At 41.4% G+C, this 267,233-nt stretch overlaps 4 protein-coding genes and 1 long non-coding RNA gene across 10 annotated transcripts; 2 read left to right on the forward strand and 3 right to left on the reverse strand.

Moving 5' to 3' along the window:
• Positions 1-5,463: 5,463 nt before the first annotated feature.
• Positions 5,464-49,339, reverse strand: BMS1 (BMS1 ribosome biogenesis factor). Of its 4 annotated transcripts, none has more exons than XM_064594978.1 (23): positions 49,207-49,339; positions 47,439-47,648; positions 46,276-46,466; positions 44,148-44,227; positions 41,014-41,202; positions 40,214-40,356; positions 39,349-39,470; positions 38,838-39,031; positions 36,732-36,871; positions 34,483-35,228; positions 34,171-34,272; positions 32,749-32,906; positions 27,532-27,613; positions 15,794-15,864; positions 14,963-15,136; positions 11,982-12,170; positions 11,712-11,892; positions 11,463-11,521; positions 10,361-10,483; positions 9,270-9,417; positions 8,750-8,925; positions 6,525-6,686; positions 5,464-6,003 (listed from the first exon to the last, which is right to left on the reverse strand). In XM_064594978.1, the coding sequence occupies exons 2-23, from the start codon at positions 47,612-47,614 to the stop codon at positions 5,773-5,775; spliced, it is 3,837 nt and encodes a 1,278-aa protein (XP_064451048.1). In that variant the 5' UTR covers positions 47,615-47,648; positions 49,207-49,339; the 3' UTR covers positions 5,464-5,772. The 4 variants fall into 4 exon arrangements, with proteins under 4 accessions (XP_064451048.1, XP_064451047.1, XP_064451049.1 ...); XM_064594977.1 differs by having other exon boundaries at positions 15,794-15,867; XM_064594979.1 differs by lacking the exon at positions 49,207-49,339 and adding an exon at positions 48,935-49,093 and having other exon boundaries at positions 15,794-15,867.
• A 158-nt stretch (positions 49,340-49,497) lies between these two features.
• Positions 49,498-52,695, forward strand: LOC135364784 (uncharacterized). Its single transcript, XR_010412509.1, has 2 exons — positions 49,498-49,945; positions 51,744-52,695. It is a non-coding gene; the product is annotated as an uncharacterized LOC135364784 (long non-coding RNA).
• An 18,845-nt stretch (positions 52,696-71,540) lies between these two features.
• Positions 71,541-123,743, reverse strand: LOC123846656 (zinc finger protein 883-like). The gene is made up of 6 exons (XM_064594981.1): positions 123,607-123,743; positions 82,702-82,984; positions 81,781-81,839; positions 76,989-77,165; positions 76,636-76,762; positions 71,541-74,998 (listed from the first exon to the last, which is right to left on the reverse strand). The coding sequence occupies exons 2-6, from the start codon at positions 82,778-82,780 to the stop codon at positions 73,323-73,325; spliced, it is 2,118 nt and encodes a 705-aa protein (XP_064451051.1). The 5' UTR covers positions 82,781-82,984; positions 123,607-123,743; the 3' UTR covers positions 71,541-73,322.
• A 309-nt stretch (positions 123,744-124,052) lies between these two features.
• IFIT5 (interferon induced protein with tetratricopeptide repeats 5) lies at positions 124,053-135,965 on the forward strand. The gene is made up of 2 exons (XM_045878384.3): positions 124,053-124,186; positions 132,937-135,965. The coding sequence occupies exons 1-2, from the start codon at positions 124,182-124,184 to the stop codon at positions 134,378-134,380; spliced, it is 1,449 nt and encodes a 482-aa protein (XP_045734340.1). The 5' UTR covers positions 124,053-124,181; the 3' UTR covers positions 134,381-135,965.
• Positions 135,966-150,865: 14,900 nt separating this feature from the next.
• Positions 150,866-226,180, reverse strand: SLC16A12 (solute carrier family 16 member 12). 3 transcript variants are annotated; one of them, XM_064594984.1, is made up of 7 exons: positions 226,084-226,180; positions 175,085-175,334; positions 164,012-164,115; positions 160,644-160,787; positions 158,470-159,049; positions 156,258-156,517; positions 150,866-153,119 (listed from the first exon to the last, which is right to left on the reverse strand). In XM_064594984.1, the coding sequence occupies exons 2-7, from the start codon at positions 175,192-175,194 to the stop codon at positions 152,845-152,847; spliced, it is 1,473 nt and encodes a 490-aa protein (XP_064451054.1). In that variant the 5' UTR covers positions 175,195-175,334; positions 226,084-226,180; the 3' UTR covers positions 150,866-152,844. The 3 variants fall into 3 exon arrangements, with proteins under 3 accessions (XP_064451054.1, XP_064451052.1, XP_045735161.2); XM_064594982.1 differs by lacking the exon at positions 226,084-226,180 and adding an exon at positions 223,870-223,935; XM_045879205.2 differs by lacking the exon at positions 226,084-226,180 and having other exon boundaries at positions 175,085-176,224.
• Positions 226,181-267,233: the final 41,053 nt, after the last annotated feature.

Consider the following 267,233-nt stretch of genomic DNA (forward strand, 5'->3'; position numbering starts at 1 on the left):
TGGCAAAATTCAACACCCATTCATGATTTAAAAAAAAAAAAAATTCCTAGCTAACTAGACATGGAAAGGAATTTCCTCAAACTGAGAAGAGCATCTACAAAAAAATGGGAACAAAGCAATGATGCCCACACTCATCACTCCAATTCCACATTATACGAGAAGTCCTAGCTAGTCCAATATATCAAGAAAAAAAGGCATACAGCTGGGAAGGAATAAAAACTGTCCCTATTTGCAGACAATATAATGGTCTATGTATAAAATCCTAAGAAATAAGGGGCACCTGGGTGGCTCAGCCATTAAGCATCTGCCTTCAGCTCAGGTCATGATCCCACGGTCCTGGGATCGAGCCCCACATCGGGCTCCCTGCTCCGCGGGAAGCCTGCTTCTCCCTCTCCCACTCCCCCTGCTTGTGTTCCCTCTCTCACTATGTCTCTCTCTGTCAAATAAATAAAATCTTTTAAAAAAATAATAAAATAAAAAATAAAATAAAATCCTAAGAAATAAACCAAAGACAACAATAACAAAAGACCTAGAACTAATAAATGGGTCTAGTAAAGTTGCAGGATATAAGTTCAACACATGAAAATCAATCATTTCTCTAAAAAGTAGCAGTGAACAATTTGAAAGCAAAATTTAAATAATTGGTATTATTTGCAATGACTCAATTATTAAATTATTAAAAACCTAGACATAAACCTAATAAAACTCACACAGGATCTATAGGCTGAAAACTATAAAATGGTGATGAAAGAAACCAAAGAAAACGTAAGTAAATGGAGAGATATGGCAAGTTCACAGACTGGAAGACTCAACAGAGCAAAGTTGTCGACGCTCTCCAAACTGATTCACAGATTTAATGCAATCAAAATCACCACAGGATTTTTTTGTAAACATAGGCAAGCTTATTAAAACGTATACCAGAAATATACCCTCACAAATATGCCCAACTGATTTTTGATAAGGATGCAAAGGTATTTCAATGAAGAAAGGTTAGTCTTTCAACAAATGGCATCAGAAAAATTGGTTGTCTGTAAGTTAAAAAAAAAAAAAAAAAAGTACCCGGAATCTTACACCTTACACAAAACTCGAAATGAAAATCATAAAGCTTTAAAACTTTTAAAAGAAAACAGGAGAAAATCTTCTAACCTAGGGTTAGGAAAAAAGTTCTTAGTCATGACACCAAATACACAATCCATAAAAGAAAAAAAATTAATAAATTAGACTTGATGTTAAAAACTTTGCAAAAGACACTGCTAATGAAACCACAGCTGCAGACCAGGAGAAAATGTTTGCAAATCACGTATCTGACAAAGGACTTATTCCAAAATGTATAAAGAACTCTTTAAATCAACATTAAGAAAACAAACAATCCAAATAAAAAGAAGGCAAAAGGCTTGAACCTAAACTTCACCAAAGAGGTTGCTGTATATGAAAGGCAAGTAAGCATATGAAAGGATGCTCAGTATTGTTGGTCATTAAGGAAATGCGAATTAAAACCACATGAGATACAACTACATACCCATTAGAATGGCTAAAATGAAAAGCACTGGCAGTGTTAAGTGATGATGAAGGGGCAGAGTACTGGAACTCGCTCCTTCTTACTGGTGGTAGGAAAGCAAAAATGGTGCAGCCACTCTGGAAGAGTCTGGCAGTTTTCTTAGGCCATACGACCGACTCCTACGCCTAGGTATTTACCCTGGAGTAATGAAAACTTATGTTCACATAAAAACCTCCACACAAGGGGAAGAATGAAGCGGGAGAAATCGGAGGGGTAGACGAACCATGAGAGACGATGGACTCTGAAAAACAAACTGAGGGTTCTAGAGGGGAGGGGGGTGGGAGGATGGGTTAGCCTGGTGGTGGGTATTGAGGAGGGCACGTTCTGCATGGAGCACGGGGTGTTATGCACAAACAATGAATCATGGAACACTACATCAAAAACTAATGATGTAATGTATGGGGATTAACATAAGAATAATAAAAAAAATGAATCTTAACAAATGACTGGCTATAGTGAATAAAAATGAGAGTACAAAAGAAAAAAAAAAACCTCCACACAAATGTTTATAGCAGTTATGTTCATAATTGCCCAAAGCTGGAAAAAAAAAAAAAACAGTGTCCTTCTGTTAGTGAATAGATAACCAACTGTGGTCTCCCTATACAGTTGGATATTATTTAGTAATCAAATGGAAAGCATCACTGATACACAGAACAATTGGGATAGATTTCAAGGGCACGATGCTTAGAGAAAGTAGCCATCACAAGAGATTACGTGCCTTATGGTTCTACTTACATGACATTCTCAAAACAAAGCTGTGGTGTGGAATAGCATGTCAGTAGTTAGCAGGGTGGGGTGGGGGACGGTTGGGAGGGCTACCTTGCATGAGTTAGTGCTTGGGAGAGAGGATTGTTTGGTATCTTGATTGTGGTAGTGGTTACATGAATCTGTGTATGTGCTAAAATACATAGGCTCACACACCTCTTTAAAATGGGACCAGAGGAGAAAAATAAAAATTTGAAAATCTGTTCTGTACCAGTTACCTTGCATGTAATCTCATTAAATCCTTACATACTGCAAGATTGCTTATTAACCCCATTTTACAGACAAGAAACTTGAAACTCAGAGATACTCAGCAACTTCCCTAGTCACATCACAGTGAATGGCAGACCCTTCCTACACCTCAGCACTGGGATGGTCAAGTCTGCCCAAAGTAGTGTAAGACATTGGCTGGGAAAGACAGGCTGTCCTACCTGTTGATGTCACCTACATGTCTGGCTTCTGTGCACAGCCTTGCTGAGCTGCACCTGCTCAGCTCTAGTCAAGCGAAGTGCAACACAATCAATGGGCTTCTTGGGCTGCACTGCTCTGCTTATATGGGTTGGACTTGGTGATTTTGAGGTATGTGAAAATACTGAACCAATGGGAAGCATGCTAGACTAAGACCCACCTGTGTTCAATTTTGACCCCTCCCTAGGTAACTCAATCCTCTTCCAGGAGGGTGTTGATGTCTCTTCGGAACGCATTTTAAGCCCAGATAGGTCAACCTGAGCTTCAGACAATATTCCTAACTACCTCCTCAGATGTCTACATATGGCTGTCCCAAGGGTACCATCCCCTAAAACTGAGTTCCTCACTACCCAGCAGCCCAGCCAGCAAAATCCTCAGTGCAAGCCAGACACCTAGGAGTCCAGGGATCTTTCCTGAAAACCCCTTGTTCTCACAACTCTCAGATCCAACATACCTCCAATGTTACCTCCTAAAGCTCTAGCATCCTCCACTTCTCCCTCTCTGTACCATCTTCTACCACTCCTGTGTCAGCCTCCTTCCAGGATTTACCTCTGGATTCCCTCTGCATTATTTTCTACCCCACAGTAAAGGGAATTTTTCAAAAATACAAATCTGACCATGTTTTCCCAGCTAAACATTCTCCAAAGGGCTTTCCAGTATCTTGAGATAAAGACAGTATCTTAATGCGGCCTCATCGCCTGCCTCTCCATTTCCTTCTCTATCTTCCTCTGTGGTTTCCTGCAACCCTCTGCCCATCCTGGCTCCAAACACACTGGCTTACAGGTATCGTGCTGCCTTGTGCCACAGGGCCTTTGTACATACATTCCTGCTGGCTGATACTCTTCTTCCCACTCCTACCTTTTGCCAAGTTAACCTGCTTCTTCGGATCATGCATCAGAGGTCACTTGCTTCCTTTAAGGAAGCTTTTCCAGACCTCCCACACTGTAGAGCCACGCTGTCCTCAACATAGTCACTGGCCATGCCGGCTATCAAGTAACTGAAATGTCTGACTACTGCTGAGGAACTGGACATTTAGTTTTGTTTAATTTTAATGAATTTCAATTTAAAAACTGGTACTAAGTTCAGTTATATTTGAAACAACTAGGGTGTGTCAATCTTTTACACTATAAATTTAATGAAATCTAGGTATAAATCAAGTATTTTCCACAAAATTTAGCATCTGAATTGAGAGTTGCTGTAAGAGTAAAGCACACACCCAAATTTCAAAAATGGCAAAAAATAGAAATGTCGACTATCTCATTAGAGATTCTTATATGGACTGTATGTGGTGGTAACATTTTAGATATATTGGCTTAAAAATAAAAAAGTACTAAAATTCATTTCACCTGTTTTCTCTTCCCTTGTATTAATGTGGTAGTACCGTATTTCTGTCAGATTCAGAGGGCATTGTCCAGAGGGGAAACCCTGACCACGCTGGTCCTCCAGATTGGGGTTCTTGCTGCCCCCTTCAGTGGAGGGCAGATGGTTGCATGGGCCGGGATCTGTCTCCTTGAGTTGAGCCAGCCTGGGACACCAGGCCAGTCCTCAGTTCTCTCTCTTCGGTCAGGAGTCCACAGGGGGGGAAAAGACATTTAAGAGGATGGTAAAACAGCTTCACTTAGATAACAACTCCCCTACAAGGATCTCATTACACAGTTAACTTTGCCAGAACCTAGTTTGTAAAGCACACGATCACATTCAAGGCTCTCTGCACCCTGCAAGTGGCAAGCCACCTACTGCATCTGGGGTCTTGGGCAGGGGAAGTGTGTTGAGGAAGGCACAGGGAGGAGACAGAAAGCTCAGCAGCAGCTCCCCTTCTGTCTTCCTGTACACTTGCTGCCAGGCCACGGCATCTTGGCAGCTAGGGAGCAATCACATTTAGTGACAGGGCAGGAATTTAATTAGTTCATCCCCGCCTTTACTGTCCTCCTGTAAGGTGCCTGACACCAAGAGCATTAGGTTCTGGGTACAGAACTGGGAGCTGGCGAGCAGCCCAGGTGTCCACCTCAGGAAGGAGTCGTTCCGGGCAGCGCTTCCCAGGTATTTGGATCTCAAGATCTTTACACTCTTAAATATGAGGACTTCAAAGAGTTTTTCTTCAAGTGGATTGTACCTATCAATTTTTACTATGTAAGAAATGAAAGAAAATGTTAAAAGTATTTTTTACTAATTTGTTTTAAAAGAACACAAACTAGCCCATTACATGGTTAACATAAATAGAAGCAGCTGGATTCCCCCATCTGCAGTCAGGCTACTGTGCTATTGCACATCACATGGCCTCTGGGAAACTCAGCTGTGCACTGGACCATACACTCTTTTCTAAATTTTATTTATTATTATTATTTTTAAGATTTTACTTATTTATCTGACAGAGAGAGAGAGACAGCGAGAGAGGGAACCCAAGCAGGAGGAGTGGGAGAGGGAGAAGCAGGCTTCCCGCCGAGCAGGGAGCCCGATGTGGGGCTCGATCCCAGCACCCTGGGATCATGACCTGAGACGAAGGCAGATGCTTAACCGACTGAGCCACCCAGGCGCGCTCTCTTTTCCAAATTTTAAAGCTGAGTTTTCAAGTCAATATTTTCCCCCCTCTGGAAGACTCATCATGAAGGTGGCAGAATAAGCAATTATCTACAATCATCAAGCACTCATCCCTAATGAAAACTATTAAGCCAAAATTAACAGGAAAGTATTTTAATGATATTTTTGTAGCACAAATAATTAAACTGAGACAGGGAAGAGGAATGTGAAGGAATCTACAAAACCATAAATAATATTCCTTTAAATCTTGACATAACCTAGATGCTGAGAATGAACAGGTGTCCTATCAACAGAGTTTCCACTTCTCCTCTCAAAGGCACAGTCTGGGCGACAAATCCAACAAAGAGGTCTTTCTTGAGCACCAGTGCCCTGTTGTCATTTACAAGTACTGTAATATTGGAAACCATCCATCTCTGCAGATCCAAATGACAGTGTCTGTCTGAAGCTCATTTTGATGGCTCCTCAGGCCCCTTCAGGCTGGACTTCTGATTTCTCCTTTCTTTCTGACCCTGAATTCGGAAGAGCTTCTTCCTGAGGTCCTTCTGTCGCTTCAGTTTCTCTTCTTCCTCCTTCTGCTTCACTTTGAAGTGTTCTTTATTGTGCAGATGTCGTTGCTCCTTGGCCTTCTTCATCTTCTGACTGTGCACTGTACTCAGAGCGTCCAGCAGTGCAAGGATCTGACAAGGACAAAACCCAGTGAGCACCAGAATACTCCTACATCATGCTTTCCTTCTAAGTTTCAGGGGACCTAAACACCTCAGCTGATATATCAAAACTAGAATCAATCCATGATCCAAATGAATATTAACTCAGGGAAAATTTATCCTGAACTAGGAAATCATAATTGCATGGAGGCATAAGTAGGAGCCTATTTACTGAGCAAAATACTTAAAGAATGGCCTTCACCAATAACCACCTTTGTTAATCACTGTGGATACAGTGTACAACTAAGACAGAGTGATTTGCCAGCTGGGTGCCTATTACTCCCCATTAAAATGCATAAGACACAGTATGACTAAACAAAATAAGGGAAATGGACTCTGGCCTTTCCTCTAACTTCCAGTTCTAGTGCCTCAAATAAGTCTGGCTCTTATCCTTTCCTGAAGAAAAATGAGAACGCAACAGAAACACCAACTGTGCTGAGAGCATTACTTTCATATCTAAATGCAACACGCAGGAAGCCATCCGCTGACAGTACCTTCCTCTCATGAGGTTCCCGTATGACGGCTGGTCTCAGCCTGTCCTTCGGCATCTTGCCTGCCTTTGCTTGGGTCTTGGGCTTGTTCTTAAATGGCAGGGCCTTCTGCAAGGCTTTTGGAATGTGCAGTGAATTAAAATGTTTCTTTTGCCTCACAATCGGCTAAAAAGAAAAATAAAAACAGCGATGTATTTAAATTATGATCTATATGCATTTAAAACTTGCCTAAAATCTTCTTAGTGGATTGACTTTTCCACATGATCAGTAACACCAGAGTCTGCTGATCATCAGAAATGAGGATTCAATCATCCATCAAATGTGATTGCCTCAATGGATGTACATTGCTCTAAGCGAAACAGAGAAATACACAGAATATACTTACAGTTCTCCCAAAAAATCAACTGTGTCCATGTCTATGGTATGAACTATGGGGATCTCAACATAGCAGATGAACATATCCAAAGTTTCTTTTAATGGAAAACCCACATCTTATTTTGGGGGCACTGAGGTAGTTTCTTCTAGCCTAATAACAATAATCTAGGTGTCCATCTTCACTATCAACCTCTGTGGATTTAAGGACATAGTTCTTCCTCCAATCAGCAGTAGCTCAAGTGTTCCCATCCCTGATTCTCATTAAAAAGTTGAACTTTATTCTGTTTCTGATGGAAGGCCAGCTGAGAAAAATGAGATTTAAATGACATATAAAGAATAAATACTCTCTACATTCAATTTTTAAGGTAATCTAATTTCTATGCTTAAATTGAGATGACCAAAACTCTTAACTGCCTCAAAAATAGTTAATAAGTGCAAAGTCTTGCCCTAGGTCTTTACCAAGGTCAACATCAACTATATAGAGAATATTGCTGCTATGTCTTTAAATTTATTATTAAAGACATCATCCATGATAATATTCAATATTCTCTGTTTAGGAGGAACCTAAAATGCTTAGAATGAAGGAACTCGGAGAAATCACATTCTGAAAAAAGAGTAAGCACCACAAGCTAGAGGTAGTACTTGTAGGTACCATGTCCTGTAGTATATTTTATTAGAAATTCATGTAACAGGATTAAAAATTGTATTATTAATTATTTTATTAAAAAAGTAATGCCTAGGAAATTTGTTTCTGGCAGAATGGCAGACTGATATCCTGAACATCCCTCTTATTATAAAACAATTTATATTTATCCTGCATTAAAACAAATCTTTTCAAATGCATTGTTAACCTGTGAAGAAAATAATGAAAGTTCTCAAAGACCAAAATCCAAATGAAATGGGATTTTGAAAGGCACTGAGAACTTAAAATTAAAAAAATGCTGATGATGCCAACTACTGGCAACTACTGTTGGTGGGAGTCTAACCTGGTCCACTACACCAGAATATTGTAGGCATCATACAGTGAAGCTGAACACGTGCATACCCCATACCTGGCAATCCCAACCTGGGGGGATCGATGCAAAAGAAATGTGTGCACATGAACACCAAACAAGTCACATGTAAGTGTTCAGGGCAGCATTTATAATGGCCAAAAATTGGAAATAATGTCCATCAATGAATAAACTGACATTATAACATAATAGATTTCTACTCAACAATAACAACAAATGCAATGCCTACAAGAACATGAATGAATCTCATAAAACTGAAAGAAAAGAAACCAGGCAAAACAGTATATGCTATATTTTATAAAACTCAAAAATAGCAGAACTAATTTACATGTCAGGAGTTGAGAGAATGGCTATCTCTGAGGGAGGTGGGGTAGTGACTAGGAGAAGTCACAAGGGGGCTTTTGTCGTGCTGGTAATTCTATTGCTTGATCCAGGTAATGGCAATTTGGGTGTGTTAAATTCATGAGCTATATGCTTATGATCTGTATATTTTTCTGTATTTAACACTTCACTACAAAGTTTATTAAAACTTCCCAAAAGAATCCACTCACATTGCTTCAATAAAGATTAGCACATTAATGTTTTTTAAAGTAATACATGTATCTGATGGGGGAAAAAATAGTTCAAAAGAGTATACAATGAAGAGTTTGTCTCCTTTCCAACCCACGAAAACCCCTATTACCACTTTCCTGCATTCTTTCCAAAATATTCTATGAATATACATATTCATTCAAATTTAATGGTAGGTTTCCTACTTGAAAATTGAAAACATAGAAAACATTATGTACAAAGCATCTGGATGACCCCCATCTATGGAGCACATGTGTGAGTGACTGTTACCTTATACAAAGAATCCTTGTTGGGCTTTAGTTTGACACCATGGGCAAGCCGGAGTTGACCAGTGGTCCGCATTCCTGACCAGGTGTCTTTCTCACCAACTGGTTTCAACAAAGATGTTACTGGGTTATAGAAGGCTGGAATGGAGACAGGATACCAGGTTCTCATGAAGACAATATCTGGAAAAAGAGACAACTTACTTTAACATTTTCAAAAGAAGATTCATCTTGTCAAGCAAAAGAACAAAACATTCACCCCAAACTTCTCTAACTGGCTGCACGGTTTTTGAAGAGAGACTTCACCAAGTAAACTACTCTTGAATATCACAAAACTTGTACTGGGTGTGAATCACATGGCTCCACACACAGCATGACTCAGCACACTGCATAAGATGCTCCAACTGGAGAGCTGGAGCCGATTCCAATTTGCTAAAACCTGAACTACAACCTCTAGTCTACACTGGCTAGAAATCAACAGTGAATAGTAACATGCTGTTATGGTTATACTACAAAGTTATATTTACCACTCATCAGCAACTTATCCTCAAAGCTGGCCCGGAAAGCTCCTTCTGGAGCCCGGAGTGCTTTCTTGATCTGTCCCCTTATGCCACTGACAGTTCGAATCACAGCGCCTTCAAATTTGGCCACTTCCAAGGCAGAATTAAACATTCCCTATAGGTATACGAAAAAAAATACATACACACAAAATCAGACATTTTACTTCTTATTTCATAAATGAATCCTTGGTAAAAAAAAAAACAACTTCTTTAATAGTGCTAAAATAATCAAAATGTTTTTTCCCCACCAAGAGTGGAATTACTAGGTCAAAAGGAATACAATTCTATTTCATCTTCCCCAAAATAACATTAATCAAGATTCTATTGTAGGCTCATTAGCATGCTCATCACCGATATCTTTGTAGAAGAAAAGATCAAAAAGATATCTATCAGACTGAACTGGCCTAGAGAGCCTTTGCTGTCATCGGCCAGGGCTGGGCTGCAGCTCATATCCTACGACTTAGGTGCACATGCTCAGAAAAGAAAGAGAGTTGGATAAATGTTAGTGACTTTATTACCTGATATTACAAGATATTTTATGATCATCTTAACTCAGTACTTTTATGGAAACCCCCACTAATAAGATTTTCAATAAATGTCACTCAAACTACCCTCCCATATTATACTGCATAACAGAGAATCCATTTCTCCATACCCCTGCCAACAAGTATTTTACAAAATACTTTGTCTATTTTTCTACTGAGCTGTTTAATAAACCTATGATTTCCCCCCTTTCTTAACACAAACCAAAAAGGCAGGGAAAAAAAGCCAGTGAATGAGATTACATATTTTCAATATTAGCTCTGTCACAGTCCCACACAGAATAAGGAATAGCCTCGATTAGTAAGTAGCTCTATTAACGTCACCTTGAAATTTTCTGAGCATATTTAAGTAACATAGAGACCAATAGAAAGTAGTAAACCAAAAGTAGCAAAGACCAAGTTTATAAAAGATTTCAAATACTCTTTTGAAAACATCAGACTATATTTTAGAAGTATTTCATTCCTCCTTCAATAAAATATACATTTATAAATATGTGAGTATACAGATATACGGACCTTAATGAATGACGTATTCTTGAAAATTTTGTAAGGAAAACCAGTTAGCTTTAATTTCTTCACAATTTTTATGGATTTATCCAGATCGAGGACAACTCCTGTGGCAGCTATCCGGAAATCAGGCTGGGAAGAACCCCCAAAATTTGAATACAGGAATAATACCAGTAAGAGAAAAACTGTAATTCTAGGATGCAATAAATTCCTAAAGTGCATTTCACTTACAACCAGCTAAGAAAGAACAAAAAAAGAATATCTGAACATACAAAGCAGTATTTTAACAAAATCTAAAGCTATAATATATGTAAGCCAAACTAATGATGATGTCTTGAGTATTCTCTGGAGGGTAATTTCGCAATAACATAATTTTAAAACAATGACCAATTTGGAATGGAAAGGAATATGAACATTTGGTTACAATGTTTAAGAAATTAAATTGTGGACCCCCAGAGCAGATTTCATCTGCTCATTATTCTGTTTTCTGTCAAACAGGGCCAATAAAACCTGCTCTGACTGATCAAATGAAGACTGTATGAACATACTTTGCTAAACCAGCATTACTAGGGCTAGTCTTATGTCTAGCTGGTATCCGAAGTATCCTTAGAACCTAGCATAATGTTTAGCACATGGTGAGCACTACTTAGAATATTTTTAGAAAAATAAGGGGTGCCTGGGTGGCTCAGTAGGTTAAGCAACCAACTCTTGATTTCAGCTTGGGTCATGATCTCAGGGTTGTGGGATTGAGCCCCATGTTGGGCTCCAAGCTCAGCAGGGAGTCTGCTTGAAGATTCTCTCTCTCTCTCTCTCACCCTCTGCCCCCCACTCCACGCATATGTGCACACTCTCTCTAAAATAAATCTTTAAAAAGAAAAAAAGTCCAAAAATGCATAAAAATATAAAATGTCATCAGTACCATAATAATTCTACCTCTCCCTTCATTCCCACATCCTACTTAAAAAGATGTAGAAAAATTAAAAGCAGAGAGAAGTTTGCTATGAATACTAAAAAACGAGCCATTTTCAACTTCAAGTTTCACGTACATATTCCATATTCAAGACATACTTCTCATACACAATCTGGAAAATAAAACATTCAAGGTATTTACCATTATGCCACTGACAGACTGTACTGCCAAGAACCCAGTTCCCTGTGGAGTGATTGGACCTTAAAGAAAATAGGAAGAAAAAAAAGAAAGAAAGAAATACAGTGAATCACAAATTCTGAATTCCATTTTACATATGTACCTCAATCCAAAAAAAAGAGAAAAATCTTATGAATTGGGATTTAATAGAGAAAAGCAAAACTGTAATGGCTTAAATTAACCTACAAGCAAATTATTCCAATCACATATTACCCCAAAAGGTTGCTCCACAATGCATGTGCTGTGGGGTGTATTTTAGAAGCCTTTGTCTTCCATTGTGGTCTTCAATATAATAGAGTGGAATAGTCTGAAACCTCCTCCACCCTACAGAAAAAATGATTGGATCTCGGGACTTGAGGATTTTCTTATACCAACGATGTTTCTTCAGACGCATCTGAGGGGAGAAGAGATTTCAATAAGATTAGTGGTGGAAGTATGTCCCAAGAACCCCAATTGTCAAAGCATGCAGCAAAGGGTACCTACCTGTACATATCCAACATTGCCTTCACTATTGCCCAAACCACCCAAAATAATTGGGTAATGGGGGTCAAAGTTAAGCACAAATTCACAGGGGACATTTTCTATCTCAATTCGAACATACATCCCAGGTCGAAAACCCTCATATTGAACTCTGGTTTCATCATCTTGATCTTCAAATTCTGCTCGGTTAAGCTAGATATGAGAGCAGGGAAAAAAAACAATTAAAAAAAACCCACAATGCTGTTATCTTTAATAAAAGTTAAGATTAACATTTTAAAAAATGAGCACTATCTCATAAAGGAACATGGACATAATCACTTACGCTTTATCCTCTTTAAAAATAACATACATTCTTATCTGTACAGTTTGTTCAGGATATATCCCAACTGTTTTCTCCTTTGTTGCTCCAAGATACAGCAAATGCAAACAACTCTGAAAGCAACCCTTAATGCTGGTCAGCCAACACTCTCAGCTTCCCAGTCCACACTTTCTTTTCTTACTCTCCAATATCCAATATCCAGTATCTCCTCCCTCATCCTCACTCTCAGCTGTTGACTGTTTAATTCACTCAAAAACTAAGCAGTCTAAAAGAATCTCCACAGCAATCTCTTCTACCAGGGTTTATACCCACATCCAGCCTTTTATTTTATCTTGTTATTATTATATTTATTACTTATTATATTACTGAAATTAATTAAAATTAAATAACAATTTTAAATTCAGTCCCCCGGTCACAGTAGTCACATTTCAAGTGATCAGTATCAACACGTGGCTAGTGGCTACAATACAAGACAGCACAGACAGACATTTCCGTTACTACAGAAAATTCATCTGGGCAGCTACTATAGATTTATTTTATGCCAAACTTCACTTGCATACTAGGTGTCATTCACCCTTACTGAACTTTATTCTAACAGGTCTTGCCTGTTATTTCTCCCATCTTAACATCTTCTTTTGACTCTACTTCCTCCAACTACTGCCCCATTTCTCTGCTTCTCTCTGAAGTAAAATGGCTTATAAGTTTTCTATATTCATAGTCTCCAGTTCCTCTGCTCCCGTTCTCTTAAATCCCCCCAACTTGGACTTTAACCCACACTCCATAAAAATGCTTGCCAAAATCACATAGGGCCTCCACATTCCAATCCAGTTGTCAATTTTGTCTTCATTGTAGTTAATACATCATCAGGATTTAAAATAATTTATCCCTCCTTCTATGGTGGCTTCCAGCTTACTTCGGGTTCTCTTCAATTTCTTCTCTCTCCTGAGCACTGCTGAATCCCCACTGCTGCTTCATCCTCTCTGCCCAGCCTCTTACAATGGAGTACCCACTGTCAGTCCTAGTCCTCTCCTCTCCTGACTCCACGCTCACTTCCCAGGGCATCCCATCCACTTCATGGCTTTAAGTAGCATCCAGATGCTGAGGACTGTACATCCAAGTCGCTGGCCCCAATCTCTCTCCAGGGCTCCTCACTGACTACTTGGAGCTCCACTGTCTGAGAGAGATCTCAAACCCAACAGCTCTAAACTTCATCTTCTTAGACAAACCTGCACCAACTAGAGGTTTTCCTATCTTACTGACAACTCAATCCTTCCAGCAAGTCATCCTTATTTCCTCTCACACACCCCACAATCTACCTTTGATCTACCTTTCGAAAGTGCATATCCAGAATTTGACTCTTTCGCCTCCACTGCCACACACGTCCCCACCCCCCTTGGCAAGTCATCTTAATCTTACTGAACTCTTGCCACAGCAATTCTTTCAAAGGTAAGCAGGTCATACATGTCTTTCCTCTGTTCAAAACCCCCCATGGGTCCCCATTTCACTCAGAGTAAAAAATTCAAAGTCCTTTACAAAAGGCCACAAGATTCTAGGTGATTTTATTTATTTATTTATTTATTTTTATTTTATTTTATTTTTTTTAAGATTTTATTTATTTATTTGAGACAGAGAGAATGAGAGAGAGAGAGCACATGAGAGGGGGGAGGGTCAGAGGGAGAAGCAGGCTCCCCGCCGAGCAGGGAGCCCGATGCGGGACTCGATCCCGGGACTCCAGGATCATGACCCGAGCCGAAGGCAGTCGCTTAACCAACTGAACCACTCAGGCGCCCTCTAGGTGATTTTAAGTTATAAATGAACTGAAGCAAAGACTTCAGAACTAGCTTTACACGTCTTAGTTACTAACTTCTATCAAAAGTCAGTATAGACTTAGAACCACTATATTAATGACTAACCAGGAGATACTTTCTTTGAACAGATGAAAGCCTAGGTTGGGCAAAGCCCGCTGACGGCATTTTCAGAAATCATATGCTTAACCTGTTTAAGATGTATTAAGATATGTTCTAGTTTACAGGAATTATTGGTGGTCCCCCTTGTCAAAGTACAACTCAGTAATTCCCATCAACTGCATACACATCTTTGTATCTCCTTCAGAGTGAGTTCATCAAGTCAGTCTGTTCAGCATCCCAGGCAGGGGGGCCAGACTATCTTCTTTTCAGCATTCCACATGTTCCCTTTATCTCCACATCTGACCCGACACTTGAAATATCCTCTGAACTCTGACCAAGGTGAATTTTTAGAAAAGCCTCCCTGGACAGCACTGGTGTATGCAAGAATCACCTACCCATTCAAATTAATTATGATTCCAGGGAGCAGTAGTCAGAATGCTAAGGCAATGCCTGCATTTAAATAAACACTGTCTCAAATCACTACACTGAGAGATCCTCAGCAGTTGCTGCCTGTCTCAGCCATTTTTACTTCCTCAATGCTTGGTATAAAATAGATACTGATATCTTTCTGTTCAATTTCTGATTGAAAAAACAATCAGATGACTGCATGAATAAACACACTTATCTGCATCTTGACCTAACAATCCAAACCTGAGGCAGAGAAGCAGGTCAGGAAGCAGAGACCTAAACGAAATTACATATTCACAACACTGTATTATAGCCTTGAAATAAAGCTGATAGGAACCAAGTTTTCTTACCTGTGCTTGTTTATGCATTTCTCCTTTAAGATCATCAAAATACGTGCTTTCTCCTTCATCATATTCTGCATCAAACATCTCCTTCAATTTTCTCTTCTTATCCAAATGCTTTTTCTTGGCACTTTCCTCTGCACTGGGGTCAATTTCTTCCTTAACTTCTTCTGCATCTTCAATCTTAAATTTCCAGAAGAGAAAATTTTGTAAAAGTTTGTGGATATCTTTTCTTTAAACATTAAAGCAGATTTTTTAAAGTTCTATCTGAGCTGCAAAAGTCTTGGTTATGATCATTAGGAAAACAAAACAAAAACCAAACGAAACCAAACACAGCCTTTGGCTCTAAATAACATGTACTACTACAAGAGACATTTAGACATCTGCATTACAATACACTGTCACTCCTTAATCTGGCTGGGAATGCCAGATATAAATAAAAATAACAGCAAGTGTCCCCACCCAGATGCTCCCCAGACACTGTTCTAAAGAAATACTAGGGAGAATAGGGATTTAGTTTTTTTAAATGGTACTTATATTAAGAGGAGAATGATGGCAAAAGGAATGGTAGAGAGAAAGACAGTGACTTGGGAGCTAAACTTTCAATGACTGAAGAATCATAATGACAACAAGAGGTAGTAGGTATCACCCAAAAGATCAAGAATAACAAACCAACAACTTTGATCTGTTCCCAATCTCCACATTTTTAGGAAAGAATCCATCTACTCTGTAATCTACACAGATAATAAGATCTGCATTTCTTAATATGGGCTTCTCTCAGGACATACTGACCACAGATCAAGGACCAGTGACTGACAGCCAGCCATGACAAAATCATACCTGAGTATCTGCGCCTGGTTTTCCCTTGTGCACGTCCCCCGTTTCCAGGTCTTCAAAGTCACCATAGAGCTCTTCTGGGAAAAGAACACCCAAATGTCCTCTGTGAATAGGGCTTGCATATGACACTGTAGCACCACCAGGTGCACTGCATACTCTGAAGCCCAAATTTCATTTTTACTTATTGCTACACACCCCAGAAGAATCCTGTACTTCCACAGACTTCTTTTTCTTGTTGAATTGTCAGTATTTCACCACCTGTTTGGATAAAGCTCATGGACCCAACCCATATTTCCTTACTTTACTTCGATATCCCACTTAGCCAAGAGCTATTTTTCCAATACAGGTGGTAAACACTTTGCAGCAGAGATGCACACAAAGATATATGCATGGCCCTGCAGGTGAGCCCCCAAGACCAACAGTGACATGAAAAAACCATGGCTTGATTAATAACACATAGGACAAAGAGTCTCAATAGTAAGATCAACACAACACAATGCCTGGCATACCTAGGAAAAATCTTGGATTACATAAAATACAGGACTTAGAGTAAGAGTGGTACCCAAAATAATGCTGAACCACATGAAGAGCTCATTAATTCACTCATCCATTTGTTTTTAGAGCTCTAAGTTTAGCTATGGGTCCTAACCTTAAAACAAAAAGATGCTAAAACTCCTTTGGGAAGCAATATTTAGAAGTAATATTTAGATAAAACATTTTCATATAAGAAAGAGCCAAGGGCGCCTGGGTGGCTCAGTTGGTTAAGCGACTGCCTTCGGCTCAGGTCATGATCCTGGAGTCCCGGGATCGAGTCCCGCATCGGGCTTCCTGCTCGGCAGGGAGTCTGCTTCTCCCTCTCCCACGCCCCCTGCTTGTGTTCCCTCTCTCGCTGTGTCTCTCTCTGTCAAATAAATAAATAAAATCTTTAAAAAAAAAAAAAAAAGAAAGAGCCAAAGAATCAAAGAGCCAAAGAAGATACAGTAGATGGGAAGATTCCATTTGTAATAAAAACAAAAACGGACAAAATACTTAGGACTAAACCTTACAAGAAATGTGCCAAAACTTTATTTTAAAAACTTAAAAAGCTTTAATATGCTACTAAAGAACACATGGAATAGACATTAGCTAACACTTGCAAGTGCTTTACAGACAAGTATTTTATGTGCCTTAACTACATTCTTCAACACAACCTAATGAAGTAGGTGTGGTTAATGTTATCTACTGAACAAAGATTACCATATATTTGAAAAAGAAGACTCAGTATCAGAAAGATGTCAATTCTCCTTTTATCACAGTTATAATAAAAAACACCACCAAGAAAAGACAACCTACTGAATGGGAGAAGATATTTGCAAATGACATATCCAGTAAAGGGTAAGTATCCAAAATATATATACAACTCAATACCAAAAAAACCCAAATAATTCAATTAAAAACGGGCAGAAGACATGAACAGACATTTCTCCACTGACCAAAAGACACATGAAAAGATGCTCAACATCACTCATTGTCAGGGAAATGCAAATCAAAACCACAGTGAGATCCAACTCACACCTGTCAGAATGACTAAAATAAAAAACACAAAAAACAAGTGTTGGCAAGGATATGGAAAAAAAGGAACCCTTGTGCACTGTTGGTGGGAATACAAACTGGTGCAGGAAGACAGTATGGAGGTTCCTCAAAAAATTAAAAATAGAACTATCAGATAATCCAGTAATTGCACTACTGGGTATTTACCCAAAGAATATGAAAATACTAACTTGAAAGGATATATGCATCCTTATGTTTATTATAACACTATTTACAATAGCCAAATTATGGAAGTAGCCCAAGCGTCCATCGATAGATGAATGGATAAAGAAGATGTGTGGGTGTGTTTGTGTGTGTGTGTAAAATGGAATATTATTCAGCCATCAAAAAGAATGAAATCTTGCCATTTGCAACAACATGAATGGAGCTAGAGAGCAAAATAAGTTAGTCAGAGAAAGACAAATACCATATGATTTTACTCACTTGTGGAATATAAGAAACAGAACAAATAAGCAAGGGAAAAAAAAAGAGACAAACCAAAAATCTCTCTTAATTATAAAGAACAAACAGATGGTTACCAGAGGGGAGAAGGCTGGGGGTATGAGTGAAATAAGGGGATTAAGAGTACGCTTGTCATGATGAGCACTGAGTAATATACATAACTGTTAAATTACTATATTGTACATCTGAAACTAATATAACACTATAAGTTAACCATACTGGAATTAAAATTAAAAAAAAAATACCAACATAGATTTCTGGTCTAGAAAAGATAGTGTAGACTTATTTCTTCTGTTCCTCCCAACTAAGTATAACCAACTCCAAAAATAACACAAGAGCCTAAAGAAAATCAAAGAACTCTGAAAGGTGTAAAGAAAAAAAGGGCTGGTGAGGGTCCCCGGGACCAGAGGAATGACATAATGGCCAGTGGCTCACTATACCACAACCCACAGAAAGGCAATTCAGAGCCACTGTTCCCAACCCTCAACCTAGCAACAGAAGGTAGACCAGGTAGACTCAATGTTCCCTCAGATCAAACTCAGTTCTCAGCAGCAACACTGGGTAAACAGGGCAGGCACTGGTAAAGGGGGGGCTTTGAAAGCCCCACTGACAATAAGTGACAAGGGGAAGTGTTTGCCTTCCCCAAAGAGCCTGAATCTCCTTTCCTCCACCAAGATATACCAGGTGGCTAAGGGTTATTGACAAAGGGAGATTCTGCCAGGCATGAGGCTCTCCTCCCTCATCTAAAAACAATGTGTACCCTGGAAGGACCAGCAAAGATATCCCCACAGCAAGCAAACTAGCCCTACAGGCCAAAACAACCTTCCCCCACCTAGCCACAACAGGGGGCCCAGACTAGGGAAGGTCCTCTGTCTCCTCAGGCAGTACCCGCAGAGACCAGTGGCATCAGATAACCTAAGCAGATCAAAATAGTACCACAAAAGCTCTAAAATTAAATTGTCATTGGAACCACAGCCCATAAAGTACACCAGGACCTGCACACTAATCCTAAACAAGAGGACTGCATGCTAAAATAAAAAGATTACATAGGACCCAGTGTCTCCTAACATAAAAACCAAAATGTGTAGGATACAATAGATAATCACCTGTCATACCCCAATCCGGGAAAATTTTAACTGAAATGTGAAAAGACATCTGACACCAACAATAAAATGAATCAGATGTTGAAACTATCTGACTTGTACTTAAAGCAGCCATTACCAAAATGCTTCATCAAGTAACTAAAAATCCTTTGGCAACAACCAAAAAATTGAAAATCTCAGCAAAGAAACTGAAGAACCAAACAGAAATTATAGAACTGAAAAATACAACAGAAGAAATTTTAAAAGCTTGCTAGATGGGCTCAATAGTAAGAGTGGAGATGACAGAGGATAGAATCAGAGAACTTGAGGCCAGATCAACAGAATTTATCCAGTCTGAACACTGTAGAGGAAAAACAGCCAAAAAACAAATGAGCAGAGCCTCATGGACCTGTGGGGCAGAAACAAAAGATCCACCATTTATATGATCTCACAAGGATACCTGGATTGAAAGAAATAATGACTGAAGCTTCCCAAATTTGGTAAAAGACATAAACCTAAAAGATTCAAGAAGCTGAGCAAATTTCAAACAGAGTAAACCCAATGAAATCTTCACCAATCAAACTTCTGAAAACTGAAAACAAAGATAAAAATCTTGAGAGCAGCCAGAAAGAAATGACAGATTCACACCAATTCAAAATGACAGTGCATTTCTCCTCTGAAATCAGAGGTCAGAAGGAAGTGGTACATTTTTCATGTGCTGAAGGAAAGAACTGTCAGCTATGATTCTACATCCAGTGAAACTATGGGTTGGAAATAAAGACATTCTCACATGGATAACAACTACAGGAATCTGTGGCTAGCATACCTACTCTTAAAAAGTGGCTAAAGTGGGGCACCTAGGTGGCTCAGTCAGTTAAATGTCTGACTTTGGCTCAGATCGTTATCTCAGGGTCTTGGGATCGAGCCCCACGTCGGTCTCCCTGCTCAGTGGGGAGGTCTGTTTCTCCCTCTGCCTCTGCCCCCTACTCATGCTCACCCACTCGGCTCTCTCTTTCTCAAATAAAATCTTAAAAAAAAAAAAAAAAGGCTAAAGAAAGTTCTTAAGCAGTAAGTAAATTATAAAAGAAGAAATCTGGGACCTCTGGGAAAAAAGAAAAAACAAACAAAAGACCAAAAGCATGGCTACATACAATAAAAGAGCCTTTTTCTTGTGAGTTTTTAAAATCATATTTGAAGATTGAAAAAAAATTATAGCACTACCTAATACACAAACCAATAATATTTAAAAGTGGGAAAGATAAAGGGACCGAAATGGAAGAAAAGTTTCCACATGTTCCTCAAATGATAAAATGCTGGCACCAGTGAGCTATTATATTACAATGAGCAACAACTACAAAAACTAGAGACACTCAAAAACCATAAACATGTCAAGATAGAAGAAAATGAAAACAGAGGAAAGACAGAAGAATTAGAATCAGAGTAAACAAACAACAAAACAGTAAAATATCAGACTTACACAATTACATATAGTAAGTACCTTAAATGTAAATGGCATAATATACCAATCAAAATACAGATTGACAGAGGATAGAAGCACATAACCTACTACACATGCTGTTTACAAGAAACTCCCCTTAGATTTAACAACTCAAGTAAGTTGAAAGTAAAAGGGGAAAGATATACTGTGCAACTCATCTTTTAAAAAAGCAAGAATGGCTAAATTATTATCTCATAAAATGAACTTCAGAGCAAAGAAAACTATCAGAGCCAGAGAAAGACTTAACTGAACTGTAAGGCCTAAAATTTCATGGGCTGCCTTGACATCCTTGAGCCTCACAGGGTTCCAAAGGTCTAGCTGTGAGTAGGCCTGCCAGATATGTCCCTGCCCTATGGGAAAGGCTCCCCATCCTGATAGTTCTTTTTCAGTTGGACCACCCGCACCCCACCTATCCCTCAACCTAACAGGTTTCACTTCACCTCTCTGCCAGCCCGTTAATTTATTCAAACGCATTAATCACATCCTGTCAAGGGAACCAATGGTCATCCTATGCTCATTTAGGTACAAAGCCTTTCTCTTAAAGCCCCTGGTTGTTCAATCTCTGCATGGCATGCAGTGTTCCCTTCCCTCAGGCTATGAGTGTATGTGACTAATAAACTGCTGTCAATCGCACCTGTCCAGTGTCAGGTGTGTGTTCAGCCATCCCCATAACCCTAGAGCTGGAATCTCTCCTTCACCAATGGGGTGAATAGGAGGTGACCATAATACACAACATCAATCCACCGGAAAGACATAACAATCCTAAACATATGTGCACCAAACAGAGCCTCAAATATAAGCAGCAAAAATTGATAGAGCTGAAAGAGATATTTAAGTCCAAAATAATATATGGTGACTTCAATATCCTCCTCTCAGGAACTGATAAAATTAAGCATGAAAATCAGCAAAGATAGAGAAGATTTTAACAATACAGCCAACCCAACAGAATCTAACTGACATATATAGAACATGATACCCAACAACAGCAGAATAAACAATTTTTAAAGCACCCACAGAACATCTATCAAGACAGGGCACAGTCTGGGTAGTAAAGCAAATCTAAACAAATGTAAAACATCTGAAATCATGAGTATGTTCTTAGACTATAATGTAATTAAACTGAAAATCAATAACAGAAAGACAAGAAAATTCCTAAACATTTCGTAGTTTGTAGGTAAAAAACACTAAATAATGCATGGATCAAAGAGAAGTCTCATAGGAAACAGAAAAATGCATAGAATTGAATGAAAATTTGGGGGGAGCAGCTAAGCAGTGCAGAGAAAGCAATTTACAGCACTAAATGCTCATATTAGAAATGAGAAAAGGTCTCAAACCAATAATCTAAGAAAACTGAAAAGTACAAAATAACCTAAAACAAGCAAAGAACAGAAATAATAAAGATAAAAGCAAAAACCAATAAAATTGAAAACTGAAAAATGGAACACAGAAATCAATGAAACCAAAAGCTAATTATTTGAAAAAAATCAACAAAATTAATAAACCTACTGACAAAGAGAAAAAGGAAGAGGACACAAATCACCAATTATCAAGAATGAAATGGGATTACCACAACAGATCCTGCAGCCATTGAAAGGTTATTAAATGAATACTATGAGTATTATACTCAGAATACCCAAGCTAGTTTCTTGGAGAAGGCACTTAGTGAAACTTCCACTTTGCCAAAAGCCTTTGAAATTCCTTGAAAACCATAAGATAGCAAAATTCAGAAATCCATTCCAAGATGGAATAGATAACCTAAATTATTTAAATTATCCTATAATCATTAAAGAAATAAAACTTGTCATTATAAGCTCCCAAAAAAGAAATCTCCAGGCCCTGACCATTTCACTGGAGATTATATCAAACATTTTAAAAATTAACATTCTAATTCTAACAATCTCTTCCAGTAAACAGAAAAATTGGGAATACTCTGGAATCATTTTATGAAGCCAATATTACTCTGACACCAAAACTAAATGAAGACAGTACCAAAAAAAAAATCCCCCAAAACAAAAAACCAACATTATAGACCAGTATCTCTTATAAACTTAGATACAAAATTCCTTAACAAAATACTATCAAATAAAGTTCAACAACATATAAAAAGAATTATATATCATGACCAAGTGGGATTTATTCCAGGTATGCAAAGTGGTTCAAAATTCAAAAATTAATCAATGTAATCCACTATATCAAAAGGGTAAGGAATAAAAAATTCATATGATCATATCAACTGACACTGAAAGGCATTTTATAAAATTCACCACCCATTCATAATTTAAAAAAAAAATAAAACACCTCTCAGTATACCAGGAATACAGAAGAATGGAGCACATAAAGAGCATCCACAGAGAAACCAAACTAACATCATACATAATACTGAAAAATACTGGGAACAAGGCAAGATTTCCTCTTAGCACTAATCCTAGTCATTATATAAGAAAAAATTTAAATTTAAATATATTTAATATACATATACATATAATTGCACCGCTGGGTATTTACCCCAGAAATACAAAAACACTAACTCAAAGGGATACATGCACCCCCATGTTTATGGCAGCATTATTTTCAATAGCCAAACTACAGATGCAGCCCAAGTGTCCGTTGATAGATAAATGGATAAAGAAGATGTGGGGTGTGTGTGTGTATATATATACATACATATGTATGTATACACACACACACACACACACGGGAATATTATTCAGCCATCAAAGAGAATGAAATCTTGCCATCTGCAACAACATGGATGGATCTAGAGAGTATAACGCTAAGCGAAATAAGCCAGTCAGAGAAAGATAAATACCATATGATCTCACTCATATGTGGAATTTAAAGAACAAAACAAATGAGCAAAGGAAAAAAGAGAGACAAACCAAGAAACAGATTCTTAGCTATAGAGAACAAACTGATGGTTACCAGAGAGGAGGTAGGTGAGGAAATGGGGATTAAAGAGCACACTTATCACTATGAAAAAATAAATAAATAAAATGATTATAAACAAGTAAATAAAAATAAAAGGCCACAGTTTGAAAAGAAATAATACCGTTCCTATGTGCAGATAACACAACTATGTAAAAAATTCCAATCTAGACCAAAAAAATCCCCTTCCAACTAATAAGTGAGTTCAGCAAAATAAAAGATAAACACATAAAAATCAATGAAAATGAAATACTTCAGTATAAACTTATCAAAATATACTCACCATTAGGATGCCAAATATTACAAAATACTGATGAAGGAAATTAAAGACAAATAAATGCTCCTGGATTAGAATACTCAAAATAGTAAAGATTCTCCCCAAATTGACCTATAGGTTTAATGCAACTCCCATCAAAATCCCAGCAGTCTTTTTGTAGATACAGACAAGCTTATTCTAACATTTATATGCAGTCACAGGCCCTAGGATAAAACAACCTTGAAAAAAAAGAATAAAGTGAGAGGAATCACTCTACCTAGTATTAATGTTTACTATGTAACCACAGTAACCAGGATAGTGTGGTATGGGTGGACGGCCTGACACATGAATCAATGCAACACAAGAGAGAACCCAGCAATAAACCCACACAAAGATGCTTAACTGATTTTTGACACAGGTGCAAAAGCAAATCAATGAAACAAAAAGTGCTTGAGGAATATACACCTCAGGCAAAAATATAACCCTTAACCTAAACCTCACACCTTATAAAGAAATCAAAATAGGCGTGCCTGGGTGGCTCAGTCAGTTAAGCAGCCAACTCTTGGTTTCGGCTCAGGTCATGATCTCACGGGTTGTGAGAGCCCCACATGTCAGACTCCACACTCAGCGGAGAGTCTGCTTGAAGATTCTCTCCTTCTGCCCCTACTCGCGTGCATGCACACTCTCTCTCTCTAAAATAAATAAGCCCTAAAAAAAAATCAAAATAGATTGCTGCCATAAACAGAAAATAAGAGTATAAAATTCTTAGAAAACAACATAGGAGAAAATCATCAGGATCTAGGAATAGAAAATAATTCCTAGACTTGACATGATCCCTAAAAATGATAAAATGATAAATTGGACCTCATCAAAACTAAAAGCTTTTGCTCTGTGAAAGGCCCTATTAAGAAATGAAAAGACAAGCTACATACTAGGAGAAAATATCTGCAAACCACATATCCAATAATAGAATAAAATATATAAAGAACTCCCAATACTCAACATTAAAAAAAGAATCCAATAAGAAACATGGCAAAAGACATCCATGAACGTTTTATAAAAGAATACACTGCAAATAATAAAATGTGGCAAAAATGATGAAATGCTCACCATCATTAGTCATCAGGGAAATATAAAATGAAACCACAGTGAAATACCACTATTAGACTGGATAAAATAAATAATAGTGAGGACACCAAATACTGGCAAGGATATGAAGAAACTGGATCATTCATATATTACTGGTGGAAATATAAAAAGGCCCAACTACTTTGGCAGTTTCCTATAAAGCTAAATATGCAATTACCATACAACCCAGCAACTGTATTCTTAGGCATTTATCCCAGAAAAATAGTAAGTTCATATTTATATAAAAACCTGTACATAAATGTTCATAGCAGTTCAATTCTCAATAGCCAAAAACTGGAAACAACCCAGATGTACTTCAGTGGGTGAATGGTTAAACAAACTGCTACATCCATATCAGAGAGTACTACTCACTACTCTGCAATAAAAAGGAATGAACTACAGTCACATGCAACAACTTTCATGGACCTCTCTAGGAAATTATGATGAATGGGGGAAAAAAAATCAATCATAAAGGGTTACATATTGTATGATTCCGTTTATTTAACATTCTTAAAAATTATAACATTATAGAAACGAAAAACAGATAAGTGATTGACAGGTAGGAACTTGGAGATGGGTGACAGCAAGGAGCTAAATGTGTTTAAAAAAGAGCAATATAAAGTATCCTGTGGTGATGGAAATGTTCTGTATTGCAATTGTTTGTAGATACATAAACCTACACATGTGATAAAATAGCATAGAACTAAACACACACAGACAAAACATACAAGCATAAGTAAAACTGGGGAAATCTACGTAAGATCAGTGGATGGTATCAACATTAATATAAAGGTTGTGGTCTTGTACTATATAGGACACAGTACAATATACAAGAGATCTCTCTGTATTAGGTCTTAACACATGCATGTCAATTTAATTCAGTCTACAATTATCTCAAAACAGGAAGTTTATTAGAGAAAAAACACTAAACCTTGGGTCACGACCGGGGCAAAGATTTCTCAGATACATTATCAAAAGCACAGTCCATTAAAAAAAAATTGGCCTTCTTCAAAATTAAAAACTTTTGCTCTGCAAAAGACACTGTTAAAAATATGAAAAGACAAACCACATACTAGGCAAGAATAATTAAAATCACAAGTGATAAAGGACTCCAGTAAACTAAATAGATTAAAATACTGCACAAGAGATTTGACAAACACTTCACCAAAGAAGAAACAGATGGAAAATAAGCACACAAAAATGCTCAATATCATTAGTCATTAGGAAAATACACATGAAAACCATGAGATATCATTCTATACCTAAAGACTATTTAAAACTAAAAAGACTGACTGTATCAAGTATTGGCAAGGACATGGAATAACTGGAAATCTCATAAAGTGCTAATGGCAATACGAAATGGTAAAACCACTTAGGAAAACAATTTGGCTATTTCTTAAAAAATTAAACATACATCTACCACATGATCCATTCAGCCCACTCTGAGGTATGGACCCAAAAGAAATGAAAGCAGTTGTTCATACAAAAACTTGTGCAAGCATGTTCACAGTAGCTTTATTTGCAAGAACCAAAACCCAGAAATAACCTAAATGTCACCAACAGGTGAACAGATAAACAAACTGCAGAGCATCATACAATGGAATACTACTCACTAATAAAAGAAATCAACTATTCAGCAATAAAAAGGGACAAAGATGCAACAGGATGGAATATCTCAAAATAATTATGCTGAGTAGAAGTTAAAAGAGTACATACTGTATGATTCTACTTATATAAAGTTCTAGAGGGTACAAACTACTATATAGTGGCAGAAAGCAGTTGAGTAGCTAAAAGAAGAAAAATATTTACTATCAATGAAAGAGGATAAATATCCTTTAAAGGATAATTTTACAAATCAGTAAAAAAACACATTAATACCCCATTAGAAAAATGAGCAAAAAACACAAAGAATTCAGCAAAGAAATGCCATAGCCAACATATCTTAAATATTCTCACTTACTAGTAATCAAAAGAATGCCAGTTATAAATATAAAAAGAAACAATTTTCTTTATCAAATTGCCAAAAATAACATTTTTTTATGGGTAGTATTCAATATTGAATGAAAGCAGTAAAATGTTAAGTACTAAGATACACTGCTTAAGGGCACATAAATAAGAACGACTTTCTGAAAAACCTTTTGGGAGTTGTGGTTCATAAAATGACTCAACAATTCTAACTTTTATGAATCTAATTTATGAAAATAAAAAATGTGACCCAAGACTTATTTCAAGGTGCTCCAGTGCAGAGTTATTCATAATATGGACAAGGTAAATTGCTTAAATGAGAAACTGTGAACTGAATTAGGATATGAGAGAATTAAATCGTAAACATGAAACCTCTGAAAAAATTTAATGATGCAATTTATATAAAGTAGGATATAACTAGAAATTTTTAAAATTTGTAAATGACTGGAAATAAATAAACTCAAAAAATTAACAAAGGTTTTTTAACAGATGGTGGAGGTTATGGTATGACTTTTTATTCTAGATGTTCTACAATGTATACTACCTTCATTATTAAAAAGAAAAATATGTTATATGAGTTTATTTTTCACACACACAAAAATCCATTTTTAACAAACACATGATAAGATTTATGGAAAGCCTCCCACTTTTCTTTAAGGTCCATTTCTAATAAGTCAGTTAACCAGGGGAAGAAAATAAGATCACCATAAAAAGAGGAACCAGAATATTACCCATAAACTCTTCTGTCAGCGTTCCCCAAAGCATTTCACATTTGCCTATTATTTCCAACTTTTAAAGATATGGAATAAAATATAGAGAAGACAGTCTTCTCTGAAAAATAAGGCCCTTTACTTACCATCTTCTGCTAAAATCTTGGCTGCATCTTTATCCTCTTCCCACTTCCCAGTCACAAAGCAATCTCTGATACTATTCATAACCTTACACAGAAAAGTCAGCACTTAGTTGACACGTTCCAATCACTCAACAAAACAATTGAAATTAAGAAACAGTAGTAGGTGACAACTTACCTTTAAATACTTTTCAAGACACATTTTTTTTGGAAATTCTCATTCCAACTAGACATATGAGATGTGTTAATCTTTGATGTAGATAGTATAACCATAGAGATAAAAACTTAAATGTCGTAACATTAAGCAGTGGATGGGGAGGTACTATTAGCTCACTGACTTTGTAAGTAAACAAACGTATTTACTAAAACAACTGATTTTCAAAGATTATTAGTATTCCTAAGGCAATGCAGTTAGACAGCATTTAGAAAGCTGGTTTTACTATTTGTTAATCCAGACTTATTGTGGCTATTTGAAAATTTAATTACTTGACCAATGATAATTTTCTGACAAAGGCTAAATGTCCTGGATAAGCACGATCGGGCAGAAAGTACTGATGAAGTTCTCAGTCTCAGACCTGCTAGATCATCTAGTATATACATGTAGCAGATGCTGGGTGCCCCCCTTAAATATAGAGTAAAACCTGTACACAACTCTCTGTTTCAGAATCTCTTTCCTGGGGAAACTGACCTATGACAGCTCATGTCATTCACTGCCAAGGCCTTAAAAGCACACTTATAGAAATCTTCAGATAGGTCCTGGCTTACACCTCAATCACATTTTGGTCATGAATCATGTTTTTCATATACAACCTCACTCTCAAAGAGCAGCTTTGAGGCTAGCATGATTACAATGGATGCAAAAGCAAATCTGTTCATTTACTCATTTCTTCATGCCTATAATCACTCACTAAATATTTACTAAACATCTGCTCTATGCCAAGAAGCTTCGTAGGCAACTGAAGGATGGCAGACTGTTAGAAGAAAATCCTTATTTCTTTCTCGAAAATTAACAATTGACTTAGGGGAACCAAAGACCAAAAAATTAAAAAATAGACCCTCTATGATAAAAACACTAAACAAACCAAGAGTAGAAGGGAACTTCCTCAACCTGATAAACAGCATCCATAAAAAACCCACAGCTAGCATCATACTAAATGGTTAAAATAGAGAACTTTCCCCCTAAGATCAGGAGTAAGACAAGGCTGTCTCCTCTCACCACTTCTATTCAACACTGTACTAGACATTCTAGCCAGGACAATTAGGCAAGAAATTGAAATAAAGGCACCTAGTTTAGAAAGGAAAACTACCTCTACTCATAAGTGATATGGTCTTGTATATAGAAAATCCTAGGGATCCACTGAAAAACTTTCAGAATAAATGAGTTTAGCAAGGTTGCAAAATACCAGATCAATATACAACAATAAATTCTATTTCTATACACTAACAATGAACAATCCAAATATAAAATTGAAAAAACAGTTCCTTTTACAATGGCACTGAAAACAATAAAATACTGGAAATAAGTTCAATAAAAGAAGTGCAAAGCTTATACTCTGATAACTACAAAACGTTCTTGAAAGAAATTAAAGATCTAAATAAATGGAAAGGCATCCCATGTTAATGGAACAGAAGACTTAATATTGTTAAGATATCAATACCATCCAAAGTGATCTACAGATTCAACACAATCCCTATTAAAATCCCAATTGGCCTCTTTGGAGAAATGAAAAAGCTGATCCTACAATATAGAAAACCCAAGAGCTCCAGATAGGTAAAACAATCTTAAAAAAGAAGAACAAAGCTGGAGGACTCACATTTTCCAATTTCAAAACTTACTACAAAGCAACAGTAATCAAACAGTAAGGTATTAGCATAAAGAAAGATATAAGTCAGTGAAATATAATTAAGAGTCCATAAATTAACCCATGTATCTATGGTCAAATGATTTTCATTCAGGGTGCCAAGACAAGGCAATGGGGAAAGAACAGTCTTTTCAACAAATGGTGCTAGGACAATTGGATATCTACAGGCAAAAGAATGAAGTTGAATTTATCTCATACCAAATACTAAAATTAACTTGAAATGGATCAATGACCTAAATGTAAGAACTATAAAACTACTAGATGAAAACATAAGAGTGAAGTGTCATGATCTCCGATTTGGCAATGGTTTCTTAGATATGATACCAAACACAGAAACAACAGAAATATAAATAAGTTAAACCTCATTAAAATTTAGAACTTTGCTGGGGTGCCTTGGTGGCTCAGTCAGTTAAACGTTTGCCTTCGGCTCAGGTCATGATGCCAGGGTCCTGGGATCAAGCCCCACACTTGGCTCCCTGCTCAGTGGGGAGACTTCTTATCCCTCTCCCTCTGCCCCTCTAGCTCCCCAACCCCACTCATGCTGTCTCTCACACACTCTCTAATAGATAAATAAAATCTTTTAAAAAAAATTTTAATTTTGCACTTTAAAGACAACATACAGAATGAGAGAAAATATTTGTAAATCATATATCTGACAAATTGAATATATAAACAACTCTTATAACTCGATGACAAAAAAACCACAATTTTTAAAATGGGTAAACCAGGGGCGCCTGGGTGGCTCAGTTGGTTAAGCGACTGCCTTCGGCTCAGGTCATGATCCTGGAGTCCCGGGATCGAGTCCCATATCGGGCTCCTTGCTCAGCAGGGGGTCTGCTTCTCCCTCTGACCCTCCCCCCTCTCATGTGCTCTCTCTCTCTCATTCTCTCTCTCAAATGAATAAATAAAATCTTTAAAAAAAAAAAAAAAGGGCAAACCATATGAATAGACATTTCTTCAAATGGCCAGTAAGCACATGAAAAGATGCCCAATATCTTAGCTATCAGAGAAAAGAAAATCAAAACTACAATGAGATACTACTTCACACCAACAGAATGGCTATAATAATAATAATAATAATAATAATAATAATAGTAATAACAAGTGTTGGTAAGGATGTAGAGAAATCAGAAACCACATACACTGCTGGTGGGAATGTAAACCTGTGTAGCCACTTTTGGAAAGAGAAAATGGGGGAACATATGAGGGGAAAAACTCTGTTTTCAGTAATCATATTAATAGTAACATGCATAATGTTATTCTGACACTATTTTGTACATAAGTGGGGTAAAGCAAATGAGTGATTCTAATTCCATCATCTTGAAAGTCAAACGGAATTAATTCCCCAGTGGAAAAACAGAGATACAAAAGTAAAATAAAAGAGGTTAAATAAGAACTCTGCAGTTCTGAATCTGAATTGGAAATAACTGTATGAATTCTAGCTTTGGTCACTGAAAGGCCTAGAAACAATGACCAATCCATAGCAGTGTGTATTCCTATGCCTAGATTGTGATGCTGAAATACCATTTTGTACTAAAAGAAATCAGAACTTCTTATAGCTGCTTCCTAGTCTGGCATCAGAAATGTAGAAGATGATCCTGGAATACCTCATCATATCAGATGGCAAAGAAGCAATCAAAGACTATTAGGATCATGTCAAAAGAATTTAGGAACCAACTTAAAGAGACTCCCACTGGCCAGAAATGGGATAATAGGAGTATCCATAAGGATGACAAGTTCAGTGGAAGGAAACACTCAATATTAAAGTCTGTGAGTTCAAAATGATACTTAAAAAAGAAAAAGTCACATTTGGAGAATCATTCTGAAAACTAATAAAAAGAATCAAGTATTTATCCTGCTTATATGGAACTAAGTAACCAAATAGTTGATGAAGGGAAGTTTTCTTTATAGAAGTATTCCAGATAATAAATAAAGAGCAATTTGAACAGAATCTCAGCATTTTACATCCTTAATAAGTTAATGGATCTAGGCATTGAGGATCAACAGATTTTAACATCATAAGATGATTTTATGTGCCACCATTTAGGAAGCTGTCTTCCCCCCCTCCCCCAAAAAATCAAACCTAAATCTAATCAAATTTCTAGATGTGCTGTCCATAGGGTAGCTACAACCACATGGTTATTTAAATTCTAATGAATTAAGATTAAATAAAACTAAAATTAAATTAAAAATGTAGTTCTTCTGTCTCACTAGCTACACTTAAAGTACTCAAGAGACACAAGTAGCCACACTGGACTGCTCAATGATCGATAGATCATTTCCATCATCACAGACAGTTCTATTGGTATTGCTCTGCACCATTTTACAGGAAATACAGAAGAGAGGAGCCTGATAAACTGCACAGAAGGATGCAATGCAATCCAGAAAAACCAGAATATGAGAAACTCTACACATCAAACAGTTTCTTAAACAAAATATATGGGAAAAAAAGAGATGGATGGAGGGGACTGTAGATTAAGAGACTGAAAAGGCAGAGTGAAAACTAACCCCCCCAAAATCTGATAAAACTAACCTATAGTACAAACTTGGAGGATGAAATTATGAAAAAAAGTAGGAAATGATTACCATAAGAGTCATGGTTCCTTCTGCAGGGAGGACAGGACTATGACTGGGATGGACACACTGTGGTTACATGGGTCCTCACCTAGTAATCCATTACTTTAAACTGTTGTTTTTATGTGGTTTTCTATAACCTGTATGAAATTTTACTGCAAAAAAAAGTTACCTAAAATCTCATAAAGTGCTTAAGTGCTACTCAGTGAATTAAATTAAGTAATATGATAGTGATCAGGCCTAAGGAGTGATATTTAAGCAAAACTGAATGATCAAAAGAAGCCAGCCTTAAGAACATCAGAACATTCCAGAAGAGAAAACTGAGGGGCAAGAAGTCTAAGATGGGATTAAGCCTGGCAAGTTTGAGAACTCAATGAACTCCAGTGTCTCTGAAGAGTGGTGAGCAGGGGAAGAAAATTTACCAGTATCATGGATTTTTTTGTTTACAAACAGTAGAAATTATAAATGTTAACTCAGGGACATGAGGTATATCCTAGTTATAAAACACAAAATATTTCAAATATATGAAAAATTATGTGCAATGCTTCAAAATAAAGATTAACACTACTATCCATTTTCCATTTCTCCATAACACATGCACAGAGTCTGCCTAAACTCAAAACACATTATTGCTTAGGATGCAGTCCAATATCTGGGGGAATGTCCTATTATCTCACAAAAATGAAAAGCTAGTAACAGGCAGGAAATACTGAAATCACATAATCTTCTTTTAGAACAATTCCCTAATTGCCTCAGAAGTGAAACAGAGATTCATATTCAGCCTTACCTCTTCTAAATCCCAATCATGGGGCGCCTCCACATGAAATCTGGAGCAGTCCAAAGAGTCAAGCTTATGTTTACACTCTCTTGAAGGCTGGCTGACACGAAACAACCCTCCAAGTTCTTCCCTGGTATCACCATCTTCTTCTTCATTATCCTCTATCACTAAAGAGACCACCATGATGAAAAAGTGAGAACAAATCTTCACCCTAAAGGACCTGGGACTATGGGTCCCTGTTTGTGGTAGGTATGGTGGTGTCCCTGAGTGCATCAGCTACAGAAAGAGAAAAGGCCAGGGAACTACTGCTCAATGTGTCTGGAGGACCTAGGCCCTCCTACAAGAAAGCAGCAAAGTGTTCAGGGAGGAGACAGAACGTTGTGGGTTACGGAAAGAAAGGGACATTTAAAGGCAGAGCTTTTAATTAGCATAAAGAGTTCCTCTCGAAGACTGCTGAGTCTCTAATCACTAAGAGTACTTAGGCAAATTTGCAACAATGTGGATGGAACTGGAGGGTGTTATGCTGAGCGAAATAAGTCAATCAGAGAAAGGCATGTATCATATGACCTCACTGATAAGAAGAATTCTTAATATCAGGAAACAAACTGAGGGTTGCTGGAGTGGTGGGGGGTGGGAGGGATGGGGTGGCTGGGTGATAGACATTGGGGAGGGTATGTGCTATGGTGAGCGCTGTGAATTGTGAAAGACTGTTGAATCACAGATCTGCACCTCTGAAACAAATAATACAACATATGTTAACAAAAAAAAAAAGAAGATAGCAGGAGGGGAAGAATGAAGGGGGGGGAATCAGAGGGGGGGACGAACCATGAGAGACGATGGACTCTGAAAAACAAACTGAGGGTTCTAGAGGGGAGGGGGGTGGGAGGATGGGTTAGCCTGGTGATGGGTATTAAAGAGCACTGGGTGTTATATGCAAACAATGAATCATGGAACACTACATCAAAAACTAATGATGTAATGTATGGTGATTAACATAACATAAAAAAAAAAAAAAAGAGTACTTAGGCAAAACCTGAATGGAAATCAGCACACACCAACCTTTCGATTCAATGCTCCTAGCTCCCATATACTCCTTTGGCCTTGTTCTAATCACGTAGTAACTGGGACCACAATATAAAATGCACCACTTTGTTCTTTTCTGGCACTAAATTCTACCCAAAAAAATGTCCTGAAGGACTTTGGATAGAGGATATAAAATGACATAATGGAGAGTATTCTCGTCAAAAGTTTTATGGCAAACCCATGAGCTGATGATTAAAAACATCTGCTACATATAAACTACGACAGCCAACGATATCATATGGATTTCAAAAGTACCACCCAAATCCTCCAACCAATTTCCTCATCTCCCTTCCAGAAAATGGTCTAAGAAACTAAAACGTTTCTAGATGTGAACCAGAGCTCTCTTACCTGTGCCATAAATAAGCTTTCGAAGGTTTGGAGTTGCCTGTTGCTGCCTCAGAAAGGCCTCAGCTGCCTTCCTGGAAAGGTCTTCCTTCCACTTGAGGGCGCCTGGAAGGACCAACGCCAACATGGGTTAAGTGTGTTTATCTGTCCTTTCTGCCTTGAGCTCACTGCTCATTCATCCTCAAATCCTTGAGTGCAATATTTGAAAAGTTAACAAAATCTCCAAAACAGCAGACTCCCAAATGTAGACATTCTATTTGTAGAACATTTCCAGTGCCAAGTTTATAAGAACAGTTACACTAAATTTAAGCATACCTGAAGTTTCTGTGGAATGGTTGTTTTCTTCCTTGTAATCTTCTTCCTCTTTAAGTAAGTCTTCCACATCACTGGTCTCATCAGTTAAGTTCTCTGACCCCAGTCTCTGACCACCGGCCACTTGAAAAGACTCTGGAAACTTTTTTCTAATAACCTCTTCATTTTCTGAATCCTCATCCTCTGTACTGAGACAGGAGCTTTCTTCAGTTTCATCTTCAGATGCAAATGCCTCTTCAGCTGTGCAATGGCCTGAATCTGAAGTGGTGAGGGTTGCTTTCTCCAAATTCAAGCTGTTACTCAAACCCTTAGTTTGTACAAGTCCTGCTTTACTACTGTCTCCAACAACTTTAGATTCTGAAATAACCCTCTCTCCTGAAGGGGAGTCGTCTTCTTCACTGCTTCCACCGGCTTCCTCTGCTTCTCCTTCTTCCTCTGAGCTCCTCTCGAGATCATCATCACTATCAGCAAATGCTGGCAAGTCCACCTCGAGGTCTTCTTCCATCTCCTCGAGTCTCTGCCGTTTGACACGTCTGCCCGTCGCATACACCGTATTCGTCATTTCGGCATCTGCCTCCTCTTCTGTTTCGTCATCACTAGAGCTATCGTCCAACCTGTCACCTTCAGACATTTCTTCATCATCTTCGTTATCACTATCTCCAGACTCATCTTCATCTCCAAAAATGGCTTTCCGACGCACTCGGCCAGTTTTCAAATCCATCTGCTTTTCCTCTTTTGGCATCCACTGCCTATATGACCAAGTAAATGCAAAATAACTCAATTTGTACAGTAACTGGCTACTCTAGACATGGCAAGTCAATACTTAGGCAAACAGAAGATAATATCAAGGAATGGTTTTAAATAACATAGCATAGAAAGAAATGATTTGATAAATACTGGGAGAGATACTGAGCAAACTCAAGCACAGTTCCCTAACACCTTTCTTCAAAATAACTTATAAAGAAGTAACCTTTAAAAAACAAAAAGTCTCGGGGCGCCTGGGTGGCTCAGTCGTTAAGCGTCTGCCTTCGGCTCAGGTCATGATCCCAGGGTCCTGGGATCGAGCCCCACATCGGGCTCCCTGCTCGGCAGGAAGCCTGCTTCTCCCTCTCCCACTCCCCCTGCTTGTGTTCCCTCTCTCGCTGTGTCTCTCTGTCAATTAAATAAATAAAATCTTTTTAAAAAATTAAAACAAAATAAAAAACAAAAAGTCTAACATTAGGGAAAAATTGCTCTAAAGGGAAGTGAGTGTTTGATCAATATTTTAGAAGACTGATCATTTCCAAGCTTGAAATAGATGATCCTTAAATGACTGATTCCAGATCCAAAGCCAGGAAAATACAAAGTTAAGCCTGGAACATCCTGTTGTGTCATAAAGTCAGGAAATGCTCAAAGGCTAATAGGCAAATGCCAAAAGGACACAGGAGACAGAATGAAGGGATAATCTAGGCAACAGAAAGAATGATCGTAATAGGATAATAACAAATGGAATTTTTTTAAAAGTCAATTAGTCAACAGTGATATTAAAATAAAGGGGTGGAAGTAAGAGCTTCCTGTTAAAGAATGCCAGCCACATATTAAGAATACTGTACTTAACTATCATCTATACCATCTGCTAATTAGAGGGCAGCAGATAAATTTTTCCAAAAAATTTTCCTTTGTATACATTTATAATAAATTATAAACTAGATAATTTCAATCATTTTCAGACTGATTTTTATTGGGAGTCACACATAAATCACTAAATAAAACCAAAACACTCATTAAGTATAAGATATACAAATTCCCAACCCAGACTAAAAATAATTCAAATAAGCTACATATTAGTGGATACTGACCCAGGACATACTACAACACAGTCTAAGGAAAACTTTAAGAGATAAGATATGTAGCTTCTTAACAACCACCTGAACAAGCTTCCTTACTCTGCTTATACTAGTATTTGGTCACTAAAAGAAAGCCAAGTGGCCTCAGGGCTCCTAAGAATCAAAAGCAACCTATAGAAAACATTTTGTGATATCTGAGGAATATTCTGGGTTTGCTAAAAACTGAATCCTGTATAATATTTCAAGAATACCTCCATGCAAGGTCACATAACTGAAAAGCCTTCAGAAACATATGTATATACAAAGCAAAGTAAAAAAACCTGGAATGAATCCCACCAAAAGGTGTATTGATGGCAGAATGACAGGTGATATAATCTTCTGTAATATAATATTTTTTTATGAAAAACAAAAAAATGGCAAACTTACCCTTGATTATCTATATCCTCTGACCCCAGTGGTTTGGAATCCGAAAAAAGTGTCACTCTACTTGAAGCCATCTTGGCATCGATAGTGGAATGGGTGGAAATGAGACTTTGTACCAGTTCATGAGTGGGCCTCACCTCGTCCTGTCAAGGCCACCAAGAAAGGGAAAGCGAGGAACACACAAGAATTCGGAAGAGACACATACTGGTTTCAATCAGTTTCTCAAAATTATCCTAAACATAGTTTCTGAAAACATTCCTTATTGCCTCAAAAAAAAAACAACAACAAAAACCTAGTCTAAAATTGACCTCTGTCTTCATTAAACTTTTCCAAAGTTCATGGAGTATACAACCTGATAACCTAAATACTTAGCTAGAAAAACCTTAAGTGCCAATGCTACACAAAACATTTAGTTTGCCCAATAAAATTCCATTGCAGAATAAACAAAATGAAAATCTGGGGTTCATTTAAAAAAAATTCTGCTGCCTTTGATTCAAAATTTTCACTTCAAGGAATTTACTGCATAGAAAGATCCCTCCCAGTGACCAAAACTGCATGCTTGAGAGTGCTAACTGCAGCAATGTTCAAACCAGGGGAAGCTAGGGGTGACCTCCCCACAGATTTCCAAGGGTTGGTTCAATAAATAAGATTTATCCAGACAACAAAATATCACACAGCTGTAAAAAAGACCAAAGCAGCTCTACAAATACTAACAGGGAAAAATGGAATCATGTATTCTTAGGTGTCCCCCAAAAGTTGCAAGAGCATTTAAAGTTGGAGCCCATATAAGAAATATTATGGGGCACCTGGGTGGCTCAGTCAGTTAATCTACCTTCAGCTCAGGACATGATCCTGGGGTCCTGGTATCGAGCCCTGTATCAGGTTCCCTGCTTGCGGGGGAGGCCTGCTTCTCCCTCTGCCCCTCCCCACTGCTTATGCTCTCTCTCTCGTGTTCTCTCTCTAGCCCTCTCTCTCCCTTTCAAATAAATAAATAAAATCTTTAAAAAAAATAAAATAATTACTTCTCTCTCTCTCTCTCACAGACACACAAAGACCATCTATATGTATACAAATACATGGTATTTACATGTAATATGTAATCATCTAATTATACATAATATAATTTAGATAAATATGCATATGTTTAGAGAGAAAAATAAAAAAGAGAGAGAGCAAAGAGAGCTAGAAAACACAGATATTGTATAGGCATACTTCAGAAATATTGTGGGCTCGGTTCTAAAACACCACAACAAAGCGAGTCAAATGAAATTTTTTGGTTTCCCAGTGCATATAAAAGTTATGTTTATACTATACTGTAGTCTATTAAGTGTGCAATAGCATTATGTCTAAAAAATATGTACACACCTTAAGTAAAAAATACTTTATTGCTAAAAATGCTAATCATTATTTGAGCTTTCAGTGATAATAACTTATGACAGATACTGTAACAAATATAATAATAATGAAAACATTTGAAATATTGTGAGAATTAACATAATGTGACACAGAGACACAAAGTGAGCAAATGCTGTTGGAAAAAAGGCACCGACAGACTTGTTCAATATAGGGTTGCCACGAACTTCAATTTGTAAAAAAGGCAATATTGGTGAAATGCAATAAAGCGAAGCACAATAAAATGAGGTATGCTTGTATAAAGAAAGACAGGAAGTACAAGCACCAAACTGCTTGCAATGTTCACACTAGAAGACCTAGGATCCCCTGTGTGTCTTTTTATTTTTTTAAAAAGATTTTATTTATTTTTCAACAGAGAGAGAGACAGCGAGAGAGGGAACACAAGCAGGGGGAGTGGGAGAGGGAGAAGCAGGCTTCCCGCCGAGCAGGGAGCCCAATGTGGGACTCAATTCCAGGACCCTGGGATCATGACGTAAGCTGAAGGGAGACGCTTAACGACTGAGCCACCCAGGTGCCCCTTCCCCGGTGTGTCTTGGCAACAGAATGGAGAACATGTATTTTACTTTCTGCTTAGTGCAATTAAGTATTCTGTATATTTACAATATACATTGTAGCTTTTACCATAAATACAAATAAAGATAAAAAGCTTCAGTATATAAAAGCTGACTACATTATTTCCTGTCACTTTCCTCTTACCGATTCTTGGAAGCCATGGCTGCCACCAAGATCGACATAAACAGCATCTTTGTCGTATAGGACACCACCAACTCCAGAGAGAGGTGCATAAACCAACTTCTCCTTCTCATTTAAGCAGCGCTTCTTTTGTTGTTCAGGAAGGGCACAGGGGTCCGGGAGGAAACTGACATCACTCACAGCAAAATCTCCTACACCTGGAGGACAGATAGAGGAAGATGGCTTCAGCTATAAGTGTATCAACTGTCAACAAAAACAGCCCACAGTTGGAAGGCTTCAACCACAAGGATATCGTTTGTCATGGCACTCTGCCTCTCCAGCTAACCAATGTCATCAGAACAGAGGGGATTTGGTCAACTCAACACCTTCGCTAGCTGAGGAAGAGCTCAGTTAGTCTTAAAACTTCTGGCATTGTGGCTCTATCTTATTTGGCCATTTTTCAGTTTTCCTGAGAAATGAAGTAACTCATCCCAAGAATTCTACAAATTTGGTAAATTTTACAACAAAAGGATACCTGGCATGTGAATTTGGCTTTTATTTTTCAAGTGTGCTCCTCTTAAATAACCATAAAGAGACACCTTTCGGTCACACTTGATATTTGTTCGAATATCTTCTGGGTTTGTCAAATCTTCCATCCTAGAAAAATAAAACCCAATCGTAAGGTAGAAATAAATGTCAAAGTTTTTGTACCTCCCTTCACGTGTCAAAGACTGATCAAATTCCCGAGTTCACTAAATACGTTGTTTAGAAAATTATAGGAAATACAGAAATAAGGAAGTGTAGTTCACCATCTCCCAAAGGAAAAGAGGCAAACACATGATTGCACTGCTCTTAGGCTCTACGTAATATACATTCTGTGAGTAAAATACCAGAAATGGGAAATAACGTGCACCTGGGGTTAAGGAAGAGATGAAAACATATCCAGAAAAACCCTTTATGGAAGAAGATTAAGCTTTGATCTGGGTTTTTTGGTGTGTCCTGGATTCTGGCAAGTAGAGAAAGGGATTCCAGGCTGAGAAAAGAATACGGAAAAAACATAAAGAAAAGAAAGCACAAGGGCACATCTGGGTGACTAGAGCACCATGGTCCAAAGACAGTTATCACTGAAGATTAAGGTTGAAAAAGCAGGACAGGACCATATCGTGTAGCCTTAAATGCTTCAAAATCCTCACATTTTTTCTAAACATTTCATACTTTACTCCTGAAGCCACAGCATCTTTAGGTAATGATACAAAAAAAGGAGATATTTTCCACCAACTACATTTCTCCCTCATTATTCAAAAATAAGAACAAAATAAGCTCTATTACTGTTCTTTTTCTGACCTTTGTAGCTTTGAAATATACCGGCCAGAAAGAAAAACTTTACATGTACTTTTTACCTGTCTGCTAGGATATAAGGATGAGAGGTTTGCCATGTAAGAGGCCTAAACTTCATAACTGTAATAAAACGGCCCAGATTGTGAATTTCTTGGTTTTGATATTCTCCATGTACCATTCCAGAAAGGTAGAACAGCTTGGCACCCTAAACATTAAAAAAGCAAAAAATTAAATTTCAATTAAATTCTTGTCAATACTATATCAAAATAAAGACCTCTAAATAAGAAGCAATTCTAAGGGAGACTTCTAGAAAACCACTTATCAGTGCTTCCCAAACTTCTCTGCCTTCTTTCAGTACTCTTGTTAGGGCTTAGTAGAGGCAGAACTGCAAATACATTTAGCTTCAAGATTGCTCTCCAGTCAAGCAGTGGCATCTGTCTAGAGTACTGCACAGGGAGGACAGTGAGGCTCCTGGGCACAGAAAAACTTCTATGACCAATGGGCCACAGCAGTATGCAGGGGAGAGTGGACTGGCAGTATGTGTGCGCTATAGTTCCTGGGCCTGTAACTACAAGAAACTTCAGACAAACTCTATTAAATAATCACAAATCTAAAACATTTAGAGACAGGTATTGCCTGGTGCTGGGGCGGGGGGGGGGCGCGCTACAGAGACAAATGAGACACACCAAGAGTTCTGAAATACAGACTATTTTGAGGAAATACTGCAGGGAGTATGAACAGATATATAAAAGAAATTCCAAAGGTGAATCCTGAAGGGATGCTTATTAATCTCTCCTACTCAACCTATTTTTTTTTTTTAAAGATTATAGTGTTAGTATTCAATAATTAATTCTCTTCCTACCGGGTAGACTTCTGTCCAGAACCTGTGTTTTAATCGTTTCTTTGTCTTCTTCAGTTGTTTATTATGCTTGAAGGAATCTAAGTGAGTGAGAACGCCCATAATTTTGGGAAAGCCATGTACTTGACAGATGTTTAGAAACTCAAATGTTTCCATTTCAAACCCAAAGCTGGCATCTATAAGCATCAAAACCTAAAACAGAAAACACAATTATTCAAGGAAGCTACTCAAAACAGACCATAAACAAACTATAGTCCGTGGGCCAAATCTGACCCATGACCTGTTTTATAACTAAAGTTTTACTGGAACACAGCCATATTAATTTATTTATGTACTGTCTACACTTGTGTTTGCACTACAACAACAAAGTTAAGCAGGGGCAAAAGAAACTATGACCCGCAAAGCTTAAGATATTTACCATCTGGCCCTTTACAGAAAAAGTTTGCCAACTCCTAATCTGGACTAAATCAAATGATTACTTAGGGATCATCGTGACAGAGAAAATGCCACCCTTTGACTTTCTCTAAAAGGCAACCATAAAACAATATCCACCACAATATAAATTTCCACTTCAAGAATTTGGATGTATTAGAAATAACTCAGAAAAAGCTGGGTCTAATTTGGCCCTCACCTGGAAAGTTCTCACTTCAAGAAATAAAAATTTTTGTAAGGTATTTTTAGGCCAAATAACAGGTCTCTAACAAGAAAACCAAGCAACAGATCTCTGACATCCAAAAAATGGGATGAAGTGGTAATCAGTGAAAAATACCAAAAATGTAAGAAAACTAAACATTTTTGTTTCAGTCTTCTCACAGGGGAAAAAAAAAAAAAGTTTTTTGCTGGGAGGTATATAGTAGGAAAGCTCTATCTTAGATTAATTTATAACATGCATTTGCTCAGAAACTAAAAAAAAAAAGCTATCAGTTTAGAATTGAAAGGAATGCTAATCTATAAGAAAATATAAGCATATAAGACCAATTTTTAAGATTTTTGACTCTTCAAACATGCAAAATAATTTCAGAGTTCATTACTGGATACTTCTAGTTTTAATATATTAAAGACATCTCTGTTCTCATCTTTCTGTAGCTAACTGAAACACACACACACACACAGAAACAGAATCAGAAACACTTATCTTTGGTTAAATTAAGGAACATTCATAATCCTAAACCACAAAATACATGACATGACGGTGGGCCACTGAGCACTGCAAGAAAGTACAGCGGCCAACTGCAGACCACAGGCCAAGCTGGCAGCAGAGTTCTTCCATGCCCCTGAACAGGTTGAAGGTGAGCGGCTGGAAGTGGAATAGCCCTATATCCCATTTGACACCATAGAGTGCCACAGGCCAAGCAATTCATTGTAGGAACAGAAGAATAGGTAGCAACAGCCCCTTAGCTGACAATCTTGTCAACTAAAGATAAATGAAGCCTGTATTATTCCTTCAAAGCACACACGTGCATATACACACAAATTCATGTATGTACATGCCTTTGCTGTGACTTAGGAGGCTTTATGACAACCCAGAGCAGAGCAATCAACATTTTTAAACAAGTTAAAAAATTATGGTACATGCAACAGAATACTTAAAAAGAACGAGGTTGAGCTATAGTACTTATATACTTTTAAGACATACTGAGTGGAAAAAAAAAGCAAAGTACAGAACAGAATGTATAATAAATAGTGTATGCTTTAAAAGCGTTGCATGTGAATTTATATACATATCTAGAATATTGCTTTGAGGGAAACTGAGAGACTAGGGGTCATAGCAGGAAAGAGAAAACATGCATTGTACTCTATAATACAATTTGAATATTTTACCAAATGCATGGGTTCCTTTTTAAATCTTAAAAAGATGTATATGAAAGACATCTTTCTTAATATGTCTATGCTTTTAAAATTAGGGACTTGGTATATTTTACATAAAAAAGGAACCAATGACTCATATGCTAAACTACTGTAATCATTTCAAAACACGAGATTTAATTAGTTTATACTATTTTATGTTGACAATGACACACTTTTTATTAATAGTATAGCATTACATGTTCAAAATTTGAATGGCATTGAGTTTTCTTTTTTTTTTTTTAAAGATTTTATTTATTTACTTGACAGAGACACAGCGAGAGAGGAAACACAAGCAGGGGGAGTGGGAGAGGGAGAAGCAGGCTCCCCGCAGAGCAGGGAGCCCGATGCGGGACTCGATCCCAGGACCCTGGGATCATGACCTGAGCTGAAGGCAGTCGCTTAACCAACTGAGCCACCCAGGCGCCCCGGCATTGAGTTTTCTGATATTAGAATGGCACAGCTATAACATCTATTTTAAATTACTTTTTATTTTATATTTTAGGACACTTCCTGGGCCAAAGGTTAAAATCTGTAGCTCATGTTACCAAACAGCTTTCCAGAAATTGTTGAACCAAAAAAACAAACAAAAAACGGCCTCTGTTACCCCACTCTCCCTAATCAATATGGCTTTATTTTTTTCTTAGATTTATTTTTGTTAACTTAAAATGTAATTAATGAACATTACCATTAAATGCAATCAAAGTTGCACAATTTCCGTATGTTGTGTACTGTCTAGATTTTCTATTATAAACTCTGACAACTTCTCAAAGGCAATTCATGAACTTATTTTGTCATAATCATTAAGAACTGGAGTTTCTGGCACCACCAAGAGCAGAGTTCCTATACTCAGAAACTACTTAACTTCTAGGGACTCAATTTCATCCTATGTAAACTGGAGATAATACCTACTTACCTCTAAGGCATACTGGGGGATTTGATGAACTAAATTTCTAGAAAGCTGTTAGCACAGTGCCTAGTAAGGGTTCAAGAAATGGTCTCACTACTTATATATTTGTATGTCTGTCTGTCTGTATGTATATCTTAATTAACTATGTTAAAGGTTTTTCTGTAATTCGCTTGTAGATTTGAGACATTTCACTGTGCATATTCCATTCTTATTATAACAGTATTATCATAATCATCAATTCAAACACATCTATGGTATCCCTGATTATATTCACCATTCCTTTAATAATCATAAGCCTTTCTTTCTTTCAACATGAGATAAATAATATACCACACTGCTGTTACGTCCTCATCAGAAATTCACACTGCCCCCACTGACTTACCAAATCTGCCACTTTAGCCAGATCAATCATCATGTTAATGTCACACCCACATTCAATAATGGTGAGTCTGCGCTTTTTACCTGTAAGTGAAAAGACAACAATTTCATTTTTTTTTAAAGATTTTATTTAATTATTTTAGAGAAAGAGAGAGCATGCTAGTAGGGGGAGGAGCAGAGGGAGAGGGAAAGAGAGAGAAAATCTCAAGCAGACTTTGCGCCGAGTTCGGAGCCCCACAGAGGGCCCGATCTCATGACCCTGAGATCATGACCTGAGCCTAAATCAAGAGTCGGATGTTTAACTGACTGTGCCACCCAGGAACAACCCCCAAATTCTACTTTAAAAAAAAAATATCCATTTACTCTAATTACCATTTTAAATTCTAACCAGTAAAGCACCATATACCCTTACACAAGTATGCCAGAAGTTCATTTTTATAGGAGAAAACTGATAAAATAAATTCCATCTTGGTTTTCTTGCTAGGTTCCCTAATTTTAAAATAATATCAGAAGTTTACCCACATGAATAAAGTGCTCAAACACGTAAAATTCTGCCTGGAATGGGCAAACAAGCAAGCTTCGCGATGACCATGATCCTGCTGTTCAGCAGCAGGCCAACACCTCTATCTTTATCAAAGTTCCCCACATTCCCACTGTAGCTAAAAACATCCTCAAACATAATGCAAGAGAATCTTCATGGAACAGTCATTACTTCTAACTTAAGTTAAAAGGAATCAGTCTGTGACTCTTGATCTTAAAGTTGAGCTCAAGCCCCACGTTAGGGTAGAGTTTACAATCAATCAATAAATAAATACATAAATACATACATACATAAATACATACACACATAAATACATACATACATAGAAGAATAAATACATAAATACATACATACATACATAAAAGTGGGGTGCTTGGCTATCTCAGTCAGTGGAGCATACAACTCTTGATCTCCAAGCCAGGAGTCCAAGCCCCACAATGGGGGTAAGAGTTTACTTTAAAAAAAAAAAAAATTAATAAGAACTCTGTCAAAATGACAGTAATGCCTTTATGATAAAGAAAAAGCTTTGGGGCACCTGGGTGGCTCAGTGGTTAAGCATCTGGCTCTTGGTTTTGGCTCAGGTCATGATCTCCAGTTCCTGAGATGGAGCCTTGCATGGGGCTCCGGGCTCCATGCTCAGTGGGGAATCTGCTTGAAATATTCTCTCCCTCTACCCCTGTCCCCACTTGCTCTTGCGTGCCCTCTCCCTAAAATAAATAAATAAATCTTAAAATAAAATTTAAAAAAAAAGAAAAAAAGAAAAGCCTCAATCCAACTATATTATTGCTATAATAAGAAATTTCAGGGGCTCAGTAGAGCATGTACCTTTTTTTTTTTTTAAAGATTTTATTTATTTATTTAAGAGAGAGAGAGAGAGCACAAGCAGGGGGAGCAGCAGAGGGAGAGGGAGAAGCAGGCTTCCTGCCAAGCAAGGAGCCCGATGTGGGACTCGATCCCAGGACCCTGAGATCATGACCCGAGCTGAAGACAGACGCTTAACAACTGAGCCACCCAGGCGCCCAAAGCATGCAACTCTTGATCTTGGGGTTGTGAGTTCAAGCCCCACGTTGGGTGGAGAGATTACTTAAAAATAAAATCTTTTAAAAAAAAGGAAAGAAATTTCAGATTCTTTCATTGCCATTTGGGAATTTATTTCATCTTCCCTCAAACAGAAAGGTCACCATCTTCCAGACCAGACAACTTCTCACAGAAAAAGAGAGGAAATCTCCCTCACTTTCCTAACAATGTGGCTTCACGAGGGCAAGCAGGTATGCCTGACACACAGCGGATACTCACTCCCTGTTAAATGAAGGTTGTCACCATGAACAACCCAGGCTGCCCAGGCCTGCCAAACCTCTCAGAGAACACACCTGGCAAATCCATATAGCAGTCAGAATTAGGTATACATCTATATCATTATTATATCAGGGAATCTATCCTTTTTTGAAGCTATAGCCAATTTAGTACAAGAGAGGTAATATGAAGTGAGAACATTACTTTAACATTTACCAGTCCAACAGAATGTTCAACAAAGACATGCCTATCCCTCAGATGACATATGCCCTATCAGCCTGGGGTAGCACCCTCCTACCTGACACGATCGTTACAGGGCCTCTGATCTCTGTCAGCTTCTGCCTGGTGAAGTTCCGAATGAGGCACTGGATCAAAGTGCTCTTTCCAACTTTTGGAGGCCCCATCACCACCACCACTATTGGTGGGGGCTCTAATGGAGTTCGATCAACCACTGGAATGTGATGCTTTTTTGTCTTCAAATCTTGAGTCCTATTTGTAAAAAGAAAGAAAAATTAAATCCACTTTCAAAATATAAAAGGCATCATCCTTATAAGTAAAGATTTTAAAGAGAGCAGAACAGACAATATGGATACCATTAACTTGTTAACTTCTAGACCCAATCCAAATAACCACTTTAGTAAACATAAAACAGATTGACTTCAACAGTATAGAGTATTGAAAACTATACACACCTTAAATCTGATTGCTTTATTAGCTGACTGTACTAGTTTAAAAAAAAAAGATAAACATGCAGGCAGTGTATCATAATGAATAACAGCAGGAGCTGTGGAGTTAAATTTGGCTCTCCTATTAGAATTTAATTCAATAATGTTTAAAGTACAATGGCTGGCATATAATAAGAATGCATTAAATAAAGCTATTTATTACTACATATTATATGAAACATATCCAGAAAAAAACACAAGCACACTTATTACCATAGAAACTGTTTAAATTTTACAAATTCTTTCTTTCTTTCTAGAAGGCTCCAGGCGCAGTGTGGGGTCCAACATGGGGCTTGAACTCACATAAAGAGTTGGATGCTTAACCGACAGAGCTTAACCCCACAAACAAAGAAATTCTATAAAGAAAAACTCTTAAGCTTTTCTCTTGGGCAAAAAAAGCCAATCAGTGGGCAGATACTGGAGGCAAGACAGCTTCCACAGGAAAGACTACTTGCTCACATTTTATTTTTTTATTTTTTTAATGTAGGGTCCATGCCCAGCATGGATCCAATGCAGGGCTTGAACTCACAACCCTGAGATCAAGACCTGAGCAGAGATCAAGAATTGGATGCTTAACCAACTGAGTCACCTAGGCTCACATTTTAGTAAAAGGAATATGGCATGCATCTTCATGTCCTTCAAAGCTGTTAAAGACTCATGAATCCAAACATCTGGGGAGTCTCCTACTGTTTAAAAAGAATAAATGGAATAACAACTAGACTCCAGCTAAACATACCTATGAAAGGATCGAGCCATCCGCACAGCAGACTGGACTGCAAAAGCTTTGGGGTTTCTCTTCCGGGCATCTTCCTCGTCTCCAAGTTGGAGATCCTTCAGATGCCGTTTCTTTTTCTTCTCAGCTTTGGGCCCACTGTTTTTCTTTCTGTGTTTCTTCTGGTCCTTAGTCTCCATAGTGGCTTTTTGCCAATTCACAGGTAACTCTAACCTACATTGATAAGGCAGGGATATGGGAAACATTTTACAATCCAGAAAACACCCAAGGAAAAACAGCAAATTTCATTTATTTCTTTATGAAGAGATAAGGTATTCCTGCAACAAGGATAGAAATTGCTTAATACTATTCCCCATTTCATTTCTCTGTTATGCTATAAATTAGATTTGCTAGTTCCTTCTGCTTATGTTACTTTTTATTCATCTTAAGTGTCTATATTAGCACTATTTCTGCAATAATGGAAATACTCTATACCTATACTTTTCAACACAGTGGCCACTTACCACATGTGGCTTCTGAGAACTTAAAATGGACCCAGTGAAACTGAGAAACTGAAATTGAATATAATTTTAATTAATTCCATTCTAAATTTAAATAGCCATATGTGACTAGTAGTTACCATACTGGACTGCTCAGCCCAAAATATCAGTGGCACTAATGAACTGGTTTCCAAACTTAAACCATCTTTAAGACATTTTAACAAATTAAAGCATTTTAATAATCCTCCAACATGATAACATGTGTTACTTTTAGTACCTGTTGATTCTGTAAAACTTTTAAATTACAATAATCATTTATATGCATTTAAAAAAATAGTAACATCTATATGTGTGAAATATGGTTGACTGTGGATGATGCCTGGAGACCACATGTATTTGCAGAAACCCTCACAAAGATTTCTGAGCGTCCTAGGAATTCATGGCCCATAAATTGAGAAACACTGAATTAGTGAGCTTTTTTAGGAAACCAGGCTGTATACAATCTGAGCACTTGGCTAATTAAAAAAAGAAAAAGAAACTAAGAAAAAAGGGAAAAAAGGTCACTTCACTCAGTTAAGTTACTGAATTAATTTCAGTTCAATAAATGTTTGTGGCTGCCTATGATGTACTAGGCATTTTGCCAAGAGAGGACTACACCTGTGATCCGACTAGCGAAGGAAATCCAAACTAGTATCTTTCATGCCATGCAGTAAAGGGCCACATGAGAAGGCTGCACTTAGGGGATCAGTCAGAGACTTCCCACGGACACACACCAGCGCCAATAGAAGTCCACATACACCAGCATAATGTCAGGAAACACCAGCCAGGAGTTAGGAGAGCCGAGTTCTAGGGAACGCTTTGAAACTAAATAGCTATGTGATTTCAGGACGTTATTTTTCTTCTCTACTACATTTTGTTTCCAAACGTGTACTGACACTTTTCTCCCTCTCTTGGGGGGCGGGGAGAGGGATGGGAAAAGCACAACATGGAATCAACAGATGTGGCCCAGGTCTGAGTCACCTGCTAGGATTATCCCGCCAAGGAACGACCTCTCTCTTCTCCCTGCCACCTCCCCACCCGGTTCCGGCTCTCCGCACGAATTCATTCAGCCATCCCAAGGACCTCGGAGCAAGACTCCGGCACGCACTGTGTGTGACCGGTCCAGCGCCTGAGGCGCTCTTCAGGGGCAAAGACTGTCCTGGCCGACTTTGCCAAGCACGACTCGCAAAACTCTCAGAGCCCCAGTCCCCGGGTGCCCACCACCGCCGCCTCCCCTACCCCGCGGCCGTTACCGGGTTCACAACCGCTACTTCTCAGGCCCGCATGGACAGCGCCGGAAACGGAAATGCACCCTACGCGCGGACTCTATAGGCCGGCAGGAAACAAGGCTGCAGAAGAAAGAGACCGGCCAAAGGACGACTCGCGGGAAAGCCGGAAGGAAGGCTCCTGATTGGCTGAGGACGGGCGCAGGCGACAACTGCGCGGTGCGATCCAACCTGAGGCCGCGCGCCGCCCGGACCCGGCGGGGACGGCGGCCGCACTGCCCACACGGCTTTGCGACTCCGAGCCGGTTCGTCGCGCACGTCTGAGTTCCCCCGGAGGCCGTGGCGACAGTGCGGCCTAGAGCCCGTTCCTTGGTGTAGGACGAAGGACGAAGTAACATATTTAGTCTCGGTCAACCGGAGTCGTGGCCCCCGTCGCCTCCGAATGCCACCGGCATCAGGTCCCTCCATGGCCTATTGGAATAGCCCACGGTTGGGAGTCTGTCTGGCTCATCTGCCTGCTCATCCTTAAAGATGGCAGAGCTGGACATTCTCGCACTTCTTCAGTGCTGTAATTCCCTCTTTTGCCAGCACCGAGACTGAGGGCAGGGACAAACTCTGACTCAGCACGTTCTCTGGTCCTGGAAATGGGCCTTTCCGCGGAAGAACGCAGCCTCTTGCAGTTTCTTCCGGCACGGGTTTGCCCTCCCAGGGCCCTGCCCATTCCCACCTGAGGGACTTCTTGAAGCTCATCTAACCCCCATCTCAGGTGAGCTGGGATGTCCTCGTGGCTACAAAGCTGTGTACATTTTCGGAATTTGTGTCTCCCTCTTGCCTTGGAGGTTTTCTTTTCAGTGTGCTCTCACCAGTGCTCCTGAGACTCGGTTCTACCCCCACAAAACTAGGCGCACTCTAGTAATTGAAACCTCTGTGCTTCATGCTTTTCACAGTGAGCTCGTTCTCTCCCTCGGCATCCCACAGGTATTCACTCTGCAGTGCTAGGGCGGGCTACTCTACAGGGCACCCACTTCTCTCATCTGTCAAGAGTGTGTAATTTAGTAACTCCCTCCAACAGTATCCCTCTCACTTCTTGGAGCTTTCAGTTTACAGGTAGATAATCCCAACATTCTCTTAGCTCCATGAGTCCCATTCTTGTCCTCTGTCTTACATCAGCCCCTCACTCTGCCTGTAATCAGACCCTAGACTTTGTCAGGTCCAAGGATTGCAGTCCCCAAAGCATCCCACACTGACTGCCACCTCGCATCTTGAGGTTTCTCCCTCTAATGCCCTGAAATCAACTGTAATCCAACCAGTACCTCTGACCCAGATCTTCCTCCCTTGATGAATTCTCCTTCCCTAGTAAGCTCGCTTAAATTCCATGGGCAATCATTATCATCAGTCTCTTGTATACTGACTGCCTCACCTCCCTGTCACCTCATCATATCTGCTCGGTAAAATAAGAGCCCTGGGTAGACCCTATTCTCCATCTACGGCATGCTACCACAGATGGCTGGAGGAAACCCTGGAACCAGGCTGACCACCCTCAGCTCAATAATGCTAACTTTGCCTGGTCTATGCCATTCTTCCAAATGAGTATTTCACATCTTCTCTCTTCAGTCCTTCCCACCACCTCTCCCTTCCTTGCTTCTGACTTCACCAAAAAAATGGAAGTGAAGACTCCCACCATCACAGACTTTGACCACCACATCCACTCATGCTCCCCTCTGCTACCTGCCTGTTACTGTAGGTGAACTACCAGTATGTCCCCCTAAAGGAATCCTGCACTCAAGTGCAAGATCCCATCATCTCCAGGGTGTCACTCCCCCCAGTCTATTCTCTCCCCAACATCATCAGTTTTTACTGGACTATTCCCATCACTGTACAACATGCGGTTATTTCTCCCATCTTCAAAACAAACTCCTCTTGGCCCGTTTCCTATAACAGATACTACACCTTTTCTCCGTTCCTCTTTGTAGCAAAATTTCACAAAGGAATTGTCAATATGTTCTCCAGTTCCTCTCCTCCTATTCTCTCTTAGATTCTCTTTGCTCCCAGCACACCACCCACAATCTTGGCTGCTCCTTCTCAGTAGCCTTTGCTAAAGGTTCTTCCACTCCTACCTGACATGTTCAAGTTAGACAGCCCGCAGGACTCGGCCTTTGCTCTTCTCGTCTGTGTCTGTACTTCTTCCCTGGTGATTTCATTCTGTCTTGTAGTTTTATATGTCATCTGTATCCGTTAACAATTTATTGTATCTCTGCCACAAATTCATTCTCAATTGCCTACTCTAAAAATGTTTCCTTTGACACTGGCATATGTATTAAAAGTTTTGTAAGTAGGGGGCGATGGAGAGGCTTTGCAGGAGCAAGCAGTCTTTCTGCCTGGTTTTGCTCTGCTTCTTGGCCAGGCTCCTGCAGGTGGGTCATTTTTCCAGGGCCAGCGCCTCCAGTATGTAGTGCCCAGCAGCATCTGCTGGCCAGCACGCCCCACTCTTTCTTCCCCTACCCCCACCTCCTGGCACTTTTGTCATGGAGGGACTCTCCTGAGACACCTGCCTTTTTCCCCAGCACCCAGACAGGGATTGCCAGCAAGTTCCAGTGGTGCAGCACTGCAGAGACCGCCCTGACACCAGTGGGCCGTGGCCATACCCCTTCAATGAGGTCTGGATCTCAGCTGATAGGGCTTGGAGTTGAGGAGGGGGACTCTTCCCTGTCCTAGGGTACTGGCCGCTCCTCAGATCTGCTATTCTTAATATTCTTTAGAGTTCTCTTCTTACTAGCCCATACCTCATTGCTCCAATTCCCTGTTGTAGTTAATAATGCTTAATGTAAACTTTTCCTTTTCAAATTACAGTGAGTTTCTCTTTCCTGATTGGACCCTTACCAATACACCATCATTTGCCACCAACTCCCAAATTTAATCAATGACTCAGACCTCTTTCTTGAACTCCAGCTGCCTCCCTGACATATCCATTTGTTTTGTTTTGTTTTGTTCAAGATAGAAACTCCCAATTATTAATGCCAAAAAAGAAAATTTTATACATCATTTAAAGATACACAATAAATCAGTTATGTCCTGGTAATGGAACCAAATAGCTTGGGGACAAAAGTATGGGGACCCTTCATGCATGCATTTACAAATCTTTTGAATTTTGAATTATGTGAATATATTATCTACTTTAAATTAGAATAAAAACAAAAATTTTAAAAACTTTACAAAATCTTTTCTGCCAATTATTTTATTCTTCCCCTGTCCAAAAGTGTATGTGTGATGTGATGTGTGTGGGACCTTTAAAACTGAGCTAACGGGGGCACCTGGGTGGCTCACTCGTTAAGCGTCTGCCTTCGGCTCAGGTCATGATCCCAGGGTCCTGGGATAGAGCCCCGCATCGGGCTCTCTGCTCAGCGGGGAGCCTGCTTCTCCCTCTCCCACTCCCCCTGCCTGTGTTCCCTCTCTCACTGTGTCTCTCTCTGTCAAATAAATAAATAAAATCTTAAAAAAAAAAAAAAAAAAAAAAAACTGAGCTGACGTATCTATTTGGATGTATAATAGACATCTCAAATGTAAAATGCCAAATAGATTGGCTGCCAAGTTTTAATCTCAGTTGATGACTGTTCCAGCCATAAAGTTGATTAGGCCAGACACTTCAGACACATCCGTGTCTCCTGTCTTTTTCTATCCTCCATATACAACCTGTCAGGAAATTCCTGTTGACTCTACCTTTAAAATCCAACAACTCTTCACCATCTCTGGTACTACTGTCCTGAGCTGAGCCCCATCTTATCACACATGGATTAATGCAAAACCTCTTGATGATCTTCCTGCTTCCACCATTGCTCTTACAAATTCCCAGTGCAGCAGCCAGAGTGATCCTGTTAAAACATAAGGTGCCATTGGGAATTTAAATTGGTATAAACACTGGAAAATAGTTCAGCATATTATTACTGAGCATACACCTATACTATAAGCCAGTGACATAAATAAATACAGAAAGACATGTACAAGAGTGTTCATAGCATTATCCAAATGGGGAAAACTCCAAAAGTCCATCAATAAAAGCATGAATAAACTAGTATATTGATACAATGGAATAATATGTAATATGTAACAATGAAAATAAACCACCATGAGAGACAACATAGATGACGTTTAGTAAAAGAAGCCACACACAAAGGAGAATATGTTGTTTGTTTCTGTTTAAAGTTTTAAAATTAGGCAAAACTGACATACGGCAATGGAAGTCAGGATAATTGTTACTTTTGTGGAGGAGGGGAATATATGACTGGAAGGGGTCTGTGGACAGCTTCTGGAGTGCCTAGTAATGTTCTCTTTACGCATCTGGTGCTAGTTGATGGCTTGTTGACTTTGTAAGTAATTATTGAGCGATACACTTGAGCTTTGTGTACTTTCTGATTGTATATTCTATCCATGTTTATAAGTCATGTTATAAGTCAATGTATATTCTATTCATGTTTATAAGTCATGTATTTTGTAGTCAATAAATTGCCATGTTATGTTCTTTGCCATTTTCCTTTCCCATTAATACTTAACTATGGATTAAGTTTCCCCATTTATATCTAGGAACCTTCCAGTAATCCAGAGATTACTGAGGGGCTCCTTAGAGAACGTGGTTCTTAGCCTATTTGGGGTAATAGATCCCTTAGAGAATTTGATGCATGTCCAGAAAAATGTACTTTTTTGTTAAAATTTCACACATTTTTGGACCCATGAAAGCCTACAATAGCCCAGGTTAAAGTTTTCCAGAGTCTACTTTTGAAATCCTCAGGAGTTCTCCTGCAGGGAAATGAGCAGGTGTCCAACCCCAGATAGGCTACAGGGGAGAAGGGGCGGTCTCCTCCACATTCTTTGCCTTCTGGGCAGTGGGCCAGGCATGAGGCAGGGTGTCCCTAGCCCACAGGGGTAGGCCTGGGAGAATGGACAGCGGTCAGTGAGGCCCTTATTCAGGTCAGCTGGAGGTGAGACTGTTAACTGTCCCAGAGCCTGCTAGGGTGGTCCATGGCTTCATTGGGTGACTTATGAGCCACTTCTCATCAGTGGGGTCACTATGTCGAAGGTTTATCATGAGCACACTGTGGTCAAGCAGAGGCACCCGGACAGGGTATGTCAGGTTGTGCGGCCACCAGCTCAGTCCCCATGGCAGCATAAAGATGCTCTGCATGAAGGACAGGACCATCTCTACTTCCTAGGTCTTCCACTTTCAAGAAAAGGACCTATGTCCCTGGAAAGGAGAAGTGCGCAGGGTGGTAGAAGATAGTATAGGACAAGCACCACTCTTCTGGGCTCCTCACCTGAGAACTCAAGATAAGCCTCATCAGAGCAATTTCAGAAACAGGCAGGAGGACTTGGGAAGGTGGGGTTGGAAGGGCTAATGGCCACAGGGAGTCAGGGGATGGTCTAGGGCCATGGTCTTCAAACTCTAGCATACACCAGAATCTTTTGTAGGGCTCATTAAAACAGAGATTGACAGTCCCGCCTGAGTTCGATTCAGTAGTGCTTGGGTAGGGGCTGAGGATTTGCATGTCAAGAAGTTCCCAGGTGAAGCTGCTGCTGCTGATCCTGGGACCAGCACTGAGAACCACTGGTCTACAGGATTTGGGATCTCCAGGAGGCCCTGCCTCTATGGAGGTGTTACCTAGCCAGTTGATCTTGGAGACTCAGGTCCTGCCCATAATTGTGGTTTGCCAAATCCCTCTGTAGGGTACAAAGTATGACCAGGAGCCAGTAAAGCTGCTTCCTGGATATAGCAGAAGCCAGCCAAACACTCCTATCTCCACAGTTCATCTCTCAGTAGCCTCAGCCTCCTCTCCTCTCACTTGCACCTTCTGGGGATGAGGTGTGGACCTGGCCTCCAGAATCAGCCCTGGCATTCACCATGGGTAGCAGGTCACTCAGCCTCACTGGCCTCATGTCCTAAATTGTCAGGTAGGTGAAGGCAGGCAAGTGCTCACAAGAGCTGTGAAGCCTCAAACACAGTCAGGGTCAGACACCCAGACACGCCCCATGACTCAGAGGCCATGAGGGCAGGTCCAGCAGCCCTAGGGGTCCAGTTCTCCTCTACCATCCTCACTTAAGCAGCATATGCAGTTTGTAGAGAGGAGAGTGAGACTAAGAGAATCTAAACACTGCTTTGTTCTTCAGTACTCTATAACTCTGAGCTCTCAAGCTCAACCCAAGCCCTTGCTTTCTCCATTGAGCTGCACACCAGGGCTGACTGTGAGAAGTCCTAGGATGGGAGGACACAAGGCAAAGTCACCAGCCCGAGTGTGTCTGAGGTGGCAGTGGGCCTGCTGCTCCTAGGAACCTGGATGGATCTAAAGGAGAGAGCAATGGGCCATGACCAGTCAGGTGGAGCTGTGCATTTTGGTCAGGTCCCTGCTCCCCTCCTTCTTCCCCTCCTACCAGCATCCATGAATGCCCACTTGGTATGAGGCCCTGGCATTCTAGAAGCCATAAGGACAACCCTATGTTCAGTGACCTCACAGCCTAGTTGAAAAAAATCAGACACATGATGGATACCTAGAAAATGAAGTAGAAATAAATCAAGAGAGAAAACCACCACTTATTTGGGGAGCACCCAGGAGTAACATCCAGGTGTGCCCTTCCAGCTACTTCATTCAAGGCTTGCCTAGTAGCAAGCAACCTTCGAAAGGCCCCAGGGACTAAAAATGCTAGTGTGGTTGGGACAGAGATGGAGAATGAGGCTTAAACTAGGCTCTGGAATCAGAGCAAAAACCACATGGGCTAGTGATGTGATAATAATGATAATGACAATCAAAATAATAGCTGCCAGGATTGTACTTTCCATCTGCAAGGAGATCTGCTGAGAACTTTACATTATCCCAAGTAATTCCCACTAATGCCCTATGATTAAGGCATTACCATCTGTCTTTGTAGATGAGAAAATGGAAAATCAGAGAAACTTGCGCCGGTAACATGACTTGGGAGCATCTGAACCCAAAGCCAGTGCTCTTTGCCATCCTGTAGACATGATACTCTCGCAAACTAGATGTTTCAGGAGCAGGCAACCATTGTGGATACATAAGTATGCAGAATCACAGGCATGTAGCACCTAAGTCTGTCCATCCAGACCCAATGACTGCCTCCCAACTTCCCTTTTTACCTTCTTATTGCTATCACCTTGTAACATTGGTTTTAAAATTATATAGACCAAAAATGTAGAAGAATATGACATTCCAATTGTTATTTTCCATATTTAGAAGACCTAGCATTCTGTGGGAATAGAGACTGAGTCTCGCTAGCCCTAGAGGTTTGTGCATGATGGAGGAGGTTTCTCTTGAAGACCAACAAGAAGATGGAGAGGTGGACCGGACCAGCTGGAAACTTGGAATTGTACCACCTGGCACAGGGGCACTTCTGAGCATATTATATCTTAGATACACCATCCATTATACATAACACATTATGTATGCAGTAATTATAACTCACTTTGGAAATCTAATTCTTTCTCTTTTCAAGACATGTGTCTCCTGAAATCTTTAGATGTAATGTCAATAGAAGACAAGAGCCCAGGGTGACCCCTGACTTGTGCAAACATTTGTGGTTGACCTAGAACTTTCTAGAAGGGGCACCCCCTCACTGATCAGATCTCTCACCTCTCAAGCCACCATGGCTCATTCTCTGATCTTATCCCTCACCACATCCTGTGTGTCTGTCCAAAGCCACTTCATCAGCAAGGAGGCCTTTCTTCGGTCCCCAGCATGGTCTACATGGTCTCTGCACCAGGGCTGGAGCAGTGCACAGAGCCTGATTCAGGGGGTCTGGGCACATCTTTCCCTCTTTAGGCCTTGCTTTTCTATTTTAGAGCACAAGAGGAGAAAATGGCTATGCCCTAGGGCCATTCAACTCTGATGTCCTTAAGTTGTGGAGCCATTTCCCCCAGAGTCCTGGATCTCTGTCAGCCTGACTCTGCACACCTCCTACCATTTCCTGGGTGGGAGCCCCAGGGACGGGTGATGCCACCACTGTTGGCAACAGCAGACTTCAGAGAGGGCCAGGCTGAGCTATGACCACAGTGCCATTCTTGTCCCACAGCATCCAGTGACTGCCCAGACAGACCTGTGTGGGAGGTTCTGCATAGGGGTCCCTGCTTGACCCCTGAAGAAGAGAGCACTGGGCCCCCAGCAGCAGCCCCCAGGAAGGGTCTGTCACCACTCTGGCCTTGAAATGTGCCGTAGAGCTCAGCCATTTGACTTACCAGCAGGCCGCTTTGGCAGAGCTGTGCTGTTCTCACGACTATACATACATACTTTCTGGTCTAGGGGGAGCATGGGACAGTGCCCCCTCCTGGCCACATATGCACCCATCACAACCAATGGCTTTCAGGCGTGAATAGTACCCAGGCCTTGACGATGTTCTTGATTTTACTTTTAAATATCCTCTATGTCAGCGGTTTCCAGCCCTCCCTAACCCAGGCAGACAGCCTGAAGGTTATGTATAGAATTTTAACGTGGTCAAGCCTGTCTGCTTTCCATTTGGGGATCTTTATTTATCTTCAACTTTGTACTCAGATCCTTAGAAACCATTAATAAGCTTGTTCCAAAGCTAGGGCCTCCTCACTTCAGCCCTCATACGGGCTGAATTGTGTCCATCTAAAATTTGTATATTGAAGTCCTAACCCCTACTACCTCAGAATATGACTATACTTGGAGATGGGGTTCTTTAAAGAGGCAATTAAGTTGAAATGAAGTCATACAGATGGGCCTAATCCATGATGGTATGACTGGTGTCCTCATAAGAAGAGATCAGGACACAGACACATACAGACGAAAGGCTATGTGAAGACAGGTTGAGAGGACAGCCATCTGGAAGGCAAGAGGAGAGAACTTTCAGGGGAAACCAAACCTGCCAGTGCCTTGATCTCCAACTTCCAGCACTCGGAGCTGTGAGGAAGTAAATTTCTGTTGTTCAAGCCCCCCAGTCTGTGGTATTTGTTACAGCAGCATGAGGTAACTTATATAAGCCCCAAACCACGGAATGGCCAGACCAGGCCTACACTGAGCCATCGCCACCAAGCCCCACACTGGGGGAATCTGGATAGTCTCAAGTTCAGGCTGGTGTCCTCGCCCGGGGCCTGCCCAGGTCATAGCACTCCCCCTAGGCCACACAGCGGGTTCTGACCATGCACAGGCCGGGCTCCACCAAGCGCAGAGGTGGTGGGAGCCAGTGGCCTTCCAATGCAGCATGTGCAGGGAGCTTGCCAGGGGACCATTTCACACACATGACCATGAGCCCATTAGTCCCCTGAGAATTCACAAAAATCTCAGGGTGTGCCTTCATTTCCACAGTTGATGGAAATTTGAGCCAACCTTCTGTTGATCTCCTTGGGCTGATGGCTATAATTAGGACCCAAAAAAATCTAATTAAAAAACTCTTTCTATGATAAAAGGACCAAGTCCAAGGAAAACTTAATATATTTGTCGCCTCGATTTAATGCTTTGTTTCTGTTTGCATCTAGGGCAACCAGTGAGACATAGACAGTGGCGAGATGCTGTGCCAGGTCAGTGAGAGAGCCGAGGTGAGGGGCAGAGGTGCTGTCCCTACCGGGTAGGCAAGACCGTGGTGCAGTGGCCTTGCTGGGGGTGAGGCTTTGGGTCCTGAGAAACAGCAGGGAAGTTTGGACAGATTAGCAGCCGAGGGGAGGGCAGTCGAGTTTCAGCCTAATGCCTTGTTGGCAGAACAGCTGTGTGGGTCAAGTTTGCCTTGGCATCCTAGAACCTGGTGACTGATTTTCTCTCCGCCTTGCTCTGTGTGTTGCCCTGTCCCCCGGTCATCTGGGTCTGCATGTCCTGCAGTAAGGGCCATCACGGAGCACCCCAAAAGGACCCCGCAGATCCGCAGTTCAGATCTCATTCCCCATGGTCTAACCCGAAGGGGTGAGAAAGAACCCACTCCTCGACCTGGGACAAATACAGCAGAAAGCGACAGTCAAAAGTGCCAACTGAAGAACAAAACGTTTCAAGCGCAAACACCGCATGCTCAGCACAGGCTGGGCACTGCCTTCCATCGGCAGCCACTAAGTCGGCAGCTGTGGGGAGTAGGAGCTGACCTCCCAGGGCTACAGAGCTGACAGCTGTAGAGCAGGATTTTGTTACAGATCACTTAGCTTTTTGATAGATAGGCTAACGGTGCTTTTGCTATTAGGCTCCCATTTCAGTTCTGGGGAACGAAGCACTGGTAGAGATCAGAGACATACAGGGGACGCCTCACAGCAGCTAGAGTGCATTCCAGCAGCCTGGGCGGGGCCGCAGCAGGGAATGGATGCCTGCAGGAAGGAGTCCACCCATGTGCTCCATTGGATAGGCCTGCCCTCGAATACTACCAAGAGGACCATGAGTTCTCTCTCTCTCTCTCTCTCTCTCTCGCTGCAGTCTTTCCAAAGCTGAGCCAGCAGACTGGGGAGAGCACAAAAGCCCGAGTTGCTCTGCTCGGATGCCATATTCTCTGGGTAGGGTTTACTGTGCTGAGTTTCCCACCCCTTCCTAGGCTCGGCCTCTCCCCTCTGAAAGCCCAGCATTGTCCTACCCGAGGAAGGGATCACGGGGTCTTGGAGTCCTGGCCTGTAGGAAATCCCGGGTGAAAAGTGAGCATGGACATTTGAGCTTCCTAGTCCCGTATATTCTTCCATTACAAGGAAAGCAGGGAAATAGGAGTGAATGACCTTGAGATAGTTTTTTGACCTCCCTGGACTTACTCTCTTTTTTATAAAAGGAAAATTTGGACTAGATGAAGTCTAAGTTCCCTTTATCCCTTGAAGAGATCTTCCCGTTGCAAAAGGAGGTTGAATGGCAAATAAACCAGGCCATTCCATAAGTCATTTGCCAATAATAAGCAATAGAAGTTTTTTCTACATGGCTACATTTGTTCAACTGTATTCCTAGCAAAAGTAAAGTGGAGAGCCCAGCTTAATCCTGGGCAGGAGCTCTTACCCCTCCCTGATCCCTTGCAGGGATTAGGGAGTACAGACAGGCTTAATGGAGGTGGTTGTGTTGGTTTTGGTTTTAGTTTTACCAGGTCACCTCTCATGGGGTCATAGTATGTTTGTAAAGGAAAATATTTTTAGTTAATTTTATTTTGACAGCTTACCTTGAAATGGGCAATTTGCTAACAGCTTTCCATTTGGCATCTTCTTTAATTCTTTCACCCACCATTTCTGGAAGTTTTACCTCCATCTTACAGCCGAGGGACTGAGGCTTGGCTAAGTGGCAACATGCCCCACCGCATAGCAGAGGTAGATGATCAAGCTGAATTCAAACCAGGGTACTTAAAGCCTGAGATCTCAACTACTGTGCTCATCTCCTCAAATAACAGAAGAACAAAAGCAATCTGTTCCCTTGTTTCATATTAGTAGACATTATGGAATGTGAGCTATTGCCCAGCAATGCTTTGCACAGGGGTTCTCTGAGGGTTTTGGGGTGCCCTATACATAGTAGTCCATCTGAGCCCCGTAAGCTCCAAATGTGTGCACGAGAGAAACACTATGCTTCATGATACCAAAGCAAGTCAACAAACAAATCTCAGATGGATTCAAAGCCCACTTTGAACTGGCCTCTTGCAACAGTGAAGGAGGAGAACCTACATATACGTTGTTCTTTAGCATATGGGACATGTTGGGGGCGGGCAGTAAGATGGTTCTGGGACCCCACACCTTGCACATTCTTACACTCAGAATGATCTGAGGTTGGGCAATGGGCCACATCTGTTGTTGAATCATCAACCACTACCCACTGGAGCATCATCAGGTTCAAATGCACTCTGTGGTCCTCAGAGAAGCAGGCTAGGTCTCCTCAGCATCCGATCAGGTACATGTAGGTTTGAGAAAGGACACAGCTTTTATGCAGAGAAGGCCTACCAGCTTGCTCTTCAATGATAGATTTCACCACCTGAGGAGAGCTCAGGCATCATAGTCCTTGGAGACATGAGCACAGAAGGTTGGATTCCCAAATATATTTTACATATGTATATATAATCTATCAAAAATCAATTAAAATATAAATAAAAATATATTAGTATTATTATGTTAATATTATATATAATAATATTAATATATATTATTATTACTATTTATATTACATTTCACATGTTATCTAACCAGTTTTATATATTCTACTTTTTTTAAAAATGTTTATAGCAGCTGTATTTGTAATAGCTAAAAACGGAAAACAACCCAGATGTCCATCAACAGATGAATGGATAAATGGGAAAAACATAGCAAAGTTCCATGATTATAATAGCTGCGATGACATGATTTGGGGTATAACACATTTGGACATTGGCTTCTGTCTTCTGTTTGATCCATTTTCAGATGGTTTCAGGCAAAAGTCCTTATTATCATCTTCCAGAAAGTGGTCACTTTTCTGTTCAGAGAGTTGTTGCTATTTCTTTTCTTCAATCTCCTGTTGAGTTCATAGGTGTTCAGAATGGTTTGATCCCTATCCAGCTGAATTCCTGGGACCAGATGAAATCCAGGTCTCCTACTCCTCTGCCATCTTGCTCCTCCTCATATTCTACTTTCTTATGCTTTCCTTTTGCCAGGTTGATCTTGACTCTTGATATTTTATTTTTTTAATTATAGTGACTATTTTTTGAATAATAGTACTTAAGCGGGAAGTCATCAAGATTATCTGAGGAGCTTTTTATTTTCTTTTGACAATCTGTGTGTCTCTCTGTCTCATTCTTTTATCTGAAATTCTCATTAAAACAATCTTGGGATGGGATGCCTGGGTGGCTCCGTCAGTTAAGTATCTGCCTTTGGCTCAGGTCATGATCCCAGGGTCCTGGGATTGAGTCCCGCAATGGGCTCCTTACTCAGCGGGGAGCCTGCTTCTCCCTCTGCCTCTGTGCTCTCTCTCTGTCTCTGACATATAAATAAATAGAATCTTTAAAAAAAAACAACAGTCTAGGGTTCACCTCAGGCTTGATTATTTAAATGATATATTCCCCAGATCATTGAGATATGCAATCTAATTTAGAAGAAAAACAATCACATTTTATGTTATCTTTAAATACTTCCTAAACACCCTTATAACTGATTTCACTCATCCATGCAATAAAAATAATCTTTGACAAATTTTTATGAAGAATAATTCTTTGTTCTCTTGTATTTTACAATACTATCCCTCAATTTCCTGTTCTCTCTTAATTTATACTGAGCTGTTATATTCCTTATTTTACTTTTTCTATCCTTCAAAATATTTCTTTTGTATTTTGGCATTGTGAAGCCTTCTAAAATAGCACACTTTACTTAGACTTACTAGCATACACTTTCTCCCATTAATGGTTTTATTGGTTTGCTGCCATAATGTTAGCCCCGGCCCATGTTTACATCATGGGTTTCCAAACATAAGTCTTCTTATTCAATAATTATTCCGTTTATGTGTCATTTCTTTTGAGTCACTGAATTTCTGAGAAAACCTTGCTACTGCCTTGTTTCTCCTATGAGGGACAATCTACTGTGTTAAAAAAAAATATTGACGTCTGATTTATTTGTTCTTCTTCAGAAAAACATTTGGGCTATACTGTAAGTATTGTTACTAAAATTTTTGCTTTATATAAGTAATGCACTTAAAGAAAAAATTGGGAAAACAATGGAAAACTGAAACTGATTTGTTTAGGTATGAAATTCTATGTCGAATATTCTCACCATTGTTATCCTGTTTTCTGAGGTGTGAACAGACATACTGTGATAAAACATTTGGCAATTTTTCACTTATATGAAGTGAATATTAAGTATATGACTTAATATTTAAATTTTTTTCTATTTATCGATGTTGCTGGGTGGAAAAAATAGAATGTATCTAATAAATGACATTTAAATATTGATGTAACTAAAACATTTCTGTTAAATGAATGGATGAAATCTATTCTCAGATTCCATGGGGATTATGTGGCGTAAGCCCTTTCCCCAGACTGTTACAACCAGGATAAGTGGACCCAAGGACTACAGGTATAATGAGGCACTTGTATTATAGCCTGTTTCCAGGGCCCCTTGGAGCCTGAATCACCTAGCAATCCAGGAATATGAATTGTGTCCCATTTTTTGCACGTGAGACAGCATGGGGTCACTTGGAGAAGACTTTGAGGAATTGTTGGAACTTCAGTGATAATGGCTCACAGACCCACTGTAGAGGTTTACAAGGCAGGATAGTTCAGGTGGAATCTAAGTAAAAATGATTTGTATCCGTTTGTATAGCCATCTAGCACTGTGTATGGAGTCTGAATATACCCATGGCCTCTAACTCAGAATTTCCCCTCAAGGAAGTCATCAGGGAAACAGACGTGGGGATGTCCCTCAGTGACTGGAATAGTCCCAGTAACCTGAAACAGCCGCCATCAAGCGCTCACTCCGAGACAGGACTCTGAGAAGCCTATTTCTCAAATACTATCTCACTTCATCTTTACAAGAGTGCCTAGGATGTAGCACTATTATCTCCATTTTACAGATGGGAAGACTGAGGCTCAGAAAAGTTGTATCATTAAAGGTCACCGACTGTGGGGCCGGTGCCACAGTTCAGACAATGGCTGTCTACCTTTACCAGCCCAGGTAGTGCTCACTGTGCCACCTAACTGCAGGTCTGCTCGTGAGTTCTTGAGTGCCCACTGGCCCAAGGCCTGTTTGCATTTGCTCAAGTGGCCAACCATTAAACTGAACCAAATGAGTAATAAAATCAACAGGTAAATATTGTGAGATACCAAACGTGACATGTAAAGATATTTAACACCAAAGTTGCAAAGTGCTTTAAGGATTGAGACAGTATTTAATTAGAGCTATTAGGTAATTGTGTCCTTTCTCTTCCCTAAAAGATTTGAAGCAACTTTAAAAAGTTTCACACTTTTACAGTTCTTTGTGGTTTTTTTTTTAAGATTTTTTTTTTTTTTAATTCATTTGAGAGAGAGAGCACTTGGGTACGAGAGGGAGGAAGAGGCAGGAGAGGGAGAAGCAGGTTCCTCACTGAGCAGGAAGCCTGATGCAGGGCTCCGTCCCAAGACCCTGAGATCATGACCTGAGCCAAAGGCAGACTCCCAACCATCTGAGCCACCCAGGCGCCCCCACACTTTTATAGTTCTTAATAAGAGAGTAAGTTGGCTCCCAAATTCTTTGCCATTCATGTAGGAACATTTGTCAGGCTTTGGGACTATATAGCTTCTTTTGTCCACTCTTCATGTCTGGGAGTTCCTCATACTACATGGTTGTCCATTACTGAGATAAAACTGGAGCCAGCCTTCCCAGATGCCCTTGTGGCTGCTGTGGCTGGACTGTGGGCTGAGGCTGTCAGCCCTGATGCGGGGGTGTCCGCCCCTGGGACTGATGTCGGTGGGGGGGGGGGGGAGAACCACAGGCTGCAGAGAATCTTCTGGCAGTGGTGGCAATGGAAGTGTTGGCCAGACCCGAATCTCTACTTCCCCTAGTGACAAATATTTACATCTGATTTCAAAAACCTTATAAAGATGGATACAGTGGCAACCTTAGTGAATATGGGAATTAAGACTTTTTTTCTGTAGCTAAGAGAAAATGTACAAAGCCAATTTAGTAGACTCCTACATAGACCACACAGAATTATAAACACACACAAGGCACCTACCTTCGTAGCCCTAAATACATGAGTTAAATAGAATCTAATCACCTGGAAAACTTGGAGAACATCTGTCCTTCCCTTCCCTTGGGGTGTTAAAGGGAGAAGTTAGGGCTAGGTGTTGACGGACTCAGGAGTGACAGTCTGGCTCCTTCAATTGAGGGTGATTTTTTTTTTCTCTTCTTCATTTAGTTCACAGCTACATTCTCCTGCTACGGTTTAAGCTAAAACATAGGGTAAGGTGGGTAAGGATAGTGTTATTTTCATCTCTCTATCCCTAACTGCTCTTAGAACATTCATTATACATTAATATTTATGAATAAAGTCTCCACCTTGAGAAAAATCTTTTCACATAGTTATAGATCACACAAAGGGGTGACAACCTTTGTCGTGCCAGTCCTCTCCAGAGCTGGAACCCTAGAACCCCAGGACCCCTGCACAAAACCTTACTTTCCCCCCTAAGATGACCACATAACATTGTGCTTAAAAAAATTATACTTAACAGTTAGGAAATAAACATCAAAGTAAAAACATCAAAGAGGAGATCTCCTAGACATGAAATTACATGTCATCTGCAGTGGAAGTTAAGATCAAGACTTGAATCTACCCTGAGTTACTTGCTTCCCAACACACATTCTCGTCTTCACCAGACACCACTCTTTAGACTTTTCTCCTCAATGCTCCTCTGCTTAGTCAAGGGAGTTTCATAAGACCCGAGCGTATGTTGGGGATAAATATATGTGGATGTGATAAATGATGAGAGGATTTTCAAAAATCAGGGGAGGGAGACAAAGAGATGGTGATGTGTTAATACCCAACCCCCATCTGGAAACTTTCCGACCATCCTAGGATCATGCCTCCCTCAAGCAAGACCATTCTAGGAGACTATATTATAGCAGGGTTCTCCAGAGAGATAGAACCAAGAGTACATAAATACAGAGACAGAGATATATATGATGTATTTTAAGGAATTTGTTCATGTAATTGTGGAGGCTTGGCAAGTCTAAAATCTGATGGAGGTTGGCAGACTGGAGACAGAAAGAGTTGCAGTCTGAGTCTGAGGACTATCTGCTCAACCAAGAAGAGCCAATATTGCAGATGAAGTCTGAAGGCAGTCTTATGGAGAATTCCTTCTTGCTTGGGGAAAGTCAGTCTTTTTTAAATTTAAGGCTTCAACTGATTGGATGAAGCCCATCTAAGAGAGCAATCTACTTTATTCAAAGTCCACCAATTCAAATGTAAATCTCATCCAGAACACTCTCACAGAAACATCTATAATAATATTTGACCAAATATCTGAGTTCTGTGGCCCAGCCAAATTGACACATAAAATGAACCATCACCGGGACCTGCTTATCTAGGGCATGGAAACACGTACCATCACCCTGGTGCTTCTGCCAGGCTTCCCCTCTGGAAGACACCTACCTCCCTTAATTCCACTACATGGCCTTCTCCCCATACTCAGGTGGCTTGGTTTCAGATATAATATGAAAAAAAATCTGTGCGTTTGTTCTATCAGTGAGTACATCTGTTTTCACTCAATAAGCTGTCAATATTTATAAATAACCCGTCTTTTGGATAGCTTAATGATGAGATAAACATTGTATTTAGAGCTTCATTTGAAGGAGACAATTACATAGCAGACCCACAGCAGTCATGTGGGTCTAAACGATGGTACCTAATCTACTGGTGGTGGTCTGTCCTGAAGCAGCCCTGAGATTTTTTTTTAATTTGTCAGAGAGAGAGCACATTTTCCCAATGATTCATGAGTAGGCTTCCTGCTGAAGTCTAGAATGCTGTCAGTAGGAACTGCATCCCTTTTATGCCCTTTGATATTCTCATCTGCATCTTTCCAGATCTCCTCCCTCCCTGCCTCAGAGCTCTACTTTAATACTCTGGGTGATACTGGAGAGATGGGTTTCTTTAGCGCAGCCCACACAGCTGGGGAAGCTGGGCACTCACTTGTTCCTCCCCCTTTTCTCCTGTGGAGGGATCCCCAGCCTCCTCTTTCTCTAAGTTGTGCCACCTCAAGGAAAGGTGTGAGGTAGGCAAGTTCCTCTTACAAACGTGTCCAAATTCATTTGTTTTGTTTTTGGTGCAAGGGAGTACTGGGATTTCTCCTCTAGAGACCTAGGCTTCTACAAAGGCTCTCTCATCAGTGAGTGTCTGCCCAATTCAGTGTTTTCCAGGTGTTCCTGGACTGCAGCCAAGAGGTGTTAGAATCATTTCAGATTCCTGTCAGTTCCACAGACCATATGGGGATCTGTCTGCTTATTACATGATACACAGGTGGGGAAGACTCCTCCTGGGTCCCTTGGAGGATTGTGCTCGATCTCACAGCTCCCACAAAGGTACTTTTGGTCATGGGTAGATGCTGAATTTTAGGTGTTGAAAGGGGGATGATAACAAGGGATGTCTTAGGCTGCCATGATGTTAATGTACGCTCCCCTGTATTTTTTACTTTGAATTATGAAAAAACTTTTAACCTTCAGGAAAGTACAGTACAAAAACTTATGTATATATTTTACTTAAAGACCAAATTCAGGTTTCACCAATTGCTCTGATAATGCCTTTTTAAGAAGGATCCTTCAAGTGTCATGTGGTTTACTCAGGTGTCCCATCTTTTTAGTCTCCCTCAATTTGAAACAGTTCCATTTCCTGAACTTTGATTACCTTGGAATTTTGGATTATAATCTTTGTAGAATGTACTTCCAATTTTGCTTTGCCTGGTATTTTCTAATGACTAGACCCATGTTATCCATTGGCTGAACTGTCACTGAAATGTTGAGTTTTCTCACTGAATCCATTCGGGCAGACATGATGTTGCTTACAGGTGGCCCATGATGTTGATTAAACCATTACTGATAGGGTTAACTTCGATTACTTGATTAAGAGGGTGTCTACCATGTTATCCTCTGAGTTATTTTTTTCACCCTTTATAATTAAATATTTTGTAGGGATATACTTTGAGACCATACGATTCTTCATCCATTTTCATCCACTAGTTTTTTAGTATCCACTGATACTTGCCCAAAGTCATCATTACTGTGATAACCAATGGTAATTTCTCAGTTCTATTATTTCCTTCTACATTTACTGATATTATTCTGTTAAGGAAAAACATGTTCATTTCCCCATTTATCCATTTATATTAGTATAGACTCCTGGATTCCTATTTTGTTCAATGTTGTACAATTATTTCAATTCTTATATTGTCCCAGAATCTGCCAGTGGAAGTCCCTTTGTTTTTAAGCCATGTCCTTTTTTTTTTTTTTTTAAGATTTTATTTATTTTTTTGACAGAGAGAGACATAGAGAGAGCAGGAACACAAGCAGGGGGAGTGGGAGAGGGAGAAGCAGGCTTCCCGCCGAGCAGGGAGCGTGGGACTCGATCCCAGGACCCTGGGATCATGACCTGAGCCGAAGGCAGACGCTTAACGACTGAGCCACCCAGGCGCCCTTAAGCCATGTCCTTTTGATGTGGTCCCATTATTCTTTAGCATTTCTTTCTCACACAAAAAATGTTCCAGGCTCATCTTGTAATTTCCCTGAACTATTCAGGGATTTCAACTATTCAGCTATTTCTCTAAGAACTCTGGTTCCTTTCAGTGAAGAATGGTATTTAGAAACGAAAATGTAGGAACTAGCTATGTCTATTTCTACTGTTTTTTTGCCGCTACTGTGCCATCTCTAGTGGAGAGAGCTAAGAAATGTGGGCTTGTATACTTCCATATGTGCACTTTTGTATATTTACGATCTATTAATATTAGAAACTATGCATATTCATGTTGGTAAAAATGCAACACCACAGTATTTATTCCAATTTCCCCTATCTGTAAACTAAGCTCCTATTCTGCTCAAAGGAGCCTCATGCAACAAAAATCCTGCCTAATACATATTCCTTAGAGTAAATCCTATTCATAAATCATTTAACACTTACATTACAAATATAATGCAATCAGTAGTATCATCCTTTGAAATTTATAATTTTTACTAGATTTTCTCTTGCAATTTCCCCATTAGTGTTTTTGATATAACTTAATTGGGCTCTATATAAGTTTACTCAGAAATTCCCTCTGAAATTTACATTTTTTTAAGGTACACTTTCCAAGTCTTTTCTTTTCCCTTCCCACAGGCACTTTTGAACAGATACTGAGTCATTCACATAGAGTCCATTTCTGTCAAATATCTTTAAATATTGTAATATTCCTACTCATTTTGAAAAAGCAAACAACATCATGATTCATTATTCCTTCTAAGTGATTGACTTTGTTTGGAAACTTCTGATCTTAAAGTTCAAAATTCTCACTAGGATATTCATGTGTGATCTTTTTAATTAATCATAACCAGTACACAGTGCTTCCGTAACTTTTTTTTACCTGAGAGAAACTGGAATGAAATAAGCAAATACTGAACATACATTTATTTATCATATGATCCAATGCCACTACTCATAGGTATTTACACAAGATAAAGGAAAATCTGTGTCCACAAAAAGACTTCTATGGAATGTTCATAAGAGGCTTATTCATAATAGAAGTTGAAAATAAGTCAAATGACCTTCAACAGGTGAATGGGTAAACAGGTTGTGGCAGCCATACAATGGACTATTACTCAGCAACAAAAAGTAAACTACAGATGCATGCAATAACATGAATGAATCTCAAAAGCATTTATACAGACACAAAAGATAACATAACCCATGATTCCATTTACATGACCTTTTAGAAAAGGTAAAACTGTAGGGGCAGAAGCAGATCAGTGGCTGCCAGTGGCTGAGCATGATGGTAGTTACACAATTGCATATATTTGTCAAAACTCAAAACAGTACACTTTTAAAATGGTGAATTTGATTTTACGTAAAATTATACCTCACTAACTCTTACTTCAACAAAGCCTGTCTTTTTCCCATTGCACATTCTTTCCTCCTTTGCTGAAGATTAATTGTATAATTACGGGTGAAAGGACTTGCTCTATAATAAAAAGCATTAAAAAGCCATACTAATTAAAACATCACCTTTGACATGAGCATAAACAAAGAATTTAGCGAAATAGAAATGGATCATGGTATAGAGAGAATGTTAACATTTGTTGGCTTAATAATGAAACCAGAAGAACATGACAGTGTGTATCTATGGAATATATAGAACAAGGGAGTTAAGCCCTGATTGACCTTGTGCAACATCAAGATTCTCTTAAATGTTTCTACATGTTAACTATTTTTCTTCATGCAGAAACCTTCTCATAGCTGCTAGAAGTCCCAGGTCACCAACCACATAACATGATGTTCTACTTCTACAAAAATCCCACGTAGGGCTCTTATTGGCCCATTTGGATCAAATGTCCTTCCCAGGAATAAATGAGAAGCCAAGAGGATGTGGAATCTTCAGGAGATCTACCAGCTCCTATTTCATGAGGGCAAGCTGGTTACTAAAGAAGGACTCAGGGATGGAGTCCTGAGCTATAAAAATACTCCCTACAGGCCGCCTGGGTGGCTCAGTTGGTTAAGCGACTGCCTTCGGCTCAGGTCATGATCCTGGAGTCCCGGGATCGAGTCCCGCATCGGGCTCCCTGCTCAGCAGGGGGTCTGCTTCTCCCTCTGACCCTCTTCCCTCTTGTGCTGTCTCTCATTCTCTCTCTCAAATAAATAAATAAAATCTTAAAAAAAAAATACTCCCTACAAATGATAATTTAGCACCTGATAAAGATGGTACTTCAAACTTCAGTCACACGGTGTTGAGAACTGATTATTCATTTGGGAAAACATTAGATCCTTATCTCACACCTTATCTAATCAAGCAATAACAGAGACAGATCAATGGACAATTAAATTTAACTTAATGTTTATTTCACATATTTTAAATGTAAGGCATACATGAGGTAATGATTTTCTAAGTGCTTTTCTTGTATAGATGCAACAAAAGCTCAGAGTTAAACACTTGTTTCATATGCTAAAGTAACAAATAGCTCTATTTCTAATGGTTAGGCTCACTATATGGAGATTTACAGGGCTGAAAAACAGCCACCCCTGAATCAGTTTCTCATGAGAAAATGTCCTCTCCGGAGGCTTATAAATGTTAGTATATCTGAATTAATACCTCTTCAAAAAGGTGTATCTGTAAGTTGGTTAAACCACTTTTAGCTCTAAGAAACAGAAAATCCCAACTCAACTAGTATAATTAGACAAAAATATATCTCATATAAAGAAGCTCCAGGGTTGGCTGATTCACCTGCTCAAAAGACACTGTTGACTAAACCTCTTCCCAGGTTAGTGTTCTGCCAAACTCAGATACTACTTTAGGATTAAAAACTACAATCAGGTATCACATCCAAACATAAAAATATCCAGCAAAATCAAAGGGCTTTTTTTTTTTTTTTTAAATCAAATGTTTGTTAACCACTGGGAAATCCTGTTTTCCCGTATTTCACTGAATATTCTTTAGAGTTTTTCACTGGCCAGAGCTGAGTCAGATGCTTATTTCAAATGAATCATTAATCGGGATACATTTTTCAAAATTAGGTTAGACCATGAGGATCTAATGTGTAACATGGTTAACTGGAGTTAGTAACACTGTATTATATAACTGAAATTTGCTGAGAGTGGAAATGTTCTCACCAAAAAATAATGTTCTCACCAAATAAATGTTCTCACCAAAAAGGAGGGCTGGGGCTGGTAAATATATGAGGTGACAGTTGCCTTAATTAACTTGATGGGGGAATCCTTTTACAATATATAAATGACCACATTATACACTTTAAATATTTTACAATTGTATTTGTCAATTATGCCTCAATAAGCTGGAAAAAATTAGGTTAGATCAATCATCATTCATTTCCTGAATCCTCTACTGGCATGGAGTGAGGAACAGCTGCTGAGTAGGTAATCAAAAGCCTGTAAAAGCTCCAACAAATCTGTTGCCAGTCATACAACAGCTAACACTTGTAGCATTCTATACAGTGGTTTAGTACTTTACATTCATGAACTTACCTAGTCCTTACGAGAACTCCATGTGCTGGCGTAATGTCAGTACCATCATTTTGCAAAAAAGGAAACCGAGGAACAAATGTTAAGGGATTTGCCCCAGGCCACACAGCTAATGTGCAGCAGAACTGGGACCTGAGCCTCGCAAGTATAGTTCCAGAGTCCATGCTTTTAACCACTATATCAGGGGTCCACAGACTATGCTCCACAAGCTAAATGTGGCCAAGCCTGTTTTTCAATGGCCCATGAGCTAAGAATGATTTTTTTTTTTTACATTTTTAACAGGTTGTAAAGAAAGTGAGAAAAAGCACGGGTAGCCTGTAAGGTTAAAGTATTCACTGTACGGCCTTTTACAGAAAAGGTTTGCCAACACTTGCACTGCACCACGGTTGCCAATCAATACTAGAAGTAAAGGTAAAGAACGTTACTACACACACAGTTCCCGGGTTATATCTAAGTTGGGTTTGGCACATTCAAACCTACTTAGGTTCCCCAAGTAAACATTTGAGGATATTCAGAGATGGGGCTGTTTTCTTAATGAACACATTTCATGGTGGTAAGTACAATGAACTTACTGTTCAGAGCAGCTTTCTTAAAATCAGAGTTGTGCTAAATGTGAAAAATACATACTTGGCCTCTGTATTTCCTGTTACAACTTAAAACTTTTTTCTAAAGAAAAAAATTTCTGTATTTTCTAAATTCAGTTTCCCTCAGTAATAATTCTCTGAAATACAATAAAGTATGTTTTGTTGAAAGCTTTCAGAAACCATGTGCTTATACGGTTTTAGTCTATTAGTTTACCTGAGGTTCAATGAGATAATGCCTTTTTGTAAAGGCTTTTTTAAATTTGTTGCAATCTCAAGATTTCTTAACTCTGATTTCTTCAGTTACAGCCAGTTTCATCTGTGGGTTAGGTTTCTCAACATCAAGATGTTGACAGAGGGGCGCCTGGGTGGCTCCATCGTTAAGCGTCTGCCTTCGGCTCAGGTCATGATCCCAGGGTCCTGGGATCAAGCCCCACATTGGGCTTCCTGCTCAGTGGGGAGCCTGCTTCTCCCTCTCCCACTCCCCCTGCTTGTCCCTCTCCTGCTCTCTCTGTCAAATAAATAAATAAAATCTTAAAAAAAAAAAAAGATGTTGACAGAGATTTCTACTCTTGTGAGTTCATCAACACACAGTGAGTGCTGACCTCTCAACAGAAGGCATTCTACATCCTACTCCATAGAGAACAGAGAATACAAAGAATTGCCATGGAGGCCATTATGTGTCAGACCAGAAGTGAATTACATCATTATACTCACAGCCCATTGGCCAGCTCTCATGCACATCATCCCACCTGAATGCAAGAGCTGCAGAGAAATAAAGACTTGCTCTGTGCCCAGTTTGGTAAAAACACTGCCAGGGATGTCCCCTGTGTGAGTTCTATGATGTAAATTGAAGGCTGACTTCTGGTTGGACTTCCCACATTCATTACAACCATAGGGTTACTTCCTTGGATATACTTTGTCAGGCCAACAGTTCTGAGTTACAGCAAGACGGTTTCACCATCCATCTTTACAGTGTTTCTCTCCTGTGTATTTTCTGATGTGTGGTGAGAGTTGCTTTGTGGCTGAAGGTCTTCCCACATTCATTACATTTATAGGGTTTCTCCCCTGAATGAATCCTCTTATGTTTAGTGAGGGTCGAACTATCATAAAAACATTTTCCACATTCATTACATTCATAGGGCCTCTCTCCTGTGTGTGTTCTCTGATGTACATTGAGGGATGCCCTCTGGCAAAATGTTCTCCTACATTCTTTACATTCAAAGGGCTTCTCCCCTGTATGAATTCTCTGATGTTCAACGAGTTGTGACTTTTGGCAGAATGACTTCCCGCATTTGTTACATTCAAAGGGTTTCTCCCCGGTATGAATTCTCTGATGTTTACTGAGGGTTGACTTCTCAGAAAAGGTTTTCCTACATTCTACACATTCATAAGGTTTCTCCCCTGTATGAGTTCTCTGATGTTTAAGGAGAACTGACTTCCCACAGAAGGTCTTCTTACATTCACTGCATTCATATATCTTCTGCCCTGTGTGAAGTCTTTGATGTTTAATGAGGGTTGACTTCATATGATACATTTTCCCACAGTTGCTACATTCATAGGGCTTCTCCCCTGAGTGTATTCTCTGGTGTACAGTGAGTTTTGACTTTATACTAAAGGACTTGTCACATTTGTTACATTTATAAGGTTTTTCGCCTGTGTGAGAGCTCTGATGCACAGTCAGGTCTGACTTTTGGGAGAAAGATTTTCCACATTCACTACATTTGTAAGGCTTCTCCCCTGTGTGTGTTCTTTGATGCTGATGGAGGGCTGAGTTCTGGTAGAATTTTTTCCCACATTTAGCACATTCATAGGGTCTCTCTCCTGTATGAGTTCTTTGATGTACAGTGAGGGTTGACTTCTGGTAAAAGGATTTCCCACATTCATTACATTTATAGGGTTTTTCTCCTGTGTGTATTCTGTGATGTATTGTGAGGTTTGACTTCCGGAGGAAGGTTTTCCCACATACATCACACTCGTGGTATTTCTCACACTCTTCACCCATGTGAATTCTAGGATGTTTCTTCCAAAGGACTGACTTATCACAGCTTTCCCCACATTCATTAAATTTATAGTGATTCTTCCTTGAGTAAATTATCTGACGTAGCATGTGGTTTGACTCACCCCTGAAAGTTTTCTCACATTTATTATAATCACATGATCTCTCTCCTGTGTGAGTTCTGTTATGTGTAATGAAGAGAGCATTATTGTGGAAGGTTTTAATGCATTCATTATATTCAGGCAGTTGCTCCACAGTGTGAATCTTTTGTTGCTGAATAAAATCCTCATTATGATAGAAGATGCTCTCATTTTTATTAAATTCATTAAACTTCTCTCTAGTATGAATTTTCTCATGATTAATATCAGGAAGCAATTTCTTGTACCCATTGGCATCATCGGATTTCTTTCCTGAGTAGTTTTTATTATTAGTGGTTAACTTCGACGTATTTTCTAAACTGACTCCATCTAGATTATATTTACTGGACATTTTTCTGGAAGGAACAGAGTCTATATACAGATTAAATGTTTTTCTTAATACATTCTCTTTCTCCATAATCACTTTTTTGTTATTGATAAATGCATCTTGCCATAAATGTCTGTCTTGGTTTTCTTTGCTCTCTATTATGCCATCAACTTTCAATTCTTCTAGAAATAAGAAAAACATACCTTATGAATCTGAAACTACTTCTAATAAAATTGGGCTAATACACAAATACCCCTTATACACCCAGCTCTTTGGTTTCAGAGACTGTCTTTTGAGATAAAAGTAATACCAAATCAGCATTTTCCATTCCCTCTACTTTTCTGAGGAGTTGGGGGAAAGAGGTGACAACAAACCAACCAATCAAACAAAGTGATGGTGGTGGAAGAGAGGAAAGTAAAATTGGCAATGAACGCACATATTTATTTGGTCCTTCACGAATATATATTTCAAAATGGACAGAAGGGGTAAAATAAACACAAAGAATAGAAAATAAAGGATTCAGTAAGAGTGGATGAATCACAATGAGTGGAATTCACAGTAAGATGTACTCAATTAAAAAATTATATAGTAAATGTGACATGGAGAACAGGTAGACAAGATTGTTCTTCCAAAAAACTACCCGAGGAATGAAAGAGTTCAGAGAGAATGAATTAGAATCTAGGTGCTGATTTTGTTAATCCTACCTTCGAGAGATAGCCCGAATTCCATCACTATGCACACTCTATTACCTCAAACCTAGTCTACGGGGTGTCATTTTTCCTAATTGGTCTCCTTGCTTCTACTCTCAATTCTCATGGCAATCAGCTTCCTGCATCTCTCTCCTGCTAATACAAATTCCATGAGATCAAGGGATTTATTTCATCACTGCTCTATCTCTTTCACTTAAAACATGACTGGCATGGAGCAAATGCTCAATTAATACTGGTTAAACTAATTTATTAATTCCTAAAAACAAAAGAAGTCCTTGAAAATGAAGGGAATACGAAGCTGAGAATGCTAGAGGAAGGAGACTAACCAACATAAAATATTAATATGACATGGGAATGAATTTCAAGGTACAAATAAAAGGGAATAAACTCTTAAAAAGCCAATCGAAAAAGAGAACATATATGTGTGAGAGTGTATCTTTGGTGAATTTAGGTATGCAGGCTAAGCATCCTTAGTCGCTTCCAAACAGAGCTTCTTAAAAACACTCCAAAGATGCACATACTTGAAACAACCACCTGGGATCTAATTTCCCCTGGATTACTCATCAGGGTAATACTGGCTTGCAAATTCTTTCTCTAACACCCATGGTGCCTTCTTGCTCTAACTTCAAGGTCTCCTCTGGTTTGGTAATGCAATGTCCTGATAATGAAAAATGATAAAGGACATAGGAAAAGCTGCTTGGCTTTAGGAACTCAGAAGAAAAACCAAGGTCCAACTTCAGGAGCTGCACAGTGAAGGAATCCACTGGCATCTTTCAGTTGGGAAGTGAGAAAACAATATTCCTGGCTGTCCAAACCTAAGTATCATTAAACTCTACAAAAGATCTACATGCTTTGGGGCACCTGGGTGGCTCAGTCGTTAAGTGTCTGCCTTCAGCTCAGGTCATGATCCCAGGGTCCTGGGATCGAACCCCACATGGAGCTCCCTGCTTGGCGGGAAGCCGGCTTTGCCCTCTCCCACTCCCTCTGCTGTGTTCCCTCTCTCGCTGTCTCTTTCTCTGGCAAATAAATTAAAAAAAAAAAAAAAAGATCCACATGCTTTGATAACAACAAAAGGACATGCTGATATTACTCAGGAAAGTTTTGCTTACCCAATGAGATGAAGATGCTATAGTTCTCCAACATCACATCCCTGTACAAGGTCCTCTGATCAGGGTCCAGTTGACCCCACTCCTCCTGGGTAAAGTTCACAGTCACATCCTCAAATGAAATTGATCCCTGTAACACACATATCTGATCAATCAGAAGTGCTCAAAACTATATGACAGAGTAAATATATCTAGGAAGCAATCCTTCACTATGTTTACTATTGAGGTTATTAGAAAAAGTTTATACAGGAGACTTAGCATAGTCCCTGTTTGGTTTTATATGTGGAAGGAAAAAGAGAAATATAAAATAATAATAGATAATGATAATAATAATAATAATAATAAAAACCACATACAGGGATGCCTGGGTGGCTCAGTCGGTTAAGCGTCTGCCTTCGGCTCAGGTCATGATCCCAGGGTCCTAGGATCAAGTCCCACAGAAGGCTCCTTGCTCGGTGGGGAGCCTGCTTCTCCCTCTGCCTGTTGCTCCCCCTGTTTGTGCACTCTCTCTTTCTCTGACAAATAAATAAAATCTTAAAAAAAAACAACACACACAAATACACACAAGCATAAGATACGTTATATACATGAAAGTGTCCTAGTTTCTGTGGATATTAGAAGACATAAAACACTGTTTCTACTTTCAGGAAGCTTACAATCTAGTATGGATGCAAACTGGATTAAATAATAGCATAAGATCAAGAGAGAACTGAATTTGGAGCTTTAAAGATATAAAATGCCCTAATCTGGTTATTTTGGCATTGTTCATTTAGGCAAGAGTTCTCCAAAGTATTTGATGACTCGCCCTTTTAAGAGAGGAAAACTTTTAAGCATCAAATTGGCACAAATCTGTGGCAATATATATATATGTCTGAATGTCTGTCTCTACAGGTAGTCCATACTTTGTATGGTCCTGACATGCACAAATTTCAGTTACCACAATTTATTTAGTTAAGTAACAACAGTCCCCCAACAACACTGTCAGATTTCAGTTACTATGGTAACTCTGAGTAATCACATAAAGTACAAACTTTGCTGCTTGCTCTTCAATCTACAAATCACTACATAAATAACAAACACCATGAATAATTATCAGCCATGTCATTTTTTTTTCAAAGTCCACCAGCGACTGATCACTGCACATCTGTTACTTAGTCCACACACAAACAACAAAACACATGTTCCCTCCTTGTCTCCTGGCAATACGGCATTTTGCAAAAATAGTTGAATGGTTTGCAAAAGGGAACTGGCCAACAAAGATGAAAGAGCAGCAAAGAAATGAGACGTGATTACATTAGAAGTGAAATTCAAGTCAAATATAAATGGGGTTTTAGAAGAAATACCTGACTGTAGGAATGTTAATACTGCCTCCATTTGAGACACTCTAGATCTACACCCAAAGGATCTTAATGAAGAGGTACTTAGTACTAAATATTATAGTATTTTTTCATTTTTATACACATTTTTAATGTTTTGACAAATATTTTTAAAGATATTTAAACATCACAGAACAACTACCACTTTCCCCCATGATTAAGATTGCTTTGCATGGTTTCAGTGTATGTGCCCATTTTTATAGCCCCACACGACAGTGCAAAGTGAGAACTGCCTATGGGTGGCACGTATGTGTCTGCATACATTCAGTATATAGTATATATGGCCATCATCTAAGCTCAAAGTGGATAGTGTGCTGATTGATTGGCTGAGGAATAAACTGAAGGAGTGTCAGACCACTCTGGCATTTGTCACTCTGTATAAACACAGCTGATAGTTTAAGGATAAATCAGATTAAAAAAAATGTTTTAGGTAAATGCTTCAGGGGCTCTAGCAATGGCCAAGTCAGCCAGAAAGAAAATGGATACTGGTTTTGTTTTAAGGCAGGTCTTTGATGAGATAGATCATGATGGTCTAAATCCACAGTATGGGAAATGTCCACTTCAAAAATCAATAGTCTCTTGAAGTTGCCTATATACTCCCTGCTGATAACCTGAAAGGAAATTCACCAGGTTATATCCTTCCAACAATTCCCTTTATAAATCCTTGAAGTCAGTTCTTTCCCTGAGGAGAGAAAACAGATAAAGGAACAGCATTCTGTATTTCTGAATAAACTCACAATAGCTACCTACATGAATCAAACCAAATCTTCACATATAAATATAGATGGACAATGAAGGTTCACTAGAAATTTAAGAACAGGTAACACAAAAGACATGCACCAGATGAAGTGAAAAAGTGAGTAAGAAGAAAACAAAACTATGTAATTATTATGATTCCAAAAATAGGAAACGACTGTTTTTAAAGACACTGGAGATTAACAGTACTCAAAAGAACGTCACTTCACCTCACACCCATTAGCAAACAAAATAAAAGCGTTGGTGAAGCTGTGGAAAAACTGGAACTCTTGTGCATGTTGGTGGGAACATAAAATGGTACAGCCACTATGGAAAACAGTATGGTGTGTTCTCAAAGAATTAAAAATATAATTACCATATGTTATTAGTTTGCTAAGGCTCCCATAACAAACTACCACACACCGGATGGCTTAAACAAAAGAAATTTATTTTCCCACAGTTCTGGAGGCTGGAAGTCCAAGATCAAGGTGCTAGCTCACTGACCTCCTCTTATCTATAGACATTTTAATCCAACTACCTTGGAAATTACAGAGAATAACCAGATAACTTAGTCATGTCTAAATACTGCACCTGTTAATAAAGGATTTTAAAAAATTTATATTAAAAAACAATTCTGGGGCGCCTGGGTGGCTCAGCTGGTTAAGTGTCCGCCTTCAGCTCAGGTCACGTTCCCAGGATCCTGGGATGGAGCCCTACATCGGGCGCCCTGCTCAGCAGCAAGTCTGCTTCTCCCTCTCCCTCTGTGATCTCTCTCGTTCTCACTCCCTCTCAAGTAAATAAAAATCTTTAAAAAAATAATTAAAAAAATTAAAATTTTAACGATTCTGATCACTTCTATAAAACATGAGATGTGGGAGGAAGGGACAGTAAAACATGCAAAAGATCAGGTCAGGTCTAGAAAATAAAAATTCTTGATGTTGATGGAAAAAATACAAATATAAACCTATGTTAACTGTTTCCAGGAGAACCAATGGAAAAAAATACTGAATTTTCAAACCACTGGAAGGGAGAAATATAATCGACAGAGAAAAATTAAAGAAAGGAAAGAAGATGGGATAAATAAAAATACAAATAAAGATGGAGGAACTAAAACTAAACATCATCAGTGAGCACAATAAATGTTAAAGAGTTAAATACCCAATATAAAAGGAAATCTCATGTCATGCATAAAAACGATCCAGCCAAGTACTGTTTACTAGTCACATGATCATAAAAATGCACATATTTATTTATATATGTATATATGCATTTACTCATACATACACCCCATTTATATTAACACATATATACGTATACATACAACACATACATACAACACAACAGATCACTGTTATCTTCTTATAGGACTTGTAATGGTTAGTTTTATGTGTCAAGGGCGCCTGAGTGGCTCAGTTGGTTGAGTTTTATGTGTCAACTTCATAGGCTACAGTATCCAGTTATTTCATAAAACACTTATCTAAGTGTTGCTGTGAAGGTATTTTATAGATGTGGTTAATATCTACAATGGGTTGACTTTAAGTAGATTACCCTCAATAATGTGGGTGGGCCTCATCCAAACAGTTAGAGGCCTTTATGAGCAAAAACTAATGTTTCCCCCAAAAGAAGGAATTCTGCCTCAAGACTGCAGCATTATGTCCTGAGTTTCCAGTGTGCTGGTTAGATTTGCCAGGCCCCACAATCACATGCACCAATTCCATAAAACGAATGTATACATATGTGTATTTACATGTGTCTATATTATATGCTATCTGTACACACACACACACACACACACACATCCTATTGGTTCTGTTTCTCTGGGGAACACTGATACAAGGGCTTACAAAATATTTATTTTTCTTCATCTTTGTTTTTTTCTCCATTCTATCTCCTGCCTCTCTCCCAAAAGCCACCAGAAGATGGAAGAGATGGGGGATGGAATCTCCTCTAGAAGCTTAAGCAGGAGCACATCCCTGACAACACCTTGATTTCAGACTTCTAGTCTCCAGAACTGAAAGAATAAATTTCTATTGTTTTAAGCTACTAAATTTGGGGTAACTTGTTATAGTATCCACAGGAAACGAGTATACCAACTCTTTGCAAAAACCATACAGAAAATCAACAATTTGCTTTGCTCAGTAAGAATATATCTGACCAGCAATAGCTCTCACTTAAACAAGCACAACATTCAGCATTTGAATTTCAAATTGAGTGGTTGTGCATCCTTTGAAATAGTTAAAAATCCACAGAATATGAAATCAGTCAAGAAATAATAAGGTAAGAATTATAACAGACCAAAGATAATCACATGAGGATAAGCTTTGCTAAAAGGCAACAGGAAAAGGACAATACTGTAAAGCAGACAAAAGAAATCATCAACCTGAGGGGCACCTGGGTGGCTCAGTCAGTTAAGTGTCCTGTCCGACTCTTCGTTTTGGCTCAGGTCATGACCTCAGGGTCGTGAGATAGAGCTCCACGTGGGGCTTCATGCTCAGTGGGAGTCTGCTTGAGATTCTCTCCTCTGCCCCTCCCTTCTCAAATAAATAAATATATCTTAAAAAAAAATCATCAACTTGAATCAACTAAGTTATGCTTTGGCCTTCTGCTCTCTGCACCCACTAAAGAACAATCAGAGGTGAAGATGATGGGCAGCATTCATCTCAGACTTGTTAACTGAGATTGTCAACTATCTTACTTTCAGGAAGACAGAATTTTTTCAGACTTCAGGCCAGGAAATCTTTGTGTTCTGTGAAGAATTACTTTTATTTTTATGGTCAAGGCAAAGCATTTTCCTTTTGGACAGAGTATCAAAGATAAATTTGCAATAATTATTATTATAAAAATTACTGCTACACAATATAACGTGTAATATATATACTAACGGAAGAACAATTATAATTATCTCCACATAATTAACATGCTGACCTTTCCTTGTTTTCGATCTGTTAACTCTATGTATTCCTTGACAGCTTTTATCATTTTTATCTTCATTGTTTTATGCAATGGAAAACAATGTGAGAAATGAAAAACAGCTCACCTGGGATTTGTTCTTTTTCTGTTCCTTTTGGGAAAGTACAGAGAAGGTTGAATGTACAGCTATGGGAGAAGAAAACAGTAGGTCATGTGAGATTTGGCTGCTATAGACTTTTGAGATTCATCTCCTAAAACCCCATGCCCACCAGACAGTTAAATGTTACCCTGTAGGAAAAAGTTCTTTGGCCCCCGAGAGTCAGCAAGAACCATGTGCAGGGAGAATTCACATGTGTGACTCTGACAGAACTGAAGAGCCTGGTTGAGCAATTTTTCACTGGGTTTATTTCCTAATGATTTAAAATTTTCATTTTTCTTTTAGAACCAATCCAGTACTAATTTAACAAAGATATCAAAAGACAAATCTTTATTTTTCACTATCAATGTTGTAGGAAAAATACTCAAGATATTTGTTTACTTACATTCCTACTGAGTTGCTTACCCTTAAGAGTTAGAGAAATCACTCTGCAGAAAAAGATGAGGTTGCTTCATGGACGGGCTTACTTTAAAAACTGTTTCTAACTAAGCTGCGATAGAACCTGGTGGATGACTTACCTCGTGGACAGTTTTCTGGTCCTGGCACTGCCTCTAACAAACTTGGTGACTCTGGGCAGGCTACTTATATACCCAGAGTCAAGGTTTCTCAGCTCTGAAATTAAGCAGACACAGATGACCCTATTCTATGCCTCTATAAAATCAGGGTAGATGGACTGGCAGCATACCCCTAGAGGGACATAGAAGAGCAGCTCAAAATCTAGATAAAGCGGGTGGAGGCTGAAGGCAGGGCAAGTTTATTAAAGGCTGGAGATAGAATTTCTTCAGTTGTGCCTAGGGATCTCTCCCTGCAGACCATGCAGACATGAACCCTTTAATGAATTAATATTTTCCACACAACCTGCCCCTTACCTACCACCCAGTGTCTACTCACCTATCTTTCCTGAAGCTTGGTCCAGACCTTTCATCATGGTGAGGCGCTCTGGATGCGGTGATAGCGGGGCAATGCTCATTCTGAGCAGAATAAAGAACTGCTACTGCGGACTATGCAAACCCAGGACCTGCTCCTTTCTAGGAGTATCCTGCCTCTGCTCAAAAGCTGTGGCTGAGAAGTCTGAGGTCCAAGGAGTGACCTTCAAGGTGAGATTCCTGTTCCTGGGGCTTCCTCCTTCTTACTTCATAAAAGCTGCTTTCTTCCAAGGGAGGGGGAACCTAGGCTTAAAAGACAAAATCATTTATTTAGAAGTTTGATTCAGGGATCAAAATCTCACAGAACTTATCTGCCTAAACTCTAAGGCCACTGAGGATGCTGAAAGTTGGACAGTGCAGTAAATTATGCAGTCTGATCCAAGGGTTCTGACATGCCAAGAAATCCCAAAATACATGACCACAAGGTGAGATTCAGTGCTCACACACTTTGGGGTTGTTTCCTTGGGCCCTAAAGAAGGTGCTGTGAGAAATACGAGGGTTTTCAACAGGGTTGTCTACCAAACTGTGAGACCTTGAGTATTTCACTTGAGCCCTCTGAGCCTCAGTTTTCTTGTCTGCCAAGACAGAAAACAGTTACATTAAAGGCCGTTATTAGGATTAAATAAAATTTAGCCAACGAAAAGGAAAAATATCTTCCAAAAACCTTAACAGCTAATATTAACTAAGCTCTGCTCCGAACGTTAAAACTGAAAATGCTATTTTAAAAACATGTGTAAAAAATTTTAATCCTCAGAACCCCACGTAGCACATAATCTTGTTTTACACATGAAGAAACCTACTCTCACCCATCTTCGTCATCTTGCCAGCAGTAAACCAGCTTCCACCCGGCTCCACCTGGATCCAAAGCTCACGCCCCCTTCCCGCAGCCCCGCCGACGCCGCGGCCCCACTTGGACGCCCGCGGCCCCCACGGGACAGAAGCGCCGCGCCCCGCCCGGCCGTCCCTCCCCGAGGCCGCCCCCACCCGCCTTCGCCTAGCCCCCTCCCCTCGGCCGCCCCCGCGGGCGCTCGCCCATCTGGCCTGGGCTCACCGGCCGCCCCCACTTGCGCAGCGCCAGCCCCCCGCAACGCTCCAGGATTTCCTCCGCGGGGCGGGGAAACCCGCGGAAAACACCTGGAGACCGAAGTTACACATGCGCACAAGCAGCCTCGGAGAACATGGAAGACCCTTTCCCTGAACCTGCGCCGTGTGAGACGAGGAAACGTAGGACTACGTTTCCCATAAGCCCTGGCACCACGCCTCGTCTGCAGAGTTTTCCCCCGGAGGGCAGAGGTGCTCTCAGGGCTTCTCCCAGGGGTTTGCTGGGCCTGGTTCTTTCTGGCCCGCAGGGCATTGCAAAATGATGCAGTGTGATGCGAGGTTGTTGAAGGAATTATGAGAGAGTAAGCTGTAAAGAACATGTCAGGGACCACTAGGGAACCGTGAACTATATGGTTACAATATAAAATGGTTCATTTTGGCCTGAGTAGAATAGTAGAATAGTATCTCCTTGCCTCCAAATTCATGTCCATTAAGAGCCTCAGATTGTGACTATTTTTGAATAGGGTCTTTGCAGATGTCATTAGTTAAGTTAAAATGAAGTCATACTGGATTAGGGTGGGCTCTGATGACTGGTGTCCTTATGAGCAAAGAGAGGAAACAGAGGCATGGGAGAATGCCTTGTGAATGTGGAGACAGATTGGAGGGATATGGCTACAAGCCAATGGGTGTCAAAGACTGCCAAAAACCATCAGGAGTTAGGAGAGAAGCATGGAACAGATTCCCTCTTAGAACCTCTAATAGGAAACAACCCTGTTGACACCTTGATTTTGAAGCGGGCATCCATCTTGTTAGTTCGGATGAAATAATGAACACTAGGGGTCATATTGCTCCCAGGCGCAGCTGGACCAGCCAGGGAACACACAGATCCAGGACCAAGAGATAGGAATGCTTGTATCATTCAAAGGAACATGAAGGAAAGCAACCCCACTAGCTTAGCACACACAAGCAGATACAAGCAGCTGATTAGCACTCTCCTAAACACATAATCACCAGATGTACCTAATGAAATCTCTAACATATATAAAGATATTTTTCAGGGGCGCCTGGGTGGCTCAGTTGGTTAAGTGACTGTCTTCGGCTCAGGTCGTGATCCTGGAGTCCCGGGATCGAGTCCCACATCGGGCTCCCTGCTCAGCGGGGGGTCTGCTTCTCCCTCTGACCCTCTTCCCTCTCGTGCTCTCTGTCTCTCATTCTCTCTCTCTCAAATAAATAAATAAATAAAATCTTAAAAAAAAAAGATATTTTTCAGATTCCATCTCTATCTTGAGATAGAACAGACCTCTGTGGGACCAGATGAAGTGGCGCCAGAAGTAACTATTATCTGTTAACATTACTTCCTAGGCCTCCAATCAATAGCATCCACCTTCTCAGGAAACCCCTCCCCCAAATTTTGCCCTTAGAAGGTGTCACCTGTAAGTTTGAGACTTTGAGCATTAGCTTCCCATTCTCTTGGGATGCACCATACCAATAAATAGCTTATCTTTCTTCACTGCCGAAGCTCAGTGTCAATCTTTACTGGCTTGCTCTGTATGGGGCAGATGAACACTGGTTTGGTTCCAGTATAATTTCAGACCTGTGAGAGAATACATGCCTGTTGTTTTAAGCCACACAAGTTGTGGTGCTCTGTTAAGGCAGCCCTAGGAAACTAGTACACCATTCATGTGGAATGGGCACTCTAGGCACATTTGTCAGGCTTCCCTAGGCTGAATCACTAAGCTTTGATTTTGGTCTCAGTACTGGAATATAGACGCTCATCCTGTGTGATGGTATATCCAGAGGTCTATGGTCTTCTCTGGATGGCTCAGGTCTGATCAGCCTAAACTAACATCTGTTGGTTTCAGTGATGTTCATTGTCAAAGGGACCTTTTCCACTGGAGTCCACATGGGTGACAACAGGAGTAAGGGATCCTATACAATCTGTTATCACAATGTGTGACCCCCCAGGGGCTTAGGACTTGATCCTGCTGCTAGGTACTGAAGCACCCTGCCATCCTGTTGGCTATTGTTCATGAGTCAGTGAAAATGTAGCAAGATGTGTTTTGGGGGAGTGTTTTACTGGGCAAGCACTACAGCCTACAACTTGGACCATTGGTGGAATTTTATTTTGCATATAAGGTTTGTAACAGTTTTCTCTGTGGATACACAGGCATAGTGGCTCAGTGCACTACCAGCCTTTAACTTAGCTAATCTGTTCATCATCGAAGTCCAGGCCTCCTCAGGGACTTCAGTGTTCCAACACCCCCAAGAAGCATAAGGTGCTGGCACGGACTCCAACCTCTGAGAAAGCCTTATCTGCAGAGGTAAATGTCCACCTGCATAAAGGTGGGAAGTTTGACTGGTGCCTGACTGGTGCTCTAGTGTGCACAGTGGTCGGTCACTGACATTTGCAGCTCAAGAGACTTATTAGGACTGACTGACCCAAGTGGGAGAGCCCACCGTAGAGCCTCGTAAATCGTTAAGTACCCCATCTCTACCAGCTCTTTATCAGGATGTTAATTCATCCCCCCATCTTGTACTGCTTTACTGATATTACATGGCTGGGCTGGGAGAGCCTCGCTGGGCACTTGTCCCAGTACCTCTGTCCGAACATTCCTTACAATTAAGAGAAACATCACGCATACTTAAAATATCAATTTTTACAATACATTTAGCAGTATCAGTTACAGCCACTTGGATGTGTGGACTGTCCCTTTCATAAAACATGAGATGGTTTAGTTTCAAAGGCTGGAAAAGCCAAACATGAAAATGTCAATAGAAGTGAGACATCACTGACAAACCATCAAAGGTTTAATGTAGTCAATCTATGAGGATCTTGAGTCCCCTCCCACTCTCCACCAAATGTGGCCTTCCCTCTAGCCACATGTCCCCTATCATTGTATTTTGTAAACAATTTGTTTTCAAGTTTTACAGGTCTGTGGACAGAGAATAATTATGCCCCAGAACAGCCTATACCTAGAATCTCACTGATTTCTGATTTAGATGATTTAGAATTTGGGATTGGGGACTTTTTAAATTATTATATTTAGATGAGATTTTGGACTTAGAGTTAAGGCTGGAATAAATTAAGAATTGAGGGGTATGTTGGGACTTGGTGAATGTATTTTGCATAGGAAGGACATGAATTTTGAGGGGTCAGAGGGCAGACTGTTATGGGTTGAACTGTGTTCCTCCAAAAAGATATGTTTAAGAGCTAACACATGGTACCTGTGAATGTGAACTGATTTGGAAACAGGGTCTTTGCAGATGTAATCAAGTTAAGAGGAGGTCATACTGGACTAGAGTGGGCCCTAATCCAATGACTGGTGTCCTTATAAGAAGGAAATTTAGACACACACCATGTGATCATGGAGATAGAGACAGGAGTGATGCATCTACAAGCCAAGGAATGCTAATGACTGTCAGCAACTACCAGAAGCTTGGAAGAGGCAAGGGAGGAGTCTTCCCTAGAGGCTTCAGAGAGTGCAAGGCTACGCCAACACCTTGATTTTGGGTTTCTAGCCTCCAGAAGAGAGAATAAATTTCTGTGTGTAAGCCACCTAATTTGTGGTACTTTGCTATGGAAGCCCAAGGAAACTAATACAAATGGCAAAGGAAATCCAGGGCACACAGCCTGGGGCACCAGACCTGGCAGGTCCTGGCAGACAGACTATCCAGACCCTCTACCTTCCTTTTGAGGATACCTTCGGGCATTGATTATTCAGGTATGGCACAGCAATTCTCATTCACACAGCAGATGCAGGCCATACTATTCAAGAGTTCCTGAGTAGACTATATTACACCCTTTAGTTCCCAAACACATCATGTCAAAGAATAGTGCCATCTCTGTTGCCAAGAATACTTAGCAGTAGGCAAATCTCTGCAGCATTCACTGGACATATACTTCATATCACACCCAGGAAGCAGTTACCATTAAAATATAAAATGTACTATTAAAGGAGAACCTAAAAAGCTAAGTAGACAGCTAATACTCCCAGTGAAGCACACACTTAAACAGAAAGTATGTGCTCTCACTGTGGCAATTTTCCAAATGGGTGCCTCCCTGCTAGATAAATTATGAGGTTGGGATATGGTGAAAGAAGAGGTACACTAGCTGTATGAGACCCAAAACACATAAATAACCCTTCTCACTCTTAGTTTCCTCTTATCTACCTCTGAGAAACTGGACTATAGGAACTTATGGGTGGTAAAGAAGAGCTGACGGTGGGAGATTCCAACCTGGTACCTCTCTTACCACCTGGTTATACTTGCTGCATCTGAGAAGCTCTGAATATTGATGGTAATGTTCACAGACATGAGATAACAATACATAAGGTGGGTCCTAGTGTGACCTACATAACAGGGAAACGATATGTTCTAGGATGGTACAAAATGTACAAGGAAGAAACCACTGAATGATTACATGGTATATCTGGTTGAACAGTGTGGGTTGAAAATTATTAAGGATGGGACAAAAAGAGGAGGTAGTTGCTTCAGGGATTGGTTATACTGATCACATGGTCATACAGGTAAAACCCCAGCTGCTGGGGAAGAAACACCTTAGAATCTAGGAGGCCAGGATTGGTGGGAGGACTATTAAATTCTCTTGGCTCTCATCTGCTGAACACTTGGGCTGGACTGTCATATCAGACTACCACCACTGCCCTCAACTTAACTACTGGATTCTATTCTACTGGGTGTCCTTCAACTGAGGCCTGAAAATTTTAGAAGTGGATGGCCCCCACCCAAGATGACTAAACAAGCTTAATTTTCCGCACAAGCATGAGTCCCCTCAGCCTTATATTATTGCTGATACTCCATAGTCCCCATATTGCTTAAGGAAAACAAGAACTCCCTGTATACTTTTCCTAGACCATAGATATGGCTCTGAAATTTATTGCTGGATTGGTCATCTTCAGCCTGACTGTGCTGATAAAAACCTAATAACTGTTCCTTTGTACACATTAGAAAGTAGCATCCCTCCTACAAATCCTTTCTGGTACTTAAGATTCCTCACATTATAATCCCAACTTTTAGACAAAGATTTGGATCCTGACCAATGACCCCGAAGAGGTCACTACAACTAAGAATAAACTTTCTAGTGTGAGTGGTGATGAACAATTGCCTACTGGCCAGACAAGACAAAGTCTGTGTGACTGCTTCAGCTGGATTCCCAAACATGGAAAGCAAAAAAAAAATCACTCTCCCACCTAAGAGAGAAGTAGCTCTTTACAGTTAATCTCAATGGTATCTGCAACATATTTACTTGGCTTGGATCTGGATGGGGAACATAGCTACAATCATCCCTCCAAGTGGGATTGAGCATCCTGCTGATGCTCAGTTGTAATCACGTTCATCTAAGGTTGTCTAAGATAAATAGAAAGGATGGGTACAATTAATTAAGGTTTATGATGGGATATCCTATGCTTCAAAAAAATCTTAGCTGTTGACATGAAAGGTTGGGGTACAGTTGTAAAAAAATGGCTCTGCCACGACACACTAATAAGCTGGTGCATCTCTTGAGTCTTGGTGGAACATCCTACAGTTCCTTTTAAAGCAAGGGGAGATAAGCCTGTCTAGGATGGGACAAAAAGAAGAGGTAGTTCAACCAGATATACCATGTAATCATTCAGTGGTTTCTTCCTTGTACATTTTGTACCATCCTAGACAGGCAAGGAGCTGCCACGAGACAGTTTTTCATGCCTGTCTTATAAGAGACTGCTACAAGGCAATTTCTCATCCATCTGCCTAGTGTCAGATGAGTGCAAGACTTTCCACCTTTCCCTCTTCCCTTTTCAGAGGCAGCTACAGAGGGCTTATTGAAAAGGGGGGAACCACGATCTTTCACTTGGGGGCCGGAGATCTGGGCACACCGTTTTTCCTCTGATCCTCTGAAGAGGTGTGAAAAGCCTCCAGAGAACAAAAGCCACACAGGCCCAGCTTTCACTGAGCCCAGCCCCCAGACAAGGGGTGGGGCAACACCACCCAGGCAAAGACACCTGAGAAGCAGCAAAGCAGGCCCTCCCCCAGAAGACAGACTGGAAGAACAGGTGGACTACAACTTAATGGATCCCACAAGACTGTAAAGCTCCAGAGCCAGGGGAAAATAGTATACTGAGCTCCAGGTGTTTTCTCACGACTCGTTTATCTTTCAGTCTAAAATTTTCCATTTCCTTTTTCCCATTTCAACTAGATTCTTATTTTACCAACTTAGGTTTTTAAGTTGCTTTTTAACTTTTATTTCTTATATCTACATTTTATAGATATATGCTTCATTTTAGTCCTTTTTCACTCTATTCAATTTTACTTTTATATATATATAAGTTTTGCTTTCTTTGCAATTTTGTGATGTAGTGTCTTCTAACACACAGACCAAAATTCATTCAGGAACAAGTGGACCACCCTACTTTGTCCACCCTGTGAGATTATAGTCTCTCTTCCCCCACCTTTTTTTTTATTAACATATAATGTATTATTTGTTTCAGGGGTACAGGTCTGTGATTCAACAGTCTTACACAATTCACAGCGCTCACCATAGCATATACCCTCCCCAATGTCCATCACCCAGCTACGCCATCCCTCCCACCCTCCTCCATTCCAGCAACCCTCAGTTTGTTTCCTGAGATTGAGTCTCTTATGGTTTGTCTCCCTCTCTGGTTTTGTCTTGTTTCATTTTCCCTTCCTTCCCCTATGATCCTCTGTCTTGTTTCTCAAATTCCTCATATCAGTGAGATCATATGATAGCTGTCTTTCTCTGATTGACTTATTTTGCTTAGCATAATACCCTCTAGTTCCACTCATGTCATTGCAAATGGCAAAATCTCATTTTTTGATAGCTGCATAATATTCCATTGTGTGTGTGTGTGTGTGTGCATACACACCACATCTTCTTTATCCATTCATCTGTTGATGCACATCTAGGCTCTTTCCATAGTTTGGCTATTGTGGACATTGCTGCTATAAACATTGGGGTGCATGTGCCCCTCCAGATCACTACATTTGTATCTTCCCCCCCTCTTTTTTATTATTTCGTTTGGTTTTGGTTTTGTTTGCTTTTCTGTGGTGGCTTCCAACCACTTTGCATTTTTCTAGGGTGTATTTTGCTTCGGTCGTGGTTGATATTTTGGACTCTGTTCATTTGTTCACCCATCCTTCTCTGGGCAAAATGACTAGGAGGAATTCACAACAAAAGAACCAGAGGCAAGGTTCCCTGCCACAGAGGTAATCTATATGGATATAAGATGTCAGAGACAGAATTCATGATAGCAATTATAAAGTTAATAGCTAGGCTTGAAAAAAGCATAAATGACAATACAGAATCTCTAAGGGCAGAAATGAGATCTAATCAGGCCAACTTAAAAATGCTATGAATGAGACAGGGGAGGAGACAAGATGGCAGAGGAGTAGGGGACCCCGTTTCAACTGGTCCCCTGAATTTAGCTGGATATCTATCAAACCATTTTGAACACCCACGAAATCAGCCTGAGATGTAAGAATACATATCTGGGTCTCTACAAGCAGAAAAGTGACTGCTTTTTGCAATATAGGACATGTGGAGTCGTGAACCTGAGGGGAGATATCAGAAAATAACCAGAAGGGGGGGAGCCTCCATAAGCTGGCTCCTGGAAAGTGATATAACACTGGAGTGGAAAATCGGAACCCTTAGAAATCTGCTCTAGTGAGAGCCATCCCTCTCTGAAAGGGGATCTGGAAATGAAAAGGCAGAATTCTAGGTAGGACATTGTGGTCTTGGGATATGAGAAGCCGCAGAGCTAAAGGGGGTGCATGAACTGGTAGAGTGCCCAAGCAGTGGAGCCAGGAAGCAGGTTATGGTCAGCAAGCCCAGGAAGGACTCTTAGCCCAGATCACCATAAACCATGTGCTGGGCTGGTTGATAATCACTATTCCCTTGAATGGCCTGAAAAAATCTGGAACCTGGCCCACAACCAGGCAAAAACTCACAGAGCAGTAGCAGCCCTGAAAGGGCTTTAGAGCAGTACCCAGACATGGTCCAAGAGCTTCAGGTATGTGCACGAGCCTGCAGCTGCTTACATTTTTAGAATCACAAAGGGTTCCTGGGTGGCTCAGTCGTGAAAGCGTCTGCCTTAGGCTCAGGTCATGATCTCAGGGTCCTGGGATCAAGGACCACATCGGGCTCCCTGCTCAGCAGAGAGCCTGCCTCTCCCTCTCCCTCTGCTGCTCCCCCTGCTTGTGCTCTCTCTGTGTCTGTTTCTCACTCTCTGTCAAATAAATAAATAAAATCTTAAAAAAAAAAAAAAAGAATCAAAAAGGGCAGTGGCACTCCTGGGCCCCTGGGATGATCGCTGAGAGAGTTGCTGTGGGTGCACACCATGGGAGGCTGCAGTTTTCAGCGGCACATGCAGAAGTGGAGACTGTCCTGGAGGGTTTATTAAAGAGGGCAGACTGCGAATTTTCTGCTCTGGGCCAGAGGTTTGGCTGTGGCCATTTTTGCTCTGATCCTCTGAAGAGGTGCAAAAAGTCCCCAAGGAACAAAAGCCACACAGAAGCCCGGTTCCCACTGAGCCCATCCCCCTGACAGGGTGGGGCAATTCCGCACAGACAGGGTTAGAGTGCAGCAGGCCCCTCCCCCAGAAAACAGGCTGGAAGAACAAGTGGACGACAATCCTGTGGATCCCATAAGACTGTAAAATCACAATGCCAGGGGAAAATTGTAAACTGAGCTCCAGGTGTGGCCTCGTGACTTGTTTATTTTTCAGATAAAATTCTTTATTTTTTTCATATACTTTTTCTCTGTTTTTTTTTTTCTTTTTACCTTCTCATTTCAACTAGATGTTTATTATATCAACTTATTTTCCATAGTCGCTTTTTAACTTGTATTTTTTTCAAACCTGTATTTTTTATAGCTATATGCTTGCCTTTTTTCACTCTACTCAATTTTACCTTTATATATATACGAGTTTTACTTTCCTTGTAATTTTGGTACATAGTGTCCTCTAACAAAGAGACCAAAATACACCCAGGAACAAATGAAACACCTTGCTTTGTCCAGACTGAGAGATTATAGTCCCCCTTCTTTAAAACTTTTAAATTGTTTAATTTTATTCTTGTGTTACATATTGGCTTTGTTTTTTCAGTGGTGGCTTCTGACCACTCCAGATTTTGCTAGGGTGCATCTTGCTTGGGTCGTGGTTGATATTTTGGACACTGCTCATTCACTCAACCATCCCCCAACAGAATGACTAGGAGGAGGAACTCTCAACAAAGAAAAGAACAGAGACAATGTCTTCTGCCACAGAACTAATGGATATACATATAAGCAAGATGTCAGAGTTAGAATTCAGGATGGCAATCATAAAGTCAATAGCAAGGCTTGAAAAAACCAATAGTGACAATATAGAATCTCTAAGAGCAGAAATGAGATCTAATCAGGCCAAACTAAAAAATGCTATGAATGAGATGCAGTCTAAGCTGGATATTCTAACAGCCAGGGTAAACGAGGCAGAAGAGAGAATTAGTGATCTGAAGATAAGCTGATGGAATGGAAGGAAATTGAGGAAAACAGAGATAGGGTGCTAGTAGCACATGAAAAAAGGACTAGAGAGATTAATGATGCCATGAAACGTTCCAATGTCAGAATTATTGGGATCCCTGAGGGGGTGGAGAGAGAGAGAGGGCTAAAAGGTATAGTTGAGCAAATCATAGCTAAGAACTTCCCTAATCTGGGGAAGGAAACAAGCATTCAAGTTCAAGAGGTAGAGAGGACCCGTCCCCAAATCAATAAAAATAGATCAACACCCTGACATATAATAGTGAAGCCTGCAAATTTTACAGCCAAAGAAACTGTCCTGAGAATAGCCAGGGAGAGGAGGTTCCTTACATATGGTGGGAGGAACATCAGAATAACATCAGACCTGTCCACAGAAACCTGGCAAGCCAGAAAGGGCTGGCAAGACATATTCAGGGTACTGAATGAAAAGAACATGCAGCCAAGAATACTTTATCCAGCAAGGCTGTCATTCAGAATGGATGGAGAGATAAAGAGCTTTCAGGACAGGCAGAAACTGAAAGAATATGTGACCAACAAGCCAGCCCTGCAAGAAATACTTAGGGGGATTCTGTAACTGAAGAGAGAACCCAAGAGTCACAAAGACCAGAAACAGTGACAATCTACAGAAACAGGGACTTTACAGGCAATACAATGGCACTAAATTCATATCTTTCAATGGTTACTCTGAATGTAAATGGGTTGAATGCTCCCATGAAAAGACAGGGTTTCAGACTGGATAAAAAGCAGTACACATCCATATGCTATCTACAAGAGACTCATTTTGAATCTAAAGACACCTCCAGATTGAAAGTGAGGGGATGGAGAACCATTTACCATGATAATGGACCTCAAAAGAAGGCTGGGGTGGGAATCCTCATATCAGAAAAATTAGATTTTAAACCAAAGACCACAGTAAGAGATGTAGAGGGACACTATATCATACTTAAAGGGTCTATCCAACAAGAAGATCAAACAATTGTAAATATCTATGCCCCCAACATGGGAGCAGCCAATTATATAAACCAATTAATAACCAAAATAAAGAAACATATTAATAATAATACATTAATAGCAGACCTCAACACTCTACTCACAGCAATGGACAGATCATCTAAGAAGAAGATCCACAAAGAAACAAGAGCTTTGAATGACACATTGGACCAGATGGACTTTGTAGATATATACAGAACATTCTATCCTAAAACAACAGAATATTTATTGTTCTCAAGTGCACATGGAACTTTCTACAGAATAGATCACATACTGGGTCACAAATCAGGTCTCGACCGATACCAAAAGATTGAGGTTGTTCCCTGCATATTTTCAGACCACAGTGCTTTGAAACTGGAACTCAACCACAAGAAGAAATTTGGAAGGAACTCAAACACTTAGAAGTTAAAGAACAGCCTGCTAAAGATTGGGCCAACCAGGAAATGAAAGAAGAACTTAAACAATTCATTGAAACTAATGAGAATGAAAAGACATCAGTCCAAAACCAATGGGACACTGCAAAGACAGTCCTAAGAGGGAAATACATAGCCATCCAAGCCTCTCTCAAAAAATTAGAAAAATCCCAAATGCACAAGCTAAACTTACACCTAAAGGAGTGGAGAAAGAACAGCACATAAAACAAACCAAGCAGGAGAAGAGAAATAATAAAGATTAGAGCAGATATCAATGAGATATAAACCAGAAAACAGTAGAATAGATCAACGAAACTAGAAGCTGGTTCTTTGAAAGAATTAATAAGATTGATAAACCTCTGCCCAGACTTATCCAAAAGAAAAGGGAAAGGACCCAAATCAATCATGAATGAAAGGGTAGAGATCACGACTAGCACCAAGGAAATAGAAACAATTATTAGAAATTATTACCAGCAACTATATGCCAACAAATTAAGCAATCTGGAAGAAATGGATGCATTCCTGGAAACTTATAAACTACGAAGACTGAAACAGGAAGAAACAATCTGAACAGACCAATAACCAGCAAGGAAATTGAAGCAGTAATAAAAAACTGCCCAAAAAACAAGAGTCCAGGGCCAGATGGCATCCCAAGGGAATTCTACCAAACGATTAAAGAAGAAATAATACCGATTCTACTGAAGCTGTTTCAAAAAATAGAAACGGAAGGAAAACTTCCAAACTTGCTCTATGAGGCCAGCATTATGCTGATCCCAAAACCAAAGACCCCATCAAAAAGAGAATTACAACCAATATCCCTGATGAATGTGGATGCAAAAATACTCAACAAGATCCTAGCCAATAGGATCCAACAGTATATATATATATATTTTTAAAGATTTTATTTATTTATTTGAGAGAGAGAGAGAGAGAGAGAAACAGCATGAGAGGGGAGAGGGTCAGAGGGAGAAGCAGGTTCCCTGCTGAGCCGGGAGCCCAATGTGGGACTCGATCCCAGGACTCCAGGATCATGACCTGAGCCGAAGGCAGTCGCTTAACCAACTGAGCCACCCAGGCACCCCCAACAGTATATTAAAAGGATTATTCATCAGGAACAGGTGGGATCTATTCCTGAGATGCAAGGGTGGTTCAACATTCGGAAATCAATCAACATGAAAGAGCACATTAATAAAAGAAAAGACAAGAACCATATGATCCTCTCAAATGATGCAGAAAAAGCAGCATTTAACAAAATACAGCATCTTTTTTTAAAATTTTTATTTATGAGAGAGAGAGAGAGAGCACAAGCAGGGAGCGGGGAGAGGGAGAAGCAGGCCCCCCTGCCGAGCAGGGAGCCCCATGTGGGGCTTGATCCCAGGGCCCCGGGACCACAACCCGAGCTGAAGGCAGCCGCCCAACCGTCTGAGCCACCCAGGTGCCCCTACACCCAGGTGCCCCTTGATTAAAACTCTTCAAAGTATAAGGATAGAGGGAACATACCTCAATATCATAAAAACTATCTATAAAAAGCCCATAGTGAATATTCTCAATGGGGAAAAACAGATTTTCCATTAAGGTCAGGAACACGAAAGGGATGCCCACTCTCACCACTGTTGTTCAACATCATACTAGAAGAGCTAGCCTCAGCATTCAGACAACAAAAAGAAATAAAAGGCATTCAAATTGGCAAAGAAGAAGTCAAACTCTCTCTTTGCAGATGACATGATACTTCATGTGGAAAACCCAAAAGACTCCACCCCCAAATTACTAGAACTCATACAGCAATTCAGCAATGTGACAGGATACAAAATCAATGCACAGAGGGGCGCCTTGGTGGCTCAGTTGGTTAAACGTCTGCCTTCAGCTCAGGTCATGATCTCAGGGTCCTGGGATTGAGCCCCACATCAGGCTCCTTGCTCAGCAGAGAGCCTGTTTCTCCCTCTCCTATGTCTGCAGCTACCCCTGCTTGTGCTCTCTCTCACTATCTCTCTATGTGTCAAATAAATAAATAAAATCTTTAAAAAAACCCCACAAAATCAATGCACAGTAATCAGTTGCATTTCTATACACTAACAATGTAACTGAAGAAAGAGAAATTAAGGAATCGATTCCATTTACAATTGTACCAAAACCCATAACATACCTAGAAATAAACCTAACTGAAGAGGTAAAGGATCAGAGTGCCTGGGTGGCTCAGTCATTAAGCGTCTGCCTTTGGCTCAGGTCATGATCCTAGGGTCCTGGGATCGAGCCCCATGTTGGGCTCTCTGTTCAATGGGAAGCCTGCTTCTCCCTCTCCCACTCCCCCTGCTTGTGTTCCCTCTCTCGCTCCCTCTCTCTGTCAAAATTAATAAATAAAATTAAAAAAAAAAGAGGTGAAGGATCTTTATTCAACAAACTACAGAGCACTTATGAAATTAATTGAGGAAGACACAGAGATGGAAAAACATTCCATGCTCATAGATTGGAATAATAAACATTGTTAAAATGCCTATGCTGTCCAGAGCAATCCACACATTCAATGCAATCCCTATCAAAATACCATCGACATTTTTCATAGAGCTGGAACAAATAATCCTAAAATTTGTATGGAACCAGAAAAGACCCCGAATAGCCACAGGAATGTTGAAAAAGAAAACCAAAGCTGGGGGCATCACAATTCCTGACTTCAAGCTATATTACAAAGCTGTGATCATCAAGACAGCATGGTACTGGCACAAAAACAGACACATATCAATCAATGGAACAGAACAGAGAGCCCAGATATGGACCCTCAACTCTATGGTCAATTAATCATTGACAAAGCAGAAAGAATATCCAATGGAAAAAAGATAGTCTCTTCAATAAATGGTGCTGGGAAAATTGGAAAGAATGAAAATGGATCATTCTCTTACACCATACACAAAGAAACTCAAAATGGATGAAAGACCTAAAAGTGAGACAGGAATCCATCAAAATCCTAGAGGAGAGGGCGCCTGGGTGGCTCAGTTGGTTAAGCGACTGCCTTTGGCTCAGGTCATGATCCTGGAGTCCCGGGATCGAGTCCCGCATTGGGCTCCCTGCTCGGCAGGGAGTCTGCTTCTCCCTCTGACCCTCCTCCCTCTCATGCTCTCTGTCTCTCATTCTCTCTGTCTCAAATAAATAAATAAAATCTTAAAAAAAAAAAAAAATTCTAGAGGAGAACATAGGCAGTAACCTCTTTGACATAGGCCACAGCAATTTCTTTCAAGACACATCTCTAAAGGCAAGGGAAACAAAAGCAAACATGAACTTTTAGGACTTCATCAAGATCAAAAGCTTCTGCACGGCAAAGGAAACAGTCAACAACTCTAAGAGGCAACCCACAGAATGGGAGAAGATATTTGCAAATGACATTACAGATAAAGGGCTGGTATCCAATATCTATAAAGAACTTATTAAACTCCACACCCAAAAAACAAATAATCCAGTTAAGAAATGGGCAGAAGACATGAAAAGGCACTTCTCCAAAGAAGACATACAAATGGCCAACAGACACATGAAAATATGCTCCACATCACTTGCCATCAGGGAAATACAAATCAAAAGCACAATGAGATACCACCTTACACCAGTTAGAATGGTTAAAATTAACAAGACTGAAAACAACAAATATTGGCAAGGATGTGGAGAAAGGGGAACCCTCTTACACTGTTGGTGGGAATACAAGCTGGTACAGCCACTCTGGAAAACAGTATGGAGGTTCCTCAAGAAGTTAAAAATAGAGCTACCCTATGACCCAGCAATTGCACTACTGGGTATTTACCCCAAAGATACAGATGTAGTGGGGCCCCTGGGTAGCTCAGTTGTTAAGTGTCTGCCTTCGGCTCAGGTCATGATCCCAGGTGCCTAGATCAAGCCCTGCATCAGGCTCTCTGCTCTGCGGTAAGCCCTGCTTCTCCTTCTCCCACTCCCCCTGCTTGTGTTCCCTTTCTCACTGTGTCTCTTTCTGTCAAATAAATAAATAAAATATTTAAGAAAAAAAAATACAGATGTAGGGAAAAGAAGGGGCATATGCACCCCAATGTTCATAGCAGCAATGTCCACAATAGACAAACTGTGGAAAGAGCTAAGATGTCCTTCAACAGATAAATGGATAAAGAAGATGTGGTTCATATATACAATGGAATATTACTCAGCCATCAGAAAGGATGAATACCTACCATTTACATCGACATGGATGGAACTGGAGGGTTATGTTAAGTGAAATAAGTCAAGCAGAGAAAGACAATTATCATAGGTTTCACTCATATGTGGACCATAAGGAATAGCGCATAGGGTCTTAGGGGAAGGGAGGGAAAACTGAATGGGAAGAAATCAGAGAGAGAAAGGGAGGTGGGTGGGTATGGGGTAACCGGGTGATGGTCATTAAGAGGGCATGTGATGTGATGAACACTGGGTGCTATATGCAACTAATGAATCATTGAACACTACATCAAAAACTAATGATGTACTATATGCTAGCTAACTGAATTTAAATTTAAAAAAAGACAAAGAAGTAAATAATTAAATAAAAACATCAGGATGGACTTATGGATATTTATTTTTTCTGTGGGCTATAATTAAATACAATTGTTATTTATCTTCTTGCTCACATTGTTCAAGCTTTGGCCATTTCTTTTTAGTTTTTTCAGGTTGGCTCTTATGCCCTTTCAACATGAGCTTATCCTTTTTTGGAGTACTTTCTTCCTTTCTGACACCACAAGGTGGACTAGGATTATCTAGTACCTTTCTGTCTCAGTCCTGAACCAATCACTTCTCCAAGAAACCCTGGTTCTTTTTATTGGAGAATGGTATTTAGAAACCAAGATATTGGTATGAAATGCGCTCACTGTTATAGGGATATTTGCACGTCCAGGCCCTCTATAGACAGAGCCTGGAAATACTGTATGAATACTAACCCTTGCATGCATAGACATCTCTATTTATTTTTGTATCTCTCTAACCACATGTATATGTGTATATGTGAATATATATATGCTTATGCATATATATGTACTGCATTCAAAACACATGTGTAATTGACCACTTGTGCAAAATTACTGCAAAAGACTCCTGCTTCCACCTTGCCTTCTTGCCTATAACAACACTGAAACCAGTGATTCTCAGAAACATAACTTAGATCACACCACTTTTTTGCTCTACAACTTGCAATGGTTCCCATCTGACTGAGAGCAAAAGCCCAACTCCTTCTAGTGCCTTCCACTATGAGCTACCCTATGACCCAGCAATTGCACTACTGGGTGCCACATGACTTGGCCTACTAACTCTAACTTCATTCCCTACTGTACTCTTCCTCACTCTTCTATTCCAGCTCAACCAGCCTCCTTACTACTCCTTGAACATAACAGCATCTCTGTCCTATGTGTTCCCTCTGTATTGTATAAGTGCCTGACACTAAGCTTTTGATTGCTGAGGCATCCATTTCAAAAGAATACCTTGATTAAACCTACTGCTAGCTGTAAAACACAGCTACCAACAAAACAACCAAATAAGGTATTAGGCTGCCTCCATCTGTGAAGTACCCTCTTTCAGAAAGCCCTGGGCAAGGTAGACAACTGACAGTCTTAGCGACTCAGCTTCTCCCTCCTGTGCCCTAGTTTCTGCTCTTATGATTTAAATTAGCTAATAAGGAGTAAACCCACAAGACCTTAGACACTTCACCCTTGGACTGTAATAAAGGCAGAGCCCCAGGTCCACTCTCTTCTCTACCTGTGACCTCACTACTGTGTGACCCCTGGGCATGCAGTGTACCTTCTAGGGCTTGTGAGTAATAAATCTTGTTCCTCAAAGTTCCCTGATGGTTTTTGAAGTGCATCCTGCAATCACAACCATGAGGGCTGGTCTAGCCACAACACTGGCTTTGGTCAGGGAAATGTCTGTTCGGGGGCTCACTTCAAGGAACACAGGCCAGAAGAGTGCCTCAGGCATTCCTAGCCAATAGCATCACTATCAACAGGTTGGGACTGACACAACCTTCTGGGATGCATTACTCTAGTGGTTCGGCAAGGATGGTCCCTGGACTAGAAGCATCAGCACCACATGGAAACTTCAAAGACAAGGAAATTTTGGGGCCCCACTCCATACATACTGAGTCAGGAAATCTAAGAATGGGACCCACAATCTGTGTTTTAACAAGCCCTCCAGGTAATTCTGATGCCTGCTAAAGTTTGAGAACCACTGCTCTACTTCATCACTTATTGTTATTGTTTAAATGTCACCTCCTTGTTAGTTCCGCCCAGCCTATCCTATTTAATAACCCTGCAATTTCCCATGTGCCTTATCCTACTTGATATTTCTACCACTTATTTTCTAATAATACTGTATATAATTTACTTATTTATGATATTTATTACCTTTTGCCCTCTCCTCTAGGAAAACAGGGTTATTTTTATTTTTATTATTTTTTAAGATTTTATTTATTTGAGAGAGAGAGAGAGCGCGCATGGTGGGGTAGGGGCAGAGGGAGAAGCAGACTCCCTGCTGAGCAGAGAGCCTGATGCAGGGCTGGATCCCAGAACCCCGGGATCATGACCTGAGCCGATGGCAGACACTTAACTGACTGAGCTACCCAGGTGCCCCAAACAGGGTTATTTTTAGTCAACATTATTCATGGCCAGGTCCAGTGATTGCTGGAACTTGCTCATACCAGCTTAAAAGGGTTGGTGTATATATCTCTCCCCAACTCCATGTTCAGTACTGTCAGGTTGGTAGCCTAAAACTGGCTATGGTGGGTGCATTAACACTCCAGAAATCAGAAAACATTACAAATCAGAGGGTGGGATTCTCCTAAAAGAACTAGTTGTTAAACATTTACCAGCATACCACTGACAGTATCCTGAACACATAAAATACTGTCTGGCAAAAAGCAATGCTCAATTAACAGTTAAAGAACTAAGGGATACAAACTAATTTCCAGCAAAAGTGCAAAATGACATATCACTGTTCAGGGCAATTTTGTAGTATCTGTGAAAATTAAGAAATGGCTTAGTTTCGACCCATGATCCAATTATTCTAATTCTAGAAAATTTTTCCTTAAGATTCACACGTATGAAATTAGGTTACATAAATAAGGTTATTCAATGAAACACTGTTAGTAACAGCAAAAGACTGTAAACAAGTGTCCTTCAACAGAGAACTGGTTAAATAATCAATGACAAATGCATACAACAGAAACCATGCACCTATACACAATGAGGAGCAAAAGTAGTAAGAAGCAAAGTAAAGACTTCCATAAATTCCTCCATAAAATAATTAGGAAAACTAGCAAAAATTATAAGAATCAACTTTTTAGAAATTTGAAACTATCCAAACACTTGCATAAATCCAGGGAGCATTTATTCAATAAACACTTAGTTTCACCAAACACGGCCAAAGTGAGATTTGTGGCATTTTTACTTGCTTCATTCCTATCCTATACAATCCAGCTCCACAGGAGCCTTGAAAATGAGCAGCTTGTAATCACAATGAAAAGCAGCAACCAGGCAGCCACCAGAAAGAGCAGAATAGGGAAGGAGTTCTTTCAAAGCCTCATTCCCAGAGAAATGTCATTATTTACATGTCTGATGGTTCCCTGGAAGACTCTACTGTCTTTAAGCTAACTTGCAGCTTCCACAGTACAAACAGCCTTTTCCTCAGGCAACATGCTTGGAAAAGAATTAGAAGAAAATTATTAACTTCACAGCTGCCTGCAGTGATAAATAACAGTCAGAGCAGGCAAGAGGCTAATTTAAAAGCTGAAAAGGGAAAAGCAAGTAATTAGATGCCCACAGGCGATTTGAAAGCTTCAACATACTCCTGGGAATCAAGAAAGCCACATGCATGCCCAGGGGTGTGCACATGCTCAGGAAAGATCTAAGAAGATCCTATCCTCAGCTGACCTTGAAGCTTTGGTACATGTAGGAAGTAAAGACTATGGCAGAGCTGTTCACAGCATGTCTGAGTGTTGAAGATGGGTGCCAATAATGCACAGAGAGCCCTGGGCACAGACAAGGAGACTTATTAACTCCAGGCATTTGAGAAAATCTGGTAAATCATTAGCTGACTAACCTACTGAGTAGAGATTTCAGTGGCTGCACATGATAAAGAATAGAACTTTACATAATCAGTTTAGAAATCCCGCTAAGCAACATAACAATGACAGCAATAACAATGAACAATAGGGAGGAGAGACTCTGAAAGCCACCAAATACTATTTAAAGTAGACAGTTTTCTTTTTTTCAACAAAAATTACAAGACAAAGAAAGAAGCAATTATGTCTGATACAATAGGGAAAAAAACCAATTGATACAAATTGTCCTAAAGTACAGATATTGGACTTGCTAGACAAAGACTTTAAATCAATTATTTTAAATATGTTCAAACAACTAAAGGTAACCACGTCTAAAGAACTACAGAAAAGTATGAGAACAATGTCCTTCTATGTAGACAATACCAATAAAGAGTTAAAAATTATTTTTAAAAAACCCATAAAGATATTCTAGAGTTAAAAAATACAGTAACTGGAAATTAGAAATTCATTAGAAGGGCACAACAACAGATTTGAGGTGGCAGAAGAAATAATCAACAAACTTGATGGAAGACAGACAGACTGGTCAACTAAATTTATCTAGTCTGAATAACAGAAAGAAAAAATGAAGAGTTGAACAGAGCCTCAGAGACCTGTGGGACATCAAGTGTATGAACATATGCATAATGGGAGACCCAGAAAGAGAAAAGAGGAAGGAGAGGAAACAACAGCTGAAGAAACAATGGCCAAAATCTTCCCAAACTTGATGGAAGATAGGAACCTGCACATCCACAAAGTTGAACAAACTACAAATAAAACCCCCCAAAATCAATTAACTACACACATCATAAACTGTTAATGGTCAAAGACAGGGTCTTGGAAGCAACAAGACCAAAGCAACTCATTGTGTACAATGGATTTTCAATAAGATTAACAGGTCATTTTGCTTTAGAGACCACAGAGGCAAGAAGGCAGTAGGGAGGACATATTTAAAGTGCTGAAAAAGACTGTCAGGCCCAAACTATCCTTGAAAAATGAAGGAGAAATCAAAACATACACAGATTAACAAAAACTGAGAGAATTCATTGCTATCACATTCATCTCACAAAAAATACTAAAGGGAGTTGTTCAGGCTGAAATGAAAGACATTTACAGTATGAAATGAAAGACATTAGACAGTACCACAAATCCACACAAAGAAACAAAAGAGCACTGGTAAAGGTAATACTATCTAAGTAAAAGATAGTATAAATATATTTTTATCTGTAATTCTTTTTTTCTCCTACCTGATTTAAAAGACACTTTGTAAAGAAAAAATATAAATGTGTTGGTGCCACACAATACATGAAGATATAATCTGTATGACAATAAAAACACAAAGGAAGAGTAAGGGAATGAATAGAAGTATATAGAAGTAAAATTTTTATGTGCTATTGAAATTAAGTTCATATTATTCCAAACTTGATTGTTAAAAATTAAGATGTTAATTGTTTATTCCCAGGACAACCATCAAGAAAATAACTAAATATAGCAAAAGAAATGACAAGGGAATTAAAATGGTACATTTAAAAATATCTATTGAACAGAAAAGAAGGCAGTAATGGAGGAACAGAGGAACAAAACAATCTAGAACTCAAATAAGAAAATGGCAGGCCTAAATCCTACTTTATCAGCAATTATACTAAATATAAATTGATTAAACACTCTAATTAAAAGGCATATATCATACTGGATAAAAACAAAACAAAAACGTGATCCTGGTAAACAGTGTCTGACAGACTCATTTGAGATCTCATACTGGATAAAAACAAAACAAAAACGTGATCCTAGTAAACAGTGTCTGACAGACTCACTTGAGATCTAAGGACATAAACAGAAAATGAAAGGATGGACAAAGATACACCATGAAAACTGATGAGAAAGACAGTCTCATGTGTGTAGTCTTTCAACCCCCACTCAGCTACATAAGAATGAGCCTTTCCTTACGATAAAGAGACCACACAGCCTGTACAAACCATTCACCTTGTGGGAATATCTTGTAGTTAAGTGTTCCTTCTTTCTTTTTTTTTTTTAGATTTTATTTATTTATTTGAGAGAGAGAGAATGAGAGACAGAGAGCACAAGAGGGAAGAGGGCAGAGGGAGAAGCAGACCCCCTGCTGAGCAGGGAGCCCGATGTGGGACTCGATCCCAGGACTCCAGGATCATGACCTGAGCCGAAGGCAGTCGCTTAACCAACTGAGCCACCCAGGCGCCCGTGTTCCTTCTTTCTGATTAAGGATGTAATAAACGCACTTCTGGCACCACCTTAGCTTTCAGTATTCTGGACTCCACAATAGTGGGGTTGGATTCCTGTTGTGGCATAAGAGGAGGGTGCATAGGCCAACTGCCGTGTCAGCTGCTGGGGGCACCGACTAGCTTTGGGGACCAGTGGCATATTATCAGAACTTATCTTGCTCTATCTCTTCTCTAACTGTGTAAAAGCATTATTCCATCCAGTGCTTGACTCTGTTGTGTTTTCCTTGGTGACTCTGATACCAAGATGCAGCGGGCAGAAGTATTTAAACTTCTATTCCTGCAGGCTGGTATAGTGACGGTATTTGCTATCTCCAACATGGTCAGTCTTCCCCAGCATTGGTAACTTGTGCCTAGTGTTCTGCTCAACACGTCACCAAAAGACAGCTAGAAAGGCCTATATTAATATTAAGTAAAAGAGACTTTAAAACAAAAATTGTTACTTTGAAGAAAACACAGGGTTGAATCTTCAAGATTTTGGATTAGGCAATGGTTTCATAGGTATGACACTTAAAGCATGAGCAACTAAAGAAAAGATAAATTGGACATCAATAAAATTATAATTTTTGTGCCTCAAAAAACATTACCAAGAGGCACCTGGGTGGCTCAGTTGGTTAAGCGTCTGCCTTCGGCTCAGGTCATGATCTCAGGGTCTTGGGATCAAGCCCCATGGCAAACTGCCTGCTTGGCGGGGAGTCTGCTTCTCCCTCTCCCTCTGCCCCTCCCCACCGCTTGTGCTCTCTCTTGAGCTCTCTCTCGAGCTCTCAAATGGGCATATAAAATCTTAAAAAAAAAAAAAAAAATTACCAAGAAAGTGAAAAGACAATCCACAGAATGGGAAAAAATATTTATAAATTATGTATCTGACAACAGTCTGTATCCAGTTTATATAAAGAACTCTCACAACTCAATGATAAGAAAATAAACCAATTAAAAATGGGCAAAGAATTTGAATAGACATTTCTCACAAGAAGATATACTAATGGTGAACAGGTGCATGTAAAGATGTTCAACAACTTTAATCATCCAGGAAAATCAAATCAAAACCACAATGATATCCCATTCCATACCCACTAGAATGGCTATGATAAAGAAGATGAACAATATCAAGTGAGTCAAGGATGTAGAGAAATTGGAACGCTTATATTATATATTGCTGGTTAGAATGCAGAATTATGCAGCCCCTCTAGCGAACAGTTTGGTGGTTCCTCAAAAAGTTAAATATAAAGTTACCATATGACCCAGCAACTCCACTCCCACTCCTAAGTATGTTCATGCAAAAGCTTGTCTATAAATGTTCAAAGCAGCTTTATTCATAATAGACAAAAGGTGGGAAAAACACAGATGTCCAAAATAATGGATAAATCAAATGTGATATATCTGTATAACATAACAGAGCCATTAAAAAAAAAAGTACTAATACATGCTACAGTAAGGATGAACATTGAAAACATTATGCTGTCAAAGACACCAGACACAAAAGACCTCAGATTTTATGATTCCTCTTATATGAAATATCCATTATGGGCAAATCTATACAGACAAAAAGTCAATCAGTGGTTGCCTGGAGTTGAGGCAAAATAGGAAAGTAACTACTAATGGGTACGGTGTCTTGTTTTGGGATGATGAAAATGTTTTGAAAATAGATACTGGTGATGACTGCACCACTATGTGAAAATACTAAAAACCACTGAACTGAACTCTTTCTCCTTCTTCCCTCCCTCCCTCCTTCCCTCCCTTCCTTCCTTCCGGTTTTATTTTTAAATAATCTCTACACCCAATGTGGGGTTCAAACTCACAACCCTGAGATCAAGAGTTATGTGCTCTACACTCTACAGACTGAGCCAGCCAGGCATCCCTGAACTGAACACTTTAAAAAGGTGAAGTCCATCTCTATAAAAAAAATTTTAAATAAACTACATAAATTTTACTATGTACTAATTTCAAAATATCTCCAGTATATATTCTTAAATGCAAAAATTAAGGTGAAGAACAGGTTATTTTATGGTATGCTTATATCCTTTGGCTAAGAAGGATTAAAAATAAGTACATACATATATACACTCATATATATACATGCATTAATACACATGTATATATATATTCACACATATATACATATAAATACATTCAAGAAAAAGGTAGAAATGCATACTTACATGTATATAGTTTATATACATACCTATATCTATCTACCCAGATAGATAGCTATAAAATCACATTTACTTATCTCTGCATTTAAAAAAATGGAGAAAATAGGGGCGCCTGGGTGGCTCAGATGGTTAGGTGTCTGCCTTTGGCTCAGGTCGTGATTCCAGGGTCCTGGGATCGAGCCCCACATCGGGCTTTCTGCTCAGCAGGGAGCCTGCTTCTCCCTCTCCCTCTGTCTCCCCCCTGCTCATGCTCTCTCTCTCTCTCTCCGTATCTCTGTGTCTCAAATGAATAAATAAAATCTTTAAAAAATAAATAAATAATAAAAAATAAAAAAAATTAAAAAATGGAGAAAATAGACATACACAAAATTTGTTCCCTATAATTACAAGAGGAGTTTGCAGTGAAAGACAGACATGGGAGTGTGAATTCACTTCTATTTATATTGTTTGTATTGTACTGACTTTTCCATCGTGAATGCATTACCCAATACACACACACACACACACACAGATAAAAAAACACATAAAACCATGATAGCTTGGTGTATATTAATGGTTGGCATCACTGTGGCAACTCTGTGTCCTCTCCTGGCAAAGCATTTCAAGAATGCTATCACCAACTGAAAATATCAATCCGGGGGCACCTGGGTGGCTCAGCTGGTTAAGTGCCTGTCTTCGGCTCAGGTCATGATCCCAAGGTCCTGGGATTGAGCCCCGCATCGGGCTCCCTGCTCAGTGGAGAGCCTGCTTCCCCCTCTCCCTCTGCCTGCCGCTCTGCCTACTTGTGCTCTCTATTTCTGTCAAATAAATAAATAAAATCTTTAAAAAAAAAAAAGAAAATATCAATCCTATATCCACATGCTATAATTTTAGGCTTTCAATATATGACTAGCCAGACCACAGTTTTTCCATTTCTAATCAGCAGCTTCTATATTAAAGTGAAATTTAATAATTGATAAAAATTGGAATAAAAAAATTAGCATTCATACTTTTTAAAAAATTAGCATTCACTAAAGATTTTAAGTCAAGTCTTTTAAACATACTTATGCAAAGAAATTGGAAAACTTAAAAAAATGTACAATTTTTTAAATAAATGTGCCCAAAATTGAACCAAGAAGTTCAGAAAACCTGAAAAAAACTATATACCATCTAAGAAATCAAATTAGTAACCAAATCAATCCTTAAGGGATCTAGAAAAACTACTAAGTGTAATGGACATTTACAACTTAAGGTTTAGGAAGAAACTTACTTAATGGGGTAACTGGTGTGTACCAAAACCCAAAGAGACTATGCCAGGGTCTGCTAACACTTCCTAAGTAATCTCTGAAAACCAGGCACAAGGTAAGGATGCCAGGTTTCATCCAGTAGGACAGAAAGAAGGTGAGAAAGGACAAGATGAACCTAAAGAAGAATGAATTAAGGATTAATGGAATGAATTAGAATGGCCAGAAACAGATGCATGCAGACACAGTAATATACGGGATAGCTGTGGCATTATAATTCATTGAGAAAAACATTAGTAAAGAACTGGTACTGGGGCGCCTGGGTGGCTCAGTCATTAAGCGTCTGCTTTCGGCTTGGGTCATGATCCCTGGGTCCTGGGATCGAGCCCCGCATCGGGCTCCCTACTCAGCGGGAAGCATGCTTCTCCCTCTCCACTCCCCCTGCTTGTGTTCCCTCTCTCCCTCTCTCGCTGTGTCTCTCTCTGTCAAATAAATGAATAAAATCTTAAAAAAAAAAAAAAGAACTGGTACTTCATGTGTTAAAAGGTAAAACCTAGATTCCCTCCTCATATTATCTACAATAACGATTTCCATATTGGTTCAAGGCTTAAATATTTTTAATAGTATTAATATTAATTAAACAAAAATTTTAAATATTAAATTATCTTAAGTTAGGGAAGAATTTTAAAATTGAAAAATAAATAAAATGGAAAAGATCAAAAGATTGGTCTACATAAAAATATAAAACTCTAATAAAGCCAAAGACTCTGTAGAGGTAAAGGTCAAGGGACAGAGTTGGAGAACATGTTCACAACAAATATAATAGCCAAAGAATTACTGTCCAAAATATATCAAGTATTCTTAAAAATTAATATAGAAAAATTAAAAATGAAGTCTTTCACAAAAGCAATGAAAAGCCAATAAATAGGGGCTCCTGGGTGGCTCAGTTGGTTAAGCGACTGCCTTTGGCTCAGGTCATGATCCCGGGGTCCTGGGATCGAGCCCCATGTCGGACTGTCTGCTCAGCGGGGAGCCTGCTTCTCCCTCTCCCTCCACCTGCCACTCTCCCTGTGTGTGCTCTCTCTCTTTCTCTCTCTCTGTCAAATAAATAAATAAATAAAATCTTTTTTTAAAAAAAAAGCCAATAAATATATGATGTACAAGCTCATTAGTAATCTCAGAAATGCAAATTAAAACGATGAGTTTTTCTCAGAAGTTAGATTGGCACTAAGTCTAAAGTCTGACAACACCAAGTGCTGGCAAGTAAGCAGGGTTAAGTAGCAGTCACACGTATAGTGCCACAGCCTAGGTAAGGGACATATTTATGCAGAGCTGTTTAAAGGACATGTAGGCCATTCAGCCTTCTTCCAGATATTCTATACCGCTGGACCCAGCAAGACCGTTAGAAAATTATGTACTCGAACTCTGTTATGAACCGAACATTTGTGTCCCACCACCAAAATTCATATGTTGAAGCCCTAATCTCCAATGTAATCGTATCTGACAATGGGGACTTTGGGAGGTAATTGGGTCATTAGTGCCCTGAGAAGAAAAGACACCAGAGAGCTTGCCACCTACTCTCTCCCCACCATGTGAATGAGAAGAGATCCATGCGCAAACTGGATGAGGGTCCTCACTAAGAACCAAATAGGTTGGCATCTTGATCTTGGAGTTACCAGACTCCAGAACTATAAGAAATAATTATTTGTTGTTTAAGCCGTCAGTCTCTGATAATGTTACAGCAGTGCCAGCATTTTAGTGCCCTAAAAGACTTTTTTCTCTGGTTCTCCTCTGCTGTCGGGAAGATCAGAGGCAAACTTGCAGCTCAAATTTGGTAACTCTGGGGCTTTATAGGACCAGGATTTATCAATATGCTGACTTTGCTCAGCTCGTGACCTGATAGTCTATAGGGTCTCTGATATTGATTTTCATCTATTTCTATTTTTCTATTTTAATTTCTGTTCCCTTACAAACCTCACAAAATCATGGTGAAACAAAGCAGGAATAAACTCACCTGTGATTCGTTCATTTCCTGTTGCTCTTGGAAAACTGAAGAGAACTGTAAAGGTACAGCTGGGAAAGAAGATAAGAAAATGAGGTCCTATGCAACCAGGTGAGCTGTGCAGTTCTCAGGCTTATCCGCCTAGCAAGCTTCACACACACACAGCAGCTACATACAAAGCCCCTGTGGGCTGGGCCCTTCAACCCTAAGGGCAGGACAGAGCCTGTGGAGGAGCACCCAGTGTCTATGCTGACTCTGGTCACAGAGAGCTTAGAATGCGATTTTTCGTTGAATGAATGTAAACATTTCCGACTAATTTCCTACTAAGAAGAATTTATCTTCCCCTCTAGTGACCAAAAAAAAAAAAAAAAAAAGTAAAAATCACTGAGAACTAATTAAACAAAGAACAATACAGGAAAGACATTGCCTTTATTTCTCTGCATGCCTAGTAACAATGTTTGGCCCTTGGGTTAGCATCCCCTCATCAGCATCCCCTGAAAAGTGGTGGGGTACTTTGTTTATTCTAACTTGGTTATGGTTTTTCAAAAAGATCTTTTAATAAAAAATTTGAGGTGACGTCATTGTTAATGGGGGACAGCAAGGAGTTCTCTGGGCATGCCACTAATAAATCATGTGACTCTAAACAAGTCACTTACCTTCTGGTCCACTTTCTTTTTCACCTCTTAAATAAAGGCAAAATTTTAAAATCTTCAAAGTCTTTATGCATTAGTTATTTGATTTTTTACTGTCAGAATAGAAAGACCAGTGATACACTGCTCTAGGTTGTAGAGCGAGCGCAGAGTAAAGGGAGTGATGAGAGTGAACAAGAAGGGCAATTTCTCCTTCTGTGGTTGGTGATTCCTTTTCCCAAAATGTGTCCTCACCAAGCCTCCTGTGAGGTCCCTCAGCTGTGCTGCCTACCCTTTGCTCATGCTGCTAGCCTTATTTCAGTTCTTAAAGCTGATCAATGGACAGCCTGCAATGACTTCTGGTTAAGGTGACATCACCTAAGCATTGCTCATTCTGTAGGAGGACCAAGAATTACTTTTGTCCTGTCAGTTTTAGGATATAGTCTTTCCTGGGACCCTTCTGTCTCTGTGTGGAGCTCTGGTGAGAGGTCTCACTCAGATCAAGGAGTGATCTTCCAGGTGAGGTTCCTGGGGACTACTCTTTCTTACCTCAAGAGCTGTTTTGCTTTAAAAGAGCTGGGACCTGAGCCATGGGGACAAATTAAATATGGTTGGAACTTTCAAACAGGACTCCCAATCTGACTCTCAGGTCATACTTTCCCAAAAAATCAAGGGCGTGGCCATCTACAAACTCAAATGAAGGCCTCCAAAGACAAAAGCTAGACAGGGCAGACCTGGCCCAGAAATTGTGCTGCCTGACCCAAGGGCTCAGAAGAATAACAAAAAATCCCATAAACACAAGGGCCAAGAAATTATTCAGTCCCCGTATGCTTCACAATTATTTTCCTGGATTCTGTAAAGACACCATCAGTGCTCAATGCTATGAATAACAATGCTGGGTTTTAGGCAGGGCAGTTTATTAGAAAGAACATGAGATGGAGAGAAAAACAGATGGAAAACTAGATTCCCACCGCTGCTGGCTGTGTGATCTTGGGTAAATCACTTTACCTTTGAGCCTCAGTTTTCCTCTTCTCTTAACATGGAAACAGCCAACTTACCTCCAATATGGAAGTGAGATCTCTTGATGACAAAAATCTAAATATATATAGCATATACGTTAACAGCGCAGAACCACCTCAGGTTGGTATTAAACCAACAGTCGCAGTCAGGTATTAAAATACTCTCACTCCGCACAACGGGAAACTGAATGTCATTCCCAGAGTTGCTCAGTAACTTGAACAGAGCTCCAGCAGGAGCGGCGACATTGCTCACAGATTCTGCAACCTCCCGGGACCTGCGCCCCCGTCCCCACACCGGACGCCGGCCCTTCCTCCTCCAGGCCGAGGCCACCCCCAGCCGCCCTGGGTAGGCTCAAGTGCCAGAGGTCCCGCTGCGGGGCCCCCTCTGCTGTCCCCCCCGCCACCCCTGAGCCGAACAGACCCTTGTTGGCCCTCCACCAACCCTCCGGGACTCACCCGCCACTCCCCTAGCCGGTAGTACTGGCCCCTAGGGAGTGCAAAGATTCCGCGACCCTGGAAGCGCCACCCACGCAAAGGTGTACCCTGGGGAAAGACAATTTACAGATGCGGAGTGAAAGTGAACATAAGCAAAAGCAGCCCAGAAGTCCAACACCAGAATGAAAACTACATTTCCCATAAGTCTTCGCTCCCGTATCTTGGGGGGTGTTTACCAACACCCATTGTTAAATGGCAAAGAACCACCTTTTTCCATATTACTAACACTCACCACAGGCCCCTTGTTTACCTATGACAAAACTAGACACAAAACCACCACATTCCCTTCTGTCTCATAAATGATCAGCCAAACCATTTGTCCCCATGACCAATCAGAATAAAATACCTGTAAATTTAACTTGACTAAATTTTTCTTTTCCCCCACAGGACCCTGAAATTTGACTTACTCCTAAGTTTAAACAAGTATAGGAATGCCAAACAATCCCTCTCAAAACTTGGCTGACAATAATGAAAGGTATTTCCTGATCTTGCCCACTGCCCTGCTCCTGAAACCCAGTTCCTTCTTGCCTGTCTACACCTCCATTAAAAAAATGAGTTTCTCTCTTTTTCTTTTTTTTTTTTTTTAAGATTTTATTTATTTATCTGAGAGACCGAGAGAGAGCACAAGCAGTGGGCAGGTAGAGGGAGAGGGAGAAGCAGACTCCAGGCTGAAGAGGGAGCCCGATGCGGGACTTTGATCCCAGGACCCCAGGATCATGACCTGGGCCGAAGGCAGACGCTTAACCAACTGAGCCACCCAGGAACCCTCTCTTTAGTTTTCATTGCTCTGTTACCAGTGGGAGAGTCTACATTGTGTAAATGGAGGTGTTGATTATTGGATTACCCACAAAAGATTTACGTGAGGATCCACGCTCCAATAAAAACAGCCAGCAGGAAAGTTGCAAGCCCAAAGCAGTTTATTAAGGACAGTGGAGAAGGGAGAGTGGGCAGGCCCAGAAGTGGTAACTGCATCAGGGATAAGGATGTCTTTTCTTTTATCCATGAAAAGATAAAACATAAAAAGATATAACATAAAAAGAAGGCTATGGGTCATAGTGATGAGGGAACAGAAGGCTAACTGAGGACAAAGCACAAGCTGACACCCTGCAACCCACCCTCCCACCTCCTGGGTGGCATATGTGTGACATTCTTCCAGGAAGCTCCCAACTATCTTAATGTTAATGCCTTGCTAGAGGGGAAAACAACCGTAGCTTGACAGTGGCAGGGCCTTCTGTATCCTGTAGATCCTCTTTAGCATTTGAAAGTTCTTTTGAAAACTCCCTTTTCCTTTCCGCCCCCAACTCCCAAGTATATAATCAGCCACCCCTCACAACCCCGGTGCAGCAGCTCTTTCTGCCCATGGGTCCTGTCCCTCTGCTTTAATAAACCACCATTTTGCACCAAAGGCGTCTCAAGAATTCTTTCTTGGTCGTGGGCTCCGGACCTCACCCCACCAAACCTCACTATATTCCAAAATCACATCAGTTAAAACACTCTCCAACAGATTGTTTCTAATCATCTAAGGGACTCCTCCTACCACTTCGGAGGGGGAGTTTTGGCCCTACAAGGTTCTTGTTGCAACTATCCTGGCCACCTTCCCCCATAGGGGTGGGTGTCTTAAAACCCCAGTTTAAATAAATCATAATGAAGCTGTAGGTTACCCTGGGGCAGAGATTGAAGAGGAGAGGCATGTTCTGCACCTGTGGCTCTGGGTCTGTCAGCCCTGGAGTGCTGGAAGCCCTAAGGCCAGGTTGTTGGAGGCACAAGGTCAGGATGTTGTACCCTCAGGCTTCTAATGTGTCACCTATTTATCACCGGCTCCTGTCTAACTGCCTACTCTGTGAGCTCTTTCCTATTTATAAACACACACACACACACACACACACACACACACTTTTGTGATTAATCTTTCAGACATTTGCAGATCTTAAGATCAGAGCTGTTTCCCTAAGGCCATAGTCACCCTCTCCCATTGCAGTAGTCACCTCCCTTACTGCAAGAGTTTTTTTTCTTTTTCATTCAATAAACTTTTTTAGAGCACTTGTAGGCTTATAGGAAAAATGCACAGAAAGTACAAGGTTCTAATATACCTGCCTCCTCCACACCCTCACCCCTCCTACAGTTTCCCTATTATTAATGTTATGGAACCCAAGTTCGGCTGCCAGTCCCTGGAAAAGCCATTACTCAAGAGACAAGTTTTTGATTGGAAAGGAATTTGAGCTTTATTCAGGAAGCTGGCAACCTGAGACAGAGGTGGACTCTTGTTCAAAAGCCAACTCCAAGGGTTCTGCCCGGCTTAGGGGTTTCTTAAGGGGTGTAGGGTAGTTAATCTGCAAAGGGAGTGCAATGGCCTGCAACAATCCTTGATTATGTGCAGACTCCACGATACCAGCTACAAAAGTTATCTTAGTGCCAGGGAATTGTGTGAGGAGGGTTCTGGTTCTTGTTCCGTGATGTGCAGGAGTACTCTGTTCTTTCTGCAAAGGAAGGCAACATCTACAGATATACAAAGGGAGGTCAGTAAAATCACTTGTGTGACCAAAAAAAAGAAAAACATTTTGCTAAAAAAAATTGCTGGGCTAATCAGGAGGCCGAGACTGCTTCAAACAGACTTGCTGGCTTCTGTGGCCTGGGAAAGTTCTGGTCCTTCACTCCTCAAGGCCAGTGGTCTGCAAATCTCAAAGAAAGTAAATCAGTCTGTTGTAGGTCAAGGGACTTAGGTCACCAAGTAAGGAGTGTGTTAACTTGAAGCAAGTCAACCCTTAGGATCAGCTGCTGGGCTGTTACACTAACATCTTGCATTTGTATGGTATATTAGTTCCCATTGATGAACTAATATTGATATATTATTCCTAATTAAAGTTCAGAGTTCACAGTACAGTTCATCTTTTTATTGTACATAATATTAGGTATCTACTATTATAGTATCATAAGAAGAGTTTCACTGTCCTAAAAGTATCCTGTGCTCCCCCATACCATTCGCCCTAAACCTCAGGCAAGGACTGATCTGTTAATATTATTTCTATAATTTGGCCTTCTCCAGAATGTCGTATACTTGGATTATATAATATGTAGTCTTTTTAAATGTGTCTTTCATGTAGCAATATGCATTTAATGTTCCTTCATGTCCTTATGGCTTGATAGCTCATTTGTTTTAACTGCTGAATAATACTCCATTGTATGGATGTACCACAGTTTATTTAGCCCTTCACCTGCTGAAGAACATCCAATTTGCTTCCAGTTTTGGCACCAAATAGGGTACCTGATCAGCCAACCCCCTGAGAGGAAATGGGTATGATCTAGCTCTGCACCTCTGGTTCTCTGAGTCTGGTCTGTCCCTAGATGGTATTTGCCTGGCTTTGGAAAAGTAAGGGACTAGATCTCACCTACAGGCCATTGAACAACCGATGACCGTCAGGAGGTACAACTACCAAAACACCTGAAACAAACTTATACTTGAGCAGACACTAAGGACATATACCAAATATTGGGTCCTTATTATAGAAGTTCCTATTTCTAGAATATCAAGTTGGTGGTCAGCCGGCACTTTCACAGACACATAGTCCCTCTCTCATCTGCTTCTGCAGGATTATTGTGACTTGACATACAGATCTGGTTTGGTAGTCCCAGGGGGAGGGGGACAAGGAGAGAAAGAATCTCAAGCAGGCACCTCCCTGAGCCCAGAGCCTGATGCAGGGCTCCATCTCATCACCCTGAGATCATGACCTGAGCCAAAACCAAGAGTCAGACTCCTAACCGACTGTGCCACTCAGGCGCCCTAGTGCAGTGGTTTTAAATCATGATTACAGGGGCGCCTGGGTGGCTCAACCATTAAGCGTCTGCCTTCGGCTCAGGTCATGATCCCAGGGTCCTGGGATCGAGCCCCACATCGGGCTCCCTGCTCAGTGGGAAGCCTGCTTCTCCCTCCTCCACTCCCCCTGCTTGTGTTCCCTCTCTCACTGTGTCTCTCTCTCTGTCAAATAAATAAATAAAATCTTTTTTTAAAAAAAAATCATGATTACACAATAGAATTACCTTGTGGTTTCTTTCTTTCTTTCTTTCAATTACTGATAATTCTGATGCCCGGGCCTCGCTACCAAGAGATTCTGATTCACCGGACTAGAGATTAACTCAGGTGTCAGTTTCTCTGTTTTGTTTGGTTTGGTTTGGTTTTTTTGCTTGTTTGTTTTTAAAGATTCCCAAGGAATTTTCTAGTTTGCAGCCAGGGCTGCAAGCCTAACCCTTTTATTTAACTGATAAGGCAACTCATAGAGTTTGACTCATCTAGATTGTCAAACATAGAACTGGTCCTAGAATTCTGATATTGGACTCATAGTTCTTTTTTTTTTTCTTTAATAAAGCTTTTACTATTTATTTATTTATTTTTTAAAGATTTTATTTATTTATTTGACAGAGAGAGACACAGCGAGAGAGGGAACACAAGCAGGGGGAGTGGGAGACGGAGAAGCAGTTTTCCTGTGGAGCAGGGAGCCCTATGCGGGACTCCATCCGAGGACCCTGGGATCATGACCTGAGCCCAAGGCAGACGCTAATCGACTGAGCCACCCAGGCGCCCCTGGACTCATAGTTCTATGCTCAAGTTTCATTTCCTCACATCAAAACCCTGTCCATTCAAAATGAGTTTCCCTCTTTACTTTTCATTGTTCTTTCCTATTTGTAAATACACACAGACACACGCATACACATAGACACATTTACACACTATATTGGCTGTTTCCTCTCTCCTTAATGCTGCTGTCCTGTGAGTTCACAGGTCTGTTTATGCCAAAGACACAGTGGTCAAGATTCTGCATACTTAATCAGCTAAGTCAGAGCCCCACAGAACCAGGACTGCTGCCAAATTCATAGTGATCACAAGATAAACACTTGCTCTGTTTCTCTGACACAGTTACTAGGTGTCAATAGGGGAAGAGGATTAAGAGGTGAAAACCTTCAGTTACAAAGTAAATAAGTTATGGAGATATAAAGTAAGCATAGGGAATATAATTAATAATATTGTAATAACTTTGTATGGTGACAGATGGTATAGACTCACCGTGGTGATCATTACATAATGTAGATAAATGTTGAATCACTATGTTTACACCTGAAACTAATGTCAACTATACTCCAATTAAAAAATAATACTTTATATGCAATAATTTTATGCACAAAAATTCCAAAGCCATACTGCTGTTAGTGCATACATACTGCACTTCTAACCTTTATTTCAGTATTTGCTTACATTTCCATCCCTTTATTTCAGAGTTAGGTTAGAGTTGGTACCTTGCAGAAAAATGTATTCACCTGAAAACTCAATTGGTCTGCTAGAAGCATCCCATCTGATATAGAACTAGGAGTGAGCTGAGAAGTGATCACCTTTCCAAAATCTCTTCTCCCCCACATAGGTCAGTCCCTCCAAGGGAAGGGCTGGATGCCTGCTGCCCAAGAGGCTTTACCAGGCTCCATATGTGGGCATGTCCAGGGCTCCCTGACTTGCATCCTAAGGTGGGAAGATCTAGATTGCCCTGGCCTAAAGATCACAGCAGAGCACCTGCCTCAGCAGCTGCACAGTCAGAGACATGACATGATTCCCCAAATTATAATGGGGAAGGGCTCCTGCTGGAGGTTAGTGCAGACTGCCCACTGCACAGATGGAGGGACCTGTCATAATAGTGATAGTAACATCCACAGTTACTGAATGCTCTTTAGTGAGACAGGCTTTCCATGTGTTATTCCATTTCACTTCACCACAACTCCATGAGGAAAGATCTATGACTCTCCTGACTTCATAGGTAAGAAATTTTGGCTTAGAAAGGTGAACCAGGGCACGTGGCTGGCTCAGTCAGAAGAGCATGCAACTCCTGATTTCAGGGTCATGAGTTGGAGCCCCATGTTGGGTGTGGAGATTACTAAAAATAAATAAATAAATAAACTTAAAAAAAAAAAAAAGGTGAACCAACCAACCCATGATTACACAGCCAGTAAGTGGCAAAGTCCAATATTGAAACCAGACAGTGTGATTCCACATGCTCTTTGCCACTGTGTCTTGTGTGCACAAAAGCAAATGAAGGTGAAATGTCTTAATATTTCTTACTGTGCCCAAGCTGGGGAGGAGCGAAGGGGCTCTCAGGAAAAAATGTCTCATTCGTCCCATATCTGGCAATGATTGTTCTGGGATGGAGCTTTACCCTCTTGTACAACGCAGAGCACACAGCCCTATTAAGAAGTGAGATGGTCTATGTCTGAGGAATCCCCTACCATCAGGTAGTTCTGTCAAGGGAACAGGCCTAAGAGCTTCTCTCTAATGCCTTAGGTTTGCTTACCTCCATGTAGAACAGGGTTTGTCTAATAGCCCCTCTTCCCTTTAAGTGAACATAGGCTCCCATAGTGGGTCAGCCCGGCCATGGTCCCCTTTCCTTTGTTCCCTTAAGTAGTTCTACTCTCCATTTCTATGCTCCCATTTTGCTTAGAGAGTTTTACTACCTACTTCTATAATTACAGTATACTTAGGGAGTGGGATTCTTGTTATTTAGGTAATCTTGATTTGTTGTGTTTGGAAATGAATACATGGATCTAAACTATACTGTGGTCATAAGATGTCAGGAGAGCCAGCGCATTCTTCTAGGAACTCGGAATGGACAGATGTGGTCTACATCAAGTTGACTGAGGTAATTAACTTCAGTGAAGAAAGCATTTTCCCCAGACCTCGTGCAGCTTATAATCCAGTGAGAAAAACAGTAAAACAAGTATGCAGTCAATTAAAAGTCAGCTTTCTCCAAAAAGAAGCTTGGAATTTAATTTGTCGAACTGTTCCAAGCATTTCTCTTGTTTTATGTCATTTGATTTGAAGCACTATGAATTCAGTCATTTGCTGGTATTGATCAAGAAACATGAAAAGGTTGCTATATGATCTGAGAGACCATCAGTAGCAGTCACCTTTGATTACGACATTTTATTAAAAGACATTGCACACCAAGCAATATTTTTAAAAGGAAAAAAAAAAACAATGTTACTGTTTTTTCATTTTTGTATTTGATTTGGGGGAGGATGTATTAATTTCTTAGTGTGGCTATAACTAATTACCACAAACTTGGTAGTCTAAAACCATACAAATTTATCATCTTACAGTTCTGGAGGTCAGAAGTCTGAAACAGGTTTCACTGGACTGAAATCAAGGTGCTGGCAGAGCCAGACTGCCTCCAGAGGCTCTAGGGGACAATCCTTTTTGTACATTTTCCAGCTTCTAGAAGCTCCCTACATTCCCTGGTAGGGATCCCTAATCTACAAGATTATAAATCCCCAAGGAATTAACAGAAATATCTGGTAGAGTTTTGGATTTCTACTGGAATTCTACAGAAATTGCAGGGAAGCAAACTTTATATCATTGAGGGCAGGCGTCAGAGTCAGGTAGAAGCCATCTTCCCAACTTCTTTATCACTAAAACAAGAGATCTATTTTATTTAACAAGAATGATATTTTAGTGCTTGTGTTTGGGGAAGCATGCTGTGCGGCACTAAAATGAGTTTAACCGCTGCCAACTCTCCCAGAGTGAGAAATATTGAAGGTACATAATCGTTGGATAATTAGTCAATTCTTTATTAGGCAATTCTTCCCAGGTATTGCTATACATCACTTGCACCCAGAAAATTAATCCCTGGATTATGTGATATGTTTGGTGTGAGGTGTGTTCGACAATCTCCAGAGATTACGGTTACTTGAGTGTCTTATAACCCAATACCATCTCTCTATCCCATCCCTCCCTACTCTGGGAGAGATCTCTGCACTTCTCAGAGCTCAGTAACACTAAAGTGTGGGACAGCTTGGATGTCTGCAGAGAATGACAACAACCAGCAAATCTAGGAAAATAGATGCTCTTTAGTATTGAAATTGCTACTGCCAGAGGTGCCTGGATGGCTTAGTCAGTTAAATGCCCAAGTCTTGATTTCTGCCTGGGTCATGATCTTGGGGTCGTGGGATCCGGCCCCGCGTTGGGCTCTACGCTCAGAGTGGATCTCTCTCTCTCCCTCTGCTCCCCCCCCTACTCACGTGCTCTCTCTAAATAAATAAATAAAATCTTTTTTTTTTTTTAAAGATTTTTTATTTATTTATCTGAGAGAGAGAATGGGAGGCAGAGAGCATGAGAGGGGGAGGATCAGAGGGAGAAGCAGACTCCCCGCTGAGCAGGGAGTCCGATGCGGGACTCGATCCCGGGACTCCAGGATCATGACTTGAGCCGAAGGCAGTTGCTTAACCAACTGAGCCACCCAGGCGCCCCTAAATAAATAAAATCTTTTAAAAAAAATGCTATTGCCAGCCTTACACATGAATATCTCCAGGCATTAACAAGTGGTCTCTTTAAATTGACAGCTGAACTTCACGAGCTTGTTACTCCCATGCAAATGACTGACAGGACCTCATTGGTGTCCTTAGTTACCCCCGCTCCAGAATTTCTCCAAGTGCCCCTAAATCAGGCCAAGCTACAGCACCTGCCATTCACTATTGTTGAGTACTCCAGCCCAGGTCTTTGCTAATTGCGGTCTACACGCTACTGCAGGCTCCAGCTCTTTGGAGATCACCCTAGCCACCAATGTCTCCATTCCTATTATGATGTGAGAACTGGAACCGCACTGGGACTAAGGGCCCCTACCTGTGGCCTGCCCAGCTTGAATGACTCACCCTCAGTCTGAGTCCACAGCTCTGTAGCTTGTCCCCAGCCAGGCCAAATGTGATATAGCCACCTCCACTGTGGAGTCCATGCTGAAGGGAGGAGGCCTTCTGGGACATTCCCCTTGATATCCACCCTTTCACACAGGTCTCCTCCTGAACTCCAGTACCATCCCCAACTGCCCTTTATCTGTATTCAACCATTCCTTTCCCACCTGAAGTCCACCTCCTATGTCATTCAGGCTGTGCTCTGAAAACTAATTCAAATAAATTAGGTATATACATGAGGGTATTATTTATAGCAGTGATTCCTGGGGGAGGGGCACAAAAGGGGAGAGGATTTGGGGCCTCAGAGCAAAAAAAAAAAGAAGTTACTTTTGCCAACACAAGGAGATAATTTTTTTTTGTCACAACTGCAGGGTGCTGCTGACATCTAGTGGTTATAATTAAGGATGCCTCTTAAACATCACTAGTCCGCTTCCCACAACAAAGAATTATCCAGCCCAAATGTCAATAGTTGCCAAGGTTGAGAAACTCTGCCTTACATCTCTTTCTTAGAGGAGTTATTACTAAAGTTTCTCTTTTTTTTTAATTTAAAGATTTTATTTATTTATTTGACAGAGAGCTAGCGAGAGCAGGAACACAAGCAGGGGGAGTGGGAGAGGGAGAAGCAGGCTTCCCGCTGAACAGAGCAGGGAGCCTGATGCGGGGCTCGATCCCAGGACCCTGGGATCATGACATCCCAGGACCCTGGGATCATGACCTGAGCCGAAGGCAGACGCTTAACCACGCAGCCACCCAGGCGCCCCTTAAGTTTCGGTTTCTCAAGCAGATTTTAGATCAGTTGCCATGTTTCACTTTCTATTTCCTTTTTCTCTAGTTGCTATGTTTTACATCTTGATAAGAATAAATTCAAGGGGCGCCTAGGTGGCTCAGTTGGTTAAGTGTCTGCCCTTCAGCTCAGGTCATGATCCCATGGTCCTGGGACTGAGCCCCGCATCAGGCTCCCCGCTTGGCAGAAAGCCTGCTTCTCCCTCTCCTTCTGCCTACCATTCCCCCTGCTTGTGCGCTCTCTTGTGCGCGCTCTCTGTCAAATAAATAAATAAAATATTTTTAAAAAGAATAAATTCAAAAGACAATGCACTACTGATTTTCCCAAGAACGCACTCAATCCAACTTTCTGTGAAAAGAAAGATTGATATATAAATTCCATCTAATGATTTCAACATGTTCAACACCCACTCAACACGTCGTTTCCTCATCCTGAAAATGTATATTCTTTAAATTCTTTACAGATAGTTTTTGTCTTTCTGAATTTGAATTCTTAACAAAATAAGTAGATAACCAAGATTTCTTTTTCCTTCGATGTTTACCTCTGATTGCTTAGTTGCTATTCATTTAAACCTGAATAAGCAAAGACAATCTCTTGGCCCAGATACAGCTAAGAGAAAGGAAGGGAAAGAAGTGGGAACAAGGAAGAAAAAACATGATAAACACACTGAAAATTTTTTCAAACACTGGAGCACTATCAAATTTTTTAAAGCCTTAGTAAGGAGGAAATTCTGGGTTTATTTTTCTCCCCACACTAAACCATTCAGTACCTTTTCTAAAATGTGGCTTCCTGCTTCAGAAAAACATTTCGATAGCCTTCAGGCCCACCACATTACCTCTCAGATCTCAATTCTTATGACTTTTCCCCTGCTCTTCCCATTCCAACCACACCATCCATGCATGCCAAGTATGCTCCACCTCCAGGGGTTTGCACTTACTGTTTCCCATGCTGGAACTTTCTTCCCTAGTTTCATATCTACAGTGCTCACTTTCACCCACTTCAGATTTTTGCTCAGTTGCCACTTTCTCAGTGAAACCAGCTATTTAGCTATTACCAACAGATTTATACTAGCAAAACACACTGCACTCCAAGCCTCTGTGCTTTTTCTCCATAGCACCATCTGATACATGTTTCATTTGTTCTTTATTATTTTTATCTCCCACACTAGAAGATAACTCCATAAAAGTAGGTCCTCTGTCTGTTTTCTCATTACTATATTGACAGTGCTTTGAACAATGTCTGGTTCTTAGCAGTTGTCCAATATAATTTGTTGACTGAATGAATGATTGAATTCAAGGGGAACAAAAATCTAGGTTTATTGATATTTGGCATTTTCTGCTTAGCTTCCCAATACCACCCCCATCCTTACTAGAATCTTATTTGGTGAGTGCGGTGGTAAGGGCACAGAAAACAAGCACTATTGTGAGTGGAAGTGTATCAACCTCTTTTCAAAGCTATTCGGCAATACCTATCAACTTTTAAAATGTATATACATTTTGACCCAAAAATTTCCTTAAATTTACGCAACGGAAATAACGGCACCAGTGTATAGCGCTGTACCTGTTTTTTCAATGAAGACGGGAAGCAGGACTTCAGTTTCAGCTTAGGATGCAGAAAGCTGGAAAGAGCATCGCTGCCACCCTTACAACAAAAATAACGCTAAACAATCTCCTGTCGTTTTATTTAAAAATAAATGAGGTTGCTCGAGCGCCACGCAGGCTTAGCGAGACAGGTGAGAGCCCGGGCCAAAGTCCAGAGGGCCAGCTGCAAATTCCACACAGAACCACCCAGAGCTCTGTAAACGTGCACCCCCCGCCCCCCGGGGGCTTCTCAGCCGGGCCGGGGCCCCACTCAGCTCTTGCAGAAGTTTCCGTTTCCTGGAGCTGGACTCTGCCTAGTCCGAGATCAGATTCACTTTCCAGCTCCCTTCTGCCGCTCTGGTCCTGCGTTTAACAAAGCCAACGCCTGGGCTGCGACCTCGCGCCGCCGCCGCCCCGCGGGAAGCGCCCACCGCCCACCCGCACTCCCCGCGCACGCGCACACGCCCGCCCGCGCGCGCGCCCCGCCGCTCCGCAGGCGGGGATCCCAGTCCTGAGGAGAAAGCCCGAGGGGACTGCCCGCAGCGCCCAACCACCATGAGGTAAAGGCTTTCCCCGCTTCTGCCCCTAGACCGCGTAGGCCTTTGTTTCAAGCCGGTGTTTTTCTTTTATCCCGTTGCCAGCACCGCGCCGCGGCCCCTCAAGGGGCCGAGCCCCTCGCGCCCGGCAACCGGGCGTCGGGTTTGGGGGCGCCCCTCGAGAGCCCTGTCCCGGTCCCGGGCGTCTGGAGTCGGGCCTGGCGGGGAGGGCGGCCGAGCGCGCGCTTCCCCGGAGCCCCGACCCTCCCGGGCGTCGGTAGTCGGGACTGTCCGGCCGGGGCGGGGGCCGGGGGGGACGGCCGGCCGGCGACGCGACCCAGGAGCCTGTCCCCTCCCTGCGGCTCTTCTCGGCGGCGCGGCGGCGACAGTGTTCGGTTGGCAGCCGCCCCCGGGGCCATTCGGGCGGCTTCTACGTGGCACGGGTCTCCTGAGGCCCGTCGCCTTCCTCCCCTTCCTGGGGCGGCAGCTGCCATTCCCCCGATGTGGGCAGACACGGTTTGGCCGCAGCCCTGCAGTTGTCACCTAGGTCGGCGGCTACTGCCATTTTGCCTTTCTGATTTCTGGGTCTGAGTTCTTCCCTTCTTGTGAGCTGCCTTTGTACCGCGTCCAGATTCTTCTTATTCCGCCCAGTCCGCTATTTTTCTTTGGGGGCGGGGTGTCCTCTTCTGTCTCCTTTACTGCCTTGTGGCAGTGGGGTCCTTTCCTCACCCGCTTTGTATCCCCAGGGGCTGGCACCCTGCCCTGTGGTGATGAGTGAACCGTCCGCAGTTAGTAAGCTGAGGGATGAGGGAGTAAGATCTTGGGCTCCTGATTCGGAACACCTACTAGTTGGGTGACCCAAAGCAAAGTTGCTTAAACTCTGTGAGTCTGTTTCTTATCCGTAGAAATCAATGACCTCCAGATCTTAGGACTGTGGGATTAGTTGATTGCTTAGTACATAATGTTTGCAAATGTCGTTTATTATTATTTTAAGTAAAAAGGAAATGTAGTAAGTGCTTTGCTTCTAACATCTGTAAGAAGGGAAGGAGGTATCAGGAAGGTGCCTGGAAGAAACGAGGAAGGAAAGGGGGGTGCACTATGTATGGTATGCAGGATGGGCTGGAAGAGGGGTGGACTCCACTTGGGGACTGTCTCCCAAGGACAATGAAAGACTGCTTCTTCATGGCAAAAGCCCTCAAATTTCCTAAAGATAAGTGTTGCCTCTTCAGACACAGTAGCCTCTCTGCCAGCTTCCAGAGACCGAGTTTAAAAATTAAGCAAAGTTTGAAAAATAAAACTTCTCATGGCATCCAGTTGGGCATAAATTCCAGAGTCTGGGCAAGGCACTTCAGTGACTGAATATCCCCTTGAGATCTCACAACCACATTCATATTACCTGAGGCAGCCTTCCTCGTCGTCCTTGAGCTGGGCTGCTGTAAACCTTCGCAACAGAAACAGGTGTTCATTTTACTCTATGGATGGGCAGGGGGCTGGTAAGCCCATTTGCCATGGATCTGGGCAGGCTGTTAAGGGGATGTCTTGCCCATGATTTTGGTGCAGTTACACCAGAGAAAAGAACAACTACCAAGGGATAGTCATACCAGGCTTCCCAGTCAGAACCATGGGAAACAGTCCAAAACTTATTTTCAAAATCCAAACATGAAGCCAGACACAGAGTATGCCAAGATATAAAGACAAGTGAGATAGGGAAAACTGAAATGGGAGAAAGTTTGGGGCCATTAGCAGGAGGTGAAGAACTAGTAAGAATTCCCTCATCTGGAATCCAGGTACTTTTTACGCTAAGCCTATACCTCTGGGCTGGACATGCTAGAAACTGCCAGTATACAATTGCATTCATTCAACAAATATTTATTTACTGAGTTTCTATTAACTGGCTAGAATAATAGATTCCAGGGACACAGTGCTGGGGACACAGTGTTGAAAAATATAAAATCAGAACAAGGTCCCTATTCTTACGGGGCTTACATTTAAATGGGAGAAATAGATAAACAATAGATAATTGAATAAATAACACAATTCAGGAAGTATTAAGAGCTACAAGGAAAATAATGTAATGGCCTAAGAAAGTGACCTAGAATGGAGGGGGCTATTTTAGGTATTTCTGCTGTGGGTGGCCTCCTGGGTAGAGAATGTTGGAGCTGAGTTACAGGAAAGAGCTAGTCATGCCGAGATTTAGGAGCAGAACATTCCCAGAGTAAAAACAACAGGTTTAAAGTCCTTGAACTTGATATGTTCAAGATAGGAAAGTCAGTATGTCCAAAACACAGTGAATGAAGAGGAGGAGAGTAGGAGGAGAAAAGGTTAGACAGATAGATAAGGCCAAGTTCTTTAGGGACTTGTAGGACGTGGCAAGAGCTGGATTAATATCTAAGGGTGTTGGGAAGCCATTGGGAGATTTTAAGCAGGAGACATCATCTGGTTTACATTTTCAAAAGTTTAGTAGGACTCTGAGGGGATCAAGAGCCAAAGCTGGGAGCCCAGATTTTCCCCAGCTCAAAGGAAAGATAATTGTGGTTTAAACTAGTAAAACAGCAATAGAAATGGAGGAAAGTGGATGGATTTGAGATTTATCTGGGTGTTAGATTAACAGGACTTCCAATTGGATTGGATGAGAGGTTGAGAGAAGAAGAATCAGATTACTCCTGGATTATTTGGCCTGTGGAACTAAGAGGTGCCAAAAAAGACTGGGGGAGGAAAAAGCTCAAGGAATCCAGATTTCTGGATTGCATATGTTTATTTGAGATGCCAATTGAACTTCTAACTGAAGGTGTGAGCTAAAAATTCATTAAGTCAGGGCGCCTGGGTGGCTCAGTCGTTAAGCGTCTGCCTTTGGCTCAGGTCATGGTCCTGGGATCGAGCCCCTCATCAGGCTCCCTGCTCTTCAGGAAGCCTGCTTCTCCCTTTCCCATTCCTCCTGCTTGTGTTCCCTCTCTCGCTGTCTCTCTGTCAAATAAATAAATAAAATCTTTAAAAAAATAAAAAATAAAAATTCATTAAGTCTGGAATTCAGGGGAGAGATAGAGATTAGATCAGAGATAAGGTTATAAATATGAAATGCTTTTATTTTTTTAATCACTACTACTAATTGTGCAATTAATTCAGTTCTGTAACTTTTGTCACTTTTGGCTATTAGGACAGCCCCTTTCCAGTTCCTGAAAAACTCTGTCCAATTCAGTTTAAAACATCAATCTACTATTTGACTTAAAGCACTCTTCTCCTCCTTCCCAACTCCCACCAAATATTGATGTAAGTGCTAATCAGAAAGGGAAATGTGATAGACTAGACTTTAGGATGACTGGCAAGGTGGGGTGCAGCTTTAGCTAAGGTGGTCAGGGGTACACCTCTTTGAAGAGCTGACATTTGAGCCAAGACCAGAATTGTGAGAATAAGTAAGCCCTAGAACTCTCTTAGGAACAGTTCACAAAATGAGAGAATAAAAAGCCCATGCAGATGCCCTGAGGTAGATACATACCTGGCAGAAGAAATAACAATTTCTTTAAAGGCCTGTATGGCTGGAGTGCAGGAAGGGAAAGGAAAGTTGTACAAAATGAGGCTAGAGAAGTAGACAGGGGCTGGATGACACGGGCATAGCAACCATGATTAGGAGTTTGAAGCTGGAGATAAAGATTTGAATATTAGGGCGCCTGAGTGGCTCAGTTAAGCAACTGCCTTCGGCTCAGGTCATGATCCTGGAGTCCCGGGTTCGAGTCCCGCATTGGGCTCCTTGCTTGGCAGGGAGTCTGCTTCTCCCTCTGACCCTCCGCCCTCTCATGTGCTCTCTCTCTCATTCTCTCTCTCTCAAATAAATAAATAAAATCTTAAAAAAAAAAAAAAAGATTTGAATATTAACAATGTATAGTTTCACTTCAGCTTCATGTTCCATCTTACAGTTTTCCCAGCCTCTCTCCCACAAGCATCATTTTCTCCCTTATTACTGGAACAGTCCTATTGGCATATCATTAGGTTATTGAACATATGTGGTTAAAAATTATTTTGACATCTCCCTCAGCCTTCCTCCAGATACAGCTCTATTTCTCTATTTCCTTCAAAATTCCTTGAGAGAGTGGCCTCTATTCCTCATATCTACTTCTTTACCTCACATTATCCCCTCAGCCACCCCAGTAATGTTTTTTTGTTGGTTTTTTGGTGTGTTTTTTTTTTAAGCATGGCGTGGGAGGGGGCAAGCAGAGAGAGAATGAGGAGCAGACCACCCGCTGAGCAGGGAGCCTGCCTTAGGGTTTGATTCCAGGACCCCAAGGTCATGACCCGGGCCAAAGGCAGACACTTAACCCACTGAACCACCCAGGCGCCCTCCAGTAATGTTTTCATCCCTACCTTTCTAGTGAAACACTTATCACGGTCCCCCACAGCTTTACTCCTGCCAAAACAGTGATCTCTTCTCTGTCCTCAATTACTCAGTCTCTTAGAATCATTTTACACATTGAATATTCGTTTCTCTTTCTTGAAATATTTTCTTCCTTAGGCTTTCATTGATACTTAGTTTTCTAGCTTCCTCACTGATTATTCTTTCTTTGCCTCCTTTCTTGGTCCTTCTAGTCTACTTGACTTGGGAGTGTCTTACAGCTTAGTTTTTACCTTTTCTGTCTATGCTCACTCCTTAGGTAATTTAATTCTAGATCTTGTGGTTTTAAAGTCCATCTGCATGTCTGTCACTCCCGATTTTATATCCTTCATTCTAACTTCATTCCTCCTCGTCCCCAGTATTGTATTCATTAATATCCAACTTCATACTTAGCATCTTCACTTGAATGTGTAATAGACATCTCAAAATTAACATTTCCAAATAAGCCTCTTGATTTATCCACTCCCTCAAGTCAAAAGCATAGGAATCGTCTTGGATTCTCTCTTTTCCTCATGGCCCTCCCCACAACTAATCCATCAGAAAGACCTGTCAGCTCTGCCTCAAATATAACCAATCCAGTCCTCACCAACCCTCCACTACAACCACAGCGTAAGCTTGCATCATCTCTCCTTGGATTTCCTTGACAGCTGCTTTCATGTCTCTTTCAGGGAGACTTGCTCTGGTCATGCTCTTTATATTTTAACCACCTCTCAAACCCCCTGCCAACTTCCCATTTTTTTCTCCTTTTCTGCTTTATTTTTCTCTTTATTACCATCTCACATACTCTTATATTTTCATTTGGTTTTTTGATCTTCTCTTGGCACACCCCACTGCCCTATTAGAATATAAGCTACATGAAATCAGGATGTTTTTTCTGTTTTGTTCATTGCTGTATCCCAACACTTAGAACAGTGCCCTCTACATTGTACCTCTCAGTAAATCTTGAACAAATAGTTTCCCTATCAGTTTCCAAACTTCCTCTTTTGACCCTTGATTGTTCATTCTCCTCACAGCAGCCAGAGGGATTTTTTAAAACTTATATCAAACACTGTCATTTTCCTACTTAAAAAGTTTCCCCCAGTGGTTTCCCATTGCAATTAGGGTAAAATTTATGTTCCTTATCATGGACTTCTAAACCCTGCATCATCTGTCCCTGCCTACTACTACACCTCATCTTCTGCTATTCCTCTTTACTATGCTTCAGCCACACTTTCCTTCCTTTTGTCCCCTGAACACACCAAGTTTGTTCTCACATCAGGGCCTTTGCACTCACTGGCCTCTCAGCCCAAACCAGGGTTCCTCAGTCTCAACATTATTGACATTTCTGGCTGGATAATTCATTGTTGTTGGGACTGACCTGTGCATTGTAGGATATTTAGCAGCATCCCTGGCCTTACCTAGTAGATGCTAGTAGCATTCCTCCAGTGGTGACAACCAAAATTATCTCCAGACATTACCAAATATCCCCTAGGGGGCAAAAGCACACCGGTTGAGAAGCAGTGGCTTAGACCATTTTGCCTCAGATCTTTTATGATTGCCTCCATTTCATTGTTGAGATCTTACTTCAATTGCCCCTTTCTACAAAAGCTATCCCTTCATAATTGTAACTAAAGTACCTCCCCAACCACCACCACCCTTAATCCCATTACTCTGATTTTTTTTTCCTTAACATTTACTACTACCTGGAATTATGTTGTCTATTAGTTTTCATATTGATTTGTTTACATATTTGTTTTTCATCAACTCCTTTTGTTCCTTCCTCTTCCAGAATGGAATTGCCATGAAGAAAGAGCCGTTTTCTGATTTGTTCACTACTATATCCAGTACAACTAGGATATTGCCTGGCATATATGACATGAGGAGGTCAATAAATGTTTCGATGGCACTATTACTATAGTTCCCATAAACATTTATACAACTATATATTTATATTTTACATACAAGGGTGTGGGGGGCTTTGTGTGCATCAGAAAGGGAAATAAACACATTCACACACACATGCTCTGTATACTGTTCATCCCATAATTAGGGCATTTTCCTCTTTGAGAGAAGACTTAAGGAATTTTTTTTCTGGGGCACCTGGGTGGCTCAGTCATTTAAGCATCTGCCTTCAGCTCAGGTCATGATCCCAAGGTCCTGGGATTGAGCCCCGCATCGGGCTCCCTGCTCCGCAGGAAGCCTGCTTCTCCCTCTCCCACTCCCCCTGCTTGTGTTCCCGCTCTCGCTGTCTCTCTCTCTCTGTCAAAGAAATAAAAATTTAAAAAAAAAAAAAAAGAATTTTTTTCCCTGTACATTTCTGAATTATGGTTAATTGTAGATTGAGAAAGTCTTTTTTTTTTTTTTAAGATTTTATTTATTTGAGAGAGAGAGAACACAAGCAGGGTGGAGGGACAGAGGGAGAGGGAGAAGCTGGCTCCCCCACTGAGCAGGGATCCCAGCATGGGGCTTGATCCCAGGACCCCGGGATCATGTCCTGGGCCAGAGGCAGATGCTTAACCGAGCCACCCAGGCACCCCTGAGAAAGTCTTTCTTGACTGCCACACTACCACTATCAGCAAAACAGAAAAATAAAACCAGGAATGTTAATTAGGATTTTGTCAGTTGGAGACATTAGAAACCTAATTTAGAGTGGCTTAAGCAGGCACACACAGAGAGAGGTTATTTCTTTAAGTAAATAGAAGTCCAGGGGTAGACAAAGTGATCCAGACAAGACTGTTTAGTCACTATTGTGAACAGTTATCTTTCTTCCTAAGCTCTGCTTTCCTCTCTGTTAGAGTCTTTCTCAGGCAGGCAAACTCTCCCCAAGTTTGGAAAGATGGCCACCAGCACACCCAAGGTTATATTCTACCAACTTAAAATTTTTAGAAGGAAGGGAGATCGTTCCATCAAAGTCCCATTTCAGCAAAAATATATTTTAATTGGATTATCTCTGAATAAATCACTGGGACCAGGGAATGGCTAGAATATCATGTGCCTTCCCAGACTAAACGGTAGATAGTCCATTTCAAATCGCATGGACTAAGAGTAGAGGGAGAGGATGTTCCAGAAATGGAAACCAAAAGAAGGGGTCCTCACCGAGTAAAAACCACAGATGTCCACAGCACTGGACTATGTACACTTCCTGGGTCACTTCCATGGAACTTTCTGCTGAATTTTAATTGTTTACTTATAAGCTCTGTATAAGCAGGGCTGTGTCTTGTTCACAGTTACATACCCAGGATTATTTAGAAGATCTTGCACATAAAATGGTCTCAGTAATGAATAAATATTTCCTTGCCCTTCCTTCCCCCTTTATCTTCCTAGTTTCAGAGATAGTGTTTCCAATGTACCCTGTAGAGATTACACTGTGCCTTGTACAAAGGGAGCTCAACAAATATTTGTGAAGTGAATTTTAAGAGCAATGGTAAGGTAATAATAGGTATTAGCCATTGTTGCCCACAACCCCAGAGGTCAGAAGGATGTGGCACTTATATCAAATCTGTTAAGCTTACTAAATTTCCTTGTGCCTTTTCCCCATCTCTGGAAATTTGTTACTCCTTTTATCTATCTCAAACTTAATGCTTTTCCCCATCTCTTGGTATACTAGTTACTATCCGTTTCTTTTCTTTTCTTTGTTTTTTAAGATTTTATTTATTTATTTGACGGAGAGAGAGCACAGGTAGGCAGAGCGGCAGGCAGAGGGAGAGGGAGAAGCAGGCTGTCCACTGAGCAGACAGTCCGACATGGGGCTTGATCCCAGGACCCTGGGATCATGACCTGAGCCAAAGGCAGCCGCTTAACCGACTGAGCCACCCAGGCGCTCCAGTTACTATCTGTTTCTGTGTCTTTTCTCTGTGTGAGGTTTCCTTCTTTTCTTTCTTCCTCTCTCTCTCCCTTCCTCCCTCTCTTCTTTCTCTTCCTTTCTTCCTCTGCAAAAATGATATATTGGTGTGGCTTCTGTGTCTTCTTCAGTGTACTCCTTTTTCTTATTTCTCACCTCTTCTCTCCCTTCCTACTCATAATATAGAAATGGAATTTTTGTATTAATTATTGACTGTGTGTATATTTATTATTTTTAATTTTCAAGGCAAGTAAATAAAACATTTTAAATTCCCCTCTGTAAAAATTGGAGATACTTGTGGTTTAGTGACTACCAAAAGGAAATAGATATCCTGTGACAGAGAGAACCCTGTCATCTCTCCAGAACTGCTTTTGCGATAAGTAATGAGAATACTTCTAGAATTTAACTCTACACCAAGGAAACCAGTATAAAGATATAGGGGACTAGTGTTTGAACTGTAAGATCAAATAAAAGGTAGAATTGTTGTTAAACAAAAAACGGTATATAAGATTTAAAGATTGATTATTTCCTTCATTTCTTCAAAATTAAAAGGGATTTTATCTTTGACAGTGAAATTCCTAAGGACTCCTTGAAGGCCATTCTGTTGGAGTTAGAATGTCACTTTACATGGAATTTACTTAAGGAAGACATTGATCTGTTTGATGTGGAAGATACAATTGGTCAACAGCTTGAATTTCTTACCACAAAATCCAGACTCACTCTTTATAACTTATTGGCCTATGTGAAACACCTGAAAGGCCAAAATAAAGATGCTCTAGAGTGCCTGGAACAAGCAGAAGAAATAATCCGTCAAGAACACTCAGACAAAGAGGAAATACGAAGTCTGGTCACTTGGGGAAACTATGCCTGGGTATATTATCACATGGACCAGCTCGAAGAATCTCAGAAGTATATAGACAAGATAGGGAATGTTTGCAAGAAATTGTCCAGTCCTTCTAACTACAAGTTGGAGCGTCCTGAGATTGACTGTGAAAAAGGGTGGGCACTCTTGAAATTTGGAGGAAAGTATTACCAAAAGGCTAAAGTGGCTTTTGAGAAGGCTTTGGAAGCTGAACCTGACAATCCAGAATTTAACATCGGCTATGCCATCACAGTGTATCGGCTGGATGATTCTGACAGAGAAGGGTCTGTAAAGAGCTTTTCCCTTGGTCCTCTGAGAAAAGCTGTTACCTTGAACCCAGATAACTCCTACATTAAGGTTTTTCTGGCACTAAAGCTTCAAGATGTACATGCAGAAGCTGAAGGGGAAAGGTATATTGAAGAAATCCTGGACCAGATATCATCCCAACCATATGTCCTTCGTTATGCAGCCAAATTCTACAGGAGAAAAAATTCCTGGGACAAAGCTCTGGAACTTTTGAAAAAGGCCTTGGAGGTGACACCAACCTCTTCTTTCCTGCATCACCAGATGGGACTTTGCTATAGGGCACAAATGATCCAAATCAAGAAGGCCACACGCAACAGACCTAAAGGAAAGGATAAACTGAAAGTTGATGAGCTGATTACATCTGCTATATTTCATTTCAAAGCAGCTGTGGAAAAGGACTCTATGTTTGCATTTGCCTACACAGATCTGGCCAACATGTATGCTGAGGGAGGCCAGTATAGCAATGCTGAAGACGTTTTCCAGAAAGCCCTTCGTCTGGAGAACATAACTGATGATCACAAACATCAGATCCATTATCACTATGGCCGCTTTCAGGAATTTCACCGTAAATCAGAAAGTACTGCTATCCACCATTATTTAGAAGCCTTAAAGGTCAAAGACCGGTCATCCCTACGCACCAAATTGACAAGTGCTCTGAAGAAATTGGCTGTCAAGAGACTCAGCCACAATGCTTCAGATGTGCAGAGTTTAAGTGCCCTAGGGTTTGTTTACAAGCTGGAAGGAGAAAAGAGGCAAGCTGCTGAGTACTATGAGAGGGCCCAAAAGGTAGACCCAGAAAATGAAGAATTCCTTACTGCTCTCTGTGAGCTTCGACTTTCTATTTAAATACATACTCTAGGAAATTAGTTCTAAGCTTTCCTCTCCATTTTGGGTCATTATATTTTTTTGTTTATTATTTTAATCCATTGTTCATTATAGAGCCAATTTTTTGAATGGTTATATACCAAGCATCATCCTAAATACTTCATATATACATAATGATGAATCTTTTGCTGTTTTCTTTTTTTTTTAAATTAAACTAATATAATCCATTGAGAAATGAACATTTCAGCTATTGTAACTTTTAAAAATAGTATGGCCATTATGACTTTATACCCTTTATCTCTGCCATTTATAATAATTGATTAAATTTTGTCAAATTTTCCATATTACTCACACAGTGAGTATAATTCTGCATAAACCCTGACAGCTAGGTCAGGAATACTCTTTCAGGAGTGCAAAATTGTATTAGTTAAGCTCTTAACTATGTAGCTTGAAAAAGATGGACCCTTCCAGTTACAGATGTTTTAACTTTGATGAGAATATTTAACCATCAACCTGATAGTCACCTAAAGAATCCTCTTTGTTGAAAGAAAAAAGTTCATAATAATAAAAAGCTTGTCATCTGGTGACTTCAATAAAAGGAGAAAAAACTAGAATAGGAAAAAAAAAGATTTCTTCAAATACAGAACTTAAGGGACCCATGAAAAATCACAAGTATTATCTCCCAAAATGTTCATTAAGTAGCTAGAAATAGTTGTGAGAAAAAAAAAGAATAATGGAAAATCCCATGTCTTATGTTTCTCTGGTTCTTTTGTAACAAGAATGAACCTAAACTAATCTAGATGAAATTAATTTTATTCCTTCCCATTAAAATTCCAATATGTTTAGGTTAAACTCATTGAGGTAGAAAGCAGGCCAGTTGAGAAATTGGGAGAAATGATAAACAAATGGGTAAAATAGGTATCCCTAACCTATATCCCTAGATTATCAAGATTTCTATGATTTGGTTTTGGGTCTGGACTGGATTGTCCTCATACTCCCAGTTTCTGGCCTTTAGTATTCCAAAGTTACTTCTGTGAAGCTTTTTCTTTTGTCTAAAGTTTTCAGATTGACATGTTTTCCTATAGATCCTATAGGAATAGTTAAGCTCTGCTTTCAGTTTTAATATCCGTCTTGAAGGGTCACTGTTTAAGGGCTCTTATCCCAGGGGACATTTTTAATTGGGATGTTGCTAAAAGTAGCTTCTCTAATGTTTCTTTGATTATATACTACACAATTATATCTACCACCACAGTATTATTGGAAAAGTGTGCCATGTGATTTAATACTCCATACCTCTAATGTAGCTCTTAAAACTACTGTATAGATACATGTTTGTTTTTTACTTTTTGTTACTTTTTAAAAAAAATTTTTTCTATTGTGATTATTATAAAAGTAATGAATTCTCATTGTAAAATTTCAAACATAACAGAAGCATATGAGTTGAAAAGTAAGAGCCCCCCCTCACCCTTCCCTAATTCTACACCCCCCCATGGTAACCTGTTTACAATTTAATATGTATCCTTCTAGATATTTTTCTGTGCATATTCAAACATACATCCATACTGCAATGTATTTCATAAATTAAATTTTAAAAATGTTTGTTTTACTTAAGTCCCTGCTGTTTTTGTTTATTTTGCTCATTTCATTTGTTTATGCAAGAAGGAAGAATGGGGAAGGGAATGATTTTTACTTAAGTATTTCAGAAATTCAAGATTGAAGTCCTGACCTATCAGTAGAAGCATTTGTCACATTTTGCAGCAAATATTTTATTTTGCAGCAAGTCATTTTCCCCTATTGGGAATAATGTTGTAATTAAAGTTGTGTTCCCAAGTAGGAAATTCACATGCAATATAATACAGTTATGATATCAAAACAACAATACAGCCATAAGCCTCTACTTAAATATTTAGACTAAAGTCTATTAAGTGACTTTAAAATTCACTAGATATAACATACCAATATATAAGAAGTCATAAATACCAAAAAAGTATAAAATCAGCATATGAAAAATACTCTATAGTGAATACTGAACTAAAATTAGTATGTTTATAATAACTGCAAATTTTGTCACTAATTGTGCTTGCCTTCCTAAAATTTAAAATTATTTAGAGATAATTTCCTAGAGTCTTGGGTCTAAAAAAGACCTCAGAGTCCTTTATCAATTAGCCATCAAAACTTAGACCTTGAATTATCTTCCTAAATGATAATTTCATTTTCAGATAGTCCTTCTTAGAAATTTGGTCCTTCTCATTTAACTGAAGACTTTTGGCCTGAAGTTTACACATTTTGGGCTGTCTTTAGGGACCTTAAAGATCTAATCCTTTTGAGAGGTGACATTTTGTATCAGAACTCTTAGTTGCAAATGGCAGAAAACCCAGCTCAAACTGACCTAAGCAAAAATGGGAATGTAGTGGCTGTTGTAATTTAATAATCCAGAGGCAGTATGAGTTTCGGATAAATTTGAAGAGATAAGTGAGTCATCAAATATATATCAGTGGCTAGTAAATCAAGTGATACTGAGTAGCCAAAAACCAAATGTCTATTATACATGTCTTAAAAGTATTTGAAGAAAATTGCTCTATGTCCCCCAAGAATTCTTGAAGTTAAACATGCTATTATCTTTCACCCCATCCCCATCTTCATCATGGTCAATTTTAGTTCTCTCCAAATTGTCTTTATCCTTGGCTAGTGGTTTTTGCTGAGAGGTTAACAATATCCAAAGTGAGGTTTTAGGACTATGGTAGAATGATCCTTTCTTTTTTCTATAAACTATACTTCTAATGTAGCCAAAATCGAAATCTCTTCTTGGTATCTACTCATGTGTTGGTTTTTCCACACATGCCATTTTAGGGCATGTTTTCCACATCCTATACCTGAGCATTTGGCTTTTGAAAGTGTTTTATGTCACTTGGTAGCATTCAGCACTTCAAATCAGATAACCTGTACCTCTTAAAGAAGTTGAGAAAAAGTTTGTATATAAAAGGCTAATCATCGCAAATAACACCACAGATAATGGAAAACCTAACTTAAGTTGTCTTTATAATAGTAACAAAAATAAATCTTGGGGTTTTTTGTTTTGTTTTTTAAGATTTGATTTGATTTTATTTTTTGAGAGAACAAGTGGAGAGGAGAGGCAGAGGGAGAGGGAGAAGCAGGCTCCCCACTGAGCAGGGGGCCTGATGCTGGGCTCAATCCCAGGGATCCAGGATCATGACCTGAGCCAAAGTCAGACACTTAACTGACTGAGCCACCCAGGCACCCCATAAATCTTGTTTTTAAGCAAGACCTAATTTTGTTTAAGCAGTGTGACCAAGACATAATCACTCTCTACTGAGCTCTGATCAAATTTGGCTCTTTGTGATACTAAGATAGCTGCCACATGTACTCTTGTCCCAATGTAGTGGAAAAGAGCATTTCTGCTCCTCCAGCCACCTAAGAAGTCCAAGTTTGCTGTCTGATGGGACAACCTGAGGTTACATGCCATTCTCCAATCAGTCATCACGGCCAGGGAGGAAGTTATCATGCTCGTTAAGTTAGGCTTGATACACATAGCTGGCCCCGAAATCGAGGAATAGGGAGAAAATTGACTTCCCTGGAAGCACAAGAATTGTAAGGTGCAGGGGTGAAATTATCAAGAAAACTGGTATTGGATACTGACAGCCAAAACACCAAGGGTATATAAATTCAAATTACCTTCTTCCCCCATCCATACAGCTGTCCTTAGCAAGTAAAATATTTTAAAAAGGAGCTAGAGTCATTCTTAATTAAATATTTTTTTATTCTTATGTTAATCCCCATACATTACATCATTAGTTTTAGATGAAGTGTTCCATGATTCATTGTTTGTGCATAACACCCAGTGCTCCATGCAGAATGTGCCCTCCTCAATACCCACCACCAGGCTAACCCATCCTCCCACCTCCCTCCCCTCTAGAACCCTGTTTGTTTTTCAGAGTCCATCGTCTCTCATGGTTCGTCTACCCCTCCAATTTCCCCCGCTTCATTCTTCCCCTCCCGTTACCTTCTTCTTCTTTTTTTTTTCTTAACATATATTGCATTATTTGTTTCAGAGGTACAGATCTGAGATTCAACAGTCTTGCACAATTCACAGCGCTTACCAGAACACATACCCTCCCCAGTGTCTATCACCCAGTCACCCCATCCCTCCCACCCCACGCCCCACTCCAACAACAGTTTGTTTCCTGCAATTAAGAATTCCTCATATCAGTGAGATCATATGATACATGTCTTTCTCTGTTTGACTTATTTCACTCAACATAATACCCTGGCAAGATCTCATTCCTTTTGATGGCTGCATAATATTCCATTGTATATATATACCACTTCTTCTTTATCCATTCATCTGTCGATGGACGTCTTGGCTCTTTCCATAGTTTGGCTATTGTGGACATTGCTGCTATAAACATCGGGGTGCACGTACCCCTTCGGATCCCTACTTTTGTATCTTTGGGGTAAATACCCAGTAGTGCAATTGCTGGATCATATGGTAGCTCTATTTTCAACTTTTTGAGGAACCTCCATACAGTTTTCCAGAGTGGCTGCACCAGCTTGCATTCCCACCAACAATGTAGGAGGGTTCCCCTTTCTCCGCATCCCTGCCAACATCTGTCGTTTCCTGACTTGTTAATTTTAGCCATTCTAACTGGTGTGAGGTGGTATCTCATTGAGGTTTTGATTTGGATTTCCCTGATGCTGAGCGATATTGAGCACTTTTTCATGTGAAAAATGAACTAGAGTCATTCTTAACACTGAAGCCCCTGGTAAACTTTTTTGTTGGGATTTCAGGTGCTGTGTCTCCTTAGTCTAGTTCTCTTATTCTTTTTTATTCCTTCAGATCTGCTCTCCACCTCAGCCTCATAGAGGGCAGCCTGGTGTATGGAAGATAGAGGGAGGGAAGAAGACATACTCACATTGTAGTGATGGCTACTGACTGTAATTCAGACAACTTCAGAAAATAAAACAACCAGAGGCATTATGGCCTGTGAATGTGTCTGAAGTACCAAAGATGATTGTGTTAACTGAAATAATGACCTACATCCAGTAAAGCTGAGCAACCCCTGAAAAAGCCATTACCAGCTTATTAACCAGCTGCTGTGAGGTCTCCAGGCCTTGAACAGGACTAGTTCAAATTCAAGGTGACGGAAGAGAGGATAAAAGTAGGTATGGAAAGATCTGGACATTGAAGGACTAAACCAGTTTACCCATGTGGTTAGCCTATATATATATGTATTCTGTGATGGCAAAGGCCCATGTAAAAATACTGCTTTGCATTCCCCATATTAGGTACTTTAGTGTGTCACCTTATTTAACCATCTCAGCACTGCAAGTGAATAGAGCCAGGCTCAGAGAAGTTAAGTAACATTCTGAAAATCACACGACTACTAAGCTACTAAGTGGTGGGACTAGGATTTAAAACCAAATCTGACCTAATTTATAGTCCACTCTCTCTCCATTGTATCAGTGGTTCAGAACCCTAACCCTAAATTAAGAGTCACTGGTTAAGCTCTTTAAAAATCAAATTCCCAGGTCCCACCACAGACCTACTAAGCCAGAACCTCTAGGGGTCAAGTCTGGAAGTTTACGTATTTATAAAGCACCCAAGGTAATTCTGAGGATTAGCCGGGTAGGGAAATGACTGTTAGAGCCTATAATACCATTGGTGGGTGGCCTTGTTGTTCTATACCCTATGCATTCCATTTGCAAGTAGAAATCCTCAGGGGAACTGTGTGTTAGGTGAATGTTAACAACAGTCCAAATTTAGACACAGAATTCTCAATCTGTTATGTGCAAGCTCTCCAAAAAAAGAGGGGAAATAACTGAAGGAAAAAGCAAGAATGGTGAACCAGGTTTGGGAAGGATCTTGCCTCAGAATGCCAGCCTGACTCACAACTTCGGAGCCACATCAACTAAAGTAGAATGAGCTAACCCAGGATTACCTTGAGTCTCTTCCCCAAATTCCACCTCATCACTTATATGAAGAGTCTCCTCAAAATCCAAAAGAGTTGCCCACTAAAATGTTTTCCTTCCTCCCTCTCTCTCTCAGGTGCACATATACCTTAGCCCTTTATACTGCGAAATTGGATTTTCAGGTTCAGCTCTCCCTCCCTTCCACATGGCCTTTCTCTGGGACCTCAGTATGAACTATAGACAGCCACCCTGTTCCTTTACCTTAAAGTACATAATAACTCCAACATTTGCCACCTAATTCATAAAACTCTCACATTCAGGGGACATTCAGATAGTGAGTCAGTCAGATAGAAAAGGTTATTTGTCTCAACTAACTTGTTTTTAGAAATCTGCAGACAAGAGCCGCCTTATACACAGAACAAGTCTTTGGGAAACATGGCCTACCACAACACTTATCAAACTTTAATGTGCATGCAAATCGCTTGGGAATCTTGTTAACAGGTAGGTTCTGATTTTGTAGATTTCACAGAGGGCCCGAGATTTTGCACTTTAAACAAGCTCCCAAGTAATAATGATGTTGCTGTTCTTCAGGTAAGAGTCTACAACATTGCTCCTCAGATTTGGCTACACATTGGAATCACCTGAGAAGTTAAAAAAAAAAAAAAACTGGTGTCTGGGTCCCACCTCAGAGGCTGACTAAATTGGCATTACGATTTTTTTTTTAAAAAAGATTTTACTTATTTACTTGAGAGAGAGAGAGAGACCGAGCATGAGCAGGGGGAGAGACAGAGAGATAGGGACTGGGAGAGGGATAAGCAGACTCCACGTGGGCCCAACTCAGGGCTTGATCCCAGGACCCTGAGATCATGACCCAAGCTGAAGTCAGATGCTTAACCAACTGAGCCACGTAGGCACCCAACATTATGATTTTTAAGTTCCCTAGGTGAAACTGTTGTGCTGCAAAGTTTGAGAGCCTCTGGTCTACAACATGGAAAATATAAACAGAGAATAAAATTAATTAGGCTAATAGGCTTAAGTAAGGGGATCCTAAATTCCTCAAGTATCTTGTTTTTATTTGAATCTCTCAGTATATAACACAATGCTTGTTATATAATAAGTCTAACAAAAGTTGCCTGAATTGAATTGCATAGTATCCTGCCCCCACCTCTGAAAGCCCGCCTTACCAATTGACTCAAAACCTGTAAAATGGGTCCAAATCAGACTAGTTAGATAAACTCATCATATGGCCTGATAAAGTCTAGGATATCAGGCCTGAGTTTCTTTGCCTAATAGACAAACCAAAAAATATGCTCAGAAAGTGGTTGTGATTGCCCTTCAGGTAATTTGCCCCTTCAAGAAAACAGAAGCGCCTCTTTCAGCCTCTTGGAAGCTATTTTGTTCAGCACTGAAGCTATGCTGCCAGCCTCACAAAAGCTGAGATGGACCCTTTCAACAAGTGGATCAGCTGGCAGGAAAACTGGCTTCAGAGTAATGACCTTTTAAACATTTTCTGTCCTCTCTGGGTGCAGAGCTGATCTTAGCAGTTGATTACATGCTATCTGCTCGACTTTCAAGGACAATATAAGCAATCAGTATTTTTTTCTAGAAGTCCAAGATGCAAATTAGCTCAGTTCAAGAAAAACTGCATAGACCCACGGAACTTTAGAACCAGGAGGACCCTGCTCTAACCAAATATATCAATAAGAAAGTTGGGACCCAGATTGGTGACGTCACGTAAGATCTCCTATCTACTTTATGGACTATAATTTCTTCTCCTTGCTCCTGGTTCAGCAGTACTCTTCACTGACAATTTCTACCTATAATCAATAATATTCCTATACCAATTAAACTTTAATTGACAGTTTGGCCATGATGTGACTATGCCTAAATGACATCAACCACAACACCAGCAGGCCCAAGGATGGTTCTTTTATGGAATGTGTTTATTGTTGAGATTAAAGAATATAACAGAAATATAAAACAAATTAAAATGTAGCATGATTTTGTATAATCGGTGGATGTTAAGAAATGAGAATCAATTTGGCCTTAACAATTAGAATAGTCTCCTTTGAGTAGTTCAGGGACAATAACACTATAACCCTATAATCTCCAGCTACAAGGATTATACTGACTGAGGGTCCCATCTGCTATATACTGACATCCATCATTGCATTTGCATTGAGGCCATTCTTCCCAGCATGGTAGGGACACTAACTCAGGCCCTGACGTGGGAGATGTACAACTCCTTTGACAGGTGACCTAGGCTCAAGGATTCCCCATCAGCCTTGCCAAATTTTACTTTATACTGTACTTTTGGGCACCTGGCTGGCTCAGTCAGTGGAGCATGTGACTCAATTTCAGCATCGTAAGTTTGAGCCTCATGTTGGGTTATAAAGACTACTTAAAAATAAAAACTTAAAAAAAAATACTATACTGAACTCTAAGATGCTTCCATCCAACTTTTCTCCTCTCTCTCCTGCACTTGGTGTCAGACTTGAATCCCATGGCTTTCCCAGCCTCTCTTTGCTCCTGTCCATTTTCTCTCACAGAATTTTCCCTAATAAGTTTCTTTTTTTTTTTTTTTTAAAGATTTTATTTATTTGACAGAGAGAGAGACAATGAGAAAGGAAACAAAAGCAGGGGGGCTGGGAGAGGGAGAAGCAGGCTTCCCGCCAAGCAGGGAGCCCAATGCGGGGCTCGATCCCAGGACCCTGGGATCATGACCTGAGCTGAAGGCAGACGCTTAACGACTGAGCCACTCAGGTGCCCTCCTAATAAGGTTCTTGTATTCAGTCCTATTTTGGTGTCTGCTTTTGGAGGTCAAATTAACTCACCTAGTGAAAGAAATGCAATTAGATGATTCTAATTGGCTGTAGGGTAAATCATGTTCACATAATATTAAATGCCGTTTATTGTTTTTTGACTTTTTGGATCAGTAATATAGTTAAAGAACAGAACATAATTTTCCCAACCTTGTAATATTTGAGTTGGATAAGAAAGGGGGAAAGAGGTTAAGGGAGGGTAGAAACCAAAAAAAGACCTCATCTTATAAAAAAGGAAGTCAAGAGACTGAGTTATAACTTGATGGAAGAACAAATAAGTTTAAATATATTATTGTAAATTACAAAACTAATTGATAAAGTAACTAAGAATTGAGTCCTAACTGTCAAAGCTGGGGGGAATTGGAATAAGAGTTCTTTACATTCAGTAATTAAATCCTCTCTTAACATAGCAGGAAATCAATAAAGTCTACATTAAATAGATCAATAGCATTATAAGCACACCATGGGCACCCACTGCAGGCTGGGATAGCCTCCTCCCCCAAACCTGACCTTTCTTGCTCTTTCCCTCCCCACAAAACAACAGAGCTAGTTTATTTATTTATTTTTTAAATAATTACCTCTTTTTTCTTTTTTAAGATTTCATTCACCTATTTGACAGAGCGAGAGAGAGCACAAGTAAGGGCAGCAGCAGAGGGAGAGGGAGAAGCAGGCTTCCCGCTGAGCAGGGAGACCGATGTGGGACCCAATCTCAGGACCCTGGGATCATGACCTGAGCCGAAGGCAGACGCGTTAACGACTGAGCCACCCAGGCGCCCCAGAGCTATTTTATATTTAATGGCCAACCTTTTATCATGTAACTTTCTGCTCTGACACTTCCTCCTCTCCTCTTCCCCACTTCTCTCCCAGGACGAAGATTCTTGTGTCTCTCCAATTCTCTTCTTAGCCAAGGTTCTCTGAATCACTGAGATGTGCTTTCCTCTCTGTAGCTTCCTCTTTTCCTGTGATTAAGTCATACACACCTCATCTGACCCCAAACAAAACTCCTACCTTCTCTGGTAGTTTCATATTTACTAAAATAAATTTTTCATTAAGTATTTTGTTGTATTTCACTATAATTGAATTAAAAAACAGCACCTAATTACTAGAAACATGCACAGAAATGCCATGTATATATTCCCGTATTTGCTCTGAACCTAGAAGTCTCTATAAGTGAAGAACTAGAATTCTCAAAATCTCCTTTCATGGTGGCACCTAGGCAGAATAAACAATGAAATAATGAAGGTGAGATGTGTAAGCTTTGGGAAAGTCATGTCTCATGAGAGGACAGATGTGCCTCACGGATAAACTCTGAAGGACAAGCATGGATTGGTGTCACTTGAACACTGAAGACAACACACTGGCCTGTCCTTCAGAAAAAGCCATTTCTGTCTAAGCTGATTACACTCCTACAACTGGGGTAAAAGGGGGTGAAGGTAAAGAAAGAAAGAGATGAACACACAAGAGTTCAGAAGTCAGCCTATAGAGGGGTTCCCTCTCTTCATATCTCTAACTAACCAGCAGTTTGGAGCAAAGCCCTAAGAAAAAGGGAATGCTAGTTTAGCTACATCTGTAGATGCTGGTGACATATGAATAACCATAGCTAACTCCTACACAGAATACACTACGTACTAGGGACTGTTTTAAGTACATTTTATGTATTAAACTTACAAAATCCACACAAAATCCCTATAGATAATCATTTTACTCTTTCCTTTGCATATGAATAAACTGAAATTTGGAGAAATTAAGTAAGCCCAAGATCACATAGCTAAGAAGTGGAAAAGGGACTCAAACCCTAGATGTCTGGTTCTAGAATCTAACATTTGACCACCATACAGTATTTTCGAAATAGTATTAAAATTTGGAATAAGGGAAGATAGGACCAATCTTTACAGAGACTGTAGGACAATGCTACAGAGGATCACACCAAGCTCAGACATTCTACAATCATAGGTCACCCAACACTGTTTTACATAGGGTCCCAAAACTCCCAGAAGGAATTACGAAAAAGAACTAGTTGTCCTCATTAACTGCCTTTGATGCTGGGGTTAAAAGGTGCTCTGAAACCACTGGGGGCTGGAAGAGAAGGACACAACAAACTTCCATGTTTATTCTAAGGCTGGCCTTGTCCAATTGAACTATAATCGGAAGAGTCACCAAATTTTGGGAGGTGGTCTCACTAATTCCAGCAGATGGCAGTGCTGTATAACACGTCAATTTAAAACAAAGCAAAACAAAACCAACCTTCCTGAAGCTCTGGACTCTAAGAGAGAAAACTCACAAATGATTCTTTTTTTGGTTTTTAAAAAGTTTTATTTATTTAATCTCTACACCCAACGTGGGGCTCAAACTCAAAACCCAAGATCAAAAGTTTGCATGCTCTTCCAACTGAGCCAGCCAGGCACCCCTAAATGGTTCCCTTTTAGAGTTGAGAAGTAAATATTGAAGTATAACCCCATTCCCTGAAAATTCCTGTTTTCAATTTAGAGACACCACATGCAACCCCAAATCTCTGCAATATCCAAAGTCCCAGACACCCTTACGGATCCCCTCATCAGAACATTTATTAGTGTTAACTAGCGTTTAGTGCTCCATTGGTCTTGGGTATCTGCTGGAACCTCAGCTAGCCACATAAAGTGGCTGCCCCACGTCCCTCTCCCCTACTCCCAGCTTCTTACCCTAAGAAGAGTACAGGATGATTCCAGCCCATTCGGCCCAGTACCTGAGTCCCTTGGAATGGCCTCAAATTTCTCCAGCACTTAAAGAATTCTTCCTCTCCTAACCTTTATGCAGTGCCCTGAGCTTCAGGTCAGCATTTAACAACTTCATGGTATTGTTCTCATGGTGATGGTTTCAATTTACCAATTAGGCAATTAACTTGAATTCATGGAAGGTGTGCTCTCGGTATTTTTAATTCCCTATCATAAAAACATGATATCAGATTCTGATGAGGTGCTTAATAGTCATTAACTGATCAAAGCCTCTCACCAACTCTTAAGAATGTTTGCCAGCATGCTAATTTTCAGTAAGTTTCAGTTTGAGGCCGGCCATAGCACTGGGCAAAAGACTCCAGGCAGGGATTTCTGCTCCTGGCCAAATAGTGGTGTAGTGTTCCTGTAAAGGAAAAGCAGCTTGTGCGGTACCTGTCCCTGAACTCCCAGCTCATCATGCGTGAGGCACAGGTGCTCCACCTTTTCCTAATGTCCCAGGGCTCCTTGTGGAAGCCCCCACCCCTAGGCCTTCTACTCAATTTGAACAAAACAGAGCTTTCTAATTAAGCCTGTTTGGGTTGAACACAAGTCATATCATTTTTACTTTCAGGCCTCAATCAAAAGTTTTCGTTATTTCCTATATTTCTACCAACTCTTCTCTTTGCTACCTTTATTTGCTTTTTCAAACCTGTCCCATGATACTCAGTGCTCTGGAGCTCCTACTATTCATGGGACACTTCTCACCAGGTGTCTTATTTTTTTTTTTTTTTAGATTTTATTTATTTATTTGAGACAGAGAGAATGAGAGAGACAGAGAGCACATGAGAGGGGGGAGGGTCAGAGGGAGAAGCAGACTCCCCACCGAGCAGGGAGCCCGATGCGGGACTCGATCCCGGGACTCCAGGATCATGACCTGAGCCGAAGGCAGTCGCTTAACCAACTGAGCCACCCAGGCACCCCTCACCAGGTGTCTTATTTAGACCCACAAATTGTAAATATCTAACACATTGTATCCATTATGGGTGCAAGAGCAACTTCAAGCAAACCCAACCCTTCAATCAGCCCCAGTCCCGCTGTGTTACAATTCTCATTAGCGGTTTGTTTATTCATTCTTTTTTTCATTCATTTACTCACCAAGTATTTATTGAGTGCCTACTATATTTTAGGCACTGGACTGACTGGTGAATAGTCAGTATGATCCCTAGCCTCAGAAAGCTTGTGGTTTTGTGGAGGAGATGACATCTTAAAGTAAACACACAAATGAATATTAATTATAATTAAAATATGTATATTTTAATTATATATAATTTAGAGACACCAAATGCAACCCCAAATCTCAGCAATATCCAAAGTCCCAGACACCCTTATAGATCCCCTCATCAGAACATTTCCTTGACATGGCCTCAAATTTCTCTAGCACTTAAAGAATTCTTCCTCTCCTCTCCTAACCTCCATAGTATGCAGTGCCCTTAGCTTCAGGTCAGCGTTTGACAACTTCATGGTATTGTTCTCATGGTGCTGGTTTCAATTTACCCATTAGGTGATAGTGGGGATATATAATTTAGATGGGGCAGTGGTTAAAGATGGGCTTTCTAGAAAGTGACATTTATTTATTTATTTTTAAAGATTTTATTTATTTGACAGGGAGAGACACAGTGAGAGAGGGAACACAAGCAGGGGGAGTGGGAGAGGGAGAAGCAGGCCTCCTGCCGAGCAGGGAGCCCGATGCGGGGCTCAATCCCAGGACCTGGGATTGTGACCTGAGCCGAAGGCAGACGCTTAACGACTGAGCCACCCAGGCGCCCCTAGAAAGTGACATTTAAACTGTCCCCCAAAAGTTGAGAAATGAGCACACTGAAGGATCAGCATACGCAAAATGACCTGGGGAACCTATAGAGAAGGGCACTGCAGTATAGCGAGCCGCAGGGGTGCAGCCCAACGTGAGGTTTGGAAGTTAGGCAGGGGCTACACCCTGCTGGACCTTGTAGACCATATTCCAGCACTGAATGCTCATACCAGACCTGTAACTTGTGATTCTAAAATAGGCTCTCCTCTCCCCTGTTGAACCTTGGAACTAGAGTCAGATGTCCAAATTTTCCCCTCTGCTTGAGCAGGGATTGGCAAATTTAGACCCAGAGGCTTTCAGAGTCTGCTGGAATCTCAGGTAACCACATATCCCTTTCCTTCATTCATATCTTCTTCCCCACCCTGAAGCATACCCAGACTCTGCTCAGGACCCAGTTGTAGAATCAAGCTCTCTGGGAATGTGAATATGTCTTCACCATTGCTAGGACTGGGGCCTCTAATTCTTCCATCATTGTGTCAGTGACAAAAACCTAACTTTCCATCACAAAAGAAACAATTTTATGGGAAAACTGAAAGGATCATATTTTAAAACGTTAACTTTAATGCTTTTAAATGTCAATTCAAATCTTAAGTTGATCACACATTAACTCCTTAAAAATAAAATGCTTTTTATTTAATTTTAGATCAGCCCTACATCTAGACTCCTCAAAGAGGCCTCTGATGCTTAAATAATTAAGAATAATAATGAATGTAATAATCATCACTCTTTTCCAAAATTCAAAAGCACTTTTCAGTTATTTGACACCTCCTTAAGCTACAGGAAGATAGATCACATCAGGGCTGGGGAGAGAAGGAAGAAGAGTTTTAACCTGTAATTCAGACACCCAAAGTCCACAGAAAGAAAGGGGACCCAATCAGCTTCGTAATGATGTGGTTCATTAACAGGTGATACCAACCACCCATACCCTCTGCTTGCATGAATAAATTATTCTTGCCAGGTTCAGTTATTCCTTGACAGCTGAAGGAAGACCTGTCCTGTCAGCATGTTCATATATTTCAAACAGCTTCATCATGGGGGAGGGTAAAGGGCAGATAATTGTAGATGCTATGGGATGATTATGTCAAGTTCATTTTACTGTTCTATTTTTGTACATGTTTGAAAAGTTCCATAATAAAATGTTTTATTTTAAATGTCAGTCTTTTTACTGTGATTTGGTATTTCCAGATCCCTCTACCAAATATTTCTCTGTGTTATGGGACAAAATCCCAGTCATGTCTCACTGGAAGCTGCTCTGGCAACAGGTATAAAAATCTATTGTTTGGGGCACCTGGGGACTCAGTTGGTTAAGCGTCTGCCTTCAGCTCAGGTCGTGATCCCGGGGTCCTGGGATCCAGCCCCGCATTGGCCTCCATGCTCAGCGGAGAGTCTGCTTCTCCTTCTCCCTTTGCCCCCCTCCCCACTCGTGCTTGCTCTCTCTTAAATAAATACACAAAATCCTTTAAAAAATCTTTAAACATCTATTGTTTGGTGGAGTTAGAAAAAAAATAAAGACTTGAACTTTAAAGTATGAGAAGAGAAACACAGATATCTACCTTGAGTTCACACTACTTCAGTTCAATGAACAATTTCAGAATTAGACCCATTGAGACCAGGAAGGTGAGTACCAGATAGACATTACCATCTTCGTCATGACTGGGCAATGGTGCAGGCACTTAAGAAAGAATTCAACTCCTGACTGAGAAAACATGATTCTGGTAGTGCAGAAGATAGAACTCTCTTTTGGGACAAAGTATGCTTCCCAACCTTCTCTCTGCTAACACATACATAAATGCTCCCAAAGAGAGGCCTGGATCAATAAACAGCAAATTAAATCACTTAGCCTGGAAGTAGTGGCCTTGATAGGACCAGACTCTTGGGAAAATTCCTGGAAATCTCCATTCTAGAATCTTTCCATCTACACGAATTGGGAGAGTGAATCATAATCCAAAGGATTTTATCTTCCCAAAGGAGGGCCTGTTTCCAAATGGCTTTTTGAACCCACATAAGAAGAAAACCCAAGTAGGCACAAAGGGAAGGAGGCAGGTTCCAGCATCAGACACCTTCCTAGCTTTACAGGATTTCACTGGAGCCAGATGAAGGCAGTGACCACCTGGTGCCCCAGTTTCCACATCTATCAAATGGTGATAATATAGGTTATTATGGGAATTAAATAAGACAATGCATAGGAAGTGCTTAGCACAGTAGCTGATACATTGGAAGTATTCAATGAATGGGTTTGGCTTTTGTAAATTATTTGATTGTTTACCACATCTTTTTTTTTTTAAGATTTTATTTATTCATTTGACAGAGAGAGAGAGAGAGACAAGCAGGGGGAGAAGCAGAGGGAGAGGGAGAAGCAGACTCTCCGTGGAGCAGGGAGCCCAATGTGGGGCTCGATCCCAGGACCTGGAGATCATGACCTGAGCCGAAGGCAGATGCTTAACCATCTGAGCCACCCAGGCACCCCTGTTTACCACATCTTTGTATACTAGCTACATTTTAGCATAATTCAGACAAGCCCACTCACCATTCAATCCAAACCCCCTGTACAGGGAAAAACGTTTTTCCAAACACAAATATAAACTCACTTTATTATAAAGCTTTTGAAATAAGAAAATATTAGCATAATATCTGATCTATTAGTAAAATCACAATCTGAAAAACAGGCCCAATGGTATAATGTATCTATAGAAATTAGTTTCTTTGCTTTTCTAGTCAGTCAATTTCAAAGTAGAACTTGCAGTGATATAAAGTAATATTTAAGGTGTAGAATCATCACACCACAATTTTGTTCTTGATTCCACAAAATGCATCATTCTTACAAATTCCTCCCTTTTGAAATAAACAGCATAGGCACTTGGAACCTTAACAGTAAAATTTTGTGAAGTTGACAATGGTAGACTCTAAGATCTGCATTTTCCTTGCTGGTTTTCTAAAAATGCTGTTCTAAAAGGGAAAGTAAAGTATAAATTGATGCATGTATACAGTAAAAATATCCAAAATATTTTATATGAATTTTTAAAAGCTCTGGCTTCTATACCCATTTTTCATGAATACTTATAATACTTTAGAGAAATTATATTGCAGAACTGGATAAACAAAATTTTACTGTGATCACTAGGAAAAAATATGTATGAGAATATTTATAACTGTATTTCAAAAAGTCTTCAGGCTTGAAGATTCAAGAAATGGCATTCAGTGTAAAGTGCTGTTCCAAACACACATAAGTTCATTTTAACTTTGACTTTTTACAGATATTTTCCCAAATATTGTTTTAAAATTGCAAGTGACAAAGTAAATGGGTTTAAACTAAAGTCTTTTTTTTTTTAAAGATTTTATTTATTTATTTGACAGAGAGAGACAGAGCGAGAGAGGGAACGCAAGCAGGGGGAGTGGGAGAGGGAGAAGCAGGCTTCCCGCAGAGCAGGGAGCCCGATGCGGGGCTTGATCCCAGGACCCTGGGATCATGACCTGAGCCGAAGGCAGACGCTTAACGACTGAGCCACACAGGCGCCCCTAAACTAAAGTCTTTAAGTAAAAAGATAACAGGCAACATTCAAATTTATCTTTGGAAAACAACTATGAAATACTACAGCTTTCTTCCATTAAATCAAGTCAGTGTTTCATTCTGAAAGCAATGTATTAATATGTAACTTTATGAAATAATCCAGTTATAGGCAAAGACTCTTGCTACACATGCTTAGTCAACCCAGGATCTTCTTCAGTGCTGGTGTTTGTGAGGCCTCCCGAGGGACAGTGGGTTAAATGGCTTTCAGGGTCAAAATATTTCTTTAAGGTTCAGATTTAAAATTTTTCAATAGTTAAAATCCCCTTTCAGTTGTGTAATTGCTCCTAATTTACAGGTATGACATGATTTGGGGATGTAGCACTATCATTCTGCGGATTTAAAGTGGTTGGAGACAAGCTGGGGGATCTGGCCTTTCTCTTCTCTCCCGTGTTCTCCCTCTGGAAAGTCAGAAATTATTCCAAACTATAGGAAAACAGAGTACTTGAGAATGAGTAAACTATTCTAATCCAGTGGGTGTAGGTATGTGAAAGAGTTCTATGAACTGTAAAGTATCACACCAGTAGCCTTCTTAACCTTCTCTTCTCTCTCCCCTGACCAAAGCTCTAATTAATGAGAGTGCTCTGATGCTGAGCTGAACCCCTGAAGCCTTCTTACTCAGCTGAAGAGGCCCATCAAGTTTCTAATGATTATCCATAAAGAGGTCAAGAGCAGTGGACATTGGAACAAGAATTAACACAGGGAGAAAGGAATCTCACCTTTAGAATATTTTTCAGGCTAACCTCCCAAGTTCTGTTTTGGGTAATGATGAACCAAAATGTCTGATCTGAAAAGAAAACTCCCATCAGAGACCTGCTGATTCAAGAATTCAATTCCTGCCCAGTTGGAATACTGCCAACATTTTTCAGTTCCTAGCAGGAATGTGTGTACAATTCAAATAAAAGCTTTGTTTCTAATGAAAAAAAAAAGAGAGAGAGAAGGAAGTGTTGGTGTTAACATTTCAGGTAAGATTTAGAAATCACACTTGTGACTTGGTGTATTCGGTTAAATTCAGTATTATATGTGATAGTAACAGAGGTGAGTGCCTGATCAGAGGTGAGGGGCTCAGCCTTAGGAAGAAAGCTTTCCGTGGAGGTGGAAGGTGAAGATGCCAAACCTGTCTCATAGTGGAGTTTCTCATTAGGGTTTTACATGGAGTTGTGGAAGAATGCTTTAGATTTCTCAAAAGGCAGTGATTAATACAGACCCCTTTCTCCAAAAAAGCATAAAGTAAGCAAATCTACATGTCACTGTTTCTGTTTACATTCTAACTGAGGGAGTGAGATGGAGGGGCAGAGAGTTTGCAACAAAGCTTCCCAATGTCATCTGCTTTGGTCATGCTTTGTAATTACCCCTAATTACAGCTAATTATAGCAGCAGTGTCCTAACATTCTCCATAGAGTGATGCTCATTGCCTGAAAGATTGTACAAATCCCAAATGAGGAAACTCTGAGCTGGTCAAGCTTGTTTTGTTGCTATTTTCCCCTATAAACATGTTAATAAAACAATAAGAATAATTTCTTTGGAAAGCAATGCTTCTGTCAAAATTAAACGCTTCCGAGACACGTACAACCCAGTGGTCCCCCCTCTCTCAGCCCTGAAGGTTCCCAGGCTCAAGCCATTGGTCGTGTGGGGCTGTAACGAGGTGCTGTTAGAACCACGGATTGCTCATCTTTGTGATCTAACTCTCTTGCTACAGAGTAAGCCACCGATCCGTTGGTCCATAGCTGCAGCTTAGGGTCAGATTCTTTGGCAAGGAACCGCAGCTGGGTTTTTCTCATCTTCTTTACAAGTCTAGCGAAGCCAAGCAACACAGAACTCAGTATCATTGAAAATCCACAGAGAAGAAATGCCGCGGTGTAGCTCCCAGTCATGTCGACGAGCCGTCCTGTAACAAGCAACAGCAGAATTACATTGTTGAGTGGAAAATCCAATTACGTACCTACTCCCAAATCTAGTAATTTCTAAGGCTGATAAACAATAGATTGCTAGAGCCACCGTTGTAATTTTGACACAAAAAGCAGATCTAAAAATATTGTGCAGCAACTGAAAAACGCATTCTGTTTCCTAGGAAAACTAAAATGGATTGTTGTTCTGTAAAGTACTTGGAAGAGTGTCCCATTCTTAGTAATCACACAACAAATATTATTATCAATACCAGCAAATGTGGTAGAAAAGATAAAATAGTGTCTTTCAAAGTACTGATGTTGGGATCATTTATGTCTGCTGTCAAGAGAGTATCATTGTCCTGAATGTTAGTGTTCCCAGTACCCATGTACTGTCTATCTGGAGTAACATAACATGCTTCTGGATAAAGCAGAATTCAAATTTTCAGTTGGAACCAGTCGTTGCACGCACTGCAGTTTGAAAATCAGAACTTTGGGCCATTGTAGAAGTTGCCAATGTAAACTTCACCAGGTATCATTTTGCAATCATGGCCTTTTCCCCCTTTATTTCTTCTTGCGACAAATTAATCTCAATAACTATTCCAGCTCTAAATTTTGAGGAGAACCAGGGCATATAATATGCAAAACATAGGCCACAATGATCAGAAAATCAATGGGGTCAAATTAGACCTTGGCAGGCAATTACTTTGGGATTAAAAAGTTTTTTAAAAACTCCTCTAAATTGGGGTGCCTGGGTGGCTCAGTTGGTTGAGCATCCGACTCTTGGTTTCGGCTTAGGTCACAATCTCAGGGTCATGAGATCAAGCCCCACATCAGGCTCTGCACTCAGTGAGGAGTGTGCTTGAAGATTCTGTCCCCTTATCCCTCCCCCTGCTTTCTCTCTCTCTCTCTCAAATAAATAAAATAAATCCTTTAAAAAAATTCCTCTAAACTTAAATCCACTGGAAAAGTATATGATTTTTCCTTTCACCCACCTCAATTCATTAGTGAAAAATGGTATGGAGAAATTGTTATAAGCCCCACAAAGTTTCCTGCAATCCAAACTACTCTGAAATATTTTAGCTATTGTGTGACTTACTTATGCATTTCTGTAGCACCAAACAGAAGAGACTGAATAGAGAGTTGTCATTTTAAAGGTAATTAAATAAGAGAAGTATTATGGTAAGAACCTCACACCCTAATCCTCCAATGCCTGGCAACAGGTATAATCTCTGATTTGCCAAAGTAAAGCCATGGATTGAAAAAAGATCCAGGAATCCCAATTTCATTGATGCACTGTGACTTTTTAACAGAATTAGAGAATTATACTGCTCCTAAAGGTTGGTAAACACAAAAATTGGCTATTGAGGAAGGATGTGGGGACGTTTTGGGGGCAGTTTTCCAAAATGAAGCACTAAACATGTAGTCCTATATTACCGAATTTAAACTGACCAGGATTTTTTATCCACAACCATGAAGGAACCACAGTTTCCCCTAGTTTGCTGCTTTAGCAATCACTAGGGTTTGGAAATAATTCTAAACTGTTTATTTACAACATCAGCTAAAGAAGAAATCCTGCCTTCTTCACAAATTCCCTTCCTTTCTTCTAAGCAGATGTTTGGCTCATTTCTTTTTTGCCTATCTTCAGGGACCTTCACTCTCTTGGTTTAGTTTAGGCAGGGCACCTGGGTGGCTCAGTCGGTTAAGGGGCTGCCTTTGGCTCAGGTCATGATCCAGGAGTCCTGGGATCAAGCCCTGCATCGGGTTCCCTGCTCAGTGGGGAGTCTGCTTCTCCCTCTGCCCTTCACCCTGCTCTTGGGCTCGCGCACTCTGTCCCAAATAAATAAAGAAAATCTTAAACAAAAAAAAGAACCAATTATTCTCAATCTTCAGTGTGCATGAGCACCACAAGAAGGCTGGTTCAGAATGTACATTCTTGGAAAGATTCAGATCACAAGGCAAGATCAAGGAATCTGCATTTTGTAACAAGGGCCCCAGGGGGTTTTGACGCAGGGGGTCCCAGGACCTCCATTTTGAGAGACACTGGTCTAGACCACATACTCTAAGAAGGAGGGAGGGACTCTGACCTGTTGCTGCTATAGCAGCCCCAAAAGCAACGTTGATGCACACAAACAATAAAGGGTTGTCAAATTACTTGTTTAATCACGCTTTCAATTTCTATAGCATTTGACAGTTTACAAAACATTCTATCTAGATGCTTTATCTGATGATCCCCAAATCTTTGAATCCAAATCTGGCCTCCCTCTAAAGCTCAGATTTCATCCTTAAACAGCTCTGTTGGACATTGTATTGGGTATTTCAGATATCTGAACATTTCTAAACTTTTAATTCATTATTTTTTCTGGCAAAGGCACTTTTTCCAACTTCCATATTTCTTCCAACCATGCCATTGTTTTCTAGGTTTTCTTTGCGTTTTCCTCTCCTTCGCCCCCACATGCTAAATTCAGTTGATATTTTTTTCCAAAACCTCCTCTTTGCCCCCGGCGTTCATTTCCATTTTGCTGCAGCGGCCCTAGTTCAGGACTTTTATCAGTTTGCTCCTGAACTATTAGAATGGAATCCTAACTGCTTCTCCCCTAAAGTACCAGATCAATTGCTAGGTCCCATTTTCTAAGATATACTCTTTGCCATATTACCCCTTTGCACAAAAATTATACTACTATCCATAGTCTCTGAAGAATATAGGGCCCGTTTGGCTCCTTTGGCTGGCACTCAAGACACCGACTATGACACACTCACTTACCATTTCAGCCTCTCTGCCCACTATCCCCAAGTGGAATCCTGTACTCCCTCTAGACTTCCCTCTGCGTGTGCCTGACTTATTTATAAGTTTTGAACAGCTGCTCCATTCCATTGCTCCCATCATTAGCGTGGAATGGAATCAGGACCCTAATTTTGGATTTTTTCTTTCCAAGCAGGCTAAGGTCCCCATTGGCTGGAAGAAAATGGTAAGACAAGGATATAAGTAAGACCATGATTTTTTGATGGCTCTTGAATCCCTTTCTCTTTCACTCTTCCCAATTTAACTTCCAATCCTCATTGTCTATGTGTGAGTTCACTGTTTTCACATCAGTATGAAAAACAGAAGCGGTGATTGGGGGATCTCTCTGGAAACCTACCTGCGATGGGTGGGCTCACCAGGTACGGCACTGCATGAAGGAAGTATACCACACCGAGCGCTGAGGACAAAGAAGTGGTCCCCACTATTTCTGCAGTCACTACGGGAATCAGAGTCACATAGGCACCATCGAAGTAGCCAAAGGTACAAGAGAAAGGCACGAGCAGGGGAAGACTTTGAAGCATTGGGAGGCAGAGATAGCAGAGCCCATCTAGTCCCACGGCAAAGAGGTAGCAGACATACCGGTAATTCTTCAGGCACCTGTGGATTTGAAGATCAAGAATGAGTGCAGTATGCGCGGGTTCTATCAAAGAGCTTTAGAACCATGGCCACAATAAGCAATAAGCATTGCTATTACTTATAGAGGCTTCCCATGGTGCATTATCTATGTTGTCTGCCTATCTTTCTTCTGGTATATGAAAACACAAGAAGTCATCTTCCCAGGAAACATGGTGTGGCAGAAAATAATATACGCTCTGAAGTTAGAAAGATGGAAGTTTGAATCTAGCTCTATCACCTACTAACTGCTTACCTCTAATCTCAATTTCTTTAGCTATAAAATGGGAATGTTACCTATCTTGTAGGGTTACCCTAAGGATAGTTATAAAATAACATGTACAGTATCAGGAGACTAACATTTTCTAGCAGTCTATTAGATGCTTTCAGATAGGTCATCCACTGGTATCTGGTACATCATATATGCTCAAAACCCCCAGGTATAAAAGGGAGAAGCTAGAATATGAAGACATTAAAATGATTTGCCAGAGATTATGAAGGTCTTGTACTAGGACTAAGTCTTATTTTGAGCCCTCCCCAGTGGTACTTCCATTCCACTTTCCCTCTATAGCTCCAAACTCATCATTGATAGCAAATGGCATTGATACCATCATTATTTCAAAGACTCAGCATAATATCAGCACCAGCAGTTTATGCCTTACAAACAGTTATCAACCTACCATCTCCTTTGAGTCTCACAAAATGCTAAGAGGTTAATAGAAAAATATGGCAATGGCCTGTTTTGCAGATGAAGGCCCTAAAGGATCTGAGGGTTAGTGATTTTCCCTAGGTCACAGCGATAATAAGGGGCAGAGTCAGCATAAGTACTTAGGTCTTGTATATCTCCGACTAGAGATGCCACTATCAAACCTACACTGGGCTACTTCTTATTGAGTTGATTGTCAAGAAAGATATCCCGGCTCTCCGCTCTTTTCCGTAACCATTGCATATTTGGAATTAATTTTAAATATTCATAGCACTGGAGAATGGCAGTGGAACCCTGATTAATTACCAAAGACATAATATGTAAGAAGCCACGGATGATTGCTCTCCCAGGTCATAGCTCAAGTGTGAAGAGTCCATTTAGGAGAAGATGAGTACCTTGCTCTCTTCAATCCTAACAACAAGCATTAGCTGAAGAAACTACTTGGTAGATTTCTGATAACTGTAATTTCTAAGCCTAAAATTATAATGAATGTATTTGCTATTTGTTTTGTCAAACACAAATATGTGCCTACAGATAATGTACTATTACTGCCCCTGATCTTCCTGCCTGGACTGAATTCTGCTCCTCTCTCCATCGCCAGCCAGTCTCTGCCGTCATTAAAAAATAACTAAAACCACAACACCCAGCCTGAGCACTGACTTGACTTGGGGTGGAATTAAATCTGTCACCAGAGCTTGTAGTTACCACAGGTTTCTGCAGCTTAGACCTACCCACCATCCTAAACCATCTAGAACAGAGGTCGGCAAACTCTGGCCAAATCCAGCCCACCACCTGTTTTTTGCCCTACCTGTGAACTAAGAATGGTTTTCTATTTTTGAGTGGTTGGAAAAAAATCAAAAGAACCAGATTATTTTGATATGTAAAAGTTGTATGAGAAATTAAAATGTCAGTATCCATAAGTAAAGTCTGACCGGCATACAACCACTCGCATTAGTCTGCATGTTGTCTACAGCTGGTTTGTGCCACAACGGCGGAGTTGAGTGACTGTGATCACGTGACCCACAGAGCCAAAAATGTTAACTATCTATCCCTTTTACAGAAAAAGTTTGCCGACCTCTGACTAGAAGAACTAGCAAGGGAGTTGCTTTCAGGTACTGCAAACTTGTTAACATCTCTCCGAAGTAGATTTTCTACAGGGTAAGGGGATGAGGGGAACTCAAAGCTCAGAGCCCCCTGGTAGGGACCCAGCTGTGGTCCCAGCAGATTTTACCTTCTGTCAGTTAGCCATCCAAACGTGATATTGCCAATAATGTCAATCACCCCAAGTATGGACATGAGGAAAGCGGCTTGCTGGTGACTCACTCCGACACTCAGAGCGTAAGGTACCAAGTACACAAAGAGGGGACTGCAGCCATAAGCCATAAAGAGAACAGAGATGGCTAACACGATGAAGTCCGACATCAGTAAAAAGCTGTATTCCTGCTGCAAAGAGCAACCGAGGCAGGTATGCACCCATTTTTTAGTCAAAGTGGAGCAGGGAGACACTCGCTTAAAGTCTTGTTTCTGAGTTCTACCGATGTGGTTCTGCTCTGGGGTTGTCTGGTCCTCTTTCAGAGTAATAGGCCGCATCAAGGCACCGCAAACACAGAGATTTAGAACGAAGCCCCCGAGGATGAGTAAGGCTCCCCGCCAGGAAAACTGTTCAATAAGGAGCTGAACCACAGGAGCCAGAATGAAGGTGCCAATGCCGCTTCCGGACATGGCGATCCCATAAGCCAGGGCTTTCCGTCTGCTGAAATACTTGCCGACCATTGCAATCGCTGGGGAGTAACACAGTGCAAACCCAAGGCCTGGAGGATACAGAGAAGTCTATGAGTGCTGGTACTCCGTGAACAGCCGGTGAAAGAAAACATCTCAGTTATTCGGATGAAGGAGAATCTGGCTGTCTGTCAAATCCTTTTAAAACTATTTTCTACCCCAAGCTGAAGATGAGTCTCCCCCAACCAGTCATCCACAGTTGGGAAAATATAGCATATATATGACTTCCTTCTTGGGAAGAAACCCTTAAAAAATATGACTTCTTAAAATGAAATGAAGAACTTAAAAATTATTACACAAACTGAACTTGAATTAGCTAGAAAATCAGGATAACGCTGGCCTAAGAAACTTACTCTTCCCACCAACACCTCTTTTTATCTTAAATTATCCAGAGAATTACCTCAGCTCTTCACTGCCTATGAAAACACAACTCTGATCATCTGGACCACTCTGGAATTTGGGTTTAAATAGCATATATGGCCCCATGAAAGTTCCAGGGTAATTTCACATAATTGGGAAACTCTGTGCCAACTTTATACATGAACATAGCATATACACAAAGTAACCTGAAAATATGCCTTAAAGTCAGCAGAGAGCCTCTTAAAAATTTTCAGCTTCTATTCCTTTTAAGTCAAGAAAATCTAAAGGGTGTAAAACCTGGGATTCATGGCATCTAAAGGGAAAAACAGAACCACCGGCAGCTCCTGTTTCCATCCATACTGTAGGGTGACCAATGATCCTGATTTGCCTGGACAGATAAGTTTCCCAGATGAGAGATTTTCAGTGCTAAGACCAGGGCGCTTCTTGGTAAACTGCGATGACTGGACACATCCTAGCATTTGGACCCTTTGGGTTATATGGGACAGATACCTTTTCTTAGCTAGCGGAGCCAGATTTATAAAACCACTACGAGATTATGTTCTTTATTGGCCAGATCATGCTACCCCTATGGCACGGTGCCCAGACCGCAGGTTAGCACTACTCCACATCCCTCTGAGTGATAGGGCAAATAGCCACTCCATTGCCACCAACCGATCCCACCTTGATGCTAAGAAGTCCCCTTAGGGTGTGATTTATGGAATGCACATAGATTACTTCTCTTCCCACAGGGTTCATTATAATTCTCTAAAGTATATTTCCATAACATTGAGAGAATGTACAACACAAGAATATTCACAATAAGGGGCTGGCTTTTTTAAATTATAAACCCCCATTTATTGGACAGTGATCGTCACTATAAAGCAGGGGCAACTCAGGTTGACCACAGATAGTATTTTTATGTCTTGGCAAAGATGTTGGGAGAATGATCACTGCTGAAAATATATGTTGCCCTGACTAATACCTCATTGCTTCTGAGTACAGAATCTCAGCCATGCACAGCTGCCGAAGGGAAAGCTAGCAGTTACTTCTATCCTGCGGCCGAATTCAAGCAGTGATACATTTTTATTACAGCAGTACAATCAATTGTATGTCCAGCTCTTTTAACTGCTAGGTAGGTAGGCATAAGCTGGGTCAGCTAAATGATTCATCTAATGAGGTGAATATTTTATGGATTATGATTCTGTTGATGTGCTTGACAAAACCTGAATGGGGTGGGGTGAGACAAGGGGTACAAAGTGTCCTTACCTGTAAGAACTCCCAGAGTGAGGTAGAGATGCTTCAGACTGGTGGCAAATGAGCCCAGGATGAGACCAGTAGATGCAAGCAAGCCACCCAGCATGATTCCCACTTGACAGGATAAGTGGTTACTGACAACACTCCCAAGAGGAGCTTCAAAAGCAATAATAAATCGGTTCAACAGAAACACCTTGAGGGCACTGTGAAAAAAACTATGCTGCTGCATTGGCAGAGCTGAGAAGGATGGGCCTTTACAGCAACAAGCCTGTCCTGCTCACTCTACACATTTGGAAACTGAGGAGAGAGGAAACGACTTGCCCACGGTCACACAGAGAACAGGTAGCAAAGCTGGAATTAGGATCGAGTCTGCTGACTTGCATTTCACTGCCCCTCCCACTTCTCCATTCTATTACAGTCATAATCCCAGGGCTCTAGGGTGCTTTTTTTTAATTTTAATTTATTTTAATTTAATTTATTTATTTATTAAAGATTTTATTATTATTTTTTTTTATTATTTATTTGACAGAGAAAGACACAGCGAGAGAAGGAACACAAGCAGGGGGAGCGGGAGAGGGAGAAGCAGACTCCCTGCTGAGCAGGGAGCCCGATGCGGGACTCGATCCAGGGACTCCAGGATCATGACCTGAGCCGAAGGCAGTCGCCCAACCAACTGAGCCACCCAGGCGCCCCAGGGTGCTTTTTAAACAGTGAATCAGCTCCTTATTTAAATTACTTATCACTTGCACCGGGATGTGCCTTGTATGTTTTATATGGTATTGATCATGCACCATTAGCAATAATTATGACAGTTAGCTGGTGGGGAAGCAAAGTGGGCAACCCTGTGTGGCCAGCAGCTTTATGCAGGAAAGGCCAGGGAAAGAGACCACAGACAAATTTCACAATCTGGTACTGGTTTCAGGCTTTAGGAAACCCTGTAGATGAGAAATCAAAACAAATGTTTCCCGTCCATGGTGATATTTTGGTTGGCCTCACTCTGCTTGTGGTTTAACAATGTGTCAGAACTGTGCCGACTGCCAGGCTTATAGAATATTAATTAAAGCTGGGACATACTGAGGAGAAACTGAAGTTCAGGGGAATACGGCATGTCCAAGATCACCAAGAAGTACCGCTTGGGGCACTTGACACCAAGTGCAGTGCTATTTCACCCTCTTACTCTGTCTCCTTGGGCCTCCCAGACTGATGGCAGGGGACGTGGGTGGGGAAAGTATGTGAATTCTTTCAATGGAACATGCTGATAGCAGTACTCCTAGTAACAAGATCAGAAGAGCAAGTTCTCTGGGTATCCGTGGAGTATACTTTTGTATTGATCAGGTTGAAACTGGGGCCTGACTCAAATGTACGTGATGGAACCAGTCATCAGCCTGATGTCTCCTGTCTAGTTAACACAGTGGCTGGCTGTATGTATAACCTCTGGAAAACAGGAAGGAGCAAACCTCCTGAGAATATATATAATTCTATCGGAAAGTGACAAAATTTAGACCAAACTCAATGAAAAATTTTTTTTTGTTTTTTTTTTTAAAGATTTTATTTATTTATTTGAGAGAGACAGAGAGAGAGCATGAGAGGGGGGAGGTCGGGAGGGTCAGAGGGAGAAGCAGACTCCCTGCCGAGCAGGGAGCCCGATGCGGGACTCGATCCTGGGACTCCAGGATCATGACCTGAGCCGAAGGTAGTCGCTTATCCAACTGAGCCACTCAGGCGCCCTCAGTGAAAAATGTTTACTTCTCTGTTTATCAGAGGGCAAAGTGCCCCAGTGAGTGTCCTATATATGACTCTGCCGGCTTTTGTCTATCTCCTGAACTCAACTAATGTTGCCAGGTGAGCAAGTGGGTACAGGATAATTGGATACAACAGGCCTGACCCCTCGCATGGCCTCAAGTCCTTGAATTTAAAAATGCTACATCTAACATGACCCTGCTTTATCACACAGTCACTGTGATCATGTTGGTCACCAAAGGCCATTTATTCCTCTTCTGGGGATTATAAATATTCTCCAAAAGATAACAGTGAGGGAAATGAGTCACCTGTGTCCTCTGAGAAAGATAAACATGGCTCACCCACTTGGCATGTTCATACAAAGGCTGTGACTAATAATGTGACCCTGAAAACAAAGTGACTGTCTAACTGATTAAAAAAAAAAAAAAGACTAGAAAACACAAAGATATTATTTTTTGATCCCTTAAGACCTTCCAGTGTTATCAGTAGCCAGAGTCAACTTAGCCTTCTCATGAAACCTGCTTTTAGTCCTAGACTTGCTCTCAAATTCCTCCCAACAAAGGAAATACATTTCAGTGCAATTCAACTGATTCCTGAGTATGTACATTTTTTCTAAAAATACATATGAATCAGTACCTAGAATGGAATCAGTTGATTTATTTATGAGTTATTGAATAATATAGTATTTCCCTTCTGCCACCAAGACATGGCCTGAAGAGATAACAGTGTTTTTTTTTAATACTAAGGATTCATCTAAATGAAATGATTAAATGGGCCTAGACTGCATATAGATCATTTCAACTGGATCCCAATCTCAGAAACTCTCTAAGACATTCATATAATAACATTGGTTTAAAATGTTCAAAAAGAAAAATCTCAAGGTGAGTTATCCTCTATTATATAGGGGGATTGAGAGATTCCATGAGTTTTGAGACTACTCTATATACCCTATTTGTACCCTTGGGGTTTCTTGAATGAAATTATAACCATGGTGAGTGTGCTTCTCTCATGACTGCACCATCCTACCTTCCCTCATACTTTTCTAAGAATGAAGGTTTATGCATGAAAAATGAAATCCAGGAGCCCAATTTTGAACCTTTGGGAAGCTAACAGAATGAAAACAAGCCTTGAGATGCGATGCACATATTGCTGGCACTCATTTAAGGAGACTGCATAGAAATGGCTCACAGTGCTATCCAATGACTGTTTACATGACTGGAGAATGAGGGGACCATAGCATTTAGAAGAGGGAAGCCAAGCATATACTGTATGGTTACCTGCTTCCCAAATCAGGAGGAGTCCTGTGATGCCCAACACCCTATCTCATTATGGGAGAACCAAATAATATATGTCTTTTTGGGAGTATTAACTACCTGTTCCACCTGCCATCAGCCAAGACCATTAATTCCAAGAGCATGTCTGGTTGGGTTTGGCTAAAAGTAGGATTGGTCTTTTCTTTTTATATAGTCTTAGCCAATTTTTATACTTGATCTTAGCCAAAAGGCTGAGAAGCAATAGTCTTAGCCAATTTTTAGCAAAGCCTTCCTACTCAGAAAAAAACTGGTAAGCAAAAGCAGTGGAAGGTCATTGTTATGTACAGTTCAAGAGTAACCAGTCTATCCCTGGTAAGTGATACTCACCACAGAGCATGGTCACACAATCTACAATGGAATGGATCCAAGCCGTTTGTGCATAATCCTGAGTGAAGTATGTCTGGAACTCCACAAAAAAAATTGAAATACATCTGAAAAATACAATGCAAGCATTTTATACAAAAAAAAAAAAAAAAAAAAGAATGAACATGGATCTAAACCACAGCTTCAAATTCCGGATCAGCTGTTTGAATCTCCGTAGGCTTTAACTGGTTTTCAGTGGTACATTGCCAGACCATAGTAAGTGGGAAGTCAGAAGCTGTTGGGCCGTCTAAAGGATAAAACCAATGTTCATGCACTGGAAGGGCTTCTGAAGCCAAGTGGATATAAGGATCACTGCTGTAGGAAAGGTTTTATGGAAATGATGGCAGGTCAAAAACATGGGTTCTCATTTATCTTAATATTTTACTAACAACTGTAACTTCTAAGAGGTTGTTATACAAGTTAAAATTTGACAATTAAGAGTTATACATCACCCAGCAATTTCAGTTCTAGGTTTCAACAAAAGGTAATAATCAAATGATGATAATAATAGCAATAATAAAAGGATGTATGCTGGAGAACTATTTGTAATATGTAATTTGTAATAACCAAATATCCTAACGAACCTATTTGCCCATCAATAAGGGACTGGCTAAATAAATTTTGACTTATCAATAAAATGAAATATTTTAAGTGTTAGAAAGGATGATTTGATACGTATTTATTGATTTGAGAATAAATTCATAATACAATGTTAAGTAAAAAAGTAAGTTACAAAGGAGTTTATATAATCAGGCTTATTTTGATTTAAAAAACATAGTTCATATAAATAGAAAAAGGCCAAAGCATATAAACCAAAAGTACTCTGTCATTACATGTGAATGGTGAGATTATAAATGATCACTCTAGAGAGAGAGAGAGACAGACATACAGAGACAGAGAAACTTCATGTGGAAAATTGTTAATTACTAAAGGAAAAAAGACATAAGTGATTCAGGAGCGAGAGTTTGTATCACTGTACAACTTGAAATGAACGTCATACAGATCAGCAAGTTTCCCAACTCAGGGCAGGAGGTTTCAGTACTCGGTGACAGCAAGGGTGAATCAGGCCTTGATGGGGATGAGATAGGAGGTCATCAGTCTCTTTGGGGAGGACCACAGTCTAACTCATCATGCTTCAGCAGCCCACGGTAACCTGTTATTTCACTCTTCCTCCCCTCTCCAGTTGCTGCTGGATGTGAAGGTGGGTGATGGAGAAAAAGAAGAAGGAAGAGAATCAGGTATAACCAGGACAACTGTGTTAGGCAGGTCCGGCTTTACCAGCTTGCATCCTCTGCATTTGCACAGAATCTGGTACTCAGAAGTATGGAATTTCAGCTGTCGTGGTCTTAAAATTCCTAACAATTTTATCTTTGAATTTGTGTTTTGCAAGCAAAGTCCAAAGGAACAATGGGGCATGCACAGGACCAGAAGAGATACACACACAAGGTGTGTTTGCGATTCTTTGCCTTTCCATTGACACGTGTAGTATTAGAGACACAAACTCTGGTAGACTCCCAATGTGTGGGAGTTTGGTGAGACTCAGAGTGAGCACAGGGAAAGGTACATCTGTAACTGAGTCAGGGTGGGGGTAGAGAGGCCATGCTTTTTTCAAACCAAAACTTGCTTCAAATACAGAAAGAAGGCAATAGTGCTCTAAGAAACACAAAGGAGGATTCCTATATCCTTTCCTACTCAGGTTATGCCTCAGTATTTTACTAGCCAACCACTTATATTGAAAATGATGGCACGGAGGGAAAGGGAAAGGGAAGACTACCCACAGTTCCTTTCCTTTTCCGTCTTTCCTTACTCACCAGGAAGTGGAAGATACAGAACATTGATAGTAAGTGCATGCACCCACGTTGTTGTGAATGGCAAGATTTCATTGTTTCTGATGGCTGAGTAATAGTCCATTGGGTATATATGTGGGTGGAATTAGAATGTATTATGCTAAGTGAAATAAGTCAGTCAGAGAAAGGCAAATAACATATGATTTCACTCATATGTGGAATTTAAGAAACAAAACAGATGAACATATGGGAGGGGGATAAAAAAGAAAAAAGAGAGAGGGAAACAAAACCGTAAGAGACTCTTAATGACCCAGAACAAACTGAGGGTTGATGGAGGGAGGGAGGTGGGGGATGGGAGATGGGGGATGGGCATTAAGGAGGGCACTTGTGATGAACACCGGGTGTTGTATGTAAGTGATGAATCACTGAGTTCTACTCCTGAAACCAACATTGCACTGCATGTTAACTAACTAGAATTTAAATAAAAATGGGGGGGGGGGACAAAGTACATGTATTAAGAAGTGAAGTAAAATCAGTAGAGTTTTTTGTGCAGGGTTCTCCTGATTCTGGTGAAAATGAACTACCTATGCAGGCACGAGCTCCAGTGATTCCACACAGGAGTTAAATACTCACATTTGCGTTCAAAACTAGTATGGCAGGATATAAAGCTGAATGGTAAATTCATGCTAGCAAATTAATATTTCCATTTTTCTTTCCTAAGAACAACTTTGAACAGCAAATTAAGAACTCCACGAAAAATTGAGGGGGACCAATGAAGAAAGGAAAAACTTTCTACTTCAGCACTTTTTTAAAAAAGATTTTATTTATTTATTTGATAGAGACACCCAGCGAGAGCAGGAACACAAGTAGGGGGAGTGGGAGAGGCAGAAGCAGGTTTCCTGCTGAGCTGGGAGCCTGATGCGGGGCTCGATGCGGGGCTCGATGCGGGGCTCGATGCGGGGCTCGATGCGGGGCTCGATGCGGGGCTCGATGCGGGGCTCGATGCGGGGCTCGATCCCAGGACCCTATGATCATGACCTGAGCTGAAGGCAGACGCTTAACAACTGAGCCACCCAGGCGCCCCTCTACTTCAGCACTTCTAACAGCACTCTTTTCTTACCTTTCGAACAAAGGGACCTGCATTTTCATTTTGCACTGGGCCCTGCAGTTACGTTGCGGGTCCTGGGGATGGGAAAGGGAAAGGGGGCAGTAGGGGGTGCTAAATACTAAGTCCCAGCAAACGCTGGACTGCAGTCTGATGCACAGAGTACAGAGTAGCCCACACTTGTGGAAGGAGGGGATGGAAGCTGGATGAGGCAGAGGGAGAGGCCAAGTTGTGATGCAGGACTGACAAATCCTCCCCAATCCCAGAGGCTCTGTGCATCTCCCTCGATCCATCCCGGTATGTGGGTGTCCCTGGAAAGGCGTGCTCTCGGGAGAGGTAGCCCTCCCGCGGGTGAGGGGGAGCCCGTGGGCACTGACAGCTGCAGGTGGTCTGCTGATGGACATGCTGCTGCTGACGCTGTCTGAGAGGCACAGCTCTGTGATCACCGCCCTGAGTACCGTAGGTGATTATCTGTCACAGGGTGTAAAAAGTAGCCATTCTGCATCTACTGATTTAAGAAGCCAGACAACATGTTGCAGTGGATCTGATGCTAGAAGGATCATTAGATCAGCGTTTGGAGTACTGCAACACCGTCATAGGTAATGATATGCAGAATAGTGACATAAACTACCGGGCTGATCATTTGCATTTCAATTTAATTAAAATATTGCAGAGCTTTTTTAAAAACATGAATTCAGTGCAACAGCAACAAAAAACTCTGTGATGTTTCTTAAAATCTTTTTGTAAAAGATGTATTTATTTATCTGAGAGAGAGAGGGCCTCTGAGGGGGTAGGAGTGGGGGAGGAAGAGAATCTCAAGCAGACTCCCCACTGAGCGTGGAGCCCTATGTGGGGCTCGTTTTCACAACCCTGAGATCATGACCTGAGCCAAAATCAAGAGTCAGATGCTTAACTGACAGCCACCCAGACACCCATGTTTCTTAACATCTTAAAGATTGCTTGACCAACACTAAAAAGTCTATTATTTTCTCCTAACCACAAGGACTTCAATTAAAGAGAATAATAACTTCTTGGATATAGCCTCATTTTTTAAAAAAGATTTTATTTATTTATCTAGAGAGAGAGAGAGAGCGTGTGCGTGAGCGGGGGCAGGAGGGATAGGCAGAGGGAAAGAGAGAGAAACCCAAGCAGACTCTGCTCTGAGTGTAGAGCCCAGTGCAGGGCTCGATCCCACACCCCAAGATCATGATCTGAGCCAAAATCAAGAGTTGGGAGCTCAACTGACTAAGCCACTCAGGTGCCTCTTGGATATAGCCTCATTATCAAAATTGTTAAGTCATCCTTAGCCCAGGCTTCTCAATGCAAGTACTGCTGACATTTTAGTCATATTGTCCTGTGCATCAAATAGAGTTTAGCGGCATCCCTGGCCTTTAGCCCAAATGCCTCCAAACATTGACAAATGTCCACTGGAAACCAAAATCAGCCTGGTTGAGAATCTACTCTGTGGTCAAGTTTTACTTATTCTACCTTATACATATCTCTCAAATGCCTCCACATCTCTGCATTCCCCTTATTCGTAATTCATGCCAATACCTCTCTCCTGGACTGCAGCCCAAACCCTCCCCAACTATTCTCCCTGAACCCACATGGCTGCCTTGGGTACATTTTACACTCAGTGGTCAGAGTTACTAGAACACGAAATAGATCCTGATGCTTGAAAGTTTTTAACACGACTTCTGAGATCCTGCATGAGCTGGCCCTTCTCAGTGTCTCCCCCAGCTCCCCACCACTATGCATTACTCACTTCAGTCAGGCTGAATGCTTTCCATGACTCTCCACACACCCCCATACTCTTTCACACCCCTGAGCATCAAAATTTGTCTTCTTTCCTAGGATGCTCTCTCAGCCTCCCTCATTCTTTTAGTCTCAAGATAACAGTCAACTCCTCCAGGAAGGCTGAGGAGGTTTGATGCCTGAGTCTGGGTTTGATGCCTCTCTTAAATGTTTACACGACACGCGGGGCACTTACCACATGACAGGCATATAGCAATCCCCTTTGCATGTGTTTGCATTCTCCACTAGACTGCTGCTCTGTGACAGCAAAGGCCATGTCTGTCTTGTCTTGCACTTAATCCCAAATATCCAGTACACCACCTTTCATGTACTGGGTGCTCATTAAATATCGTTCAAGGTTCGAGGTATTGAAGGAAGGAAAGAAAGAAGGAAGGAAGGATTAGCATTGGTAAAGAAGTGACTGGAAGCTGAGGAAGTAAAAAAGGTTGAGTAGCAACTTCAAGGACATAAATGAGGGAAAAGGAGGAGGAAGACTGGATGGTGGCTACCCAGGAAGGTGTAGCTACAAAAAGTAGAGTAGAGATGTGAAGAATCTGAGTTCGTAAGACATTCGAATTAGTAGGAAGGAAATGCAGAAGCTGGAGAAGCAGCAGCCTAAGAGAAAAGGGTCCCAGATGATGATGACACTTTGCGATTGTAAATCAGGCTCTTCTCATCACGAAATCATTCTGAGGGATTTAATATTTGTGCGACTATGTTTGTCTCTTGTGGCTTTTTTGTTATCTTGTTTTATTGCTGTTTTGTTTTCTGCTTGATGGTTTTCTTAATTGACTTGACTAGTCATATCAGTCAAACGTTAGGTATGTAAAATTCAAAAATAACACCCAAGATTCTTATCTAAACATGTCAGCTGGTTTGCCAGAGGTAAAATTTAGTAACCACGAACATGCTTCTGATGGACTGTGACTTTCATAAAATATTGTATAACTTCTTATTTGTTCTCAAAAGGGAAAGTACTTTTCAAATGGTAAAAGTTCATGATTTATGGCTTCTAAATATAGGTGCGGCCTTAAAGAAAACAAATGTTATCAGGAGCACATGGGCTTTTCATTCCAGAAATAATTTTTATTGTCCTTTGGAAAATTTGTGCATCTGACATGTCAGGAAAGCTGGGTCCTGATCTCTGATCCTCACACTGAGTAACTGAGAATTTTTTTTTTAAGATTTTATTTATTTATTTGAGACAGAGAGAATGAGAGACAGAGAGCATGAGAGGGAGGAGGGTCAGAGGGAGAAGCAGATTCCCTGCCGAGCAGGGAGCCCGATGCGGGACTCGATCCCGGGACTCCAGGATCATGACCTGAGCCGAAGGCAGTTGCTTAACCAACTGAGCCACCCAGGCGCCCGTAACTGAGAATTTTGATAACGCTTCCCCATCTATTAAATAAGCAGTTTGATAAACATAACTGGATCAGCCATAATGCATTAGATCAGGCTGCAGTAGCAAACAACTCCTAACATCCTTCAGGGGTTGATAGGCTCTATTCCTAAGAATGAGGAACAAATTATTGGGGCACCTGGATGGCTCAGTCGGTTAAGTGTCTGCCTTCAGCTCAGGTCATGATCTCAGGGTCCTGGGATGGAGTCCCACTCTCTACTCAGTGGGGAGTCTGCTCCTCCCTCACCCTCCACCCCTCCCCAGCTTGTGCTTTCTCTCTCCATCACTCTCTCTCTAATAAATAAAATCTTAAAAAAAAAAAAAGAAACAAAATATCACCCAAGTGTCATCTGGTATGAAATAACATTCTCAAAGACACTTTCTCTCAAGGGGCCAACATGCCTACTGTCTCCACCTTGCCACTCTGCTATAAAATTCTTCTTTGGCTTCTAAAGAGCTGGATGCTGACAACATCTGGTTGGTCAAGACTTTCCTCTGATTGATGCAGTTGTCCACTACATCAGTGCAGGAAGTGATCCACTGGACAGTGCAGCCTAATAGTTGAAAGAATTACTACTCACTCACCATGTGACTTTATTTTTTGTTTTTGCAGCTCTTTAATTTTTCTTATTAAAGTAAATGTATTATTTGTATGGTTTTCTTCTGATTTTTATTTAAATTTTAGTTAACATACAGTGCAATGTTGGCTTCAGGATAACCATGTGACTTTGCATATCATTTGACCTCTGTGTGTTGTTCCAAGGACTAAATGATTTAATGAATGAAGAGTGCTTGGAACAATGTTAACCAGCACAGAGCAAGGACTCAGCTAACATTAGCTATTACTAACAGGAATTCAGCTGTTGTTAAAAGAGCTCCCCAATCCCACAGGACTGTAGACATCTATTGCAAATAATAGGTCTTATAGCTGGAGGCTTTCTTCGAACATTTAAATCAACTATTGCTTTTCAAGTCAACTCCAACTCAAGCTGTCAGTTTACAAATAGAATGTCATGTAATTTCACAATGAAACAAGATTCTTAAAATAGAGAATGTGTTTGCTAATAAGATATCTTGAAGAAAAACATAAGTAATCAACACACATTAATGAACAGAGAGAGAAAAGAAATAAGGACAGCTTTAATGGCCTGGACAATTTAAGCTTTATGTAAATTTCACATGGAAGGCAGCATCATCAGTTACAAGGCAAGAGCTGAAATATGATTTTAAAGTGGCCTGGGTCATGACGGTAGCATCGTTCATAAAGCAAAAACCAGGCAACAATACAAAAGTCCTTCAATAAAAATGTGTTAAATAAATTATGCTCACATCCTCGTGATGGAATTTTAAGCATTTATTTTTCAGTGCGGTACAACTGCACATGCTGATATGGAAAATTTCCAAGAGATATTATTAAGCAAAACATAGTTCAAAACAGTATGTATAATATGAAAAGAATATGCTTTATATATGGATATAAGTTCTTAAAAATTATGGGGGGCAGGTCTGAAGAAACGATTAACAAGGTTAACTTTGGGCAGTGAAACTGGCATTCAGGAAGTGAGGAGAAAAAGACTATTTTATGCATCTCTGTATTCAAATTTTTACCATCTGGATGTATGGCTTAACTGTTTTTTAAGATTTAGGGGGCCTGGGTGGCTCAGTCGTTAAGCATCTGCCTTTGGCTCAGGTCATGATCCCAGGGTCCTGGGATCGAGCCCCGCATTGGGCTCCCTGCTCAGCGGGAAGCCTGCTTCTCCCTCTCCCACTCCCCCTGCTTGTGTTCCTTCTCTCACTTTGTCTCTCTCTGTCAAATGAATGAATAAAATCTTAAAAAAAAAAAAAGATTTATTCATTTAGCGGTGCCTGGGTGGCTCAGTCGGTTAAACATCCTGTGCTCGAGCCCCCGCAATGGGCTCCCTGCTCCTCGGGGAGCCTGCTTCTCCCTCTGCCTGCCGCTCCCCCTGCTTTTGTTTGCAACTCTCTCTGCCAAATAAATAAATAAAATCTTAAAAAAAAAGATTTATTCATTTATTTTAGAAAGAGGGAGAGAGAAAGAGAGCCAGAGGATGAGCAGAGGGGGTGGGAGCAGGACAAGGAGACTCCCTGCTGAGCTCAGAGCCTTATTCCCAGGACCCCGAGATCATGACCTGTGCCGAAGGCAGATGCTTAATTAGCTGAGCCACCCAGGTTCCCCCCCACCGCCCCCAGTATGGTTTAATTTTTAAGTATACAGTTTAAATAGGAAAAAAAAAAAAAGACTTAATTGCCTAATAGGCACTGATCCTCTGCGTTGACAAATCACCCTTGCAGTTGCTTTCCTTGGCCCGATCGCCAGTCCTCTTGGTTGCTGCGTGTTCATGACATTGAGTTCCAATGCTGGCTGTGTCTTCACACTTTTCTCCTCTGAGCTTAATTCTGCTCAGCTATGCCCCTCTCAGCCTCTCCCATTAACGTCTGATAAGAGGTCTTCGCCACCAGCCACAACCCTCTCCTGGTTTCTGGCTAAACCTGTAGCAGGTCAGGAACGGGGGCTGCCCACTGTGATCACAAAGTGAGTAGCAGATGAAGTGCATGGACCTGATGCAGCTGGAAACCTCTTTCTCTTGTCATTTCTTCCTGCCCAAATGCTACCCATTCTTCAAGACTTCACTCCAGGGACAACTTCTCTAGAAAGCCTGCCCTGAACTGCCGGTCAGAATGAACCCCTCTCTCACCAGTGTTATTTTACACTCTGTTTTTACCTGATGTATATTTAGCACATTTTGATTTGTATTTCAGTTATTTGTGCCTGAGTCTATGGGGTGGTGTTCCAACATCTTTGTGTTTTCGGAAGCGCCTAGATAGAGCCTTGTCCTCAGTGAATGTATAGTTATATATTAGTGAGCCTGATTTCTATTAAATCAAAGTTGAAAACTTAAGGGTACAACCTAAAAAAAAATGCAAGACTTTCAGCCCTTGGTGACAGTCACGGGTTCCACTGGCAAATCCACTGTGACTGAGAAAAAACTGAGATTCAGTGTCCTGCCAAACAAGACAAGCCACACAAGATGCTAAACGAGCATTAAAGAACATCAGTAAATTAGTGTCTTTGCTCTAAGTCCTCAGTTTTCGACAGACACCTACCCCAAGTTATTTCCATAGTTCCAGAGGACAACACTCAAAGAATCCACATATCCCCAGCCTTAATGTGTAGTTGTTTGTACATGACTTGAGGATGACCACTCTCATCACTAGTTAGCAACAGGACAGGGAGAGTAGAGAGCCTCTGTCAGAAGAATTTAGAAGCAGCTGTCCCCTGGCCCCATGACTTCTCATTACTGGATGTGACAACCCTGTGGAGATTAGGAAGTAGCTTACCTTAAGACAATGATGCCATCACCAAGGCAATTTTTAAAAAACCTATGTCTGGTAAGACTATGCTGTTCAAGAGGAGAAGGTGCAGAGTGTTTGAGGGGGCAAGGAACTGACCACGGAGCTTCCTCAAAGTGCCTACATCTTGGAGCAGGACGAAGGTGAATACTGAAGCAAAGTCACTTCTCGAAATGCAAAGGCACCGAGAAAGGACATGTGTGTGGATATACACATGCATATGGAAGATCAGGCAGAAGTATGGTGTGTGTATGAGAAATAAGAGGATAGGAAAACACCTGGTTTGTGTTGGAAGGAGTCGATGGATTATGTGCGCACATACAATAGCAAATACACAAGATAAGAAGTTAAAAAAAAAAAAAGACTAGAAATCCAGTCCAGTTCTGTCCCAGCAGACCAAAACTGTGGGTAAGTCACTTAACCTTTCTGAACACCAGGGTCCTAATCTATGACATGGGGGTAAATAAGCCTATTCTGCCTAAACTGCGTCATGAAGACTCCACTACCCGAAAGATATCGACCTGAGCCCTCCTTATAAAGTGCTGAACTCACTTCCAGAACTTTCCTGTCATGGAAATGATGGAAGCTTCCGCATGTAAAAACCAAGAGATTCCTTTTTAACTCTAAGACTCCTACACCCAGAACACAAGATCCGTGATATAGATGGAAGAAAATTCAGACTCAATACCAATCACATCATTTTAAATGAATCTATAATTTTTTAAATGATACATAATCAACCAACCTTTATTGTAGTAAAAACAAATATCCTGCTTCTTTCCTGCATTATATATTGTTATGGGGGGAAACACCGATGCTTTTATGAAGGATGTCATCAAATAAAATTTTTAGGGCAAATTACTTTGTTTCACTGCTGAAGGTGCATTGTCAGAAAAGAACAAGGAGTTCTACTTGAATGAAAACACATGCAGAAGAAAGAGCTAGCATATGCAGATTTCAAGCATGCACTTATTCCAAATATAAAGATGAGATGAATGAGTCCCAACATATACAGGTGTAACTCAAGCATATTCAACACTACACCCTTGGATAAAAGAAAGAGAGAAGAAATGAACAAGTGAGAATAAGAGAAGCCTGTACTTCTACTGTTACTTTCCTTCAATCTAGAACTTAGCCTCCAGCACCATGGTCAAGTGTAAAATGAAGCAGAAGAATTTAAATTCTAGGTTTGAAGCTTCCAACGGCTCAGCATCTGGTGAGTCAAGAGGTTTTCAAGGATTGTTTGGACCTTATGTATTTTTCTTTTCTGGGATGAGCTGCTTATGAAAACAAATGGCTGAAACAGCCATAACATTTAATCTAAAAATGCCCTAATGCTCCAGGTTTCTGTGCCAGATATTACAGAAGACACCACTATCCAGGACTTGCAAGTGTCAGAAAATCCCATTCCTGGCAAAGAAAAAGACATCCAAACAAAGGAAACACACACACACACACACACACACCATGCACACACACACATATTTTCACAATGACAGGTTCAGAAATAGAATGAAGCAGACTTAGAAGAAAAGACAAGCCAGATCATCTTAATCAATGATGAAGAGAATCCCACCTACCTGGTGACTGCCCGGGTGCAGATGGTAACAAGGAAACAGCCAGCCACGATCATCCAGCCCCAGCCTCCATCGGGAGGAGAGGTAGACCGAACTCTAGTTCCTTTGGCCATGGCTTCAATTATTTTTTCTTCTTTCTTGGGTTACTCCAATAGCCCAGTTCTGATCCTGGAAGAGATTTGCTGTCCAGTGACTTCCTCTTGGCATTCAAGATTGGCATGGAATGCTACCTGGCACATAGGTTATTGGCCATCTAAAACCAAAAATCAGGATATATTTGTATTTTATTTTCATACCCAAAGGTTGATTTTTCACTTGACAAAAATGATCATTACTTTCCTGTTAAATATGATTATTTGTAACTATGAATGCTGGACTGAGGCAAAGACCATTAGTTGTTCTTGGTACCCATTCTTCTTCTTTTTATTAAGAGATCCTCCCAAAATTTAGCCAAATCCATGTCCACCCAGTTTGATACCATATTTCCCAGCTTCTCTTGAAGGCAGATGTGGCTTCTCTTGTGGTAGATTTAGTCTAAATAAAAGGGATGGAAGAAAAAGTGATGCACCATTTCTAGTTCATGAGCTCAAAGGCAAAGGCACTTTCCTAGGACTTCCACCACCCCCTTTCCCACAGACGAGCATGGATGTGGGGGTGAGACAGCTTCACCCACACAGACCAGGACGGCTCCCTGGGGGCTGGCAGAGCTACAGGGTAGAAGGAGCCTGGGTCCCCAGATGATGGTGGAGAAGGGCTGCCTCTCCAGCTCTGGATTTCACAGACCTCTACACCATTACACAAAATACCAAAAAGCTTCCATTTTATTTGAGCCTCTGTGTTTTGGCGTCTCTCTGTTACAGCAGCTTAGACCATGTCCTACTTATAACACCAAATGAGTCTGATAGTAACTTCTTTGGCATTTCTGACTAGCAATGCTATAATTTTTATTTTTTTATTTTTAAATTTTTTTCTTCAATGCTATTATTTTTTAAGTGTGTAATTAAGGCAAGAAGAGAATGACAAATAAATGAATCAGAATAGAGAGCCCAGCAGCAAGTACATAATAATTCAATATAACTAAATAAGGTAGCAGAGACTGGTGGAGATAAAAAGATTACTCACTATATCATGTTACAACTCTCCCTCTAGTTCTTAACCTTCTAGATAGGTCAATGTTAAAAGCAAAAAAAAAAAAAATCATTAAAAATCTAGGTGAAAATATAGGCAAATATTTATCTGATATCTAGATAGAAGAAGAAGGACTCCCTGAGACGTAATGTAACAAACTCAGAGGAAATTTTGGTTGATTTATCTAAATTAAAATTTAACATTCCTACATATCATAAGATGTAATAAATAAAGCCAAATGATAAACCATAGACTTGCAAAAAAAAATTAGCAATACATGGTTCAAAGAAGTAATATCTGCAACATTCATTCATTCAACTACCAACACTCACTGAGCATCTACTAGGTGCCAGGCAGTATTTCAGGGCACTGGGAATCCTTATGGTGGGCAGACTCTAAGGTACTCCTATAGTCCCGTCTCCTGTTGTTCTTTTTTTTTTTAAAGATTTATTTATTTATTTATTTGACAAAGAGAGAGAGCATGCACAAGTGGGAGGGGGTGGGGCAGAGGGAGAAGGAGAAGCAGACTCCCCGCTGAGCAAGGAGCCTGATGCGGGGCTCGATCCCAGGACCCGGAGATCATGACCTGAGCCGAAGGCAGATGCTTAACGACTGAGCCACCCGTGCCTCCTGTTGTTCTTGACTGTATATAATCCCTCCCCTTGAGTGAGGGTGGGACCTGCGACTTGGTATTAACCAGAGTAGGGCACAGGTGACAGGATATGAATCTCATGTTGTGTAAGACTCAGTCTTGCTAGAAAACTTGCTCTCACTCTCCTGGTGGCCTTGAAGAACAAGCTGCCATATTGCACACTGCCTATGGAGGGGGCCACGTGGAAAGGACTGTGGGCAGCTTGTGGGAGCTAAGGACAGCCTCTAGGAGACAGCAAAAAGCTGAAGTTCTCAGTCCTACAACAAAAAAGAAACAAATTCTTCCATAACATCCCAAGTGAGCTTGGAAGCAGATTTTTTCCTGGTAAGCCTCCAGTTGAGAACACAGCTTGGCCAACATTTTGACTGTAGCCTGTGACACGCTGAGCCGAGCACCCTGTTAAGCCATCCTGGATTCTGGTCCCACAGAAACTGTGATATAAGGTGCTTCTTAAAGTATTCTTTAGCATGTCAAACAGGCTTCTGAATTATAGTTAGGGATGAATTGTTTGAGAGACAAAAATAAGAGTTTGACAGATCCTTTTTCCACTGGATGGAGCAAATTACTCAGTTGTTGGTATAATTTGATTATGATCACCAGACGAAATCCAAGGTAATATTAATTCAATGAAACATCATTTCAAATATGACAAAGCATGTATTATTTGGAACACAGCCTATGTACCACTTGGTAAATTATGGGCAGACCAAATGAATACAAATTTTTAAAAAATTTTTAAGGATTTTATTTATTCATTTGAGAGAGAGACAGAGCACAAGCAGGGGGAGAGGCAGAGCGAGAGGGAGAAGCAGGCTCTCTGCCGAGCAGGGAACCTGATGTGGGGCTTGATCCCAAGACCTGGAGATCATGACCCAAGCCAAAGGCAGATGCCCAACCGACTGAGCCCCATGAATACAAATTTTTTTCAAGAAAAGGCTCACAGTAGAATCTTGCAATCTTTAAAGCCACCAGAACAAACTGGCAGCCTGTGAGTTCAGAGAGCAAATACAGAGCAAAGATAGTGAATGGGATTCATTCCCTCATAAGAGAGGCCCCGAGAGCTCCTTTACCCCTTCTGCCACATGAGGACACATCATAAAGAAGGCTGTCTAGGAGAAAGGAGATGGGCTCTCACCCAAAACAATTCCGCCAGCACCTTGATCTTGAACTTCCCACCTCCAGAACTGTGAGAAATACAGGTTTGCTCTCCAAGCCATTCAGTCGAGAGTAGTTTCGTTATAGTAGCTTAAATGGACAAAGACCCCTAAAACTTTAGATTTCCCAATTCTCTTGAGAAATTGTAAGTGCTAGAGATACCAGTCAGGCATTCCTTTGTGGCAGCTATCAGAGGGAGTGAAGGAGAAGCACATTCCTGGATAAGGCCTGTCTTCCCCACTTCACCCTGTCCCTGACCTCCTGTCCTGTCCTACCCCGCAGTCTCACTCACACACAGCACCTGACAGGCCCCTGCAAGCAACAGCTTCTCTACTTTTGCCAATACCATGTTACCGTAAGTCAGAGTTCCTTGAACGGCCAGCTGTGAGTCACATTCATGGGATGCGTTATGTCTTGCGCTCCCTCTCACAATTTCAATGTGACCAGCCTTCACATTCTACCCACACCTGTGTGCACACGCACGCGCACACACACTGAAATAACTCACTGCTTAGACATAAATAGGTGCCAAGTGTCACGAAATGGCAGAATCAATTGTACGAGTAAAACAGCCAAAGCTCAGAAACCTCTGCCTTGGTTTAGTTCTAGCCTCTTCATAGTTTTTCCTTTAAAATAACCCCAAGGTTAAGCTGTTTTCCAACTGAAGACTGTAAATCCACCAACATGTAAATGTCCAGTATCTGGACCATCCTCAGTCAGTGCAGCCCAGTGCTGTTGAGGAATGCTGAAACAGGGGTGCCTGGGTGGCTCAGTCGGTTAAGCATCTGTCTTCGGCTCAGGTCATGATCTCAGGGTCCTGGGATTGAGTCCCCCTTTGGGATCCCTGCTCAGTGGGGAGCCTGCTTCTCCCTCTCCCTCTGCCACTCCCCCTGCTTGTGCTCTTTCCCTCTCTCTCTGTGTCAAATAAATAAAATCTTTAAAAAAAAAAAAGAATGCTGAAACAGGCAGTGAAATGTACTGCAATAGACCAAGAATTAGAAAGTTATTCAAATTCTTTGAATAGTAATCTCATTGCTGGGAAGTTATCCTAAGAAAACAATTTAAGAGAAGATGGACACTAGGGGTGGAAAATAATAGTTGCATTATGAATAATATATAAAACAGAGACAACTTAAGTGCCCAACGACTGGGAAGTGTTTCAAGAGTTATGACACATGAACAAATGCAACAGTATCCAATCCTTTAAAACCATAAACAAGAAGATAATATTGTGATATGGGAAAACATCTATGATGTCATGTTAAGGCAAAAAGAAGTCTCTAAAACTGTGTGAGGAGAAGCTAGGTAAAACTTATGTCGAAGTTGTATATTTGCAACTATCGCAAAGAATAGAAGGATATGCAAAAAAGGTATACAGTTGCAAAGATGATGCAAAAAGGTATACAGCTGGTATAATTGTTAGGAATCATTTTCAAAATTGCATTCAATACCATTTTATATGTAGTTTTCTTAGATAGTTCAGGTCTACTCCTACGATGAAAAAAATATGAGCACAGACATTTCCTTTGTATAGTGTCTCAAGGACTAGAAAGAACCGTATCACTTATTGAAACAACACAGTGAAAATTAGGTGATTGTTCAGTAGAGGACGTGATGTACGTAACAAGCCCCAGCAAAATGAAATGTTCCGTCTCATTACAAAAATCTTAAGCATCATTAACTTTTCCTTTGCCTCTTGTGTCTCCAGATGATTCCATTTTCATTTGTTTTAGTTGAGCAACCGCTCTTTGGCATTCCCACATTTTATGAGTTAAGAACCAATTTGTGTGGATCTCCCAAAAAAATTCAATTGCAAGAATCCAAATGAGCGAGGTGAGTAACATGCCCAAGCAGCGCTGGGCGGACGGCACCGTGAACAGAGGTCTGTTGTAAGTTAAAGTCACCCGGGTAAAACCACAGAACCGGGAACATTCTCACAGGGTTCCAGGGTGGGGAGAAGCAGCTTTGAAAGCATTGGTAGGCGGTACCACGATTCATAATTCCTCATGAACAGGCCCACTTGAGCCTCACAAGCCTCAGAGACAGGCGCTGTTTTCTCCCGTTCGTGAGGATGAAGCTGAAGCCCAGAGGAGTGAAGGGACTCACCTGGCAGTGCTACATGGACATACAGGTGGAGATGAGAGACCCTCACAGATTTTGGACAGTGCGCTTGCCCATCCACCCTCCAGATTTCCAAACGGCTATTGGGCACTGCTCTCAACAAGCCATACAAACAATGATAAAGCTTGAGCACCCATTCGTGTGAGTGATCATGACAGAAGAAAGGGGGAGGAAGCCCACAGGCTAACACAAGGGTATACTGACCAACAAACCACTCGTGTTTCTTTCAAAACAGGTCATTTAATAGATTTCTATGTATTCAGAAGAAAAGCACAGGTTAGACAAGGCTAACGTAGTTTCATGGAGACTTTGGAACAGCCTGCACTTCCCCTAGGATATTAGCCTGCACATTCTTATAAATAATTAACTGCCCTGACATGGCACAAATATAAGAAAAAAGTCCTTTACTGAGTTAATAGTATACCGAAAACTATATGTAAAGGAAACGTTTCATGTTACCATCAGGTGATTCTTCATTTTACTAATCAGCCTCCAATTTATTTCATTTGATATCCAACCACTAAAGTACAATTGCATTCTGCATCTCATTCTGGTTTCAGAAAAACCTTTTTGGAACAAGAGAGACTCTATATCATGATGTTCTTCTAAGATTACTCCTTAATAGTACAAATTAGGGGATATATGCTCATTTTCACATCCTCCTCCTTGCTTTAAAAAAATCTAACCATTTGCAAGGGTGCCTAAGTGGCTCAGTTGGTTAAGCATCTGCTTTGGGTTCAGGTAATGATTCTGGGGTCCTGGGATCAAGCCCTGTGTTGACTACCCACTCAGTGGGGAGTCTGCTTCTCCCTCTCTCTCTGCCCCTCCCCCCATTTGTGCTTTCTCTCTCACTCGCTCTCTCTCAAATAAATAAAATCTTTTAAAAAAGTTTTTGTACTATTCTTACAACTTTTCTATAAATATGATATTATTTCTGGGGTGTCTGGGTAGCTCAGTTGGCTAAGCATCCAACTCTTGATCTCAGCTCAGGTCTACGATCTCAGGGTCCTGGGATCAGGCTCCCTGTTCAGTGGGGCGTCTGCTTCTCTCTCTGCACTCTGTCCCTCCCCACTGCTCATGCTTTCTCTCTCTCTCTCTCTCTCAAATAAATAAATAAAATCTTTTTAAAAAAATCTAACCATTTGCAAAGAATTCTTGCTAACAATCAATAACTTTCCAGGAAAGCATTGCATTTGTGGGGCAAATCCTTCATATTGTCCTCCATAAAGTTTTCTGAAGTGATCTCTTCTTTTTTTTTTTTTTTAAAGATTTTTTTTTTTTTAAGATTTTATTTATTTATTTGACAGAGAGAGAAAGCACGAGCAGGGGGAGTGGGAGAGGGAGAAGCAGGCTCCCTGCCGAGCGGGGAGCCCGATGCGGGACTCGATCCCAGGACCCTGGGATCATGACCTGAGCCGAAGGCAGACGCTTAACCGACTGAGCCACCCAGGCGCCCCTGAAGTGATCTCTTCTGTCCGCAGAAGACTTACGTAGCTCTTACGGTCAGTATGCTGCTACAGAAAAATTGACAGTGGTCCCGGAACCACTTGTTTTGCTAGGGCTCCCAACACTATCTTTCTTGCTCTTTCCTTCCTCCATTCCCTTTTACTTCCAGTGCCTTAACCTTTAGCTGTACCCTTCTTTATAAATTGCTTTGCAGCCACAAAACAGATAAAGGTATGAGGGGGAAAGATATCAAGGGCGAGAATTACGACCATTGGGTCTAAGTGACATGACGTAGTTGTATGACCCTGTGCAAATCACTTCCTCTCTCCTACCATTTCCTAATCTCTAAAACCAGGGAGTTGAATTGCTGTTTATCCTTCAAACCAGGTGACTGATTATTAGGTATCTCTTCCCTCATGTGTGAGTTACCTGGTCAACCAGGCACTCTCAGTAAACCGATGGTTCTACTCTTTGTTTTTACTTAAGAATCATGAAATTTGCCAGTCTCTCTCATTTTTGAGGCATTTCTAAAATTTTCCTGTACTCTAGATAGTATTTTTGGAATATCTCTTGAGGTATTTATTACCTTTTGTTGGCAAGCTGGTTTTTTCTCCCTGGCCCCCTTCTCTTATTAAGGCTAAGCCAAGAAGTTTATTGCTGTAAGAAACAAGAAGACGAGTCCCATCCATAATAAATTCATCCATAAATAAGGAATCATAGGCTTGTGCTGAAGGGGAAGTTTCTACCGCACAAAGGGAAAGTAGTTTCCTAATTTCTCACCATACCATTTATCTACCTCTGGTCAAGACTTAAGAGAATTGGAAGTGCAGCCCTGAAAAACCTAGGCAGCTCATCACTCTTCCTTTTAAAAAACCTTTCGCCCTCCCTCTCTGGGTAGTCTTCTACAGGACACAGTGAGGAGAGAAGCCAATACCTGGAGACCAGCAAGATGAGTGTCACCCGCAGAATGCCTAGACACCAATACCGAGGAAAGCTCTGCTTAGGCCAATGAGAACTCAGGGACCTACATGCCAACCACCTCATCCACCATTACTATGAGGACACATGAGTTCTCCCCTAAGCCAGACAGGCAGAAAGGAGACAGAGGGATAAATACCACAGAAAGGAGAAACAACACTTACTTAGAGATTAACCTTGGATTTAACTAAATATTGATCCAAAACAACTGAGCTAAGATGAAAGCAAGTACTTTAAACTGGCAAAGACTGCTGGAAACTTTTCAAAATTGAGATATAATTTACACACACCCATTTTTAAGTCTATGTTTTGATGACTTTTGACAATGTATACACTCACATAACCATAACCACCACAACCAAAATAGAGAATATTTTCCTCACCCCAAATACTCCCTCATGCTCCTTTGCAGTCAATATCCACCAACCTCAGCACCACACTACCACTGGTTTGCTTTCTATCCAATATAGATTAGTTTTGTCAGCCAAGAATTCCGTAAAAATGGAATCACACAATATGGACCATTTTGTTTCCAGATTCTTTCACTCATGATAATGTTTTAAGATTCATCTAGGATGTTGTATCTGTAGATTCCTTTTTATTGCTGAATAGTAATCTGTATTATGGATATACTGCAATTTATGTATTCATCTGTTGATGGACATTAGGGTTGTTTCCAGTTTCAGACCATTATGAACAAAGCTTCTGTGACATCCATATATATGTCTTTATGTGGACATCTATTTTCATTCTCTTGAGTAAATATGTAGGAATGAAATTGCTGAGTCATATTGTAAGTATATATTTGACTTTAGAAGAAACTCCCAGACTGTTTTTCAAAATGGCTACACAATATTATGAGGAATATATTAGAAGTCCAGTTGTTCCAGCGTGTAATGGATTTTCATTATAGTTTTAATTCGTGCTTCCCTGATGACTAAGAATGTTAACCATTTTTTTCATGTACTTATTAACTATTCATACATCTTCTTTTGTCTATTCAAATATCATGCACATTTTGGGGGGGTTGTTTGTCTTTTTATTGAGATATAAAAATTCATTATATATTGTCAATACAAGTCCTTTGTAGACATGTATTACAAATATTTTCTCCCATTCTGTGGCTTGCCCATTCATTTCTTAATGGTATGTTCGGAAGAGCAGAAGCTATTAATTTTGATAAACTGGAATTTGTTATTTTTTCTTGTGTAGCCATCAAATGTATTTCTATATATTAGTGGCGAGTGATTACATATTAAAATTTAAAAATACCACTTTATGGTAGCATCCCAAACCATGAAATGCCCAGGAATAAACTTAGCATAATATTTGCATTACTTTTCCACTAAAAACTACAAGACAGTGCTAAGAGAAATTTATAAATGCCTAAGAGAGAAAGAGAGAGATACCCTGTTCATTCCATGGAAGATGTCGAATCTGTCCAAGTTGATTGATACTTTCAATGGCTGGGAATCACAAAGAACACCATGTGCACCACAGGGCCATCTTCCAAGTCTGCTAGGAGGATTCCAACACTTTTCCGCACGGCCTTCAGAGCAGCGGAGCGGTGTTCTTACAGACTTGTAGCCTGGGGCGAGCACACGATCTGAAAAGGACCCAGTGTGGAGGGAAGTTAAAGAAACTCCTCTGGCGGCTTGGGTTTGAACAGTCTCTGGCCCAGGGAGCCAGCTATTTTTTCCATTTGGAGTCTCTGGGTCTTAGGGATGCCTTCTACTGCATATGGATTTATTTATTTTTGTTGCTCAATGGTATTACACATGTGCTATGAAAAATAATATTGCTCTTAGTAAAGAAAAACTAGTGATTTGCTTTTTTCCCCTCTCCTTTCTGCTTCTCTCTGTTAGTCCTCCCACGGATCCTGGTAACAGGGGAATAAATAACTACTGACTTCACCCAGAAATTTTGGGGGTGTCTGTCGGACACCTTTGAGCATTAAACTGAAACACTGACTTCCAGTAATGAAGCCGCCTGAGTTCCTACACTGGGTGTGAGACTTTGGGGACAGGAATACTTTACACAAGACCTAGAATAAACAGCAGAGCAATTTATATGGTCTACAGAGAGGGAGAAAAGGGTACAACCTGTGATTCATGTAAGACGCAGAGAGTAGAAAGCACCTTCTTTCCCTCCCTGCCCAGCTGCTACCCCACAGAGCTGCTGATTCTAGGCAACATCAGAAAAATGCTTACTTCTGCGTCTAATAGTTTGTTGACGGTGCAATTCAAAACCAGGCGCTTGCCCCCAATTACCGTTCTCTGCAGCGCTGGAGTTCTTGTCTCTCCTCTTTGGAAGTGCACGTAGAAGCAGCGATAGGCCTGGGCTCTAGCCCTCTCTGATAAAAAGTATAACATGCAGTCAGTGATGCCTGCGCCTGGAACAGTGTCTGGTATAAAGCTGGTGTGGCTCAGTGAATAAATTCTTGTGTCTAACTCTGTGGGCTTGCAGAAGTCTTGAATTCTAATTTTGCACTTACAGCGTATGGAATTATTAGGTCAGAATATGTTCTATCAGAGGCCTCTCGGCTGCAGAGGAGAAGCTTGGGGCTTGAGATGCATCGCACAGAATCTTTCTGTTAGTTCACAGAGAGCCTTTTATTGAAGAACAGTGCTGGCTGTTTATACCACCACATTTTCCACACTCTGTAATCACGGCTACCGCTATGTTGTTGGAATGGGAAGGCAACCAGTCCGATATTTCAGTCGGCTAGCAGTTAACCCCTCGAGTCATGCAGCATTGTGGAGAACTGGCGTTTGAAAGCCAGCGCAGGCAGAACTCAGGTCTGCGCGGAGTGTGAGCTCCCTAAGAGTGGGGGACCCCTGATGCTTCAGTCCCTCAGACACTGCCTGGAAGACAGTGCCTGCCCTCAGGCACTCAATAGACACTTAGGGAACGGACATCCCCAATTCTCGAGTTCTGGACGTTTTCTCAAATCACATGGGGAAGGGGTCCGGGGAGCTTGAGGGATGGGGGCAAGAAATTACCCATCCATTCTTTGTTCTTTTTATCCGCTATCAAACCAGATTAACCAGCTTTCCCAGCATCTGGGCAACAGAGCCTTAAGTGAACCTATCTCACTGAGTACACCAGCATGGCCAGGCCCTGCCCCCAGGCCAGGCCAAACCTGCAAACATAACTTCACTGCCAGTGTAATGGAAAAACTCGGATTTTTCCTTCCTGTGGAGGGAAAATCCAGTTCTTCCCTACTATGTGTTTCTCTCCCGTGAGTCTCCTTTACTGCTCACACAAAACACTTCACGTCTGACACTTCAAGTCACCTGCACACCAAGAAGCAATTCTTGAACACCAGCAGGGTGTCCAAGAATTTGACTCAATTCTGACTTCTACCCAGAGAAAGTGTCAAATCCCACAGTTTAAGGGCTCAGTCCCAGAAGACCGTCCCTCACCCCCCACCTTCAGACAGCAGTCACATGCCAAGGGTATCATCTGAGCTTCTGACAAACAAACAATAGTTCAGCAGTGCCAATGACCTCTTCCTTGGGTTCCACTAATTTGCTAGAACGGCTCACAGAACTCAGGGAAACACTTACTCATGTTTACCAGTTTACTATGAAAGGCTATGATAAAAGATACAGATGAACATCTAGATGCCAGAGACATGTAGGGCAAGGTATGTGAGCAGGGCCACAGGACTTCCGTGCCCTGTCCGGGGATGACACTTTCCTCACACGTCCATGTGTTCACCAACCTGGAAGCTCCCCGAGCCCCACACTACTGGGATTTTATGGAGGCTTCCTCACATAAACGTGATCAGTTATTAACTCCATTTTCAGTGCCTCTCCTCTCTCGGAAAAAGGGAGGGGGACGCGGGGCTGAAAATCCCAAGCTTCTAATCATGGCTTGGCCTTTCTGGTGACCAAGAGAGTGGCTAAAAATGCACGCGGGTTGCTGGAGGGCTCACCTACAGAGCCTGGCACTCGGCCCACTGTCTGCCCCACACTGCACAAGCCATCAAATTCCACAGGCCCTTAGAGATGTTTATTTTTGCGCTCTGTAGACTCTGCTCACTGCTTGAGCCATGGTAGGTCACACAAAGGACAAGGTGTTGCCAAGGCTGAGAATGTGGTGTACTCTTTAGTGCGAGACCGAGAACTAGAATTTCTTTCTGGAAATGAAAAACTTCGAAATGATTATACAAAAATTCTTTCAAGATGTGGGCGGTCGTCTTTGTCTCCATCCTGATAGAAATAGTTAGAACTGAACCAGTCATTCTACTCCCTCCTAGTTTGGGACCCAGAGAAAAGGTTGGTGAACTTTCACAACAAAGGCCTTGGAAGTAGTTCTCAACCAACTTTTTCGCGTGTGAGTTCACTCTATACGTTTTTAAATATTTCCTAAAAGTAAATAAATAAAAGAAAATATTTCCTTAGCCAAACATGCCAACAGTTATATTTTTAGTGTTATTTGTTGATTAAGAAAATATATAAAGGGGCGCCTGGTGGCTCAGTCAGTTAAGCGTCTGCCTTCGGCTCAGGTCATGATCCCAGGGTCCTGAGATCGAGTCCCACATCTGGCTTCCTGCTTCAGCAGGGAACCTGCTTCTCCTTCTGCCTGCCGCTCCCCCTGTTTGTGTTCTCTCTCTCTGAGAAATAAATAAATAAAATCTTTTGAAAAAAAAATATTTAAAGACATCTGTTAAAATGAATTTCATGGTATTTGCAAATACATTTTATTTTATTTTATAAATCCCTAAGGCACTTACAAACATTTGACTAAGCCTGACAACTGAGTAAGATGTTATTCTGTTCATGGGCGGTGTTGCATGTACTGTGGATTTGCACACTCTGTACTAATTCTCTCATCTCTTTCCAGGTCAGAGACCCCCCCAGCTTAGAAGCTCCCCTGTGTTTATTACGGGTAGGGCTAGTGCCTTAGAGAACATAAATTCCTTCTGGTTTACTAGGTGTATTATTTATCCTAGTGGGGGCCAGGAAGTTGGGGAGACCTCAACAAAGACATTTATAAAGATGTGAGCTGTGTTCATAAACTCTAACAAAGGTCAGTAGAGTCCCCCGGGGCTAGTAACAGTGGGAGATATTACCACCTCTGGGCCTGAAGGGCAGAGGGAGAGAGCAACTACTGGAACCTTCTATAAAGTTAACCGTAGAAAATCTTGGGCAAAGGAAAGGAGCCAGTGTACAAGGATCAGATAGTAAAAGAGCCAAGGAAATAAATACACCAGCCTCGCACTCCTGATGCCTTCAGAGTCCTCTCGGTGGCTGGACCCAAGGGGGACCCAGGGACTGCAGCTCCTGCATGTCAGTCTCCCAGGGGAGAAATGGACGGACAGTGGACTTAGAGGGACAGATGGAAGCATCCTGCACACGAGTGTGGGCTGCAAGCTTGTGTCGTGCACCAGGGCTATGATTGAAAGATGAGGTCAATTCCTGAGCCATTGTGGGCTTGCCTTTGAACAAGATCAAGTCACAAGAGTTATCAACTCAAATCTTTTGGCTTATTTCAAATACAAAACTCAGTTGTGATACTGACCTCCTCTTTTGCTGCTCTTACTTTTGTGCTCCCTTAATTTCAGCCAGCAATCACTTTTAAAGGGACAATGCCACACCTGTGTTTCTGCTGCCAACCTTTCTCAAGTTTCCAAGAGCCTACAAGGTGCCTCAAACGCACATGTCCAAAAAAAGCCCAGGCTCTTCTCCCCTGGAAACACAATGTGTGTGTGTGTGTGTGTATGTGTGCGTGTATAATGCTTTTAGCATTTTCCAACTAGGCATACTAGAACTCTCTTGAGTCCCCTTGACAATTCCCCAGGTCTCATAACAAGTGAGGCCAACTCTGACCACTTCCGCTTGTGTGCCTCTCACATCTGCCTTCCCGCTTTCATTTCCCTTTGTCTTGTACCTGACCCAAGTCGGAGGCTGCCACAGCGGGCCCAGCTCCATCCGTCCCTGACAGAGTGACCCTATTTAGACTTCTCTGCTACTCACAAACTGCAAGCTCTTATTGAGTGTCTCAGTGCCTCGGTTCCCTTATCTGCAGGACAGACCTGTGGACAATACCTCCAACTGGAGACAAAGACCTCCTTTGCATTGATTCCAGGTGTCAGGCACCCTGGGAGATGTGACGCCGCTGGCCTTTCTCGACCTCCTCGCTGACTTTTCTCCACAGGAGGAAAGCGGTTATCTGATTTGTGACTTTGGGAGAAACAGATATGGCTGCACTTTTGGTCAGTTCAGCCCTTCTCTTCCTTGTGTTCCCCCGCTCCCTTGGGATCTGCTGTTAGTAGAGAGAGCTCATCCTTCTCGGGTCTTCCATGCTACAGATGAAGTAGGGGCAGGTGCCCTTGCAAGTCAGCCTGTGGTTGTTTGGGGGCTGGCAGGGATTGCGATTAGGTAAATCTGTATTTTTTATGGGAAAAGTATTGCAATCCTCCTTGGCTGGTAATCCTAAGCCTCATTCCCCAATTCTCAGTATCATGAGCACTGAAGGTGGCATTTTGATCTTCATTGGTTGGATACCTGTTTCTGCCTCTACATTGGTTTTGAACTTAGGGAAAAGATGAGTGTTTTTTATTGATCTTTTCAAATCCCATTCCTGCCTCATGGAGTTATTTGGAAAATGAAATGAGGTAATCCATATTATATCACGAAGCACAGGATCTCCCCACAGCATAAGCATTCAAATAAATGTTAGCTATTATCACTTTCATTGTTATAGACTGCCTCTATGAACATTAGGAGAGGGGTGAGGAATTTAAGATTTCAATATTCTATGATTATTATAATTTTTTATATCGAGATAGCCTGGGAGAGTAACAGTTATATCAAGTAAAACTTTATAAACTGCAAAAGAAGACATATCACATTTCTCTGTCCAGGGACTTCACCCTGGAGCAGTATGTGTGTTCGGAGGCTGGGTATGAAAAATGTTCTGAGAGAGCAGTTCTCCGAGAAGGAGGCTTACAAGAGGCCCTTAAGCCATGATGCTGTTGTAAATAGTAACATAATCCAGCTAGAAAAAAAATTTTAAAAGAAAAATGAGGGGTGCCTGGGTGGCTCAGTGAGTTAAGCATCTGCCTTCGGCTCAGGTCATGATCCCGGGGTCCTGGGATCAAGCCCCATGTTGGGCTCCTTGCTCAGTGGGGAGCTTGCTTCTCCCTCTGCCTGCCGTTCCCCCTGCTTGGGCTCCCTTTCTCTCTCTCTGACAAATGAATAAATAAAAATCTTTTTAAAAAACCTGCCACAAGTATGAACACTGCATCACATTGTTAAGCACACACACCAGTGCACCTGGGGTGGCTCAGACATGTCTGGCTTGGAAACTCAGCTCAGACAACCACTGGCTGAATGACCTTGACTCAGGGCCTAGCTTTCTGAATCCCAGACTCCTGCCGTGGACATCTGAGCTCAAAATTCCTAATAGGGCTTTCATGAGGAGTAAAGGGCAAAGTACATGTAAAAGCACCTCCTTCCTATTAAAATATTCTCGTATTAACAGTCCACACTCAAAACATGCTTACCTAAGTTAAACTTATGCCAGCTACTAGTTCAAATAGTGACATGATTATCAAATCATTAATAAATGAATATCTTCATCATAGCTGAAAGCACCCGTATTTCTCTTCCTAGAGCATCCAAAGGGAAAAAAGGCCAGGAGACCCCCAATGACTTTATATTGCTGTGTCAACTTTCTCTTATGATCTAGAGACAATACAAAAGAGGTCAATAATGGGCAGAGAGTGGCAGAGAAAATGACAAAGAAAAATTCCAAGAAATACCACGGTTTTTGACCATTTAAACCAATTTTCACTTCTTTGCAGTGCACACTGAAATGCACACTGAAATTCTTTGCAGGCAATTATCTGTACACCGAATATCTGTATCCACATTCTCTTCCCTTTTGATGACTTTTCCTAAGAGATACACCGATGGCACATCCCAGCTGTGGATTCCAATAAAACCCTTCCCAGGGATGGTCATGAGGACTGTAGCGACACCAAATCCACACTGATGCTGGGCTAACTCACAATCAGAACACAAAATGTACGTGCTATGAATACAACTACAGAAAATACATATGCAGAAAGACAAGATGAGAAGGCAATGCACAAAAAGAGAAGGTAGTTGTGTGAAGAAAGTAGGATTATGAATGCTCTTTTCTGAATTTCTTGGAAGACTCAAGCCTTCTTATAAAAAGTAATAAAATCATTTTTACAGACTTGTAACTAAGTGTGGACTTGCGGTTTTTTTCCATCAGTTTATACAGGGTTTCTTATATAGTTGACAGAGGTGACATTTCACATTGAATACATTTGTCATGTTTGCTGTCTTTATTCCAACTTGTCAAGATGTTATCCTCCCAATAATACTTGAGGAGGCTTTACTTTGGGACCACTCCTCACACATGAATTAAATAAAGGTCACCCCTCACGTCTTTTCTTCCCAACAGGGCGAAAACAAGAAATCTACCTGTGGAAAGAAAACCTTTCTAATCATATTTTAAGGTTGTCTATGGAAAGATTCAATTGACAGAATTTAGTTTTTATTGTTTTCATATATGTGTGGTATAGTGTGTGTGTGTGTGTGTGTGTGTGTATGTGTGTAAAATAAAGATATTTATTCCAGCATGGTCTTTTACTACAATTTTCAAGTTTGTTTTCCTCTTAGAAAGTGTTGCAATATTTGATGGGTAAGTAACAGGGAATGAAAAAGTCCACCTTAGGACAATTGCACTGGATGGAATGAGAATGTGACATTCTTACGGCATTTTAGGTTCACATGAGAATATCATTCCCTCTTCTTTGATAAACTTTTTTTTTTAAAGATTTTATTTATTTATTTGAGAGAGAGAGTGAGAGAGAGAAAGAGCACAAGAGGGGGCAGCGGGAGAGGGAGAAGCAGACTCCCTGCTGAGCAGGGAGCTGGATGCGAGACTCGATCCCGGGACTCCAGGATCATGACCTGAGCCAAAGGCAGTCGCTTAACCAACTGAGCCACCCAGGCGCCCATGATAAACTTTTTTTTTAAGATTTATTTTTTTATTTGACAGAGAGAGACACAGTGAGAGAGGGAACATAAGCAGGGGGAGTGGGAGAGGGAGAAGCAGGCTTCCCGCTGAGCAGGGAGCCCAATGCGGGATCATGGGATCCTGGGATCATGACCTGAGCCAAAGGCAGACGCTTAATGACTGAGCCACCCAGGTGCCCCTGACAAAGTTTTTGAGAGAATGCTGACTATGACAAAATTGTCCTCACTGGGGACAAGGGGAAAAGGAATTAACGTCTTCAGGATAAGAATAAATAAAGGCTTGAGTTATATTGGATAGTTTTAGAATCTTGGAACAAGAATAATCTGAAGAGAGAAAATAAACATTTTGATTTCATCAAAACAATCATCTATAAGACTGAAAAGTATAGCTTTGTGTCTACTTAATCACTCACGTGTTAAACCAGTATTTCTCACTGAGAATCAAGTGTCAAATAATATAAATTCAATTTATTGGACTTCTCATTTCTCAAAAACACAGCCAATTAAGAACACAGCAAAAAAGGCTGATGATTGGCCGAAGTCCACATTCCGCCAGTGTATTTTTACCGTGCATTCTACATGAACAAGCTATGGGTTTCAGGCCCACCAATGATAAGCAGTAGTCACAGCGCAGGGCAGGGGGGATGGTATCACAGACAAATCTGTAACCAAGGGTGAGATCATTGTTATGGGTCTAGGAGCAATAGAGACAACCTAGACAAAAAGAAATAGAGAGAAAGATTAAAAAAAAAAAAGACAAGACTCAGAAAATTCAAAAGCTTGGAGTCATTTTATTAAATAAACCAGAGCAGAGGCTGAAATCTCTAGTATTTGTGGCCATCAGCTGAAAGAGTTCTTAAGGAGCTGTTTGGGTCTCCGAAGATGGATGATGCGTGTCTTGCAGGGCTGGTGGACAGCCCCTCACGGCCTGGCAACGAGGAGTGTCTGGGGTTGCATGTAAGAGCCCCATATAGTCTCCTTCTATATATGAAAAAAGAAAAAGTCCACAAAGACTGAGAAATGGGCATCCCCTCACCTCAGTCAAAGAAGGAGGCTCAGGATTCAAAAGAAAAATCATTAAATCTCTCTGGGGAAGAAAAATTGTCAAAGCCAGAGTCAAATGCAATTTGTGATTTACATATGTAAATTATGTGACTGTGACATGAAATAAATAGAAACAAGTCTAAAAACAGAGGGAAAAGGAAATGAGTGTTACAGAAACAGAGGCCTCCTCGATCCCTTATTTCTCTTTTCCTCAGCTTTGCTTCTCATATGGATAATGTGACTCTGAGGAAAAGTTACTTTTGCAGTTGGTAGGTCAAAGGTCCTAGGTCAGAAGACAGTAAATACACAGTGTTCCAGAAGAGATGTGTGTGCTTGCTGGTAGAGAATCGACCCCTGCAGGGCAAAAGACAGTCAAGGATGAAATCTGGAAGAACGGGGTGACACACAGACCCTTTCACTGCCAGTGGGCAGTGCTTCAGAGAGCTGGTGGGGGCCACCACGAATCCCCTTCACAGCTGGCTGGGAAGGAGGCCACAGACTGTGCAATCTGTACGAGGGGTCAGATTCCTCCGAACGAGCATGGCCATCCTGGGCAAGGCAACCAGGCTTCTCTAAGGGGAAATAACATTTGACTAATTGGGTATTTAAAGGTACATTTTAATTCTGTAGATGAATATCATCATAATAGCAACAGCTACTGTTTTGTGAGCATTGATCTACGGGCCAGGCACTGCGCTCAGGGACTCACATACGTGATGGTCTTTCAGAAGAGGATCTGGGTACCTGCTCTTCATTGTTGGTGGAGCTCTGCATCATGGTACCATGATTTTGGTTAGCAGAATTTCACTTTCCTTCCCAAATTGATTCTGTGCCTATAGAAGTGCTAATAAGAGCTTGGCAGTGAAACCCTCTCTCCCACAAATTGATAGACTTGGGAGAGGTTCAGTGAAGTTTTAAAATAATCTAGCTTTGGGGTACCTGGGTGGCTCAGTCAGTAAGGCGGCTGCCTTTGGCTCTGGTCATGATCCTGGGGTCTTGGGATCGAGCCCCGCATCGGGCTCTCTGCTCCTCGGGGAGGCTGCTCCTCCCTCTCCCACACCCCCCCTCCTTGTGCACTCTCTCTGTCAAATAAATAAATAAATAAATAACTTTAAAAATAATAAAATAAAATAATCTAGTTTTAATTAATTTGGTCATTGTAATGCATATGCCTTGGATAGGAGCACCAACAAACCAACCAGGGTGACAGTTTCCCACCAGATGCCTTAGAAATCCAGAGATGTTTCTTCTCTGAGCAGTATGGATTCCCAAAGGACCACCTCCCTCTTGTAAAAGAAATAAGGAGGAAGGCTATGGCCTAGGACACAGAGAGCTCACGGGGAACCAAGATACAGGCTCTGAGACAGAGACAGCAAAGTCTGGTTGAGATTATTCTGCACAGTATCAGGATAAGTAGAAGCTTTGATGTGACAAGAGTCAAAATGAAAATGGCCATGTCAGAAAAGTGACTAGGGAGTGGCTTTCATCCCTGTCAGCACTGGATACTGTTCAGCCTCACAGAAGGAGTCTTTCATGAGGAAAGAAAGAATGATGGTGCTTTTTACTTTTAAATAGTCATCTCTAGAAAATGTGGGCATATTAATATCAGTGGCATGATCATTGTCAAAAAAAACCCTTAAAATTAATCTTGGTACTGTTTTCATTTAAATAAGGAAACCAGGCCCACCCCTTTATAGACACACTATTTTGACCAAAACAGTACTGCTCAATGTGATCATCAATATCACACTCCAGACGTGGCTCCCAACGAGTGTTTGGTGTTTCCAAAAATCACAGTCACTTTCTCAGAGTGAATAGCCACTGTGGATGACATTCAGAAGAATATGCTAATGGCTTAAAGTAGTTTCAAAAAGCAAGGCTCCAAAATATTGTGAACAATGATAGGTTGACCTTAAAAATTCCTACTGTGGCTGCTTTTAAGAGGAAAATGATATTAATCATTCAGATATACATTTCCTTTTGAGTCAACATTGGATTACATGTATTTAAACAGGTGAACATATAATAAGGTTTATTATTATTATTATTTTTAAAGATTTTATTTATTTATTTGACAGAGAGACACACAGCGAGAGAGGGAACACAAGCAGGGGGAGTGGGAGAGGGAGAAGCAGGCTTCCCGCGGAGCAGGGAGCCCGATGCGGGGCTCGATCCCAGGACCCTGGGGTCATGACCTGAGCCGAAGGCAGACGCTTAACGACTGAGCCACCCAGGTGCCCCAATAAGGTTTATTATTTCAGAAATGATGAAAAAAAGGTGTAAAAGTAATTGTTGACTAGTCATTGGTGTAAAAGTTATTGTTGACTAGAAAGGTATCAGTTCAATGTGCTCCTGTGATCAAGAGAGTCAATATAATTGCTGGTCATCATCAAGGGGAAATAGGAACAAACTAAAAAATATAATTCCCCTTGTATCAAACATCAGCATCCATAATGCTACAGCTCTGTTCATCTGAAAACCAAGAAAAAGACAACAATTTCAGAAGGGTCAGAGGTGGATGACTACAGTGTCTCAAGACATGAAGAGTCTTCATAGGAAGAGGAATTTAAAAGTAGGGCTCTTCTTCAACAGGCAAAGAAATAGATCAAAGGTTGATGGGCTCGAATATTACAATATCATGATGAGTAGGTATGATGAATCTGGACTTGCAACATATCTCAGAACCTGCTGGCAATTCCTGAAGTCCAAAAGAGATTGCGGTGGCTTATACATGAAACAATATTCTCTGATTCCCAAACTCTCCAACAATCCTCCACAATGGCAGGTCCACATTTTAATTCCGACACTATCAACCCGGAGTCAGCATCAGACCCCACAAGTTAAAGGGCATAGTCTACAAGACTGCCCCCACTCCAGATGCCATCTCAAGTTCTGGGCCACCTGACCGATCAGCTAGAAACTGGGGTTCCCCCAACCCCCTCCTCAGGTTTGATAACTTGCTAGAATGGCTCACGGAACTCAGGAAAACACTTTATTTATGTTTACTGGTTTATTATAAAGGATACAGATGAACCACCAGACGGAAAGGTATTTAGGGCAAGGTCCAGAAGGGTCCTGAGTTGGGAGCTTCTGTCTATGGAGTTGGGGTGAGCCACCTTCCTGGCAGGTGCATGCATGTGAATGTGTTCAACAATCTGGAAGCTCTCCAAATCTTGTTGTTCAAGAGTTGTTTTAGAGCCTAATCTCCTGCCCACTTCTCACCCCTCCCAGAATATCAGTGAGTAGGGCTGAAAGTCCAAATCACATGATGTTCTAGTGACCAGACCCATCCTGAGGATACCAGGGGCCCCACCCTAAGCTACCTCATCAGCACAAACTCAGGATTGCTCAAAAGGGGTTCCTTATGAAGAACAAAAGACATTCTCCTATCACTCAGGAAATTCCAAGAGTTTTAGGAGTGCTGTGCCAGGGGCCAGGAAAAAGACCAAATATATTTTTTTATCATACCACAAGTATGTTAATGTTGAAGTCTCATCTGAAACATCCAGGTAAAACAAACGTGAAATTCTACTGTGACAGGCTAGATGACTATCTCCAGAATTTACCCCCCAAAATTCTCATTGCACAGCTCTTGGGCTCCTCACCCAGCTTTGAAAATACAAAAGAGATGAGAGAGTGGAAATCAAAAAGAGGATTTTTTTTAAAAGACAATTTTTTTTTTTAGAGATGGGGGATGCCCCCACCCTGCCTCAAGCTTAGAAAAAGGTGTCAGTGAAACCACTGGGGGGCCTACTTGGGACTCTGCATTTGAAAACACAGTGGAGGGGGATCTGACTCCAAGCCCAGGGAATCAGAAGAGTGGCTGATAATACCCGGCTTTGACCTTGGCACTCCCCCCTCTCTCAAGATGACTCAACAAGTGCAGCAGAGTTTCCCCTGGGCCAGACACAGACCCTGCTGAGGAAAGAGCTGTCTGGAGCCATTATAGTCCTGTCCAGGAGGGCTTCCTGCTGGGATGGGAGTGGGGTGCTTCTCTAAAACCAAAGGTCCATAACTGCTGGAGAACCAGGAGCCAAGGAGTTTGCAACCAGCCAGAAGAGAAGTACTACGTGCCTCATAGGTGTTGGCCTAGAAGGGTTGAGCAAAAAACCAACCAACCAACCAAACAAACAACAAAAACAAACCCAAAAAACAAAAAAACAAGAACCAACAAACAAACAAACAAACTTCACCCACTAGATAAAGAGTTGACAACTGTAAGATTGTGCCCTGTTCTCCTAATCCCCTCTTCTACTTGAGCCAGGCTCTAGAGGAGCTAAAAAAAAAAAAAAAAATTACAACAACCTAAGGAAGAAACATTAGGCTGGCAAAGGGGAAAGAATCATGCCCCCTTCTCCCACTCCAAACAGCCAACTTTTTAGTGGCCCTGCCTGGGGGAGAAGGTGAGGATTGGCATTAAATGAAATTCTATGTTCTTATTATTTGCACGAGTTAGCTATTCTAATTTCTGAATCAAGACTGTGTTTGTGACTTGGGGTGACCAAGGGACCACCCATAACCCAAGAATGAATGGAAAGCCATGGTACCTGTCCAGGTTTTCATTCAGAGATGGCAGAGGGCTATTCCGCACTGAACAAGTTCTAAAGCAAAATAGGAGATGAAAAATAAAATTGCAGCTTTATTACATTCTGTAAGTAGTGCTCATTCCACATACCATCAACAGAAAATGAGGCATATCGATAGGACCTACAAAAAAGTTATGGAACTCATCTCCAGACGCAATACCAATTTAAGTATAAACAGATTCAAGAAAAGTTTAGACCAATTCATGGATAATATCAAAATGGCTTACCAAGAGAAAAAGGGACTATTTGGACAATGCTGTCACATTTTGTGCTAACATGATAACCATGTCTTCCCACTGGCTTCTTTTGTTTCTGGTGTCATACTTACGAGCAAACAAAAGATCAATTTCACTGTTTTAAAACTGTGTGTATCTTCATTGGCCATAACTGTTATATACCAAGACAGAATAATTTATCATGATCATTATTTCATTGACCAAGGCATTTTAAACAAGACTCTATATAAATGATGATAAACATACATAGACTATCCACTAAAGGTTATTATTGATCTTCCCTTGAAGTTATCCTTCAGCTCATGTAGCCTGAGACAAGACCAGTTTAGGAACAAGCATGAGGACAACCCATCCAGACCTAAAAGAACTTGCAAAAATTAACTACAAATAATTTGTGTGGGTTAATCTGTACTACTTAGTCATAGTTGAGTATCCATAAAATGGAATAAAAAGAATACCTTACATTGGTTATATAGCACTGTGGAGCTTATAATTCAAAATATTACTGTATTTCAGCCTCCAACCCTCTAGTGAGAAAAACAGAGAAGGGTAATGGTCAGCTCGTGCTTCTCTTTTTGCCCAGCACCCATGGCCCTTCCTCTGGGCAACAGTAGATCTCCTTGGGCATCCTATCCCTTCTCAGTTCACATGCCTTGGGAACCTACATGCTCCTGGAGAGGCCTGGCCAATTGGAGACACTGATTTATCCAGAGACTTGTGAGCCAAGCTCAACTAGTAAGTCAGCCATGGGTCATTTGCTGAAACAAATGGGAAAGAGTGCTTTCTTTACACAGGGTTCCCAAGTCCCAGAATGGATCTATAGAGTTTGCTGGTAGCTGTTTTTATCTCTACTTGGAGGGACCCCCACCTAAAATGAAGTCAACCCAGGAAAGAGAAGGAGTGAGAGAGAAATACATATTTCTGAAATTGTGTAAACATTTGAATTCGGCTATGTCTGAATTCTGCCCCTGGGGTTCTCTGTTAAGTATACCAATGAATTCATTTTTTGTTTTTGGTCATGTTGCATTTGATTTCTGTCACTTGCACCCAAAAATCATATCTAGTTTTTGTAATCATTGTTATTCATGGCTCAGAATCTAGATGATTTTCCAAGATCACGCAGGAATTTGTGGCTGAGGCAGGGTGCAAACCCAAAGCTGTCAAACTCCCCATCTGTGGTTCTTCCCAATTCTCAAATTCTTCCAAATTCCTCAGTTGGCTCTCCATCCCACATACTTATACTACCCGTGTTCTACAGGCCTAAACAAACACATTTTTATCTCCTTTTGCACAAACACTCATGTAATCAGATGGGCTAGCAGCCACGTCAGAAGTAGAAGAATCAGGAGAATGAATTTATAACGTGAAACAGACAAATGAAGGGTTCTCACTAAAGCAATTTTGCCAAAGCAGACTATTACCACACCAATCATCAGTTCCCTTAGTGCTTAAAATTCTGGAAGCCTATGAGACTGAAGTACTATGAGCCACAAGAACATAGTGAAATAAAGAAAACCCAAATAATCATATTGGCTCCATTCCTGTGGGTAATTAACCACCCACACAATACGATTTTTCGTAGGTAAGTGAAATTTTCACTTATCTAATATGAAAGTCTGCCAAAATTATTAAGTAGAATGTTTTCCATCCAACAAAGAAGTCTGTCAGTCAAGGATCAAGGAGGACACAGAAATGGTTCATGAATAAAAACATGTGTTCAGTCTCACACTGTTAATAGTATTTGTTAATTCAATTTTTTTGAGTCATAGTAGGCAGTATCTATCAAAAGTTTAACTGAACTGAACTTTAGTTTAGGCATATCATACAGAAACGCCCCCCCCCCATATGTGCAGATATGTTTGTATAAGGGCACATCAGCATTAGTTAGAACTAAAAACACACTGGAATAAGTTTTCATTAGCAGAGAATCAGCTGGATAAATTGTGGTACATTCAGCTTCCACTTTAATATAGCAGATTGAACATACATGCTTATATCTACTCTCTCCTAAAACACCACTAATCGTGAAGAAACAAAAAAGAAAGAAGCCACAAAAATAAAGGGCACAGGAGAGAAGGGGGCAGCAGGTAAAAGATGCAAGCCACGTTTGGGAAGCTGAAAGTGAACGGACAGACGGTATACAATGCAGCACACAGGGAACTGAAAGTTAATCCAACAGGGAAGGAATACAGTAAGAAGTAAGCCAACCTCAGAATCCCAGTAAGTGTCAGGAATGAAGGAACAGAGGTTTCTAAAGGCAGTGAGTATGGGATGGGGTTAAAAATAGAGCATTAATGGAAAGGAAAGTCTTTAAAAGTTCTTGCCCCCTAGACCATTAGCCATCCCCTCTCTGGAAAAAAACTAGATTTTACTCTGTGGAAACGCTGCACACTACGTTACTGGGGATAGCAGATAGAGTTAGAATGGGGGGGGGCACCACGTGAACACAAGCAGATTAAATAAAAATCATGCTGAATGGTAAAACACCCTGGCCCTATTTGACTAGCAGCCAGTCTTCTAACCTCCAGGCAGAAGACGAAGATATATCCTTGGAGGAACTGACCACATTGAGAAAAAAGGCATTGTCACTTGGGAGATGCAGGAACTAATCCAACAAAACTGCTCATCACAATGCAGCTGACAATTCACAAGTCCTCCCCTCCTAATCAGCTTCCTAGTGTCTCATTCCTAAATGAATAGACAACCAAAGATCACCAGCTAATTAAAAGCCTCTAATATAAGAGCTGGGATGGAGGATTCAGGAGTAGAGGGGGGGTAATGAATTCAGAGGCAATAAGGACAATTCAGAGCATAAAAGAAAAAGACAAGGACATGAAAGAAAAATTTTTAAGATTTTTATTTATTTACTTGACAGAGAGAGAGAAAGCACAAGCAGGGGGACTAGCAGAGGGGGAGGGAGAAGCAGGCTCCCAGCTGAACAGAGAGCCCAATGTGGGGCTCAATCCCAGGACCCTGGGACCATGACCTGAGCCAAAGGCAGATGCCCAACCGACTGAGCCACCCAGGAGCCCCTAAAGAAAAAAATTTTTAAAACCACTATAGTTATCCTCAGAGACATAAAGAAAAGACAGCTCGTAAGTGAAATGGGAAAAGGAGGCTATAATAAAGAAACATTCGGAAACTAAAAAAAACCTCTTGGAATTAAAAATATGAGAGGGGCACCTTATACATAGTATAAATAGGGTTCAGTATTATCCCTGGCTTCAGGCATCTGCTGGGGATCTTGGAATGCATCCCCCAAGGACACAGGGGGACTACTAGATCCACGTGCTGTGTCTACTCAGAATCATCCTATCTGGTCATGCGCCACATCGATAAACACGCTCTCCTTGGGCCAAGGAGAATATCCAGCTTCTTTGCTTTTATGTACGTACTCTTAAAGAACACAGGTAAAAACAAAGAAATTCAGAAGTTAACATGTAACTATACTAATAAGAAATGTGTATTATTCAAAATCAAACTATTGTATATTACATTTTTGTATCAAATTTCTGAAAACTCAAAGACCAGGTCTTTTTAGCTGAAGTTGGAAAGCACATCAGCGCAACAAGGGTAGTGGCAAGCACAGGGGGAGAATTCCACATGGTGCAGGGGAACGAGCACTAGATGGGGGCCTAGACTAGGAGCCCCAGTCTCCCCAAGCATACACAATGGGTTAGAAGCAGAGTGGAATGAAATTCAGATCTCCTGACTCTTAATCTAGCATGCATCCTACTACATGCTATTGCTATCCTGTGTGCAATTACTGATGTAAGAATTAGAAGGTATAGACATCAGAAAGAAAAAGAAAACCCAAAATGATTTCATTAAGAGCATGTTTCTCTTGGGGTGCCTGGGTGATTCAACCGCTTGAGCGTCTGACTTCGACTCTGGTTGTGATCTTGGGGTTGTGGGATTGAGCCCCACAGGCTGCACACTCAGCAGGGAGTCTGCTTCTCCCTCTCCCTCTGCCCCTCCCCCCCGCTCTCTCTCTCAAATAAATAAAATCTTAAAAAAAAGAGCATGTTTCTCTTAATTAAAGAACACTCTTTCTAATAATATATAAAATAACATTTTCTTATTGAGGTCAAAACCATACTTTATGTACGCATGTTAACTATGTATTTATTCTTTCCAAATTGTAAATTATAAGGGCACTCAGATTACATAAGATAAAGTTAGAAAGAGGTACAGTTTTTTATTTTATCTAATTCTGTACTACTTAAAAATATAACAAGAAAAAAAAACAAAAAAACAAACAAAAAATATAACAAGAAACAAGCATTACTTCTATAACAGTAAAAATAAAGACCATAACATTTACTAGTTCAATTGATTGAGGTTAATTACATTAGCTATGATCTCTCATTTATATACAATGGGCTGAAGTATAATTACTGACAAGGAAAGTTATTCCAGATATATAGATATGTGAATGAATTAAGTTATAAAACTAAGCATGACCTACCCCATTTTTACCAAATATATATAACATATTTATAAAACCTCTAGAATGTTATATATTAAAAAGTCAGGATACAAAAAGGAAAGACTATGGACTAGAAATGCAAAGTCGGGTAGTAGGCAGCACTATTTATCAGATCATATCACTCCCCTGCTTAAAACTCTCTAATGGTTTCCCCCATGCCCTGAGACTACAACCTAACCTCCTTATAATTCATAAGACCTTGAATGATATGACCCTTTTCAAATCTTCAAATGTTACCTTCTACTACTCCTCCCCTCAGTCATGGAGAAGTAGCGTCCTATGCCTTCTTTCTGTTCTCTGAACTTGCCAAATTCATTTCTGCCTCATGGCCTTTGCACTTGCCCCTTCATGCCTTGAAAGCCCCTTCATGCTTAGAAAGCTCCCTCATTCCGCATCTTCACATAGATGACTCCTTCTTGTCATCCAGATCTAAGGTCAGATGCCTCTTTCTAAGATAGCCCTTCCCCACCATAATAATTTACGATGTTCGCTAACCTCCCCAACCCCTTAGTAACTCTCTAACTAATTAGGCTTTTTCATTTCCTTATAGCTACCACTATTTGAAGTCTCATTTATTAATTTAATTGTTTATTATTTGCCTTCATGACAAAACTATAAGCTCCATGAGGGAGGGAATCTTGCCTATTTTATTTAAATGCTGCTGGGTTCCCAGCACCTAGAACAAGTTTAACATTTAGCAAGCCCCCAACAAATATTTATTGAAAATGAAAGATTGTCTCATAAATAGAAGACAATCTGATCCTTACAGTGGTGCTTTTCATTTCAGTTATATAGGTTGGCTACTCACAGATTCACAACTGCTGAAAAGCCCTGCATGAGAGGAGTGAGGGGAGTATACAGGCCGCACAACCACCATCTGATGCTGGAATTCAGACAGGAGGGACGCCCGCAGAAATATTCCTGGTACGACTGAGAACTGGATCCTGCATGCGTTCGCCAGCTGACGGGCAATGCTCCTGAGAATTCAGCATCTTACCCAGGGGTTTGCAGTATTTTGGAACCAGGCACTGGAGGGCTATCAAAAATGTGTCAAGTGCCGGGGCGCCTGAGTGGCTCAGTCGGTTAAGCGTCTGCCTTCGGCTCAGGTCATGATCCCAGAGTCCTGGGATCGAGCCCCACATCGGGCTCCTGGCTCAGCGAGGAGCCTGCTTCTCCCTCTCCCTCTGCCTCTCTCCCTGCTCATGCTCTCTCTCTGTCTCTGTATCTCTGTGTCTCAAATGAATAAATAAAAAAAAAAATCTTAAAAAAAAAAATGTGTCAAGTGCCTTGAGCCCTTGGGATTACAGAAGCAAATAAACATCACTCATCTTGGCTATGCCTTTGCCAGGCATCAATAAAGTCAATACCCATTCCATAAAGAGCATAAAGTTTCCAGCTGCCAAATCACATTGGTTGCCACAGACTGAGACCAACACAATGCTTATAAATATTAATTTGGCAGAGGATCAGGAATTCCCCAACTTCATATCCATTAGACCTCCATCTGTCCAAAGAAGCCAGCAGTCAACTCTCTCTTACCTCTGTAGCAAAAATTTTAAAAATGAGAAACAGTGCCTGGCAAAGCTCAGAGGAAACGCGTGTTCTACCCACAATCAAAATTACAATCTGAGGTCAGGGTCAAGGGGTTCCTATTCGGTAAGAAGTACCTTGTCAAAACAGACAAGCACTAAGTTCATTTCTCTCCAGTGAACGTTCTCAAAAGCAGCCCCATATCATTCAAAACAACAGGCTTTAAAAGGGATAAAAAAAAAAAAAAAAGGATCACGCAACCCTCTCTTTGAATAACAAATCTTACTAAATTACAAATACGTCAAAACGACTTATTTCTCATGTAACTGGCCTCTTTTTTTTTCATTACTTTCTTTTTATATTAACTATGTCTTACAGAAGTGGTAGGTCCTTGATCAACCTCATTATGTAAATATGGCCTTGTTTTTATTTGAAGATTTTAAAATGAGGTGGTGACTCACTTTGGTAAGGAGAAAACTCATGAACCGCTAATGGAACGTCCTCTCACATCCATAGTTGCCATCCCAGTGCCACCTAGAATGATAACAGCTCCCTGTAAATCCCCTCCCCGTCCCCCCACCCCAGCCTGTGAAGGACCTCTCCCAATGGCTGGCTGCCTTCTCTGAGCCGAGGCACAGGGTGATGAACAGACTGGACAGGAGGTGGTGGGACCCTGCGGGGAAAGACGGGAGGGAACTGCCAGTGCATGCCTGAAGAAGGAAGGGGCACAAGCGGATGAGTCAGAGGCAGTCACTGGGCAAGACCACGGGGCCGGAAGTGTCGCGGGTGGGGGTGCTCAGTGCAACCCGAGAAGCTGGGCCCACAGTCAGACTGCGGGCAGGAAGAGCACCTGCAGCGGAGTCTGCAGCTGCCCCAGGCGAGGTGGGCCGCCGAGGCCTGTGCCCGGTGGGGCTACGGCGACAGAGAGCAATAGCGGGCCCAGAGGAGGAGGAGCCAGCGTGCTGGGAGGCCAGAAATGAGGGAGGAAGGGGGCCGGCGCCAAACCCAAAGCCATCGACTGCTTCTCTTTTGAGACGTCAGTGAGAAATCTGGGCGCAGGAAGAAACGTTGAGACAAAAGGAACCGTGATGCCTTCTCCAGAAGGAACAGGATGAGGACGTGGAATTGCTCTTGTGCCTCCCGATACGTGATTTGTCCTCAGCTCCAACTCCTTCCATGTCTCCGAGGCCCCAGCCTTAGTCGTCAGATCTTACCAGTCTTTCTCACATGTGCAGGAAACCAGCGCCCGGGCTCACGGCTCAAGTTTGGACCGTTCCACAGTGTCTTCACTTTGCTTCAGACTAGGCAGCTAGAATCATCACGTCAAAACAAAACCACCAAGGGTGCCTGGGTGGCTCAGTTGGTTAAGCAACTGCCTTCAGCTCAGGTCATGATCCCAGGGTCCTGGGATCGAGTCCCACATCGGGCTCCCAGCTCAGTGGGGAGCCTGCTTCTCCCTCTGACCCTCTCCTCTCTCATGCTGTTTCTCTCTTGCTCGCTCTCTAATAAATAAATAAATAAAATCTTAAACAAACAAACAAACAAACAAAACCACCAAGAAAAGGTTCCCACCAAAGGTCGCAGATAATGGATTAAAACACCCAATCACAAGTACAGAGAGCCTTCGCCGAAGCCTCCCCTTAACACCTGTCTCCCGTGCCCTCCCAATCCCTCAAAAACAAGCAGAAAAGCCACCCTTTCGGCCTGCACATGACTCAATATAGTAATTAAAAAAAGAAAGGAATGAATTCTATTACTGTAAACCGGACAACTCTTCTTTGCATAAATGTAGTCGCTTGCTCCGTGAAAGGATTTCTTTTGGCTCCTTCTGGACTGGTTCATAGGCAGTCCTTCCTGCTTTTGAAGCTGACACAGACTCTCCTGATGAATGAGCCTTGAAATTCTTTGGAAAATTACAGAATATGTAATTCACAGACTAGGAAGAAAGTAACTTTCCCTTTCATTTGTAATCAACTAAGATGACCAGCCAAAATCTTGCTGAGCAAACATAACCCAAAAAGGAGATTTCTTTGTGCTAAAAATCCAACTGGGGGAGGAAGGTGGTCTAGGGCAGCAGAAAGCCATATGCTGAGACCTGGTTGTAATAGTTTCCTGCCAAGAGAGCCTGGTGCTGCTTCACCGGGCAAAGGAACGAGGGGCAGCCAGGCCTCGAGCGTGGGAGCGTCCGTGGACGGCCTCAACGTGAAGAGTGGCCGCATGACAGTGGCGATGCCAAGTCCAAAATCAGCAAGTAGGAGGCCCACATGAAGGCCGCACAGCCGGAGGCAAACAGGAGTTACTGCCAACACCTGAATTCATATAGCTTGACTGAGCTTCAGGCGTTTTTAAATACACATACCATACATCCTCAATGCAGAAAAAGGAGAGAATAGAGCAAAAGGACAGTAATAAAAATCATCTACATCCTGCCACCCAAAAGGCACTGCTTTTATTTGGAGTAAATCCTTTGAAGAAATGTTTTTTATATCATATAGTATGTAAATACATCTTTTTAAAAACAAAACTGAGACTTCACATCCATCACAATGATTATCATAAAAAACAAAAAAACAAAACCAGAGAATAACAAGTGCTAGCCAGGACGCAGAGAAACTGGAACGCTTGTGTGTTGCTGGTGGGAATGTAAAATGGTGCAGCCTCCACAGGAAAATGATACGGTGGTTCTACAAAAAATTTAAAATAGAATTATCATGTGATCGACCAATTCCACTGCTGGGTGTATACCCCAAAGTGAAAGCAGGGATTCAAACAGATATTTATACATCCATATTCATAGCAGCATTATTCACAATAGCCAGAAGGTAGAAGCAACTCAAGTGTCCAGATGAATGAAGAAATAAGATGTGGTATATATACACAATGGAATATTATTCAGCCTTAAAAAGTTCTGACACATTTCAGCATGGATGAATCTGCAAACATTATGCTAAGTGAAATAAGCCAGTCACAAAGGGACAAATTTTATATGCTTCCACTTATGTGAGGTATTTAGAATAGTCAAATTCATAGAAACAGAAAGAATGGTGGTTGCCAGGGTCTGGATGGACAAAGAATGGGGAATTATTGTTCAATGGGTATGGAGTTTCAGTTTGAAATGATAAAAAAAAAAGTGCTAGAGAGGGATGGTGGGGATAGTTGCACAACAATACAAATGTACTTAATGTCCCAGACTCTTGTGATGAATGAGCCTTGAAATTCTTTGGAAAATTACAGAATATGTAATTCACAGACAAGGAAGAAAGTAACTCTTAAAATGGTTAAAATGGTAAATTGCACCTTATATATATTTCACCACACTTCAAAAAAATCCCAAACTATAATCACTTTTTTCTGTAATTTGTTCTTTTCATTTAGGCTGATACCATGAATGTTAGTAAATGTACTCTGATCATTCTAATAGCTGCAAAGCGTTTATATGAATGAGCTATAATTGATGTCACCAATCCTCTGTTGTTGCACAGATGTTGTAGGATTCAATCATGTGACACATCAGGTCACACTACATTCCCAGTGCACCTTCCTTTGGGATAGCAATGGTCATTCACAAATATGCTGAAAATCTTGCACTTCAGGCAAAGAACCTCTTACTTGCTAACCATCAAAAATATTTATTAAGTGCTAGTACCTTTAATATATTATAGTTAATAACAAATATAATGAATGATACTAATTTAAAATATTTATTTAGTACCTGTGCACTTTCAAACTTACTACAGAGGAAAAAAGTTCGACAAGTTACTAATTGAACATGACACCATGAACAATATTCAAAATATTTAATAAAAGGCAATTAGCGGCACCGATCAGTCAGAAGAGAGGCGAGCTAAACAACAGGTCAGCCAGATTGGAGCATACTGCCTGGCTGTTAGCTCTCCTAACCCCAAAGAAACCATTTAACCAGGAGTACGAGGTTAAATGGGAGTTTTAAAGTAGAAGTTTCTGGAGAACCCCTATCTTCTATTGGTTGCCCAAAGGAAGAGGAGCGTATTTGGGAAAAAAGGAATAAAACTCTAGACCTGGCAAAGTTCGATATCCCTGTGGGACCCTGAAGTTGCCAGACCAGGGGCTCTGTTGGATAAACTGGTCTAGAGCCCAGGAGAGAGATCTGGTATCAGGACCTACATTTGGTGTCAGGGCACACCACTGGCCACTGAGATGTTGAAGAATAGGCCTTTCAGCCTTCTGTGGGTGACCTGTTAATGGCAGATTCAGATTCAGCAGGTCTGCGGTAGGGCCTGAGAGGTGAATTTCTGATAAACTCACAAGGGAGGCCTCTGGTGGTCCGCAGACCCCAATGAGAGGAGCCAGGTGTTCTGACAGTGGGCGGAAGAGAAGAGAGAGTAGGACTTGGAGGAATCCTAATCTTTCAGGGAGGGGTAGAAGAAGCAGAGGCTGCAAGGAACTTGAGAAAGGTAAAGGTAAATCCAGGCGAGCACGGGGTCAGAGGTCAAAAAAGAAAGGAACAACATTATCAACCCTACTGACAGATCAGGTAAGACCCTAAGAAGAGGCACTAAGCCTGTCCTAGTCCACTCGGGCTGTCCTAACAAAATACCACTGTCTGAGGTGGCTGAAACAATAGGCATTTATTTTGCTGCAATTCTGGAAGTTGGAAGGGGGGGATCAGAGTGCCAGCCCAGTGGGGCGCTGGTGAGGGCTCTCTCCATGACTTGCAGAGGACCACCTTCTGGCTGTGTGCTCACAAGGCCTCTCCTCAGCTCTTCTCTCTCTTCCTCTTCCTCTAAGGACACTAATCCCATCATGGGGCTCCACCCTCATAACCTCATTTAAACTTGAACCTCAAAGGCCCCACCTTCTAATAACATCCCGCTGCGGGTTGGAGCTTCAGCATATGAAGGGGAGACACAAACACGGGGCTCCTAGAGTGCCCACTGGACTTTGTGTAGATGTAGAGGTGTCCATGAGATGTTTGGCCACAATTTCAGTGGGTGATGTGTTCCCTTGAGGGTGCACAGATTCACTAGGACCACCCAAGACACTTCTGTAAGACGTGTGGCCATCAGGACTCACAGGTCCTTCCAGGGGAAAATGCCCCAGGTCGGGAATGCTGAGACCCTGGCTGGGCAGATCTCTGCCTCCCGGCTCAGCGCAGCACCTCTGATGTGCAAGAGAAGCAGAAGCTCCGAGCATACACACGCCAAGCATCTCCAGAGACAGGAATCCGGGCCACCAACATTGACATCCCCAATACCCGTTCAGTTGCTAAAGACAGTCTCCCAGGCGCTGAAGGCTGAACAGAACAGAGGAGTCTAATCCCAGCCAGTGGCCAGCATTTTCTTTCTTCAAAACTATCAATTTGGCCTCACTTTGCAGGCCCAGCAGAAATCCTGTTTGCGAAAATGAGATAAGTGCAGTCACAGATGCTTCCGATCCCCATTTTCCCACAAGAAGCTCAAAGAAAAGGCACATGGCTTCCTAGGTCCAAGCTCCCAGGCTTGTTATTCTAGTGACCTCATCAGAGTCACACTGCTGGACAGACAAGCAGGCCCGCAAGAGCACTGCTCCATGGGGGAGGGGGCTCGGGGGTGCGGGGGAGCTCCCAGCCCAGGGGAGCCCCCGAGCCAGGGAACCCGTCCGCTGGGGTGCTCAGAATCTGCGCCAAGTCATCATCAATTAGTCGTCACAATCAGCACAAGGACAGACGGAATTGTTCGCAATGCTCTATTTTCCATAAAACAGCAAAACTAGAACGAAACAAACCAGGGGGTTTATTTACAGGGGCTGCCCTGTAGGGCCAATAATATTTTATAATTAAGGTTATTTGGCAAATTAAGGCAACAAAACCAGCAGAATGCCAAAAAGAAGCCACCTCAACTTATATTGTAATTACAGTCCTCTCACTTACCCGGAAACACTGGCTATGTGAAAAAGGTCTCAAAACGAACAAAGTTGAAATCTGTGCAGTTTATTACAGGAATACACCAGTGTGTCTGACTCATCTACTTTTGCTCTACAGATCATTCTAACTGGCTTAGTCATTTGTTTTCCAAGGCAGTGACAAATCAGACTGTAAACGCCAGGAGGGCAGGGATTTTTGTTGGTTCTGTCAGCTGATGCATCCCTGGCACTAAAAACAGAATCGAAGGGGCGCCTGGGTGGCTCAGTCAGTTGAGCGGCTGCCTTCGGCTCAGGTCATGATCCCAGGGTCCTGGGATTGAGCCCCGCATCGGGCTCCCTGCTCAGCGGGGAGCCTGCTTCTCCCTCTCCCACTCCCCCTGCTTGTGTTTCCTCTCTGGCTGTCTCTCTCTGTCAAATAAATAAAAATCTCAAAAAAAAAAAAAAAAAGAATCGAAGTTATCTGTCCAATGGTGACAGAATGTTCTCAATTTGGCAAAAGCCCGGTCCCTCCCTATTAGATCACAACTCGGCTACTTCACGCTTGAGCTCCCCAAGACGGGGGATTTTGCAAACCCCTGGTATAAGTGCCATGACCGATCATTTACTTGTAAATGGAGACTGTAAATAACTGATTAAGATTTCTTGTAGGCATATATGTATTCGTGATCTTGTTTCCACAAGTTATTTGCTTAGCACCCTGCTTTAACCTGGCAAGGTGAATGCCTACCTTGTTTCCTACTCAATTATAAACTCCTTTAAACTTGTTATCAGGGCAAATTGGTTGATTCAAGCTGGAAAGGGAAATTTTAGCTCAGTGCCTAGCCTTCACCATTGGGAGGTTCTCCAAACTGAACTCCACCTGGACAGGAAGACGGGGAGTGATTGTTTCAAGTCCCCTCATGTTGTTCAGCAACCCACAGGAACTAAGTGGCACTGTAGTTTCCCATTTGAATTGTAGCCCTTCTTTTGGGTTAACATTCTGTTCAAGTTACAAGAGTTTTGTGGCCAATCTGACATTTCCAATAAGGGTCAGGAAACCTCTGATAGGCAAACGGTTTTTGCCAAGGCCTAATTCAAGAAAACTTCAAATGTTTAAGAGCCATTTTTTAGAAATTCAAAACAAAAATCCTATTGGTAGAAGGGAGAGATGATATAAAATGTAAACCTGATTCACTCACATATAGAATTTAAGAAACAAAACAAAGGAGAACAAGGGGGAAAAAGGGGAGAGGCAAGCTAAGAAACAGACTGTTAACTCTAGAGAACACACTGATGGTCACCAGAGGGCAGGGGGTGGCGGGATGGGGGCATAGGTGATGGGGCTTCAGGAGGATGAGCACCAGGTATGGAAGCGTTGAATCACCATACTGTACACCTGAAACTAATATGACACTGTATGTTAACTATACTGGAATTAAAATAAAATATTAAAAAATAATGTAAGGGCGCCTGGGTGGCTCAGTTGGTTGAGCGTCTGCCTTTGACTCAGGTCATGGTCTCAGGGTCCTGGGATTGAGCCCCGCATCGGGCTCCCTGCTCGGTGGGGAGCCTGCATCTCCCTCTCCCTCTGCCTGCTTGTGTTCCCTCTCTGTCTGTCAAATAAGCAAATAAAATCTTAAAAAAAAAAGACTCTTATTAAAAAAAATAATGTAAACCTCAGATGTGAGAGAAAGTGGGGGAAACAGTAGGCCCTTTTGTTCCCTTCTATAAAGTCTGATTATTTTAGAGGTAATTTTGAAACATTCAAATCTGGAAAAAGCAGCAAATAAAGAAGGTGCCATTCTAATGTAGAAAGACCTGAGTAGAAATACAGGCTTTCCCACTGACTTGCTGTGTAACCCAGTAGGAGTGGCCTCCGGGGTCTCCAGTTCCTACCTGCTGCACGGGGTGGTACTGGGCCCTCCCCCAAACAATTTAGCTGTTGCCACAGCACTGTGTCCCCCCACCCCCCGTCCTGGTCACACTGTGTGGTCTGTTGATGGTCCCCTCCAGGGTCCCACTCTTGCTTTTTCCTATTATCCCACTTGACACACTTGTGTTTATAATTTGCTGAGGAAATGTACAAAGGACAAAATATAAATATAATTTGTATTGTATACACTATGGTTGCAACTACCATTTTTAAAAAATCCATTTAAGAATAGTGACAGTTCCTTCCTCTTTCTATTGCTCACATAGCTTCATTCATCAATATATCTGGTGGGGTCGGAAGAACTGGGGAGAAGTATTTTTTAGGAACTGTTGAGAGAATTACATGGGAAGTCAAGTCATATGAGTGCAAGTCTTTGTATTTCCACCACAACGCCAAAACAGATACTCCATATTCGTACTGCATCAGCAAAAAACCCAGCATACCTCCCTTCATTGTCCCCATCAACTTACTCGCGTATTGTCTTTTTTTTTTTTAAGATTTTATTTATTTATTTGACAGAGAGAGAATGAGAGCACAAGCGGGGGAGTGGCAGGCAGAGGGAGAGGGAGAAGCAGGCTCCCTGGGAGCAGGGAGCCCAATGCCAGGCTCGATCCCAGGACCTTGGGATCATGATCTGAGCTGAAGGCAATTGCTTAACCAACCGAGCCACCCAGGGGCCCCTTGCGTACTGTCTAAGAGTAGAGCAGAGGTCCCAGCATGAGGCCAGAACTATGAATAAAAAGCAGATGTGTATCAAAGATAGACCTTTGAGGAGTTTATTTGCATGCAGACCAAGAAGCCTCAAGAGCAGTAACTCACACTAAGGAAAGGATGAATCAAGATGGACAAGTTTAGTTTCTCCCCAGGACTTTATGAACTAAGGGGAAGAAATGATATAGGCTGAGCCACAGAAACACTGTTTTTATTATAATTGCAAGGGGGACCTGGGAAAATGTAAGTTAGATGGTATTAGAACAGTTCAGGTTTTCTGGAAATATTTTATGATCCCAGGCAGATAAAACACCATAGAATGAGAAAACGCCTAATCCCCAAATAACACTACAAGTGTGTCCTTTTCACCATCCAAAAACCTTCCAGGAGCCAATCAGGCAATCCATATAAAAAGTTTCAAACACTTTGACCTAGATTCTCCTTCAGGGAAACTATCTTACGGATAGAAACCAAAATATGGGAGAAGTTCACTTCACAAGGATGTGCAAAGCAGGGCAATTTGCAACATCAAAAAAAAAAAAAAAAGATACCCCCACCCCCTACCACCCACCTTCTTTACCTGATGGACCTCATGACCACTAAGCCTCAATACAGATGCAAATTCAGGCCTGACTTCTTCATGGGGCTCAGGGGAGACAATACAGACAAGCATCCAATAAACATTTGTAAATCCCTCTACTATTTCAAAAGCATAAATATGCAAAAATCTTGTATTTGGGAAATAAAGGAACAGGGAGAAGAAAAGCATCAAGTATTCTAAAAGTACGTGTACATGTGTGGGTTGCAAATCCCTAGTGCAGTGAGCCCTGCAATAGTTAGTTAGCGAAAGACCATCGGAGGCAGACAACGAGCCATTGGTAGAGGCCCCACAGCCAACTGCCTCTACCCAGTCACATGGCCCAAACCCCCGAAACCCATAGGTGAACCTGAGCACGACCTCCTTCTCTGTCTCTAGCCTTACTGTTCCAGATCGCAGCTTAGTAGAGATCAGAAATAAAGCATTTAGTAGAATGCCTTGAGTATGATGGTTGCTTAATATGTGTTTAGTGAGTAATACAGAAAATGCATTAAAGCCTATAACAAGTGTCTGGAACACGTAAGTGCTCAGTAAATGGAACTGTTATTCGTATCATCATCACCATTATTAAATGAAAAATTAGCTCCTTAAAGTTTATATAGTGTTTTCAACTCTCACGATGATCCTCTCAGAGAAAACCGAAGCTCACCGAAGTTGGTAATGAGCCATCCGAGGCTTCTTCCCCTTGAAAAGCCTGGAATTTTATAACAATGGCCTCAAGCCTTCTCTCTATCACGGACGTGATTCCCAACATCCAGTCCACCCCAATTGGTTAATCAAGAATTACAGCAAGCCTGTTGGGCCTGCCAGTCATGGACTGATTTAAGGAAAGGGCAGTGACCCCATCTTTGCCAAGGACAAGGAAGCTTCTGGGAAAGATTGGCTCACTACTGAGAAGACACGAAGACGCCGCTTCTCTCCCTCCACTGGATGTTTCCTATCTCCGTAGGACCCTTCGAACAACCGTAGCCATCTGGGGACCAGGAGGGCAATCAGGTTGAGAATGAAAAGAACACATGGTAGGGACAGAGCCAAGAGAATCACAGAGAAGTAAAGCCAGAGCCCGGGACATTCTGCTAAATGAAGAAATCCTTTTCCTCACCAGTGAAGCCAGTCCAGGTTGGAATTTCTGTTCCTTACATCCCAGAACAGCCTACCTGATTCATTATCTGCATGGGCCACTTGCGTAGGCCTGGGACACACATTCTGTCCCTGGGCCGAAGCTCCATATCTTTACATGTGCAGCTTCTAAGCTCACCTCAGATCTCATTTTGATTTCCTAAAACCCTGAGTGGGCAGAAGAGCAAAGCCGACCGTGGTATGCACAGCTGTACAAAGGGAGCGCGTATTGCTGGTTCCCATCACATGGCTAACTATAGAAGCAAAGACACCACACTGAGCCCCACTCAAGTTTCTGGCCCCTCTCCCATGACCCCCACCCCCACAAATCACAACAAAGCTCAACAGCTGGAAGCCTGATGATCCTCAGTTGCTTCTCCGCCCACAGAGTGCTGGACACTCCCAGAGACGAGAAACAGGAGGGAGAGGGAAGAGGGAGAGGAGGTTTCATCAGAGCACAAAATCCTTTCTTTCCAGGCCGATAAAGACGATTTGGTTAAAGCATCTGAAGTTGCTTGTGAAAACTGTTGTTTTGCCAACTGGTATTTGTAAGTTATTTCTTCAAAAACTACAGTGCAAAATAGAAGCTATCCAACCATTTTTCTGACAATGTTCTACTGAGATCAGCTAACCTTTTGTATCTTTCCCTAGATAGACCCATACCAGACTTGGGTTGTAGCTTTCTAAAGTCCAGACCAGTCCTTAGGGCTACCGGGCACCATCCTCCAACAAGAGACAGGGTCTACTCAACATGTGCCAACATCTCTGCCAATCTCAGCCTCAACCTTGACCTCATCACATCCCATAAGATTCACCTCCATTCAATTTCAGCCACGTGCGCCCAAAGCCATCAACCAATCATCACCCGTGCCAATCCTCACTTCTGAAATCTAGGGTTGTTGTGAGATGTCAGTATCCCTCCCAAACCCCAACCTTCTATCCTCCACAATTCCCTAACTCCTCCTGCCCCTGGTTTCCAACCTCCCTGAGCTCCCAGGCCCCTGGCTTCTCCATTTTCTCCCATTCCCTCAGCTTGCCTCCTTTTTAGAGGCTACAGCTCCTTCTCCATCATATCACTTGCTCTCTTTCTGACACCCCCACTCCTTCCAAGCCACCAATCCCCAATTTTGAATCAATCCAGACCATTCAAACATTTCCGTTCCTGTAACTGGTAAGGCAAGTTTTGCTACAGCAGATCTCTCAACCTTGCAAATTAATGGCACAATTATGATTTCCAGCACAAACTAAGTGCTTGGAGTGACTCAGCAATAATATTTGTACTGTTCCATTTGCATATTGCTTCTTCAAAATCTTAAGTCCTCTATGTACCCCACACCAGCTGGTGAACAGCTTTAAAGGCATCCTGGTCCTGCCCCTGAGCAGCTGTTCAACCTCAGCAAGATGCTTTGTCCGTTTGGGCTGCCGTGGCCTTGTTTATAACATTAGGATAATAACTCCATCCTCACATGACTGTTGCTAGAACTCAGAGAGTTAACATATGAAAGTAGTTTTAATGATGCTTAGAACATAAAAAGTGCCCCCGAAATGCCAGTTCTATTTTATAGAGAAAATGTGAGCTGTTTTTATTCCATTTTTTCCCTTCAGCTCATTCCTCTGGTCCATTCCTATCCACATGCATCTTTCATCCCTTTTGTTCCTTTGGCAGAGAAAGACGCTTCTTTTCATATTTAATTTCTCAGGTTAGCCTCCCCTCTCCTAGATTCTATATTTTGAACCTAGACCTTTAGCCTATAAATTTCCTCAAGTACCTGTCACCTTGAAAGCAGGAAGTAGGAATGTGAGAGAGGAAAGAAAGGAAGAGAACTGAAGACAAGGAAAGAAAACCCCCTTCACCCCTGCCGCCCTCTCAGCTGTCCCCGATTACTTTCTTCCCTTTACAAACCCAGCCTCTTAAGGACCTGTCTACACTGACTGTCTCCTCATCCCTTTTCTCATTCCCACCTGAGTGGAATGGAATTTGCCCCCTGCCTCCCCTACACACCGCTCAAGCTATTTTAGACACCAATGACTCCTAATTGCCAGTGGTGACTCTGCCATCCCTAATTAATTGACCTCTCTGTAGCATTTGGCACTCTCTCTCATTATTGAAACTCTTTCTTCCTTGCATTTCCATGACCGGAGTCCCCCCGGTTTATCCTTCTTCCCTAGAGACCTATACTTCTTACTTTCTTTTGCTAGATCTTTCTTTCTCTGGCCACTCATTAGATGTTGTGTCATTCACTCATTCATTCAACAAACATGCTGAACACTCACCATATCTCAGGTACCATGATAGCTGCTGCGACCAGTTGCAGGGACAGCTGGAGCAGAGCTCCGAGAGGCACCATTCACAGTGAGACCCAACTAATCAGACGTATGAGTGGCGCTTTCTGGAATTGTGCAAGGATTTTATCTCTGACCCATCTCACATCTCTTTATAAACACTCTCCTTGCGTGATTATTTCCAAACACAGGACTTACGCTGTGAACAATCGCAGTGACACCATAAATAAGACATAGTCCCTGCCCTCACAGTTGTTCTAGAAAAAGATCAGCATGTAACTAGAGTGGAAAAAGAAGGGTACAATGACTAAGATGTGCCCTGGGTATAATATGAACACACCCTAGTTATTCTCCACAATTTTTTGACCCATTTCACACTTCATTCTTTACATGCTCCTTGGGTAATTACATCCAATTATGTCTTGTTCATCCAATCCTGTCATGTTCAACTGAGCCTATTAGCTGATAGTGCCCACATTTTGGATTGCTTGCCCAGAATATCTAATTGCCTACCAGACATCTCCACTACGTCCCCTATAGGGCACCAAGAATATAAATATGAATAAAGCAGAAGTCTTACCATGAGGCGTGAACCTTACTTCCCACCTGTACCATTTCAACAGACCCCTAGTTTGTCACCCTCTTGGACCTTTCTTCAAGCCTCATTAAGAGATGTAGGTTTGAAACACAAGCTAATTTTATCACCAAAGCCCCCATCCCACCCCCCACTCCTCTGTTTAAAAGCCTTCAAGGAGTACTCTTAGCAGCTAAAGCAAAACTGAAACTCTTTAGTGCAGTACACGAAGACCCTAAATGATCTTGCTCCTGCCGGTTCTTCTGGTCCTACCTGGCAACCAGCCACATACACACCCTGCAGGTCGGCCAGCCCTGACTGCCCTGGAGAACCACACAGGTCTCCCAGTCTAGTGCTACTTCCTCACCTCGGACACGTTGTATGCATTGTGCCTGCTGCTTAGAATTCGCTTCCTCAGCGTGTTCACCTCATAAGTTTCTACACTTCCTTAATGGCCTGAGCAACAAAGACAGCATTTAGTCCCTCTGGCCCTGAACCAAAGCAGGTGGTCACTTAAGGGACTCATCATCATGCCCTGATTACTTGTCCACACATCTGCCTCCCATAGGAGATTGTAAGCCTTCGGGTAAGACCCTATCTATTCTCTGTGCGCCTCCAGCACCTGACACAGTGTCCAGCACATGCTGGGTACTCAGCAAACATTTGCCTGATGAAGAGGCAAACTCACTGAGTTATTTTAACATTGCTTAATCTCAATATGTTTTTATTAGGGGCTTTAAAAGTAATTCTATTCCATCTAATTCAAGTCTCTTCCCACCTTAAAACTATTAAAACTTTAAAAAAACAACTGAAACTTTAACTTGATGTAGCCTGTATTTGCAGCCAAATAGGTATATGATCATGAAAGAATTTATAAAGAATTTATAAAGAAAGCAGAATGTGCCAGAACGATTCTGAGATGCCAATTTGGATGCATTCAATGTCATTTGAAATTTCTTTTGATTTTTGAAGATTTTATTTATTGATTTATTTATTAAGTAGGCTCTACACTGGGCATGGAGCCCAACACAGGGTTTGAACTCACCACCCTGAGATGTGAGTGAAGATGTTTAACTGACTGAGCCACCCAGGTACCCCCCGATGTCATTTGAAATTTTAATTACAGGGACGCCTGGGTGGCTCAGATGGTTAAGTGTCTGCCTTCGGCTCAGGTCATGATCCCAGAGTCCTGGGATCGAGCACCACATCGGGCTCCTGCCTCAGCAGGGAGCCTGCTTCTCCCTCTCCCTCTGCTCTCCCCCTGCTCATGCTCTCTATCTCTGTGTCTCAAATGAATAAATAAAAAATCTTTACAAAAAATTTTAATTACACCTTCATCCCTAATAAAATTAGAATATACAGTTGTCTATAATTTTTCTTTTCTGAATGTGGAAGAAGTCAACTGAAAGAAGTAAAAATGAGAGGAAAAAAATGTGTGTTGCTTAAGTTTTTGATACAATGACCAATCCCCTTATCATTAGAACCCCCTAACTATTCAGTAAAATATTTTTGCCAGCGTCTTACTTATGAGCATTTATTTATTCTTTACCATGGTACTTTGACTTTTTCTAAGAGGGTTTATGAGTTTATAAATTATGTTACTACACTGTTGCCTGCTGAGACTTGTAACAGATTTGCCAAACAGCTGGCCAGCACTGAAGGCGGGGTCTGTGTCAATGAAACAAAATAAAGCTTCAGACCCCTGTGGCATGGGGACTTACCTAGGGTCTCACTGGGACCATACCCAGAACCTACTAGTCACCATTCAAGTCCCACAAGGGAGAATGAAGACATGGGGTCCAGGGATGTCTGGATTTTATTTTTTATTTTATTTTTTTAAAAGATTTTATCTATTTATTCATGAGAGACAGAGAGGGAGAGGCAGAGGGAGAAGCAGGCTCCCAAGGAGCAGGGAGCCCGATGTGGGACTCGATCCCAGGACCCCGGGATCATGACCTGAGCCGAAGGCAGACGCCTAACCATCTGAGCCACCCAGGTGCCCCTGGATTTTAAAAATCAAGAAACTGTAATGCTTCTTAACAAATCACTGCAGGTCAAAAATACCTCAATGGCTCACTCACTACCAAATTCATGAGGCAAACATTCAAGTTTATCTTCTCATTCTATACATCAGTACACATATAGAAGGAGCCCTCTAGGATGTAGGGTAATTCAAAGAAAGAGAAAACTTCCTTGGCTGGTTCCCACAGCCCATGCTCTGACCCCACCTACCTCATACCCCCACCCACCCACATATACACTCATGCTCCAATTTCTTTGACAGTTATGCCCGAGCATATGCAGGGAAATAGCAAACTACAGAGGGAACTTCATTGACCGAAGTGTGAGTACAGAGGGTACCTGACCCAGCACAGCCATTCCTCAGGATCTTATCTTTGACCCACCTCCCACGTCTATCAACACTCTCCTTGGGTGATTACTTCCATACACACAGGACTTAAACTGAGTCTCTATGCAAATAACTCCCAATCTATGCTTCTTGCCCAGGATATCTAACTACTCATTTGACTATCTCTCTGCACAGGCATAGAGGATAGAAAGTTAATAAGACCAATGTCGTCCCATGCTTTTTCAACACAGGTGTACAGTAGTATTTTGAAACAATTAGGAGCTACCAGAATGACATAAACCAAATTTGGCAGAGAAATGGAAGCAGAAACTTATAAACACGTGGCCTAATCATTTACAAACTTGTTTTCACCAAGAAATCCCTTGTTCAGATAAAATCTTACTTGGTAACCCAAAATGTGAAATCAGGAATAGCACACCTGCTCAGGTTGCAGAAGAGATCACCAAAAGGAACCCAAGCTGGATATAGGACATCTTTCCCCACACTGTCCCCATGCCCCTAACATCCCCTGAGACTCCTTGAAACCCACAGAAATCTGCAAAACACAGTTCAGACTGGTCTAGACCCATGAAAGTGCTACTTTTAATACCAAAACTAACAGTGAAAACACATTTGGGGACAGCTAACTGGTAACAGTGGGTGAGAATTCCCACTACTATTAAAAGTAAAATAAGAACAAATGTCATTAAAAATAAGATCAGTTCTGGGACACCTGGGTGGCTCATTTGGTTAAGCATCTGCCTTTGGCTCAGGTCATGATCCCAACCAAGGTCCTTGCTCAGCGGGGAGCCTACTTCTCCCTCTGCCTGCCGCTCCCCCTGCTTGTGCACATTCTCTGTCAAATAAATAAAATCTTAAAAACAACAACAAAAATGAAGATCACTTCTAAGAAGTCCACTAGATCAGTGTTTTTCACTTGTCTATCACCTTACCACATTTTCTCAAAGACAGTAAAAGCACTTGTATCTTAGAGTTTCTTGTGGAAAAGCCTGAGTGCAAAATCTTTCTAGATTCGCTTTTATTAGAGTTTTCCAATCTTTTATAGCTGTCCATTCCACATCTAAGTAGTAGTAGTCTGTTTGTTGATGTTGCTCTTTCTCTTTTTAGCTTCACTGTCTTTGGGGGGGGGGGTTGAAATAAAATTTACTATTTTAATCATTTTAAAGGCTACAATTCAGTGATTTTTAGTGTACTCACATGTTATAAAGTCACCACCACCACCTAATTCTAGAACAAAGCCATCATCCCCAAAAGAAACCATGTACCCATTGTTAGTCACTCTCAACTTTCCCCACCCCCATACCAGGCCAACCACGGATCTACTTTTTGTCTCCGTGGATTTGCCTATTGTGGACTTATCACACAATATGTGGTCTTTCGCACCTGGCTTCTCTCACTCAGCATAATGTTTTCATGGTTCATCTATGTTGTAGCATGTGTTGACATTGTTTTTAGAAATGACTTACTTTTATGTGCCTATATGACAATTTAGTTTTTATAGAAAAAGCATTCTTTGGCATTTACATTATATCACTTTATGTAATATTCCATTAAAGTGCAAAATTACAATAGCAAGTACTAGTGGAATAAATAGGACTATGAGCAAATACTAATATAAGCATGCACCTGAGTTGATAAAAGCAAAATACACCAATTTATTGTGATGATACCTATTTCCCACAGTGGCCTCTGTGCTCTGAGCAACAACCAGGAGGGGTGCCAGAGGGAAGGAGAGTAATGGCTAACCCTGAGTTGGGTTTTTTTTTTTTTTTTTTTTTTTTAAGATTTATTCATTTATTTTAGAGAGAGAGTCGGGGAAGAGGGAGAGAGAATCCTGAAGCAGACTCCCCGCTGAGCATGGAACCCGACACAGGGTGGGGCTCAAGGTGGGGCTCAAACCCACCACCCCAAGATCATGACTTGAGCCAAAACCAAGGGTTGACCACTTAACCAACTGAGCCACCCGGGCGCCCCAACCCTGAGTTGTTTTAATGTGGGTCAGTACTCCATTATCCAAGATGGAGGGGGAAGCATGCAGAGAGTGTAGAAATGGTATTCATTACACAATGGGGGCCATACCTGGCCCCCAAAAGGAAGTCTTCTATAGGTCTTCAAAAAAAAAAAAAAAAAAGCAGAGATATGTTACTATAAAGATAGATATACCCTTCTGCTTCTATAAAGCTTTACCATCCTACCTGTCTGTAAAGGAGAAGCTCAAACATGTCCTCTTCTATAAAGTCTTCCCTAAATCTTGATTACTCATAGTGCCTGCATGCGTTCTCTCCTCCCCTTTAATTTCCAGAGTACTTATCTACCTCATGGAGCTCATAACCCTTATGATAGCCAGTCATATAACGTCTTTTTTTTTCCATACCAGGCTGAAAGCTATTTCAGAGGCAGGTTCTAGGTCTTTGCATCCCCTGCTTCCATGAGCACAGAAAAAGAGGTGCTCAAAACACAATCTTTATACCAATATTTAATAAGGAGAAGTTCACTATTTATTATTTATTTATTAAGTAAAGAAGGAGCACATTAAATAATTAATTTATTTAGACGTGTAACTTCCTACCTGGCTACAACAACTCACTCCATTCATCAATGTGGAGTCAAAGAAGGAAAGGAGAGATGAGCCTCTGATGGGGTGAAGTGGGGGGCAACTGAAGAAAATCAACGAATCTGGGTGCCTAGCAGCCGTCAGAAATCGTGACTCTCCTCCAAGTGCTTCACAGAGACCACTTTCAAATAGGACATTGTTAGATCGTGACACTTCCTGATGTCCTTTGATGTAGAATAAATTAAAAACAGACAGAAAATCTTTGTACTCAACATCTCCCAATATCAAATGTGGATTTGGCTTTTCCTCAATTAAATTATTATGCTATACCACTTTAACGGGTGAGTTTTGAGATATCCTACAAAGGTTCTCAAAAGCAAATAGCTTCCAAATTAGCGATTTTTAAAAGCAAAGCAATAGGGTAGGTAAAGAATGCATGAACACCACCAAAAGCTGCACTGAATACTTTTTTTGGCTGTATGTGCCTGAAAAACTGCCAAGTTCATTTTGATAAGCCTTTGTTAAAAACAATAAACATGCCTAAGCTTGCAAACCATGCCGTTTTGAAGAAAAAGCAGTTGAGGGAATTAGAAAATACTTAGAACTGGAATGTCTGAATAAAACCTTCCGTGGTAACGGATTTACCAAGAAGTCACAACACTGTGAGGCCTAGGAATATGGAGGGGAGTGGGGGACGACATGTAAAGTGAGAAAAAAATGAGAGCAGAACACCATCTGCATAAATAAATAAGCAGCTACAGGTCACACACTGGTACAGTCACAGTATGCCACACCACCACGAGAGCGCTAACACTACTGAGAAAACGAACCCCCCCATGCTTTGTTAAGTTCAACATCACCACAGTGATGTGCCTGCACTAAAGGAAATGTAATTTAAGGGACTCCGAATTAACAACATATAAAATAACCAAACGTGGGACCTGCTCTTCGTGTACAGGAGGGTATCAGTTCATAGAAGTCAAAGTAATTCATCTAAATTCCCTTCTTTGTTTTCCATGATTATAAAATCAGCAGATCAGGGGATTGGAAGGAAGATCATTTGGAATATTTACGCTCATTTCCCTACTTCAGGCAAAACCGAAATTCTCTTCTATCTGCCAAACAAAATCCAGGAACATTCTAATGAATGAATGTAACTTGAGCTCCACAGGAACAAATCTCTTTGCTGTGTTCACCGATAGATCCCAAATGCCCAGAACAGCAGCACCAGGCACAGGGTGGGGACTATATAATATAGTAGGTAAATAAAGATCGCTGTTAAATTGAACTAAATTGAAAAACATAAAAAATGGGCAATGCGTAAAATGCTAAAGAAGTCAGCTTAAAGTCCCTTTCTTAGCTCTGTTATAAGGTCATGGTGTTCATCACAATACGCAAATGATCCTCATATAAACTCCTTTTCTCAAGTTGGCTCCAAAGTCATACACTGTACCTTTTACTCTAACCAATCATCACCATAGGGAGCTGAGATTCCAGGGAGAGATGGGGGTAAATTTAGTTCACCCGTTTTGATTACTTTTCTTCTCTGGATGTTCACCTAGGATATATCTGCATATTCATCACTGTTCAAGAAGAATGTAACTTATTTAAAATTAAGGGTTCATATCTTTTTAATTGTACTACAGAGGTGGTTTGGCTAAATCAACCACTCATTTCAAAACTCCACCAGTTAAAATAAATAAAAAATAAGAACAGGAAAATGATATAGGTGATTCTAGTTCCATCGTTTTTGTTCAAAATGCCTAGCAGCAATATGCTTGGAAAGCGTCACTAAGTGGGAAAGAGGAGGCCTGGATGGTGGTGTTGGTTCCATCACCAATAAACAGTAGGAGTCTAGCCAATCCTTGCTATCAGGAATTTGAGCTTCCTGGCCGGCCAGGTGAAGGGTTTGAATAGATGATCTCTAAAACCCTTTTCAATTTCCAAGATCCTGTGATTATGTGACCAAATCCAGTCACTTAATTACTACTCCTTATTTTCATCATTAATTTCTTTAACACAGAGACGTTGGGCACCTCAGGAGGGGCAGGCACCACCATGGCATGACACTGGTGGGTAGGGGTGAGACAAACTGCAGGGTCCGTTGATGATTTTAAAAGCTAGTGATCTCAGATACCTGTGGAGACGGTGTATTTCTAAATTTGTCAGGCCTTCCTTGTCTGTCTCCCTGGGTTAAGCCGGCTGCGCCTTCAGAGTGTCCAGCTCTCAGCAAAGAAACGAATAGGATGAACGAATTAGAGTCCCATCAGAACGGAATGGTTTAACCAGTATTCTGGTAGGTTCCATACGACTCAACATTAAAAAAAAAAAAGTTGTAAGATGGTCAGACAGCCGAATTGTAAAAACGGAAGGCTAACCAAATAGCCCCAGGACTTACTGGAATCGTGCTTTAAAATTTTGCTTGCCAACACTTCTCCGAGTTTGCACGGCAGGGATCACGGCCTTCCTTGAGCACAAGAAACAGCTGAGAAATTAAATTCAGTCAGTTGAGGGTTTCGAAGGCTGGTGTGTTGTTAGCACACCACACGCGAGAAATAAATATTATTACCTGAGGCAGAAGAAGATTAAGAAAAAAAAAAAAAAAGTCACGGAAAGCCCAATCCAGCAGAAAAGCGGTCTCTGTAACACCGGGAAATCTGCCTTTGGAAAGCGCAGGAGATGGAGATCAAAGCCGCTTGCTCTTCAGCCACCTGCCCAGAAACCGCTGGAGCGCGGGCCCGACACCGACCGGACGAGGGGGCACATGTCTGTCCCCTAACCGAACCCCCACAGGCGCCCCGAGGGACCCGGGTTGGGGTGGCGGCTCTGGGGGCCGCGGGAGCCACCGAGCGCCCTCCGCCAGCTCCACCACGCCCAGCCCGAGAGCCCCGCCGCCCCGCCTGCCCCGGGTCCCCCGAGCCCCCACGCCGCCGGGGAGCGGGGAGAGGGACAGCCGCCCGCGGGAGGCTGCGCCCGGGGCAGCCCCGCCGGCCGGTGCCCGCGCCCCGCAGCCCGCCCCGGGCGCGCAGCCCCCTGTCTCCTCGCGCCGCCGCGTCCTCACCTCGCGTGGGCCGCCGTATCCCGGGCGCTGGCGCGCGGACATGTCCCCCGGGGCGCACCCACCGGGCCGCCTCCCTGCGCCGCGGCCCCTTCCCGGGCCCCAGCCGCCGCGGTCCGCGCTTCCGAGGGGGCGGGGAGCGCACGGGGCGGGGGCGCCGGCGGGGCTGGGGCCGGGGGGCCCCGCGGGCAGCGCGGGAGGAGGAGAGCGTCGCCGGGAGGAGCCCAGCGCCCGGCCTCCGAAACGCGCCGGCAGGTTCAGCCCCCGCCCCGCCGGCTCCGCCGTGGGCTCTGCGCGGTGGCCGAAAGGGGTTGTCGCTGGGATCCGCTCTGCGCGCCGAGGCTGGGCGCGGGGTGAGGGGCGCGGGGGGCGGAGGGCCACCTCGCGGTTATGTAATGGGTCGGCCGGCCGTGTGCCGAGCCAGCTCGATCCGCGACCGCCCTCCCCTCCCGGGGGTCCGCCGTGACCCTTCTCAGCCGTGCGCGCCCCTGAGCCAGGCGAGCGGAGGCGGCCCGGTGTTCCCCAAAAGAACTTTTCCCTGCAGGGTCCACGAGCGAGGTCTGGAGAAGGAATTCAAGGACTCCCTGAGGCGTATCTGCCAGGGACGTGTCTTCTGCCAGCCAGCGCTTCCCAGGTCACAGGACAGGAAACTGAGGCCCCGAAGTGTTAGTTAAAAGCGTTGTCTTTTAACTAATTAGATGCACCTGGATCCAACTCTCCTGAAAAGCTTGTGACCTTGAGCGAGTTAAGTCCCTGAGCCTCAGTTTCTTCACCTGGGAAACGAGAATAATAGTCCACTTCAGGTGTTTGCCGAGAGGACACAAGGAAGGAAAGTGCGGCGCGGGGTATGCACCACGCCCCCCCGTAGACGTTAGTGCTGTTGATTGTGCTCAGGTTCGTCCCCATTCCTCAGATGTTGCCTTAAAGGCGGCGGCGGTCTCAATGACCGCCAGACGCAGCCTCCCGGGTTTGCCCAGAGGTGCCCCACGTAAGGCTAACGTTCCTGTAAACCACTCCGTCAGAAGCAGGTTCTCCGAACTGCCTGTCTGATTCCGGCTTCTTGGGGGCTACACCCTTGCTATTCATCAGCATCGTTGTCATGTGGGAGCTTGCTAGAAATGCGAAATGTGGGGCCCAGCACCTTTAAATCATAATCTGCATCTTAACAAGAATCTCTAGGTGATTTAATCAGTGGTTTATCAAAGTTTCAGTAAGAGTTGGATTTCTTGGAAAATTTGAAGAGGGGACTGCAAAGTTACTAAGCAGCAGTCATACTGTACTTCAGGGTTTTTAAAAAATAGACGAGTAAAGCCCTTCCTCATTTTACCCTCTGGCTGTTTTGTTTCTTGTCCTCCCCCTAACCTCCTGCTCTTTATAAATCTGGATTTACGTCCTATTTTCACTGCGAAAACCTCTGCGTTGCATCTAAGTAATGATTAGTGAATCCATGTCTAAAACACACAAAAGAATTAGCAGATATGGCTTGTAAAAGAATTCATTAGCATTGAAAATGGATTCATAAACGTAGAGCCTTGGAGAGTCCTGAGCACTCACCTGTGAAGGTCCTTAGGTTCAAGGCTTGAATACTTTTGCATTTCAGAACATTGTTTTGGGTGGCAAATAAGGTCCATTCTCCATTTAAATAACATAGGACAACCAGTTCTTTTAAAAAGTTTTGAAAAAGAAAAAAGTTTTGGAGAATAGAAAGAAAGCTCACAGGCTTCCTTCTGTCTAACTGAAGTCATCACTCCCAGAGGCTCTAGCAAAGCCCAAAGCATGTACTTTGTTTATTTCATTAAATGCTGTGTGTTTGGGTTTTGTGTTTGTCTTTGATTCTTGGAATGTCCAGATTTAGTTTGCATGATTGTAGCTCTGGCAGAATGATTTCCGTCTTGTGTGAGCGGAGTAATTGCAGATTGTTGAGGAGGAGGAGGGTAATGTTGCCTGGCAGTGCCTGAGTTGGAAAGGTCATTTCCATCTGCCTGCCCAAGGCTGTTGAACAAGCTGATGCCATGCGGATGGGCTGTGTGGACATGGAGTAGAGGAAGATGGTTAGAGGAGAGGAATCTCCGTTCTCAGAGGCTGGAGGTTTGGAGGAGCTGAGAAGGGGATGAGAAAGATCCTTCTGCTTGCCCTGGAATCCAACCAGGGAGGAAGGGGAAAAGGCAACATTTCTCCTAAAGAGTGCTACCCCATAGAACAGCCTTCAAGGGTAGAAATGTTCTGCATTTGTGCAGTCCATAGGGCTACGAAATGTGGCTATTTACGTTTATATTTTAATGAAAACTCAGGGGGGTTTTGTGTGTGTTTGTGTTTAGCGCTAGTCTGTGGCCGTGCTCCATCCCAGCGTGGGGCTAGTAGCCACCGTACTGGGCGGCATATAAAACATTTCCTTCATCACAGAAAGTGTGGCTTCGAGGCCAGGATTTGGATGAGGAAGTGAGCCCCAGTATTCCAGCTTTTCCAAATCCTTGTCAGGACCTCAGCTGTCCTAAAGTGGGTGGAGGAATTGATCATTAAACCGAGGTTACTGGGTCCTCGTGAGGGTCAGAATGGGCTAATCCATAGGATGCACTGAATGTAATTCCCTGCATAGAGTAAACGTGCAAAAAATCTTACCAGTATAAGCATTAATAGTCATTTTGCTGTAAAGAAAAGTTGTTGGGGGGACATAGTCCTACAGTTACATCATTATTAGTTAAATAGACTTTCGCTGACGTGGTTCAGCTGCTCTCCTCCTGCAGTTACCATTTATAGCTCTGCTGCAACCCCTCCCCTCCCCTCCCCTCCTACGCCCTGCGCAGAGCTGAGCACTACCTGTACTGTTCTGGCCTGGAGGCTCAGCATACTTGCTCAAATCCCTACCATTTGGGTCCAATAAATAGGAAGTGTGTTAACTAAAGTCATATTGTACCATAGTTCAGGGGAATCAATTTTCAGTTGAGATTCTCGGAAGCGTGACACCTTAGGGTACATTATGGAAGGAATTATATTTGTTCCTGTTATTTGGTCAAACAAGGATGTGTGGACTCAGCAGAGAGAAATGAGAACATTGGCTCCAGATAAGTAATATTGGGGGATGTCCACATCAGACTGGAAGCTACCAGAAGCTGGGGGGCTGGGGCCGGCAATTTGAGGCTTTTGCCTAAATAGAAGTTGAAAGTTTATTTTCATGACTAATAAAGAGTCTCAGAATAACTGCAAACAGCATAAAAAAAGATGCGAGTATTGTCTGCTGTCAGTTATACAAATCAGGGCAATATGTGGAATGGGAAACAGGGAAATTCTTCCTGGTACGCCAAGAAACGTAGATTTCTGAATGACCTTCTCAAATTCCTATTCTTCTGGCTTCTTTAATAAAATCACATCCTGTGGGCAGCTTTGGGATCCCACTTTCTTTATTGTCATCCTCGGTTCCTTTTTCAGCATTTCTTTTCTTACAAACATTCTCTTAGAATTCAGCCCCTAATTCTCTGCTCTCTTTTCTTAACCCATATCCCATGCCCCTCCTGTCATGCCTGCGGCTATAACACCAGCCTGTCAGAGGCGCTTTTCTGGTTCTGACTTCTCTCCAGGGCTTCTCGCCAGATCCTCAGTGGACATTGTCATTTAACATCTCCCCACCCCATCGCTTCAAATGTTAACCTATCAGGAACTGAAGTTATCAGTGCACTCTGTGGTTAGCCTCCCCCCAGACTTTCTATTTTGTCTTCTTTGATATCACCACCTTGGTCTTTGGTGCTAAAATTCTCCCATTTCCTGTGACTTGAAACAACGGAATGATTTTAACCCCTTTTTCTTCTTCATGGAGTCATGGTATAACTGAAAGACACTGAATTTGGAATCAAAAAACCGAAGTAAAAACCCCATTTTTGCCGCTCCTTGGTAGGATGAACTTAGGAAATTTCTTAAGCCTCGTGTTTCTCATCTATAAAATTAGACCAACAGTACCTTTCAAAAAATATGTCTTGAGCAGCTATTTATCCCAGGCTCTGTGCTGATCAGGTTAGATTCTCACCCTCTGCACTAATTACATTTTGGACCTGATAAGTCATCGTGAGGATGCTCTGTGCATTGTAAGATGTTTAGCAGCATCCCTGGTCTTTACCCCTTAGATGCCAGCGGTAACCCTCTGGTCATGGCAATCCCAGTTGTCTGCAGACATTGCCACGTGTCCCCTGGGCAGGGACAAAATCACCTCCTGTTAGCAACCCTGGGTTAAAGGAATTCTGGGAGGAGCAGAAGTGCCATTCTCTCTGGGTCTGTGAGGATTCCATGGGACAATGGGCATGAGGGCAGCCAGCACAGAGCCTGACCAGGTCAACATCAGCAGAACATGGATAGCCACTCATTCATGGAGCTCTGTCAAGTGGAGGTATTTTCTGAAGATCACAGTTGAAAAACATTTTCAGAAAAAAATTAATTTAGATTGTGTTGTTCTACATTCTTATTCCATCCTAGCAAATACCGTTTTTGAATTTAAGCAACAATAAAACAAATTTCTTACATTAAGTTTTCTTAATAATTTTGTTCTCTCCCTATCTATTCTTAACCAACTGAGCCACCCAGGCGCCCTTGTTCTCTCCCTATCTATTCTTACTGATCTCCAGACTTGATTCCCTTATGCATAGCTCACTAGAATTACTAGACTTCCATTAGTTTAGTATTCCCTTACTCCTGCCCATCTGGACAACTAGCCTTCCCTATACTGTTCATGCCCTACATTCTTTCTGCTGGAACTCTGGTAGTTGTCACTGAAATGGAACTCCACTGTTGGTTGGCCAAAGTTCTCTTCCATCCAGCCTTCCTATCCATCCTTCATCATCATGCCCCCCACCTGTCACTCTGTGTCATAGCCTCCTTCTTGTTCTGTCAGGTCCTCATGCACATTCCTGCCCCCTGTTCTTTCACCCACACTTTGCCTCATACCTGGATTTTTCTTCCTCTCTCTCTCTCTCTTTCTCTGCTGCCTTTATAGACTTGATAACATCCTTCAAGGTTCCATTCAAATTCCAACTTCTACTGATGTTCATAACTTCCTTTGAAAGGCATCAAAAAAAAAAAAAGATAGGTGAAAGATTGGATGGAGGGAGAGAGAGAGTTGGAGAGTCAGGTGATAAAGCAATTTAGCTGAGTGTTCGTCTAGAATCTAGGAAGCAGCAGATGTATAATTTTTCAACTTTTTCTCTGTTTGAAAATTGTCCTAATAAAAATAAATGGGATAAAATAAAAATATAAAACAAACATATTAAAGCCTTCCCATCTAACTCTAGCCCATAGTGATTTAGGTTTTAGGCTCTGCTGGGGCACCTGGGTGGCTCAGTTAAGTGGCTGCCTTCCACTCAGGTCATGATCCCAGGGTCCTGGGATCGAGCCCCGCATCGGGCTCCCTGCTCCGTGGAGAGCCTGCTTCTCCCCCTCCCTCTGCCTGCCTCTCCCCCTCCCTCTGCCTGCCTCTCTGCCTACTTGTGCTCTCTCTCTCCCTCTGTGTGTCAAATAAATAAATAAAATCTAAAAAAAAAAAAAAAAGGATTTAGGCTCTGCTGTTAGGTAGATCTGAATTCAGAGCCAGCTCCACCTCTTGCTGGCTGAGTGACCTTGGGCGGGTCACACACGAATGCAAAACTTCAGCCTCTTCACCTATAAAACGATATAAGAACACCTTCCATGTGGGACTGTTGCCGCAGTTAAATGAGACATACACTTCTGTGGTGCCTATAGCCCAGGAACTGACCCACAGCGAGGACTTAATAAAGGTTCGTGGAACTGTTCACAGTAGGCAGGTATGAAAACCACCTGAGTATCTGTCGGTGAGAATGGATAAAGAAAATGTGGTATGTATTTATAAAATGGAATATTATTCAGCCATAAAAAGGGAACGAGATCCTGCCATTTGGAACAACATGGATGAACCCGGAGGACATCATGCTATGTGAAATAAGCCAGACACAGAAAGACAATTACTGTCTGATCTCACTTACATGTAGAATCTAGAACATTCAAACTCACAGAAGCAGAGAGTAGAATGGTGGTTGCCATTGTCGGTGGTGGAAGAAATGAATATAAACTTTTGCTTAGGAGTAAGCTCTGGGAATCCAAGGTACAGCATGGCGACGATAGTTAATAGTACTCTATTATATATTAGAATTTGCTGAGCGAGTAGATCTTAAGTGTTCTCACCACACACAAGAAAGGTAACAACTTGATATGATGGATGTTTTATTAGCTTGATTGTGGTAATCATTTCATAAAGTATGCATATATCACATCATCACGTTGTTCACATTAGATCAATTTTTATTTGTCAATACCTCAGTAAAGCTGGGGGGAAATTAAGATAGGTGTTAGCTGAAAATAACAAACACTCCTCCCTTGAGCACATAGAGGGTGGGCTCTTTGGTGTCAGGAAGCCTGTCTCATGCTAGCAGAGTAGGAATTTCAAGAAATCTTTGCGGAATGAGTGAAGGTTGCTATGCATTACCTTGTTTGTTTACCTCTGCTGTTCTTCCTCCGGTAGATTCATCCAATTACTATTTATAAAGCATTTACTCTGAACAAAGTCAGCAACCATGGGCAGTGGTTGATAGCCTCAGTCTATTTGATAGCCTCAGACTTAACCCAATCCTTTCTCCATGACATCAACAGTCTCCCTGGCTCAGAGCTGCTGTATGTGCAATGCGAGTGTTCTCTGATGTAGCTAAGACTCCTTCAGGGAACACATCTGGATGGAAATGCGTTTCCATAAAGAATACGGAGGAGAGAAAAGCTACTGGTTTTGGCACCCAACCAGATGTGGAGTATGGAAAAAAGGGGGTGAGAAATTCCCCAGGACCTGGCCCACAGACGTCATGACCTACCCTTTCTTGCTTCCATTGAGTGGCACAAGGCCCTACTGATTTTAGTAATATTGAGCTTTGTTTCTCAGTGAATTTATTCAAAATCTTTCAAGTTATTGCTGAACTTTTGTGTCATTTTTTCCCAAAGGATGTGTTTGGTTTTAGCATTTTGGTTCTCCAAATTAAATTTAAATAAAATTATTTAATGTCCATAATGTTCACAGCTGGTATACAATTCTTTCCCACCTCTGCATGGCTGGAGGGAGAGTGGGAGGGATTTACTGAATCCCTCCAGGGCTCCAGGCCCTGTGTTTTTTCATTCATTCTTACAGTGCCAATTTTCCAAGTGAGAGAAAGTGGCTCAGAGTTTTGGGGAGCAAGAATTCCTGTACCCTTCTCTCGGTCCTTCTAGCTGGACTAAGAAGCAAATCAACATGAGACAGATTAACAAGAGAAAATCAAATGTATTAGTGTACTTCTGGAGAATCCACACAGACATGGAAATTCCGAAGACAGTCAGGCAAGATGAGGTATATTTGTCTTCCTGCACTGAGGAGAAGGGGTAGGGATCTGGAGCTTCAGAGACAAGGAATGCAAGTCACAGGGAAATAAGAAGAAGAGCAGATGTTTGGTATGTCAATGTTTGCCCTGCCATACAGATGGTCACGTAGATAAAATTTACCTCTGCCAATAACCCTTATTCTGGGAAAGACCCTCCCCCACCCCCCCCCAATTTACATTCTTCTATGCAGTTAACAGAGGGGCAAAAGTGTCTCAAGCCTGTAGGGTCTAGAATTGCCTTTAGCTCAAAATAATCTTCATACCGGAGCAGCTCATCTCTGGGCAGCCTGCCCTCAGCCCCTACACGGTGGTTAAACGAATTGCCCAATATCGTGCAACTAGGAAGCCGCGCTGGTCTGCGGAACCTGGTCTAAGACTCGATGCAAAAACAGCTGTCTCCCTCTCCACCTGTTTCCATACCCTTTGTGATGTGAATTTGTGTCTTCCCCATCCCTGTTGCCCCAGCCCTTGAATCAGGGCTAGTCTGATGATTGTTTTAGCCAGTGGGAAAGAGGAATAGCAGTGCCTTCTTCTGAATCTCTCTCTCTCTCTCTCTTTTTTTTTAAAAGATTTTATTTATTTATTAGAGAGAGAGAGAGAGAGAATGAGTTGGGGTGGAGAGGGGCAGACTCCCCCACTGAGCAGGGAGCCCAATGTGGGGCTTGATCCCAGGACCCTGAGATCATGATCGAAGCTGAAGGCAACCACTCAACCAAGCCACCCGGATGCCCTGGGGCCATTTCTGAGTCTTAAGGAGCCATGCCCCCTCCTGGCACTCTCTCTCTCTCTCTCTCAACACTGCATGGCCACAAGAACAAGCCTGGGCTAGCCTGCAGGACGATGGGAGAATACAGTTCAGCCACCTTAGCCAAGGCCCCAGACACAAGGAGAGCCAAGCCAAGATCAGCAAAACTGGCTACTATCCCCGCAGCTGGCTTCAGGTGCACTAGGGAGCCCACCGAGAACAGCTCAGATCAGCCGAACTGCGCAGCCAACCCACACACTCATACACAAAAATAAAGGCTTACCGTCGTAGCCACTGAGGTGTTGTGGTTGTTTGTCACGCAGCATCATTTAACCAAGGAACAATATAAATTCACAATGCCGGCAGATCTTGTATGTACCTGCCAATAGCATGAAGGTATCCGGTTTTGCAAACATATCTATCAGAAGTCCTTTCTCCCCGAGTTTTTATCATGCTATTTTGTTCTTTTCAATTACTCAAGGAGGAAAAACACGTTGTGAGCAATATACTTGAAATAATTTGCGGTTAGTGGGTCAATTGAATGAGCGACTAAATTGCAAACAGAACCACAGTGGGTGTCTCTCCTTCATTTCTTTTCTTTTTTTTTTTTTTTATTTGACAGAGAGAGACACAGTGAGAGAGGGAACACAAGCAGGGGGAGTGGGAGAGGGAGAAGCAGGCTTCCCGTGGAGCAGGGAGCCCGATGCGGGGCTCGATCCCAGCACCCTGGGACCATGACCTGAGCCGAAGGCAGACGCTTAACGACTGAGCCACCCAGGTGCCCCCTCTCCTTCATTTCTATCATCAGACAAATCCTGTGCAAACAAACCCACCAGTAGTTTTGAATGTCTGGTCTTTATAGGCACTAAGCACAGTACAGTAACGTTTTAAGACATGGTTCCTGTCTTCAAGGAATTTATGAGTAGTAGCTATGAAATGAGAGAAACTGCATAACAATAAAAGATTTCGAGAACGCTGCACCACAACCTTATATCTCAGAAAGAAAAGAGCATGATCATTTTGAAAAAGGAAGTCAACACTTGCTAGAACTCAGAAGTGGAAGGCTTGGCAGAGAACTGCCTAGGTGGGGGCTGACTTTACAGGTGGGGCTGGAACTCTTTCTGGGAGCCTTTCAATAAGCAGCGAGGAGGGCTGTCTTGGTAGGCGCAACGACAGGTAATAATATTAGCAAAGGGAAAGTGCAAGGTGTATTTGGCAGAGAGTAAATAAGTCCTTTTGATGAGAGCAGAGAAAATCAATAGGACAAAGTGCCTGATGAGATACGAAGTGGAAGAGACGTGAGGAGTGTGTGTGTCTCCAGCCAGGAGGATGGTGATCATTAACAGAGACAGAAGTTAGGAGGTAGCAGCTGATGAACTCTTCCATATTAGATGCGGAGCTTGAGGCGGGAGTGAAATGTTCAGCAGGCTGTTGAAAATTCAGGTCAGGGGCCAAGGGGAAAGGTCGAAATTAGAGATATGGCTTGAAAGTCTTCAGTGCAAGCAAGCCAAGGTGAAACCAGAGCAGAAGGGCAAGGACTGGATCTCGGGGAATGTCCGCAATGTCTAGGAGGGGAGATAAGAAAGATGTACAGCTGACCGCTAAGCAGGATGTAACAAGTACCAGAGAAGTCATAGAAGTGTGATAACCATTCAGAGAAGGGACAGAGATACACACCAGCAGAGCGGAAACGTTCTCTTCCAAGAGAAGAATGAGTGATAATGGGACCGCGCGGCTTCTGCTAAGTAATTTGGAGGGATGCATGGTTCTGGCTGGACAGCTCACCTGCTAACAACAGAAACACAGTAGAGACTGATTACACTTATTTGCAAAAACCAAAACCAAAACCAAAACCACACAACAGAAAACAAAAACCATCCAGCTTTGTTTGGGGCTGATTTACCCTTTTTGACCCTCTGTGTTGATCTTCTTAATGGATTAATTAGCATGTTTCTGCTTCACCTTTATTCATTTTAATAAATTCAGCAAGTGTCAATTGAAGAACATATTTGATGGGGATAAAGCCAATCCAACAAAATAAAGTATCAAGGGAAACAAACAGTGGCCAGATCCTTTCTAAGCTTCTTTTTAGTTTTTTATATGCTGTAAGTATATCTGCAATGTTCTATAAGCTGCACTATGGGGTACTGTTGTATCTACGGCCTTCAGCAGAAACACGTATTTACACAGCCATATTACTTACTTCTTGTGGTTACAGATGAGAGCGCTGAATCCTAACCACTAGACCATCAGGGATCTTGTGGTTATGGATGATGCTATGATAACATCATTAAGTTAAGGAAGTACAATTCAGGGGCACCTGGCGGGCTCTGTCGGTAGACCATGCGACTCTTGATCTCGGGTCGTGAGTTCAAGCCCCACGCTGGGTGTGCAGACTACCTTAAAAAAAAAAAAAAAGGAAAGAAAAAAAGAAAGTACAATTCATCCCAACCACTGGAAGAACCACTGGTAGAGATTCTAGGAATATAAATAATAGCCTTTGGTTCTATTGTATTTCAGTAGAGTGTGAAGAACAGAAAAGCACAAAGTCAAAAAAAAAAAAAGCGCTCCTTTAAAAAAAGAAAAAGCTTACAAAAAGGAGCCAGAAGTCTGCCAGCAAACTGCTTGCCAGTTGCTTTAAAGTATTTCTACCCGACAATCTGCAGGTTGGTTGAAAGCAGTGGCTATGTAGTTCTTATCAGCAGACACATCCCTATTAACCATCTCGATCTGTATCTGCTCTAAGTGTTCTGATCCAGGAACCCTACACAGAGGAACCAGTATTTAACAAGCTTTCCAAGTGGCTCAGCACCATAAAAACTGAAAACCATACGTGGGTACCCTAGGGAGACCCAAGGGCGGTTGGAAAGGAGGAAGGCACCCCAGCAGACCGGGCCCAGCCGGTCCCTTTGTCTTTTCTTCCTCCTTAAGTGGAGCAGCTCTATTTATGGTATTATTGTATTGGGATTCCATGCATTCCATTTATCAGGCCAAGCCATCCCTCACCTCCCCCATCAATCCATCACCAAGTCCTGCCAATCACCTCATCAAAACACAACACCCAATCTGCCTCACTTGTTTCCTGCACTGCCCACAGCCCGACCCAGCCTGCCATCTGGTCTTCTACTCCTCCCAACCCATCTACTTGTGTCTGCTCTTAGCCTCCTCCGGGCCAGTCCCATTAAAGCACCAAGAATATTTTTCTCAAAACTTTAAGTGAGATCACATTGCCTTGTAGCTGAAAACCCTTCTGTGGCTCCCAAAGCCCTAAAACAAAATCCGGGCTCCTCCGAACATGGCCTGTGAGGGTGTCGACCCCGCACGTCATCTGGTGCCACATCCCATGTCTCGCTATAACTGTGGCCACACTGGGTTTTTTTCCCAGCATCAAGCCAAGGAAGTAAGAGGCCTTTGCATTTCCTCTTGCTTCTGCCTGTAAAGCTCTGCATCTTGTTCTGCAAAGACCTCAGCTTAGGGGCGCCTGGGTGGCTCAGTCGTTAAGCGTTTGCCTTCGGCTCAGGTCATGATCCCAGGGTCCTGGGATCGAGCCCCGCATAGGGCTCCCTGCTCGGCGGGAAGCCTGCTTCTCTCTCTCCCACCTCCCCTGCTTATGTTCCCTCTCTCGCTGTGTCTCTCTCTGTCAAATAAATAAATAAAATCTTTAAAAAAAAAAAAAAAGACCTCAGCTTAAGTGCCATCTCCCCAAAGGTCTTCCGAGACCATTCTATTTAAACTCAATCTCCCTGATTCTCCATTATTCTCCATCTTAGCATATTTTTTCCTTCATATTTTTTTTTTTGCAACTTGAGTTTTTTATTGCTGTTTGTTTTCATTTTGTTCGGTTCTAAACTAAAAGCTCAATGCGAACAGGAACCCTGTTCATCATGCTCACCATGTGTCTCTGGCATCATGCTTACCATGGTGCCTGGCATATATTAGGAACTTAATTATTGAATGAATGGATAAAAGGACCCAAAGTTTCCAAGGTGCAGAAGTCCCTGATTTAGACAAGTTAGAAACTTTCATTTTGGATGGGGTGAGTGTGCATTCATAAATTAAATGCCATTCTGCAGTTATCTCAGTGACTAAAATTCCCAAGCCCATAGGATGCCTGGCTGATTCATTTGGTAAAGCGGGCAACTTTTGATCTCAGGGTTGTGAGTTTGAGCCCCACGTTGGGTGTGGACATTACTTAAAAATAAAATTAAAAAAAAAAAATTCCCAAGCCGTTTGCTCTTCCAGACTAGTGGAGCTAGATCATGTTGTTGTCGGGGAAACTTCCATGAAGCTAAAAGCTTGTTTTGCCCCTTATGAAGAGAGATTCATTAATGTTCATCTGTAAGTACAAAGATAATCACAATAAGAAATAAGAGGAGTTAGAGCTCTTTGTGGGAGAATGCCAACTGATTACACAGCATGTGTGAATAATACTTATTATGGTTATATTAAAACCCATGAATCACATGAAGTCTCATTTTAAAACTATGGGCATTTGGCCAAGAACATTATGACAATCTATTTTGGAGTTAAACATCATCATCTGGGGAGGGTCTAGAGCAGTTAGATTTGGCCGCTTGCCAAGTATGGTGCAAGCACACACTGCATTTCCCACCACTGATGGAAACGGATGCATGAGGGGAGAGAGCTTTATCACACTCGGAGGGGTGGCAGAGGGTGGGGACCATGAGAACCAGCTCTAAGGTCCTTTCCAAGTGCTTCTGATCCCTCAGTTCCACCTAAGCCGATTCAGCCCGACTAAACAAACGGTTATTGAGGGCCCCCTGAGCACCAGAAACCATGCTGGGAATATGACAGTGAGCATTTAGACATCCACTCTGCCCTACCAGAAAAAATAGGAGGTGAACAAGACTCAGCAAAACTAGAGGACGACGTCAGCACTTGGCTCTCGCCTCGGATTATCAAGACACAAGAATTAGCCATGTGGAGTGAACAATCAAAAAAACGGAACTTTCGGGCGCCTGGGTGGCTCAGTTGGTTAAGCGACTGCCTTTGGCTCAGGTCATGATCCCAGGGTCCTGGGATCGAGCCCCGCATCGGGCTCCCTGCTCACTGTGGAGTCTGCTTCAGATTTTTTCTTTCTCCCTTCCCTTCTTCCCCCACCCCCACTCGTGCTCTCGCTTTCTCCAAAATAAATAAATAAAATCTTTAAAAATAAATAAATAGGGGCGCCTGGGTGGCTCAGTCATTAAGCATCTGCCTTCGCTCGGGTCATGATTCCAGGGTCCTGGGATCGAGCCCCGCATCGGGCTCCCTGCTCCGCGGGAAGCCTGCTTCTCCTTCTCCCACTCCCCCTGCTTGTGTTCCTGCTCTCGCTGTCTCTGTCTCTGTCAAATAAATAAATAAAATTAAAAAAAAAAAAAAAAGAATTCTTAGGGGCGCCTGGGTGGCTCAGTCGGTTGAGCGACTGCCTTCGGCTCAGGTCATGATCCTGGAGTCCCTGGATCGAGTCCCGCATCGGGCTCCCTGCTCGGCAGGGAGTCTGCTTCTCCCTCTGACCCTCCCCGCTCTCATGCTCTCTCTCTCTCTCAGTCTCTCTCTCAAATAAATAAATAAAATCTTTAAAAAAAAAAAAAAACAAAAAAACGGAACTTTCTTGAATGGTACCATTTATACATAATATTCTTAGTTCCTGTTTCCATGAAAAACCCCCTAATGCACTGGAAATGGCCCCAGGACTTGAAGCCCCAGCTGCCTTCGGAATGTTTCTTCAAGCTCCTCGCCAGACCCACACGGTCCTTGTGTTCCCTGTGTGATACGGAGCTTGCTTTCTTAGTTTAGTAGTAAAATCCATATGCGCTTCTCTTACCGTTTTGTGAAATCATACAACGGCCGACTTACCCAGAATTTCTCGATACGTTACCCGGCAGCTGGCTTCCCATACGGGGCTGTGCTCGTGTTAGGCCTGACAGCACCATCAGGGTGCCCATTGGAACCCATGGCAACCACTGGAGCGCATCTTTTGCTTTCGACCTAGCCCCTCGGCGATAATCATCATTTTCCACATTAGGTACTATGTTCATTGTTAGGATAGATCACACTCTGCATCGTCCCAGCACCAACATTGCCAAGCGGCATGGCTCCTTTCAAGCCCAACTTCTTTAAAGTTGACAGTTCTCTCGTAGTTGTCAGGCATTTCCTCCACTTTTTTCATGTTTTACTACTGAATGGAAAGAATAGGGATGTTGGGCAAATCATTAATTTCTTTTTTTTTTTTTTAAGATTTTATTTATTTATTTGACAGAGAGAGACACAGCGAGAGAGGGAACACAAGCAGGGGGAGTGAGAGAGGGAGAAGCAGGCTTCCCGCCGAGCAGGGAGCCCGATGCGGGACTCGATCCCAGGACCCCGGGACCATGACCTGAGCCGAAGGCAGTCGCTTAACCAACTGAGCCACCCAGGCGCCCCAAATCATTAATTTCTGAGTCTGTTATTTGCTCCTTGAAATTAGAGGATTGAATTAGGTTGGAGATTAAACTACTGGGCAATGAGGCAAATTTAGCTCTCAGCTGAGCTCTTGGATTGGCCCTCACAGCATTAAAAAAAATTTCATTCATAGGCACCCTTCTAAAATTGGACAATTTCCCATGAAATTCCAGATTCGTGGTTTCTTTTGCAAAATCCAAATCTGAATTCCCTGGAAAATTCTGGCCTCAGCGACTCCCTTCCCCGTCTCGCTTGCTTCTCACATTCACAAATAGGAAGGCCCAGCTCGCCCAGCTCATTCCTCTTCTGTAGCACCTGAAGATGATGGTGTGCACGCCCTGTTCCCGGGTTCTTGGAATCCACTCTTCTGAGAGCTGTTCTTTCTGTTAGGTGACCCGACGAAAAGGGTGTGTGCTGAGGGGAGTGGGGTTTTGGTTGTAAAAAAAAAGAGAGAGAGAGAGAAGAAAATTCTAGCTCGAGCTGATGGGGAGGGAGTGGTCTTTAAATTGGATGCTGCTCTTCATTTAATGCCAGTTCCCACCTGGCCCATTTTATGTATTTATAGTATCTGTCTGGCCCCTCTAGGCATCTGAATTTCCACAAGATAATCTCTAAATCCCTGTCCCTCTAAATACATCTAGATATTTCTAAGATATTCTTTCAAGGGTGTTGAGCCTCTGCAAACAGGTACATCCCTCTCTCCCTGTCCTGACAGAATATCCCCCAGGCTAAACACAAAGATACAATTATTATCTGTCTTCCTCACTTAATTCCCCAGAAACTAGAAAAAATCCCTAGCACCTACAAGGCACTCAGCAAATATTTGTAGAATGAAGTATTCAGGGTTAGCAATTACCTTTGGAAAGTGTCCACAATGATTAACCGAGCAAATTAGTGTTTCAGAGGGCCAAGATAATCACTTAATTGCAGTATCATTATATTTTATGTTACCCAATAGAGAGGGATAACCAGTTTAAATTGCTTTGATTTAAATCTTTCGTCGTTTAAACTCTCTATTAAGTCTTGGGTACAAACACTGTCAAGCTTTTAGATTTTATTTTAATTTCTACGGAAAGAATAGGTATATATTCCAAGCAGTAATAAAGCAGAAACCGAGAGCCTGAGCCTTAAAGAAATGAAGAACTTGCTTCCTTGACTAAAAGTAGGCTTAAAAAGTGCATTTTCCTCAAGCAAGTTTTCTGAACCGAGCCAGGGTGGGGCTAAGCGGCACAACACTGCCCCCTTGTGTTCACTGTTGGAACTTACATGGCCTTTCCACGCCGACACCTGAGAGACCGTCAACACTTTGGCAAACCAGGCACAGGGCAAGGTGCTAGCGAGCGATAATGAGCAAACCCCACGGAGCTCCGGAGATCTCGTGGCGGAAATGTTCATCTTTCAAATACATATGGAATTTGTATTTCTTTTTTTTTTTTTTAAGATTTTATTTATTTATTTGACAGAGAGAGACACAGCGAGAGAGGGAACACAAGCAGGAGGAGTGGGAGAGGGAGAAGCAGGCTTCCCGCAGAGCAGGGAGCCCGATGCGGGGCTCGATCCCAGGACTCCAGGATCATGACCTGAGCTGAAGGCAGTCGCTTAACCAACTGAGCCACCCAGGCGCCCTGGAATTTGTATTTCAAATACATATTCTGGAGGAAAGGCTGTCGTTCTTTGAAAATGATTCAGCTTTATTTCCCACCTCCTAAGATAATTAGCATAACATAACTCAATTTACTGAGAGCCTTCTACACTCAGGTGCTGTGCTAAACAGTCCTCATGCATTAGCTCATCTAATCCTCACAAAAACTATACACAGGCGGTTCGCAGATAAATAATTTTCACAAGAACAGAGAGCTTGTAGGGGGTGGTACTAAGATGTTTAATGTTTAACTCTTATATTCCTCACTGAAAAAAAATCATAAACAACCCAAGATACCATAACAGTGTTCCCCAAATATGAGGTATGTGTGAACTCCTTTTAAAGGAATAAAAAATTCTCAGAGATTTCTCCATCACTACTTCCCAGGATCAACTTAAATTCTTTTTAAAAGTTTTTATTTAAATTCCAGTTAGTTGGGGCGCCTGAGTGGTTCAGTCGGTTGGGCGTCTGCCTTCGGTTCTGGTCACCATCTCAGGGTCCTGGAATGGAGTCCCGCATCGGGCTCCCTGCTCAGCGGGGAGCCTGCTTCTCCCTCTCCCTCTGTCTCCCGCCTTGTGCTCTCACTCTCTCTCTGTCAAATAAATAAAATCTTAAAAAAAATTCTTAAAAAAAATAAATTCCAGGTAGTTAACATACTGCGTTATATTAGTTTCAGGTGTACAATATAGTGATTCGACACTTCCATACAACAGCAGGTTCTCATCACCAAAAGTGCACTCCTTAATTCCCATCACCTATTTCCCCCATGCCCCCACTCCCACCCATCTCCCCTCTGGTAACCATCAGTGTGTTCTCTATAGTTAAGAGTCTGTTTCGGGGCGCCTGGGTGGCTCAGTCAGTTAAGCGTCTGCCTTCAGCTCAGGTCATGATCCCAGAGTCCTGGGATCAAGTCCTGCATCAGGCTCCCCGCTCCGCGGGAAGCCTGCTTCTCCCTCTCCCACTCCCCCTGCTTGTGTTCCCTCTCTCGCTGTGTCTCTGTCAAATAAATCTTTAAAAAAAAAAAGTCTGTTTCTTGGTTTGCCTCTCTCTCTTTTCCCCCTCTTTGCTCATTTCTTTTGTTTCTTAAATTCCACTTATGAGTCAAGTCGTATGGTATTTGTCTTTCTCTGACTGACTTATTTCACTTAGCATAATACTCTCTAGCTCCATCCACATCTTTGCAAATGGCAAGATTTCATTCTTTTTGATGGCTGAGTAATATTCCATTGTATATCTATGCCACATCTTTATCCATTCACAGTCAATGTTCATTTGGGCTGGTTCCATAATTTGGCTATTGTAGATAATGCCGCTATAAACATGAGGGTGCATGGACCCTTTTGAATTAATATTTCTGTATTCTTTGGGTAAATACCTAGTAGTGCAGTTGCTGGATGGTAGGGTAGTTCTAATTTTAACTTTTTCAGGAAGCTCCATACTGTTTTCCACAGTGGCTGCACCAGCTTGCATTCCCACCAACAGTGCAGGAGAGTCCCCCTTTCTCCGCATCCTCGCCAACACCTGTTGTTTTCTGCGTTCATTTTAGCCATTCTGACTGGTGTGAGGTGGTATCTCGTTGTGGTTTCGATTTGTATTTCCCTGATGATGAGTGATGTTGAGCATCTTTTAGGAGCAACTTAAATTATTTTGATCGTAGTGCTGGCTGCTTCGGTACCCAGGAAGAGGTCAGGTAAGAACTCCGTATGTCTTTAGTTTCTACATGACTGTGCAGCGAAAACAAATGTACAAACATGAACGAAAGTATCAATGAGATGTATTGTCATAACTTCAAATTAACAGCAATCGTGTGGCACTCATTTAAAAATAAAATATGTGGGTTGCCTGGCACACGGCAGGCTCTGTTCCCATCCCTGGGGTTAGAGCCGCAGAGATAAGCAACAGGCAGGTAACAAGTAAAGTATACAGTATGTCAGGGAGTAATGAGTGCACAGGGAAAATGGCTGACAGGATGGTCAGGGAAGTGGCGCTTAGGCAGAAACTGGAAGGAGATGAGGGAGTGGCCTGTGCCTATCTGCAGGGACAGCATCCCAAAGGAGCCTGCGACCAAGGAACAGACCCGGAGTTTGGAGTGTGTTTGGTGTCTTGGAGGAAAGGCAAGGAGGCCAGTGGGATTGGAACAGGGAGGGAGTTGTAGGAAATGAGGTGGGGTCAGGCCAAGGCCAAGTATACGCCACATAATGATGTCGGCTGAAATTACCTCTTGGATTCATCTCCTACGGCTGCCCAAGCAATGTTACTCCCTTGTACACAGCCATTTACAGTTCTGCAAATAGATTGTACTCATTCAGCCTTCCGTGCCTTCTTTGCTTATCTAGGCTGACTCCTTCACACATCAAGTCAAGCTTCATCGTGGCCTGCCCTGGAAAGCCTCCCCCACCCTGATTAGGCAAGCATCCCTTCAGGATACCTTGACACCTTGTGCAAACTCTGTCCTGTCCTCCTTCCATCCCTGCATCCTAGCTCGTGGCTTATTTATCTGCCTGACATGCTAGAAAACAAGCTTCTCCAGAGCAAGAATCTTTCTCTCTTTTTTCCTTTCAACATCTTCAATGCATAAATACCCATATGGTCATAATAGATCATTAAGATAGACAATGTTTGTTGAATGAATAAATAATATCAGTTATCACTCATTTTTTATTTTACTTTTTTTAAGATTGTATTTATTTATTTGTCAGAGAGAGAGAGCACGAGCAGGGGGAGCAGCAGGAAGAGGGAGAGGGACAAGTAGGTCCCCTGCTGAGCAAGGAGCCCGATGCTGGACTCGATCCCAGGACCCTGGGATCATGACCTGAGCTGAAGGCAGACGCCTAATGACTGAGCCACCCAGGCACCCCAGTAATCACTCATTTTAATAATACCAACCCAGACTGTAACACTTGTTTGCATGCTGGCCTATGGTACAATTGTGAAGGGGCACTAGGTGCCAGAGGTTGAACTGAATTAGACACATTATCATTGGTCATTATTCATTATCTTCCAGCAATCCTACAAATTAGATATTATGATTCTTACCTTTAATTGTAAGAAAGATAAAATGAGACAGGTTAAACAACTTACATTCTACCACCCAGAGCCAGGATTTGAATCCAGATTTATCTAAATCCAAAACGACACCAAGCTGTAAATTGGACACATGTGGATTAGGAACTGCATTTGGTATAATTTTCCAAACTCCTTGAGAAATAAGTATCATCCATAAGAGATTTATAGAACAACTTTCCATACTGTACTTACATTGCTTGACATCACTGTGGTTTTTAAGGAAGAAAGATGGAAGGCCACCTGCCAATCACTCAGTCTTTGTGAAGATGTTGGCATAGTTTACCACAAGGAATATAGGAGGAGCATCTGGAACTGAGGTGACATGAGGACATGAAGACAACGGATCCTACAGAAGTGTTGATTCTGCAGGGGAACATGTACGAATTTCCTCTGCAAAAGGACCCAGTGAGGTGAGTAGTAACATCGTCTCACTTTACAAGTCAGCAACCAGGGCATGGAAAGATTACTCTGTTCCTAACCATCCACGGGTAAAATGCGGGACACCGGCTGACCGCTCGGTCATGCCATCTCTTAATGACCACAGCTAGCCCTGGGGCCCCTAAAAATAGCTCTACAGAGTGTTCATCATGCAAGGATACCCCCCCAAAGAAGCCTGGGGACAGAAATCCAATTCCCCCTCAGCTTGCCACCCTGTGGGTCCGCTGAGCTGCATCTGCCCAGAGAGGTGCTTACCTAATTAGCACAAAGGGGCTCTGAGCCAGGTATGGAGTTGAATGCTTTGAGTGGATTTAATCTCATTGAATCCATTTGCCCCACACCTCCACCCAGTCTGCTTTCAAGATCCCAGTGTTTCCTACACATGCAAAGAACTCCGTATTACTTACATTTTAAGAAATTTAGGTCACATGAATCACTTGCAAACTTACCTGTGAACACCACTGGCTTGCTTTGGTTTTATCTGCCAAAAGATGATTATAGATGTTAACTGCTTGTGTAGCTTTTAACTAAGCCACTAGATCAACTAGGGGAGAATTTCTAACTTTGAAATAGACCTTTAATAATTTAAAAACATAACTGTTTTAAACTTGTATTTTATGCATTTTAGTACTAATGTATGAATAAATCACTTATGCATTCAATAAACACTTCGTGTTTGTTCATTTTATTTTTTATTTGAAGGCCAGGCACTATTTGGTCATGAGAATCCAATAAATAAAACACTTGTTACCTTAAAGAAATTTGTAGCCCAGGTGCCTGGCTGGCTCAGTTGGTAGAGCATCTTGATCTCAGGGTTGAGTTCCAGCCCCACGTTGGGTGTAGAGATTACTTTAAAATGAAGAGAGAAAGAGAGAGAGAGGGAGGGAGGGAGGGAAAGAAGGGGGGAGGAAGGGAGGGAGGAAGAAAAGAAAGAAAGAAAGAAGGAAGGAAGGAAGGAAGGAAGGAAGGAAGGAAGGAAGGAAGGAAAGACAGAAAGAAAAGAAAGAAAGAAGGAAAGAATCCTAGTCAAATAAGGGAGAAATATAGGGACTAGAACTCATTTATTTGTTTACCATTATATACTTAAGGCTCGTTGTAGGTCAAACTCTGTTGGGCACTAAACTAACGGTAGAAAGAAGCTTTGAACTGTTATCACCAGATAGGACAAATGCTTCTCGTACTAAGAAATATTGTTAGTCAAGTCAAAGTTACCTCATCTAAACAAACTAAACACACTAGGAATTTCCAGTACAGAGGTCACTTACTTAAAATTGCTGTAGTTACCTCATAGAATCTCAAACCACTCTCTCTGATGGTAGTCTCAGAGAAATGCTCAAAATGGAATTGCTTTTTAAATTGTTAAAATTCCTTTTTTTTCCTTTTTTTTTTAAAGTAATCTCTACACCCACCATGGGGCTCGAACTCAGGACACCGAGATAAAAAATCACACGCTCTACCGACTGAACCAGCCAGGCGCCCCCAAATTCTTAAAATTCTTGATAAGCTCTGAGCTTAATTACACTACCTGAAAAAGAGTAACATTTTCATGTGTGATGTAAATACTAATGAGTGTGAATTTTTAAATCTTCAAAATTAGTAACAATTAGCATAATGCTTCCCAGATAGGAGGGGCATTTTCACAGATGAATTTCATGTGATACTCATAAACCCCTGAAAGAAGGTGTTAATTTACTTTCATTTCTTTCTGGGAGATTAAGTACGCCCAGGAAGATTTGCTCATGATCCTTGAGTTAATAGGTAGAGCCAGAGTCTAAACCAAGCCAAATATCATACAGATTTTACAATGACATTCAAACTTCTCTATAGTATTTTGTTATTCCACTCTTGACAGAGACATTATTATTCATTGACAGCTTAATAAAAGGATTTATGTTACGATAATTCAATAAGAAACAGATACTTTAAACAGATCTGGAAAGTAGTATCTACTTTGGTGGAAGCCGCTGTTGCTTATAACAACATATAATGGCTAGATCCATAACATTTTGTATGATATATGGTCAGAGCAGCCATAATAGCGAATTCATCAGGCTTTGCAATGAAAGCAGTCCTTGAATTGATATAATTTCTGTTTTGATAATTTCACTAACTTGTATGAACCACCAGCAGGAAATTGCTAGGAAAGTAGTGCTATCTAGTGGTAATATCACATACCTGCAATAAATTGCAAATAAAATATACAGAATTTATTCAGCCATAAAAAGGAATGAAATACTGGTAAGTGCTACAACATGGATGAATCTTGAAAATGTTGTGGTAAATGAAAGAACCCAGACACTAAAGGCAACATACTGTATGATTGCATTTATATGAAATATCCGGAATAGGTAAATCCATAGAGACAGAAAACAGATGAGTGCCTGCCTGGGGCTAGGGGAAAGGAAGAATGGGCAGTAATCCCACAGCAGGCAGAGGGTTTTCCTTTGGGGTGATGAAAATGTTTTGGAACTAGATAGTTGGTGCATAAGGTGGTGAGTGTACTAAATGTCACTGAATTGCTTGCTTTAAAATGGTTAATTTTGGGGCGCCTGGGTGGCTCAGATGTTAAGCGTCTCCCTTCAGCTCAGGTCATGGTCCCAGGGTCCTGGGATTGAGCCCCACATCTGGCTCCCTGCTCTGCAGGAAGCCTGCTTCTCCCTCTCCCACTCCCCCTGCTTGTGTTCCCTCTCTCGCTGTGTCTCTCTCTGTCAAATAAATAAATAAAATCTTAAAAAAAAATAAAATGGTTAATTTTGTTATGTGAATTTCACTTCATTAAGACGTTTTTAGTAAAATACATGTATGAAACATATTAATTTGTAATAGCTGTATTTACACAAAACTTATAATAAACCATATTTGTTCTGTCATTTGTGGGCTGAGGCAATGCTCTAGGTGCTATGAGAATGTGAAGGTGTGTAACCCAGTTTCTATCCTTAAAAGTTGCAATTTAGTGGTGAAGCGTCGTACATGCAAATAACAATAGTAGAATGTAGACTGTGATAAGTGGCACAAGGGAGAGGAAAGATGATTGCTCTAGTCAACGGGAGAAGGGCACAACACTTTGGGGGGCGGGTGAGGCAGGTCGCCATGCAGCAAAGACCCCGGGAAAGTTTCCAGAGCTGCAGCTTGATGGAAACCAACACACAGGTGTGGAGAACCTCAGCTTTAATGTAAACATGCTGCCATGAAACCCAGCAAATGCAGCAGCGCGCATCTCGCTGATGCCTGTTCTAGCAGCGAGATCCAGGCACTAATATCCCGAAAGGCAGCAGTCACCTAGAGGGCACAAGGCCATCGGCTGGAAGTGAAGTCCCACTACACCACATTGCTGAGAGGTGGAGGGGCAAACTGTGGAGTCCTGGCCAGCCAGAGCTGGGGCAGGTGACGGTGAAGGGTGGTGGCTTGGGGGAGTTCCACCTGGTGGATTCAGAGCCCAGATGTGGGCAGGCCAATTTAGAGAATTAGATCACAAGTGAGGGAGCAGAGCCCAGGCTTGGATGTCAGCACACAATAGTCATTCCTTCTTCCCACCTAGTATTTTTTCTGCCTTGCTGCCTTTGGGTGGTCATCTCATTTATTCCCCATTATTCATCATGCAGCAAATATTTACTGAGGGCCAGAAACTGTCCAAACCTTGGAAATATAAAATAGAAATAAAAGACAATATTCTTGCTCACAAAGGGCTCATAGTCTTTGAAAAACTAATCTGTTAACAACAATCATATGGTCACATGATTTGCTTTAGTGACAATATATACAGGGGTGCTCAGGGTAAGGAATCCCTAAGTCTGATTAGGAGAAAGAAAAGGACCAGTGTTCCCAGTCTTATTAAATCCAACACCCCTTCCTAATAAGAAATAAACTATAATGCACTTTTGGCCATCCTGAAATAAAATTCTTAGATGTAACTTACCTAACAGAATTTTAAAAGAATCAACCTGAATGCCCTATACAATACCCTAAAATTAATGCAAAGTAACAAAAAGACAGTAATTTATAATATAGAATGTTTCAACAAGTAAATAGTCATAATCACATTCAAAGATAAAATAGCTTAAGCCTATGGTAGAATTGCCGCGGATGTGACAGCTAGAATACAGAATAGTACAGAATAATACAGGTATATAGTGTCAGTAACTTAAATGCACAGGAACACACAAAAACTTGAACAAGAGGGGCAACTGGGGGGCTCAGTTGGTTAAGCGTCTGCCTTCGGCTTAGGTCATGATCCCAGAGTCCTGGGATCGAGCCCCACATCAGGCTGTCTGCTCAGCAGGAGCCTGCTTCTCCCTCTCCCTGCTGCTTCCCCTGCTTGTACTCTCTCTCTCTCTCTGTCAAATAAATAAATAAAATCTTTAAAAAAAAAACTTGCACAAGAATGTCTATGGCGGCATTATCCACCATAATGGAAAAGTGAAAAGAACCCAAATGTTTATCATATAATATATAGATCAACAAAAGATGGTACATCCATACAATGGAATATTATTCAGCAACAACAAAAAAATGAAATACTATATCATATCATGGCACAACATGGACAAATCCTGAAAACAGTATGTTACGTGAAAGCCAGTCACAGGACCACATGTTGTGTGATTCCGTTTATACGAAATGTCCAGAACAGGCAGCTCCACAGAGACAGAAAGTAAACTAGCAGTTACCTAGAGCTTAGGAGAGGGGTTGGAGACAAATGGCGAGAGACTGTTGATAGTATGGGTTTTTGAGGGGGCGTGATGAAAATGTTCTAAAATTGACTGTAATAATGGTCACACAACTCTGTGATTATACTAAAAGCCATTGAATCGCACACTTTATTTATATATACTTATTTATTTAAGTAATCTCTACCACTGACATGGGGCTCGAACTCATGACTCCAAGATCCATGGGTTGAATGTTCTTCCAACTGAGCCAGGCAGGCGCCCATTGACTTGCACACTTTAAATGGGCAAACTGTATGGTTGGTAAATTATGTCTCAATAAAGCTGTTTTTATTTTAAGATTTTTTAAAAGATTTTATTTATTTATTTGACAGAGAGAGAGCATGCAGAAGCAGGAGGAGCGGGAGAGGGAGAAGCAGGCTCCCCATTGAGTAGGGAGTCTGATGTGGGACTCAATCCTGGGACCCTGGGATCATGACCTGAGCCAAAAGCAGATGCTTAACGACTGAGCCACCCAGGCACCCTCAATAAAGCTGTTTTTATTTTTTATTTTTATTTTTAAAATTTTTAAAAAGATTTTATTTATTTATTTGAGAGAAAGAGTGAGTGAGTGAGTGAGTGAGAGAGTGAGAGAGAGCTCATGAGCAGGGGAAGAGGGAGAAGCAGGCTCCCCACTGAGCAGGGAGCCCGATACGGGACTGGATCCGAGGACCCTGAGATCACGACCTGAGCCGAAGGCAGCCGCTCAACTGACTGAGCCACCCAGGTGCCCCCAGTAAAGCTGTTTTTAAAAAGCAATTTACCGGGCACCTGGGTGGCGCAGTCATTAAGCGTCTGCCTTCGGCTCAGATCATGATCTCAGGGTCCTGGGATCGAGCCCCACATCGGGCTCTCTGCTCAGCAGGAAGCCTGCTTCTCCTTCTCCCACTCCCCCTGCTTGTGTTCCTTCTCTCACTGTGCCTCTCTCTGTCAAATAAATAAATAAAATCTTAAAAAAAAAGAAGCAATTTATGGGGCACCTGGGTGGCTCAGTCAGTTAAGCTTCTGCAGTCGGCTCAGGTCATGACCCCTCTGCCCCTCCCCCCAACTCGTGCATTCACTCTTTCTCTCAAATAAATAAATAAAATCTTAACACACACACACACACACTTCAAGCTATAACAGCTCCTGATAGATATCCTCTGCTAAAGTTAGAGGTGGTAATATCCTAGTATAAATTAAGAACAGTGTAAGTCTTGATTCATGATCTTACTCAATAAGGTATCTTTCTTGATGCCTAACATTAAATGTAACTGAAAACAAATAGAAATAACACCACTGTTAATCCAAGACTGTTGACAATGAGCCAGGTGACCGAGGCCAATCTCATTAGTGATGTCATGTTGATAAAATGTCATGTTGATATAATGTGATATAATGTGATAAGAATGGCACTTTACCTCTGTGGTCTTCCCCAAATCCATCACCCTAGCTCGATCATGGGAAAACACCAGACAAATCCCAACCAAAGGACATCGTACATAATGCTTGTCCAGTACTTAAAACTGTCAAGGTCATCAAAAACAAGGAATCTGTCCCAACCAAGAAGAGCCTAAGAAGACATGATAACAAACTGTAAGGTAGTATCCTGGATGGGATCCTGGAACAGAAAAAGAACATTAAGTAAAACTATCAACTCTGAATAAAGTATTAGTTAATAATATTGGTTCATTATTGTAACAAATATATCCTGCTAATGTAAGATGTTAACAGAGAGAAAACCAGTACACTATATTTGGGAGCCCTGTACTATCTTCCCATTTTATTTTCTCTAAATCTAAAGCTGTTCTAGGGCGCCTGGGTGGCTCAATCAGTTAAGCGTCTGCCTTCAGCTCAGGTCATGACCCCAGGGTCCTGGGATAGAGTCCCGCATCAGGCTCCTGGCTCAGCGGGGAGCCTGCTTCTCCCCCCTGCCTGTGCTCTCTCTCTCTGACAAATAAATAAAGTCTTAAAAAAAAAAAAAGAAAAATTGAATGATGTGTATTTTTATAATAAAATCTTGTGGGTAGAAATCAAATGTCTAGGCAAAATACTTGTCAAATTCCTTGCATTGTCACGGGCACTTAGAAGGCTCTTGGGAAATACCTTTTGGTTGAATGGATGGAGAAGGAATATTGAACAAATAACAAAAATTACCAGGGAGCCCAAAAAAGCTGAGGAAAGTCTAACTGGAGGAAGGACTCACTTGTGCAAGATTTACTGAGGACTTACTCTGTGCCCGACCCAGTGCCGAACCCTAGAGTCATTAAGATTCTAGCAAGATCAGGACTTTTTGGTGTTTCATGGCTGAGGTGTGGAGAGAAATGGTGGCAACACGTATTTTGCCTTTATACAGTCCTCTATCCTTTGCTTACTCTTCTCTAATGAGGAAAATGAATTCTCTCCTAAACATCCAAAGACCCAAAAGCTGAAGATAATGTCCCCACAAGAGGACAGAGTGAGTGAGCCAGAAGGGGACGGGGGCGGGGGGGGGTTGGCGGTGTGGGACGGCGGGGGGGGGGGGAGGGTGGCGGTTGCGGGGCAAACATCCTGAGGGTATTGGCCACTTCCCCTCACCCCCCTGAGCAGCTGTACACACCTTCACAGTCATCATTTCCAAGCTGGCATTCCAAACCTTCTTTGAGCCCCAAAGGCCGGAGTAAAAGAGGATAAATTATGTCCCCTCAAACTTCAAAGCAGCAAAATGTTAAGGAAATTCAGACTACTTGGGTGATTCACGCACAGTGCCAGGGTCCTGCCACCATCTGTTTTCAATCACGAGCGATGCAAGTGCTCCGTATTCTTCAATAAATATGTGAACCAGCTGCCAAGATGAACTTTTGCTAATAGCATATTTTTAAAGCATAAGCTTTCAAATTCGATGTGTAGCAGAAGTATAAAGATTTTTTAAAATTTTATTTTATTATGTTATGTTAATCACCATACATCATTCGTTTTTGATGTAGTGTTCCATGATTCATTGTTTGCGTATTTGCAGCAATGTGGATGGAACTAGAGGGTATTATGCTAAGCGAACTAATTTTTTTTTTAAAGGCTAGGAAGTCTTTTCCAGTAGGATGGAATGTCAAGGTCAATTATATGCTTATTCTGTTTCTTCACTAAAACAGAAAAGTTTGTCTTCCGTAATCACGCCAGTTGACTTTTTTAGTCAATGTGTGTTATTAATCACCAGCATAACCCCGATTTGATTTAAGCAGCAAAATGTGGTGTAGTCCTATGATTAGAATGTTCTTTATAGTTTCTACCTTTGATTGAATAAAATACTAACTTGAAACGTTTTTGAAAGAAGTGGTCTCTGTCTTATACCCCATTCTCTGTATCAGTACCTTCGGGAAAGTATAATTGGAAATAAAGAAATGGAGGGGAGAGAGAAGAAACAAACAAAAAAGCTAGTGAGACAGAGAGAGAGGGAGGAGGGAGGGAGGGAGGGAGGGAGAGAAATTTCCGGAAGCAGAATATGTGCCTCAAAAGTCTTAACAAATGCCTCTACTTAGCAGGAAGGGGAGGGGTTCTAAAGAACAATGAGGCTTGGCTTCAGTGATGTAATTGGTTCATGTCAAAAATCATTTGGGATTTTGTATCCCTCTGTTAACTCTTGAATGAAGTGCAACAAGGAAGCTTTAGGAGGTCATAATTGCATGAAATGCAACAATTAAGGAAAGCTGACTTTGAATAAAGTTTTTAATATAATGTAAATGTTTATTAATGATAAGATATGATAGCACTCTATAAACTCACACTGTAAGTCCAGGAAACAGCTATGTCAACCTAGATGTAGATACATGTATGTGTCTTTGCTGTGAAATGATTTCATATAGCTTGAGCTTTCAAAATGATGGAACTTATGCTTTCAGAATAATACAGCATACATTTACAGACTAAAAACAAAAAGTAGGCTTTATTTTCTTGTTATTTTCACTTCATTATCACCTCACCTCAGTGAGAAAAAAAACAACACATGTCTCTAGTTCTAGATAAATTAAAAGACCCTGGGGAGAAAAATTTTAGCAATTGCATAGTAAGAGTTGAAGACAATATGTTTATTTTAATAATCTTTAATATGGTACAGTTTTTTCAAAGTAACATGGTTTCAGGATGTCCTAGAAATTAAGAGTTTGGTAAAGATACCTAAATACCAAATGAATCAGCGATTTGCAGTCATTTGGGAATTTGGCATTCCAGAGCCCGAAGAATTTAAAACAACCCCTCTCCTTTTCTCAATTCATGGAGAGCACTACTTATTTTCATTTTATTTTTAATTCTTAATTTTATTTTAATTCCAGGGCAGTTAACAGTGTTATATGAGTTTCAAGTGTACAATATAGTGATTCAGCAATTTTATACATTACTCAGTGCTCATCAACCTAAGTGTCCTCTTAATGCCCTTCCCTGCTTCACCCATCCCCCCACTTACCTCCCGTCTGGTAACCATCAGCTTGTTCTCTATAGTCTGTTTTTGTTTTTTGTTTTTGGGGTTTTTTTTTTGTTTTTTTTTTTTGGTTTGTCTCCATCTTTTTTGTTGTTGTTAACTTTGTTCATTTGTTTTGTTTCTTAAATTCCATATTGGAGTGAAATCATATGGCATTTGTCTTTTTCTGACTGATTTATTTTGCTTTGTACTATACTCTTCAGTGCCATCCATGTTGTTACAATTGGCAAGATTTCATCTTTTTTATGGCTGAATAATATTCTATTGTATATATATATAATACATCTTTTTTTATCCGTTCATCCATTGATGGACACTTGGGCTGCTTCCATAATTTGGCCATTGTAAATAACGCTGCAATAAACATAGGGGGGCATGTATCCTTTCGAATTAGTGTTTTCATATTCTTTGGGTAAATACCCAGTAGTGGAATTACTGGATCATATGGTAGTTCTATTTTTAATTTTTTGAGGAACCTCCATACTGTCTTCCACAGTGGCTTACTTATTTAAAATAAAGAAATGAATTTCAATTACTTTTATGTTTAAATTTGGAGGAAATGGAAAAATACCTCTCAATCTTTGGATTGTGCCAACCCGGAGATGAGCTTTGGGACTAAACTCAGCGCCTGGCTCACGAGAAGCGATTAATAAATACTTGTTGAATTTAATAGTCCTTTTGTGGAATGGTGATTAACAAACAGGAATTCGCCTAACTTCTGTCCTGCGAACCTTTACAAACATGCTCTTTGTTAGAAAACTGAGTTTTTGGTCATCATTTTTCTTGCTGTTGTTGTTGGAGAAAATTTGGAGGATCCCTGGGTGACTGCATGATTGCAGGAGGTGATTGCTGTTTTCCCACAGCCGAAAATAATTAGACCGCAACACTGCCTCTGCGATTCAGGACATCGGTCTTTTGGGGGAAAAAATGGAATCTTTAAGTTTCCACACAACTTGTCCCTAAAATTTCCAGGGTGTTTGCAGAGGGCTTAGAACATGCCAAACGTCTGAGTCATCAGAGACAATAGCAGCGCTAAGGGCAGGCGGACCTTGTGGAGATGTCTTTTGTCGCTGCTGTAGCTGGAGAGAGTGTACCGGCTCGTCCAAGGTGAACTCTGATCTGAAGCCGAGTAACTGCCCAGCTAAGAGATTCCTTCTCCCTTGCACACTAAACTGAGAACATTCCCTTCTGAGGCCAAAGGAGGTATTAGAAAAGTGTGGGAGTGGAACAGAAGGTGAAAACTGGAGTACCCAAGTGTGCTGGCCAAGTCTGTTTCCACATCGTGCGGGGGACACGTTTGTGTACTGTTTGCCGCAGCGCTGGTCATCACGCAGAAGCCACGGTTCACTGAGGTGGTGCCATCTTTTTGAACACTGAGACAGCAGCTGGGTGTGTTTAATCAGCAGTTGGCCATCCAACAATGCTGCTTTCCGGCAATTGTAACCCAACCAAACGGGAGTTCACCCGCCCAACGTGCAGCAGGCCAATAAAAACAGACACTGAGCTTTTGCGGTGAAGAAAGATAGGCTATTTATTGGTGTGGCGCCACTCAGGAGAACAAAGGGAACACAAAAGTCCCGAACTCCTCAATGGCTCGCCAGTGAGGGTTTTTAAGGGTAAAATTTGGGGCAGGGGGTCTCCTGAGCAGGTGGCCCTGTTGATGCGAGGCCCACGAGGTCATGTGAGCAGGTGTTACTTATAACTTCTGATGCCACTTAGTCTGGTTTCCTGGAGGCCTGTTCCATCTCAAAATGCTTGGAATTTGAACAGTATCTTTATTTTACATCTGGTGATTATATCCTTAGGGTAGTGCTGATTAACTGCTTGTCTTATAGATTCCTTTGAATGGTAAGCAGACATTCCTCTCCCTTGAGCCTAGACCTGTGTGTTCCTTGGCCTGTACGGCCTCTAGTCTTAGTTTTTCTGTGTGAACTGACAAGATGGACACTGTTCACAATAGGGTGTGACCTGCCAGAGAATCAGGAAGGTTTGCACAAAGTGTGCAAATCATTTTTAATGCTTGTAGTAATATAACCATTGGTACAGTGATTCTCAAATTTTAAGCATTTAAGGATCATCTGAGGAGATTTTTCAAAATGCATTCTGGGGGTGCCTGGGTGGCTCAGTCGGTTAAGCGTCTGTCTTCAGCTCAGGTTGTGATCTCCTGGTCCTGGGATCCAGCGGAGTTGGGCTTCCTGCTCAGTGGGGAGTCTGCTTCTCCCTCTCCCTCTCCCCCTCCCCCCATGCTCGCTCTCTCTCTCTCTCTCAAATAAATAAATAAAATCTTAAAAAAAAAGCATTCTGGGACCTCACTCCCAGACATTTGGATTTAGAAGGTCTTGGGAGCAGTCCCCAAATAGGCCTTTAAGCAAACTCTCCAGGTTATTCTGAGTCCTATTGGCTTATACCACACTTTAAGATACTCTGTATTATACGCATCTTCTTTAGTAAAAGCTATCTGACATCTGAGATGCTACTATAACTTAAGCAGTTGCGCTGGGCTAAGTTCTGAGAACAAAGAATTTGATTTACAAAAGGAAAACTATCTTTGGCCTACATCATTTCTAGGGACCAAAAAAAAAAAAAAAAAGAACAGGAATAAACATAATTCAATAAAAAAAATTTTTTTAACTATTTTTAAGGATGGGAATACATTTAGAAGACAAGGTCTTTATAACATAAATTGTAATCATGACAAAATGATAGGTCATTTAAAAAATTAATTAGCTATTGGAAAGAGGTTTACTCACTGAAACTAAAAATTGCATCACCACTCAAAAATTTAAATCTAATGAGAAATACTAAAAATCAAATACCATAATTTCTATATACCTCTCTCCCAAAACTTATAATGGAAAGATTAGTTTAAAAAAAAGGAAATCACTTGGGCACCTGGGTGGCTCAGTCGGTTAAGCGACTGCCTTTGGCTCAGGTCATGATCCTGGAGTCCCGGGATCGAGTCCTGCATCGGGCTCCCTGCTCAGCGGGGGGTCTGCTTCTCCCTCTGACCCTCCTCCCTCTCGTGCTCTCTGTCTCTCGTTCTCTCTCGCAAATAAATAAATAAAATCTTTAAAAAAAAAAAAAAGAAATCACATCAAGATGAACTGGTTTTTATGAAAAATATAAATATTCAAAAGTAACATTAGAGCTAAGAAATCCAAGTTATTGAATAAAATAGTAAATATCTATTTCAATTCATAAGAGAGAAAATTGACACAGAAATCAATAATCATTCCATTTTTCAAAAATAATTTTGGCATGGGTCTTCGCATTGACAAATCAGTATTTTGTAGAGTCAAGTATTTTTTCTTGGACAAGGTGAAATACATAGTTTAACCACATAGAAGTTTAGTCAACACATTTTTTTGTTTGTTGTTTGTTTTTCTTTAAGATTTTATTTATTTATTTGTCAGAAAGAGAGAGCATAGGCAGGGGGAGCGGCAGAGGGAGAGGGAGAAGCAGGCTCCCCACTGAGCAGGGAGCCCGATGCGCGGCTCGATCCCAGGACCCTGGGATCATGACCTGAGCTGAAGGCAGATACTTAACCGACTGAGCCACCGAGGCACCCCTGTTGTTTCTTTTATAAGTACTCTAGAACGTACAGGTCTGGCATCACTTTTGGTGGAGAACGTATTGGAAGTCTGAAGAAGGAAAAAAGAGAGAAGGCCAAATGGAAGAATGTTAATATTAACTGAACAACAAGGAAGGAAGGCACCTGAGCCAGGACCTCAGACCAGCCAATGTGAAATTGTGAAGAAATTTCAATGAGATGAACTGTAAGAGGGGGAGTTGCACGGTCAGGCCTTTACCTTTATACACAGTCCCTTTTGGAGAATGGAAGCAAACATCTGGATCATTCGGACCCAAAGAAACCTTGAGTTTCCCCAAAAGGCCGTTTCAGGATTCTTGATTATTGGCACGAGATCAGGGATGTGTTCCTTTACCTCTTCTCTTCGAGCCTTGGTCTTTTCTCCTGGTAAATGAAGGTAGGAACTCCCACCTCCTTCACTGTCTGGGTGGATTCAAGGAGGGTGCAGGAGCATCAAGCACACGGAAGGCTTCATCTGTCAGCGCTGTCATTGTTAGGAGCTCTTTTCCATGTAAACACCTTTTATTCCCGTGTGATAGCTTTGTAAAGGGCAGTCCCAGTGCCCCGTGCTCCGAATCACAGAAGCTCAGGTTTGGAGGGTGTTAAAGATCATCTCTGCTCCAAGTCCTCCCTCTTCATTTGGTGCCAGGTCAGAACCTTGCAAGAGTTTAAGGGAGTTCAAAGAAGGCTCATGATCTGGCACCTTCCTGAGGGATATTTTTGAACAGTTGCTTAGCATTTATTTAGGAATTTTTAAATTAGAATGACAGTGGAAAGCCTAAATTCCCCTTCTCATACTTGGTAACCTTGCTTTGGGCAAGGCCTTTAGCATAGTTTTGCAATTTACCATTTGAGTGATCAAAGTTCACTTCTGCGTTGAAAGGCAAGACTTACTGCATCCACTAAAGCTCTCTTGCAGCACTGAATCAATGAGTACAGGCTGACATTGGAACATGAGTAGTGATTAATCAGTAATTAACATTATATAATAAGTTTATAAGTCTCTAGATCTTAGAGTTTGCATGCCAGCGTATTTAGAATTTGCTCGGCATCCCAAAACGAGGCAGTTTGGTGTTTCCTTTTTAAAACCAATCTAAATGCCGTCTACCATTTCAAAAAGGTTAATTTCTTATATCCAAGTGAGGCTACTTCTTGGTAGCCATCTTCCACAATGGCCACCAAAACAGATTATGCCACAGATGAAATGGCCCTTAGGGATCTCTGAGAACGAGCTTTATAATGGACAGAGATCCTTACAGCCTGATTGTGCCCACACAAGACCTCATGCTTAATTCACCATCATCACTGTGACTGCCAAAACAACGGAGGTCGGACTTGGACCGTAGACACAGGCTAAAGGACAGGAAGAGTTGTGTAATCCACTAAATGTTCAGGACAGAGCCAACAAAACTCAATTGTTCTGGGCAACCAAACCGTTTTTGCCAAAGTTGCTGTAAGTTGAGTGGGTAGGATCTACAGATAATTGCCTCCTTTCTCCACTCGGCTTTGCCTGGCTAAACATGGCACAAATAACTACCTGATGAATTCAATGTTGACACTGGCACACAAACAGATGGGCAGGAGTGAAAATTTATCAATCCAACATAAATAGTAATCAAACTCCAAAGGAGAATGCTTAAAACCGTTCCTGTTTAAAATTCACAATCGCATATAACTTGCCTAATTTCAACCCACACACTTCTGGAGCTCAATACAAAAGCACTCTTGGTCTATATTTAAAATAATGTGTCACTTGACAAACTATTCAGATATCTAATTTAAAAATATACTCTGCCAAAATTACAGTTTTATTATTTTTTTTTAAGATTTATTTATTTATTTATTTATTTGAGACAGAGAGAATGAGAGAGAGAGAGCACATGAGAGGGGGGAGGGTCAGAGGGAGAAGCAGACTCCCTGCCGAGCAGGGAGCCCGATGCGGGACTCGATCCAGGGACTCCAGGATCATGACCTGAGCCAAAGGCAGTCGCTTAACCAACTGCGCCACCCAGGCGCCCCAAAATTACAGTTTTAATATGAACTCCAGATCCATTACTTGTGTGATTAACTTGGGGTCTCTTTCCCCATACACCACATATACAACACACACACACACGCACACACAACATAAATGGTAGAAAACAGTCTAGAAAATACAGTCTGAGTACGTACTATGAAAACATACTATGTCAGGGTAAATAAACTTGAGTGGTTAATGGAAAACAATTATTTTAGAATTTATAGTTTTCTTTAAAAGTAAAATTTAGGTATCTCTTAAAGATACACAAGAAGATCTCTTAAAGACACACAAGATCCACCTGTCTCACTTACAGCATGTGCTAAAATAGACATAATTCATTAGCCATGTCATGGCAGCCAAATGACATAAATTCTTCAGATGCCGAACCTGGCTAAAATAGCAACAGTAAATCTCATTGAACCGAGTGAAGGAGGTATGAGAAGAGAGAAGAGAAAGTGCAATATATTAAAAAAGGTCCAATTTTTTTCATGTTGCTTTATGACCTGAGGGCAAATTTAAAACTCTCCTTAAGCTGCAACTGCAAAAATTAAAAAGGAAATCCATTTGTTTAACAAACAAACACCTAGCAATTTACACAACTGGGGCTGAGGCTATGTGCCTTTATATCACAGTGTCCCTACTGTCACCACGTCAACTTTGGGCCACACAAATTTGACTAAATGCACTTGGCGATTGTGTCTAAAAATGTGATCATTCAAGAAATGTACAGGGAAAAGAAGGTGGAAAAGCAAAACAACAGTAGACTATGTTACAAAATTAAAAATGACACGAGTTAAGTTAAAAAAAGAACATCTAACTATTAACATACATATTTTCACTTTTGTCCAATATTCAAAGGATTTTTTTCAATCTTTAAATTTAACTTGCTTTTGAAAAATGGTTTTACTGAAATATAATTCATATGCCCATTTAAAGTATATAACTTGGGACACCTTGATGGCTCAGTCGGTTGAGCTGGTTGGTTTTGGCTCAGGTCATGATCTCATGGGTTGTGGGATCGAGTCCCATGTCAGGCTCCATGCTCAGTGGGGAGTCTGCTTGAGATTATCCCTCTCCCTCTGTCCTGCCCTCTGCTTGCGCTTGCTCTCGCTCTCTCCCAAATAAATATAAATCTTAAAAAAAGTGTATAACTCAAAGATTTCTAGTTGAGTTGTACAACCATCACCTCAATCAATTTTTCATCACCCAAAAAAAGAACCCTCATATTTGTTAGCAGCAACTCTTCATTTCTCCCAAATCCCTAGCCCTAGGAAACCACTAATCTACTTTCTGTCTCTATAGATTTGCCTATTTTGGACATTTTATATAAATGGGATCATACAACATATGGTCTTTTGTGACTGTCTTCTTTCACTCCGCATAATAGTTTCAAAGTTTGTCCATGTCATCATAGACATCCGTACTTCACCTTTTTACAGACAAATAATATTTACAGCCATAAATTTCCCCCTAAGCACAACTTCAACTGCCTCCAATAAAGTTTTGACAGGCTGTATTGCCACTGTCATTGATCTCAAAGCATTTTCTGAGTTCCTTTGTAATTTTTTCTTTGACGCACTGATTGTTTAGGAGTGTATTAATTTTCATGTATTTGTGAATTCCCCAAATTTCTTTTATGATTGATATCTAATTTAACTCCACTGTCATCAGAGAACATAACTAGAATGATTTCAATATTTGTAAACTTAATAAGGCTGGATGAATGGCCTAGCATGCGGTCCATCCTGGAGATGGCTTCATGTGTTCTGAAGGAGAAGGTGCATTCTGCTGCTGTGTCTTACAGTGTCTTCCTGTGTTTTATAGATGGAGTGTTTTATAGATGTCTGTTAAGTCTGCTTGGTTTATAGTGTTGTTTAGGTCTTCTATTTTCTTGTTGATCTTCTAATTGTTCTATGCACTATGGGAAGAGGGATATTGAAATCTCCAACTGTTGTTGAATTTTCTATTTCTCTCTTCAGTTCTACCCATTTCTGCTTCATGTAATTGGGGGTTATGTTATTATTTGATTTTTAATTATAAAAATTTTTTTCTCACTTGATAATATATCTTTGCCTAAATTCTTATGAGGTAATTTTCAGGAAGTCTTATAAGAGACTCTGAAATGACAACTATTTTTAAGGACCCATTGCTTGATGGGGCTTTATTGACATATCTTCAAGCTCACTACAACCCTTTACATGTATTAATTGGTTTAATCCTCCTAACACATTTTGTTTACATTTTACAGTTGAGGAAAGTGAATCACAGAGAAGTTAACTTGCCTAAACTCATACAGCAGGTGGCTCCAGAGTACATCATTGCCTCTTATTCTGCAAGTTCAGATTCCTCGCTCAGCTCCACTCCCAGAATGCTGCAGTCAAGCTTACAGCTCCAGAGAAGAGATGGGATGCACTTTCTCTGGAGGATGTCACCAATCCCAGAGAAAAGATCCAAAGATACTGACAGCGGGGCTCTCCAAAGAAATGGCTGAGCCAGATCACCTTACAGTAAATCCAATCAACAAGTTCCATCCCGTAATTAAAGTTTCAATCAACTTCTTGTCACACAGTGGAGGATCATGAGACATCTAGGGAAAGCCTCTAAAATGGAAGACAGAGACCAAAACACAGGAAAAAGCAACTTGGAAGAGAGATTATTCAGAGATGTAAAAACATAAAGGACAATGTATTTTTTGAGAAATAAAGCATAGGCTACAAAAAAGTCAGAGTATGAAAAGAGCTCTTAGGAACTCCAGCATCATGGTAGAAATAGTAGCAATAATAACTCCATAGAAGAGCTGGAAGATAGTTGAAATGGAGCAAAAAGATTAAGATGAAAAATAGAAGAAAAACAATAGGAAAATTAGACAACCAGTACAGGAAGTCCAACATGCAAACAGGAGTAGTTCCTGAAAGAAAGGTCAGAGAGGTGATGGAATTACCAAAAAATAATATAAAAAAATTTCTCAGGGGTAAAGGATACAGATTTCTAGTTTGAAGGAATCCATTATGGAACCAGCTTAGTCAATGAAAATACATTCACACTAAGGCCTATCATTACACGTTTTCAAAATCCTGGTGATACAGAGAAGTTTCTTTCAGTAGTTTAAATATTTTTAACCTATTCTCTTATCACTTGTGGTGGTCTCTGAGGAGAAGTCCACTGTAAGTCCTAGCTTTGTTCTCCAGTATGTACAGTACCCCCAACTCCTAGCTTCTTTCAAAGTTTTCTCTTTGTCTTTGATTTTCTGCAGTTTGAATAGGATTTACCCAGGCGTGGATTTTTTTGGTATTCATCCTGCTTAGATTATCAAGCTTCCTGGATCTGTGGTTTGGTATTTGTCATTAATTTTGGAAAATTCTCAACTGTTATTACTTCAAATATTTCTTCTTCTCCATTCTCTCTTCTCTTCTGGTATCCTAAGTATGTGTATGTTATATTGTTTGAATGTGCCACAGGTCTTGGGCATTCTGTGCTATCTTTCTCATTCTGTTTTCTGTTTGAATTTCAGTTTAGAAGCTTTTATTGACATATCTTCAAGCTCACTGATTCTTTCCTTAGCCATGTTTGGTCTGCTAATGAGGCTATCAAAGGCATTCTTCATTTCTGTTGCAACATTTTTAATTTCTAGGATTTCCTTTTGATTCCTCATTAGATTCTTCCATCTCTCTGTTAACATTGCCAATCAGTTATTGTTCTTTTTCCATTAAAGTCCTTAACATATTAATCATATTTATGTTAAATTCCCTGGTTGGGAATTCCAAAATCTATGTCATATTGGAGAGATGCTTGGTTGGTCTCTTCAGAATGTTTTTTTCTTGCCTCTCAGAATGTCATATAATCTTTTATTGAAAGCTACACAGGATGTATTAAGTAATAGAAACTGAGGTAAGATGGCTTTTAATGTGAGGTTTATGTGAATCTGGCTAGGAGCTGGGCTGCGTTTAATATTTGCTGTAGCTGTAAGTACCAGAAGCTTCAAATTCCTCTTGTGTCCTTGTTTTTAACTCTCTTGTCTTTGAGTTTCCCAAATAAGTTCTTCTTAAATAGAATATACACCTTACAGCTCTCCTTCAGCTGCAATCCACTGTTATTATACTGAAGCTGTGTTGATGTGGTGGTAGAATATGAGGAGGGGAAGCATCCATAATCTGAAGATGAAATCTGTCTTTCTTTCAGTGGGCCCGTGTCCCTGGGCTGTGGTCTCAAGTGTTTCCCAGCATTCCTGTTTCCTCAGACATGTTTTCTCCTCCTCTTCCCCAGCAACCCCTCCCCCTCTCCTAGCCTTGGTTGAGATAAGGATGTAAGAGGAGGCTGAAGTTAGGTAATTTCCTCCCCCCCCCCCCATGGGGTGAGATAAGTCTCTGATAAGATCCTGTCCCCTGGAAAGCAGCCCTTTTTCATGGAAAGCCCTCTAGATGTATTTCAAAATGGTTACTTTTACTTCTCCCCCTGCCAGAGACACAGAGAATTTTTCTTGGCTCTTCACCATGAGAACCAGGTGGGATTCCTAGAGGTACAACCCGCGAAGTGTGGAAGCCCTCCCTAAGACGGCAGGTCCCCAGGAATTTCTCACTCATATGTTAGTCCACACTCAGCCTCCACCAGTTCATCAAAATTGCCATTTAAGTGTTCCTACCAGCTTATGGGTGGTAGGTAAATTGATTTCAGTTGTGATTCTTTCTTTCTTTCTTAGATTATTTATTTATTTATTTATTTGACACACAGAGAGAGAGAGTGCACAAGCAGGGGGAGATGCAGAGGGAGAAGGAGAAGCAGGTTCCCTCCTGAGCAAACAGCCTGATGTGGGGCTCGATCCCAGGACGCTGAGATCATGATCTGAGCCGAAGGCAGAGGCTTAACGGACTGAGCCACCCAGGTGCCCCTCAGCTGTGATTTTCTGTATTTATTGTCTCTTCAAATTTCAGTGTGGCAGTTTGCCCTATGACCTCAATTCTCTGATAGGTCCAAGAAAAGTCATTGGTTTTCAGTTTGTTTAGTTTTTTCTTTCCTTTTTTTTTTTAAGATTTTATTCATGTATTTGTTAGAGAGAGAGAGAGAGAGAGAGAGCATGAGCGGGGGGGAGCAGCAGAGGCAGAGGGAGAAAGCTGAGCAGGGAGCCCGACTTGGGGCTCGATCCCAGGACTCTGGGATCACAACCCGAGCCAAAGGCAGATGGGTAACTGACTGAGCCACCCAGGCGCCCCAGCTTTTTTCTTATAAGGATGGCAGTGATGAATTGCAAGCTCTTTACATGTTAGAGCTGAAACCAGAGGTTGAAAAGTTTCTAAAAGCTTCCAGAAAAGAGGGGTAAAATAGTCACAGCAGCACTGGAAGCTTGGCAATAATAGGGCTATGCCTTCGGAATTCTGAACAAAAATATCTAACCTAAAATTCTGTACTCTGCCAAACTATCAATTGGGTATGAGCATAGAATAAAAATATTCTTAGTGAGGCACCTGGGTGGCTCAGTCGTTAAGCGTCTGCCTTTGGCTCGGGTCATGGTCCCAGGGTCCTGGGATCAAGCCCCGCATCGGGCTCCCTGCTACACGGGAAGCCTGCTTCTCCCTCTCCCACTCCCCCTGCTTGTGTTCCCTCTCTCGCTGTGTCTCTCTCTGTCAAATAAATAAATAAAATCTAAAAATATGTATATTTTTAGAAATTTTTAGACATACAGCTACTCAAACCTTTCCCCTCATCACCCTACCCTTTACTCTGGGAAGCTGCTTTGCTCAGAATAGTGAAATAAAACAAGAAAGACCAGCAGCCAATGTTGAAAATGAGTTCCTGATAAAAATACATCCAGGCATCATTGGTTGGAATGCTGAGCATACCCCTCTCCAAAATCCTCCAACCAGGACAGTCCCTGTGGCTACGAGTCTTAGCTACAACCTTGGTGGTCTGATATGTCCAAGTACCCTTTTCCTGCCTTGGCTTTGTCTTTACACCTGAGAAAGTACCATGTGTCATGAATAACGTGTAAAGAGAAAGAAGGGAAAAAAACAAAAAAGAAAACATGGGTACTGCTATTTTTTTTCATAGTCTTCTGGAACTATTTAACTTTTTAGATTATATACATATAAAACTTAGTGAAATTAAAAAAAAATACTTAAATGTAAGAAGATGAATTCTAACTGCAGACTGGTTGAGAATTCTTTGGTGACAACATTAACTGAAATCACCTCAATTAATTCTAGTTTGGAATGTTTGGTGTTTACCTGATAGAGTGAGCATAAAAAGAGGCAAAGACTTTTAATACAAATTTTCTTTTATTTTTGTATCACAAGTGATGAATACTTATAAACTAACCTTTTAAAGTTGACCATAAAAGGCACTACATAAATGGTTAACACTGTGGCATCACCAATATAACACCTTTTGGAAAATGAAACAAATAATTGAGGTCATTGAAGGAATAGGTGCTCCTGGCTTGGTTAAAAAAAAAAAATCCAGTGTCAATATCACAAGTAGATTTAAAAAGTGCTGTGTGTCAGACTCAGTGTGCTCTGGAAACCACGAAATGACTCTGGCCATGACAAAAGCATTGACAATAAAGATTCGAGTGAACAGCTTAAATAATATTGTTTTGTGAAATAAGTGAGTAGTAAAAAGGGGGCATTATTAAATTAATCTATTGTTTCACATAACATATGATTTTAAATTCATACAGGAACTAAATTAAATATTCTAAGTAAAATAAAAAGAAAATGAATTAGTTCTCAGACTGTTTCCCAAAAACATCCTTCATTTTCATTGAGGAGGTAGTAATGAATGAAAGCAAGAAACACCTGAGGGTCATTTCTCAAGTGCTGAGGCCATGATTTCATATTTTTATCTCTGCCCAGCTTACTAAGGAAGTCCCTTACTTTCCTCTCTGCCATATCACCCTGTTTCTTCCCTTCACAGCATTGATCACTAACTGCTATTTTCCTGTTTATTTGTTGGCTCATGTCCTCATGAGGATGGAAGCCCGATGGAAGGAGGGACTTTGCTGTCCTACGACTGAATGTCTCCCGAAAATTACCCAATCAACGCCTCCCAGATCATAAGCATTCAGTCAAAATTAAATCGGTGAAGAGTGAATCACGAGCACCTGGTAGACCCAGTAGAAAATGTGCGTTAATTCAATTTTCCTCACAAATTTGGGGTCAGCGGATCACTGGGAGGAAAAGAGCCTTCTCTCCAAACAATTCTGGCAAGGAATAGAGTTAATGGTATCACTGATGTTGAAATCTTCCTAGTCACTAAATAGAATCATAGCAGGGTTTTAGCTATTAGCAGCCTTGGTCCTGTGGGAAAATTCTCAAGACCTTATATAACCCTCTTAGTTACAGAGAAATGTGGTCCACTAAGCAGCTACTGTATGAGATTGGACACAGAGGAACTAAAATAAACATGATAATAAAAATGGTGTTATGTATTCAAAAGCACAATAACTAGTTTGCTCATTAACCTCAGTAGGACATTTTGCTCTGTTATCACTTTGAAGCCAGATTAATTCTAGCTTCACTTTACTTAAAACCCTTTGATGGCTCTGCACTGACTACAGAAAACACCAGAATCTTTAGCATGGAATATGAGTCCTTCCATAATCTGGCTGGTTTCCTCTCTCCCAGTATCTGGTTTCTCTCTCACTAACCAAGGCTCCAGCAGATGCAAACAGCTTCTAATTCCCTGAATAACGTGACTACTGTTTCTTCTCTCAATGCCTCTCTCACCCTGCTCTCTCTGCTTGGGAAGCCCCCCTCTCCAGGCCCACTTGGTGGTCTCCACTCATTGGTTAAGACTCTATGGAAACTTCTCGAGCCCTCTCCTCCAGGAGAAGTGACCAATTCCTCCTTCATGTGCAGCCTTTACCCTCACGTACAGACCTCATATTGGGCCTGGCCCACGGCTACTCCCCAAACTGCATTTCCCGTCACTCTTCCCATTGTTTACTCCACACACACTGGAATTCTTGCAGTTCCTCAAAACCTTCATTCTCATTTGCCAGGAGTAAAAAATGTTCTCCCAGGTGTGTTCCCAACTTCATCTGACTACTCAAACGTCTCCTCTTGTAGGAGTTGTCTTTGACCACTCTACCAAAGAAGTTTCTTCCCTTCCACTTTCTAAATACAACTACCTCCTCTCTAGCCCTTTACCTTACCTCATTTTCTCCTTGTAGTACTGATCTAGCATGATCTACTTTGTGATTATCTGTCTTCCTTCTAGAATATAAGCTCTGTGAG

This window comes from Mirounga angustirostris, unplaced genomic scaffold (genome assembly GCF_029215605.1).
Source record: "Mirounga angustirostris isolate CCGP_5_RB_7025 unplaced genomic scaffold, mMirAng1.0.hap1 SCAF_6, whole genome shotgun sequence".
Classification (NCBI taxonomy): Eukaryota; Metazoa; Chordata; class Mammalia; order Carnivora; family Phocidae; genus Mirounga; species Mirounga angustirostris.

Bases quoted from the DNA above. Each gene is read 5' to 3' on its own strand.
- BMS1 (XM_064594977.1), bottom strand. From the start codon at position 47,614: ATGGAGACTAAGGACCAGAAGAAACACAGAAAGAAAAACAGTGGGCCC. The intron at 44,228-46,275 runs GTAGGAGGGTGC...TTTCACTTACAG, and splicing joins CCCTGTAACGATCGTGTCAG to GTAAAAAGCGCAGACTCACC. The intron at 32,907-34,170 runs GTAAGAGAGCTC...TGGTCTCTTTAG, and splicing joins AAAGCTTATTTATGGCACAG to TGATAGAGGATAATGAAGAA.
- LOC123846656 (XM_064594981.1), bottom strand. From the start codon at position 82,780: ATGAGCATTGCCCCGCTATCACCGCATCCAGAGCGCCTCACCATGATG. The intron at 76,763-76,988 runs GTATGTGGTTTT...TGTGTGTTACAG, and splicing joins TGAGCCACCCAGGCATCCCT to GGATCAATTTCATTTGAGGA. The intron at 74,999-76,635 runs GTAAGCAAAACT...TCTTATTTCTAG, and splicing joins TAGCATCTTCATCTCATTGG to AAGAATTGAAAGTTGATGGC.
- SLC16A12 (XM_064594984.1), bottom strand. From the start codon at position 175,194: ATGGCCAAAGGAACTAGAGTTCGGTCTACCTCTCCTCCCGATGGAGGC. The intron at 159,050-160,643 runs GTAAGGACACTT...TGTATCCTCCAG, and splicing joins CACTCTGGGAGTTCTTACAG to GCCTTGGGTTTGCACTGTGT. The intron at 156,518-158,469 runs GTAAAATCTGCT...TCAAATCCACAG, and splicing joins GGATGGCTAACTGACAGAAG to GTGCCTGAAGAATTACCGGT.